Source organism: Mirounga angustirostris, unplaced genomic scaffold, assembly GCF_029215605.1.
Source record: "Mirounga angustirostris isolate CCGP_5_RB_7025 unplaced genomic scaffold, mMirAng1.0.hap1 SCAF_8, whole genome shotgun sequence".
In the NCBI taxonomy this organism is placed as follows: Eukaryota; Metazoa; Chordata; class Mammalia; order Carnivora; family Phocidae; genus Mirounga; species Mirounga angustirostris.
In genome coordinates this window covers 74,795,412-75,083,769 of record NW_026991716.1, presented here as the reverse complement: position 1 = coordinate 75,083,769, position 288,358 = coordinate 74,795,412, and the positions used below count along the sequence as shown (strand labels likewise).

The 288,358-nt window shown below is 38.6% G+C and overlaps 5 protein-coding genes across 19 annotated transcripts; 2 read left to right on the top strand and 3 right to left on the bottom strand.

Annotated features, from left to right (window-relative positions):
* The first annotated feature begins 44,296 nt into the window (after nt 1-44,296).
* On the top strand, nt 44,297-64,196 carry AKIRIN2 (akirin 2). The gene is made up of 5 exons (XM_045867218.3): nt 44,297-45,116; nt 60,669-60,812; nt 62,452-62,601; nt 63,515-63,586; nt 63,841-64,196. The coding sequence occupies exons 1-5, from the start codon at nt 44,882-44,884 to the stop codon at nt 63,849-63,851; spliced, it is 612 nt and encodes a 203-aa protein (XP_045723174.1). The 5' UTR covers nt 44,297-44,881; the 3' UTR covers nt 63,852-64,196.
* A 4,892-nt stretch (nt 64,197-69,088) lies between these two features.
* ORC3 (origin recognition complex subunit 3) lies at nt 69,089-130,460 on the bottom strand. 4 transcript variants are annotated; one of them, XM_064597847.1, is made up of 21 exons: nt 130,357-130,372; nt 126,044-126,098; nt 122,586-122,677; nt 120,632-120,729; nt 118,544-118,688; nt 116,101-116,205; nt 114,921-115,069; nt 113,503-113,636; nt 111,680-111,839; nt 109,697-109,810; nt 105,534-105,667; nt 104,987-105,050; nt 94,184-94,300; nt 93,256-93,335; nt 79,781-79,914; nt 76,616-76,692; nt 75,603-75,703; nt 72,235-72,376; nt 70,918-71,034; nt 70,080-70,159; nt 69,089-69,518 (listed from the first exon to the last, which is right to left on the bottom strand). In XM_064597847.1, exons 4-21 carry the CDS (start codon nt 120,647-120,649, stop codon nt 69,413-69,415), a joined length of 1,977 nt encoding a protein of 658 aa, XP_064453917.1. In that variant the 5' UTR covers nt 120,650-120,729; nt 122,586-122,677; nt 126,044-126,098; nt 130,357-130,372; the 3' UTR covers nt 69,089-69,412. The 4 variants fall into 4 exon arrangements, with proteins under 4 accessions (XP_064453917.1, XP_045723167.1, XP_045723168.1 ...); XM_045867211.3 differs by lacking the exon at nt 122,586-122,677 and having other exon boundaries at nt 130,357-130,460; XM_045867212.3 differs by lacking the exon at nt 122,586-122,677 and having other exon boundaries at nt 113,503-113,633; nt 130,357-130,460.
* Nucleotides 130,461-130,523: 63 nt separating this feature from the next.
* Nucleotides 130,524-190,620, top strand: RARS2 (arginyl-tRNA synthetase 2, mitochondrial). 4 transcript variants are annotated; one of them, XM_045867215.3, is made up of 20 exons: nt 130,524-130,627; nt 146,493-146,566; nt 151,023-151,125; nt 152,687-152,770; nt 158,482-158,579; nt 161,762-161,817; nt 164,382-164,465; nt 167,399-167,475; nt 177,327-177,485; nt 178,700-178,806; nt 179,971-180,066; nt 183,562-183,622; nt 185,028-185,104; nt 185,592-185,716; nt 186,305-186,372; nt 186,458-186,567; nt 186,936-187,031; nt 188,402-188,476; nt 189,833-189,896; nt 190,373-190,620. In XM_045867215.3, exons 1-20 carry the CDS (start codon nt 130,592-130,594, stop codon nt 190,457-190,459), a joined length of 1,737 nt encoding a protein of 578 aa, XP_045723171.1. In that variant the 5' UTR covers nt 130,524-130,591; the 3' UTR covers nt 190,460-190,620. The 4 variants fall into 4 exon arrangements, with proteins under 4 accessions (XP_045723171.1, XP_045723170.1, XP_064453919.1 ...); XM_045867214.3 differs by lacking the exon at nt 130,524-130,627 and adding an exon at nt 130,641-130,818; XM_064597849.1 differs by lacking the exon at nt 130,524-130,627 and adding an exon at nt 132,542-132,613.
* Nucleotides 161,051-218,124, bottom strand: SLC35A1 (solute carrier family 35 member A1). Of its 7 annotated transcripts, none has more exons than XM_064597853.1 (9): nt 217,892-218,118; nt 216,121-216,298; nt 202,220-202,379; nt 201,890-202,042; nt 198,136-198,202; nt 195,927-196,103; nt 195,131-195,265; nt 170,833-170,981; nt 161,051-161,196 (listed from the first exon to the last, which is right to left on the bottom strand). In XM_064597853.1, exons 1-9 carry the CDS (start codon nt 217,992-217,994, stop codon nt 161,128-161,130), a joined length of 1,191 nt encoding a protein of 396 aa, XP_064453923.1. In that variant the 5' UTR covers nt 217,995-218,118; the 3' UTR covers nt 161,051-161,127. The 7 variants fall into 7 exon arrangements, with proteins under 7 accessions (XP_064453923.1, XP_064453927.1, XP_064453925.1 ...); XM_064597855.1 differs by lacking the exons at nt 161,051-161,196; nt 217,892-218,118 and adding exons at nt 207,569-207,648; nt 209,306-209,436 and having other exon boundaries at nt 170,330-170,981; nt 216,121-216,256; XM_064597856.1 differs by lacking the exons at nt 161,051-161,196; nt 217,892-218,118 and adding an exon at nt 207,569-207,648 and having other exon boundaries at nt 170,330-170,981; nt 216,121-216,257.
* A 5,455-nt stretch (nt 218,125-223,579) lies between these two features.
* On the bottom strand, nt 223,580-284,806 carry CFAP206 (cilia and flagella associated protein 206). Of its 3 annotated transcripts, XM_064597845.1 has the most exons (15): nt 282,178-284,806; nt 278,146-278,397; nt 265,825-266,065; nt 251,064-251,176; nt 250,376-250,459; nt 247,428-247,518; nt 245,685-245,873; nt 244,512-244,670; nt 242,793-243,001; nt 237,568-237,687; nt 236,285-236,483; nt 234,409-234,549; nt 232,069-232,262; nt 228,468-228,608; nt 223,580-224,776 (listed from the first exon to the last, which is right to left on the bottom strand). In XM_064597845.1, exons 4-15 carry the CDS (start codon nt 251,169-251,171, stop codon nt 224,546-224,548), a joined length of 1,866 nt encoding a protein of 621 aa, XP_064453915.1. In that variant the 5' UTR covers nt 251,172-251,176; nt 265,825-266,065; nt 278,146-278,397; nt 282,178-284,806; the 3' UTR covers nt 223,580-224,545. The 3 variants fall into 3 exon arrangements, with proteins under 3 accessions (XP_064453915.1, XP_045723164.1, XP_054361440.1); XM_045867208.3 differs by lacking the exons at nt 265,825-266,065; nt 278,146-278,397; nt 282,178-284,806 and adding an exon at nt 252,987-253,283; XM_054505465.2 differs by lacking the exons at nt 265,825-266,065; nt 278,146-278,397; nt 282,178-284,806 and adding an exon at nt 252,987-253,080 and having other exon boundaries at nt 251,064-251,172.
* Between the last annotated feature and the right edge of the window lie 3,552 nt (nt 284,807-288,358).

The window sequence follows — 288,358 nt, the reverse complement described above, 5'->3', positions numbered from 1 at the left end:
TTTCAGAGAGTATAGCATATAATGAAGTCCTGTGGATTCTACCTTAAAAATACTGGATACTTCACATCTACTGTCATCTGTTCAATGTCATTTTGCTACTTCTCTTTCTGGCTGTGATTATATCTTCTACTGTAGCCTCTGAATTGATCTTACTTTCCCCCATCTGATCCATTCTCCACACAGCAGTCAGAGCTAAAACATCCACTCATTAAGTCATTCCCTTATTTAACTCTTTCTACTGGCTTCCCTTTGGGTAGAAAATCAATTTTGAAATCCCTAAACTGAGCTCTGAAGCCCTGTAGAGCCAGGCCCCTGCCAGCTTCTTCAACCTCTACTTCTTTGCTCACTGAATTCCAACAACATACTGACCTTCTTGATTTCTCTTGAAGCTACAAGTTCTTTCCTATCTCAAAGCTTTTGCATGCATTATTTTCTTGGCCAGGAATGCTTTGCCTGATGAACTCCTGATCATTAAGATCTCATCTTAGGGCGCCTGGGTGGCTCAGTCGTTAAGCGTCTGCCTTCGGCTCAGGTCATGATCCCAGGGTCCTGGGATCGAGTCCCACATCGGGCTCCCTGCTCCGCGGGGAGCCTGCTTCTCCCTCTCCTGTTCCCCCTGCTTGTGTTCCTGTTCTCGCTGTCTCTCTCTGTCATATAAATAAATAAAATCTTAAAAAAAAAAAAAGATCTCATCTTAAATATCGGTTCCTCAGAAAGGCCTCTCCACTCATCGTGATCTAAATCAGACCCTTCTTTCATCTCTCTCATAGCACTCACGTTTCAAATTTATACCTTAATTTGTGTGTTTATTTGTTCCATGTCTATCTCTTCTACTATAGTAAGTCTCCATGCGTATAGGGACATTGATGCCTTGTGACCTACTATTCCCAGGGCCCAGAGAGGTACACAGCACAGTGTTATGTGCTCAACAGGTAACCAGTCAATGAATGAACAGATGAGTATTTGTGGAAGGAAGACAATTACAAGCCCCCAAAATATCCCCCAGCCTCTATGCAGAAGCCCTCCCACAGACAACACGAGACTTACAGAGAACCCAATATAGTTTCTCCAAGACACATTTCACTCCAGAGTAACTGCAACATTTTGGAGATAGGACATTCCACTCTATCTCTGTTGCTTCTAGCGAACCAGCTTACTGATTCTGCCACCAAAAGTCCTGCTCTCTACTTCCACCCTCTACCCCTGACAACTTATTCTGAGGTCAGAGGGATGAGAGATCTTTTTAAAGACTGTACCCCTTGATATGACCATCTAAGTCTCTTCACTGTCTTCTCCTTCCACATCTTGGGCCTATAAGCCACACAGGTCTTTCTTTGCCCCTTGAAGCTCTTTCAAACAAGCCCCAGCCCACCAGCTCTACCCCTCAAATGTGACTTGAACCCAAGCTCTGTTCCTGTACTTACTCCTGACTCTCTGTTCCATGCAACTGTCCACCTAGCTTCTGAAATTCAGCTTTGTCTCCCAGTTCTGGCCCCACCGTCAGTGCCTGGGTGCAGTGACTAAAGAAGCAGTCCAATTTGGCTTTCTCCACAACGAAGGGCAAAGTTTGCACTCATCCTTAGATGTCTCACTTTGCTGTTTGGGGAAACTCTCACCTTGGCACTAGGCCTAGACCTCTGGCCAGCTCTCAGGCCAAGCTTAGACAAGTCTCTCCACAAAACAGGAAGTCAGAGAGATGTAGTCCTTGCCACCTCAGAGGCCCCACTTCCTTCTACTCTTCTATGAGCATCCCATTTGGCTTCTCATTCCTTTGTGTCCTCAGTTCTGAACCCTCTGCCCACCCCATCCCCACCCAGCTACCAACTGACTCTGCTAACCAATTCTAATTCCTCCATCAAGCTCCTCTCCAGATCTTCTAAGAAGCTCTTCCCAACCGTCCTTCCTATCCATCTTGACTTTTTCACATTCAGCACATGAGATTTTCTACAGAAAGGTAGAAAAATGATAGACTCAAATTTCAACTTCATCCTTGTCACTTACTAGCTGTGGGGCTTTGAGTAAATAACTTAATATCTTAAAGTCTCATTTTTTAAAAATATCTATGAAATGATAATAATTTCCACTTCTAACATTTGGCTGCTAGCACAGATGAGCCACATGATAGGCATTCAATAAATGTGCAATAAGGGACATGAAGAAAGAATGTATTAATCACTGTCAGGGACATGGAGCTATGGCTATAGCAAAGCCATGGCACCCTTATTTTTGGCTCTGTAATTCTTTTGAATGCAAGAGAAATCATGAGAATAGGATAGAAAGGGAAAGATGTCTGGATAGAAAAGCTTGTGCTTTAGGTCTTAAGGGATGAGTAAAATATGGGTAAGAGGATGAGGATGAGGAAAAGAAGATTCCCAAGAGGACCAACATTAGTATGAGCCTGAGGGCCTCACAACCATGGGGCCATGGGAGGCTGAGCTGAAGCGAGTGAAGAGGGTATGTTGAGGAAAGGCAGAAAATTAGCTTGTGCAAATAAGCAGAGAATAAGATGGAGAAGGGGCCAGGTCAGGAAAGACGAGACCAAATGAGGGCCAGGTTTCCCCTGTGACTTCTTGCCTCATCTCCGTAGCTTTGGGTTTTCCCTTCTCTGTAAGTGAACACTTTGGGACACAGCATCTCTAAGCATTGGTTTATTTGTAACTCAGTTCACCCAGCCCAGGGAGTGACATAGTGCACACCTCACCCAAGAAAATAATTAATGTTTGTAAAATCCAAATGCTACCGAAAATGATTGGTACGAGGATGTTGTAAGAGTTCCGGCCAATGCCATGGCCTGGCCCCGGACATGGACACAGAGACAGGGGCCTCCCTATCTGCTCCTTGACTGTGCATCACTCTGCTTGTTCCTTAAATGTTTGCTGAGATCACGTGGAGATAGTTGTGAAATTTCTCCAGTGAATCCAAATTTGCAAAAGCTCTTGAAATCTTGGCTCTTACGTAAAGTGGCTGGGTTAAAAAAATAAAATAGACTCCAGCTAAACTTCTATTTGTGCTTATTTCTCTATTTCTTTGAACTTCCGCCTTTGGCTAAGTTATAATAATAATACCAATACTAGCTCCAGACAAGTAAAAGAAGTGAAACGTTCATGATGGTGGATGTGCCAAGGATTTTACCTATTTCGTGACGTACTCCTTACAACAACCCTAAAAACTGGCACTATTAGCATCCTCCCTTTATAGAGGAAGAAACAGAGGCACAGAGATGTGTCAAGTAACTTGCCCAAAGTCCCATGGTTGGAAGTGGTAGAATTAGAATTCAGATAAGGCCATCTGCCTCCAGAGCTACGCTCTCAACGCTCTTGCCATACTACCCATGTAATGAAGGCAGCATCCTGATTTTACAGAGAGAGAAATTCAGTTGTAAAACAATGAAGAGGATCGCCTCAGGCCAATGAACAAGTGAATCGGTGGCAAAGTCCGAAAACTCTAGAATCCTGGCTCTCTCGGTTCAATTTTTGTATCATCCAATCTGTATAAAGACATTCCTTCTCTTATCATCATCCTTCCATTTTTAATGGTTCCCAAGGCAATGGGACTTGAGCAAGAAGAAACAAAATCCATTTCAAAAGCAAAGCTGCCCTTAGGCTAAAATTCCATTTTCGAAAGCTCAGGATTCCTAATAAAAAGAGAAATCAGTCAACCCCAACCTTCAGGCACACCACAGAAGGAACTTCATGTGGTCCAAAGTAAAGAGCAATGAACCAGTCTTTCCTCTTGCTTAAGAGACCAGGGAATGTGAACACCAACTGGGGGCACCACAGGCCTCTGGGGATTTTTCAGTGCTGAAGTTACAACCTATAAAGATTTATAAGAGTTACTACTTTCAAACACTTGATGCTTCATGGATTCTATTTAAATCCCAAGGAGGCCTTTTAAACAACCCCTTCCTTCCTCCTTAACTAAAGAGGAGAAAATAGGGTTTGGGGATCAAAGCCAAGCTTTCCATGTGGGGGTTGCCTAGAGAACCTATAACATTCTCCCTGGTTCTCTAATGCATATGAGAAACAGGTGCAAATCTTAAATGTTACAATCCTATAAAAATGTATCAGGTTTCTGATTTAAGGGCTTGTTGGTACCTTAGATTTTGACACAGTTAGTTGTAATCTAGTTTTAGAAAAGGTTGGGCTTGATTCTCCTCCCCTCAGCTACAGCTGCAAATAGCTACAGCAGTGAGAAGACCTTACCCGGGATGGTCTCACCCCCATGGGGTAATGACCCCTATCCAGTCTCTGGAGGAGCTCCCTACTGTATCCGAACTACACTCAGTAACGACACACTACAGGACAAGGGACAGAAGGCAGCTGGTTCTGTGCACAAGAGCCAGCCAAGACTGAAGTAATAATAGAAATTTCATGTGGCCTGTTCTGTCTGTCGAAAATAGTCCAAAAGTTTTCCTACAGCGGCCAACCAGAAGCCCTACTCAGAGCCAAAGCCAACAACTGGAAACAAAGTTGCCAAACCCTTATTTCCCACTCTGTGTTGTACTATTTGGTGTTTTTTATTTTTCTCTTGGCATTTTGAACTTAGATGTGAACTCTGGTTGATATAAAAGCACGGAGCTTTCCCGCAGCTTCCTGTTTCAAGGTAATGTCCCTGAAGGCAACGACCATCTGCATGGGGTGGGAGATACCACGTGGAAAGCAACTCTTTGAGTGGGCATACCCGAGGAGTTTCCAGGAGTATGAAATAACAATTTTTTTGAAATAATAATTTTTAGTTTAAAGTTCATGTACAATCTGGCTTCACTTGCCTATGTTGAGGATATGCTGACGGTAACCATTTTTACTACATTCTTGCCACTGCAAAGGGGCAGGCCTAATTTAGGTTACTGTTCTTTCTAGCAGGGAACCGCTATGTGGAAATTAATTGAGTGGAACACCACGTCTTTAGGAAAACTGTCCTTCTATGAGAAATTGGCTAATGGGAAGTTCTTTCTTTTAAACACTAAACTATGCCTTTCACAAACACTCAGGAAACTGAAGCTCGCCCTCAGATAAGTTTTATGATAAAAAGAGAAGCCTTTTGGGGCGCCTGGGTGGCTCAGTAGTTAAGCATCTGCCTTCAGCTCGAGTCATGATCTCAGGGTCCTGGGATGGAACCCCACATCGGGCTCCCTGCTCAGCGGGAAGCCTGCTTTTCGCTCTCCCTCTGCCGCTCCCCCTGCTTGTGCTCTCTCTGCCTCTCTCTCTGTCTCCAATGAATAAATAAAATATTAAAAAAGAGAGAGAGAGAGAAACCTCTATTCACATATATCATCAGGGTAAACAGTAGAAACATAATCATAAATACTTCACATTTTCTGACCTTCCCATAATTCAGTTTTTACTTGGGTTTTTAATTCTCAAGCAGAGAGTGCCAGGCACATAGGAAGTACACAAAAAATAAAGAGGCTGACTTCATCTGTGTCAAGCATATTATTATGTATATAATTAATAATAGCATGAGTTGAATTAATAAGACAAACAGAGAGATGGCCAAAAAAATACCAGACCATAAGCATAACTCATTCCTGAAAGGAAAGATCACCTCTAATTTGAAGAGGTCTCTGGGCTCACGGTCTCACTTTTCTTAGCTCATTGCACATACGCAAGTTTACCCGCCCTGTACATTAATCAGCCCTTACAACATCCCTATGAGATAAGTAGATGAGGGTATCATTAGCTCCCTATGGCAGATGGGGCGGACCAAACATGTGGAAATGAGATGACTCGCCTTAAGTTACTCAGAAGCCAGTGGAGGAACTGAGATTGGAACCATCCCACAGAGCCACGCTGTGAAGCCAAGCACCACCCCAGATTGCCACTGAGAAACCGTTCCTCCCCTTGCTCTAGGTGCCGGGGGCGGGGGGGGGGGGGGGGGGGCACCCAAGTCAAGGTGCCTATCCCCTCAGAAAGAAAGAAATTCAAAGATCTTTAAACTTCAGAGTTTATTTCTGAAGTGCCGCTCTCAGGAGGTAGATAAACGATAAGCAATCTGAGAAAGAGCTTTATTTTAAAGAAAAATAAGGGATTAAAAGGGCAAATGCAATGGGCTTTTTCCAGATTAAAAGGATCTGAAACATTTCTGTTCAATGAGCTTGGAATGAAGTTCAAATTCAGTTCATGAGCTTATCTCCAAACTTCATTTTTTAAAGTACCTCAAACATAAACTCCCACTCAACTTGATCAAAAGCCTCTTCTGCTTGGAGAGGCAGAGCAACAATCAGCCCTCTTGTTCCTTTAGCCAAGTCAGTGTTCTTAATCAGCATAAAAAACATCAGGAGCCAAAGGGTGGTTTTTTAATAAAAAGTGGTTTGATGAGGCTCCAGGCTGGTGGCAGCAATCTCAGCCCAGAAAAATATGAGCCGACTCCTCAAATATGCAAACAGGCCTAAGAACGGGGGCCAATTCCAGTAACCAGTATTTCTTCAAGCCCCACCTCCTCCCCCTACCCCCGCCCCACACACGCCCACCCCGCCACATTCTACATTTCCCACCCTTGTTTGCATCAAAGGTTCAGGCCCCTTTCTCTCCTAACTAAAAATATGTCATTTGGGCTTTTCTTTCTCTTCTTTTCCCTCTCTCAACAATGTGCTCCTAAAACCAGTAGGTGGGACAGAACAACGCAGGAGGAGGAACGGCTGCGGTCAGAGCCGGCGTTCAGGCCCCCCGCCCCCCCAGCAGGGGGAGAAGGGTGTCCACAGAGGAGGGCTGCTTGGAGTGAGCACAGCGTTCCTGCAGGGGGCAGCCTAAGTAGTGGAGGCAGAGTCTGAGTGGGGTGAGGAGGGCATCCCTGTGAAGGGCAGCCAGGCGTAAAGTATCAAGAGTCCCGCCCAGTGGAGGACATTCCTCCATGGGTAAGAGGACCGAAGTGGAATAGGAGACTGGATACACAGAGTCGATAAATCGAATAAGTAACTCATTAAGGGTAATGAGAGCCAGGTTTCTGATTGTTGGGAAAGGAAGTTACAAATTTTGAAACAGAAAGCTGGAATGAACCTTATAGAAGTTGGATTGGAATTGAAGGTGTCCAGGTGAACTCGTGGTTTCCAAAATATTTCTATAGATACAGAAATAAATGTGAATATGCCTACACACGTATTGTGGAAAGTTGAATAATGGACCCCCAGAAACGTCCACATCTTAATGCCCTACACCACGAATGTGCTACCTTACATGGCAAAAGGGGCTTTGCAGGTGTGACTAAGTTAAGGATGTTGAGATGGGAAGATGATCCAGAATTATCTGGGTAGGTTCTTGGGATTATATTGGAAGGCAGGAGGGTCAGAGTCAGAGACAGAGAGGTGACAACAGAAGCAGAGATCAGAGAGAGAGATTTAAAGATGTTGTGCTATGACTTTGAAAGTGGAAGAAGGGGCCTCATGCTAAGGCATGCAGGCAACTTCTAGAAGCTGGAAAAAGGCAAGGAAATGGATACTCCCCTATATGAACCCCTCCCTGCTGACACCTTAATTTTAGGACTTCTGACCTCCAGAACTGTTAAGTAATAAATTTGGGTTGTTTAAAGCCACTATGTTTGTGGTAATTTATTAAAGCAGCTAGCAGATATGTATGAGTTAGTTCTGTCCAGTGAGAGATCCTGGGATCTCAATAATCCCTCATTGCACATACCTCAACAGCAAGGTGCACATCTACCTTATAAACACCATTGTCCACTGAAAGGGACCAAGGCTCCCTGGAGAAATAGCTGCTTCAGGGCTGGAGCTGGGTAGTATAAAATAAGTCTGGAATCTATTTTGTCAGAAAGCAAGGAAGTGCTTAAAGAATAGTGGGGCCATGTTGAAAGGACACAGGAGTCAGCTTGAAGGGGTGGCCGTTGGACAAATCTGGGACAATCTGAGTAACACATTATAAATCCCTAAATAAAATTAAAACACAGCCCCTAAAGATATAAACTAATAAATGAATAAATTAAAAGTTTGACTAGGAATGGGACATTTACATCATTTCAAAATACCTCCCCCAAAATACTAATTAATTACAAAAGGGAAAAGAATAGCTTTCCATCAAAGCAGGTTGGCAGATAAAACCTTAATCAAATGATCAGAGGGAATATTATCTATCAGTAATGAGACAAATCAAAACAGCAGGCCATCTGATAGGATGCAATGAAAACACAGCATCAATTCTGTGATATTCCTACCAAAGATGCACAAGCTGAATTTAGTCATAAGGAAACATCCGACGAAACCAAATTCAGGAGCATTCTACAAAACAACTGGCCCAAATTATTTAAAAGTTTTCACATCTTAAAAGTCAAGTAAAGACTAAGGGATTCTACCAGATTGGAAAAGATTCAAGAGACATGACAACCAAAGCAGCATGTGATTCCAAGTTGAGTCTTTTTGCTATAAAGGAATTCGGCAAAGTTTGAATAGGATCTGAGTGTTAGATGATAGAAATGTACCAGGGTTAATTTCCTAATTTTGATAGTTGTATTGTTCTTATGTAGGAGAATAAAGTATCAGGGGATTATGGGACAAGAGTTTGGCAAATTACTCTCCTACGGTTCTGGAACAAAATTCTTCGTGGTGCACCTAAAACATTTCTATAAATTAGAGATCATTTCAAAAAACTGCAAACATATACCCTTCGGTCCCCAATTTTTTGCTTATACTGTATAATTAAGATGAAGTCTTCTCCCTCCAACCATTGCAGAAAATGGATATTTTGCATGTACTTGGGAGGCAGAGCATCTTTAGGCCACACGCTTTAACAAGGATGTCTTGCGTCTGGGGCATGGAGCCCAGCAGGACCGGTCACAGCACTGATTAAATCCTGGGGACTGTGAGATGCAAGCAGAGGTGTAAAGAGATGATTGTGAAAAGTAGTCAGAATGTTCTTGCTTCCCTTTTTCTTATTTCCTAACATATGATTAAAATTCCCAAGTTCACTATGAGGTATCAAGTGAAAAGTTGAGTATCATTGGTTAGCATTTCTGTTTTGCCATCACTTTACTCTCTCCAGGGCTCTCTGTTAGAAAAAAGCAGACCAACTATTCTGGGAGACTTGGCCTGAAGGGAGGAGGTTCTTAGAAGGTCACTGTTCCTAAATCCCAGCTCTTCTTTTCTTTAGCTTTCCTTAGCACATTAATCCCAACTCACTCGCACATTCATATGTCCTTAGACAAGCATTGGTGATATTTGAGGCTTCAAAGAAATCTGGCAGGGTGCAAAATACAGTTTAAAGTAGAAAGTAGACTTGTCCATGTCCAAGAAGACCAAAAATCTTATGCCACCCATTAAAAATACAAATGCCCTGTTTGAAGAAAGAGCTTAGGGGCACCCGCCTGGCTCAGTTGCTAAAGCATGTGACTCTTGATCTTGGGGTTGTGAGTTTAAGCCCCATGTTGGGTATAGAGATTACTTAAAAATAAAATCTTTTAAAAAAGAAAAGAGCTTTAAAAGATGATTTGGGACAACCAGGGAAAAATAAGTATGGATTCAGTATTAGAAATTAGAGAATTATTGTTTATTCTGTTAGATACTGGTGTTTGGTTACATAGAAAAATGTCCTTTATTTGGAGCATGTATGCATGTGTATGTACAAAGCTATTTTGGTATAAAATATCATGATGTTGGTAATATTCTTTAAAATGGTTTCAAAATATATATATATATACACATGCATACATGCATATCTATATGTGAATCAAATATGGTGACATGGAAAAATGTTAACAATTGTTCAATCTAGGTGGTAGGTATATGAGTGCTATATGAGTGCTCCTTGTACTGATTCTGTAGGCTTCTAAAACCCTTCAGTTAATTTATCTTCTATATGCTAACGTCGTTACCTTATAAGCCTGCCTCAAAAAAGACTTTTTAGGAATCATCCCATACTACATACACTAAAGGATGAATTTAGCTGCTCTGTGGCTATCCCAAGTACTTTTGGGAGACTCAAAATCATTATGCACCTGCTTTTAAGTTCAAGACTTAACATTTAATATAGAGATATTCCCTTTACCATCAGGGTATCTGACATGAATTCTCTCATTCCAAGAGGAAGATGGGATGTTGGATGAGTTGTTCCCCATCTCTCTCCCACCCCTTAAAAAAGGGGCAGAAATTGTACCTCCCAAAAAGCCTCAGCCCCCTTCACGATGCCTTTGCTCTTCTCTCTCCCTGCAATGCCCAGGCAGATGAACACATGCACAATCACACATAGAGTCTTCTTTGACATTCAAGGCCCAGTTCAGTTGTCACTTCCTGGCTCCTCCAGGCAGTTAGTTGTTCAGTTCCTTGGGCTCCCACAGCATTTTATTCACGTCCCTGAAACAGCACTTGCCACTTCGGTAATTTGTTAATTTGTTCATCTGTCTTCCTCATAGGCTCCAAGCTCTTCAAAAGGAGGAACTCTGTATCATTCACCTTGTACATTGGCTGACACATAGTAAGCGCTCAATAGAAGCTCGTGAGTGAATAAATGCCTTTGAGTTGAGGTCTAGGCAAGGTCTAATGACATGTAAAATCATGGGAGCCATCAGCAGCATTTCTAATCCCAGATCCTGATACTGAATCTTCAGATCCTGGTACTTAACACTATGCAGAGACGTTAAAGAGCAGTCACTGCACATGGGATTAAAACCAAAGAACATTAGAGGTATTTAAAGCTTAAGGCTTTTTTCCCTGACAAGTTTCACTTGTTTTTCACAGCTTGAAAATTAGAGCTCTAATAGCCATGAAGAACATCCATCAAACACTTCCACGGGAGAATAAAAGGCACAAAATATTCACAGAGGACATATGGACACTCCAGACAGGTGGGGTTGGTGACCAGGCAAAAGCACTGAACTCGGGAAAAATCCATCTGGAAGGGGAAGCATTATTTCAATCAGATGTCAGTTAACATTTACACCAGACTCTTTGGTAAGGGCTTTCGGTGGTATTATCACATATCAACCTCACAACAGCCCTATACCACGGGGCTTATTATCATCTCTATTTTGTAGCCGAAGAATGGGGTAGTGAGTCGCTCACGTAAGAGTCACTCTGGACCCAGATGGTCTTGCCCTGGAGCCTATGCTCGACATCACATCAGATATCATGGTACCTTGCCATGTACAGATGTGCAAGACTCATTAAATATTAGCTACATACCATGAGTCATGTAGTCAACGCACTTAAGGTCTAGAGAAGGAAATTGAGACCACAGGGGTGAGTGGCCTGTCTGTTTTTATACAGATTGTTCCCAGCAGAGCTGCACTAGAATCGAGGGCCCTGGTTGCCAGCCCAGAGTACCTCCCCCACCACACAGGGCCCCACCTCTCCCCTTCTCACAGTGCAGGACCTGGAAAGCCAAATGGTGCCAATCATAAGAACTCCTCTGGTTGGCTTAGAAGGAGTTGGTGAAATTAGTCAGTGTTTCATAGTAAATGAATCTCAGGGTGCTCATTCCACCCAGACAATTATGTTTAATATTCTTCGGCTAAGTTAATATACCAGTAATCATCACTGTGAATGAGATAAGAACTAAGGAGAAAAAAAGGAGGCAGTTAAGGCTGTTTCCCCCCTCAGCAAGGTTCAGTTTTTTTCACAACCTGACACAAAATGGGAGTCTCTGCTAGAAATGGTATTAAATATCAATTTTCTAGCAACTGAACTTAACATTGGACACTTGTCTAAGTGAAACAATCTCCACCTTGTGCTTCTTTGTGGGTGCAGAGTTTTGATTAAAGGCACGTTATCAAGCATTTTTCAGGTGACTTAGAAAAGAGAACCACAGGGAGAGAGTGTATTAACTGAAATTATTTTCTTTTTAAATGCTTGATCTTTCTGTGTTTACTTTTAAATTCACTTACAATTTCATTCGTTTTCACCCAGATTTTAGATTTTCCAGATTTAACATTAAATTTGAAATGAAAGATAACATTAGCATGAATTCCAGATTTGTCAAAACTCGAATAATGGATAACTAACCAGCAATTTGCAGTTTCATTCTCTGCCCTCCACCCTGTCAGGCAACAGTCAGACAAGGTACTGACATGTTTCAGAAATCCCTTCAACAAAGAAAACAATAATTTGCCCTGTCAACTCCTAAGTGAAACAAACACTCTTCTGTCTTCTATCCTCTCCTAGAAGGGTGGAGGTGTCTTTCTCCCTCAAGAGGCCTCCTGCCATGTTCCCCTGGGGAGGACAGGTTTCCCAGGATGCACCTCTTTTCAAACCTTTTCAAGCTTAGTTCCTTTTTTTCAGGTTGACTGTGCTATTTAATTGAGACATGTAAATTGTGAATGTATATAGGCCAAATAAATACCATCTAATGAAATCCAGATCCTCTGAGTCTTCCTGCAGATCCTACTTGCTCTCCTGCTGGAGAAGTCATCCAGGATTTGATGGCAGCTGAGCAGTCACGGTACCAGAGAGCCCAACGAGCATTAGCGCTGTAAGCATCAGAGCAACCACCATTGTTGGAGAGCCTCCTGTGCACCAGATACCATGCTCTGGGCTCACCACATTGTCCGACTGAGCACGGATGGATCACCTTCTTAGAAATAGAAGAGGCCAGGAAAGGCAGACATTTTTGTCCTATCAAGACACAATGGTTCAGCTGCTAGAAAATTGACATTTCATAACACTCATTTCTCTGCCTTTTGAAAATAAAGTGACCCTTTGGTATGCTGCATTGGTTATTTTGCTGGAGGCTCTTCCATTATTTCTCTTTAATTTTAATGTACAGTAATCTTAATTCTTCAGTGAAGAGCCGTGAGAAAGAACTTCCTTGTCAAAGTGAAGGGGAACAGACGTGCAGGGCATGTTTCAGCCTCTGCTCACTTCTTCTCCCTCTACCCCCACCTTGGGCCTGTCACAGGCTCAGGGCTGGTCAAACCACTTGTCGCAGACCCAGAGAAATCTGCCCCAGAAGACTTCTTGGGATGTCACAATATTTCTAGTCATCAGAACCAAGGCCATCCAGGCCTCCAAATCCATCTAGATAAAACTACCTCGATTGATAAGATTCTATGAACTAGGACCTAGGACAGAATGATACTTTATAACTACCAGAGGGAATATGGCTTCTCATTTTTAGAGAGACAGTAAAAACAGGATCTCAAGTTCTTTCCACTGAATACTAAGGGGAGCCTTATATGGTTAGATCTTGACTCTCCCAAACAATAAGAAGCAAACAAAACAGAATAGAAGACCCCTTGTGCTTCAGAGGTCTTTTGCAATGCTGAATGTTTTATGCATTATGAACTGAGTCATTTGTCTTTATTAGAGTTTACATAGAGCTGAGGTAGCTAGTAGATATTCTGATTGCCAAAGAAGCTGGAAAGATTTTTGAACTCTGCATGGCCCTCTGGCTTAATTCTTTTTATAATATATTTATTATTATAATGCAGAGCAATGCTTTTGGTGCTATAAGGAATTTAAAAAAAGAGATGACTAAGATAGTCTTCTTTTTGGAGTTTGTCATCTAGTTGAGAAGACATGTCTATTTATAAAACAAAAAGTAAATCAAGAAAAAAGAGAGACAAGAAAAGCACTAAGTGTGAAGGGGTCTTTCCAAAATCCTATCTTAGGAGTGGTAGATAGTAGTGGCCTATGGTGGTCTGAGAATTTCATTAATGAGCAGATTGAGGAGGCAAATAACTAACAAAATGCATCCCTTTGGCCTGAAGGCGCTTCCAGTCTAGTGAGAAAGGTAGAAGTGTAAATAAATTGACCACAATGAACAAGACAAGAGCTGTCAGAGATAGAAAGGAAAAGCTGTGAAAACTGAGAAACAAGAGTGATCAGCTCTGGTCAGGAAGAGCAAGAAAGGCTTTACATAGAAGAGGACATGTGAGTTGAGTTACTGAATGTGGTGGTTTTTTAAATTTTTGGAAACCCTTCTTTTCAAGAGGTGAAACTTAATTCCCCTCCCCTTCAGTGTAGGCTGGATTTAGTGACTTATCTCATGGTGGCATGAATTTGGAATATGGAAGAAGTGACAGTGTGTTACTTCCATGACTAGGCTATCAACAGCACTGTGGTTTCCTCCTTACTCTCTTACTCAGATCAATCACTCAAGAGAGGTCAGCTGCCATGTCATAAGGACACTCAAGTAGGTCTATGAAGAAGGCCACCTGGTAAGAAAGTAAGGTCTCCTGCCAACAGCCCTGTGAGTGAGCCATCTTGGAAGCAGCTTCTCCAATTCTCATCAAGCCTTCTGATAATCATAGCCTTGGCTAATATCTTGACTGCGACTGCATGAGAGACCCCTGAGCCAGACCACACAGCTAAGCCACTCCTGAGTTCCTGACCCCCAGAAACTGTGAGATAATAAATATAAAGTCACTACATTTGGGGATAATTTGTGACCCAGCAATAGATTCCTAATACACCAAATGAGTCTCAGTTCACCACGTTGGGCAGGTGGAGGTATCCAATCAGGAGAACTCAAAGGGCTATGCTGAAGTGATTGAGTGTGGCTGGTGTGGAGTACATGTGGTTATAGTTCCTAAGCATGTTTCATGTGTTAACAATTTCCCTAAATCTTCTTAAAAATGGAATATTTTTAAATGAATGAGTACTATTGAATATGGCTTCCCATTGCACTTTGGAAAAAAATCTAAATTCTTTGCCACAGCGTAAAAGTTCTTTGTCTAGCTCACCTTGTGCCACAGTGTCCCCCTCTCACTATGTCTACTTCATACTGGTTTTCTTCAGTTCCTTTTCACCCACGAGGCCTTTAGCACATGGTTTCCTCTGCATACAATGCTCTTTTCTTTAACTTTTCTCTCGCTGACTCCCTCTCTTGGAGGACTCAAGCTTGAGTGCGTCTTCAAGGAGAACGCTTTCCTGACCATCATGTCTGTTCTCTTCCACAACACTTGCTTGTTTCCCCCACAAGAGGAATTGCTCCTGTTATTTGTGGGCATGTTTTTGTCTGCCTTCCCTTCCAGGGAATACGTTCCACTGTGGCAGGGACCACACTGGACTTTGGTGTAGTATCTTCAACACTTGGTACAGTGCCTGACATGTGGTAGGTGCTCAGTAAGTATGTACTATGATTATCTTCTCTTTCCCCTTGTGTGGTTAAAAGCTTTGTATTGCGTATTCCCGCCTTAAGACTGTTTGCCTGTGTTATCCCCATGTTGGAGAGAAGCAAATGAAATTGAATTCCACAACAAACTTTGAAAATATACTGTTTAATCTTGTGCAGCTTTATATTAATGTTATTTGATTATCTCATCTCTCATGTCTTGAATAGTAACTCATTGTTATGATAACAAAAAGCAATAGAAACGTTTCATCCTGCTCCTAGTAATAATATTCCCCTCCCCTGCCTCCACTCCATTACCAGGAGATATTTTTAATGATGAAATATTTAAAATGTATGGAAAAGTAGAAACAATAGTACGATGAATATTCATCTCCAAGAAATAAAAACATTCTCCTGGTAACAAACCTAACAAAAATTTCAATCATTTCTATTACCATCTAATACCCAATTTTCTCCAAAATTTCTTTTATAACTGGTTTGTTTAAACCGGGACCCAAACAAGAAACACACGTTGCATTTTGCTGTTAAAGCTCTTAGGTCTCTTTTAATCTAAGACATTCTGTGTTTCTCCCTCCTTCTTTCTTCACATGAGTCATGGAGAATTGAGAAGTTTGGGCCATTTTCCTTGTAGAATGACCCAACATCTTGATTTGTGTGGCTGTTTCCTTCTGGTATCACTTACCGTGTTCCTTAATCCCCTATATCTCCTGGGAATTGGAAATGTAGATATAGAAGACTTGACTAGATGTCGATTAAACATTTTGGCAGCAATACTTTACAGACAAAGACCTGTACTTGCTTGCTGCATCATGTTAAGAGGTATATAATGTCTAGTGTCTCTCTATTGGTGATGCTGAGCTTAGTCACTGGGCTTGAGTGGTAACCTCCAGATTTCACTATTATAAAGTTTTATTTTCCCCCTTATAACCAGCAAGTCATCTGTGGGTTAATCCTTTGGCGTTATGCACATATACAATGAACTTTTTTCCCATGTTGCAAAAAAGAGACCTAAAGGCTGCATCTATGCTCTGTGCAGGGTGGGAAGGAGGATCGCAGGCTTTAGTGTACTCTGGTTTACTTCTTTGTTCCTCCCAGCTGTGCTGCACTGGCCAGGAGACAACCCACATGTGGCCAGCAACGGTCACCTGGGCTCAACTGGCTAAGAGACAGAGGGTAGGCACAGGCATGGGACATAAGGAAGTTAAAAACAGCTTGCCCTTTAGTAACACTGAAAGGATATATGCTAGGGAATTTAAGGAAATGCAAGACTCAAGATACAACGCTAAGGAAAAACACAGGAGACCAAATTATACATACACTCCAATTAAAGTAAAAAGAAAAAAACCCAAACAATACAATTCAGAAAAACAAACCAAAAGAAAATACTACTCCTAATGATATTTGGGGTAGAGAAATGGGATTATGAATTTTTCTGCTTTTTGTAATTTTATCTTACTTTTATAATAAAAATATTAAATGTATAAATAAATAAGAATGCAAGAAGGTAAGATATTTTGAGAAGAAAAATCATGGAAAAAATATGAACAGAGAGAAATAGAATGAAACAAATTTTAATTTTTTAACTCACTTTACATTTTATGTTGAAGTTTTTAAGGCAAATTAGAGACATAGTGACATCCTACCTATGAACACTTCAGCACATATCACTAAGCAGTAAGAACATTTTCCTCCAGGGGCACCTGGGTGGCTCAGTCTGCTAAGCGTCTGCCTTCCCACGGTCCTGGGATTGAGCCCTGCGTTGGGCTCCCTGCTCGGCGGAGAGCCTGCTTCTCCCTCTCCCTCTGCCTGTTGCTCTGCCTACCTGTGCTCTCTCTCTACCTCTCTGTCAAATAAATAAATAAATAAATAAATAAATCTTAAAAAAATATTCTACTAGTATATAAAAGCAAAATACAATATATGTTATGAAATAAATGCTGATAATTTTTTTAAAAAAGAACATTTTCCTCTACAGCTAGAATGAGATTATCTCACTGAACAAAATCAATATTAGCTCCTCAATATCACCTAATATGCTGTCCATGTTCAAATTTTCCCTCTAATTTTCTCCAAAATGTTTTTTATAGCTGTTTTCCAAACTAGGATCTAAACCAGAGAAACAAGTTTTTGATTGACCATACAAAAAAAATTCTAAATCATATATTACTTAGATACAGACTTTACTTTTTAATATCATATCTCCCCCACTAATTAATAGAAAGAAATATTTTATTGTTGTCATTGCGGTAAATGGATGTCACATGCATCTGGTTAGGATATTTGCAAGTTCTCTTGGTTCTAAAATTTACCAGCACCGATGACATTTATACCTTCATGATTCCCAAGTCCTAAAATCACCATGATATTTAAATTATATTAAATTATATACTTAAATTATAAGTTGGGTCCCAAAAGTAAATCTTGCCCAGTGACTCAGAAGCAGAAGCAGAAGCAGCTCCTCAGCAGTAAGTACTGTATCAGCAGAAGAAAGTCAAGCTTGATGGCCAAGTTCAAACCAAGACATCAGGATGAGGGAAACAATACATTTCTATTTGTCAGTCAAAAGGACGTGGATCCAAAGGCTTACAGAATCTCCTTTCTCTTTATAATGACACTTTAAACTTTCCATGCCTTCTCTCAGGATCTGTTCATTTTCCAAAAGAACAAAGAGTATTCATTTTTCAACTACTCTCTGCCCGTATGGAAATTAGCAAGTCAAAGATGATATGTCCAAGACATGAAAACATGAATCTTTCATCCCTCTCTACCCTAGAGTATTTGAGCTCCTTCAAAATAATAAACTGTGCCTTTGTTTTTCTATTAAACACTTCTGATGAATAGGGAGGAAATTGCATTTTAAATTAGGCTGTTCATTAAATACTAACACCTGTGTTATTTGAAAGAAACGAGAAAACTTGTTTACAATTTTTTGTTTCTGTTTTTCGGTCAGAATACTGGTCACTTTCTTGATCAGTAACACTGAAATATGGTATAATCATAACTTTCCTTTTATATAAAATCTTTAATCCAGAGACCTTAAAGTTCTTTAAGCATTATCTGTTTGCAAATAATATTGTAACTTTGAGGATATGAAGGTTAAGGAGAGAAAATTACCTGCACATTCAAAATGACATGAGTCAAGAATGAGGTCAAGGACTAAATCCTGGCCTGACAGTATCAATGTCTAATCGAAATCTCAAGGATTGACTTAAAATCTTACAGATCCTCTGCTCTTCCTATTGTAGTATCTTTGGTGCTGACCGGAAACATTTTGGGTGCTCGACACTAACTCAAGTCCTCACTCAGTATGTAGGCATTTTTTTGTAACTATGCAAGATGTAACTATAACTCTGTATGAATCAGTGGCATGGCTTATATGTGTGGTTTTTTCCACCTGTTTCTTTTTAGTGACAAGACACACCCAAGAGACAGAAGACTCTATATAATCAGGAACACAGGAGAAATAGACACTGATCATTTATTGTTCTTTTTTCAAATTACAGAGGTAGTACATATTTGTTATAGAAATCTTGAAAACCCAGAAAAAGTACAAAAAAGAGATAAATTACTCATTTTCCTACTTCCCTCTCCTAAATAGCTAGCTTTATCACTTTGATTTATCTTGATAAATTTCTTGTCAAGCCTATGGATCTCAGCTGTCATCTGGACTCTCCCTATCCTTAAAAATATAAACAAATTAGACTCAAATCTCTTTCCGGGCCTGTGGAAAGTTCAATAGCCTCCTGAATATTTCTGCAAACTCCTCTAGGCCTGGTGGCAGGTGTAGGTAAGGAGAATTTGGAAAGGGCTGTCACATCGCCCCTCTAGATCTGATGTCTTGCCTCTGCTAATTCCCGTTCTCTGCTTGGAAAGCCCCTTTGTGGTTTATACACATACAAAATATGAGGCCCTTCTGTGCCAGACTTTACTGAAGGCTCTGGAAGGCTTGACAAGATGGAGAGAGTGATAAAGTTTTACTTCACTGCAATATAAACAACTTACAATATTTAACATCCCTGTTCTTTAGCTTTTTGACAACTTGGACTGTAGCCCCCTGCCATTTTTCTGGGCTTTTTTTTTTTTTTTTTTAATACAGCATCTTCACTAACCTACCTTAAATCCACTCTACAACTCAACTCAAAAAAAAAAATTATTTCCATTTTATAATGCCAAGCTATTTAGGTTTATCTAAACTTCTAATTTAGGGTCAGAGTGCCCAGATAAAATCCTAGGGCAGTAAACTCTAAGCCTCAGCTTTAAGTGCTTAGCTAATTGCCTGGCATATCTAATAAACATGAACTACCTTCATTCTCACTGAGAAATATTTCATCTGGATTCTATGGAGCCTGGAGAATTTGTCTGAACATCTGCTGAGTACCTTTTTCTAAGAACCAGAATACTTTTATAAATAAAGAGTGAAGTTTGGAGAGTAAAAACACACTGTCTGATGCTGGGATGCCCATCCTCTGTGATGTACTCAGGACCCTGTCACCCATGGGGTTCTCAGGGAGCAGACACTGAGATGGAGTTTGGGGTACAAATGATTATTAGGGATCGACACAGAAGGAAGGGGAAGGAAGTAGGATTGGGCTGGAGCAACCAACAGTTCTGGTTTGTCTGGGATGAAGGTTTCTTGGGACACAGAACTTTTGGTATGAAAACCAGGACAGTCCTGGGAAAAAAAATGGGATGTTTGGTCAACCTAGCTAAGGCAGAAGTTGGAATGTGATACAGGTTCGTCAAAGCTTCTGCCAACCACTCAGGGAGCTCTATTGTGACTATTACCCATCAGAATTGTCCCATGTTGTGCCAAGAATGTTGGGCCTTTATACCTTGTCTTTCTGTCCCCCAGTGCAGGTTGCACTGGGAAGGCCATGACCTTGGGCCAAATAGCTGAGGCAGATTCTGAAGGCACTGACGGGTGGAGGCAGCTGGGCAAAAAGTCCTTTGAAAGACAGTGCCTCTTATGTCTACCACAGGCTACATTTTGTGCCTCAGTTTCCTTTATCTGCAAAATGGGCATGATAATGGTGAATACTTGGTAGCTTTGTTATGAAAATTGAATGAGTTAATATGTGTAAAGTGATTAGAACAGTGCCTAGCACACAGTAAGTTCCTAAGTACTAGCTATTTAACCAGATCAAGTGTCTTCCTTGTGTTTATTATTAGATCCTAAAATTCTTTTTTTTTTTTTTGGGAGAGAGAGAGAGAGTGCACATGCAAACATGGTGGGGGGAAGGGGCAGAGGGAAAGGGAGAGGGAGAATCTTAAGGACACTCCATGTCCAGTGCAGAGCCCAACACAGAGCTCGATCTCATGACCCTGAGATCATGACCTGAGCTGAAGTCAAGAGTCGGATGCTTAACCAACTGAGCCACCCAGGCACCCCCAGATCCCAAAATTCTTGATCTTTGGGTCTCTTTTGTCAAACCACCATCCTAGCTAGCATTCATCATTACCTTAGTCTGATTGTAATGTGCATGACCAGTCCACAGCTTTCTTCATTTAATCTGTTTGGATTTGGCCTTATATCAGATTCTTGATTACAGCCAAGAAACTGGGTGTCTGAGGGTCTTCCATTTCTCTTCTTACTCCCTGGTTTTGGGTTGAGTTAAAAAACCTCCTCAACTCCTTCTGCTATCCTATTTCTATTATTGGATAATGGAGAGGATTAAACGAGGAGAAAAGTGACAGAAAAGTAAAGACAGAAGGAAGAATTTTTAAGTTAAAAGTGGCTTTCACAAAAAGAGAATTTAAGCATGAGAATCTGGAAGCTAGGGGAAAAGTATAAATGGCAGAGTGACTAAAGACCATTTTTAGCCTGGGTAACTTTTGTGATCATGAGGCTGGTGAAATAAATGATCCTCATCCTGACTTCCCTTTCCTCCAAAATAAGCCATGTTGTGTAATTCCATTGGGCAGCCACTGACTTTCTGGTTCCTCCATTCTGAAGAAGCTCAAGCTACTAAAAGTCATGTGGATCACTTTATGAGTAAGAGCAGGAAACATCACTAGGTTAAAATCTGGAGTGTGACATTCTCAGTGTGAAAATGCTTCCTTCCCCCAAGAGCTAGACACAAATTACTTTTTATAGTAGCCCTTGGCTTTTCATTTACCCAGGAAGGAGGTATGAGGTAGTAAGCTTCCACACCCTCTTTTACCTGGATGACGTCCTTCTGTGTCATCTAAACAGATGCTGTTCACAGCAAGAAAGTGGATTACTTACTCCCTCATCTCATCACCTGAGCTAAAGCAAGCAAGCAAACAAATTAAGCAAAAGAGCAATCTTAGAGGCCATTAAAAAACAACAACAACAACAAACAAAACCCTACAAGACCTCTTTTTGACTTGTTCTTCAATTGAATTCCAAGCATTGTTTGTGTAGCTTCCCTTGCCTGAACTGTTGGCATCCAAGGTGCAATTTTATCCTCAAAGCAGGGTGTTCCTCGGGCACTGAGCCAATGCAGTTGGCTCTTCACTTCCTTCTCTGCTACATTTCTTCAGGGCTTTCTGCACGTCAGAAGCCTATTTATTATACAGTGATTCAGGAGAAGATACAGGAAGTATTGTTCCTACTCTGACATTAGCTACTCACCTCTTTCTGGCCAAAACTGGCCTACTTCACCAAGGAAGCCCCAGAGCCTCCTTCATTTGAGTTCCTTTCCTACTGTGTAATTATCACAATGTGAAGTAGAAAAAAATTCGCAGTAGAAAGGACTTCTCTGCCCCCTGCAAGGGAAAGTGAAAGTGATGGGGACTTACACTTCTGGTGAGGAGCCTGGGCTGTCATGCACTGGGGTTGGCCTGATTTCTAATACTCGTGCTGCTGAGCTTCTCGTGTGCAGGTGACCCAGCTGAGCTAGGTGACCCAGCTCAGGACACACACCTTCGCATCTCCCAAGTGGAAGTGTTCACCATCCCTGCAAACTTCCTCACTTGCCTGGTCCTTCTCAGGAAGCACAGTACACATTTCTTCTCCCAAAATTTTATGATTTGAGGCACCTGGCCTGGACTAGGGATGCCCACTCTGCATCTCTTTCCAGGAATCACACAGATGACCTTGATCTTGGGGCCCAGCCAACTGTACAAACCATTCCCAGGGAACCTAAAGGTCACATTTCCTTTGTGTCATAAAGTGAGGCTGAGCCAGATGTGCCTGCTTTCACATCTCCACAGAGATTTGGGGTTCTAATCTGAATGGTAATGGGATGAGGGGAAATGGCACTGGAAATTTGCACTTAGAATCACAGTCAAGGATGATCTGTGTGCAGAAAGGCTGCCAGAAACCAAAGGGAGGGGGAAGGGAAGGCTGCAGGTTCAATCTTCCCCTTTACATCATGAGCCTTGGGGATCCTCTTACCAACTGGAGGGGTGCCCAGCTGAGGCTTCTTCTTTGACAATGCATGAGATAAAATTTCCGGGCTGGTATTTGAGCAAATGACTCACTCACCTTTTTGTCATCAAGAAGGTACAAGAAAGTTTTAATCTTGCCATACATTTTGTACTTTATTCTTATACTTTTCTGAGAAAAATGACAAAGAAAGCACAATATCTGGGAAAATTCCTTCATGTGCCCCAGTCTTAAATTTTATTTTATGGACATAGACCGAAATCATACCTCAGAACTACTTGACCTTTAGAATTAATACATTTTAAGGTTTCAGGTTGACCATACATGTATCATGACACTGTATATATCCTACAAAAATAATTAGACATATTCAGTATATTTTTCCCTCATTCTCTCTCTCTCTTTTACTCTACATTTTCACTGCTAAAATGATCTGAGAATCCATTTCATATACATAAAAACATGCTTAGTTCACGTGTAGTCAGATACTTTAAAATAGTATTTGTATATGCCCTTGTGGATGTTTTGAAGAAACATGTAAGAGAGGGTAGATTCTGCACTACAGTGGTGGAATCAGGTGCTGATGAAAAAACCCCTTCTTCTTGAAAGTCAAACTATCCCTAAACACATATTGAGTCACATTTTTCCTCTACATCTCCTGCTGTCCCTTCTCTTGGAGCTTGCCTTCCTTCCTACCACATTCCTCAAAATACATCTCCTTCCCCCCCTAGGATCCAACTAGTCATAGGAGGAGTAAACTGAGATCCTGAGATACTTTTTCCATAGTCAGATCTCCCCAGAGTTCATCTTTAGCTTGAAATCAATTAGAGGGCTTACGCCTTCTTGGAATATCTCTTCCCTTTAAGTTCTTTTGGGCCACTTTGGCAGCTTGTGAACTCTGTCCCTCACATGTGGCTGGCTGTCCCTCCTCACACTCACCAGTCAGTCTTTCCTTTCTTTGCCCTCTGATAAAGTTGAAAAAGGTTGTTGGAGTTCGCTTTAGAGGAGCAGACTGTGTTTCCCAAAGGAGTCATAACACAGATCAAAAAAGCAATGGAAATCTTGTACCTATAGAATTCTGAGACATTTTTTATAACATTTTCTAGGGGAGAGATTTTTGAATGCAATTTGCAGGACTTGATCTATGGGCATAATATTGCTTTATGATCTCTTATGAACCATAAGTTGGAATTGTTCAAATAGCTATGGGTGGACAAATGCCAAATAGCAAGGCTGGGGTGGAAAGTAGTGGTAAGAAGGGACTTTTACTGCTCCATTTACTCACAGAAAAACCCCACCCAATAATTTCTGCAAAGCAAGTCTATAATACATTGAATCCTCTGCTGATCTCTAAAGTCTTGAGCCTCTGAGTTAGGGTGAGTAAAATCTCCTGATTGAAGTCATTAAAATAAACACTGATACAAGTGCCCAGGGAAAACCGGCAAGGGTACTGCTGAGAAATCCCCTAATTGTTCCATTTTCCTGAGACTCATCGCTTGTGCTGACATTCTGAATCTACTTGCCAAAGAACTTGCCTGCATTCTGTTAATAGACAAATACCCGAGGGTGTAGGGGAAGAAGACATCTGTAAGAAAGTATCCTGGCAAAGGCAGGCTCTGTCAGCATAAATTTCACAGGATAAATGGACTGTTTCAGATCATATTTCTCTACTTGTTGAAAAATAGCATTATAATGACAACTATGAACTGCTGAAAAATAAAAATAATGCCTCAAAAGTCTGCCAATTTGGTCCTAAACTGTTCCCACTTTGAGGACGACAGATAGAATCAGGCTTGAATGATGAACTGTAATGTTCCAACCAGTGATGTTCATTTGCAGATGTCTATTTGCATGAGGTGATTTGCACGGGCTTGTAGGGAGGAGAGCCTGTGTGTTGGGGGAAAAAATAAGGAAACGGAAAAGATAAACAGCACAAGATTTGGTCCCTCAGCTCAGTCCCAGGTGCTCATATCTAAGGCTCAGAGAGAAGGGCTGCATGTAGCCACTAAAGGAAGTATTTTTATAAGGGACACCTGTAAAACAAGAGGACCCGGGGGTGCTGTGGCGCTTTCAGTCCACGGATGACACAGAATGAAAACATCAGAAGCAGCGCACATCTGATGTGCTGTCAGTCTTGCCATGCTTGGCACTGACGTAGGTACTGAGCCAACACCAGCAAATGGCTTCTTAGCCCACAGCCAAAAACCCAGGAGGCAGTAGAGAAGAACATGAGAGAACTGTTTGTGAGCACATAGGCGACAACTCTGGGGACTCTGGAAGAGACTTTGGGCGAGGCCAGGAAAACTCCATGAAGCAAGTGGAAATAAGAGCCAGTAAAATTTAAGATCTTCCATTCATGTGACCCGATTCCTATCTAGTGGCTGGTGAAAAAAATAACTCACTTCTAAGTCCTTCAGCCTAGTATAAAATCGTGAAAATCGGTATATTAGTCAAGATTTTTTAGCTGCAGATGACAGGATTCACTCTCGCTCATTTAAACTAAAAAGAATATATCAAAGGATGTTAAAGAGCACACAGACTTCCAGAAGGGTAAGAGAAAGAATAATGCTCTGAAGCCACTTTGCAAGAAGTTATATTTCATTACACTGCTGCGTGGCTGCGTGGTGGCACCTTTGGGTGGCCCCAAAGGCCCTGGGCTGCTTTGGCCAGCCCCCTCGGGCGGGGTCAACACCAGCGCTGCTGCCATTTCTGCTTCTGATGCCTTCACAGCCCTCTCCAGAAAACTGATTCCGCGTGTCCCCTTCTTTCTCGTGGTTTTCTTTTCTGCATTGCAGCCTTGCAGCTGGCTGCAGAAGCCAGGTCACATGCTTATACCCCGGTTGCAGAGAAGGCTGGGGTGTGTGTTCTAATTTTACCTTGAGAAGACGGGATTCATAATGTCTAAGTTTCCTTGATCTGGGAAAGGCTTTTGAGAAACAGTACACGGCCACAAACATAACAAATGTCTACTGAAGTAGGCATGAGCTTGGCGACCAAACCCCTGGAAAGCATCGAGAGGCCAGTGTTTCTCTCTTTGTGCTTGTCGAGGACTTTTGACATGATTGGCTCAGGAAACAGCCATAGAAGAACTTTTCCATAACAGAAGGAAGCCTTTCAGGCAGCATTTGGTCTGTAAATTTCTTTTTTCCTACCTAATGCAAGAAGAGATAAAGTGTCCTTCCCTCTCATCTCAGCTTCAGAGGGGATTCCCAGAAACTGTGCAGAAGGTATCAGTACACTGGAGGGAAGTCATGTCTCCACCTTGTCCCAGATTTGAGAAATGGTAGATAGGAAAAAACTAATGAAAGCATCTAAATAAAGATGTTGAAATCTGTGTGGTGCAAAGCAAAAAGTTTCTACACAAGACTTCAAGTAATTGTAGACAGAGAGACTGAGCATTCTCCATAATCAGTGGGTCACATCAGTTCGGAGCACCATGGACAGGCACCAAAGTAGATCAGCCCAGGGCACAGATCAGGCTAACATAAGAAAAAATTCAGAACCTGAACCACGTCAGCAACTTTTCTCTAGCCAAAATCACTGAAGACAGAAATGCCCAATGGATTTTATCCTACACATCAAGATCTATGGATTGGTTGTGCTACCTCAAATACCTTGTCGAGAACTATCAAGAAAAATGTCCTGATGTGAACCTGTTTTCACATGGTCAATGCTTACAACTTTGCATCCTGCTTTTTTCTTTATTCACTGAGTCATAAATATCTTTTCATGTTGTTTAATATTGGTAGTTATCCTTTTAAAATATCTGTATAGTATTCCATCAGCTGATGAACCCTAATTTACTCAACCTTTTCTCCATCATTTTATACTTATGTTAGTTCTAAGAACTTTAGAAAGGTAAGTAGCATTTCTCAAAAGGCTCTTCCCATTATTCAAAAGAGATTAGCTCAGGAATAGTACCTGAAATACTTCTCAGGGATATGACATCACAGCTGGGTCAATGTTGGGCCTATGGAGATTACATAAGTACATCTAAAGAAACAGAGGCTTTATAAGAAAACAGGCCCAACCTTGGAAACTTTAAATGTAAAGACTCTAGAAATCCTGACATGCATACCCCAGTAAGAGCTCTATTTCTGGATAGAATATCTCTAGCATACTTTGGGAGAAGATCCAAAGTGGGACTAGCTCCCATCTCAAGTTCTGGAAACTTCTCACCTGGAAAGTTTGGTCTCCAGGGTCTGGATAGTTACTGAGGAAAATGCAGAAAACCACTCAGTTTGTGGGTTTTGAGATAAGACTTCAATTCCAATAATCTTCATAAAAAAACAGAGCAGTCTTTCCGCCCAAAAATATATTCACTATAAATTGTGGAGTGTCTTAGAGAGGAAGAATTTAGATGCAAATACCAGAATTCCACTTAGCTCAAATAAAAAGAGAGTTGTTTGAAAGGGAGAGGTTATTATTGGCTTACAATAAGCCAGTGCAAGAGATAAAGCTGGACATTATGGGACCAAGAAGGGGATTATGCAGATTTTCTCCTCTCTCCCTGCCTTTCTTCTACCTTTTGAGGTCCATGTCGCTTTATTTGTCTCTGGGTACCTGCTCCATCCTTCTGCTCCTCTGTTTGCAGACCTGCTTTTTCTGCTGACTCATGGATTCTCAGGTTCCCCTTACATGTTAGCATGAGGCTTTGGCCTTGCGGTGGCAGGTGGGGGGGGGGGGGGGGCATGACCTTGCAGCTTGGCTCAGCACAGCTAAGTGACTCAGCCTCTTTGTCCCTATTCCAAATTCTTGGGAGAGTATCCAGTCAGCCCAGCTTAGGTCAGATGCCTATCCTTGGGTCAGTCACTGAGACTGGTGGAGCATAGTCACAGGGTATGTAGTGCTATCCCTCCCAGACTGATGAGTGGGGCAGTCTCCAAGGTGGAATGTGGGTAGGGAGAAGGCAATATTTGGCATCTCTGAGACAGACTTGGATCTGAGAGAGGTATGCTGAGTTGTAATAAAAAGAGCATCAAATCTGGAGTAAAAAAAAAATCTCTGCAACTTCTTAGTCATGAAAGTAGACAACACTCTTAATCTCTCAGAGACTCATTTCCTTATATATAACCTAAGGGAGCTGAACAAGATGACCTTCCTGCTCTTGCTATCTATGATGATAATTTTCATCTTCAGAATCTCATAATGTAAGGAATGACCAACTCTAATATCAACAATTTGGCAGGTTTTATATGAGTGATCATTCAAAGAGCTGTCTTTGCAATAAGTCCAGTGGTGTATTATCCCCAACATTACCATTACTGTAAACATTTTTGGAAAGCCATTATATGCACTAGCAATGTTGAAGTCCCTAGGTAGGCAATTCAGCAAATGTTTCTTGCTTAGAGTAGATTCTAAAAGGAGAGACAGATTTTGTTCTAAAACAGTTTCTTTCCCTGTGGTGCCTGGGTGGCTCAGTCAGCTAAGCATCTGCCTTCAGCCCAGGTCATGGTCCCTGGGATCTAGCCCTGTGTCGGGCTCCCTGCTCAGGGAGGAGCCTGCTTTTCCCCTTTCCCCGCCCCTCCTACCCCAACCCCCCCACTCGTGCTCTCTCTTGCTATCTCTCTCTCTCAAATAAATAAATAAAATCTTTAAAGAAAAGATAATTAAAAATAACATAAAAAGAGTTTGCCTGTCAAGGTGTTAGAGGCTTGAAAAGTAATATGGTAAAATTTACTCAATTCTAATGTTGTCAATGAACACTGTTCTAAAATGCGCTATTGGTGAACTGCCTACTGCAAATGAAGACAAGACTATGTTAATGGAAACTGCTCTCTATCTATGCCAAATTAATACAACTATCTCACAATATGTGAAATTGAGGCTTTCTTATAAAGTTGCCTACACAATAAGATTAATTTTTCCTTCATTGAATTCCCCTGCAGTTTTGAAAGAAATTACAACTGGCTCTTTTAATATTTAGCACATTCCTAACAAGATAGGAAGGATCCAAACAAAAACACTTTAAAAATAATAACAATCCCAGTGAGAATTTCAATTTCCCAACCTATTAAAAAAGCCCCAAGCACCCACACAAACCCATGATTGGCAGTAGGTAAAATTGTCTCTGGAATTGACCCAGGCCACCTCTACTTTTCCCAGTCTGGCCTCTAGTTTTTCCTGTATTCAACCCCTCACTTGGCCGTACACCTCAGCTCTCATCATTTAACTGCCTCCTCTCTTTGTATGTAAGTATATAAATATGTTCTCTCCCTAATGCGCTCTGCGGTACTAATAGAAGCAGACTTTTCTCCTTTCCGTGCTAGAAAGCTCTCACCCAATAATCCCAAACCCTGAGCAGGTGGAGCCTTTGTGGTCTACCTACTATGCCTGTTTGCCACTGGGAAAATGTAATTTTGTAGTCTTTAATTTTAAAATATCAAATGTTTCTCTTTTGTATATAAACTCTGTACTCTCTTTTCCTCCCCAAAATGGAATATCTTATTTTTTTCATCTGATTATAAAAGTAATCCATGCTTGTTTTTTAAAAAAGTTCAACAATATAGAAATGGATAAAGCAGGAAGTGAGAACCTTCCATACTTCTATTTATTCCCAGAGATGGCCACAATTATTTTTTTTTCAAGATTTTATTTATTTACTTGACAGAGAGAGACACAGCGAGAGAAGGAACACAAGCAGGGGGAGGGGGAGAGGGAGAAGCAGGCTTCCCGCCGAGCAGGGAGCCCGATGCGGGGCTCGATCCCAGGACCCTGGGATCATGACCTGAGCCGAAGGCAGACGCTTAACGACTGAGCCACCCAAGTGCCCCGAGATGGCCACAATTATTAGTTTTATATCTATCCTTACAGATGTATACATGTGTGTGTATATGATATATACACATATACCAGCAAATACATATAGATGTGTATGTATACATACTCCAAATATAGTATGCAAAGTATATATCATATACTGTATGTGTTTAACAAAAATGGGATCATATTATTTACTCCTTTCTGTGGTTTGTGGTTTTTTTTTCTTTTTACTCTAAATAGCTTGCTGTGTACATCTTACCTATGAATCTACCTCATTCTTTATAATAGCGTCTCAGTATTCCTTTGTACCATAATCTCTACCTTCACTGAAGGGCATTTACAATGTTCTAAGTTTTTCTTAAACATTAAAAGTATTGCAATAAATATATATATATAAATATATAAATATATATTAATTATAGAAATTCCATCCTAAGGAAATAATTAGAAGAATTAGAAATAGCATAAGCACAGGCATATATATGTATGTATATATATATACTGCAGCTGATTCCAATCAGACGTTCCAACTTCAGGGTCTAGAGCTGTTGTCTCTTGACTCCCACCACCATATATATATATATGTGCCTGTGCTTAGTCTAATTATTTCCTTAGGATAAATTCCTACAACTAAAATTGCAAGGTTAAAGTTTAAGCACATTTAAAATATTACAACATAATGCCCAGTAGCACACCAGAAAAATCCTATCACCTTATACTCTTAACAACTTTCCCGCAGTTACCTTTATTTTTCACTGTTGCCAATCTGGTGGTCCAAAAAGATAAAAACGAGCACCTCTCATTCTTGTGCTAATCTGCATTTCTCTGAATATTAGTGAAGCTAGGTATCTTTTCAGGTGTTCCTTAGCCATTTGGTTTTCTTCTCCTATCAATTGCTTAAACCTGTGTGTCTACCACTCCCGTTCCCCTCCTCTCCCACCCAATGTATATGCACTTTGGGTTGGAGTTGCATGTCCAATACATTTCTTCTCCGAGGAATTTGGATTTGAGGACAGGATGTCTCTAGTCTGTTGTATTTATTATTATTATTTTTTAAGATTTTATTTATTCATTTGACAGAGAGACAGCACAAGCAGGTGGAGTGGCAGGCAGAGGGAGAGGGAGAAGCAGACTCCCTGCTCAGCAGTGCAGGACTCGATCATGACCTGAGCTGAAGGCAGATGCTTTACCGATTGAGCCACCCAGGCGCCCCTGGTCTGTTGTATTTAAACCAGAAAATGATGCCAAGCTGGGCTAGGCCAGCAATTTGGGGTTATGCATCAAAAAGAAGAGAAAGTAGATCTGCAGAGAGAGAAGAAAGAAGTAGGCAGACCTTGGAAGCAGAGATGAGAGTCTTTGGCCTTGAGTACTTCCTGTCTTCCAGGCCTGTAGGAAAACTCTGTGTCTTTAAACTAGTTTGAATGGATTTCTGTTAAGATAAGCAGTATCACAAATTCACCATGGGGATATTGCGGGGAAAAAATGGTTTTGAGAAAATATTCTGATCTTAATTTTCTCCTTTCATGTTTCCTAAGAAGCCCAAAGGAACCCTAAGAAATCTGATTTCCAAGTGTGAAGGAGAGCTGAAGCAGAACTTGTGCAACGGGCCAACTGTATCTTCACTGCAGTGATCTTTTGATTTGTTTTTCCAGGATTCCCTGTCCGATTAGACACCCAGACCCCTGCTGCCACTCAGCTCCCTGTGAGCCCTTCATACTGTGCACCTTACCATAGCAAGGGCTCTGCTTATTGAGCACTTACTAGCTGCATGTTATGTTATATCTGCATATGTTATATTATTTAACTTATTATTTCTAAGTAGGTATATTTTTACACTTGCTCTTAGCCGAAAGGCCGAGAAGCGAAAAGTAGGTATATTTTTACTCAGTTTTACAAAAGAGGAAACTATGGCTTAGGGGGTTTTAGTAAGTTGCTCAAAAACAACTCAGCTGGGAAGGGATGAAGCTGGATTCCAGTTTCTGCTATCTGACCCTGCTGTACCTTCTGCTCCCTGGTTCGTGTGTGGAGACCAGAACTAAGGCAGCACTGGTCTCTAGGGCATAATTGTGGTCTCAAAGTTCATGGCTCCGGGCCCTATCTGACTGCCACCTCCAGATGCTTGTCTTTCTCAGAACAAGAGACACATATATCCCAGCTGCTGGCAACCTTTATGGCCACATCCAGAGAAGCCTTGCTATTCATTTCTCACGTGCTGGGACCCTTTGCTGAACTAGTGAGCTCCTGAGGACTGTGCAGGCTACATACTGAAGATGGGCTGGGGTCACCAAATGTGCCTGCACTCACCTCCCGACCCCATGCTTTCCAGCCCTCCCAAACCCCCATGGTCCACCTCCTCTATAACAGCAGCAACCAACACTTAAAATGACTTTGCCATTCATTTACTCCTTACATCAGCACTTAGAGTTAAATACTAACAGCCACATTTCACGGATGAGGAAATGGAGACCCAGACAGGTTAAGTGACATGTTCAAGGTCACACAGCCGGTGAACAGTTGCCAGGATTCCAACCCAGAGGTCAGAAACTCCTTTGCACACTTTGCATGTGATGAAAGCTAGGATTCTCTCCTCAGAAAAATGCACAGACTCCTAATTCTGTCTAGTTTCAGGGTTTTATTTTGAGGAGTCTTACTATAGGTCAAGTGCTTTTTATTACAGGGCTCAGAAGTCTCAGATGTCCTCAGGGGCAAGAGGGAATGTTGATGAGTGAAGAGACTGAAGGGGAGAAAGGACAGAGGGCCCTGGATAGTGCATGGACTCCAAAAGCCTTCTAATGAAAACAACAAAGCTAATCCCCTGTACTGGACCAAGAAGACTTAAGTGTGGGCTGAACTCAGTTGCAGTGCAATCCTGTTCACAGATTCTGCTAGAATGGAACACAGTTCCTTGTTTGCTTATTACCCAACCGTTATGCTGGGTGCTCCTAATATTTGGGGGAAAAAAAGTGTGTTGAACTGTTCTTCCAGCTCAGAATGGATCTGCAGCTGATTCCAGTCAGACCTTCCAATTTCAGGGTGTAGAGCTATTGTCTCTTGACTGCCACCACCCCTTTAGGGTTCCAAGGTCCCAATCTCCCCCTCTTGGGTTTCTGATGGGCCAGGGATGTTTTGAGAGTGCAGTTGTCCAGGTTGGATGAATCAGATAGTGTTACTGCTGCAAATGGTCGTGAGGATGGAAAAGGGAAGCTGGCTCCCAGAAACACCAGATTTAGGCAGTGGCAGATCCCAGGTCCTACAAGAGAAGATGCTCCACTGTGGCTGAGTAGTGTCTGGACTTTCTTCCCCTTCGGCCCAGTCCTCTCTTTTCTCTTCTCCTTTTTGTCTTCTTCTTTCTTTTTGAAAGATTTTTTTAAAATAGTCTCTACACCAGGGCGCCTGGGTGGCTCAGTTGGTTAAGCAACTGCCTTCGGCTCAGGTCATGATCCTGGAGTCCTGGGATCGAGTCCCGCATCGGGCTCCCTGCCGAGCAGGGAGCCTGCTTCTCCCTCTGACCCTCCTCCCTCTCATGCTCTCTGTCTCTCATTCTCTCTGTCTCAAATAAATAAATAAAATCTTTAAAAAAAAAATAGTCTCTACACCCAACATTGGGCTCAAACTTGCAGCCCCCAGAGATCAAGAGCCAAGAGCCTCACGATCTACCGATGGAGCCAGTGGGTGCCCCACTTTTCTGTTCTTCTAATCTCTCTTCTGTCTTTGTTCTTTCCCACACCCACCCTCAAGAGGTGAGAAATAGGGCGCCTGGGTGGCTCAGTTGGTTAGGCGACTGCCTTCGGCTCAGGTCATGATCCTGGAGTCCCTGGATCGAGTCCCGCATCGGGCTCCCTGCTCGGCGGGGAGTCTGCTTCTCCCTCTGACCCTCCCCCCTCTCATGTGCTCTCTCTCGTTCTCTCTCTCTCAAATAAATAAATAAAATCTTTAAAAAAAATAAAAAAAAAGAGGTGAGAAATATTTTTCTAGTCGTGGGAAATCTCCCTTTTCTCAATACTGCTAATGTTTTTTTTCTCAGTGGCACTCACTGTATTTTGATATTACTGCTTTAAAGCACCTAACATAACTTCCTTAATGGGCTTAGGCTTTTTGGAAATACAAAAGCTAGACACTATTTCTGCTTTCCACTTGGTAATGTCCCTCCCCTAAAGCAATGAATCACTGTGATTACTGCTTAAGTAAAGTGGGGGAAGCTGTTGGGGTGGGGAGAAGGGGGTACAAGGAAAGGCAGGGTAGAATATTGGGAGAAACTTTCCATTAATATTAAAATATATTATCTCACCACGTATTTTCTGTCTTAAGACCCCTTTATACTCTTGACAGACCCCAAAAATTGTTTGTGTGGGTTATATGTATCGATGTTTAATGTATTAGAAATTAAGATGGATAAACATGTAAGATATTTGTTCATTTAAAAATAACGACCATAAGCCCATCATTACATGTTAACACAAATTACATATTTTTATTTAAAATAACTGTAATTTCCAAAACAAGCAAAAACAAACAAAAAAGATTCAATGAGAAGAATAGTATTGTTTACATCTTAGTAAATCTTTTTAATGTCTGGCTTAATAGAAGGCAGCTGGGTCCTCGTATCTGCGTCTGCATTCAGCTTTCACATCACGTGGACTCTGGAAAACCTCCCTGTACACTCATGAGCAAACAAGAGTGAAAGAGATAAGCAGCTCAGTATTATGATGAGAACACCTAGGGGAGGACTGCACTTTGAGAACTGCCATCTGAGATCCTGAAATACAATCAGAGTGCTGGAGTGCCAGTCCTGGAGGGAGATATGCATGAGTGTCCCTGGGGGAGACAGGGTATACAATGGGCAAGGGCGCAAATTTTGGAGGCAGGCACTTCTAGAATTGGATCCCAGCTCCTCGGCTTCCTACAGAGTGTCCTCGGGAAGGTTACTGAACTTTTCTAAACTTTAAATCTACTACCTATAAATAGAGAACAAAAGTGCTTAACCTTCCCAGGCTGTTGAAAGATAATGAAGTATTTTCCAGTGTTCATTGGTCCCAGTTTTTGTCAACTCCATGTAAGACCTATATCACTATCTTTACATTTTTTCCCATAGCCCACTTTTCATACATTTTTTAAAAAATTATATATCCTTATTATAAATGTAAAATCGAAGGTACAATGAAAATAAAAAAGACCTTGTTGCCAGAGACAGCGTTAATCCCAAGGCCTGCTCTCCTTTTTTAACAAAAGGAAATAAGTCCGTGTCATTCAAGACCTGCACCGGAGAGACTCTAGCAGTGTGATTAGGCACAGAGACTTAAAGGAGAAATAGCTTTCTCATTCTGTGATGCAATTTGCCTGGCCCATGCATCTAAGCCCCCTCCCCTGCTACCTGAAATCATTTCCTGTAATGCCCCATGCTTAGGAGACACTGAGCTCATGCACATAAAGCACTTAGCTCAATGCCTGGCCCATGGGAAAGACTCTGCATTGTAGCTTTTGGTATCTTTTCTAATTCTTCTTTTTCTTTTCCCACACAGGTTCAATGGCCCACGTAAGCCCATAGTTATTTGGTGGAGAACTATGATGACAATGCTTAACTTATGTTCCCCATAAGAGCATGGACTCTGGAACTGAGTTCTGCCACTTTAGAGCTGTGTGACCTTGAGTAAGGGACTCAACCTCTCTGTGGCTCAGTTTTCTCATCAGTAATATAGTGATACGATAGCACCTAATTCATAAGGTAAGAGTACATGAGTTAATACATGTAAAGCACACAGAACATGCCTGTCAGGTAGTCCACACCATGCACATATTAGCTAATAGTGTTCTTTCTTTTTCACCAGCTGAGTCTGACAGTAGTAGTCATTCATGGGTTACTATGGAGAAGTTTTTCTCAAACAATCTGAGGTGAAAGACCAGGTTTTTCTCTCTCAAGACACATGGACCAGTATTTTATAAACAGAACAAGTGTATTGCTAGAAAAAAGAATAAAAAAGTAAATAAAATATAAGCCCACATTTTTTATTAGGTTCAGTAGACATATTTCAATAAAGACAATCAGAGAGAAAAACGGGAAAAATGTGTAACGTGTACATTGGACACTGAAAGCCTGAATACAAGCGATGAATAGTTGTATTTCAGTACTGTTTTGTCATTCCACGTTTGTGACAAAACGAAGTTATCAAAAAATAGCAACTCTACATATTAAATACTGATTTGCATACTTGAAACAAACACTTTGTTTATGAGTGAAGTATTTCATGTTCTAAGTGAGCTTGCTTTTTGCTCATTAGTTTATGTAATATAGGTTGGATAGATGATAGCTATGAAGAGGGGATCATGTATATCTAAACAGTTTCCATGTTTGTTTTAATAGCATTCCTAGAGGTAGGTGGATGAGAGAGAGAAGGAATTTAAAGCAATTTCTGCAAGTTCCAGATACTCATTTTTCACTTTTATCAAAAATGAAGCAGGTGAAGTTGTACATTCAACATTCATTCTCAATCCGTCATCAATCATCAGCTCCAAAGTTGATCCTTTCAAGTTAAATTATCTTTGATAAACAAATGAACACGATGAACTCCAGATTTTATACATTTGGGGGATAGAGTTGACAAATTAACCTTAAAATATCACATGCGGTTCTACTGGGGATGGCTAGCACATGTGACTCATCTATTCAGTTCAACACCCGGGCTGCACGCTGTGTCTTGGTTTATTTAGGCTGCTATCACAAAACACCATATACTGGGTGGCTTAAAAACAACAAATATTTACTTCTTAGAGTACCAGAGTCTGGGAAGTCCAAGAGGGCTCACTTGTGTTTCACAGAGAGCACCTTCTCTCTGTGTCCTCACATGGTGCAAGGAACAAGGGTGTTCTCTGGGGTCTCTTTTATAAGAGCACTAATCCCATTCATGGGGCCTCCAGCCTCGGGAACTAATCACCTCCCAAAGGCCCCACCTCCCAATACCGTCACATTGGGGCTATACAAAATTCATTACATATGAATTTGGGGGGACACAGGCATTCAATTGTGCACTTTGTCAACAAGACTTGTCCTCTGGGGATGCCCTTGCATGTTGTGATGATGTCAAATTGCCAGAGAAGTTTCTAAACCCTCATTGTTGATTTCTACTGGTCCTCTGGTGATGCCCTTGCAAGTTGTGATGATGTCAAATTGCCAGAAAAGTTTCTAAACCCTCCTTGTTGATTTCTACACTTAGCGGGTTGTGGCTTAGAGCAAACCCGCAGACCACAGTGTGAGTAGCTCAGTGCTGGAATGACGAGTTGCATAATTTCAGGAGAAATACTGTTGGGTAACAGATAATGCTTCAGTTTTTTTTATCAAGACCATTTCCACTTTTGAAGAAGAGCCGTCTCCCGTTCATACACCTCGCACCTCAGGTGCTGGAGAAATTCTTAAGAAGAACACCCAGGCAGTGAACGTAGTGTTACAAAGCATACAGAGGAGAGAAACCTGGGGCGGAATTAATCCTTTCCTCTCAAACTGCAAGACACAGCCTTTCGGTTCATCCTCCCAGACTTGGATAGTCATTGTTCACACACACATATGAGCTCCATGAGGGCTGGGACCACGTAGTTCTCATCTGTAACTGGAGCACTTACCACAGAGAGGGGTGTATAGCAATCATTCAATAAACATTTGTCGAGTGGATCCTGAGGGGCTTAGCTGTCTTACATCTCTGTTGGAGTTCAGTGGGGGGATAATTACTAGGGGAAGAAGGAACAGTTTAGCACCATGGGAGATGTATGCATCTCTCTTTTTCTTCCTACTTTCCACACACAACACTTGGGTGTGTTGTCTCCATTGAAAGCCATTCTGAACACCACTCTTTCACAGAGCAGAAAGAAGACATTTGGATACGGAAATTCTCATTGATCCAGGTGGGCATTTTTAGATTGCCTAGCCCTCTTTCTTTTACTCCACTTTCTCTCTATCTCAGAGGCCATGTCTTAGTTATCTTAGTATCGCTGTGACCTCACAGAGGGCCTGGCACACACCTGAGGACCATGACATGCTCTCATTAGCACATCTGCCAGGGAGAGGCTAACGGGAGCAGAGCTTCTCAAATTAAATGTACATAGGAATCACCTGGGGGATCCTGTTAAACTGCATTTTGATGCAGGCACTCCAGGTGTGCGTCCATGTGCTCCCAGGTGTGCTCCCAGGTGGTGCCAGTGCTTCTGGTCTGTGGGCCACATTTTGAATAGCAAGCAACCAAGGGGAATAAAAGGAACCTGAACTTCTACTTAGCTGCTTGTTGGCAAATAAAGTAAAAGATGTCGTTAATGTGATTCAGGAATGATTTTTAGTGATCTGTAGCTAGCTGTTTTGGAGACATGATGAAAGACCTTTTTAGGAAAAGAAAATAAGTCATGTGGGCCACATGTGATTCCATAATACTCCCTGGGAACTCACGGTTGCCTTAGAACAGAAATGTGATACTGAAACAATCATCTTTTAAAGCTTGGTACTCAAGTATCAAGTTCCACGGGAAAACAAAACACAGTGAAGTAGTCATAGGATATATTCTTTGATGTCTTCTGGAACATATGCTGACACTGTCCTTAAAAAACTTTTTTTTTATTGACCACTTGTTATTTATTCCATTATGATGCTTTGTAAAATTTAAATTAATCCATCTCTTTCTTTCCAGGTTTCTTCACTACCCAAGTCAACAGTGCGGAGTGCAAGAACACACCTTTGGGATCTTACAAATTCAGGTAATAGTCCCAACCCTGACCCATTTAAGACTGTGTGACCTCAGGCATGAGCCACAGGTTCAACAGTAAAATGAGATTAACACTACTACCTTAGGTTTTTACTAGGCTAAGCTGTGAAAGCACCTGGGCCATGGTGGGGTTCCTGTAAATAATATTTCTATTCCTCCCAAATATTACCTACTTAGGCTCTAGCTCTCCCATATAAATGGGATTAGAGTGAGGCACGCCCTGTAACCCAACTTACACTGATTTGGAATCTAGATCTTGTCTGAGTTCCCTCTTAGCAAGGGGCTACAGAAGGGAGAAGAGAGTTTGGCTCAGAAACTGGACCCCAGCAGTTGTGATCGGTCTCTGGGCAAGAAGGTTCTGGAAACTCTTCCACTACTTCAGGCTTAAAGAGACTTTAGAGTTTGCCTTAGCATGATAATGGTAGCCATCACTTCCTAAGGGTTTACTATGTGTTAGATACTGTTTGGGGATGTCCTGGCTTTTAGTTTTCAGACAATGGTAATTAAGATAACAGATTTTTTTTTCCAGAAAATTTTATTTTATATTTCAAATTATTGTGATAAATGGGATTTTTGTAAAAGAACCTTCAGACAATCATATAGTGTAGAAAGTTAAGCTTCTTTGAGGGTGGGAACATGTCCTGTTCATCTTGTTCCCATAGACACACTCCATGTCCCACTGCTTAGAGGTAAACCCTGTCAAGAGTACAGACTCTGTCCTTTAAGATGGGAAAAATTTCTTGGACTAATCAGACCACAAAGAATAACTGTGGGACACAAGGTCCAGATGAAATCTAGCAGTTTCTTGGACACCCAGTGAAGCCCTAGCCTTAACACAGGCCCTGAGGGCTGCAAGTAACCAATAATTGCTCCCAGGTTGATGCTTGTTATCAGTGGATGGAGTTGGAAAAACTGCTCCCAGAGGAGGAGTTGGGCCTGTTTCTTCATTTCCTTCACACCACACACCTGACTGACCCTTATAACAGTGGACTTGCAGAGGAAGCCCTCAATGTTGGGGAAATGTAGGTACTATCTCATTCTCTTGAAAAGCCTCATCAGGAAAGGTTCACGGCGGCATCATGGAAGCCCAGGATAAGAGGCACAAGAGAGAACGGGAGTCGGACATGGACAGCGACACCAACTCTGAATCAGGCTTGGACTCAGACAGGACAACAGAACTGACAACAGCTAGGGACAAACTTCAGGGGCGTGAGATGCCTCACCATTGGGAAGACGGTGTGTTAAGCTTTTCACTGTTCATTCAATGTTTTTTGTTTTGTTTTGTGTTTTAAAGATTTTATTTATTTATTTGAGAGAGCAAGCAGGGAGACAGAGAGGGACAAGCAGACTCTGCATTGAGTGTGGAGCCTAGGACCCTGAGATCATGACCTGAGCTGAAATCAAGAGTCAGACATTTAACCAACTGAGCCACCCAGTTGCCCCTCATCCAGTGTTTATTAAAGGTTTATTTTATGCCTGGCACTCTGTGATGAATAGAACATGCATGGCTTAAAGTATCTTTCCAGACAACTAAAAGTTTTGATTTTCTTAATCTTAAATACTATCAATGGAACATTTTCCAATTTCCTATTAGTTACACAGTTTTCCAAGTGCATATTAAACACAGTTTGTGCTTTACTGATGACTTGGGGGTCACCCATTTATTTAGGGTTGCCAGATAAAATACAGAATACCCAATAAATGTGGATTTCAGATAGAAACAGGTGATATTTGGGACATACTTGTACTAACAAGTCATAAACAAGGAATGACTTGTTTATCTTAAATTCAAATTTAACTGGGCATCTTATATTTTTATGTTAAATCTGGCATCCCTACCCTAATTATATGGTGCTGTAGTAATACAGTGATGCCTCAGGTGCAGTTGGACTGATTGTCCTGATATTTCAGTAGCTCAAGGCTGTCGTGCTTTCCTAATTTTGCAGTTAACTTTCTACAGTCCCTTTCTTTGCTATACAATGATTGCATTGCTTGTTGTAGTTGCTATATAGCATCTTCAATTTCCTTTTCCCTCTTCTACTTGGTTCTTCTAATTGGGCTGGGCTGGGAAATAAGATCTCCAAACATGATTGTGTTTTCTATAAAGTAAGAGTAAATGGTTTCTGAGTAAGGATACAGGTACTTGATGGTACATACTTGAGAAAAGCATGCACATTTTAAAATAAGAGCTTCATAAAAACTTATTTTGACTGCTCAGAGACTATGCTGTGGTTTCTTTGAAAGTCTCTCAGGATAAGTGAATCATGGCTTATTTCCTAGAGTGCGTTGTTCTTTATAGAGCACTATACAATTAGAAATCAGCCTCCGATGGAGAAGAGGTTAAAGCTAGATATAAGAGAATTTGCAGTTGCATTTTAACCGCAAGATTTTGGATGTTGATCCTGAAAATCTCTAGGAAGAATGAAATAGATACTGATTTGGCTCGAGGATTTTACAGTTAATCATGCCTTGGAGCTGGGGACTAGTCTAGGTGACCTCTTGAAATCGCTCACAGATATATGGTTTTGATTACTCTAGGACTATCCAATCAACTCAAAATAATGGCCACGTCCAAAATAAACCAAAGTAATATTAGCCATATGTACAATGAAAAAACATGTATTCTAATATGTATTCCAAATACGGTTCTTAGAAGAGGTTCCAGCCAGCCTGCAAAACCTTATGTAGAAGGAATTACAATGTCTGTTCTTCCCTACTGCACTCATTTACACAATGATTAAACAATTTTTTTTTTTTGCTGTAGGCAATGCTTGTTCTGAATATAGATTTGAAGTGACTCCTGAATTAGAACTGCTATTCCTAAAGCTGAGCCTACAATTACTCAAACTCAGCATGCAAAGTCAGCAAACACCTCTCCACACCTTACATATTTGCATTTATCTTTATTTGACAACAGAAAAATTGTTTGAGAATGATTTATGGTATAAAAAAGATCTTCAGGCTCAGGATGATGATATTTTATGTCATCCAGCTATGTCTACGTTTACTGGCTTTAGTCAAAGAATGACTCATCAGAATCAGATCCTGGGGAATATTTTGGGAGGTGCTAGAAAAGTCCAATACCAAGTAGAGACCAGCATCTTGGTAAAACAGTTTTTCTTCAGAGGCTTCTGAGATTGTGAAAATCAGGAAATACTTTCTAGACTGTCGCAAAACTATTCTAATTATTTCAAGCCTTTGAGATTTGTTATAGGCCTTTTAGTCACAACAAGAGCAATTTTGGTCTGTGTAGGTCGCTGGAGCCATTAGCTGTACTATATATTTAGATTCATGCGACCTGATTCAACTTATTAATGTGTTAAATATAGTTTTCCTCTTGATCAACAAAATACTTATTTACTTCTAAACCAAGTTAAGACTTAAGGGTTTTCAAGTATTGTTTTTATTTTTAATTTTAGCCTAAGAAATTTTTTAAAGTTTTTTTTTTCTTCAACCCCTTTTTTCTACCCTGAAAGGGTTGCTGCATTTTAGTGGACATCTATCTTTTTTTTTTTAAGATTTTATTTATTTATTTATTTGAGAGAAAGAGAGCAGGAGAGGGGGGAGGGTCAGAGGGAGAAGCAGACTCCCCACTGAGCAGGGAGCCCGATGCGGGACTCGATCCTGGGACTCCAGGATCATGACCTGAGCTGAAGGCAGTCGCTTAACCAACTGAGCCACCCAGGCGCCCTAGTGGACATCTATCTTAAGAGACAAGGATAAGGGGCGCCTGGGTGGCTCAGATGGTTAAGCATCTGCCTTCGGCTCAGGTCATGATCCCAGCGTCCTAGGATCGAGCCCCGCATCGGGCTCCCTGCTCAGCGGGGAGCCTGCTTCTCCCTCTCCCTCTGCCTCTCTCCCTGCTCATGCTCTCTCTCTCTCTCTCTCTCTCTCTCTCTCTCTCTCTGTATCTCTGTGTCTCAAATGAATAAATAAAAAAATCTTTAAAAAAAAAGAGACAAGGATAATGTAGGCTACTAGGAGAATAGGGTGATTAAAAAATGTTTATTGAAGAAACATTCAATAGGTATCTGTTGAAGTGTGCACGTTACTATACTCTTGGCAAGGAACTAACACAGTGGTGGGAGAAGCAGTTTCATGAACAGAGAATTATATTGCGATGTGGTGAGAGTAATGATGAAGATATGAAGATCGGTTTCTGTCTCTCTGTGAAGCGATAAAACTAATTCAGCCTTGAAGTGTTGGGAGTGGAGGGGAGGCGGGGAGACTTACTATAGGAGTTAATGCCTGGGTTGAGTCTTAAAGCCTAAGTTGCCAGGCAAAAAGTGTGGAGCAGAGAGCCTAAGCAAAGACACAGAAGTGAATAGGGAAGAGTTCCCTTGTTTCTCTTAGCTTCTGAACAGGCTCCTTAGTCACTGGTAGTAGAGGAAGGCTGCCCCAGCCCTGCCACTGTTTAATAATAACAGAGAGCCCTTTGCAGTTATGCTGTGCAGTGGTGATTGCATGGGCAGCTATTAGGACTACAATGTCAAGTTTACCAGATATCCCCTACCACCTTTACATTAAACTCCTCATTTTCTGGGCAGTGCAGGGTAACAAATGATAACCACAACCCCCTGTATTATAGGTTTCCTAGGGCTGCTGTTGCCAAGTACCACAGACCAGACAGCTTGAACAGCAGAAATGTATTGTCTCCATTCAGGAGGCTAGAACTCTGAGACCGAGGAATCTGCAATATTGGTTCCTTCTGTGGACTGTGAGAAAGAATCTGTTCCATGCTTCTCTCCTAGCTTCTGGTGATTTGCTGGCAATCTTTGGCTTTCTTTCGTTCATAGACGCATCTTCAGGTTCACATGGTGTTCTGCCTGTTTCCAAATTTCCCCTTTTTATTAGGGTGCCAGTTATATTAGGGGCCTGCCCTACTCCAGTATGGCCTCATCTTAACTAGTTATGTCTGAAATTACCCTTTTTCCAAATATGGACACATTGGGAGATACCTGGGATTCGAACATATGAATTTTGAAAAGACAAAGTTCAATTCCTAACAGTCCCTTTTCAATGTAAGTTCTATAACTCAAGGTAAAATCTTAATTTCATAAAATATTTATCAGAAATATAAATGCTTTGTTATTTGCTTTCCACAGCTTAATCTGTCTTTTCCTACTCATTTACATAAAATATGTATATTCTGTTAATTTCATATCATAAATTTTGTTTCATGGTGTTTAGAATTTAGCAAAAATTTACCTATTAGGTGTCAGAGATAAGCTGTTGTTTCATTAAATGCTGATCATTTTCAAAAAATATTTCCCAAACAATATATCTTAAAATAAAATTAATGTAGCTTAGTCGTTGACACAATATGATTAGGACTGCTGATCTTTAAGGTGTTGAACAATTCAATAAAACAGGAATATATTAAACTGTCAAAAATGATAGGAATAATAGACAAAATGGTATAAAAGATCTTTTAGTTACTGCATAAATGACAGGAATAAATAAGCACTGGAAGCCTGTATGTGATATCCATAATCATTTGATAATATGGCATTCATACAGATAACTAGTTTTGTATTGGACTGATGATAGTTTCCGTGGGCAAAAGATTGGTGACAATTTTTTACATTATTAATGCTGTATTTGATTTTTTAGGTACCTGAATAACAGTACAACTTTTACAAAAAATTTTTTGCTTATAAAATGGGTTCATTATCTACTCTCCTAGACATTTCATTAATGGTTTTTTATTTAATTTTTACAGTTCACAAGATATACTATACTACAATATTCAACAGATAATACAATTTCTGCTATCACTCGCTTTTTATCCAAAGCGAAACAATTTGGTTCTGTACATCTTTCAAATCTATTCATTTGCAGGATAAAGCTGGTTTTGCAGAGTTTAATAAATGAATGCAAGAAGCTACCTGGGAAGGGCAAAGCATCCAGTTCATTCAAGGATCCTGTAATCTGATACTATTACTGTTCTCCCTTGCAGTCCTAAATAGGTTCCATAATCTTATTTCCTAGCCCCTCATTATGACAGGTTTTGTTTTTAGCACTCTTATTACCGAAATTAATCTGACTTGGACTGTTAGGTTGGCTAAGTTTTCTATTTCCCATTTGTTAAATCACTGTGGGAATGGTATCAGGACAACTATGTCCTGAATTTTAAAGGTCTTTTAAGCCTGTTTTCTGCATCGGCTGGCTTTCCTCTCTCCCACTCACAGCCTCTTCTTTTTTCTCTTGCTTAGTTCCTTTTACACTCAAGCTGTGTAGGGGATTTAAATTCCAACCCGGAACTCGGACTGGCGCGCCTTGAATGACGGGAGTCGTAGTTTTCGTGACTCCTCCTCAATCGCTTTTCACGCCGATTCCCTTCCAGAGTGAAAAACTACAACTCCCAGAATGCGCCTATGGGAGCGTGTCCACCCCTGTGCGCACGCGCCCTGAGGCCGCAGAATTTGAATCGGCGGCGTTGTTATTGACGCCATATTGGGGCCGGCGGCGGGTGGAATAGTCGTACAGTGGAGGGGGAAGCGGCTGGACGTGACCGCTTGAGCTCCTCCTGCCGCCGCCACTTCGCAATCTCTCCGCATCGACCGCCACTCTCAAGCTTCTGACCTTACTCGGGCGTATTAGTAGCCGCGTTCCAGCCTCATACCTCACGGGGCTGGTATCGACTTCCGAAGGGAACCGGTCTCAGCGCAGGAGCGCCTCAGGCGCGGCGCAAAGCTCGAACGGACGGCGGGGGCGGCCGGAGCCTCTCCCGGGGGAGCTGTGCCTGAGGAGGCGGAAGAGCCCCCCTGACGCGGCTGTCGTGAGCGGCCGCCACCGCCCCTCCCGCTCTCGCTCGGGCCGGCCGGGCCACTGCCCCTGCCGCGGAGGGAGCGGCGGCGGCGGCTCTTATCTCCTCACTGGCGCTCCACCACCCGCCTTTCTGCTCTTGAGCCCGTCGGTTAGGTTCTCCTCGAGTCCCCGCTCTCCCCCACTTCCCTCACCCTCCCCTCCCGTCACCCTTCCCCGACCCCACCCGAGCCCGGTCCTCGGCTGCCCCGGCCATGGCGTGCGGAGCCACTCTGAAAAGGACTCTGGATTTCGACCCGCTGCTGAGCCCGGCGTCCCCGAAGCGGAGGCGATGTGCGCCATTGTCGGCGCCCACCTCGGCTGCTGCTTCTCCGTCGTCGGCGGCGGCCGCCACCGCCGCCTCCTTCTCGGCTGCCGCCGCCTCACCGCAGAAGTATCTCCGAATGGAGCCGTCCCCCTTTGGCGACGTCTCCTCCCGCCTCACCACAGGTGGGACTCGGCCCCGCAGCCGCCGGGGTGGGCTGGAGAACGGGGGTCCTGGGACGCGGAACGCGGCCCCAGGGGTGGGGGTGCCGGACTGGTCCTCCTCCTTAGCAAAGTAGTAGAGCGACCTCATTTCTTTTAGTTAGGTCCTCCAGCCTCGGCGACACAATAGAAATGGCCTGATGTCAAGGGGGTGGGGGAGTCGGGGGGTGGGGAGGGTAGGGGCTGCGTCTTGCCGGGTATTGTGGGGAAGAGGAAGATCCTTTTCTTTGGGCTGAATGACTGGAATTGAGTGTTTCCGTAGTCTGGAGAGCCCCAGCGGAAATGATCAGAGAGGGTGATATTCATAAATTTAGGCGAGAGAAGGGTAACATTTCACCCGAATCTCGATGTCTGTCTCCCTGAATCGATTGGTTGCAGCTATTAACTGTGGGACTGGGTGGTTTGAGGCGAGGCGGCAGCCCCTCCTCCAGTTCAGACATGGCTGATTTTAGTACAGAGGGGGTGGGGGGTGGGGTGGATGTCACTGGGGCGAGATCTAGGCCTGTCATTAATCACCCACAAGAACGCCACTTTGGCTGAGTCAAGACCTGTTTCCCTAGCAGGGTCAACAACAAAGAAAATGCTCTTCCCGAGTACTGTAATATGATCATCCTATACGTCTAGACCCTGAGAAACTTGAACTTTTAATGAAAAGCGAATTGTATTGAAAATTGGGCCTGAGTAGTTGCTTTTAGTTGGAGGTGCTCTATTTCTCCTCAACAGAGTATGTTGGGGGAGAACAGCTTAGGCCTTAAGAATAATAAAGAAATCAACCCAAGATTCTAAGGGACTTAAGACTGTCTTTGCTTTTCATCTTGAAACATTTCCTGAAAGTGACTATGGGCAAATGCCTTTTGGCTGCTTTGTACTGCATGTGTATGCCCACTTTTTTCTGTACTTTGAAAATCCTTGTGTGCCCCTGGCACAGTCCTAGGATAGGCTTTTGTGGACTGGTAGTGTAAATCTCTTTTGTGTGTATAGCATGCAAAGGTTTCATATTTGAGCCTTTGGTAATATCATCTGCAGACAAAGCCTTTTCATAGTTTAAGTGTTTTGTTATTAGCTTTTAAAAAACTGTGAGCAATATATACCTCTATATTTAGTAACTTCATTTGGAATTGTTTTGTTCAAGTCAGGTTTTTAAATATCCTTCCTCAGATTTTTAGGGACACCCTCAAATGCCTAGGCTACCATTTCTGCTACTAAGTATTTGACCTCACTTAAGGATATACTGTTTTAGAGTTGTAGCGGGTTTTCAGAGGAATTCTCAGATAATTTTATTTAGTAACTATACCTAAACTTCCTTGTATGTAAAGGCATTCACTGATTTGCTGTTAGGCTTTGCATTAAAAAAGAAACAATCAGTGTTGAGAATGTGCTGGTGATTAACATTATTTTTAGAGTTTGTCTTTTTAGTCAAATGGTATCATTTGAAAATTGAAATGATACCTAGGAATCTGTACTTAACAACAAATAAGGCCACTTAAAAATAGCCCTGGCTAACTAGCCATAAATTTCAGTGGAGCTGGTGAATTAATACAATGTTAGGTTTCAGAGTTAAAGTATATGTCAACGCTGCAATAGTCTTGAGCATATATGGTAAACCAGCCAGGAGCTATAATACTTGTTTTCACTTTAAAGGGAACTTATTCAGAAAGAATTGGGATCCTTTACAAATTTGTCGTTTCATTGATGCATTTGTAGCATTGGTTAATGCAGTTGGCTCCACACTGTCTCAAATTGTAGTTGAATGGACAAAAATTTAGTAAAATGACTGGAGTTACTGAAATTGTTTAAGCCTGATGTTTCACATTCACGTTTTACAAAATATTGCTGTCTTCTCTTCTTCAAGGTGTCTTTGACATCTACTCTGGAAGTTTGATCATATCATGAACTCTTAAAATCACACCCTAATTAATAATTTTGAGTCTGCTAAAAGAGAATTTAGTTTTTTCAGCTGACTTGAATATTAACAGAAAAAGTTGAAAAGCCGTTGAAATTGCTTAAGTTTTGAATTGTAAAATTTATCTTTTTTACTGTAATTTTGAATAATATTCTACATGTAATTTAATTTGGCTTTGTTTTTAGATGGCCAGCTTGGGCAGGCTCCTGTGTGGTTTTGTAGTAATGTTGTCATAATGGGAGCTGCAGTGTTGTGCAGGTATCAAAGACCTTTTCAGTTTTCTTGTCCCCAATCTTGGAAATAATTTTTCCAAGCACTTAATTTTTAGATTTTTGTTTTAACAGTGGTAATTCTCAAACTTTACAAGAGTGAATATCTGTAGATCTTTGGCTGAAATAAGTAGCTAGGGTTGGAAATGGAAGGTAATTTACAAAGCTGAGATCCACTGGGACTCTGTGGAAACTTTGTTTTCCTTTCATTTCTGTGAGTTCAAGTATAATTTAAACAATTTAGAACTAGAGTATTGAAGTGAATTTTTTTCAGAGCATGCATATAATTTATTGTTTTATCATCGTTCTTTGCTGGTACTTACATAGTGTGTTTTGACCTGTAGCTGAATCACGTTGTGACTTTACTAGTTTCAGGAACTTGGACTGAACCCCTAGTTTATTTTAGTCATCCCAGGAAGGTGATTCCAAAGTTTGACTTGATGACTATTTAAATAATTTAAATCTGTATTTTTCAAACTGTTGCAGCTTAAAGCCAGGAAAAAGGAAAGGGCTGGCAAAAAAAAAGTTTTATTGGAACACAGCCATGCTCATTCTTTTTTTTTTTTTTTCCCTTAAAGTATGGTCCATTGCAGGCTACAACTGCAAAGCTAGTATTTGTGACAGAGACTGTATTTTCCCACAGCTCAAGTATTTACTGTCTGATCCTTTACAGAAAAAGTGTGTCCACCCCAGCTCTAGGATGTTAGCAGTAAGGTTTATAAAACCCAGGATATGAAAAAGGAAAAGTGAATGGGGGAGGGTGGGTAGACTGGTTGGGAAAATGAATACTTCTACCAGTAGCTGCATCAGTACTCACCCTGGTAAGTTAGTTGAAAACAGATTCAGAGTGTTCTGTATACTTCTCCATTGGGTTTTGAAACATCTCAGAATATTATCATCTCTTAGCCAAAGATTGTCATAACATTCCCAAGAACAAAATTATTTTAATAAAACTGAGAAGTCAAATAACAAGACACTGTGTCAGTCAAATCAAACACATTATTTTTCATAATTGTGTACCGAATGAGAGGTTTGGTGAAGAGATCCTCTTGTGGATGTCAACGCTTTGGGAGTTTTCTAGGCACTTTTATACACATTGTTTAGGTCTTGTTACCATTGCTCCAGTCTGCCTTAGCAATTGAGTTGGATGAAGAGTTAAATTCCTTTGTAAGAACTCATTGTATTTGCTGGAAACTTGCCATTAAAAATGGAAATTGCAGCTTGTGAATGGGGAAGGGTTTACAGGAACTTAGATTGTTCAGTAGACATTGATGCATGCCTGCAAACGGAGACACCAGCTGGCTTAAATGAAGTATAAACGGTTCTAGGCAAACAAATGAGATGTCTGTTGGAGGAGGCAGCATTTCACTTCAGATGTCATTTATATTGAGCCAGAAGTGTTTTTAATATTTTGTGGTTATTTAGACAGCTGTTAAATTGCTTCTAGTTTCTTAGTGGATTTGGCAAATAGACTGTTTTTAATGGTCTTTGTACTTCAAATTTTAAACCTGATATTTTACTTAGGACCTTATGTAACTGTAGTTATTTCATATTTCTATGGATTATGCATTTAAGAATCGTGTGAGTTTATGACCTTTAAAAGCAGAGCACAGTTGTATTCATTACTGAGCTATTCTGTTTTGAAAGTAGAAAAATAAAGCCTAACTTGAGCACAGAAACACGTAAGGTAAACATGACTAGGTCAGGAAGCGGTTAGCCCTTCTTTAGTTATAGATGCTAATAGTTACCATGGTTGCCACAGAAATAATCTGGGATGTGAAATATTTCTTTAGTTCTTGAATGGCTTTACAGGAAAAAAAAAATACACTGTGTAAATAGTCAGATCTTTTACTAAGTGTTTGATGGACCCAGGAAGACACAATGGTAGAAAATCACTTCTGTTTTAAAAGGTTGTGAATAAAAGATTCAGTGGAAATGCCAGTATTTGCGTATTTTTTCTAATTGAAAACAAACTCTTGATTCTCCCTCCACTTAAAGAATACAGAATGATAATATGGGTTAAGTTTGGACCTCTTGGATAGGTGGTTCATGAAACTAGATAAAAGTATTGGGGTTCTGGTCTTTTTAAATACCTATAACTAATTAACCAGCAAGTTGTGGTCCCCGCAGTCTTTGCATTAACACTGTGCTAGTATTGTTGACTCACAGATGTTCTCTATGCATATGTGAAACCACAGCGAATTTCTTGCCTTTGAAAAAGTGTGAAGGGTGGAATACTTGTTCAAGCCTATATGAACCAGTGTGGCATCTGCAGATGGTAAAGAAGTCTTTAACAAATGAATGTAGTTCAAGAGATTCATCTTTAATTTTATTGCTCAGCTTACCAATGTTTCTCAGCTTTCTAAACACATCTGGGAAATGTGATCTACCAATATCAGTCTTGTAGCAAAGACTCTTAACAGGAATTGCCCCCTAAAAAAAAAAAAAGAACAGGAATTGCCCCCTGATTTTGAGGGGTTATGGTGGGTTATATGGGACTTGTATAGTTTGAAAGTAACCCCAGAGGTATTCTTATCTGCCATACCTTCCCTCTTAATGTCTTATCACAAAATTTTAAGATATTAAATTTATTTGTTGAATTAATCAAGCCTTGGCATTTCCCAAGGTTCTTAAGAGATGCTGAAGTTAAAAAAAAAAAAAAGTAATTTCCTTTCTACCCCTTATTCTGTACCAGTTTTTCTTTTTACATTGTTTTATGACAATATAGCCACAATATGTGACAGCATGTTTTAAAGAAAAGATTGTGACTCAAACAAATGAGTAGTAATAAGAAATGCAGCAGTTAGTTTTAAGACTGAATAATACTTTTTCTGGTATTTATTTTGGGCCTTTTTTTAAGATTTTATTTATTTGACAGAGAGGTAACACAAGCAGGGGGAGTGGGAGAAGGAGAAGCATGCTTCCCACAGAGCAGGGAGCCCCATGTGGGGCTCAATCCCAGGACCCTGGGACCATGACCTGAGCTGAAGGCAGACGCTTAACGACTGAGCCACCCAGGCACCCCTATTTGGGGCCTTCTGATTAGAATTTTGCAGTTTGCCAGATTGTGTCATCTTTGTGATGGTAGGGGTTTTTTTGTTGGTAGTGGTTTTTAACCTTCCAGCATTAGAAAGACAGCTCATAATATGCTTGTAGTTTGTCTTGGGGGTTATAACTTACTTTCCTCCTCCCTTTAAAAATCATTAAGTCATTAGTTTTTGTTAAGTGTCATAGGCAGATCATCCTGAAATGAACTAGTGCTTTGCAACATTTTGATTACTAAAATTATCTTTCCATTAATACATCTTTTGGGTTTGACTTAATTTTTAGTTTCTAGGTCTATTCATGTACCTGGTTTTTCTCAACATTATTAAAAATCTAAATATTTACTGTAGAAGTCACTTGTTCACGCTTTTATGAACCTCATTTGAGTTCCAGATACTGGTTAAGCAAAGAGACAGTCTCTCAAGGGATGGATAGAACCACCACTGTGGATACTTTATTAGCTAGCTAAACTTGAATAAAGATACTGTAATCCTTATGTTTTATCAGTATTATCTATTTTAATTCCTTGTGGACATTCATCATCTACCTAAGTATATCCACCTTTGGCAGCGTAAGTATTGAAATTGATTTACTGATTAAATCACACTATTACTACTTTGAAACCTTAAAGTGATTCTTTTTTTTTTAAGGTGAGAATTGAAGCTTGTTTATTGGCTGTTTCTGAAATTGTCTTAGTATATGATGTATATTCTGACTTTAGTTTAGCATTCATTTTCATTTCCATTAATGTTAGAAACCTCCCTCCAAAAAGCAAACTAAAGGTTGGCGGGGAGGGACCCAGAAGAGTTGATTTTGTTTTGTTTCTTTTAAAAAAAAATAGTACTGTTGAACTGATCTAGCAATTGAAAAATAGGATGTAGAGAGAAGGGTTGCCTGGGTAGCACAGTTGGTTAAGCATCTGACTCTTGGTTTTGTCTCAGGTCCTGATCTCAGGGTCGTGAGATTAAGCCCCGTCCCCACTGCCTGCCTGGCTCAGTGCTTGAGATCCCTCTTCCTCTCCTCCCCTCCCAACCCCCCGCTAAAATAAATAACTAAATCTTTTTTTAAAAAAATGTAGAGTGGAATTTGAAAAATTGCAGAAAACCAATTTTTCAAACATTATTGTTCCTAAACTTTGCCTTTTAATTTTTCTAGAGAATTGCCTTGTTCCTGTTACTAAAATACAATTCTCTGAAAGAAAAACTCTTCTAAGTGGTATAATTGGCTAAAAGTACAGGAAGTTTTAGGTTGATGTGACAGAACAGGGGAACCTGATGTTTACTGTAACAACCATCCTTGGTCCAAGGTGAAATGGTACATTATCAGAGGCTGGCACTGTTGTAATCAGTCCTATATGTGTGGCAATGCTGACCTACCAATTTAGAATAATTCTCCCTTTTAAAATATCAGCTAACATTTCTGGTTAGATAAAGATGCCTGTCCTAAGAGGACGCAGTTTAGAGATGTTGAAGTATCCCTTATATAAATACTTGAATGTGACATGAAGACTTTGAAATAATTATTCTCGCCAGTGATCACAGTTTTAGGGCTCTGGGTAGATGAGAATTATGCACTGCCTTGGTTACTGTTATCTTAACAGAGTTTGAAGTTTCAGGGTATGAAGTATCAATAATACATAGTAGTAATTGACATCCTGGTTTTTAAAAATTAGCTTTCCTCCTTGTGGTTTATTGTAATTTAGGTACTTGTGGAATACCAGCTAGGTACTGTAGTAATATAATACTGGGGAGGGCAGTAGATGCTGAGCTTAAGTCCTGATGTCAGGCTTGGCTCTGCTTTGTTCCAGCTGCATGACCTTTCAGAAGACATTGAAGCAAAGCCACATTTTCTTCATCTATAAAATAATGCACATGATGATAGTAATATCTGCCTCTTAGGATGGTTGTGAGGATTAAGAGCATTTCCTGTCCCTAAGTGCTAGAGAGTCACAGTGGGGCAGCCTCAAATGGGACTTTTTATACTGTCCAGCAGTCCTGCCATTTCAGCGAATAACCATGCCTTCTACTTCACAGATAAAATAAGAGCCATCTAATGGCAGCTTCTTCATTTTTCCCAGTACCAACACCACCAATATTTGTGCCTATTCTGTTTTCCTTTTAATATTACTGAGGAAGTTTAAATGAGATAATTAAAGCACTTTACACAGTGAGAGAAGAATTCCCCTTCTCCGAGGGAACCTTACCCTCTTGATTATTTTTCTCTTTCAACTGGACCTTTGCTTTTGGCTTTAAATATTGTCAAGACTTCCATTGTAAAATAACAAAACATCCTCGTTTTTCTCCAGCAGTCATCCAGATTCTTCCACTTGAAAAACAAATTCAGAGAGTTTTCAAATAGCTCTTGTCAAGTCACCAGTGATTTCTGTGGCTTATAATCAATCCTCATTTTGTTTGACCTTACAGCATTTATACTGTTCTCCCACTCACTTCTTTTTGAAATAACTTTTTTCCTTCTGTGACAACACTTTTCTTCCACTTCTGGTTGCTGTTCTCATCTGGCCATTAAACTTAGGAGTTCCTTAGGTTCTAGATTCAGCTTCAGTCCTCTAGCTTAATAGCTCCATAAGCAATCACATGCATGCTCCTGACTTTATTTTTCACTTACAGATGAAGCTCTAATTTATTTATTTAGTTCAGATCACTCCTCTCAATTCTGGTCATGGTGAGTTTGGACCTTTTATTGTTATATCTTCCCAGAAGCCATTCCTCCCCCAGAAATCAGGATTTTTGTGAAATGTGAATTTTAAATATTCACAGCTAATTTACAAAATATATGGGATAAACAAAAGATGTCTGTGGACTTCCAAACACTGCCTTCTGGTATGAAAGATAGTCTAAATTGCTTTTTTAAAGCAGATGTAATAGAAAAGTAAATGCATTTGTTCACGGTCAGTCACATAACATGAATTTCATATTTTAAGGAAGATGTTTTAGGAAAAATGAATCAATATGTTTCCTGTAATGAATAAGTTTAATTTGATTTACAATCAAGTTTAAATTGATTTATAGAATATTTTCCTGCTAGAGAGGGGCATGTCTAATTTTGAACTACAAAAGCCATGCAGGTTCGGATGGCAAATATTTTTGTAGTTGAAATAGTCTGTTACTGCTTTTTTTCTCCCCTCTATTTCCCAGAATGTCCAATAATAAATAAACCAACCACTTCACTTTTTAATTGCCACAGCAGGGGAGTTATTATTTTAAGGAGGGGATAGAAATATAAATGCCCATAGTTCCCAGGCAAGTAATATAAATGAGTGAAGTGAACTACATGGGAATTAGTGAATTCCAGCCTTGCTGCTGATCTGCAGCATCACCTGGAAACACAGTAGAAGTGCAGAATTCCAGGCTCCATCCCTCACAGTCTACATTTTAACAAAATCCCTGGGTGGTGTTGGATGCATTAAAGTGTTAGAAGCATTTGAGAATTTCTGCCTGAAAGGTAGCAGCCACTCTTCAGCTGAATTTTGTACATAGTCCGGTTTTCCTCTCTTAACCGTAGCCAGAAATCTGACTTTTAATTAAAATCATGAACTTTTTAAATGTTGGCATAAATTCACACTTCTTTTTAAGAAGAAGCTTTTCAGGCCAGATATGTCTTTGAGCTCAGTTTATCCTGTGTATCATCAGTTTGCAACTCTGGTTTCCAGGTAAGTTATAGCTTACCCTGTGTGTGTGTGTGTGTGTGTGTGTGTGTGTTGCTTTACTTGTAGGACATGGGTTTGTTCTTCAACTTGATCATGATGCCTAGAGTCCTCAAGGAGTCAGTTCTCTGTCCTTCTGGACCTTACCTTGTTTTCATGGCCATGGTTAACTGTAATAGAAGCTGGACTTTTTGCCATGGCATTAGATGTTTTCTGTAGCATGTATATTTTGGGTTTTGGATTTTGGATGGTTCAATATCCCCTTTCTCTTCCCTGTTTACTGCTTTTTTGGTTTTCCTAGATTGTAAGCTATTTGAGAGAAGATACAGATAGTAAAGAGCTAAACATCAAAAGCAACAAAGCTAACATATCCCTTTAGAATCTGGTGTAATATAAAATATAGAGGTATGAAACAATAATTATTGGATAGCAGGGAGGAACCTCCTGCTGAATGAGCGTTGTTGGACTCCTTGCATCAGTGACTCCCATTGTGCAGTTAATTTGTAAAATTTATACTTACACCTGCAGGGTTTTAACAGATTGAGTCATTTGTTTCAAATAAGTAATCGTTGGCTATTATAGTACCAGTGAAATAATAGAATTTGATTGTGATTATGATTTTTCTTCCTCTTATAGGATATAAGTGAATGCCTCTTTTTTTTTTTTTTTTTTTTTTTTTTTTAAAGATTTTTTTATTTATTTGAGAGAGAGAATGAGATAGAGAGAGAGAGCATGAGAGGGGGGAGGGTCGGGAGGGTCAGAGGGAGAAGCAGACTCCCTGCCGAGCAGGGAGCCCGATGCGGGACTCGATCCCGGGACTCCAGGATCATGACCTGAGCTGAAGGCAGTCGCTTAACCAACTGAGCCACCCAGGCGCCCAAGTGAATGCCTCTTTACAGTAAAATATTATATATTGTAAACTTATAATCTAAGCCAGTTGCTTTTGAAGCATTGTAGATAATACCCTAATGTTTACAGCTGTATTATGCTTATTAGGATTCACGTTAATCCAAATAGAAGTTAAAACTCTTAGATACAATTTGACCGTCTTGTGTTAAAATTTGGTTCCAGGTCTCTTTGACGTAGTAGTAATTTTAAAGTGAATTAAAAATGTCATCAACTCATTCTTTTTAGTTAGAAAGTTCTTGGCTGAGTAAGAACATTGTCCTTAAGATTTCTTCAAGGAGAACATAAGAACTGTTAGTTTCTGGACAGATGTCCTGGGAAAATAATTTATTTACAGATAGGCCTCCATAGCAACTGTTAATTGTGTATGTTTTAATTTATAAAGTAGACATGGCAATGTCTAGTATGTAGTTCAGAAATCTGGATTTTGGTTTGTTACTTTATTTGGGGCAGTTCCTTATTTTTAGGTCTTAATGGCTTACTGCAGGTTTTCTGTACTTAATTGTGTACAGGTAGGTTTTACATTTCATATGTGTTCCTGCCTAAAACTGACAAACTTTGAAGATTTATTTTATTAATTATTTTTAAAGATTTTATTTATTTGTCAGAGAGAGGACAAGCAAGGGGAGTGGCAGGCAGAGGGAGAGGGAGAGGCAGGCTCCCTGCTGAGCAAGGAGCCTGATGCAGGAACTTGATCCCAGGACCCTAGGATCATGATCTGAGCCAAAGGCAGACACTTAACCGACTGAGCCATCCAGGCGTCCCCATTTTATTTTTAATCCCGTTGTTTGAATTACCTGTTTAGATGAACTTTCACTTTATTTTTTCAAAGATACTCCATAGAGAAATTGGCATGTAAGGGTACAAAAATGTCTAATTTTTGTCTAATGACTAATTATGTCAGTAGGAAAATGGCAAGTCTGTGCAGGTCTGGAGCAAAAGTTTGGCTTCACATGTCACAGATTTTTAGACATCTCATTGACTCTCTCTAGAAAGACATTTGTAGTTGCTTTTAATTCCGTATTCCTCCCTTTGTTCAGTTCCATCTTTTTGCTGTTTCTCTTCCCTGTGCCAACTGTTATTTCTTAATCCCATCAACTGCTTTCTTTTTGTATTGACCTTATCGTGCCCAGGCTTTCTTAAGTAATCAGTGGCAACTAAGAAGAGTAAAACAGTTTGGGAGTAGGCTTAATGTTGCCACAAGCCAGGCTTTTTCTTTTCACATTTATGTAGATTTTTTTGCTCAGTTTATTTTTTTAAATATTCCAAAGGAATAAGTGCTGACTCACTGATAATCTCTCACCTGTTAAGGAGGTGGAATTTTGTTGGCAATCTTTATTTGGCAATGAAAATGCCATTAGTCACAGAATTTCCTGATACTGACTTTCACGTAGACCTAGTACAGTGGAAGAAAGTCTTAGTATTTTATGGTAAAAGGAGGATATAGTTTTTAGGATTTTGAAAAGGGATATAACAACCATTTGTGGTGTAGTTTGTTAGGACGATAACTGTATTTTGCTGTAAGTGATTTGTTGCGAATTCAATCTATACACATAAGCCAAATACGAAGGCTGCATGGGGGGTAGGAGGGATGGGGTGGCTGGGTGATAGACATTGGGGAGGCTGTGTGCTATGGTGGGCGCTGTGAATTGTGTAAGACTGTTGAATCACAGATCTGTACCTCTGAAACAAATAATACATTATATGTTTAAAAAAAAAGGGGGGGAAGAATGAAGGGGGAGAAATCGGAGGGGGAGACGAACCATGAAAGACTATGGACTCTGAAAAACAAACTGAGGGTTCTAGAGGGGAGGGGGATGGGGGGATGGGTTAGCCTGGTGATGGGTATTAAAGAGGGCACATTCTGCAGGGAGCACTGGGTGTCACACGCAAACAATGAATCATGGAACACTACATCAAAAACTAATGATGTAATATATGGTGATTAACATAACATAATAATAAAAAAAATAAACTGGAATGTGCTACTGATATATATGTGAAGCTTCATTTGACTTTTTCTTTAATGGAGCATAAATTGTGTTGGCAACACAGTGTCAGATACTACATATACTTGGGATAGAGTGTCACTTGCCAGTTTGATTATAGATGGCTAGATTTAAGTAGTTCAAGACTAAGTAGACATAAGAACTTTATTGATGAACAGAAGACCTTCATGCACCTGGCATAAGAAGTGACTTCAGTCAGCCAGGTATCTAGGTTGGTTTAGAATGTTAAGTTGTGGAAAATTGAATCTGGGGAAATTTCTTGAGTTAACCTCTCCAAACTGAGATAAATGAATTTGAGGCTTGCAGTTAGCTGAGATCTTGGTCAAGTTAAATTGGATTATTCACTGAATAACACTGTTGATTACACGTTACCAATATTAGAGCATTCATGCGCAGAGTGAGGCTTACATGACATAGTTGCATCATATTAGATGTAAAAAAGCATTGCAGGCAATAGCATTCAAAATTATTCAGTTCTTTGGGGCCCCTGGGTGGCTTAGTCGGTTAAATCCTACTCTTGATCTTGGCTCAGGTCATGATCTCAGGGTCTTGGGATGGAGCCCCACAGTGCTTGAGGATTCTCTCCCCACCCCTCTCCTGCTTGTGCATATGTGTATACGTGTGTTCTCTAAATCTTCTTAAAAATTCTTCAGCTCTTTAATTGACAATATCAAGTTGGCAAAGATGTAGGGCAGCTGGAACTCTCTCATATATTGCTGGTAGGAATGTAAAATGGTACAATTACTCTGGAAGATGGTTTGGCAGTTTAAAGTAAAGCATGCACTTACCACATAATCAGGCCATCCAGTTCCCCTTCTAAGTATTTATCCAAGAGAAATGAAATTTATCCACCTTTAGACTTGTACTTGAATATTCATAGTAGCCTTATTCATAATAGCCCCAAATTGGAAGCAATCCAAATGTCCATTAAAAGATAAGGTGTGTGTGTGTGTGGACACACACACAATGGAGTACTAATTTAATAAAGAAAGGACTTACTGATTCATGCAACATCATGTATGAATCTCAAAAGCATTTTGCTGAGTGAGAGAACCAGACAAACAAATCTATACTTTTTATGATTCCATTTATATGAAATTTTCAAAGGCAAAAAAATTTTTTTGCGTAGTGAAAGATGAATATTGCAGTGGTAATGAAGGTGAGGGTGGTGAATAGGGGCATGAGGGAACTTTTTGGGGTGATAAAGTTCTTTATTATGATTGTGATGGTTTTAAGACCTGTATGTATGCATTTGTGAGAAGCTGTCAAATTGTACATTTAAATTGGTGAGTTTATTTTGTAAATTATACCTTAAAAATTCCTTAGCTTGTTAGGTCATCTCTTTAAGTATTAGATGGTATGGAAATTTTAAAGTTTTACTACATCTTAATCCTAGGCTAGATCTTGTTTGAGACTATCAAATGAACAAATTGAGTTTGTTACAGCTATTATTTTGGTACATCATAGTTGCACTTTGATTTTTGTGAATAAAAGGAAGACTAACATAATCTTGAACAGTTGTGGTAGTCAAAGAGTAAGTCTCACAAGAGATGTTAAGGTCAAGTTACTCTGAGTCTAGTACGTTTGAAGTCTTGTGAATAAACTTTAGGATGTTTTATGTACATAACCCTTTTTATCAGAATGGTGGTGGCTTTGATCGGAAAGTGATAAATAAGTGAAGCTTGCTGTCAGAGACCAAAACATCATTACTTTTAAAACCTTTTAGAACATTGCTACTAAAGAGTTATTAAAAAATAAGGATATCTGGGGTGCCTGGGTGGCTCAGATGGTTAAGCGTCTGCCTTCGGCTCAGGTCATGATCTCAGGGTCCTGGGATAGAGTCCCCCATCAGTCTCCCTTCTCCTTGGGAGCCTGCTTCTCCCTCTGCCTCTCTCTCTGTCTCTCATGAATAAATAAATAAAATCTTTAAAAAAAAAAAAAAAGGATATCTGTATTTGTCCTGTTATAGGAAGTTGCAGTAGTTTGGTTTGTTTTTTGTTTTTTTTTTTAGATTTTATTTATTTGAGAGAGAGCACAAGAAGGGGGAGGGTCAGAGGGAGAAGCAGACTCCCTGCTAAGCAGGGAGCCCGATGTGGGACTCGATGGAGGCAGTCGCTTAACCAACTGAGCCACCCAGGCGCCCAAATTGCAGTAGTTTTGTTGGACCCCTTATGAATCTTAAGAAACCCATTTTTACCAAGGTGCTTAATGGACAGCCATTTTACTTCACATTGGTAACTTCATTTTTAAATTACAGACTATTTCAAATAAATGGAAAAGGACTGAAAATGACCCTTTTAATATAAACAAATGTTAAGATTCTGAAAAATGTTACAGATAAAGTATCCCTTATACAACTGTCCAGTGTGATTCTTGGTACTTAAGCTGCAGATTCTTGTATATATAACAGATTTATTTACCCACAAAATTTACATAAATGGAATCTTCTTCACTGGATGTATCTTTTTGCATCTTGTTTCCTTTTTTCCCCCTCAGTTAAAATAATGAAATTGGCAGAATCTAGAATGTTTAAGGGACTGATTGATGTCCCCTTAGTCTTATCTTTCAAAATCCCTAAAAGTTCTTCTTACTAGAGAAAACAGTATGATGTGAGAAAAGATATAGTATTAAGTATATATCTAAGAAAACCACCAGTATTTTTTTTAAAAAAGGATTAGTCTCATGTAAATTTTTAGCCTTCAGCCGAGGTTTTCATTTTTAAATTAACACATCATTGTAGAATTGATTGCTAAAATTAGACTCCGTTATATTTATAAATCGTTTTATTGCCTGATAATTACCACCTTAATTTTTTGTTTAATTTGCTTTGGATTGGGATTAATAAATTTAGGATGTAGTTTCACATGGATAATCTTATCTAGGAGCTACGGTGGTGGTGAGAAAGTCTGTTTCAAGGGAAGTGGAAACCTCAAGGAGGGATTTTCTAGAGAGCCTAAATGGTAACTATTTTGAATTAGAAAATGAGCCATACTTGCCTAAAGGATATGCTTGATAGGATTTTACCTGTTTGGATGGTTGTGGTTGAAGATAATGGCCCTGTGGTATAGTGGTTCTTATTGAGTACCCGTTATGTACCAATCACTTTACACGGGTTTTTACCCCGAAGATTCAGAACAACACTTTTTGCTGTTAATACTGTAATAGTCACCGGTTCTGTTGAGTTTAATATTAATGGCCATGACCAATTTCATATGTGATAATTTTTTAGTTCCCATCCACTCTGTCATTTTGTTGACCTACTTACTGTCAGTTCTCACTGGTTTGTGCTTGTATATACATAATGCTCCCCACTTCTAATTATTTATGGTCTTTGAGAAGACTGTTTAACAGTTGTGTGTGATGAATAAGTAAGTGGCCTTTGAATTTGGGATTTTTAAGAATCTGAGTGAACTAAAGTGAACTAGAAGTTCACAAGATTCCTTTATCTTTACATTGAACGAAAAACTTAAGTTTATCTTTTGTTAATCAGTGCTAAGAAAGAATGGTGTTATAGAATAGCTGAATCCCGGGTGGTGTGTATGTGCTAGTTCCTAATGAGTGCTCCCATTAATGTTGAAACAAATTCCTCGAGAACATCAGTTTTCTGGATATTATTTGAAGAGGATATTTTCAGTGGATTGATTGTACTAAGTAATTGTTGGAAACCCAACCTTTTTTTAAACTTCATAGTTTTCATCTTGCCAAAAATTTTTTTTCTAGAACAAATTCTGTACAACATAAAACAAGAGTATAAACGCATGCAGAAGAGAAGACATTTAGAAACTAGTTTCCAACAGACAGATCCATGTTGTACTTCTGAGGCACAACCACATGCATTTCTCCTCAGTGGACCAGCTTCACCAGGTAATAATAAATTTAATAAGTGAAAGGAAATATTTAATATGGGAAAAGGTGATCAGAGTTGTTTTTAATCACTCAAGCTTCTGTTTTTTCCCCTTGGTTTTTAAAATATTTATACAAATAATTCATGATCTCTTAGAATATGGCACAGAGTAAGTACTTGCTACCTGGATTCTCACTACTCAGAGATGACCACCTGGATATAATATCCCTCAAGTGGACTTCCCCATAAGTGATATGATTTGTAGCCTTCATTAAGAAAAAAATATTAACAATATACCATGTATATTTCTCTGTTAAGTATAGATGTACCTTGCCATGGTTGAATACTATGCTATTTTGCGGACTTCCCATAATTATTTAACCATTAATGAAGATAATCAGACTGAATTTCTGGTATTAAAAGCATTTCCTTGTACATTACCCTCACACACTTGTCCTATTAGGATAGATTCTCAAAGGTGAAAAGTGGCTCTTATCTTTAGTAAAGTTCTCAGCAAAATAGTTCTCTTGTGACCAAAGTTGCCTGCCCCTTTCCCTTCCCTCCCAGCAGGGATAAGAAAACCTGGCAGAATAGAAAAATATTCAGGGGCTGCTGGCTGGCTCAGTAGAGACAGCATTCACCTCTTGATCTCAGGGTTGTGAGCTCGAACTCCACGTTGGGGGTAGAGTTTACTCTAAAAAAAAAAAAAATCAAAATCTATAAAATAGACAAAATCCTGCCAATTGGGGGTGGGGGCAGGTGAGTAAGCGGGTGAAACATTAGGGGAGATGAGGGTAGAGACTAGACTTAAATCAGCAGGAAACTAAGTTCATCATTATTCTTTTAGTCAGTTTACTTAGATCAACTAACTGGCAGCCTCAACTAACAAAGCTAGGAATTTGAAAGTAAAGATAGCCTTCATTGTTGTAGTTAAAGGTGGTATACTTTATCTTGTGATAGACACAGCTCTAACAAGCACAACTAACTGGTCCCTGCCATGCAGGTTTCAAAAAGCAAGTGAATAGAGGAATTGGGGGTACCAGGGACAGATACACAGAGTAGGACTATTGATAGCAAATCTGTGTATTTGAGTATGTATAAAAATATTTGCAGCAGTGTTAAAATAGATACATGATGTCATAATCCTGAGTTCTCAAAAGATTAATTTCAGATGTTCTTTTCAATAAATGAAGAATGATGTTTTTGGAAAATCAAAGTTCCTTAAGAGGAATGCATTCTGAAGAAATCTTTTATATCAAGTATCACTAGCTGATGATAAGTGGCTGTTCGACTAATAATCTTTAAGGACTTGGAACCATAAAATGTAATGTTGAATATTAGCAATATATTCTCCGTATTTATTTTTACCAAGCCATCTCCTGGCTGTTATCATTAATTAAAAAAACAAAAACTTTGTATCTTGTGCTTTTCTCCAGTCACCTTTAGACTTTTTACCTTATAATCTGATCGCATACATCTTGCTGTTTTTCTAGAGTTGTAAGCTGCTGATAGGATTAAACCTGTTTTAAGACTACTGATAGAAAATGCTTTTATATGAACACTGAAAAAGATCCAAATGAAACATCTTCAGTTAGAAGATACTTTTTATTTTTATGATGGCTCTAAATCATGTGCTTTTTCTGTTCATGTTATACATAGGGACTTCCTCTGCAACATCCTCACCATTAAAAAAAGAACAGCCCTTATTCACTCTACGGCAGGTTGGGATGATCTGTGAACGTTTGTTGAAAGAACGTGAAGAGAAAGTTCGAGAAGAGTATGAAGAAATACTGAACACAAAACTTGCAGGTATGAGATGAGCTTATTTTAAAGTCTCCCAGAAACTCACTGTAAGAAATGATTATTTCCCACGTGTTCTTAATGTCAATTAAATTACCCTTTCTATCCACTGGTTACAGTATGTTTTCTAAGAACCAGTTGAATTTCAGTTTAAGAAAAGAAATGAACCTTCTTGTAGCTCATGGCCCTCCTTAGTGACCTCAAGAAATTGTATTAGTTAACCAACAGTATTAACGTGAACTAGATTTTTCCTTTGATATTCCTGTGCTAAAAATTTGACTTTGGCTACTCAATTTGGTTTTGGATTTTTGGACTACATCTTTCATGATAACTTTCCCATCAGTCTAGACACATTTATTGTGTATGGTCAGTTAATTAGGATTTTTTTTCCCCCTGATTTTTAAGCCAGACACTACTGGGTATTGTTAAGTATAAGCTTTTTTATTCTAAAGTTGTTAAATGAAGGTGCTAATATAGGCAAGAGAATTTGCTTAGTATGTAACATCTTTTTCTGTGACATCTCATTAGGTTACATGTGGATGCTTTTCGACATACTTTGTTGTTTTCCTGTTTCCTCTCATTGCAGTAAACTGCCTTTCATAGATCACTTACAGTAAACTTTCAGAGTAGAAAGATACTTTTTTATTTCAAACCCTTTACTTTTAATAGGTTAAGAAATAAGCTCCCAGCCTATACATGAGGTCATGTGATTTGGACTAAAATGTAGGTTTCCTGACCAAGTTCTGCTCTTTCATTTGATAACACCACTATTATTACTATTACTACTGAGGTTATGTGTCTGATTCAAAGGGCCAACTTACAATTGTTTCACTGTACATTCCTAGATCTTTCAGTTTATCTGGCTCTATATTAGAGAGTATGTTTTGCCAATCATGTAATTGATATGTACCTTTATTTATAGAACAATATGATGCATTTGTGAAGTTTACGCATGATCAAATAATGCGACGATATGGAGAACAGCCTGCTAGCTGTAAGTATTTCATCTTTAAACTGAATGCAAACCATCTTTTAAAGAGAAGACATTTATTATAATTATCTACATACTCAAGAGAATTTAACAGAAAATCATGGAGAAAAAGGCTGGAGGAAACAGGCAGTAAAATTTTAGTAAGGTTTACTTTTGGTTACTTAAATACCTAAGGGTAGTGTTGGGGATGAAGATCTGGTATGTCTTTGAGTTTTGACCTGGACTTTGCACTAATTTTCCTTTTCCTCCCCCTTTAGATGTTTCATGAATCACGTTTTCTGCATTTGTGGGCTGCCTTGTTCCTTGTTGAGTTGTTACAAGAGGTCCTAATTATGACATGCAGCAATGCCAATACCCCCCTGTGAATACAGGTTATTTCAAGCTTTCGTCAGTGGCAACCACTCTTAGGCAGCAACTGGTTTTGGAAATTTCCCTGATGTCAGTACCATCTGGATGTGGACCTTTGCTACCTGTATTAATGCCAGTGGCCTCATTTGCTGTATCATTACAATTTGGCTTCTTATATTAATATGTTTGAAAAGGATTAAAGCTGGTATTCTAAGAACATGCCCTTCACTGGTTGTGTAAATAAAACTGTAGAATTGACACTTCAGATGAAATTAGTGTGATTTTAATTGTGCACTACAACCAAGCTGTAACCAGTTATTAATAATTTAGAATGTAATCCCAGGACATTATTAAGCAAATAGCCTACAGTGCTTCCTGTGAAATAGTGAAGGAGGGAGGGCATTTCTGTATTCCAGGACTTCTTGGGGTTTCAGAAAGGGTTTCTAGGATTTTTTTTTTTCTTAAGTTTTTTTGGGGGGGGGGTAGTTTTTATTTATTCTATCAGTCTTTTTAACAAATGTTTATTGCTGCATTTTTTTCCCAGTGTGTGTTTTACTGCCCTTGTAGTACTGGAATATAGTTGGAAGAATAAAACATTTACTTCTAATCTGCTTTACTGTACAGATGGGTAGTATTTGAATAAAGCCAGTGTTTTAAATGTAAGCATTTTCCAGGAATCAATGAAGTTAATTTTCCAGTAAGATTTAAAAATCTTTAATATACCAAATAATCTAAGATATGAGTGCTCTTTTCAAAAACTGAGTTCTGATTCCAAATTGCTTTTAACTGACTGCATGATAGAATGTTACATAAGAGATCAGTTTTAACAGCTATAGAATTTTTACCTCCAAGACAGCAGTATAATCCAAGTTTTTTTTGTCAAGGATGATAGATGAAAGCATGATTCAGCACTGCATTTAATTCCCTTTGTTACAATGAAGTGAGCAAAAAATGCTTCAGTCATTTCTTTTGTTGAATTCTTTTAGCGTATTTCTACTAATTAAACCAATCATAAATGTACTGGGGCATATATATTTATAATTGACCTAATTAGTGGAAGAAACAAAGGATTTTTTTGCCTTTTTAATTTTGGTGATTATACCTCACCTTTAAACAAGGCCAGGGCTTGAGGGCTTTCACAAGATCCTCAGATAATTCATATGCCCATTAAGTGCTTGAGAAAGATTGGTATAGTGCAGGTAGCCATAAATAAGGTAGATAATTCTACCTAGTTTTAATGGACTAATAGAAATTAACCTCAGCACTACTGACAGTTTGGGCCAGATCACTGTTGTGGGAGTCCTACTGTGCATTATAGGATGTTTAGCAGCATCTCTGCCCTCTACCACTAGATGCCAGTAGCCCCCCCCAACCTATGACAACCAAAAATGTACTTCCAGATATATTGCCAATGTCGAGGGCTGAGGAAGGAAACAGTCCCCAGCTAAGAACCACTGGTAGGTATATTGGGATTTGTAGGAGAATGCAGGCAGTAAGTTGGAATATGGAGGAGTGGGAGTAAAGTGAATAGAAATACATTTTATCCCTTCTTAAACCCCAGTAAGGGCAAATGATCAACACTCTTAAGTAAGCATGTGTGAGTTTCCACATAGATTGAAATTTATAAAAGAGCTGGTTTTTAAACTTGGGAGGGCAAGATATACTAAAAGGAAAATCAGTACTGGCAATCTCAATGGAGCCACAAGTAATACAGTTGTTTTAATTCTAGATTCAAGTTGGATCAAGAATAAAATTTCCTCCACAGCCAAATTTCTGCTTATTACCTTACCAAAAAGTCCTAGCTTACTTATAGCTACTTACCAATTTTCAGTAATTGTGTGAGGCAATGCCAGAAAATAAAAAATACAGGCAACTTCTTGGATTTAGTTGTAATTAGATGGACCCAGTAGTTGAATATTCTAATCCAAAAACCAACCGTAGTTGATCTCGATAAGAAAGATCATATTAGCTACCTAGGGATTCTGAATTCCCAGAGATCCCTGAAATTGCTTTTTAACAAATTGCTGTAACAAATTCTAGTTACAGAATTACATGTGCTAACAGTCATTCTTTTAGTAAAAGGCAATACCGGTATGGTGCTATACTTAGGTTGCTATAGTGTTCGGTAAATCCCTGATTATATCACCAGGTATAATTCTTTGTATTTTTGAGCAAAAATAGGCATAGGCAATCTGAGAAGAATAGATATTGGAGATTTAGAATATCAAAGTTATCTTTGGCCTATGGCAAAAACTTCTCTCTAAAGAAAATGGTAAACAAATGAGACATTAATTGCATCAGCAATACTAACTGGAGAGCTTTTAGGAAAGATTCCCAGGTTCCAACCCCTTAGACTGCTTTAGAAGGTTGTGGGGAGGGGAGGACTGTTGGAATCTGTTTAGGTGATCCAAGCAGCCAAGGTTGGAAGTAATTGTCTTTGTCTTATTTGGGTTTTCTTTAATCCCTTACTTCAAAATTATACAGTAACTGGTGTTAATAAGCAAATATTCTGCTAAAGCACCTAATAGCCTGTCTCTTGTCTATTCCTAGACATGGCTCTGCAATTCTCTGCTCCTACACTTGCCCTAGGTAAGGAGCCCGTCTCTTTCAAAGACAGCGTTTCTCTATACTGCATCCATTTTCTACTAGATCATTCCCCAAAGCACAGTAAACATGCCATTAAAAAATCTCTTGAGGAGTCCCTGGGGGTACAGTTGGTTAAGTGTCTTCGTTTCTTCAGCTCAGGTCATGATCTTGGGGTCTTGAGATTAAGCCCCGAGTCAGGCTCTGAGCTCAGCGAGGAGTCTACTAGAGTTTCTCTCTCTGCCCCACCCTGTGCTCGTTTGCTCTAAAGTCTGTCTTAAAAAAAAAAACTTGATCCTGTGATCCCTCTTCTAGTTACTACTCTATTTTTCTGCTCTGTAACCTTTATAGTAAAAGTCAAGAATTTTCTAGTCGTCCTCCCTTGCCTCTTTTAACCATCTTTTATTAGGAAAAAAAATTCATAGAAAAGCTAAAAGAACAGTCCAGTGATCCACTTAAAGTGAAAAACTGTTTTGCCATTTGTTTCATACGTATGTATTTTTAACTTTCAAAAAACATACACACGATTCATCTCCTAAGAATAAGGTGGGTTTTCCTATATTGATACCATTATTCCACTTAAAATACCTAATTTAATATCCAGTCCATATTTAGATTTTCCCATTTGTTCCCCAAATGTCATTGCAATTGCAGCTTTTTTTCTCCCTAAAGCAGGATTCAATCAAAACAGCTAGACCTGTTATCTAACTGAATGCTTGTGATGTCATTAATTTAACCTTTTATATCAGTTTGAACTCCCTGTAATAACAAAGTTAGCTCTAATGTTTTTATTTAAACCTTTTGTGCAACAGTACAAGATAATGTTGTCTTCATTTACATTACACCATGTATGGCTTTCCCAGGACTAGTGGTAAGTTTGGACATTTGTTAGGTCATACATGTTCCCTAACAGACATTTCTCCACTACTGTTAACCACAAATGATTTCCACGTTGTTAAATCTAATCAACATTTGACCTTGAAACACTCTTCAGTTGGCTTGCAAGATACCATGCCTGCCTGATTTTCCTCATTTATTGGCTGCTCCTTCTTGGTCTATCTGGTTCTTCTATGTAACTGTCTTTTTTCCCTTTTCCCTGCTGCCCAGTCATTTTTCCAACTGTTAAAACATACATATGCCCCAGAGTTTGACCTTGGGCTCCTTGCCTCCTCTGTTCATACTCAGTTTGGTGATCACATCCAAGAGACATAAGATTACATTCACCTCTCTATGGAGGCAGAGGCTCTGCCTTTAACACATGGATTCCAAAGTGTCAAAAGCCTCTGTTTGTCCAGTTTCTTCCCATATGGTGGTGATGTTTGTGTTTGTATATCATAAATTACTTAATTTCAAAGTTGACAGCTCTTTGTGCACATATTTATATGTATTTACTGCTCAGTAAGAAATCCTGGCATCTTTTAGATGAAGATGAGACGACATTTAGCTAAGAGTAATGCTATTCTTTTTTTTTTTTTTAAGATTTTATTTATTTATTTGAGAGAGAAAGAGAATGAGAGACAGAGAGCATGAGAGGGAAGAGGGCAGAAGGGGAAGTAGACCCCCCGCTGAGCAGGGAGCCTGATGTGGGACTCGATCCCGGGACTCCAGGATCATGACCTGAGCCGAAGGCAGTCGCTTAACCAACTGAGCCACCCAGGCGCCCGAGTAATGCTCTTCTGGTAATTGTCTTTCTCAAAGCTCTGCAGGGCTAGATGCTTTCTGCTCTGGCATGCAGTTCTTTATTTCTGGTACCTTGGGATTTCCCTTTCTTTTTGAGCCCGGCAACATTCTGACAATTTGTTTTGGGGATCTATTATGTTTTGGGAACAGGAAGAGGGGAAGGCAGCAGTTACCCATTAATGTCATTTCAGCCCATCATGTTGTCAGAAGACAAAGATACTCTATACTATATGATACGTCCTTCACACTCCAGAATTGAGGTTTAAGCTATCAAATTTCTTTATAATAAATTTTAAAATAGTTATACATTAAATTTGTCCTCAAAGCACACACAAAAGGCCTACAATTACATAGCACTAATGTTTGTGACCCAAGATAGTTTTTACTGAATTTGGATGTTTTCCTTGTGGTCATATTTGCATGGTAATTTTGGTAAGTTAGTGAATACTCTTAAAGATATGTCCCAGAATTCTCATGAGAGTAGAATATTAAATAATGAACTTGGGGGTATCTTTGTTTCATTGTCTTGATGAGTTCTTGTCATGGAAGAGATCCATCCAGATGTCATTTCATTTGGGTTTTACTTTTTCCTCATTTGGATTTTACAAGATTGAGATGTGATCTCTAAAGGTCTTAAAGGCTCTACAACTCCATGACAGGTCATCCTAAAGGAGAATATTTATTGCCTTTAAGCATAAAGCCAAAGAGCTTGGGATTTTTTAAGTTTTTAGAGTAAAAAAATGGGGCAGCAGAGGCGGTTTTAGAACCTATATAGTCACTAGGAGAAACAACCTGTAGGATATTTATCTTACTACACAATTTACTAAAGTAAGGAATGCCAGTCCAAGAAACTGGGGGAGCAGGAATGAGTGATATTAAATCAACTGTAACAAATTTTTACTCCTGGATAAAGGAATTTATTACCATTATAAACTATGTGTGCTCAAGAACAATTTATAATTTCGTAATGACAATGAAAATTACAGTGATAATGTGGGAGAAGTTTTAGTTACAATGTAAGCATGTCATTTGTTGGGTTCTAAAGTACTCCAAAGGTGTTTTGATATATTCCTGTTTGGGGTTAACAGTCTACTTTCTGATCAGACAGCACACAGGGATTACACATTTCTTGCCAACAGTCTTCTGGTATGTAAATATGACTGGTCTCCTTTTTCTCTTAAGCTTTATGTGGTACTTCTGGCTTCATTCACTGGCTTTCTAGCAGCCTCCCCACGTTAGCCTTGCCACATGGTCAGTCTTCTGTTTGGTGGGTTTTATAAATCCTAAAAGTTCTAGTTCAGAAACAGCTCTAATAAACCGAGCACTAGAGGCTATGGCTAAGGAAATTTACCACTTTACATTTTTTGACAAAAAGAAGTTAAAATCTCAATGTTAAAACATCACTTGTTAAACTGAAGTATAGTTCAAATACATATGCTAAATTAAACCATAACCCTTACTGGAAAACATCAAATGTAATTAGAATCCACCTTCATTAAGACATGAATGGTGAAGTACCTAACACCTAATTCTGATTTTTCATACACTATGAAAATTGCTTCCTCTTCAAATTCTAAAAGTACATAATCACCATAGAAAAATAGAGAATTACAAAAATGACAGTTTTTGGACATTTTTGCTGAATTCTGGAGTATGACCTTGATGGAAGCTGTAGACCAAATATTTTAATTTGGTCTCATTTTAGATTAAATGCAGAATCGATACTTAGAAACAAGTTATTCTGGGATGGTATGGTTAATATTACCAAGTAATAAGGTTGTTTGGAAAACATCTTTATAAATCTCTATTGTAGGTCTAGAGAAACTATAAACTTAATACTCTATGTATACTCAGACATTACACAACTGGTTTGTTAAAAGGATACTGGATAATTTCATTCCTTTCTTCTGAGGCTACAGAATTTGCATCCATTTTTTCAGCAGCTGTCACAACTGTTGCAAAAGCCTTTTGAGAGACAAGACAGAAGAAAATAAAAATCTCTACCACTGCCAAATATTTTTTATTGCACTTGCTGACTCTTGTATGAAGGCAGGTCAAGCACTGCTGCTGCTGATAGCTGGCATATTTTTTAAATATTACACCAAATTTCAGATTCTCAAAACTTTTCTTCTTAGACGGTGCCAGTTATGCATATTTTTAAATGGTGACATCTGTTAAATAAGGCCTTCAACAGAGTTAACTTTATAATACTCTTCTGAGGATGGAAAAGAAATTATTTATCTTAATAACTACACTCTTACATTGTCTTATGAAGTATTCCTTTACTTCCTGATTGCTAAATCTGTTGTATAGTTATTCTGATTTTTTTTTTTCTTTTTTATGATAAAGGAAATGCTAGTTAATAATACACCTTTATTTTGTGGAAAAACAGAACCAACCTAAACTGTTTAGCTTTTGCTTACTGTTAACTGTGGGGTTAGGTCACGTACTTATTTTGACCTGGCATGAATGCAGAATTGGCTTGGTTGAGGTGTGTGGAATTAGAGTGCAGGGGACTTGGAGTGATAGATACTGTGGAGCAGTTAGCTGCTTTTCTGGAGGGGATTTTACAGTATGAGGTGATTTATGCTTTCCAAACAAAAGAACAGGGCATTAAAAAAAAAAATGAAAGATGAGTTCTAAAGTCCCAAAAGTATAAAAACCCTAGAACTGTCATAGATGGTTAGACAAATAAACAGCTTACTCTGTTCCCCATGACCTACCTCTGACCAGTCCACAAGGTTGATGAGCCTGCTGCACTCTAGGTGCAGTTTATATGCAATGCAGATGTCTGGGGCCACATTTGGAATGCAGCCTTCTTCACTTTTCAGTGCTTCATTCTAAAAACAATAGTAAACTAAGATGACTACTTTTTAGAAATGATTAGGAACAAAAGCAGATATTAATGAACCCCCAAACTAAATTCAGTAAGCCAGTAAATGGAGTCTTTTTGGTTTCCTTTATTTAGTGAGCTACCTTTACTCCCCAACAGTTATCTAGTTCTTGTTTAGGATTAGGTGTTCATCATAATCCCCTTAGCTTCTAGTCATTAGAGGAATACTCAGGATCAGAAGAAAAGCATATTTTTCATATTAATCCAATTACTAATTTTTTCATTTTAATCATACATTATGAATGTCTGAGACCCTAAATGCATTTCTGTTTCCATGAAAAGTTTATAGACTTCCTTGGGAATTTTTAGTAAAATGCCACTTCCAACATTTATAATTATAGCAATAATTACACTCTGTTAATACCAACACATCACTACCAGGGCTGTACGTTAGCTCTCAAAGACAAGACTATGTTGTCAATCGCTGCAGATCCTAACTAACCCCTACGAAAACAATCAGGTTGGTTGGTTGGTTTTAAAGATTTATTTATTTGGGGGAGGTGGGCAGTTGGAGAGAAATCCTCAAGGAGACTCTGCACTGAGCGTGGAACCCAACACAGGGCTCAATCTCACGACCCTGAGATCACGACCTGAGAGGAAATCAAGAGTTGGAGCTTCACCGACTGAGCCACCCAGGTGCCCCAACAATCAGTTTTTTTAATTTATTCAAAATCCATGGTTCTTAGTGAGAAAGTGTCTCACACATACATACGCACGGAGATTGTAACATATCCTCCCAAAGACTCCTAAAATCATACCAGATCTCTTCTGTGACCTACTCATTAAAGAGAAAAATTTAAATTTGTGGTTTATATAATAAAAATATTTCGTGCTTTAAATACGAAATTATTCAAGTTCTCCACTACCACCATCCTTGAAAACCATTGATTTATATCTTCCTACTCAGTATTCTCTTGTAATACTTAGCATGCTAGCTTGAGTGCCATTTTGGAACAGGAAACCGGGACACTGGAACATTCTTCATAGATTTTATGGAGTCTAAAGAATTTTTTTAAAAAACCTGAAAGAGGTATAATCCTGCACTACCAACTCCCCACTAGTTAGGACTGCAAATTCACAGAATTTTTGTGGCAAATAAAGCCTGGGGTCTGAACTAAACTTTCAGAGTAAGGAATCTGCTTTTTACCTTGAGATAATAATAAGGATTGTTGAGTGCAGTGTGGAGGGCGATTCTGGGAGCAGCGTTTAGGTGTTCACGCAGGGTGTGGGCGGCACTGAAGTACACCACCTCGTGCAGAGGCTGTGTCTCTGGAGGCAGAAGATACTCTCTGAAACAGCCAAAGCGAGGTATTCACTTTGAGATAAGCACAGGTTTATTTTCAGTATAACATTTTTGTCAATCCTCTGTGGAAGGTAGAGCAATGAACTCAAAAAGCAAAATCAATAACCAAAACAAACAAATGAAACCAAAGCCAAATAGAATAGTACAGGTTCACTGAGAATTTTACCTCTAACATATAATTTTAAAAATTTTCATATTCACTTGAGTTTAAGAAACTGTATTTCAGTTCTGATTTAAACCTTTAGGAACAAATAAATGTACCTATGTTACATTTCTGCTCAAAACCTTAAAGGCAGAATTTCTTACAATATTAATGAATACTTTCTTAAAGTAATTATTTAGAAAACTGAGATAGCCACATTCCTTGCCACAGCAGACATTTAACTCTTAACAGTGTGTTTAAACACAGGCCTCAGACCTGGGATTAAGAATTTAGGAAATTCTTTTTGGATCACAGAAAATGTTTTAATTGATATGTTCCATAGAAATGATACCTGGAAGGTTTTTGTATGTTAGAATTAACATTTTACTTTAAGAAGGCAGAAAAGGCTAAGTTTTAGCTTCAGAATATTGGAAAACAAGCAAATTGTTCATCATTAAAATTTCAGTTAGACAAACCACTATAACTTGGGTTTTTTAATCCTATTTATGAGTGAGGTGACAACCTAATTTTAATGAAATCTGAACTTAGGAAAAAAACATGAGAAAGTTCACAGTGGCTTTGAGGAAGAGAGGTAGTGGAGAGGGTATTAACCCTGTACATCTCCCCATCTCAAGAGAACTCCTGGCCCCCTGCTCCTTCCCCAGAGTTAAGCAGAGTAAAACCATTCACAAAGCATTCGGTTATGACTCTAAGGATCAGCATTCCATACCTTAAGTACTGCTAACCTCTTACTCAAAAGTATGTTAATTCAGCTGTAGCCTCTGGCATGGGTTTTGTAACATCAACTGCCTCCCTAGCCAGCTAGTTACCCATTTGTAATTTGACCATAAACTCTTCCTACCAACCTCAGGCTGTTTGTCTCCAGTCATTATAATGACTGTCATTAAAAGACCCTGTTGAAGTCCTGCTATGTAATAAGGACTGGCAATCAAAGAAGGTAAGCAGACACAGTCAATTTCAGAAAAATTACCTCACATTTGTACTCTTCTCCCTTTTTAACATCTTTATATTTAATGTTTAGAAATTCAGATAATTACTGAGGCAAAAGGCCTTTTTGGATATCCTCAAAGAACCTTCATCAGAGGCAAAATAAAATATTTGCCTGTATTTTGTTCACACTGGGCTGCTACATTGGTTGACAAAACATCATACATGAGAATTTTTGTCCAACTGCAAATGTGGAGATAAGAAGAAATGAGCCCAGCACTAGAGCACTGCATGGTGCTCATTTTGGATTCAGATCAGAGTTCACAAACAAAAGAGAAGTGGTTTTGAGGGAGTGGGTAGGGACCACTTAGTATCAACAAGGGCTAAAATAGTAATGTAGAAAGTAGCACTTTTATTCTCCATTCTCAGGAGTTTCATCAAGTGCTGCTCATGGTAAACTAGGAACCCTGTCTCTTGGAGTCTATTGCTTATATTTATCTTTAACAAACGTCTTTTCTCCAGGACTCCAAGCTCTGTTCAAACATCTGTGATGTGGCCCTCTTGGACAAAGTATGGAGAAATGGAGAGGGACTTGTGCTGGTCGTCAGCAGACCAGGACTGTGTGACTTTCCATGAGTCCTAGCTTCACTCTGGGTTTTAGCGGCCACATGACTCCTTAGGTCTCTTTTAGCTCTAACATGCTACAGTCCTAATCTCTTCCTGCCTGGGATATTCAATCTTGATAAAGACAGTAAATCCTGGTATGGAGAACATTGTGATTTCACAACACAGCACAATTCAGTCATACCTTTATTTCAGTTAACTTCTCAGAGGTAAAACACAATTAGGAATGGTTGTTTGATTTCAGAGCCTGTAACTTGGGATTTGTGGGAATTCAGAAAGGAACCTGACATTTGGCCTGTAAGTTATGCTAAAATACACTATAATTTTTTTCAGCAATAGCAATGGTCACAATTTGGTAAAAGAAAAGAGTCAGATACTTGGGGCAAGAAACTACCAGAACAGGAAAGCCCAGTAGGGCAAGGTTAACTGTATGAGTTCTAAAAGGTCAATTCTGGCTAGTAGGTCAGGTCAGTTCAGTATTGCATTGCATCACTTGTAACATGACACATTTCTCACTTTAACCTTCCTTTTGTCACACTTGGTTGATCATCTGGACTTCCTTCATGACATTAGTAATTTCTCCCCAGTGATTAGGAACAATGACCCTGTTCCCACACTGTCCTGGAAAATGGAACTTTTCACTTTTAAGAGGATAGGTAATTTATCAGGAAACTACTGTCTTCAGTGACTGAGCTGTTCTTTTCAGTATTTTGATTATATTCAGTGCCTAGCCTGCTGTTTGAACTGTTAAAAAAAACAAGAAGCAATGATATCTTTTCCTATTTTTTAATTACTAAATCATTTTATTTTTCACATTTCTCTTTTTTTTTTTTCCCCTATAGCATGTCCCAACTGCCTGAAAGGCAGCTTTTAGGTGGGTTATTTCATACACCTACATAAAACTGGCTTTTGGGAAATCCGTGAATTAGAATGACTTGGGTTTCCCAAAAAGGAATCATCTTAAAATACAGGCAGAGCTAATGGACTTCTAAATTACTATGAGAACGTTTCTCAACATGAATTTAGTGCTGATAATAAGTTACACTGGTATTCTTTAGAATTAGAAGTCCTCTACTCTGGATAAAAGAGGGCATCACAGCTAGCCTGCTCTGTCTTCTGGGCTTGGCCCAGATCCAGCATACTCCCAGCAAAGACAAAGCAAGGATAAAGTGCAACGCAAACACTCTTAGAAACGGGAAAAAACACTCACTTTCTGTTTTCACCCCCATCCTACCCCCCACGCCAGCCTAATGAACTAGATCAAATTTAAATCTGTGTTCTTGAACCGGCAGTAAAGGACTGAGCTAGTCATTTGATCAGACATCTTAATAAGGATGAAAAATGAATCAAAATTACAATTCTAAGCTGGATGGAGGGACCTGAAAAGCATAAAGCCCAAGCTAGGAGAAAGTGCCCTGGACTGGCTATGGACAGCTGTCACCCCAATGTTGTTGAGAAAACAGCCTGATTTGTAACTTTTTAAGAGCAACAGACTCACCTCACCAGACTGTCAATGAAGTTGACAACTTTTTCTCTCAGTACTTCAAACCTGGTCTGCTTCTTACTTGTTCTTCTTAATTCCTTCATTTCCAATAAGGACTATGGATGAAAGAACATATTTTTTTCTGGTGATTCTGCAACAGAAAACTCTTCACAGGGGAGTGCTGGGTCCCTACACAGAATGTGTAGAGTAAGAACCAGATCAAAATGGGTTGTTTATTTTTTACTTTTAAGGTCTAGAAAGAATCTCTACAGAGTATCTTGCTTCAAATATATATCACGTGGATTTTCAGGGAAAGAGAAAAAGGACACCTCACTTTATTGCTTTCATGGTAGAGTGCCCACAATCCGTAACCCATTACTTCAGTTAAGAAAAAGACTTAAAAGAAAGAAAAACAAAAACAAAACACCTTAGCCTTTGGCCATCTAAACAGAATAAATTCAATGTGTTCTGTCTTGCTTTGAAAGTTTACTCTACATTTATCATAACTTGGTATCATGATACAAAGAAGGATCTTTACTTTGACAACCAAGATCCTAAAGTTAGAATTATCTGAAAAAGACTATGTTGGATGTACTGTGGCTCAGTTTCTGCTCTCTATACTGAATATGCATTAAAAAAATCAAGAAAAGTATCTAAAATTAATGGGTAAGGCTCTTTTGGATTTCTCTGTTTGATCCAAAAACAAATACATCAGATAAATAATCAGGTTCCTTTTTGCAACAGTGTCCCCAGTTTTTCCTTACTAGTGGTTTATTCTCTTTTTCTCTCTGTTCCTTTTAGCCAAAGGAACAGTTTCTACCTATGTTGGCTAGTACAGACTTCATAAATACAGAATGAGGATGGCAATGGATCAGATAAACAGGATGTTCAATTTATAAGTGAGTTACAAAATCTGCTTTGTTCCTGGTGGTGGTTTAAAAATAAAAACAAAAACATGTAGGCAGAGCCAATCTAGAGCACGCACTGGAAAAAAGGAGTGGCAGGATGCAGTTGGAAGGAAAAGTTACCTTCTGCAGATGATAGAGGTCTGTCTTCTGAAGCCCCTTTGACTGTGACCCAGAAGTATCTTCTTCTTCTTTGGCTTCTAATTTTTAATAAAAAAACAATATACAGCAACTAAGGTAAATCCATTCAAGTCAAAGAGAAGAAGTATTCCTACTACTCCAAGGGAAATAAACGTTTCATCTATTTTTTTTTCAATGTGGCAAGGGATCAAGGTTCCATCAAATAAAGGATTTCTCCCAGAAGCTGAAGGTAAATAAATACTACATAAATTACGCTGCAGAGATGCCTTCAAAAAACCAGCTACTGGATTTTAAAAACATGACCACAATGCAAGCAAAACAAAATACAAACATACAAAACCCCACAAGCCAAGAGCAAAAAGCTACAAATCTTTGTGCTGTTATAAATAGCATTTTAAAAACAAATTCAAACTGTATTCCTTTGAGTATGCCAAGACCATAAACAACACAAACCCACACCCTGGCAAACCTGGCCTCAACCTTCCAATTCACTATTTTTGACACAAGGCTGTTTGAGTATGAAAAAGGTAGTGTGTAAAAGGTTTGAAATAATCTACTGAAACAAAGTACACCATAGTTCTTTAGCAAAAGGAATAGAAAACCCTATCTGGTAAAAGGTGTAGTTGTGCTTCTAGAGCGCATGAGGCTACCCTTTCCTAGGAAAGGCAGGTTTTAGGAACCTCATATTGACGTGGCTTATTTGGACTAAATCTAAGACAAGAGGATGCAGCTGTAGAATCTGCATCGTTCTCAATAAATTTCTTCACTATGGATAATTTTTGGTTCAAGAAAGATATAACTTAAGATTAAATTATCTAGTAAATTCTTTGCCCCATTTTATTAACACATAGCAGAGCCTTAAAAATAAATCTGATATATGAAACTCTGACCTAATCAACCCTCCAAATGTAATTTTAAACCCAGATTGTAAAATGTAGTTAAGCGTTAAGGAACCAGAAATAGCATACAGTCAAGTATTTGTACTTGTCCAATGTGGGGGTTTAATTTCACTTTATTATTAACTGTGTATCATTTTGAGAATAGAGAAATACAGATATTTCTTCAAGACACTGGTTTTGTCCTAACTTTAAAGTTCTTTACCTTTCGAATGTTAATGATCTTAATCTCCAACCTTCCCATTTCTAAAAGCTGCATTCCTTTATTATTTAGCACATCACAGAATTTGTTTCACCAGCTTGTTAATTTACTATAATATCTAAGGTTTTATTTTACAAAAATCTGAGTAAAAGACTGAAATTTACCTAATTTGTAAAAGACTGAAATTTACCTAATTTACTTATATAAGTCTTTTACCTAATTTATGTCCTTAAGGGTGTCCCCTCACTGTCTCAGTGACCACAGTTAAGAGGCATTTAAATTATCGGGGCAACTGGGACACCTGGGTGGCTCAGTCGGTTAAGTGTCTGCCTTCAGCTCAGGTCATGATCCCAGGGTCCTGGGATCGAGTCCCACATCGGGCTCCCTGCTCTGCGGGGAGCCTGCTTCTCCCTCTGCTTCTCTCTCTCTCTGTCTCTCATGAATAAATAAATAAAATCTTAAAAAAAAAAAAAAAGAAAGAAAAAAATAAATTATCAGGGCAACTGAGTGGCTCAGTCCTTAAGTGTCTGCCTTTGGCTCACGTCATGGTCCCAGGGTCCTGGGATCGAGCCCCGCATCGGGCTCCCTGCTCTGCGGGAAGCCTGCTTCTCCCTCTCCCATTCCCCCTGCTTTTGTTCCCTCTCTCACTGTGTCTCTCTCTGTCAAATAAATAAATAAAATCTTTTTTTTTTTTAAAGAGGCATTTAAATTATGAATGAGAGAAAAATCAACAATGAGCTGGCTTGAGAGGTGGGCTCTAGCCTGAGTGCTAGCACTAGCTACCTGTGGGATCTAGAGCAAGTTACATTCTCTTCTTGGGCTTTAGTTTCTGTTTGTAAATGAACTACATGATTTCTATGATACTGATTTCTAGTTCTTTAAAATTTTATGACTTAAAAAATGGTTCAGCTCAAGCTGTAGTGCAAAAGAGCATGCCTACAAATAACCTGAAGCAAACCCTCTTACTACTGTACTAACTCATTCTGGCTAACTCATGTCACTCCAGGCAAGCAAACTGTCTCTTCATCTTCCACTAAGCACTCATCAGGTACCTAGCATTGCAGCTGTGGAGAGATATGGAGGGATTTCAGCAAAAGCATTTGCCTTTAATGTAAAGGATTTTCAAGATGAACACTTGCCAAACATAGAAAGGACTGATACAGACATTCCAAGTGAAATATTTTCACCATGCCATGTCCCATCTATGTGCTTACATACCAAGCTGCCTCTTTCCCCCAACCTCCCAAACTACAATTTCCCTAAATAGGGGGAAATAAAGGGTGCACACTCGTTTTGTTTTCCCAAAAGAATGCCATACTTTAAGTGCTAGAACAAGAGCAAGAGAAGAGCCCATGAAAAGTGAATGATCAGCATCAATCCATAGTGCCTTAGAAAACAGGACATGGCTACCTATACACAATCAGGCTACCCCTGCATTCAGCAAACAGAAATGATGGCATGGCAGTCAGGCAAAAGGAAAGTGTCAAGACTCCAACACTGGGGAATGCCAGGCTGCCTCAGTTCATTCCAGCTTTAATAAATCCGATTACAGCCAACCTCATGCATATTTTGGTAATCAGCATACCAATGAGCCTCACTGCTGTGAAAGTGGTTCACAGCTATTAATTTTTCAGGCTTACAAATGATTTATGCAGTGTTTTTGAAATCTGTAAAGAACTTGATGAAATACTTAAGAAAAAACATGTAAAAGGAGTCCTTAATTATGATGCCCTGCTACTCTCTCCAACCTTTTCATTTCTTTTTGTTGCCTTTTTGTTTTTAAAGATAAGTCCTCTAAACTGTCCATCTGGGAGAAGAATTTTTTTTCTTGCCCATTTGAGGATTTTCACTGTTTAAACCAAATCTGGAAGAGAACCATTCATCTTATTTGTGATGGTCAAGATACTATATTCTGAGGGTTGGTATGCTGACTGACCATGAACTACTTTATCTCTTCATCTCTGAAACATCAGAAAGTGGGATTTTCCATGTTATTTTATTTAAATAACTGTCATAGCCAGTAGAATTGGCAAGATATTATATTCTCACCATCAAGACTCTGTAACTGGGCCAGAAACTCCTCTATTCTCTTTGCTGTGCCCTCAAGCTGCTTTTCAGAAGAGGACTTAAAAACCTGGAAACATTTCTGAAGAATGGTCATCAGTTCATCCTTTGCCAACATCCTAGAACAGAATCAACGACAGAAGATATACTGTAACTGGAAAATTAATATACTTAAAAAAACACTGTCTGCATATTAAATGTTTCTGGTCCGATGAAGATGGTATAAATTCTTCACTAGTAGCTACCAAATTTGGGGGAAGAGATCTTCTTCAACATATGTGACATTTCAAAAGTATTTAGAAAAGTTCTCATGATGAAGCTCAACTTAGAAAATGTACAGAGCTCCAAAACGTACAGAGCTCTGTGCTCACAGCCTGACGGCAGCACGTACACTATGTTTGTAATACAGAGCAAGCTACTAAACCCCTCTGACCCTTGGTTTCCTTGTCTATAAAATGGAAATAAGAATTCACATATCTCACAGGTTGGACGGAGGCTTAAAAATTAAATGAGAAGATGCCTTTGAAGACTCTAGCACAGCGCTTAAAACCCAGTAGGCGTTTAAGGTTAGTGTCCCTTTCCTTCAGATCTAAATATGAGACAGAATGTCTGCTGAGGATATAACACAAAGGCTAAACAAAAGCTTGTTTGAAAGCATCAAAAAAAAAAAAATCACAATCATTTCTCTAATTATTACCGTTTTAGCTATGTTTTACATCTTCTATGGGGCTTTATGAACATCAGTCAGTAAACCCACTGAACTTTAAAAGAGGTAAGCAATTCTCCATGTTTTATATAGCACAGGTGGAATGGTTGTATAACTCATTCAAGGCCACAGAGGAGATCTTTGTTAGAAATGGAAAGAACACAGATCTTCTTTTTTTTTTTTTTTTTTAAAGATTTTATTTATTTGACAGAGAGAGACACAGCGAGAGAGGGAACACAAGCAGGGGGAGTGGGAGAGGGAGAAGCAGGCTCTCTGGAGCAGGGAGCCGATGCGGGACTCGATCCCAGGACCCCGGGATCATGACCTGAGCCGAAGGCAGACGCTTAACCAACTGAGCCACCCAGGCACCCAAGAACACAGACCTTCTAAAATTAGGATCCTGTTCTCAGAACCATTACTTATAGGATCTCTCCACTAGATCATATCCAGTAACAGAATGAAATGGAATCAGGTCAATATTAGTAATTACTAAGTGCCATGACACAAGTATGAAAATTATTCTCAGCAAATGGACCTACGTAATGAAGACTATGATGATTTTAAGTTCTTATATTAGTCATGAAGGAACACTCAGACAAATCCAGAATGTGGGCCATTCTGCAAGATAACCATCTTAGGTTTGACATTTTTCATAATAAAAAATCTGGGGAAAATGCTAATTATTACTAAGTTAGCTAAAAGCTATAAAGCTAAGTAGACTGAGACTACTGAGAAATTAAGCTGGTTACTTCAACTAAAATTTAAACCCAAACCTAAAAATTAAAAAAAATGTCAAACAGCCAGTAAATATGGAAACTGGTAGGTAGGGGTGGACAAAAGTAAACTTTTGCCTAGTTTTACAAAAAAGTATAAAATCTTCTCTTCCTCCTTCCACAACAATAAAATATCTATCCAAAGTATTAGTAATCTATCTGGGAATGAAATGCAACTAATAGGTCAAAGAAAACTAAGCCAACACATTTATTTTTATTTTTATTTTTTTTAAGCCAACACATTTAATTCTTGATTACATTTGACATTATTTAAAATGTCTGGCTTTCTATTGCCCAGATGGAGTTAAACTGTTGAGAGTTGACACAAAGTCAGATACATCTGAACAATCGGTTATACCTAACCTTTAGCCCTACTCAGATAGCCAAGATCAGCATTTCCCAGGTCCAAGGACTCCCTGGCACGGGCCTGCTGGGAGGGGCAGAAGCTGAGGCGGAACTCACTCACACGGGCAGCACCCACAGAACCAGTGGCCCAGGCTGCAGGCAGCCACACCTGGCATGTTTGCAGCTTAGAAAACTGAGTCTCCAGGTAGGCACAGTCCAGCCTATTACTCACTTTCAGGGCGCAAGAAAAAATGGCATTGTCATGTAATTTTGAAATCAAACTTTATAGTCATAACTTTTAACATGGCATTTGCTTGGATGGGGTAGATCCTTCACTTCAGATGTAAACTTCTAGGAATTCAGAGAGTTACTACTCTTTTTATTATTATTAGCCAAAGATGATGTTCTTGTAGTTTCTGGAGTAGCACAAGATCTTATACTTTCCCAAGTACTCTCTGGCTTAATATAAAACAAGACTTGAAGTAAGGCTAGTTAGAGCTAATAATGTGATCAACACAATAAAGTCATTAAAGTTTTTCAATTAAATTATACATACACAGAATTAACATATACCTGCTATCATCACTATTATCTAACATCATTCTAGAGTCTAATTGCTACAACAAATTAAGAAAAAAAAAGTGATACAAAAATTAGAAAGGAAGATGAAATTTATTATTTACATATGATGTGACTGTAAGGTTAGGAAATCTAAAAGACCTGCGTAAGTATTAAAGAGTGTGAAGGATGCGTCGATGTAAGACATGTAGACACATACACCTGTGTTAATGTCTTACACGTACATGGAATCCATCTTATATTAAACTATGTAATGGATAAGAGCATATTCAAAATGACAACAAAAACTATAGAAAACACAGCAATATACTTTACAACAAATACGTAAGACATCAAAAAATGAAAGCCTTGAATAAATGGACATTTTTTACTTCTAAACCTCAATACTGTACAGATACAAATTCATTCCAAATTAATCTATACCTTTAACACTTTTTGAAACAAAATTCCAGAGGGTATTTGTTTAAAACCCAATAAAATTATTCCAAAACTTATCTGGAAAAATAATCATTCCTAAAAAAGGGGAACAATGTGTATATACTTAAGTGTGTGTAGCAGGGCTATGAATATACCAAAAGGTGTAAGATACAGCGATTAAAACCAGACAGTACTTTACAGGAATGGACAGGCAATAGTGAAAATAAGAGTCTATAAAGAGCTTGAGGAATATTTGGGAATTTGATCCCATAGCATTTGTACTCAATGGGGAAGAGATGGGATGTACTAGAAATAACTAGTTTGAAAAAAAGAGATTACTACAGAATAAAAATGCGAGTATGACATGGGGTTGGGGAAAGAACTAGCCCATCAATCATAAGATACTAGAAGAAAAGAAAGATATTTAAGCCTGGTAATATCTAGCATCAGCAAGAGTATGGGGAAACCAATACTGACATATTTTTGGCACAAGCATACCTTGGAAAAATACCGTTCTTTTAGACCCAGAAAGCCTGTATGCATTTATTTTGTGGAAATAATTATACAAATGTACCAAACCATTCACCCCTGGTGACTACGGTAACAGTGAAGAATAAGAAAGGACCTAAATACATATCAAACCAGGAACTGATTAAATAAAATATTATATTTTCAAAATAGGGGATATGATGTAGCTGTGATAAACAATGAAGTGATACTAGTGATGAAGGCTAACATTTGTATGCACACACATGTGCTTTGGTGGCATTTGATCTTTACTACACTGTATGATGTAGTTACTATTATTATTCCCATGTTAAGAAATAAGGAAATGGAGAAACAAAATTCAAGTCACTTGTCTAGAGTCTGTTAACTGACAAATTACCAAATTGATCTGAACCAAGTCTGGCTTGGCATCCATGTACTGCATCTCAAGATACAGTGTCCATGGTAGAATATTTAGGTGCAAAACAAATAACTACCACAACAAAAACCAACCAAATTCCACAAAATTCCAAATCGTGGAACATCATATATAGTATGATTTAATACCTGTTTGTGCCTGGAAAAAAATCTGAAAGTGCAAATTGCTAACAGTAAATGACGGCCTTCAAAGTTATAGAACACAAACAGTAATATCAGAAAAGCACTGTTTTCATTTAGATTATTGTTAGAATGACTCCAACAAGCACTTTGAAAAAACCAAACCAAACCAAACTGAACAAAACTAAAAACTAAAAAAATGAAAATTTATCCCCAAAAGTTTAATATATAGTAGCACCCCAAATAGAAAATTAAGGATTGAGTCTAGCCACTAGACTAGCATTTTTCAAGCTGAATTTTCAAAATGGGTTTCAATTATTAAGTCATAAAACCATTCCTTCCTTCCTTCCTCCCTCCCTCCCTCTCTCCTTCCTTCCTTCTTTCTTTCTTTCTTTTTCTTTCAGTGAACACTTATTAAATGCCTACTACATACCAGCACTGTTCTAGGCATTTGGGGTACATCTCAGTCAAACAAAAACCCCTGTCTTCATGAAACCTATATTCTAGCAAGGGTGGGGGGATGAGGGGGTAGAGCACAGACAACAAACAGTATCTCTCTGCCTCATATTACTATATATATGCTAAGAATTGGTATTATAGGAAAGTATTGAGTAGAACTAAGGGGGGGGGGAAGCTGGGGAGGAGTAGGTGGGTTTCAATTTTAAAATGATTATTAAGCCTCATTGAGAAGATGACATTTGACCAAACATGTGAATGAGGTGAGAGAGTTAGCCATATAAGTATCTGGCAGAGAAACAATGCATGCAAAGGTCCTACACTTAGTGTGTGTCTGCATGTTCAGAAACAAGGAGGCCAAGGTGGCTGAAGTGGAAAGAGAGACCAAGTAGTAAGAAATGAAATAAGAGAGAGGCAATGCAGGGCTAGATCATGTAGGGTCATTGTACAGACTGTGGCTTTTACTCTGAGTGAAAGGGGAGTTAGTGGAGAGTTCTCAGCAAAGGAATGGCATATATTTTAAAAAGGATTGTGCTGACTGCGGTTTTGAGAAAAACCTGTAGGGGAACATGTATGAAGCCAGGGAAAACAATTCTGCAATTTTCCAGGACAGTGACTTAGACAAGTTTTTGGCTTTCAATAACGAGAAGGATAAAAAGACCCCTGGACGATTCTAAGTTTAAAGGGAAGATCAGACATTCAGTTTCGAACATGTTAACTTTGAGATGTATTTTGGATATGCAAGCGGAGACGTTAAATAGGTACATGGAATAACAGTCTGCCAGTCAGAAGAAAAGTGGGCTTTCGAATAAGCCCTGGTGCACTGTAATGTTAAGGTGGCAGGGAGAAGAGAAACCACCGAGGAAGCCTGAGAGAAGGAGCATGCACCCAGGTGGTAGAAAAACCGGAGAGTCCGGGTCCTGAACATCACTAAGGGAAGGACTGATGAACTGTGTTAATGCTGATAATAGGTTAACACAAATGAAGATGTAGAACTGACCATCAGATTTAGGAACATGAAGGTCACCGGTGACCTTGATCAAAGTAGTTTATTAACAGAGTGTAAAAACCAAATCAGTTAAAAAGAGAAAAAGAGAGGAACTGGAGACAGTGTGACAATGCTTTTGAATCCTGACGTATCCCATTTAGCATTTAGCTTTAAAAGAAATTGAAAAGAAAATATCAAAATTAAAAAGTATGAAAGCCACCCCACTAAAGAGAAAGGGAAAAGCACATTAGGATAGGTCACATGAATGCTGAAAAAGAGCTATTTATCTTTAACCAACCTGATTAAGTGATTTTTATCACCATCAGGTAAATGATTCAAAAAAGGCTTGTGATACTTTATGTGTTAAAAGCTTTATGGGTTGTCATAAAAAAAAAAATAATAAAAAAGTTTCCTTAACTAAGCCAGAAAGGGAATCATTTAGCAATCATTAAAAACAATCATTCTACAGGGCAATGGAGTGTTCTGCTTCATCATGCAGAAAGCCAATAATTCCTGCTTAAGTACTGATTATATAAATGTCTGCTTGAGAACAGGCAATAAGGAGAAACTGGTCAATCCATGGCTAATGCAAAAATCCTCTAAATAATGAGTTCTCAGGTTTTAAACAGACATTTTCATTAATCAGCTTTTAAAAATATTCAAAAACTCAACCCTGCAAATGTATCAATAAAGACTAGAAGAAAACAAAAAAGCTTACAAAAAAACCATATTCACAGAGATTATTTTCTTCAAAGACAACACAACAAAGCATTCGATATGGTAACAAGTGAAACAAAAACTAAAAATATGCTTAATTCCTCCCAAACCTTGGTATTTCATGTTAGATGCTACTTCCTCCGAGAAACTGCTCGACCTCCTCAGCGGAGGTTCACTGTCCAGCCTGTTAGTTCCTTAGCACCTGAGACCTGACCCATCACAGCACTTACTACTCTGTATTCTAAGTGCCTACTTGTCCACCTTAATCTCTCACTTGACCAAAATTCCGTGCAGGTAAGAACTAGGGTCATCTTTGTAATGAGATCAGTGGCTCCACATATCAAGCATTTAAAAAACCTTTTAGACTGGATAAACAAGGCAATGGCTATGCACTGATAGTTTCATGACCTCAGGCCTTGGTGCTCAGTAGTTTCTCTGACAAACTGGTTCAGGTAGGGCAGTGCTTAGAAGTTATAGTGCCCTTTGCAGAAACCATGCTCTTTTCTGTATGTCAAAATGAATAAATTAAATTATATGGTTAGAAACAACTTTAGTAAACTAAAATATATACATATCTTATTGATGCACTATCTACTTTTCAATTTTTATATATCATATATATCTTATATATTTATATTTCTTTTTAAAAGAAAAAAGCTGTCAAGTTAAATTTGATTCGCGATTTGAGTTATTTTATTTTATTTTTTAAAGATTTTATTTATTTGAGAGAGAGAGAGAAAAGGAGAGACAGTGAGAGAGTACAAGCGGGAGGAGAGGGAGAAGCAGGGTCCCTGCTGAGCAAGGAGCCTGACATGGGGCTCGATCCCAGGACCCTGGTATTATGACCTGAGCTGAAGACAGACGCTTAACCAACTGAGCCACCCAGGCACCCCCGTGATTTCTGAGTTTTTAAAGTAACATTTCTTAGTTACCTGTTCATTGTCTAACAGAAAATAGTAGGCACTAAATGTTTGATTAAAAAAAAAAAAACAAAATAAAATTTCAGATCTTGTCTATTGAGATAAAAAACTGCTCACTATTAGCAGTGGAATACGTGGTTTCAGTTTTAGAACCAATCTGAGATCACCTCCCTCAAGCCATCAAGCTCCTCCACCAATAAAGCCTTTTCTTTTCCTTTGATGGCTTCATTTTCTCCTCAATTTTGTGTACTCTCTTCTTACTCCCCTTTATTTTCTAGAACAGTGTTTCTCCAAGTGTGGTCCTTTGGACTAATTACCTGTCCAAATGTGGTGGAGTGCTTGTTCAATGCAGATGCCTTCTGCCCACCACCCAGGTTCCCAAGAGATTCAGAATCTCTGGGGAGAGGGCAAAAGTATAAATGTTTAATACACCTCGGCTGATCCTTATGCACACTAAGGCCTGAAAATCTGTACTGTAAAAACCACGACTATCACTATCTTTTGCTATAGAATGAGCTTCAACAATTCAGCTGTTTGATTTTACCCCAAGTGTACAGATGACTGTGGAGGACCTCCTGTGATGCAAATTCAGGACCGGCAATCCTTATTCTAAGAAAGAAATTATATTTTAACTGTACAGTCTCATATACCTTCTACATGGACAAATCTTGATCATTGAAAGTTAAATTACGCTATTTAGGAAGCACTGCATAGACTGTGGAGCTGTGCTATTTTTCTTGACTAGATCTTTAAATCTCATCTAAAGTTGATCTGCAAAGTCAGAAAACAATGCCTTACTTAGATTCCAAATCCCCAGTCTCTTTGAACTAAGCTAAAGTGATCAAATGTTGATATTATTACTTGGGTCATGTTTTTTTTTTAACTCAGTGAAAGCTGAGCTGACCTGCTAATATATTACTGTTTAACTCAAAAGCCTTACTCAGAAATCAGTAATTTCTTTCAGCCTAAAGTAAATTCCTTTAGCTATCAATCAATTTACAAATCTATTTCTATAGCAAACTCATAAGGTTACACTTGGGATAAGCAGACTAGACACTGTGGCTCCTTTCATTTATAGGTCTACACTCTGTGCCAAGATGCATCGTGTCAGGGTAGGACGGGGGTTTTGAGTCCACAGAAGCTTGCTTGGCTGGTTCACTTTAGTATCTGTGGTATGTTCTGAACATGGACTACTGGCCACAAACCTACAGAAATTACCTTTTATACTACCTCTCAAATAATTGGAATAGGGCTGAAAAATGGACTTGACTTTGAAGATTCAGATTTAAATTCCAGCTCTGTCAACTGCAGAAAAGTCACTCAATGTTTCTGCCTCTGATTTCCTTATTTGGAAGAAAATGAGATAATCCTTGGTGAGTAATTCTTAATTATGGGGCGAGGGGCAGAATAAATTCCCTAAGAAGACAGGCACACTTCTCATTACCCTCAACCCAAGAATCACTGCCCTAGCAATCCACGGCAACTGATATGAGATTGCAGTATTCTTCTGGTCCAGCTGTTCCATCATGTTCCTGTAAGTCAAGGACTCTTATGACTTTTATCAACCTTTAAAACCTTATTACTGAAGCAAGGATTTTTGAATTTCAAAAGTCTGAAAAATTCTAGGTCAAGTGTTTAATTTCTAGATGGCTATTTAGACATTTTCTCCAACAGAAAGGTAAATTTTTCCCCTTGTGGTTTCACAGCTGACCACAAAAAGCCCAGGGTACTCACCTAGCTCACTGCTGGGTTAGCATCATTTTTACCACTTCCTGTTCCCAAATGGTGTTTTAAGTGAAATATATATCCTTATATAATGATACATGCTTGAGTGAAAACCAACTCATATCCTGTATAGGGATGTGGTCTTCATGCTTCAAGAGTTGACTGAAAGAAGAAAGTCTATGGAAGACATGTGGAACCAATGCACTCATGTCAAATTATGACCTATTATAAAGACACACCTGCATGCTTCCCACATGCACATCAATGTCTGTTGCACACATTTTAAAAATAACTGTGATATAAAATTCTGTAAGTCTTTTCCTACTCATGAATACATGACATTTCCCCCCATTATAAATACCTTGTAAGTACATTTTAAAATTGAGATAATTAGGGGCACCTGGATGGCTCAGTTGGTTAAGCGTCTGCCTTCCGCTCAGGTCATAATCCCAGGGTCCTGGCATTGAGTCCTGTGTCAGGCTCCCTGCTGAGGGAGCTTCTCCCTCTCCCTTCTCCCTCTCCCTCTACTCCTCCCCCCCGCTTGTGAGCTCTCTCTCTCAAATAAATAAAATCTTAAAAAAATAAAAATTTAAAAGATTGATATAATAAACATATTAGTCTAATGTGTACAACACAAATGATTTGATATTTGTATATATTGTGGAATGATCACCGTAAGTCTAGTTAACATCCATCACCACACAGTTACACATTTTCTTTCTTGTGATGAGAACTTTTCAGATCTACTCTCTTAACTTTCAAGTATGCAGTACAGTGTTATTAATTATAATCATCATACTATACATTACATCCCCAGGGCTTCTTTATTCTCTAACTGGAAGTTTGTTCCCTTTGACTACCTTCATGCATTTTGCCCACCCCCCACCTCTGACAAGCACTAACCTATTCTCTGACAAGCACTAATCTGTATTGAATTCAGTGTTATGGCAGAACTTCTTTTTATGGCTGAGTAACATTCCAGTGTGTGAGTGAGTGTGTGTTTCTTTATCCATTCTTCCACTGATAGACACTTGGCTTGTTTCCATGTCTTGGGTATTGTGAATAATGCGGCAATAAACATGGGAATGCTGGTATCTTTTTGAGTTAGCATTTTCATTTCTTTCAGTAAAATACCCAGAAGCGGAATTGCTAGGTTAAATGGTAGTTCTATTTTTAATTTTTTGAGAAATCTCCACACTGTTTTCTCTAATGACTGCAATTTACATCTCCACCAACAGGGCACAAGTATTCCTCACCACATGTTATATCTTGTCCTTCTGAACACAAGAAATCCAAACAGCTGTGAGGTGTTACATCCTAACAGGTGTGAGGTGTTATCTCACTCACTGTGGTTTTGATGTGCATTTCTCTGATGATTAGTGATGTTAAAGCATCTTTTCATGTACCTATTGGCCATCTGTACATCTTTGGAAAAATGTCTGTTTAGATTAGATCCTCTGCCCATTTTTTAATCCATTGTTTTTTTCTACTGAGTTGTAGGAGTTCTTTATATATTTCAGATATTAATCCCTTATCAGATGTATGATTTGTCAGTATTTTCTCTCATTTGATAGGCTGCCTTTTCATTTCATTGATGGGTTTCTCCTTTACTGTGCAGAAGCTTTTTAGTTTGATATAGTCCCACTTGTTTATTTTTGCTTTTAGTGTCAAAGCCCAAATATCATTGCCAAGACCAATGTCAAGGAGCTTCGCTTACATTTTCTTCTAGTTTTGTGGTTTCAAGTCTATGTTCAAGTCTTTAATCCATTCTGAGTTGATTTTTATGAATGATGTAAGAAAGTAGTCCAGTTTTCCCAATACCATTTATTGAAGAGTCTGTCCTTTCCGCATTATATATTCTTGCCTCCTCTGTCATAAATTAATTGTCCGTATATGTGTGGATTTATTTCTGGGCTCTCTGTTCCATTCATCGTTGTGTCTTTTTTTTATGTCAATACTATACTCTTTTGATTACTAGAGCTTTGTAATATAGTTTGAAATCAAGAAGCATGATGCCTCCCCACCTGTGTTCTTTCTCAAGATTGTTTTGGCTGGTTCTTTGGTGGTTCCACACAAATATTAGGAATTAAATACTTTGTATGGTCACAAAATATTTCATCAAGTTGATCTATGGTTAAAAATGTCAGTTTCCACATAAAAGGGATTTTTCAAGAGAAATACTGTCTTTAAGGAACTTAACAAAGAATATTCAAGTTGGAAATGTTTCTACAGCACCTTAGTTTTTCTTCGCAAGTGACATTCAGTGGTCATTTAATCTTATTTTCTCTCATGACTTGAACTGTTTGAAGATAGGTGATGAGAATGTCTGGTTTCCTAAATTCAGATGATTCCTACTAAGAATGCCTAAACTGACAAGTGTCCCTGACTTCTCGTCCACAGCCGATTTGCACAAAAGGGAAAAGAAATCCAGTTTGGAGATTCCCAGATTCCTGTAGTGCCCAGACTCTAACCTGTCCTTGCTGCACCTGCCATATTGTATCCTTAGTGCTTTTTTTACTCCTGTGTTTCTTACCTCAGCTTAGCCAGATGACTGAAGCTTCACTTTCTGTTTGTTGCTCCTGCTTTACTCAGATCCCCAAACCCGTATTTTAGATCTTAGCAAAGAACAATGGAAGGTACAACAACTGTGAAGTCAGATATGGATTAGAATTCTGGTTCCATCAAGAGCTAAGAGATCGGGCGCCTGGGTGGCTCAGTCGGTTGAGCGACTGCCTTCGGCTCAGGTCATGATCCTGGAGTCCCGGGATCGAGTCCCACATCGGGCTCCCTGCTCGGCGGGGAGTCTGCTGCTCCCTCTGACCCTCCCCCCTCTCATGCTCTCTCTCAAATAAATAAAAATCTTAAAAAAAAAAAAAAAGCTAGGGCGCCTGGGTGGCTCAGTTGGTTGAGCGACTGCCTTCGGCTCAGGTCATGATCCTGGAGTCCCGGGATCGAGTCCCGCATCGGGCTCCCTGCTCGGCAGGGAGCCTGCTTCTCCCTCTGACCCTCCTCCCTCTCATTCTCTCTGTCTCTCATTCTCTCTCTCTCAAATAAATAAATAAAATCTTTAAAAAAAAAAAAAAAAAAGAGCTAAGAGACCTAGGCAGATCCTCTAAGCCCTGTGTGTGCTTCAGCAACCTGAGTTGTACCATTTGGGTAACAGTCTCTGCACAAAGGTGTGCTTGGGTATTAGTCAGAAAATGTCACTGGCAGTGCCTAACATGGGGACTGACACGCTGCAATCCTTCATCAACAGTGGTCAGGACTGTTACCATTACTATTACTGCTCATGTTTCCTTACTCTAGTTCGGAATTGGCCTTGGCATTCTTGATCCTTGATTTGTATCCCAAGATTACCAATGCCAGAAAGATACGGAAAGAAAAGAACAAGCCCCTCTCTGACAAAGGAATCTACGAATTTGAGAATACTCCAACTGGAAAAGGAAGGCGATCACTACTCACAAAGATTAAAGAGGAAACTCAGCAAGAATCAACCGGGTGTCGAGACAGACATGTTGACTTGAATAGAAAGCAAACGAAGTCTCAGTTGATATACAGAGGTACACAGAAATCTCTTACTGGCATTTAAAAAATCAAATAAAACATAGCTTTTCAGTGGCAATCTAGTTTCCCTGGGGAGTTATTTTTCCAGATAGCATAAAATTAGTTTCCTATCTTAAGCTGCACCTGCTAGATCACTAACATTTGTATTATTAAGTCTCTGGACTTAAAGTGCTTTCAATGTGAATTTTCCTCCTACTGTGCCCATCTGTTCTTTTCTTGTGGACCCAGAGGAAGCCAAGACTTAATAAATATTCAGTTCTCAGACTTTTTAAATAATATTTCATATAAGCATTTATATTCACTGAGGAAAATTATAAGTCTGTGTGCAGAAACTTAACTCACATTTCATTTCCCTTTTCTCATTATCCAAGTGGTCACTATTTTTATGTAAGACTAAAAAGTCACCATATATGTAAGAAGTAAAGCCAAGAAAAACAAATGACTATAACTTTAAAAGATAAGTTTGTCAGGGTGGTAAGCAATCTCGGGTATCTGATGACACCACCAAGATACCTTATTTATTCATATAATGTTGGGTTAATAATTTATGATATCCAGTGTTCATGCAGACAGGGCTAGCTCAGAAGGGGTGGGGGGAGGAATCAAGGCCATTGCCTCCTCATCAAGTTCGGCAGTGACCGCCTTCACAGGATGCATTTTACCCAGTGATGCTGTTCCTCCACCCATCCTGGTCAGGGCCATGGCAAGCTCCCTTTCCGTGACTACTTTCCCTGCCATGACATCAAGCTAGCAAGATTAAAATTATCCATACCTGGGGTGCCTGGGCGGCGCAGTCAATTGAGCATCTGACTGTAGGTTTCAGCTCAGGTCATGATCCCGGGGTTGTGAGATCAAGCCCCAAGTCAGGCTCCACGCTCAGCTTGGAGTCTGCTTAAGACGCTCTCTCCCTCTGCCCCTTCCTTACCACCTCCCACCCACTCTCTCCCTCTCTAAAATAAATAAATAAATCTTTTTAAAAAATAAAAAAATAAAATTATCCATACCTAATCTAAGGTCTCCTCAAGTAGTGTCAGTATTTGACTAAGAACAGATTCGTTTCTCCATTTCAGTAAGGTGAGGGATCAGCTTATATATGTAGATCCACATATATACAGATATTAGACACAACATGGCTACTCATGAAACTCCTTGCAGGCAGAATGCTGGAGGAGGGTGTTCCTTATTGGCAGGCTTACAGCAGACAAAAAGAAAACAAACCAAACTACCTCAGCAGCTGCAAGGCTGACACGTACTCCTCTGAATCCCATATGTTCTTTTCTAAACAAGTGCAGTACAGCTCCCTGATCTGTAAGTAAAAAGTACACTTGTAAAGAACCAAAAGTGATGTACCAAATTTCACACTACTCATTTGGCAAAATCATCAATGATCATGACAAAAAAATAAATCTTATTAGAAACAACCATTTTCTTTAGATGACTACAGACTGGGCATACCATCACATAGGTCAGGCTTTATAAGAATAACATTTACGTAAAAGCAAAATGAGACTACATTGGGATTGGCTGATATCACTGATCACACTGCAATAAGAAAGTAATAAAATAAACATGATATGTGATTATTAAAAAGAATGCTTAATGGCAGAAATCATCTTTAAACAAATCATTCCTATGTATTTATATTTATTCTCTAAGCCTCTGAGTGAAGGATGCAAAGATTTAAGAATACAGAATTATTCCACTAACATCCACTCCACAGATGGTTCACAGGTTTATGGTATGACACAAAAGCCAGTGGGGCATAATTTTGCAAGCACAGAAGTGCTGCCTCGCTTTTAGTTCTTGGTGTAATGCAAGGTTAACCATCAAGCATTTCAATAAGGTGAGGAATCAGCTGCTCTCTCAGTATCCAAAGAAGTGTGAAAGAAAAAAAGTTAAAATGCCTTAGGACAAATACATCGCAGGGGAAGCAACACCACCAGGACTCATGTGGCTGTTTCTAGTTGGGCCATGAGAACAAAAAATACTGTTTCAATTACCGGTAATGTGTACAGCTGCAATGGATTTAGACTGTGCACTCAGTGCATGATTTGGATCCATTTCAAATTTTGATGCCTGAATGCTGCTGAAATCAAAGGAAGAAACTACTAATATTCTTACCGCAGAGATTCCAAATGAGGAAGTTTTGGTTACCTGTCGACCCAATGGGTACTTGGGAAGAGAAGAGGTGAAGTGATGAAAACATCTCAAAACCAGGAAGTAATTTGAATGGTAAACATGTAAGTTTTCTAGTAATGATTGTATTTCCTCCTAAAAATCAGAACACATTATAAATATGTAAGTCAGTAATTAAAAGAATAAAATCTACTTCATGAATATGTATAATTTCTGGAAAACTAACGAGAGAAGACTCAGAATTACAAATTAACACCCTCAATTTTGAGAATTAGTAATGCACGCAAAATCCAGGATAAAGGCTGGGTATCTTTGATTTAGTACCAAGTCTGGTGGTACTAACACACCAAAATTAATACTGTAGTTTCCTTCTATCTACAGCACTGTCATTATAACTAGGTTCCCAAAAATACAAGTGTGCAAAAATGCACCTTGATAGCTGCCTACCTGCGCCAGTCACCTGGTGTGTGCCACAGCGAGGCAGGCCCACTACCCTCTACCTTGAGGACATCAGAAGGGTGAGGAGGTCACCAGGGAGCGCAATACCAACATAATTACCGGTTGCTGAGGTTCCACTTACGGTCTATGCTTTTCTGAAAGTACTGGTAGAACTGTGTTTCGAAGGAAGGGAAGGAAGGGAAGGAAGGGAAGGAAGGGAAGGAAGGGAAGGGATGGGAGGAAGGAAGGAAGGAAGGAAAGGGAGGATGGGGGGGAGAAGAAGGAGGAGGAGGAAACACAGAAACACAGAAGAAGAAACACCACAGGTGATTCTGATAAATCCCTGCCTTTTGTTGAGAATTCCAATACTGGCTTTATTCAGTTTACCATTAAGAAAAACATGAAAGGGCGCCTGGGTGGCTCAGTTGGTTGAGCGACTGCCTTCACCTCAGGTCATGATCCTGGAGTCCCGGGATCGAGTCCCACATCGGGCTCCCTGCTTGGCAGAGGGTCTGCTTCTCCCTCTGACCCTCTTCTCTCTCATGCTCTCTGTCTCTCATTCTCTCTCTCTCAAATAAATAAATAAAATCTTAAAAAAAATTTTTTAAAAATTAAAAAAAAAGAAAAACATGAAAAAGAGAAATCTGAAGCCATTAAGATTTATAATTTAGACTCCAACAAGTATAATAAGGGAGACAGTGTCTTAAAATAATGGGATGACTAATCTCACAAACTAGTTTCAAAAGGGTTTTTGGGGGTGGGTGGGTGGAATGGGGGTATTAGGTTTTCTAGAACCTGAAATAGTTTAGAAATGACTTTAAAACACCACATTCTAGCAACATTCAAGTATTTTTCAAACCTCAAATACTTTTATAACTGCTTCATCCTCTAACATTTTCTTAAGAGGATTATGATCTGTGGCATGGTCTTCACATTTTTTTCTTCTCTAAAAAGTCAAATGAAGGACTTTAACTGCTGGGCTGGGTTTTTTACCCCAGTAATATCTTGCAGATACCCATTATTCTTAGCAGTCAAGCATGCAGAAAGTAACACCTAGATATCAATAAATTCAAGCAAACCCAACCTATATAAAGCAATAAATCTGATATATTTTCCTAAACTCTAGCACACTTAGAAATCAATTCCTTCATCAGCGATCTATAGGTTTTTATCTGAAAGCACAGGACAAATGAAAGAAAAGCTTTTAGTATCAAAATGTTTTTCCTCCCAGTATTTGAGTTAGCTGGCAATTTCAAAAATCTAGGTTTCCTATCATACCAAAGGGTACTTTAACCACCACTGGGAAAGTACATTTTAATTCTAATTTTATGACAAGCTATAACATAGAGAGTGCATAAAGCCACTAATTGTTTGCTTTAATGTATGCCTAAAAAGCTTTTATTTTATTTTATTTATTTTTTTTTTTTTTTAAGATTTTATTTATTTGACAGAGAGAGACACAGTGAGAGAGGGAATACAAGCAGGGGGAGTGGGGGAGGGAGAAGCAGACTCCCTGCTGAGCAAGGAGCCCGATGCGGGACTCGATCCCAGGACCCTGGGATCATGACCTGAGCTGAAGGCAGTCGCTTAACCAACTGAGCCACCCAGGCGCCCCGCCTAAAAAGCTTTTAAACAAAGGAAGTATTCTGGAGAGAAAGGAATCTATGAATAATAATCATACCTCATGCTTCTTGCACTACCTATTACTTTTGCTTTGTGGAGTCACTGCATGCACAAAAACGGGTGATGCAGTAGAATTGAATTCACTCGGATGAGGAGAAAAAAGAAACACTTTACACTTTGTAGGCAATGCTGCACTCCAGGAACTATGCCTTGGGTAAGGGTGAGATGAGGATTATGTGCATGCTCTTCTCCCAGATGGTCTCAGGCCCTTTACGCTTCCGTGTGATTATATCCCTGTGCCCAGTGCCTAGCGCTTAAAACACAGCATAGCAAACTATTTCATCTGATGCTCTACTGAGGAAATGGAGTTCTGGTTCCAACACTTGGAAATAAAACCGGCCATGTTGGACTGCATGACAGAAGATCTGTTGTACCCTTCTAAGGGATTTGCAAGAGTGATTTCGACCATCCCACACTTTTGTCTTATGTGCTGACTTTGGAACCTACACTCTACATAAGAGATTTCACTGCTGTTTAGATGTGTTCTTATCAGCTGTAGCAGGAAACATCACAAATGATTAGCTTTCTTCATGTAACCTGTTCTCTTAAATTCTTCATCAGTATTACTGAGATATATATCTGCAAATACCTCTCTACCACCTATCCAGGGCAACAATTCTTGATGCACTTTATGAATACTTTTTTATAGGTTGTGATGCTGAGAAAATTCTCCACTCAATACATTACTGCAGCATCACACTACGCACATGTAAAAACAAAGCCTGTTGAAATAGTAATCCTCCTTTCCATTCATTAAATTTTTCCTCTGGCATCATTGCTATATACTGGTCATAGCTGCCACTGTTTCATTTCGTGATTATATTTATGATGATTCTTCTCAACAGAGCTGCACTTGGCCTAGTAATATTATTTCCCAAAGAGATACGCTTTCTTGTATTTTTTTTTTTTTAAGATTTTATTTATTTATCTGAGAGAGAGAATGAGACAGAGAGAGAGAGCATGAGAGGGGGGAGGGTCAGAGGGAAAAGCAGACTCCCCGCTGAGCAGGGAGCCCGATGCGGGACTCGATCCTGGGACTCCAGGATCATGACCTGAGGTGAAGGCAGTCGCTTAACCAACTGAGCCACCCAGGTACCCAAGAGATATGCTTTCTTGTATTCTTGAAACACGAAGACCTTGTGGTCTTTCCTGATCTTTGACAAAGAGATGTGAACAGAAAGATACTTCTCTGATATCAAATAATCCAATACTCCTTGCTCCTCCTCAAACATCCAGGCACACTCCAACCTCAGGTCCTTTACACTTGCTGTCTCTTTGTTTGGAATTCCCTTCCTCCAGATTCCTGCACGGCAAGCTCTGTAACCTCCTTTAGTCTTTATTCAAAATTCACCTTCTCAAGTAAGATGAATTTAAAATGTCAACGTTGTCGGGGCACCTGGGTGGCTCAGTCGGTTAAGTGTCTGCCTTCCGCTCAGGTCATGATCCAGGGTCCTGGGATCAAGCCCTGAGCGGGCTCTCTGCTCAGCGGGGAGCCTGCTTCTCCCTCTCCCTCTGCCTGCCGCTCCATCTGCTTGTGCTCACTCTCTCTCTCTCTGTCAAATAAATAAATAAAATCTTAAAAAAAAAGTCAGTGTTGTCTTGCTGGATGTGGGCCACATTTACATTTTTCAACAAAGACAAAAGTCTGAATTTGTAATGTAAAATGTCTTAATTTGTATATGTTGGCTTGGGTTTTTAAGAAAACACTAAGGACCTAAAAAAACCACATTAATATTAGGCTGTGGTTGCCAATGTATTACTATACATTTTATATGTATATTACAATATATTACTCTACACCCTTTTAAATCAGCCATCTCCAATCACATCAATCCCGTCTGCCATTCAGTCAAAATCATTCATGTATTATTGTTTACTAATATGACAAGGCCTCTGTTGTTACTGAGCTGGTTACTTCCTTTGGAGGGGAAAACAATGGCTATGTAAACTTAAATATATACAAGTAAGGAAAATAAGACAGAATTACATTTGCTATGATGCTCACTTTTTGCAAATCTCTTCTAATTCCCATAGTATTTATCACTTTTGTGTCCAGATTTTAGGAATAGGGTGAAGAGTGAACCCAAGAAGATTTAAAGAAAGTATGTAAAAATGGCTGTACATTTTTAAATTTGTTCCTTTCAATCAATTCACTGATACTAAACGCTGGCAAAACAGACATTGGATTTTAGGAATAAGAGGTATCAGCTGTCCAAGAACACAGCATTTTCTCCATCATCCTCTTGCTAGAACTAAGCATTATTTTTCTCATCAGAGAAATTTTGGCTGACAGTGTTTGGTTCTCAGTGTCTTATCACATGATGGCTACCTACCAGAGTGCCAAACCACAGCTCTCCCCCAGCTCTAGTGCGGCTGAGTGCTCGACCTCTCATCTGCCTCAGACTTCTGTCCTCCCTGTTCAGCAGCACCTGACAAAGGCTTTGGATTTGAGCTGCCACTTCCCACCACACTACTGGGCTAATGCCTCGCGCATCTGATCACAAGAAGTAGTTTGTTTTGGAATCATTTTCTTCCTTTCTTCTCTTTGCCTTTTATTATTTTTTCTAATAGATTTTTCCCTCCTCCTCTCCTTAGGTCAGTCAAAAGAAACCAGAATGAAGAGGTGGAGGCAAAAGTGAAAGGCAGGTTTCCATCAAACTTGTGACCTAATTCTGTGCCTTTTGATCATGAATCACCACAAAAAGCATACTAAATGGTGAAAAGAAATCCTTGGTCTACCACTAACTTGCTCTGTGACCTTAGATAGTTTACTTCCTCTCTTGGCTGCAGTTCTCCCATCTGTAAAATGAGCATACTGAACCAGGTTATCTTTCTAATAGGAATATATTACAATTCTAAGGAGTCTGAGACTTACTTTCTACTCTCAACCAATTTAAAATCTAGCTGGGTACATAGGGAACAGAGACATAAAATCTTAACGAGTCAGAATAATAAAACTTCAACTGTCACCGGCAAGGGATTGAATCTAGTTCTCTACATAGCATAAAGTTGAACTCTAAGGGTTGAAACCAAGCCAAATAGCTTTAGGGAAGATTTGACAAACTGATTTTCTTATGTGAAATACATGGAATTAGTCATGTATTAAATATACTGAGCATAATGTAACTTCTTGACAAGACAGGATCAACACCAAGAGCAAATCATTACTGATAAACAGAGGGTGTGGTTGGTGTAGACAGCACAGGATTAAAATGGACCTACTCCTAGCTATGGCGTTGGGACTTGTTTTTTTTTTAAAGAAGTCTTTTGAGAGTAAAGTGCGTGTGTGTGTGTGTGTGTGTGTCTATGTAAATGATACTGGCAAATATACATATTCATATAACATACCCAACTAGATCTATTTGGTGGGGAGAAGGGGTATGTTTCCCATTCCGGCTTTAAAGATTTTATTTATTTATTTATTTGAGAGAGAGAGAGAATGAGAGACAGAGAGCACGAGAGGGAAGAGGGTCAGAGGGAGAAGCAGACCCCCCGCCGAGCAGGGAGCCCGATGCGACTCGATCCCGGGACTCCAGGATCATGACCTGAGCCGAAGGCAGTCGCTCAACCGACTGAGCCACCCAGGCGCCCTCCCGTTCCGGCTTTAATGTGAGCAACAGCACGCACTGCCACATGACACCTGGCTGCCGGACTATAAAGGGCAAAGCCGCCTTGTACCAAGTGGTTTTCCAAGCCTCCTGTCCCTTAACTTCACCGTTAACTTGCTACGGTATTTGAAAAGCCCATTTCTCATTTCTCAAACACTAATACAGAACCTCAGGCACCTTCTCATCAACTTATACTAATTCTTCAATGAAGTGTCACAGAAAATGTGTGGGCTTTGATGTCAGGTCTGGGTATTAATGCCAGATCTTCCAATTGCTAATTGTGACACCTGAGGTAGGCAAGTTACTTAATCATTTTGTGACTCTCCTCATCTACATAAAGGGATAAAAACTCTGTCATATGTGGTGGCTGGGACTCAAAATGAAACAATGCATAAAAACTATCTACTAATTGGGAAAAGCTGTCAATATTCTATTCCCCCAAAACATTTTTTCATGGAAAGAAAAAGAATTTCTCACTATTCAAAAAAAATTTCCAGTATTTCAAGGCCTCATGTTTTTTATTACCAGATAATAATTATGCAAATGTGATATGAAGCCACAATCTTCTTCAAAGCTCTCCTTAATATTGGACTTGAAACAAAATTTCAGACACAAGCGATAATAAAAATATCTTTGTAATTATGAAGAATTTGAAAGTTCTGTTTAAGGCACTTTGACAGCTTAATTTCTCATGAACTATTGTTTCTTAAGTTAAAGGTTTAAGTTAAAAAAACACCTTGATTACTAGAGCAACACTATGAGGCAAAAACACAGTAAAAATACATCCAGTAACTGCTCCTGCTATTTCACCTAAAATCCATAGTAATAATTTACCTATTTTCAATTAAACATATGCACTAAAAGAGAATTTTAATGAGGAATCTAAATAATTTAACTAGTCAGAAAAAAAAATTACTAATCTGTTTAACGAGCAAGTAAATAAAATCAGAGCATTTTAGAGCCAAAAGAAACTTTAAAGATTATCTGATTAAACTTCTACCACAGGATTTGAAAGCTACTGAGTCATCAAAAGTTTGCATTAATGGGAGCCTGTGCAAGCCTATTTGGCTTAAACGCAGAAAAATTTGTTAACTGTCAGAATACACTTTTTGACCACTGTACCCAGCTGCACTGTACAATCAGTCACAAGACAGACTACTTAGAAATGAAAGAATGCACAGAGTCTTCAGTCTTTTGTCAGCTGTATATGGCCTTCTAATGTCGTGCCTTTGTTGAACTCCCTAGTGAAACTTCTACAAATGTTTAATGGTTTAGTCAGCTGAATTTTTAAATTTTAAATTAAAAAAATTAAAACCGGGCGCCTGGGTGGCTCAGTTGGTTAAGCAACTGCCTTCGGCTCAGGTCATGATCCTGGAGTCCCGGGATCGAGTCCCGCATCGGGCTCCCTGCTTGGCGGGGAGTCTGCTTCTCCCTCTGACCCTCCTCCTTCTCATGCTCTCTGTCTCTCATTCTCTCTCTCTCAAATAAATAAATAAAATCTTTAAAAAAAAAAAAATTAAAAGCCATGAAGTTTATGAAATACAAAGCTGGCATATAGTTTAAAAGCTGTAACTATGAAACTGAGTGTCCATAATTCTAAAGGAGTTAGGGTTTGTTTGTTTTTTTTTAACTTCTTGACTCCAGTCAGAGGATAATTGAGATGAGTCATTTAAGTAAGTGAGAATTTAGATTAGTTCTAAATTTAAGAAAACAAGATAAGGGAAGCAATAAACATTTCCTTCCAGGGAATCAGTCCAGTTCAAGTGGCTCTCAAAGATGGTCTTCAGATCAGCAGCATCAGCATTACCTGGGACCTCGCTAGAAACGCAAACTCTTGGGGCCCACCTTTGAGCTACAAAAGCAGAAACTCTGGGGATCGAGGCCAGAAATCAGTGTTTTAACAAGCCCTCCACGTGATTCTGACACATGCTAAAGTTTGAGAGCAACTGGTTTAGTTCATCAGGATGGAGAGCAAAGTAGATTTTCAGGGCAGAAAGAATCTGGATCTAAAGAGTACAAATTTCTCTAGAGTATACTTTGAGGTCTAGGTCTTCAGAATCTGAGTGTAGAAAATGGGTACAAAGTGACAAATTTAACAGTAGGCATGTCTATATAACTACATAATCTATAAAACCATGTAACACAAGAGTATTATATATAATATGTGTAATACAGAATATGTAATATATAAAACTATGTGTTTGTATTGATCTTAATTTTTATCATAGTGAAAAGTAATAACAATATTTATGATTTACATATATAAACATTTTATTGTATATTTGTTTTTAACTCACTCTCATTTGAACAGACTTTGATTATCACTAACCCTATGAGGAAATCACACTAGGAATTTACTGTCCTGTTATTGAGGCTTAAATAGGATGAGTGATTTTTCTAAGATACACCTGGCTAATGAGTAGCTGGAATTGAAATCCAAGATTCCTGAGGTCAAAATCAGGATCTTCCCCTGTATCATGTAGTACCATATTATCATCATGTGGAGTTTTTTCTGATTTCTTTTACTGTGGAAAAATACATATAAAATTGATTATGGGGGCACCTGGGTGGCTCAGTCGGTTAAGCTTCCGCCTTCAGCTCAGATCATCATCCCAGGATCCTGGGATCTAGCCCCAAGCTGCGCTCCCTGCTCAGTGGGGAGTCTGCTTCTCCCTCTCTCTTAGCCCTTCCCCCTAACTTGTGCTCTCTCATTCCCCCTATTTCAAATCAATCTTAAAAAAAAAATTATGTGTTTTAAAATAAACTATAAAAAGAGAAAAAGCATTATAATAAGAATAAAATATACAAAGATACTTTCACTCTAAACTATAAAAATCAACAGACACATTAATTATTTTCATAGATCTCTTCTGTCCTTTGAATTTAGCAGGTAACCTGCACATAACTTTCTTAGGGTAAGGGTACAAATCCTTATGCCCCTTCATATTTCTCACTATGTAAATCTCAAGAAAATATGCCTTTAATAAAGGATGCAATCCTAAAATGAATACAGCAAAGATAATAAAGAACAGAGCTAAGTGCACTAGGAACAAGTACAGTATAAATAAATGCTCAGAAAATACATGAAAAGTTACTGAGAAGCACAGATAAATGTCAAGCTATTTCTACAACAGACCAACCTAGAGATTCTCTCCCTTTTATCATCTCAATGGTTAAAAGTACTCTTTAAAAATCTATTCCTGGCTTCTGAAAATATACTCTCGCAGGAAATGCACTTGGCAACTAGCTGACTCAGCAGAGCGCTAATCCATCTAATCTTAAAATTCAGTAAACATGCACACATCCCTTTCCACTGGTTCTTAAAGTTCCTCTCTTCCAAAACAATCTGCATTAGGATTTGAAAACTTCTTATTCTGCTCTAAAAAGATTACAGAGATTATTGAAGTGATTATTAAGCCCAGTCTAGAACTGATTTTATAATATGGCCCAGTGTGGATTCTGCATTAGAAATAATGTTTAACAAAAGCCAATGTCCAGTGTCATATTGTATGTCAATTATACCTCAGTTATAAAAAAGCCATTCTTAGTATTTTTTGAGAATTTACAAAAAGGTGGTAAATTAGTATTCAGAGCTATACAGCACACATGCCCTCTAGGAACTCACATTCTTTCATTCAAAATTTGAAAATAGTACATATCAGCAAAACCTACACATAGCACTAGGGCTACTTTTTTTTTTTTTTAAAGGCTTTATTTATTTGACAGAGAGAGACACAGTGAGAGAGGGAACACAAGCAAGGGGAGTGGGAGAGGGAGAAGCAGGCTTCCCGCTGAGCAGGGAGCCCGACGCGGGGCTCAATCCCAGGACCCTGGGACCATGACCTGAACTGAAGGCAGACGCTTAACGACTGAGCCACCCAGGCACCCCGCACTAGGGCTACTTTAATCTCATCTTAATTTTATTATAATTTTCTACAACTTTTTCCTCAAAAAAGGCATGAATAGTATGAACACAAGTATGACACTATGCATTTCTAGTTGTCCATCATTAAGGGACTTGCTAAGTAAAATGAAGGTATATTCATTCCATAGAGTACTATACCACTCTCAATACTGATATGGAATGATTTCCAAAATGCAGTGCAAAACAAAACAAAGTGCAGAACAGCTTATATAATATACTTATCTTCTGTTAAGATAGGGAAGGGAACTCCTACAGTATGTAAAATTACTTGTGTGTCTGAAGAATATTTCTGGAATGATGCGTAAGTAACTAGTAACACTGAATATATCTAGGAAGGGGAAGTGGGTGGCTGGAGGATAAAGGTGTGAGGGAGTATTTTCTCTGTATGTTATCTTTGCCTTTTGAATTATGTACCATGTCCAAGTATCATTTATTCAAGAAAGAAAAAAAAAAAAAAACTCCTTCTTTTGATATTCCCTATGTTGTATGGCTAATTCTTAATTTTCTAAGCTCATTACTTCCTTCCTGGCATTGTATAATCAATATATAATGATATTTTTTCAAATCAAATCAATACCCACTTAGCAGTGGGTCCCTAAGCTACATGGTTTCTATGTGCCTTTATTTATGACAGCTTTTTTTTTTTTTAATATTTTATTTATTTATCTGACAGAGAGAGACACAGCAAGAGAGGGAACACAAGCAGGGGGAGTGGGAGAGGGAGAAGCAGGGTTCCTGCCGAGCAGGGAGCCTGATGCGGGGCTCGATCCCAGGACCCTGGGACCATGACCTGAGCTGAAGGCAGCCGCTTAACTGACAGCCACCCAGGTGCCCCTATGACAGCTTTTAAAAGAACATTAAAATGAGATTGCCTGCAGATTCCAAAACTGCTACGTGGAAACAAAGTTGAGATCTAAAAATATTTTCAAATTACACCATAGGATAAACCTGTAGTTAATACTTTTTCTCAATAAAAAAGGTTATCTTAGAACTAAAGTTTTGTGTCACATTCCTATATGATTATGAAGACCCATTAATTCACCATGAAAAGCATATTAGGATGGACAGGTATGTTTTATAAATTCACCGAATAAACGTTATGTGCATATTGTTTCTCATGAAGAAAAAAGGAGAATAAAACTGAAACAAATACATCCACATTCCTACCTTCAAAAATCTCTCATTGGTCAATAGTGCAACTTGCTTTTCTGAAGCTTGCTTTTCCACGAACCTAGAATTTTCACCATCCCATACACAAAGAGAGAAAATTAAACATACTAAAGATCTGAATATCATATGGGGAAAAGAACTACTTAGATCGGTGGTCACATTCTTTCATTTCTTCTCAAAAATAAGCTCCAGATAACAGTCATGGTTTAATGGTAATTTTTAACTCCTTAAATCAGCTTTACCACATAATCTAGGGATCTAATCATAAACAAAAGCCGTAAATTCCAGAATCAGGAAATGTTATTTATAAATAAGTAACTCTGGAGAACCTGCAAATTATGTCCCTTTGTAAAAATATTTTTCTTTATGCTAAATTTTCAAGTCCAACAAAGAAATCTCACAATTGAAAACAGAGGATTTCATTGTGCTCTAAATAAAAAGGTTTTTTTTTCTTTCCCCACTTCAAAAATAGCTAGATCTGAGATCCTTTATTTTACCCCAACCTCTATTATAAGATGTGTTAAATATGCACTTCTCCTTTTACCTCCTAAACGATGGAAGACGTCGGATGTTTTCACACTGATTATCTGATAAAAAATTTATTCTTCTCTTGGCTTCTGGGAGATTACAGCACAGAACACTGAGGGGCTGGGAATAGAAATGTTCTAATAGTGAAAGCTGAAAGAAATGTGAAGATAAAAAAATGTGAAGATTAAATATATTTGTTATATTTTGGCAGTAATCTTTTGCCCTTTGTCTACTCAGTTTTAAGGTTTTGGGTTTTTTTAAACAGTAAAAGTATGGCACTAATACATTTAATAACATCACAATAACACTGCAAACAATGCAAAATGGTTCTGTATCTTTAATATTTTAAGACTCTGATTTTGTGGGCAAGGTCAGAAAATTGTAATCTCTGAAGGATATAAACCAGAAGAAACTAATATTAATGGATAGATTAGCTCTCCACAGAAGCAACTCACTTACAATAACAGTAAATATTGTGGGGAAGGGATTGGGGTATGACCTCAGAGTCTAACAGATGCCCAAATACTCACAAGAAAACACCCATCTACAATCAGTGAAAAAATATGGTCTGCTGAATAAATAAAAATGTTACAATGGTAGAAGCTTTGCCTACTGATAAAAAAGAATAATGAAAAATGAGGGATGGCTAAAGAAAATATATCTTTTTAAACTGAGTTTTATTTCACGAGAAAAACACAGTACAGTATCTGATAAATTTAAGTGTTATAGTAACTAGGATGCTGTGGTCTCTACAGTACGAGGGGGAATGGTTTTCCAAATTCTACCATAACTCATAAGATCTATCTCACAAGACTATCCAAATGTTAAAAACTCTGACTCTAAGCAACCTTCTCATGGCCAATTTGGTTTAGTTTCTAGATACCTTGATACTGGAGAGACAGTTCCCTAGATAGTGGACAAACACATTCTTGGACTGGAAAATAGAATTTCCCATTACAAATTAATAAATTAACATGCTGGCTTATATATCAGTATTAAGGTATTTGAGCTCGATCCTTTCTGGGTAAACTGATAATGAATTTCTGAGCCGATAGAGCTGAGGACCAGATACCGAAGGCTAGAGGAAATCCTCTAAAATAGTTCATTCTGGAGGAAGTATAAGGTTGTAAGGCAGCCAGCCAGCCTAACTTAGAAACAAATACCAAACAGAAAGTAACTGTTCATGCCAAGTGCTAAATTATTTTTGCACATATTAACAAAATCTCATTTCTTACTTATATTTTCCAATTATATTGTGATAATATTCCAGTGTTAATACCACTTTTTAAACATCAGAAAAGTAAAAACCAAACATGGTAAGGGACTTGCTGGGGAGGAGGAATGGGAGGAAGTCACATGAGTTATAGTAGAGCTGTAAGTAAGAATCTAGTACCACTTCACTACTTTGTCCAAGTGTGTTCTCAAAATCCTGGGTCAGCTAACAAGTTGGTTAACATATTCATCTAATGAAAGAAACAAACATATACAGAATGATTGTATGCCCTACTGTTCCTCCTAAAGAAATCAGGACTTACACATATTTCCTACTGATGATTAAGAAAACTGGCCAAATGGGGTCTTTTTATTTATTTATTTATTTATTTATTTATTTATTTATTTATTTATTTATTTATTTATTTATTTGAGAGAGAATGAGAGAGAACACATGAGAGGGGATAGGGCCAGAGGGCAAAGCAGACTCCCTGCCCAGCAGGGAGCCCGATACGGGACTCGATCCAGGGACTCCAGAATCATGACCTGAGCCGAAGGCAGTCGCTTAACCAACTGAGCCACCCAGGCGCCCCAAATGGGGTCTTAATGGCTCTACCACTTATTAGCTGTGTGACCCTGGCCAAGCTACTTAACACAAGCCTGTTTCTTCCCCTGCGAAACTCAGGCTAATAGTACCTATTAATGAAATAATGTAAATACTTAGTAATGTGCCCAGTATACAAAGGAGGTGCTTAGTAAATTATGAGGAACCTATAAAATCATCTAATATGATCCCCTATTTTATAGATGAGAAAACTGAGACCCAGAGAGATTACATAATTTGGTTATAATGTCCTCTTCTTCACTCACTTTCTCAATGCTGAGACTACAGTTTCTATTTCCTAAAACTCTTCTCCTGACTTCAGTGTTACTCTGCTTTCTATTGGTTTTCCTTATTTAGTCTCCTTTTCTATTGCTCTCTCATCAGCTTGCCGTCAAGTTCTAATCTTAGTCCTTTCCTCACGCCTCTGGGTGATGCCTCATCCTCATTGTGTGACTTCACCCACCACCTTTTAATGATAAATCCTAAATATATCTATTTGTCCCAGATCTTTCTTCTAAGTGCCAAATCTTTATATCCAACATACCCAAAGTTAACCATATACAAAAAGAAACTCATCCTTTTCTAACTGGTTCTTGGCTTTATATTAACATGTATACTTAATAAATGGTACCAACCTCCATTTGCCAAGCTAGAACCTGTGTGTCACCTATGCTCCTCTCTGCCACATCCTATCATCCACTTGGTCACCAGGTTCTGTCGATTCTAGCTCATCCTCAAATCTGTTTCCTCCTCTCTAGTTCCACTATCACTACCTTAGGTTAGCCCTTGTTATATCTTGTCTAGAAAACTGCAATAGTCCTCAAACAGATCTCTCTCCCTCTACTGTTGCCTTTACCTAGAATGCACTTCCCATTTTAACCTGGTGAGCCCCTATTCCTTAGGCTATACTTCTGTTCTCCTATGGAATGTCCAGGCATGTTTCTTTCACAGTATTGACTATTGAGAACTGTAATTATGAGTTTCCTCTTCTGTCTCCTTCACTAAACAAATGAGCAATTTGAAGACCGAGATTTCCTTGTCCTCTGTATCTCCAGGACTCAGCATAGTTCTTGGCTTACAGTAGGCTTTTCATACTTTTGAGTAAATAAATGAATGAAATAAAATGTTAGGAGAGAGGCAAATGTAGTATATCTCTCTATCATTGAATTTCACATATTGCTAAGGTAAATATTTTGCTGCTTTAAAATACTCTTTTTTAAAAAGTCAAGTTGAGGGGTGCCTGGGTGGCTGAGTCAGTTGAGCATCTGACTCTTGATTTTGGCTCAGGTCATTATCTCAGGGTCCTGGGATCAAGCCCCACGTTGTTGGGATCCCCACTCAGCAGGGAGTCTACTTGTCTCCTTCTCCCTCTGCCCTTCCCCCTGCTCTCATGTGCACACGCACTCTCTCTCTCACAGATAAACTTTAAAAAAAAAAAGTTAAGTTGAAAAAAAAATACATAGTAGCCATAAGAGAGCACTGCAGTTTTATATGGAGGAAAAATACATGTGAGAAATAATTTATAAACTCTAAGGCACTATACAAATGTGAGGTATTATCATACTGTACTTTTGTTTTAGGGACTTGTTTTTGTCAAGTTTTAGGGAACTTGACAATTGGCATGTATTTACAATGACTATACTTTGCTAAGGTATTTTAGGTAGTTGCCAAGACAAGGAATATTAACTTTTAAATAACTGGATAATGGGGTTCTTTTTTGGATTAGAACAGATGTTATGAAGCTGAGCTCATGAATTTTCTTCTGGCAATTCATGAAACCTTAGTAAAAATGTATTCCCAATATATAAGAATATAAATGAATAAACACACACAAATATGTGCAAGGGACAGCAAACAATGGCCCCCACCTATTTTTGTATGACCCAGGAACTAAAAATGGTTTTCAGATCTTTAACTGGTTATTTAAAAAGAAGAAAAAGAGTATGCAACAAGAGTTGTAGCATGCAGAGTCAAAAACATTTAATATCTGATCCTTCACAGAAAGTTTGCTGATCCCTTATATATAGCATTTCTTAGGTAGAAAGTATGTAAGCTTTCATCAGAATCTTAAAAAAAAAAAAATGTCCCTTTCTCCCTACCCCCAAATATTAAGAATCACTGGAATGCAAGGGGAAGGAGGGTGTCTTTTTCCATTTTTTGACATCCTAATTAATGTAATTCTCTATATTTTGCTGCAAGGTAACAAAGGAATGATAGAATCTAGAATAATATAACTTGCATTTACTTATTTTAGATTTTGCCATTTAAAATGCCTTATCACATTAAATAGTTTGAATATGCAAATTAATGCAAATTATTTAGAATCAGCTCATGAACTTTCACACCCATTAGTGTCTTCTTACCTGAAGTCCTTTTATAAAGTTTTGAATTGAGAAATCATGATACAAAAAGATGTTGGTCAGAATCTGTAACACTTTTTCACTTAGTTTAAAGGGAAACTGGGTTGTAAGAAGTAGCTGAAAGAAACAAAAGGGGGAAGGATCCACTCATTAGTCTTTCTTTACTCTTCATCAATAGCAAGTATACATATGGAGGCAAAGAATGATACTATGACATATAACTATGAAAGCTATAATAGTAGCTAAGTTTTTTTTAGATCAAATATCAACCAAAACTTTAATTTATACAAGTCACAACCAAAAAAAGTAAGTCATACATCTCCAGAATCAAAGATATCCATCATCTTCCACCCAATTGCTAATTTAAAAAAATATAATCTATTAACTATATGATCCCTTTTCTCCCACCAGAAGCCACTGAAGAAGCTATAGGTTTTGGCAATTCTTATTATCAGATAAGATTTCTTTTTCATCCCTACTGATACACATTACCGAAGAATAACACATTATGTACTTTTGAATGAAAAACCCCAAAATAACAGATGTCTATTTAAAAAGTATAAAACAGCTGAATTTGTATTATTCAGCTAATTTTCAATGGCCTATAGTGAAGAATTTACATCTGAAAATGAAAGTCATACTAGGCTTTTAAAACAGAAATACAGATATAGAAGGCCAAATGCATTTGGCCACAACCAATTTCATTTTTTTTTAAGATTATTTATTTGAGAGAGAGAGAGAGCAAGTGAGAGCATGGGAAGGAGGGGCAGAGAGAGAGGGAGAGAGAATCCCAAGTAGATGCCACACAGAGCGCAGAGCCTGACGCGGGGCTGGATCCCATGACCCTGAGATCACCACCTGAGCTGAAACCAAGAGTCAGAAGCTTAACCAACTACACCACCCACGCACCCCAACCAAGCAATTTTAAATACTGTAGCTGCAAAATTTTCCCCAAAGTATCAGTAAACTAATGGATACCACCTTCATGGGAAAAAGATGAAGAACCTTGGAAGGTTGTCAGCCACCTGGGTGGCTCAGTCAGTTAAATGTCTGCCTTCGGCTCAGGTCATGATCTCTGGGTCCTGGGATTGAGTTCCACATCGGGCTCCCTGTCAGCAGGAACTGTGCTTCTCCCTCTGCCTCTGCCCCTTCCCCCTGCTTGTGAGCTCTCTTGCTCTCTCTTTCTCTCTCAAATAAATAAATAAAAATCTTTAAAAAAAAAAAAAATGGAGGGTTGTCATTAGAGTACCTTCACAAACAGCGTAAGGCACACCTTCAAAGAGCTGACTCTAGCAAACAATTTGTGGAAGGTCATTACTTATTTATGTAGAAACACAGAACTAATACTAATTTAGGTAAAAAAAAAAAATAGAGCTAAGGTCTAAGGAAATGTTAGTATTTATTTTCTGTCAAGAGCAGCAATGACAGGAAAGAGTCCACTAAAAATTACAAATTATTTTATACAAAATGGAAGAGTGAAAACATTGTTACTGTTATCAGGAAGTCATTAAATTCTATTAAAAATTATTAAAAACCTAATTTTCCATTGAGTAATGACTGATAAGTAGGTAGATATAGAAAGATACAATTATTCTTTTTATAAAGCTTCTATTTTGGGCTATCTGGGAGGTTCAGTTGGTTGAGCGTCTGCCTTCAGCTCAGGTCATGATCTCAGGGTCCTGGGATTGAGCCCTGCATCGGGCTCTCCAGTCAGTGGGGAGTTTGCTTCTCCCACTCCTACTCCCTCTGTGCTCTCTCTCTTGCTCTCAAATAAATAAATAAAAAACTCTTAAAAAAAAATTTATATTTTATCTGAGGAGGCAATACTGTACCCTATTAAAATCATTAAATACAAAAAAATGTGCAGAAATATGTTCAGTATCATACTCTGAGAGATGAAGAAATTTATCACTAACGTTTATATTTATAATCTATTCTTGGCAGTCTTTTCATCCTATTTCACTGGTATGAGTTTTTCCTTTTTACCTTATCAAGTACTGTAGTCAGGTGCTCCTTGCAGGACAGAGACTGGAATAGTTCTATGCACAACAGAGATGATACTGCATGAGGAAGCAACCGATGGATGATAATAGGAGATGTGGCAATTCCAAAAATGAGTATTAGTGGAAATTCATGTAGATGTTGACTAGTTTTCAAAGGAAAATATAAAAGGGATTTCATTAGAAAATATATTTCAATACATCAAATTTCAAATTAAGACAACCTTTATTTGAAAGAGTACGGTATAAGACACTGCTGAAGATATCATTCCAAATACTCAAATTTTCTACGTCACACAGTTGCCTCTGTTAAAGTAATATAGTTATTTCCCCACACATTCTAGCTCTGAAATCGATTAACAGATCCTCTCATTTTATACATAAGTACACAGAGGTCCAGAGGGATCAAATGCCTCTCTCTAAGGTTATACAATCTCAACTGTTAAAAGAGTTAGGAATCATTCAATGTAACCTCTCAGTCAAAGTTTGAGCCCTAGCTACAGTCTTCCTAACAGACATCCAGCCTATGCTTTTTAAGAGTTCAGTAACATGTAACTCACAAACTTTCAAGGTTAACTTATTCTATTTATGCACATATCTAACAGACACTATGTCACCCAGCCATACATAATAGCTAAGAGTTAGGAAACTTTCCTTACACATATATAAGACCTATTTTTAAAGGACACTGTTTAAAAATGTTACATCCTTTCCTTGAATTCTTAACTCAAACTTATTGGACATGATTTATTCTGAGCATTACCAGTATGAACACAAATGACTTCCACAGAGTAAAACAGAACTATCTTTGAGAGCTGTTGTGGGTCTGAGCCCTTTGTATCATGGCTGATGACTCTGCATGCTCCCTCCTATTGGCTATTGCATTTCAGTATTCTAGCAATATGCAGTTCTACCGTCATAGAAGTACAGTGCCTGGATTCTGTTACTGCTGTAAGTTCTTCCTCACTTTAGATGGCAAAAGTAGCCACAAATTTAAGCTCCAAAAAAGAAGATCTCTTCTGCATTTTGAAAGCACATAAAGCAGTTTAGTTTTAGCATTAAGAAAAGTCTTAGGATCTAGAAATCTTAGTTTCAATGGGAAAAAAAGACACCATTAAAATAGGAATTACAAGTTTATTAGTAAATTATAACACAATATAGCTTTAGGCAAATGTAGCTATAGCTATCAAGCAAGTTTACATATAGAAAAGGCCAAAATAATTTATATCCTAAAAAAATGTACCATGGGAAATACATGTCACTGGATTTTAAATAGGGTTAGTTACTTCAATTCTGAATCTCACAGGACTGCCTTGAAAATCCAATGAGACCATGAACAAAGTAGTTTCTCACTGTAAGTATTATACAAGATAATGTTATTTAGAAAACATACTTGCTCAGAAGAGCATATGTAACTCAGAGCTTCTAAGGGTGGATAGGTATCAGAAAATAAGACCTGACAAACATATCTCAATCTGGAGTAGTTTATCCACTTAATGGGAAAGAGACAGATAACCTTGGTGAGAAAAACTACATTTTATACTGCCTTATCATACTAATTAAAAATTGGTTAACTTTAGTCTTTTGATCTCATTTTTGGGTCAAAAAGCAAATGGAAATCTGATAGGAGGTCTTTGAACATTCAATTATAGGGAATTTGATATCACTCTGGTTTCTATCCAGTTGGTATTAAAATGAGTATTAAATTGCCATTCATTTTCTCTGGAAAAGGGTGTTCTTCAAGCTAAAAGTTATATGTGTCCTTAATAAAAAGAATTTTATGTAAAAGCCACGTGATATATCATCTACCTGCAGATAATTATGAAGTCTTGGAGTACTTTTGTGGTGAAGCTTTCCATATCCTTTAAGATAAGCACAACAGGAGGAGACTGCCATTGACTAGTAGAAGTCCTCTTTTTCCTTGGCATTTTTGGGTCTGTCTTCTTTTAAGCCATTGTGAAAAGAAAGAGTTAAAAGTAAGCCTTACCACCCAAACGATGTTACAATGCCACATGTTGATATATCTCCCTTTACATTTTACAGTAATGCTGTTTCTTTTATTTCTCCCACATAATAAAGAGAAACTCATTCCAACAGTTATTTGAAGAATCTTTCTGTGTCTGACAGGGGAATAATAAACAAGAAGAAAAAGGTTCAGTAAATCTATAACTCATATAAAATATTTATATTTTCTGCTATCTGAGAAAACTACAGAAAAAAGCATGGGGAGAAGATTTTCTACAGATTATTTTTTCTGTTAAAAGAATGTTTTACTTTGCTTTGCTTTAAGGTGAGAACTAGTATTTTTAAATAAAAAGCCCAATAAACAACACTACTTCGCTACTCTGCTACTGTTAAACCTTAAGTTGAAAAGCATCTTTAATATCGTCTGGTCTAATCCCAATCTTTCAAGGATATCTGACATAAACTGAATGTACATTTGATTTCTAGAAAATTTAAAATTGTGGACCAAATTAAGATATTATGGTAAGCATTAGACCCAATTTCATCCCTTATAAAGCAAAAATGAAACTTCACTCATGACTGACTTCAGCAAACACCTTTATCAGAAAATGTCACTGCAGTATTTTTTCCCATACTATCTAGCTACACAGCACCATAAACTAAAGCTGTGGTTTTATAGTGCAGTTCTCCATGAATCACCTAGGTTATCCATTCTCACCGGGGACTATCATGGTAGAATGGAACTTCTTGTCAGCTGTTTGTTGAATATACTTTACTTACAGACCATTTATTCCCAAGAATTCTAAATGTGGATCCAATTAGGTTTTTTTTTTTTAAAAAAAAAAAACGACTATTTCTCATTGGACTATGTTGACAATGGGCACTGGCAGCACGGTTCTACTGCACAAAAGCAAATACTGAGAGACCTAAGAGATAATACATTAAAGTTATAGCCATTGTCATAGAGATAGAATCTAGAGCAGAACCCATTCCTGAGGTTGTTTTTGTCACCAGATGACATTCTCCTGCAAATAAGATGGCCTTGTAAGAACTGAAACACTTATCAGGAATTAGACTGCATACTGAAAAAAAATACTTTTAAATTCTAATAGCCTTATGAAAAATAAGCAGCTACTATTAATTAATAGCTAGAGTACATAAGCATATTCTTATTAGAACAAAATAGTACTATGTTTAATATAACTCTAAGCCTTTCAATCATACAACAATTTCCTGAGAGAAAATTGTCAGTTTACTCTTACCTGTGTGACATTCATATACCAACTGGAAAGAGAATCCATTGAACAATGTATCTTTTTCTGGGTGACCTGAATACTTCCCTCTTTGGATTCCTCATCTACACAGCAGCCCATCAACTGTGAGGCCAGTTTTTGTAAAAAATGTTTTATATCTGCAGAATGGGTAAAAAATGTAAGAAAGCTTATCTGTCTTTAAAACAAATATGAAACAGCTGAAAGCTCTTGATCAGTATACACATTTGGGTACAATGTGTTTTTCTATACTTAACATTAACATAACACTTAACATATTAACTGTTAATGTTCATTAGGATCTTCTCTTTAATATTTAAATTTCACTAACTCAGACTAACACTAGCCAAAGTTTATGTATACTGTCCATAATAAAAGTGTTACCTAAGCAAATGTGTAAACATGAAAATTATAAATTATATAAGAAGCAATCTATATTTAAATTACACTAGACAGCAAAAGGTTTTTAAGGCCTCTAAAAAAAGATATCAAAAGTGTTACTTACATAAGTTATTTTACTGATTACAAACCTTCCTTAGAGTCATTTTAAAAGATGTCCTAAGGGCTTTTATTTAATCAGTTCTAGTCAGTTTATGAATATGAAAGTAATATAAGCACATAAAACCCTTATGTAAATTCAAATCTAAGCCCATTTTACTTTCTTTGTGTCCACATCCTTTATGATTCAATGGCTTCATATACCTAAGATTGGCTCTGGTGATGGACTATTTTTTACCATGCTGGTCTTTCAGAGTAGAACAATAAGATGATTTGAGGCTATAAATATGAACCTATACAGTCTATACTCTGTTGGACTAAAGCTGCCAAATCCCCAATCCTTAATTCTCAGCTCTCTGTCCCAAACTTTCCAACTTACTCAACTTTTACTGGGTTAAGGAACACATCTCATAAAATGCCTAGTCTATTACTGGCTGTAAAGCCGATCTGGCAGGGGTGGGGCTGGAGTAAATGAAGCAAAAGGTAGCAGAGAGTCCTGCAACAGCCAAGATTACTGCGATAGGCAATAAACCTCATCCTGCCAAAAATGCAGTGCCATGCTCTTCCCACGAATAAAAAGGGATAAAAAAAGCTAGAGAGAGAAAGAGAGAGAGAGAAGGCCAGAAGAGATTTGTAACATCTCACCAAGGTTATTATGGCATTTATTCTGTACCTGGACAATCTTTAGCTTGCAATGAGACTACATATGGAGTGACATTATTCTGAAGGGCTTCTGTTAGACTTCTGAATGTTAAATCATGATCTGTTACGTTCACACCTATGGAATAATATCAGTATTACAACATCATTTGTATTATTAACAATTTAACAACAACAAGGCTAACATGTCAAGTGAATTACTAAATAAAAATATTTTTAAATACAATTAATAACAGAAACCAAAAAAATATACTGCGTAAGTTAAGAGACCGCCATTGACAATAGGTATCTGGAGGCATACACAATACTTATTTGTCAGAAAGGGTATTTTGCACAATTTCTCTTTAAAAAAAGTTACTGAGGATATGTAGTTAACCCTTGAAAATATCTTAGAGTAATTTCGTTACTTTTGTCAAACTCATAAAGAATTCTTTAAACTAATGATTCAAAAATAAGGGCTATGGATTCCAGGCTTACTGTGACCCTGACTTAACAAGTGAGGAGAATCCAATCACTAATACTGTTAATGATTGTTGTAGTAAATACAATAGGTGAAGTATACAGTAAGCTAATTTCTGAGGGAAGAGCCTAAAAACTAATAAAACTTTAGGTCCTTTAGGTATTTACTAAGCCCCTCTCGTTCTCATTTCCACAAATCAGAGTTTAGTGCTGTGCATGTAGTTATCAGAGTTAAGTGTAATTTCCCCATTACATAGGAAAAAAATTCTACTGATACTTTCCTTGACGTCACAATCTGTGATTTCTAGAAAGTGCTTTGGCACTTAGGCAGGTGCCAACGGTAAACATCCTGAAACTGGTTGATAATTGCTACTATAAAACTTCAACTGGCTGGAAGAAAAACAAAAGGTTCAGAATCCAGGCCTCCAAGAAGCAAAAAATTTTTTTCTAGGATAGCCAACAAATAAAATTTTTGGCAGGTTATTTTTAAATGGACATACACCTTTTTGAAAATAGGAAATGTGCAACTGTGCTTAAGCATTCTTTGACTATGGATTTTTTCTTTTTACAGTATCAAAATGATATTCCTAGACACATTATGGTCTATGATCGTGATACTGCATCTCTGAACAACTCTGGGAGGTTAGCAAAACACTGGAAGACAAGATAGTCTTCCACTGACTCACTTTATAAGCTATTTAACATTGAAACAAAAAATCAACAATGTCTTTAATTGGGAAAATGTTCTTGTCAGACTACTGACTTTGAAATATAACATTTCCATAGCTTTTCTCCTTTTGGCAGTAGGCAGAGAAGGGATTTAAACAGTGCTCTCAACAATCAAGCCACTGCTCTTGATTATGTTTTCCCCACTCCACCTCCAACTATTATAACCTGGCCAAGAGAAACAAAGTACCAAACAGTATAATCCAGTCATCACTGGGTCTCAGTTTCTCATCCATAAATGGAAAGGATTTTGAAATTAAGTGCAGGCTACGCTAAAAAGCTGTTCAAATTATAAAAATTATATAAAATTATTATAAAAATCATTCCCTGTGTGTTGTTACTCAGAGTAGTCCTGAGATCAGCAGTATGGGCATCAGCAGGAGGCCTGTTATAAATGCAGAGTTTCAGGCCCCACCTCAGACCTACTGACAAAAACCTGCATTTACTAAAACCCCCTGGAGGCTTTTGTAGGTACACTGAATTTTGATAAGTATTGCCCTGAACATGAGGAATGAGATTTAGGTAATGAACAGTATTAAAGGCAGTGTTAACAAAATAAGTCATTATCTCAGTGCTCACTAGTTTAACAAACCTTGAATAAATAATAAATTATAAGTGCGATGAAGAGTACATTTGAAATCCAAATAAATCCAACTTTCTTTCCAAAAGAAATAAGGAAATTTGCTAGTATGCCAAAGAAATTTTTTTCCATTATCCTGCAACCAGATGTTTGGTTCAAATGGGACATTAATGATGGATATTTAAGTACCTAAGAAATTTACCACCTGCAGTTTGAAAGCAGTTTATATATAATTCATCCAAACCCCCTTCTAAACAATTAATATTAATACAGTATTATAAAACAATCTAAGATTGATAAACTAAGCACAGGGAAATAAAATTAAGGTCATAAATAATTCCACTGAAGAGACAATTAAAAAAACAAATCTATTTACCCACCAGTGGTTTATTACCAAATTCAAATCTCATATAGTCTCATAAAATAACAAAAAGAGTAACACAAATATATTTCCCCTTCATTTTTCTGACAAAGTTGAGGAGGGTACTACCTAATCCTGGATCAATTTCCTTTAATTTACAAACGTATGATCAGCACAAAGAACTTTTATTGGTTTTCAAAGTATGTAAAGCAAACAAGAATTAGTTTAATTCTATAAAAGAGATAAAAAAGTCTATCGAAACAGGTTATTCTTCACTATTCTCTACAACAAAACCACTAATTAAAAAAACAAACATACACCCATATATACCTAGAATGATAGCAGCAGTTGGAATTTCTCTGAGTTTTATTTGACAGCCCCAGTCTCTTGAATTCTTCTGAAATCCAGAGTAAGACTTTTGCAGAAATTCAGTTAGACTATCGAGCAGGTTTTTATTTAATTCCTCTTGTAGTTGCTATGAAGAAAACACAAAACTTTATGAATTTTTATCAGTAGTAATCTGATGCATCTTTCTAAGTTTGGGAAAGATAATTTGTCATTAATTCCAAAGATTACATGTAAAATGATATTAGATGGAAGAAATTAAAAAAAAAAATTTTTTTCCTTAAAGCTCTAGTCATTAGTGCTTTGGATTCCCTTACTAAAGAATCTCATTTATTCATTCAACAAACATTTACTAACCACCTTACAAATGAAAGGTGGTCTTTATCCTAAAACAGTGAAAAAACAACAACAACAACAACAAAACTGAGCAAGAACACTTAACAATTAAAATACATTGGGTAGAGTGCTATGATGAAGAATAGGACCACCCAAGAATAGGACCACCCAACTTAAGCTGAGGAGGGAACATATTTGAGTCAAAGCATTAGAGCAGGTGATGGAGGAGGTGATTATATGAAGAAGGTTAGATGGAATGGGGAGTGGAGGAAGCAAGGAAGGAAGCACCAAGTACCTGGGGAACCATAGACAGAGCTAAGCGTCAAGAACATGGGAAGTGGTAGGGAATGAGCCTGGACAAATAGGCAAGGGGCTAGGCCTATGAAATTATACTTGATGTTAAGCAGTTTGGATTTTATCCTGTGGGGAGGACCACTGAAGGCATGTGAAGGAGAGACATGATTCCATCAGGGTTAAGAAGGGGGAATCAGGCAGCACTGTAAAGGAGCTGGGGGGAGCTACACCAGCAGTGAGGTGGGAAAGCTCTTGCACCCTGGCACAGGGCTGTGTCTGCCTGAAGGGAGGGCTTTTCTAACTTGCCAATGGTGCCAGAGGGACTTAGTGACAGGCCTGAGGGGTCTGACATCAAAGGCAAAGACATCGGTTAGGAGGATCATCACAATCCAGGTTAAGAAATGAAGGCCTAGGGCGCCTGGGTGGCTCAGTTGGTTAAGCGACTGCCTTCGGCTCAGGTCATGATCCTGGAGTCCCGGGATCGAGTCCCGCATCGGGCTCCCTGCTCAGCAGGGAGTCTGCTTCTCCCTCTCCTGCTCCCCCCTCTTGTGCTCTTTCTCTCTCTCACTCTCTCTCTCAAATAAATAAATAAAATCTAAAAAAAAAAAAAAAAAAAAAAGAAATGAAGGCCTAAACTAGAAACCACAAACTCAAATACTTTCAAGGGTCACTTGGAATCCATAAATGAGCAAAGCCCTAGGTGGAAAGCAATAAAGAGTGGTGGGAAGCAGTAATAAACGAAGTGCATAACCCTCCCACAGGCATTAAAAAACAAAAAAAAGTACAACACCGTGTTGGTCAAACAAAACAAATCCACTCAAGATGTTGGCCCTACAGCTATGAATCTGCCATAGCAGAGAAATTATTTCAGAGCTGGAATATAAAGAACATAGAAACTGGACATGAGGATGAGGGAGTGAAGTAATTTAAAAATAGCTTGACTTACTTGTATAACTGAATGGATAATTTATTTATTTTTTGAAGATTTTATTTATTTATTTATTTGTCAGAGAGAGAGAGAGCACAAGCGGGGGAGCGGCAGGCAGAGGGAGAAGCAGGCTCCCCGCTGAGCAAGGAGCCCAATGTGGGACTCGATCCCAGGACCCTGGGATCATGACCTGAGCCAAAGGCAGATGATTAATCAACTGAGCCACCCAGGCATCTCTGAATGGATAATTTAAAGAGTGTCACCATTTAAAAGTTGTGAGGATATGTAAAGAGCCCCTTGCCTTGGCAGCTATTATTATTAATGTATGTTCCAGTACCTGAAGCTACGCTTAATACTTGGAACATGAGCGTTTTTTAGAATATACAGATTATACTAAACTAATATTACCTATGTTTCATCAAGAGTCTTGAATAATGATGGAAAGGAAGATGGGAAGAACAAATATGAGATTTACGTTATTAGAGAAATATTAAGTCATTAAGAAAAGTATTCACCTCAGTTTCAAATTTCATCTGCTGCCATATCAAGTGATAAGTTTCAAATCGAAGCTTACTGTCCTCAGACTCATTTTTCCCTTTATTAAAATAGTCCTCTAAAAACACAGAAAGAAATAGGTCAGTTTCTTTTTTATATAATAAAAGTTAGAAAATCTCTGTACAAAATCACACAGTAAGGGATGGGACTGAAATATGTATCAAAAATACATATATTTGGAGATAGGTAACATTCAATAACCTTTATATTTAATTTTATTTATATATCTTATATTTTTACTATAGTAATTGTATCTATATGATTAAAATATCTTTAATTTTTAAGTTATATTTCTATCATGTACTTTTAAATTGCTAACAGTATTTAATGGATTTGGTTTGAGGCATAAACATTTAATATTAACATATTTTCATTATTTGCTCTTATTCGAAAGCCTTGTATACTACGCTTCATATATTTGCTCTGAACTCTCCTTTATGAAATGATGCTTACGATGGTTCTTGTTCCTTTATTCAATTGACATATGTTAGCCCAGCCTTTTATTTAGTCTGTCTGTATTATTTTATACGTTTTAATGTTTTCCTCCAAATGGTTAGCCATTCATCAAAACACCATTTATCAAAATACCAGTGGTTTTCAAACTTTTTAAACCATGATCCCCATTAAGGAATACATTTCACATCATTATCCAACACACAGATGTTTAACAGAAACAAAAACAAAGGCCCCACAAAACAATACTTATCATGTGACAGCAAATGTTTTCTTTTCTATTCTGTTTTTTAAAACTATTATGACTAAGTTGATTTCATGACTCACACTTGGGCTTTAACCTTCAGTATGAAAACATTCACTTACTAAATAATCCATCCTTTCTCTCACTGATTTGAGGTGCCCTTGTTATCTCAGTACTTACAAATGTACTTGGAGCTATTTTTTAAACTTCTTCTTTTGTTCTACTGAATCCAAGTCTATTCCCAGAGCTGTCCTGAACTATTTGAAATCATTAAATGATTGGAGCTTTGCAGTACATTCACACAGGGAATAATTCCAGGTCTCCTTCCTACCATCACCGCACATAATCATTCTTCTTCAAAATATTTTAAGCCATTCTTTCAAATAAATTTTGCCATTGCTCAAAAATAATTACAATAGTACTTTGGATAAAATAAAATCTGTAGGTTGATTTGGGAAGAAATATTTGTAATATGTTAGAAAATCTACATCCAAAACACTACAGGTCTCTTCCTTTAATCAATATTCTACATTCCTTGTAGTTTTCTACTTTCTTTCATATTTCTTATTGTTTACTACTAGGTATTTTATTGTAACAACTACAACTTTTAAAGGGTTCAATAACAGTGAAAATACCTATTTTGTTCCTGACTTCACTGAGAAGCCACTAGCATTCTACCATCAAGTTTTATGTTAACTAGTAGCTTGAAATACAGATTCTCTTTTATGTTAAGGAACTCTGCTTCTGTTCATAGTTGACTCAGAGTTTTAGGCAAGTATTTTTTTTAATTTATCAAAAACCTTAGAATATACTGAAGTCATCATGTTAAATGTTAAAATGGCAAATCAAGACATTACTTTTTTTACATGCTGAATAACGTGGCACCAAAATACTTGCCAAAAAACTCAGAAATTGGGAAACAACAGCAGCAGGACAATTTAACTTGTTACCATGACTTCTCTCAGTCATTTATAGCTCAGGAAGGTAAAAAACAAATCAGCATTGAGAAGACCTACAGAATATAAGCTCTCACTGTTGACAGGTTCTCTCCTGCTCCTACGCACAGCGCTTGACTTCAGTGCGAACATCTCCTACAGGGCCAGAGTCACCACCCATCTCAGTCTCTCCCTCTCTCTCTCCTTCTCTCTCCAGTTCCTGCCCAGTCGTTTTCATGGATGTACAGTCATCCACAGAACACAGACGAGAGGGAGAGTTACCAGTCTTCTCTTAGGTATACATCCAAGTGTCTTCGAGTCAGGGGACAGATGGTGGGCAAAATGCTGGGCATCTTCCTACTTCTTCAGGCAATCTGTTTCAAGAATTGAAGCCAGTGAAGGCAAGTGCTAAAATCTGGGTATGTTTTCCTTATTCCTACACCATCTGTCTTTTAATCAGGGTCAATTCCTCTAAGATTCTCATATTGAAACATTATCTATTGGTCTTAGGTCAGCCCAATTTAAAAAAAAAAAAAAACTATGTACTTCAAAGCAAAGTTCAAATTATACACATTAGGTTTACTAATACTAGAACTTTGAACAAATCTTAGTAAGTTATAGCTGAAATTCAACAGAAAAAGTTCTAAGCAAAAACTCGCCTATTATGAGAGACAGTACCAAATGATGGTTAGACCAGAGGTTCTGGAATCAGACAACTGGGTTCAAACCCCAGCTCTGCCACTTACTAACACTATCATTGAGAGTTCTAAGTATCCTCATAGTATTTTAATGGAGATACTCATAATACATTCCTCATGTTTACTGAGAGGATTAAACAAAGGAACACATATAAAGAGCTTAGAATAATCTAGCACATAATAAAAACTCAATAAATGCTAGCAATGTCATTAGTTATAATGACATTGCTGATGATACTAGATGTCATTTCATGCTCTGTATCCTAGATAATGGGAAACAAAACTTGAATTTTCTCTGAAAATGAACTACTTCGAGTTTAGCAATCTCCAACATTAAAGAAATATGTTCACAAGTCCATCACTTAAAAATAACTTATAATGTAGGTATTCTTTGTTCACTATTTCCAAGTGTATCAGTCACTTTTTATTGGGGGGCAGGGAATACAAAAAATTTCATGTTTCCTTGAGACTAAGTCTAAGAGAGTGTAGAACTTGAGATCACAGTTTATTTGCTAATGAGAAACTGGATTCTTATTATAAATCATATTTTCTACCCTCTGGTCCCCTCAATATGAACCATCATTTTATTATTTGCTCTTTGAGCACAGGTTTCTTATCTAGCTGGTCTCAAACTGAAGGAGTAACACCCTAAGGTCTGCATCATGTGATGATTTAGAAAAATCCTATTCAATAAATACAAGTTCTTTATTTCCTTAGTCAAACAATGGTTTAGTTCAGTTTTTCCTTTAATTCAAAGCTAGTGCATAAATATGCTTAATTCCACATCATAATTTTTCCATCAGAATTAATCTTTACAATACTGAACAGTGAATGTAAATAGTAAGCCTGTGAGGAGCTTTTAGGTTTCCTTTTTATTTAAGTTCAATTAATTAACATATAGTGTATTATTAGTTTCAGAGGTCGAGTTCAGTGATTCATCAGTTGCACGGAACACCCAGTGCTCACTGTATCACATGCTCTCCTTAATGCCCATCACCCAGTTACCCCATCCCCCCACCCACCTTCCCTCCAGCAACCCTCAGTTTGCTTCCTATGCTTAAGAGTCTCCTATGGTTCGTCTCCCTCTCTGATTTCCTCTTGTTTTATTTTGCCTGGGTTTGTTTCTTTTACTAATTAGAATCATGCTGTATGTATTGTTTTCTGATGTGCTTGTTGGAGATGTTCTCAGCCTAGCACACTCCTTTTACCCATCATATATTCCACAGAATTAGTGTCACTGTTCAGATTGCTTCATTCTGCTGTTAAAATTATGCCCACTTTTGTGCACAAACTTGAGCACAGGGGCTGGAATTTGAGGGGGAGTGTCAGCTTGAGCCCTTGTCAATCTGAGGTGAAGGCTTGTTTACTTGGCGTTGAGCAGGTGGTAGGCCGTGCATGCTGACTTGGGCAGGAGGGTGGCTGGACTGTGCATTTGGGACCCACAGGCCAATGGCATTGTGTATGACAGGGACATGGCTGGAAACTCTCTCTCCTTCTATTCTAAATGAAAGCCTTGCTGGATAGAGTATTCTTGGCTGTCGATTTTTTCCTTTTAGCACTTGGAATTTATCATGCCACTCCCGTCTGGCATGCAGTTTGTGCCTGAAAAACCCAGTGATGGCCATATGGGGTTTCCCTTGTATGTAACTGCTTTCCTTTCTCTTGATTTTAAAATTCTCTCTTTCTCACTACTTTTGGCCATCTTACTTACTTTGTGTCTTGGTGCAGACCTCTTTGGTTTAGTTTTGTTGGGGTCTCTCTGGGGCCTCCTGGATCTGTATTTCTCTTTCCTTCCCCAGATTCAAGAAGTTTTCAGCTATTATTTCTTCAGACAAATCTTCTGCCCCCTTTTCTCGCTCTTCTCCTGGGACCCCCATCATGCGACTGTTATGCTTGACAGTGTCGCTGAGTTCCCTGGGTCTGTTCTCATTTTGTGTATTTTTTTTCCCTGTGAGGAGCTTTTAAAAAAGTACCAATACCTAGGTACCACTCCCAGAGATTCTGATTCAATTGGTCTGAGATGGGGTCGGGCATGAATATCTTTAAAAAGTTCCCCAAGTTGAGATCTAAGTAAGGTCAATGGATTGTATCAATGTTAAGTTTCCTGGTTGTGATACTGTACCAGTTACCCAAAATATTACCACTGGAGATTACTGAGTAAAAGGTACAAAAAACTCTCTACACTTTCTTGCAACTGTATGTGAAAATACAATTATATCTTAAAAAAAAAACGAATTTTTAAAAAAATTTCCCCAAGTGATTCTAATCTGCAGCTACAATTGAAAACCAGTACAATACATATTTTCTGACAGTAATGTCATGATTTGTTTGAAAAAGTCAATTCTTCCTAACATGATCACCAAACAGATTATCTGGAAATAAATGAAGAAAGTGAAGAAAAACAGTATCTTTTTTTTTAAGTTTAATTTTATTGAGAAATAATTTACAAATTATAAAATATGCTGATTTTAACAGTTTAGTATGTCCTAACAAAAGTATACACTCACATAACTGTTCCCTCGATCTAGAAAACATTTCCGTTGGTCCAAAAAGTATCTCTTGCCCTTTTGCAGTCAACTTCTCTACCACACCCCAGGAAATCACTGAGATTTTTAAGACAGTCTCTCTCTTCTTTTTAAATTTCCTTTTGAGTTAGCCTTATTATTTTATTTTATTTATATATGTTTTTAAGTAAGCTTTGTGCCCCACGTGGGGCTTGAACTCACAACCTGGAGATCAAGGTTCACATGCTTTACCATCTGACCAGCCAGGCACCCCTAAGACAATCTCTTTTGAAGAATGGGGACATATCCTTTGAGGGAAATTTACTTTCTAATTTGCCTTTTGAAAGTATATTTGGATTCCCTTTTAGATTCAAAGTCCAGGATGTACCTTATCCCTTTGACTATACTTTGGAACATAACTGTTACATCAAGAAGCTAAGTAAGTCAAACTTAAGAGAATTACTAACTTCAACTAGGGTTAGGTAAGTTCAAGACTTAGGGGAGGAAATCTAGCCAATTCGCTATTAAGACATCTTACCTACTGGCACAGAGATCTTTCTCTTCTTGAAGTTTGGCTTAAACACAAAGCAGCCCTAAAAAAAAAAAAAAAAGTAAGAAAGAAAAAAGCATAAAGTCAAAGTAGCCAAGGAACAGATAAATCTCATTAACCAAGTATTTTATGGATAAGCAGATTTTTTTTAAAAAGGCATTTCTTTAAAGTGCTAAGAAATTCTCTCTTCTATCTGAATTATAGCAGGAAAATTCTTTTTTTAAAAAGATTTATTTTTTGAGAGCGAGAGAGTGCACCCAAGTGCATGGGGTGGGGGGTGGGCAGCGGGAGAGCCAGAGAATCCCAAGCAGCTCCCTGCTCAGTGTGGATCCCGGACAGGGGGCTCAATCCCAGGACCCTGAGATCATGACCTGAGCTGAAATCAAGAGTCAGAGGCTTAACCAACTGAACCACCCAGGTGCCCCTAGCAGGACAATTTTTATACAACAAGGGGACTATCCATTTCTTTCTCCTCCTTCCCATGAGATGTGCATCTCGTGATTTTGCTCTTAGGGACCTAATCTAAGAGACAAAATATAAGCTGATGAAATTTAAACCCAGAAAGGTTCCATTTTTATAAAACTTAAAGAACATTAGTACTATTCATTAAAACGAAGATCAAAAATAGTGACACTCTCATTTCAAAAGAAGTCTTTATTATTTAATTAAACTTCAAGTGTCTATAACCTGGTCAGGAAATAGGTAATTTGGCTGTTGTTTCATCTTATACACCTTTCTTCATCTGATAAAAGTCTTACTCATCTGCTCTGGGAAACCGTCCCCAGTTCTCTAGTTAGAATTATTCCTTTCCCTAAGATCTCACAATACTTGAATGCCTTTATTTTGCTTTGTTTTAAATCACTTTCACTGTGTATCATAGTTATTTACGGGTCTGTCTCACCAAGTAGTTTGTGAGTGCCTTCAGAGCACAGACTGCATATAATTCACAATTGTTTCCTCAGTGTCTAGGACAGGTGTTAGCGCAATCAGTATATGGAATGAATGCCTGCCAAGTAATTTTCCTGGTAATTTCCTAGCTACATTTAGTTTCATGTTATTATTTGACTGGTAATATATAGTCTCCAAGGTACTGGCTCTATGTTTATTCTACCAATCCTAAAGCCATGCACCATGTACAGCTTCTTAAAGACCCATTTTTATGGAAAATGAAAGAATGAAAAAATATACCTAGAAAAAGTCATCTCAGGACAGTGCTAAAGAAAGCTGTGCAAATATAAAATGCCATTTGGATTACAGGATCCAAAATAAGAACTGTGCCTTATACTCCTGTATCTGCAACTAGTGAACTGCTGAAATACACATTCACATTTAGAAAAATCCTGTAGTACCACACAAGCTTGTCATTGCCTCCCTTCTATATCCACCTGCAATTCAGTAAAGGAAAAGGAGCTATGAAGGAGTGAGATATACAAGTGCCCATAATAGATCCTAATGTATGGCAGGTAGTAATATGGTTAACCACTTAGAACTGCTGATCAAATGATGGTGTTTGAGATAGAAGAAGCAGTCTAGGAGGAGAGCTAACAGGTAGAAGATATGACTCGGAAGAGGAAGTTTACATAGGTTTAAAAAAAAAGCTTGCAGTTCTATGAGCTCCTGAAATAGTCCTTAAAGAATCTTATTGATGCAAGGTCCCCTTCATAATCATCTCAATACAAGCATTTCTATTATAATGCTTTCCTGAACAAAACCTCACAATTCTGCAAGATACACAAAAATATGAGCCTTATGCAATGAAAAGAATTAGAGGGCAGACCACTCAAAACCTATGGAACTTTACCACCAGCACAAAACAAAAACAGTACCAATCCTAATAAAAAATACTAGTATGAGAGAACTGCAACTACCTCCCTTTTGAACTCAAACTTTCTGATTAAGTTCTTCTTTCCAGCTTATCTCACTTTTTTTTTATGATTTTATTTATTCATTTGAGAGAGAGAGCACACGGGGGTGGGGGGGCCGCGGGGAGAGAAGCAGACTCCCTGCTGAGCCGGGAGGCCGACATGGGGCTCCATCCCAGGACCAGGAGACCATGAGCCAAGTGGAAGGAAGATGCCTAGCCATCTGAGCCACCCAAGCGCCCCATCCAAGCTTACCTCTTAACTCAGGCAAAAGATCCTGTGGACACAGCTTCTCCTGATGGGAACCAAAACTAACCCCTCAAGCAGTAAGGACTGTCCGGAGCTAGCAAGACCCCGCCCATGACTGACTCCAAGACAATGATCAACCTGACCCTTACCGCCCTCCTCTGTCCCACACTTTCTTCATATAAACCTTATTTTCAGCACTTTGGACACAGTCTTTAAGACTCCAGGCTGCTGTCAGTGTTGGCTTCACTGAAATAAATTCCTTTTTTTTTTCTTGTGAGTAAAGCAATTGAAGTTTATTAAGTGAAGATATAGAAAAAGCTCTCAAGAGTGAGAGGGGTCCCAAGAGGGTTGCCGAGGGCCTTTAGGGTTGGTCTTCTATAGAAAGCTAACCAGGAAACTTAAATCCATTTAACATCTCTATTGATAACACCTTCAACGGCTTACTTCCTTTTTAGGGGCTGGTTATTCTTTGTTGGTCACAGCTGATTATCATAAAGCACCCAACCCCACAAGACCCACTCCACCCCACATGCCTAGGGCAGGGAGGGTCCCCCACACCGCTCCTTTGTTTCACTACCACTCATTTCTCGGATTTAGGATTTTGTCGGCAGGGAGGGGCCGAAGCTGGTCTGTCTGGGACCCCTGGAGCCAGGTGCTCTTACACCCCAGTGCCCAGGCTACACAAGCACAGTTAAACCTCTTCTGGCATTTGCACCTAGCATCATAGTCAATCTTCTTTTTTTTTTTTTTAAAGATTTTATTTATTTATTTGACAGAGAGAGGCACAGCGAGAGAGGGAACACAAGCAGGGGGAGGGGGAGAGGGAGAAGCAGGCTTCCCGCAGAGCAGGGAGCCCGATGCGGGGCTCGATCCCAGGACCCCGAGATCATGACCTGAGCCGAAGGCAGACGCTTAACGACTGAGCCACCCAGGCGCCCCCGTAGTCAATCTTCTATAAACTTAAGCTCTATGGCTTGAAGTTCCCCGTTGATATGTAGTCTCAGAAGGCACTCCTTCCCATAATTTTAGTTTAATTTTAATCAAAATTAAAGATCAGATCCATGGTAGAGCCTTCTAATCTACTGTTTTAACGTAGGGAGAAATGACTGCAGTTTTTTTCATCTACGTTCTCAACTTTATCACAGCTTAACTTCAGGGGCTTCTGGCTGTACTCATACTACTACTAAAGGTCTTACTTGGTCTGTAGCAGTGCTGTACAATAGAGCTTTTGGTAATGAAGGAGAAATATCATGTCTCTGCACTAATATGGTAGCCACCACCACATGTGGTTATTGAGCGCTTGAAATGTGGCTAGTAAAACTGAGAAAATGAATTTCTAATTTTATTCAATTTTATTTAATTAAAACTGAAATAGCCACATGTGGCTACTGGCTACTTACATTAGACAATAGAGCTCTAGGGTTTATCTTCTTACCAACCACATTATCATGTCTTCCTGCAAGCCGTGGCCATCTACGCAGCCCATATGAGGTCTATGTGATCTCCTCTGACACACACACACCTACACTACTTTTTCATTCTCATTTTTCACAACGCTTCCTCTCTGATTATACTAATATTTCAACTTCTTTAATAGGTCATTTTATTTCTATCTTCTGGGCCAAAGAACATGTCATTCTCTATGCTAGAACAGTCTCCCCACCCTCCAATCCTTTGCCTAACTTGTACTTACTTTTCAAGTCTCAGTTAAAATGTCCCTTTCTCCAAAAGGCCTGCGCAGACCCGGGGCAATCTGCTAACACTTATCACAATTTGTTATCATCAATTCATCTGTGTTTAATGCCTTTTTTGAGTGCAGACAACTTTTTTGAGTGCTGACAACAATTTTGTTTACCACTCTATGTCGTACCTAACGGGGAGTGCTTGGCGCACAATAAATATTTATGGGGAAGAAAAAGGAAGGGAGGTTGGAGCACATCCTCGGGGAATTCGACCTCCACAAACCAGAACTTAAAAGTCCTCCCAGCCAAAGCAACTAAGGCAGATCGATGTCTTCGCTCCCCGAGCAAAACTGACCTCAACTGCATCCGGAGTAAGGACTCTTCAGCTCAGCCCGCCACTCCCTCCCCTCGAGCCTGTTCACTGAGGCCTACGTAACCTCTGCTACATCCCTTTTCCAAAAGAGAAGGAGGCGACGGCTGAGTCTAGTGTCGTCCGCCCCCCACGTACCTTGGACACCGAAGAAGTGGCCATGGTCCCAGCTGCCCGCGGGATTGCAGCTGCACTCGGGATTTCCCGCGCTCCCTCGCGGCAGCAGGGCAGAGGTTAGTGGCGGGCCACGCGGCTTCTTGATTGGTTGGCAGAATCCTCCGGGGCGGGCTTCCGGCGCGCAGAGGCGGGGCGTACGAGGGGGCGGGGCGAGGATCCGGGCCCGGTGGTTGGGGCGCTCTTCGTGGAGGGGGACATGGCTTGTGGCTTCCGCAGGTCCATCGCCTGTCAGGTACGGACTCGGGAACTGGCAGAAGGAAGGCCCGAGCGGAACCCCCACGCCGGGTCAGCCCTCAGTCAGCGAGAGGGGGATTCCATGAAAACCCTGTTTCTGCCGCCTCCTGCCTCCTCTTTGGAGCTGCTCGAGCTGTTGAGGCCGATCTGATGGAGGGTCGGCCATGCGACCCAAATCGGTTTCTCAAGGTGAAAAGTAAATCTTGAAAAGCAAATGTTGCTTCCCTCACTCCTTTACACCCCACAGTTTTGTATGCTTTACCCTAGTGGAAAGTCATTGGGCCATGATTAGAACCCTTTAGAAATTAGTGTTCCTTACACTTAGTGAAATTGATTATGGATCTGAATTTTCATTCGAAAGGATCTAATTTAAAATCTGGTCATGGGCGCCTGGGTGGCTCAGATGGTTAAGCGTCTGCTTTCGGCTCAGGTCATGATCCCGGGGTCCTGGGATCGAGTCCCGCATGGGGCTCCCTACTCCTTGGGAACCTGCTTCTCCCTCTGCTTCTCTCTCTCTCTCTCTCTCTCTCTCTCTCTGTCTCTCATGGATAAATAAATAAAATCTTTAAAAATAAAATAAAATAAAATCTGGTCATTTGTCTTGCAATCGTTTTGGCCGCCTGTCCTAGCATTATTTTTGGAAACTCCAAAGATAACGTGAGATGCTGTTTTTTCGTGATTCAGAGCCCTCTATGTGAACAGCTCTGTAATAAGGAAAGGAATAAAACACTTAAACATTAGATTTCAGCAAAAACAATTTTTTTTTAAGATGTTATTTATTTATTTGACAGAGAGAGGCACAGCGAGAGAGGGAACACAAGCAGGGGGAGTGGGAGAGGGAGAAGCAGGCTTCCCGCCGAGCAGGGAGCCCGATGCGGGGCTCGATCCCAGGACCCTGGGATCATGACCTGAGCCGAAGGCAGACGCTTAACGACTGAGCCACCCAGGCGCCCCGCAAAAACAATTTTTGAAATTCATTGGCCCCTTTTGGAATTTTACAATGAAACTTTCAATTGTCTCGACAAACCCATTTCCTTTCATTAATGGACATATTAGTGGAGGTATTTTGCCTAGTATATAATTTCCCTCGGTTCATTTTTATAGTATTTCTGGACTTTTGTGGGAAAATTGCTTTGCCTTGTCTTTATGCTTATAGACTATTGCCCTGTCCAACGCTGGCTTCTCAGATAACACCAACGGACCTTCTGATAGAACAAAGCTAAGTTTATGGTTTACTGGGTTAAGAAAGAACACCAGCAGAGTTTTGGTAGTGTCTGGGAAGGCAAGATCTGATTTTTCTTGAGAATTTGAAGTATGGTTTAAGGCTGGTCTTTCAGTGGCAGAGGGTGAGGGGGCAGGGGAGTGGAGGAGATGGCTTGGTTGGGATTCGATACTGATCTTCACCGTTTTGATTTTTTTTTTTTAAGATTTTATTTTTATTTATTTGAGAGAGAGAATGAGATCGAGCATGAGGGGGGAAGGGTCAGAGGGAGAAGCAGACTCCCCGCTGAGCAGGGAGCCCGATGCGAGACTCGATCCCGGGACTCCAGGATCATGACCTGAGCCAAGGCAGTCGCTTAACCAACTGAGCCACCCAGGCGCCCTGATCTTCACAGTTTTAAGATTGGAAGAAAGAAGGCAAGGTAGTGCAAGGAATCTTAGAGTATAAACTGTTGGTGCTTTTTTTTTTTTTTTGAAGAATTGATTTTTCAAGAAGTTCCTGTAATGAATAATCAAGCTATTTGGGCAGGAATCTCCTGAAATAGTAAAGTTATGCTAACAAAGACAAAGAAATAATAAAGTCATGCTAATGTAGACAGTAGGCTATATCCAGGGTAGGTAGTTTTGGACCTCAGTGTCCAGGCTGTGTTTGGAGTGGGAGAGGTAAGATGATTTCCATTTTCAACCCATAGGTCAAGATAATGTCATGACCAGAAACATTGTGTTTAGTTTTGCAAAGGCTGTATTCTTCCTTGTAAAGAAGGTAAGTTGGAGAAACAGGAACTAATAGGTAGTGTGTATTTATGCTAGTTACTTTACATTCACATTTAAGCCCCATGATGACCCTATGACATAGAAGTATTAACCTTATACAGTTGAGGAAACTGAGATCCAGAGATTACAAATCTACCCAAGGCCAGGGTCTACACATGGTCAGTAAATTGAAGAGTTGGTTTATGCACAGGGGTCTAATTTCAAAATCAGCCCTTTCCTATATGCTGTGCTATCAGTTTATAAAGGCAAGAAACACAATCTGATCATTAAACAGAATCTAATAGATTTGTTTGGCAACATAAACTAAGCAAATATATATTTCTCCAAACATGGAGTCATTGAAGGATGATCTGAAATGAGGTAAAATAAAAATATGTGCAATTGGGGCGCCTGGGTGGCTCAGTCGTAAAGCGTCTGCCTTCGGCTCAGGTCATGATCCCAGGGTCCTGGGATCGAGCCCTGCATTGGGCTCCCTGCTCTGCAGGAAGCCTGCTTCTCCCTCTCCCACTCCCCCTGCTTGTGTTCCCTCTCTCGCTGTGTCTCTCTCTGTCAAATAAAGAAATAAAGTCTTTAAAAAAAAAATGTGCAATACATATCTTTATGAATGAGGATCCTTTGCTAGTTTGGGAGTGAAGGAATGTATTACATGAAATAGCACATTCAGCAAATTTAGATAATGAATCTACATTTTTCTAAGCAGTCCCATTATCATTCCCAAGGTTGAAAGTGAATAGAATATGGCTTCTGTCCTGGCATGGCTCTGGACTAACTTGGGGAAACACATGTATAAACAGCTAATTGCAGTACAGTCTGTAACCAGTGTATTAGAAACATATGTGAGGTGTTAAGGGAATATGGAGAAGACAGCTTCCAAATGTCAGGGAATGCTTTGTGGAAAAGGTAATGTCCTGAAGGAAGGATGGATAGGAGTGTACTAGGTTAGTAGGGTGAGAGCTTGGGGAGTGGTAGGGTATTCCAAGAACATCGTATGTATGGACAACAGAACCATGGGAGAGCATGGTGTATGTTCATGGAACAACAATATTTGGATATGACTGAAGTTTAGAGTATGCCTCTTGGGCCTCACTTCAGCAAGTCCTTTGGACTCTATCTTCAAAATACCTTGAATCTATCCATTCTTTTCCATCCCTGTTGCCTTTCCCTTCCGTCACCCCAAACCAAGCTACTATTATCACCTACTTCATCTGCTTACAACAGCATTCCGATGGGTCTGTTTCCATCCTTGCCCTCCCTCAAATCCATTCTCCTTATAGCAAGAAAAGTGACTTCTCAAATATAAAATCATGTCACTTACCTATTTAAATAAACTACATTGCACAAACTCTACCAGAACCTTAACATCTTTCTTTACAACATCCATTCATACCACCCTATTCTTCCTTTCTGCAGGATCCTAGCCACACTGTAATTTTGCTTTTCTAACAAAGCAAGGTCTTTCCATTCCCATTGCATAGATATTCCCTGTGCCTAAAGGAAATGATTTTATATCATGACCGTTTGTGCAAAATGGAAGTTTCACAAAACAGTACTTATAATGTGTGTGCATTCTTTTCTACTTATACTACATTTTTCAGAAAATCCTGGTTGGGACTCACTGAATTTATTTCCAACTGAAAACCTCTGGTTTGAAAAGTGTGTCCTCCAGTTGCTCTCTATCTCAGACCCTTGTTTGCTTCCATCATAGCATTTATAAGAGTTAATAATTATTTCATTAGCTAATTAATTATTAGGGAATTAGTTATTTTGTTGTTTTGTTTTCCTTGTTTTGGTGTGTTTTCTCTATAGGCTTCGTGAGGACAAAGAGCATGTTTTATTCACTATTTCTCTAGCACCAGCAAAGTGCCTGAAACATAAAAGGCTGTTATTACATATTTAAAGAATAAGCTGTTGTGATGTAATATAAATTTTGCAGCTTCACCAAATGAGTTCATAATTTTAAAACTGTGAGATAGAATGATAAAAGTGGAAAGGATTAAAATCCATTTGTGTGACTGACTGACTCTTGGCAGGTTAATTAACCTGTCAGCTATAAAATGATGGTATTGATTCCAAATTTACAGGATTGTTGCGAGGATTGATGATGATGATGATGAAGACAATAATAACTATTGTTTGTGGAATATCTCACTTGTACCATGCAGTTTTGCTGAACTTATGGGGCTATTGATAAGATCTAATGACATAATGTTAATTGAAAGGGCATAGTGTCAAGAACTGTGAGGGGTTTGTGACTTTACCTTACTAGTCTATCACAGTTCCATGGGTGGTGGCCAAAAAACATGAGATCCCTGGGTGAGATAAAAGGATTTTACTATTCGCAGCAATAGCAGTAGCCAGAGTATTAACATTTACTTGCATTGGTTCGCCAAGCCCCTCTTCTTCTAACCACAGGGTGATGTGAAGGTCAGATGATACCTGCACAGGCCGGGTGCTGTGTCACATAAGAGAGGGACCCTGAGGCTTTTAGGATGGGCAGTAAGCATGTTTCCCTTTGCTCTGTAGTGGGATACTGTTTCTGTCTTACAAATCTGTTTGCTATATGAGCATCCTTGAAAAGATTTTATGCCTTGCTTACAAGACATGCAGAAACCTAGGAGTCCCATAGAAATTTGTCTCCCATCACTTAGGACGGTGGTGTACACACAAAGTATACAGTACTTGATATTATCATGTTTAATCTTTTCAGTCATCCTATTTGTAGTGTTGTCTCCATTTTATAGAGGAGGACACTGACAGGAAGATGAAAAGAATAACCTAAAGTTACAGAGCAACAAAATTGTGGAGTTGAACTACTAACCCAGCTTTTTGACTCAAAGCTCAAATTCTTTGTATTCTGTAGAATAACCTTTGTAAAATGTTCAGCACCGTATTTGGCTCAGAAACATAATGATGGAGTATAGATTTGTTTCCCTTTCTCAGTTCCTTTTCATTTAGATTTTGATGTTAAGTTTAAAACATCCAGCTGAAGGGCAGCAGGGTGGTTCGGTTGAGCATCCGGCTTGATTTCAGCTCAGGTCTTGATCTCAGGGTTTTGAGTTCAAGCCCTGTGTTGGGCTCCACACTGGGTGTGGAGCCTACTTAAAAAAATCCAGCAAGTTCATTTTCTTTTTTTTGTTTGTTTTAATTTTGAATGTCAAAATTATAGAAAAGATGTGATAATAGTGCAAAGAACTCCGTATACTCTTTTATCCAGGGCCACCAATTATTAACATTTTACCACATTTGCTTCATCACTCTATTTCCTGTATCACGCACATAGAGTGGGTTTCATAAAGCATGCACCTCAACCTGTCGATACCTAATTGTTTACTTCCTAAGAACAAGGCTTATCTTACACAGCCACGGTATAGTCATTAGATTCACATAATATCATATATACTTTCATTTAGTGTATAGTCCATTCCAGTTTTGCTGATTTTTTTCAGTAGTCTTTTTTTCCAGTATAGGATCACAAGCTGCGTTTAGTTGTTGTGTAATTGTTGCATCTTAAGTGGCTTAAGCTCTTCTCCTCATTAGTTAATATTTACGTAACATGCTACAAGAGGTACACTGCTAACAGTTATGAACAGAAGACTGTTCCTTGACTGCTGCTGAGTTCTATTAGACTTCAGGTGTGGCTTCAAAGAGCAATTAAATTTGATGACCAGTTGTCATCTAGTCCAAGCTGAAATATTTATGTAGGGAAGATACTCGTCCACATTCAGGTGAACAACAGGACTGACTGAATGGTCTAGGTGCATACTTCGCTTCTAACCTGTTCTCACAGGCCCACCAGCATCCACTTCTGCTTAAAACTACAAGTTCTTCAGGGCGCCTGGGTGGCTCAGATGGTTAAGCTTCTGCCTTCGGCTCGGGTCATGATCCCAGGGTCCTGGGATCGAGCCCCACATCAGGCTCCCTGCTCGCGGAAAGCCTGCTTCTTCCTCTCCCACTCCCCCTGCTCGTGTTCCCTCTCTTGCTGTGTCTCTCTCTGTCAAATAAAATATTAAAAAAAAAACAAAAACTACAAGTTCTTCAAGAGCTGTGCTAAATTTCTTTCATTATAGATACTTGGTAATAACTTGCCTTCCAAGTCTTTTAGAAAGTTCTCTTCTGAACTGTAAAGTTTCAGTTGCTGCCAGTTTGAGTCTGAGTTAATCCAGACCTGTACCTGAAGAACGTCTCTGCAAATGTGGGAGTGTTTGTGCATTGGCTCTTGGTGGCAAATGTGCACAACTGACCTGGTTATATCAGAGTCAGAAGTAAGGAATAATCAGGGATAATAGTTTAAGTAATTTAAGATCTGGAAGAGTGAATGATAACATTTTAAGAATTTTAAGACTAGTGGCCTATAGACTGTTAATATGGGTAAAAATGCAGAGCTAGGGGAGCCTGGGTGGCTGAGTTGATTAAGTGTCTGCCTTTGGATCAGGTCATGATCTCAGGGTTCTGCGATTGCAACATGTGTTGGGTTCCCTGCTCTGCGGGGAGTCTGCTTCCTCCTTTCCCTCTGCTCCCCACCTCCCACTCCCCCCCCACTCATATTCTCTCTCTCAAATAGGTAAAATCTTTACAAAAAAATGCAGAGCTAATTTTCATACAAAATACCAGTTCTGCTGCCTGTATGTCTGATTGCTAAAACATAAGGATCTCTTTTTCATTAGCAAAATGAGGGTTTTTTTTTTAAGATTTTATTTACTTGACCAAGAGAGCAAGAGAGCACAAGCAGGGGGAGCAGCAGAGGGAGAGGGAGCAGCAGACTCCCCCGCTGAGCAGGGAGCCTGATGTGGGACACAATCCCAGCATCCTGAGATCATGACCTGAGCCGAAGGCAGACACTTAACCAGCTGGCTCCTGCAAAATTCAATTTTTTATGAAATTACCAGAGATTTTGATCTTGAACCTGGCAGGTTTAACTCCTAACTGAATTTAGAACCTGTCTAGAACCAGAACGATAGGATATTTTTTTGGCTTTGTGTTCAGTAATTGGGTACTTGGGGAAGGAATTGTGTGTGCCTAATGGAAAAGGAATGGTTGAGAACCATTAACCTGGTTAATTATTGTGCTTTCTCATATTGGGTACCCTGGAAGTCAAAGAGTCTATAGGATCTCTGATGTTCTATTGCTAGATCTAAGGTTTATAATTGTATCTGGTACATTGTAGGCACTGAATACATATTAGCCATTATTATATTACACATTAGAAATTGATCTTGGGTTCCCAAACCAGATCTGGCTTATGTGGATTTTCATTTTTGATACTCTCTTAAATGTTCCCTTCTTTCAACCTGATTTCCTCCTTATTCATTTGTGTTAGTTTGTCAAGGAATAGGTTTAATATTTTGTGAATTTTATTTCTCTTAAAATTTTGAGCTTTATTGTTATAGTCTTATTTTATCTTAATTGAATAATTTTTAGCCTGTTTTATTCTGTAAAACTTTTTTCTTTCCTCAATCTAAGGTCTCAAGTAGAAAGTTATCAATAGGCCCATGTTTTATTGGTGAGAGTCCTAAGTGAAGCCCAATGCCAGGAGAAACTTTATCTGAAGGGGAAAGAAGAAATCCTATAGTTAAGGAAACTCGTAGGCCACATTCTCATCAGAGAAAGCACTAAATCCAAGCTGAGAGACAGTTAAAGAAAATCTTATTATTTCCAGAATGATTCCAGACCTGTGAGAATCTAGGTGAATTAAAAACCATGCTCTCTGACATTCGACCACTTGACAGTGGTTCTTAATTTTTCTTTCTTTTTTTGAGCCCCACCCACCCCATTCCTAGAATTAAAAACACTAACTAGCTGGGGCCCTGATTGGTAACATGAGAGACAGCTGGTGTCTTCCTAAGCAGCCGTTCTCAAGCCTGGTTTATAGACTGGAATCACCTGAGAAGCATTAAAAAATACCAAAGCCCAGGCCCATTGGTCTGGGGTGAGGTAGGGGCTTTGATGTTCCTCCAGGCTTGATAACCACTAACTGAGAATGACCAGGAGACAGAAAGGTATAGTGCAGGAATCAACCAGAGAACTTTTTAACATCCTGTTGCCCAGTCACACCAGATTATTTGCATGTGGGAACCAGTGTGCAACAAAATGTGGCAACCACAGGTATAATGATTAAGAACATTAACCGTGGAAGACATACGGGTTTAAATCCAGCCTTTCCTTTGATAGGTATGTAAGTTCTCTGTGCCTCTTCTGTGAAATCTGGAAAATTAATTAGTTACCTTTTAGTCTTGTCCTTAGAATTCAGTAAATTAATGCATAGTGTTTAGAATTGTATATAGTGTTTAGGATTGTGTTTGGTACACTATACATTCAGTAAATGTTAATCGTTGTTACATTATGTCCTCAGATTTCTGAAGTCAGGGTATTTTGAACCCCCTTTTCACCCCACTACAATCCCAGAGGCTTTATGAAGGGGACCTAATTATTATCCATTATCCTAGGTGAATGTTTTAACCCCACGCGAAGTTAGGTAACCAGAAAGCTACATATCTGAATCATATGGCTTAATTTCTAATAGGAATCTTTTTAACATTACTTTTATAAAGTTGTGCTTTGGTAAAGAAAAAATATTTCTCATTTTTGAAAAAATAACTGGCCACTGTAAAGAATTAAATGATACAAAAAGGTAAAAGAAAAAAAAACAACTCCCCCATAAATAATCATTATTAACATTGGTTGACCTTTATTTTAGATAATATTTCTTTGCTGATATACAGGCAGAATAAAAGGAATACTAGATAGATAATGCCTTTTTACAAAAATTGGGCTATATCATAATGAGTTTTTATTTTGAAGTGGTTTTGTTGGGTTTTTTTTGTTTTTTGTTTTTAAGTTTTATGATAGCAAATGTCCAACTACTGGGGTGCCTGGGTGGCTCAGCCAGCTAAGTGTCTGCTTTCGGCTCAGGTCATGATCTCAGGGTCCTGGGATTAAGCCCCGCGTTGGGCTCCCTGCTCAGTGGAGAGTTGGCTTCTCCCTCTCCCTGTGCCCCTCCCCTCTGCTCCTTTTCTCTCTCAAATAAAATCATTTAAAAAAAAAAGTCCAGCTACGAAATGTATATTAGTATTGATTATCCATGTACCCCATGACCAAAATGCTGTTTTAAATTAAAAATATTAAACAGTTTTGCTTGAGTTTAAAGAAATTAAAATGTAATTCAAAAATTATTGCTATATTTCTGAAATGGTCCTCTATGAAATAAGACTTTGAAAAACATTACAAATTTTTTTTAAGATTTTACTTATTTGAGAGCGTGAAAGAGCGAGCGGACGCACATGCGTGAGGAAGAGCCCACAAGCGGGGGGAGGGGCAGAAGGAGAGGGAGAAGCAGACTCCCCAGTGAGCAAGGAGCCCAATGCAGGCCTCAATCCCAGGACCCTGGGATCATGACCTGAGCCAAAGGCAGACGCTTAATCGACTGAGCCACCCAGGCGCCTCGAAAAACATTACAATTTGAAGTCTTTTTAAAAACTTGTGGTATTTCAGGGGCGCCTGGGTGGCTCAGTTGGTTAGGCCATCTGCCTTGGGCTTAGGTCATGATCTCGTGGTCCTGGTGATGTAGTTTTGGAATATAGGTGAGGTTTAGTGGGGTGAGGCCCAGAGCCAAAAACCAAGAAAGATTCTTCAAATGTCTTTGGTGCAAAATGGTGGTTTTATTAAACCATGGGGACAGGACTGGTGGGCAGAAAGAGCTGCTGCACGAGGGTCTTGAGGAGTGGCTGATTATACTCAGGAGTTGGGGGAAGTAAGGAAAAAGGGAGGTTTTCAAAACAACTTTCACATGCTAACGAGTACCAACCTATAAGATACCAGAGGCCTTGCCATTGTCACGTTAAGGTTGTTTTCCCCTTGCAAGGTATTAACATTAAGATAGGTGGGAGATTCCTGGAAGAATGGCGTGTCCCACCCAGGAGTTGGGGGTGGGGGGAGGTTGCAGCCTTCTGCTCCCTCATTACTGGGATGGGCCTCATGTTGGGCTCCCTGCTCAGCAGGGAGTCTTCTTCACCCTCTCCCTCTGTACCACCCCCAACTGCACCCACATGCGCTTTCACTCTCTCAAATAAATAAAATCTTTAAAAAAAATTGGTATTTCGAATTTAGATAGTATCATCCCTTGCCATTAGACGTGAGGGCATTTTTGTAGTTGGTGTAACTTTGCTCTACATTTCCTAATTTGGGTACCTTTCTCAAAGTGTGTAACACTGTTTATTAACCATATCTGCACAACTTGTTTCCTAAGCATTTTTTTTTTCTGAGATTTATTTATTTTTAGAGAGAGAGACAGAGGGGGAGGGTGCGGGGAGGACAGGGAGAGTGAAAAGAATCTCAAGCAGACACCCCGCTGAGCGGAGAGCCCGCGACCATAAGATCATGACCTGAGCTGAAACTCAAGGACTTAGACACGCAACCGACTCGCCACCCAGGCGCCCCTACTATGCATTTTATATTGAATTGGGTAAGATGCTTACCACCAGTCCTGTTCCTAAGGTATGGCTTAATTGGCTGGATTTCTTTATAAGCAGATTTTTCAGAAGGGCTCATAGTACTTTTTTTAAACTTTTTTTTTGTAATTTTTTATTTTATTTTATTTATTTGACAGAGAGAGATATCACAAGTAGTCTGAGCAACAGGGAGAGGGAGAAGCAGGGTCCCCGCCGAGCAGAGAGCCAGTAGCCGGGCTTGATCCCAGGACCCTGGGATCATGACCCGAACCGAAGGCAGACGCTCAATGGACTGAGCCACCTAGGCGCCCCTAACTTGTGTGTTTTTTTAAGGAATTTTGACTTCTCAGATAAACTAACCCTAGAAGTATCAAAAGGAGGTTTAAATCATTAGAAAATTAGCATGTTTATGGGGCACGTGGGTGACTCAGTTGATTAAGTGTCGACCTCTTGGTTTCGGCTCAGTTCATGATCTCATGGGTCCTGGGATCAGCCTCATATGGGTCGCTCTGCTCAGCGGGGAGTCGGCTTCAGCTTCTCTCCCTCTGCCCCTCCCCCTGTGTATGTGCGCGCGCTCTCCCTCTTTAAAATTTTTTTTAAAAAATTCACATGCATGTTTAGAAGTAATATCAAAAATCTTCATTTTAGAAATAAGGCAGGGCGCCTGGGTGGCTCAGTTGGTTAAGCGACTGCCTTCGGCTCAGGTCATGATCCTGGAGTCCCGGGATCGAGTCCCGCATCGGGCTCCCTGCTCGCCGGGGAGTCTGCTTCTCCCTCTGACCCTCCCCCCTCTCATGTGCTCTCTCGCATTCTCTCTCTCAAATAAATAAATAAAATCTTTAAAAAAAGAAAAAAGAAAGAAAGAAGGCAGTAACACCAGATTATTTAGTTCTGGATTTGAATTTTCCAAATATGGATACTACAGATGCAAATGCATACAACGATCCAGTGTTACTTTAAAATTTATTAATTTTCATATGTTGGCAATTCAGATTAAAAAACAGTTGAGCAGGTGAAACAAACATATCGGTTTACAACTTCTGTGAAAAATCTAGTCCTATATAATATCATTGCTAAATTATTTACTTTGTGGTTATCTTTGGTGGTTAGGTAATATGGCTGCAAAGTAAAGTGCATTTATTTCATCCCTGGAGTTTTCTTGATTGGGTGCTTTATTTTTGAAATTTCATGACTTAAGCAGGATGTATCTCAGTGTAGAATGTTCCAAATTATATTTTCCTGACATAGTAGTTTATTTTGATCTGTAGTTTCAGTTTTTCTTAACAAAATATTCAATCGTGGAGAAAAGTATAGTTATTATGTATCCATCACCCACTTAAAAAATAAACTATTACTATTAAAATCTCCTAGGTACCCATCCCTGGCTGCAAACTCTTTCCTCCCATGTGAGGTTTTGTATTATTTTATCTGTGCATGTCACTTACTATCTATGACTGTATCCCTAAATAGTATTCTTTTACAAGTTAATAAAATATATGTAAGTGGTAGTCAAAGTGTAATCATCCTTCTGCAACTTGGGTTTTTTGTTTCTTAGCCTCAATTTTTTTAAAAAGACATATCCATAATGACGCATGGAGATCTAGTTCTTTCCTTTTCCTGTTGGGTGTCATTGTAGCAATATACCACAATTTAAATTTGGTTCCTTATTTCGGGGAAATTTTCCCTTTTATTGACTATTACGCCCTCCCATCACCTTGGTCACACTTCTGGTTCTAGCTGCCACTTGTGTGACCAGTTTCACATGTGCTTCCAATCACTTACTGCTAATAGCACCTTATCTAGTCTAAAAGCCTGCTGGTTCCAGCCTATACTCCGCTCAGATGAGGCAGTTAACACCCTCAAAGACAGCTGTCAATCTATGGGGAATGGAAGCTCCTGCTTCCTATTTTTGAATAGACCATTTTGGTAGACCTTGTGTGTGCTTCTTAGAAGGTACCATGGCAGTTAAGCCCCCATTGCCTATAGCAGTAACCTTGACAGCACAATCTTAACTTTCCTCCTTCCTTCCCACGCTTCTCAGTCTGTCACTTAAGCCCCCAGGAATAACCTCCCAAATAAACTACCTGCATAAAGTTCTTTTCTCAGGCCTTGCTTTTGGGGGAGCCAAGATCTATGAATACTTTTTATTTTTCCTGGGTTTTGCCGCTTCGTCTCTATACCTTCTGACGAGAGACCAAGAAGCCCTGCGCTACACAAGACTGCCCATTCTGCTTCAGAACCTTTTACATCTTTCCTTGGCTATCACTTTTGAAGAGTGTTTGAGTTTAGTCTCTTCAATCGTTATGGTATATGCTGCTGGAGAACCACTGTATCTACCTGTCTGCTTGCTTCTTTCCTGCTCTTCCTTTTGTGTTTTAGGGACACCAGTTATCCTAAGGTTGGATTATCTTGTACCCAATTTTATTTATCTTTCTCGGATTGCTTTCAATTTATGTTTTTTAAAATCTTTGTTCTCTGATTATCGTAGGCCTCTGTGTCATTTTCAATTATGAATGTTCCTTTGTGTTTCTTAATTCTATAATAAAAAATGTATCAATTTGTCTATTTAATTTTTACACTCCCTTTTATCTCTTTTTCTGTCTTTCAGTTCTTACTGCATTCACAAATCTTGAAGCACTTTTGATGAATGTCTTTGTACTCATTTGGTTATATTTTTCTAGACAAGTTCTTTGATCTTCTGTCCTTCCCTCTCCTCTCTCCCCCACTTTGTTTGCCTACTCGTTTTGCCTATTTTTCATCTTGCTCATGCTTGACCTTTCTGCCCACACTTTCTGTTTGTTCCTGCATTGTGTGACTTCACTCTCCATGTGAGATTTGTTCTTGGCTCACATTGCTTTTGTGATTGCGAAAACATAAACTCTAGGGCTTTTCCACTCTTCTGTCTCTCTGGTAGGTTCTGGTGACCTGTATACATTACTCCTGAACTCTGACCTGGCATATTAAATTTTTGCTTGGCTAGCTCTGGTATTTTTTCACCTTCCTATAAAAGCTCCTCCTCTGATTCTTCCTGCCCATACAAAACCAAATCAAGATCTCCATTTAATTGGGGAAAGTGTTGTGTTTCCATTGGAGAGAACTTTAGTGCGCTGCCCTAGAATTTTCACTTGTGAAAAGTACTGGAATTCACTTCTGTTTTACTCCTTCTCTCCCACAGCTCTGTAGCATCTCCCTCCAGTCACAGATGAAGAAAAATAATGGGATTCATTTTTTTCTCTCCAGCGTGGGGATTGATGAGAATTGTTAATTCAAGTTAGGAGACTTGCCAAACAGGGCTGCTCCATTCCTCTTCAGAAGCTGCTGTTTGTCTCCTTGGCTATCCCTTTTGAAGTTTCTGACTTTGGACTGTGCCTATCCTCTATATTTGTTGCTGGAGAACCAACCAATCTGCCTATTTATTGCCTACCTTCCTTTCTTTCTCCTCTCCATTCTTTCTTCCACCCCTTTCATTTTAATTTGATAATGGGTGGGAGGTGGGAGATTATGTAAAGAAGCCTTCATTCCACTACTTAATCCCAGAGTCTTTTTAGGTTTTTTAATTTGTTTTGTTTTTAATTATGGGAAAATATATACAACATAAAATTTACCATTTTAACTATTTTTAAATGTGCAGTTCAATGGCATTAAGTCCATTAACATTGCTATGCAACCATCACTACCAACCCTATCCAGAACTCTTCATTTGTAAAGCTGAAACTCTGTGCTCATTGTTAACAGTGACTCTCCATTTCTCCTTTTGTCTCAGTCTCTTTATTTTGGTTTTCTAATTTACATTATATAAAAATGTTTCTGTGCCTTTGGAAAACTACTATTGAAGATATTTTCTATTTTGGTATTTAAATCTTTGTGAATATAATCTCCGTCTTAGAATTTACTTTTAGGAAAAGTTCGTTGCCAGGCAGCACTGTATTATATATATAGTTAGATTCCTTTTTGTACCTTGGTTGCCAAAAAGCACAGTAACTATCTTTACCTTAGGTTTTCTGGTATGATTTTACACCTCCATTTTATTTTTATGTGTTAATTCCCCTCAGAGCCTTTTTTGGAGCAAATGAGTTATAATAAAATAAATAAGCAATTTTTTAAAGATTTTATTTATTTATTTGACAGAGAGAGACACAGTGAGAGAGGGAACACAAGCAGGGGGAGTGGGAGAGAGAGAAGCAGCCTTTCCCGCTGAGTAGGGAGCCCAATGTGGGGCTCGATCCCAAGACCCTGGGACCTGAGCTGAAGGCAGACACTTAATGACTGAGCCACCCAGGCGCCCCAAGAAATAAGCAATTCTCTTAAAGATTTTATTTATTTGAGATTAAGGGGGCAAAGGGGGGGAGGGGTGGCAGAGGGAGAGGGAGAAGCAGACTCCCCTGCCGAGCAGGAACCCAGGGATCATGACCTGAGCCAAAGGCAGGCGTTTAACCTAAATATGCAACTTTTAAGTAGTTTTTAGTTTATATTGGAAACAGAATTTTTTTGTGTTGTTCATTTGAATGTAAACATTTTATTACTGAAGTTCAAAACTTATTTGTCAGCTAAAAAGCTTTAAAAATGTAACTAAGTTTCATTTTGTTTTCCAGCAGACTTTAGTTATATTTAAGATAGGCAGAAAATCTTAGTGGTTATGGTAAGTTTGGGAGACATTATGTCCAAAATAAAATCTTAATTTTTAAAGGAAGAAGATATTATTAGCATCATGTGACACATTTTTCTTAATCCTTATAAGAACCCTAGTTTAACAGGGTTAATCCCCATTTTTCATATGTGACTCATAGCTAGTAAAAGTGGAACTGGAAATTTGAATCCTTTTTTTTTTTTTTAAGAGAAATTATGATAGAACCTGTATTGTTGGTGTACCTAGATTGACAAGACCATTTTGTAGTATAAACATGAACTGTTATAGCCTTTATTCTATAAATGCATTGGAAATGTTTATCCACTTCTAGGGAAATGGCCTAAGGAAATAACTGTTTTGTACGGGCTTTAAGTAATGTAGTTCTCAAAGACTAGAATTAAAAAAAAAACAAAAGAACAAAAAACTGTACTCTGAGATTTAAATTTAAAAATCAACATATACTGTGGGGCACCTGCGTGGCTCAGTTGCTTGGACATCTGACTCTTGATTTCGGCTCAGGTCATGATCTCAGGGTCATGAGATCGAGCCCTGAATGGAGCTCCACACCAAGCTTGGAGCCTGCTTAAGATTCTCTCTCATAGTTGGGTTTTCCAGAATGTCAAGTAAATAAAATCATACACTATATAGCCTTTTGAGTTGGGTTTTTGTCACTTAGCATAGTGCATTTGAGGCTCATTTAAGTTAAATATCTGAATATTCTTTTTATTGATGAGTAGTATTCCACTGAATCTGGTACAGATTATTAACAATCTTGCTCTGTTTTGTTTATTATTTAGCTTTCCAGAGTGTTGGATCTTCCACCAGAAAACTTGATCAAGTCAATATCTGCAGTTCCAATTTCCAGGAAAGAGTTAAGTATTTGTAACAACTTAAAATGTTGCTGACTTTGTCAATATTGCAAAAAATTGTTCTTCAATTTACAGAATAGACCTTAAAATTAACTATAAAATATATTGTAACCTATTACTCCCATTCACTTAAATAATGAAATTAAAATCTGTGTTTTACCTACTCTGATATGGCACATTAAATTAGTACTCTTATGTTGTTTGATGTTTATGCTGTTAATGACAATTATGGCAAAGTCTTTAAGAAAAATTAGGAACAAGGTCAAAATTTAATTCTGTGACAGCAAATAAAAGGACTAAGATTGCAGCTGGAATTTCAGGGTTTTGAAGGGATTTTAGAGATGATACACCTATCTGATGCTTGAATACTATAGTACTATATTTACCTGCTAGGTTTTTTGGTGGTTTTGGGGTTTTTGTTTGATTCCATTTGAGGACTGCTAGTGATAGATAACTATTGGTTACATATAACCCTTAGTTGCTTTCTTGGATACAGGAAGGTATCTCTTTGTGACGTTGGTCCTTGATACTTCTTTACCATTTGGCTAGAAAAACTTCAGTACTTGGATAAAACGCCCTCTCAGTCCATTAATAATGACAAGAAATTAGCTACATAGTAGGCATTTAAGCCCCAAGTTTTGGAAAGATATAATTATCAGTACCATTATGTCCTAATATTTTGTCTCCTTAACTTTGTCAGGATTTTAAGAGAGGGTAGGATGAATATTATTGTTCCCAGAATAGACAAAGAGGTAAATGGAAGAGGAAGAGAAAGGCTACATGCTACATGTGGCCTTGTTGAAAGAAAGCATCTTTAAAGTGGCCTGCTGCAACCTACTTTACATTGAGTTCTAAGAACAAAGGCAACCACAGACCAAGGGGATCTCATAATTACACATCAATTAATGTAATATTCCCAGCCAGTTACCTGTTTCATAAAATCTGTAAGTGACATTTTGCATAATAATGAAAATGTCTGCTTTTATTTTATATTTCAGAGGCCTTTAATAAGCTGAACATTCTTGGCCCATCTTTTTTCTTCAGATTTTATTTGACAGAGAAAAGCATAGATAGGCAGAGGGAGAGGGAAAAGCAGGCTCTCTACTTAGCAAGGAGCCCAATGCGGGGCTGAATCCCAGGACCCTGGGATCATGACCTGAGCTGAAGGCAGCCACTTAACCAACTGAGCCACCCAGGCACCCCTTGGCCCATCTTTTGAAAAAGATTTTCTTTACCTGCCTGGAGCTCCTTTGGGCAGTTCTACTTTTTTTTTTTTTTTAAAGATTTTATTTATTTATTCATGAGAGACAGAGAGAGAGAGGCAGAGGGAGAAGCAGGCTCCCAAGGAGCAGGGAGCCCAATGTGGGACTTGATCCCAGGACCCTGGGATCATGACCTGAGCCGAAGGCAGACGCTTAACCATCTGAGCCACCCAGGCGCCCTGGGCAGTTCTACTTTAATGATACCATACTTCACTATACTTTTGGCTTATAGAGAATAAATATTAGGGAGGATCTCAAAATTTTTCTAGGCTACAAGTCTAAAATTCTGCATATTAAATTGATTTAAAATAAAAAGAATCTCTACTGTTGTGCCATAATAAACTCAGACATCCTTTACAGTACAAAAACAAAGCCTAACTGTTCTGTATTTCTCACTTTATTCTAAAATGCTGTTAAGCGCCAGGAGAATTTTTTGTTGTTAATATGGTTTATTTAATGTCCTATGAATCAATTTATTCAGGCCTCCTAATTTTCTTGATTATATTATCAACTATGCTGGAATTCCTGTTTAATACTGATCATACATAGTAGACAGGATTAATGACTTTGTTACCAGCCAGTAATACTCAAGTCTGTGGATTTCACTCTAACACCACAACAACTCCTCAGAAGTAGTGGAAAAGTAGCTATTGCTTTTTAAACTTTTTTTTTCTAATAAACAATATGAAAGTAGATGGAATAGTTTATGGAACCCCTATGTGCCATCACTCACTGTCATTGGCACACAGCAGTTGTGTTTCGTCTGTACCCCTACCCACTTTCCTTCTTCACAATGGATTATTTTGATAGCTAAATTAATTTTTCTATCACAAAAGCAAAACCTAATCTTAAGGAAATTCAGGAAAATATAGAAAATAAGGAAAAACATCCCTAATATGTTTAGCAAGTTGATGTACTTTTCATATTTCTCTTTGATTGTGTCTTACAGCTTTTAAAAAAATAGCTATGGGGCACCTGGGTGTCTCAGTCGGTTGAGTGTCCCACTCTTGATTTCAGCTCAGGTCCTGATCTCTGGACCCTGAGATCAGGCCCCATGTTGGGCTCCAGGCTGTGTGGAGTCTGCTTGTGATTCTCTTTCTCCCTCTCCTCCACCCTTCCCCCCTGGTCATGTGCGCACTCTCTCTCTCTAAAAAAAAATAATAATAATAAATAAAAAAACATAGCTATAAAACTACTGTATGTATGATTTTTGAACGCTTTTCCCCTTGGCATCTTTCTTTTTTGGTAAATAGCGCTTTTAACAATGGCTAAATAATACTCTAATGCTCCTCTTTTGATGGACATTTAGATTGCTTTGTTCTGACTTTTTACATAATTTACATTCAACAATTACCTCTTTAAACAGACAAAGCAAAAGTTCCTTGTAGATACGTAACTAAAACCTCCCAAAAGGGAAAACTGGGAAGTAGGTCAAGTCTGGTTGATCTACCCCCATCTCCCTGAAGCATTTATTTTTTGGGGCCTTCCTTGCTGGCAAATAACCCTTCATATAATTTCAGAATTCATGTTTGAAATACTCCTAGTTTAATAAATTGGTGTTAATTATTGTTAATAGACTAAATGGGTGATTTTTTTTTATTTGTCCTTCTACCACTGAACAAATTGGAAGTACTAGTGATTCTGTTAAGATAAAATTTTTTAATTGAAATGCATTCGTTTATTATTCATGTCTTAGAATAAAATTACAGATAACTATAGAAAACCATGTGACCTCCTTGTGTTTCCTGGATGTTTGAGAGCCATCCTGTAGGTTTATGGTCATTTTGCACCTCGTATAAAGTATCCTAGCTGTTTGTCAAAAATTTAATCTTTGGTATATTCAAATCTATATAATTTCAATTAATTTTGTTATTGCTCTTACTACTTTTAATTTTTTAAAAGTGTGTTCGTGTCTTGTTCTCACTTTGTTAAACTAATTTCTTCAGTTTCCCACATTATTGGCACAAGTACTGGGCTAAACCATCAGTCCTTTGGTAAGAATAAATACAATAAATACATTCAAACCTTACATAAATTTCCACAATTAAAGTTAATCTTTAAAAAATTAATTGTGTAAAAATTGAATTGTCATGTCCCCAGGGCTCAAGATTCAGGACTGTTTAACATTTTTATTTAACATCAGAACTAGGATTAGTATTATTTAACCAAGACTTAATTTCTCAGCAACACTGTGAAGTTAGGTACCATTATCATCCCCGTTTTACTAAGGTACAGGAGAGGTTAAGCAAAATATTCAAGATCACAGAGACACTGATTAATAGATGTACGTAGGTCTGCAGTTACAGCTCAAATGTCAGTAGATGAGTTTGAGTTGTTAAGCATAATCCACACTAGACTGTGGATAATGTAGTAAGGCTCAAGAAAAGTTTTTTATTTTTTTTAATATATAGATATTTTTGAGAGAAAACATACCAGTTGGGGTGGCAGGGGTGAGGGAGGGCACAGAGGGAGAGGGAGAGGAGAATCCCTAGCAGGCTCCATGCTCGCATGGAGCCAACATGGGGCTTAATCCCAGAACGCTGAAATCATGACCGGAACCAAAATCAAGAGTCGGACACCCAGCTGGCTGAGCCACCCATGTGCCCCAAGGCTCAAGAAAACTCTTAATGGTCTTTGTTGACTAGGAAGTTTAATGTGATGTGAAACAGATATCACAGGATATTTTAGGCATATCCCTGAATTTCAAGATTGATAAGAATGAAGTCATTTGTACCCCCTCTAAAATATGTCCTTTTGTGTCAGTGACAATGGATTAGACAAGACAGTGGTTTAATCCACATATTCTGCCCATAAAGCCTCATTCTCTAGTTCCCTATTAAATGTCAGAAGATATTCCAGGGTGGGTAATTATGTAGATGTTTGTACATCAATTAAAATTTTTATTACTAAAAAAAAAAATTTTTTTTATTACACTTTGAACTACCTATCTCATAGAGATATTGTAAAGTTACAATTAGGTAATAGAAGAGGAAGAACTTTATAAGATAAAGTTCTAAATAAATACGAGTTGATATTTCTAATTTCTTTGCTTTATATTTTGAAAGCAAAACCTTTTCCTTCTGATAAAATTGTATCGATGTGGAGAATCCATAGTGGTTAGTCTTTTTTGTTGTCGTTACACTAGTAATGTTTTTAAGGTACAATAGCTTTTTCCTCTTTCAATTTCTGTCTTTAGAGAAGTAGCTGATTTTCAGCTCTGTGTGGATTCTCTATTGGAAAACAACAATGACCATTCAAGACCAGATGTTCAAGTTCAAGCCACAAGACTGGCAGAGAAGGTACTTCAGCACTGTTACCTTTTTTTAGACATTGTAACAAACTTAATATTTTAAAGAAGAAAAAACTCTGCAGGCTGTCTCAGGCATAATAATGAAATTTTTTTTTTTTTTTTTTTTTTTGACAGAGAGAGACACAGGGAGAGAGGGAACATAAGCAGGGGGGAGTGGGAGAGGGAGAAGCGGGCTTCCCGCTGAGGGGAGAGCCTGATGCGGGGCTCTATCCCAGGACTCTGGGATCATGACCTGAGCCGAAGGCAGACGCTTAACGACTGAGCCACCCAGGTGCCCCATAATAATGAATTTAACAGTGGTTTTTTTTTTGTTGTTGTTCAAGGCACCTTGGAAAATACAATTTAAATTCATTTTAGCCATGTGCTATAAGGTTAAGATGATTTTTCAAATTAGTTATAAGGCATTCCTCTTGAGCTGACATTGTTCAATTTTTTGATTAACTACTTACAGGAGGACTGATGTGTTAATTAAATTTACAGATTGAAGCTGGATGGACTGCTGAATTTAAGAGAACAAGCTTGATAAATTAGCAGTGGGTTGCAATTTTTAAAATGAGTTTCTGAGAAGATGAGCGTTAAAATATGAGAAAAATGGTTAGATGTAAATGGAATCATGATTGCAGAGAAGTAGCTAGATGATTTAATAAACCTCTTTCATTTCTAATTTGTCTGATGGGTTTGGTGTCTAAAATGGAGTTGAAAGGTTTGTAGAGAATGACCAAATCTAAATTGTTAGTGTAATACCATAAAAAACAGGGTTTTTAAAGTAAGATTATTACATGTGACACACAGGCTTCTGGGCACACTGAAGGATTGGAACAATGAAAGCCACTATCATAGAAAAAGATGTGTAAAGAATGAGGATAATCAAAGAGATTTGTTGGCTGAGTAAATATTTATTTGATCAGAAAATCAACCCAGATTTTTATCAGGAAGTACCCCAGGAGTAGAATTTTTCTAATTACAGTAGTTAGCCTCTCTCTTTCCCCCATCTCCTGTGAGTTCTCAAAAATAAAGACTAGTGACTCGTCATTGACCAGAGGTATCTCTTCAGGTTTCATGGGTATATCAGGTGCTTAGAAATCTAGTTGGTTAAAATTTTAAGGTATATTCACTGAAGACCAAGTATTTAAAGGATTTCCATTTTATCTGTGGGTACAAGTGCTGCAGCGTAGGCCCGGCAGAATGGCCTGTCCTGTGGCTCTTGTGCAAGGTGGGTGAGCTATCAAAGAGTTCACTGCATGTCAGGGCACGTAAGGTGGAGGTGGAGTGCTGCTGGCTTCCTTCCATGTTAGATAGAGAATTTGAAGTGAGGGAATGGGAAAGAGGGAGAGATTCTGAATATAGAATAGTGTTCGAGGCTGGAAAAGAAGGAAACTTGTCGGAGTGATAGAATTGAACAGATTGGCTAAGGCCCACATCCAGATATAATGACTAAGAGATACGAAGCACCTGCTGCCTTCGGACTCCAATTTGATAGTATTAGAACGACAAATCTCATTACACCTGTTTTATACTTATTTTACTTGATTTTTTTTTTATCTTTTCAGCTAAAATGTGATAGAGTGGTGAGTGAAATCAGCACTGGTCGAGGGACTATAAATTTCAAAATTAACAGAGAACTATTAACAAAGGTAAGAATGGGATATGTTCCAGCTATGCACCTTTACTCACTCTGATTTAGCTACAGTGATTTACCCTCAGTTCCTAAACTTTGCCTCCTCTTGCCTCAAAACCATACACATTCTGATTCCCCTTCCTGCAGAGCCACCCCAAGTTAACTCCTGCTTACCCTTCAGTTCTTGATATTTCCTGGGTTGTGCCTTTCTGCCCCCTTCGTTTATATGCTCTACCAGCAGTGGGTATCTCTCCTTCGCAGAACTTATCATAGTTACTATTTTACATTCTTTTTATTTGATTAGTGCCTCTTGCCCTTTAAACTCTAATTTCCATTAGGGCTTATAGCATCTGTTTTTCTCGCTATTGGATCCCCACTTCCTAGCACAGTGCCTGGCATGCAGTAGGTGTAAGATAACTATTATTGAATGAATTAATGGACTCTATTGAATACACAAAAAGTACTGCTGGTTTTGGCTCTCTGATAGCCTGTAATCTGTTGGAAGCATGAGATTTATACAGAAGAAACCATAAAATAGCTTATTCTTTTAATAAAACAAGTATTAAAACAAAAAAGTGGATTGATACAATAAGCATAAGAAAGATCAGAAAACTCAGGATGGCCTGGAGGAGTTGGGGAAATGACATAAAGGAATTGGGTCTCATGTAAGATTGTGGAGGACAGGTAATCCTGGATAGGCAGTGGTATGAGATCTTTTGTTGAGAGTTTCATCTCAATTGAAATTTAAAATTTATCATAATGCATGCTTTAGGGTTTTTTTTTTTTTTTTTTTTTAAGAAATATATACTGGTGGGCGCCTGGGTGGCTCAGTTGGTTAAGTGACTGCCTTCGGCTCAGGTCATGATCCTGGAGTCCCGGGATCGAGTCCCGCATCGGGCTCCCTGCTCGGCAGGGAGTCTGCTTCTCCCTCTGACCCTCCTCCCTCTCATGCTCTCTGTCTCTCTCTCTGTCTCAAATAAATAAATAAATAAAATCTTTAAAAAAAAAAATAAGAAAGAAATATATACTGGTATTAAGTTGGTCAGGCTTAGTAATGCTACAGTCTTGAATTGAAAATTACTATAAAACCAAAATTTCTGGGGCGCCTGGGTGGTTCAGTTGTTAAGTGTCTGCCTTCGGCTCAGGTCATGATCCCAGAGTCCTGGGATCAAGCCCCGCATCGGGATTCCTGCTTCACAGGAATCCTGCTTCTCCCTCTCCCACTTCCCCGCTTGTGTTCCCTCTCTCACTGTCTCGAGAACTGTTTCTCTTGCTGTCAAAAAAAAAAATCTTTAAAAAAAAATTTTTTTTTCGAATATAATTTCTCACCAAGATTATACAGTTTATAGTCATTTGCCCATCTGCCCTATAAGTCTTCCAAAGGGGAGTTAGTATTAACATGCTTGCCTCTAGATCCTTGAATTTTTTTCTTTTATCTTTTTTTCCTTCTTACTTCAAGGTAAATTAATTAACCAAAATCAGTCACAAGGACAAGAAGGAAATTTGTTTTGAGCTTGTTCAAAAGTTTCTACAATCTGTTGGGCTCTTGATAACATTTCATGTTAATTTAGTAAACCAGTGAGTCTAATTTACCATTTCTAAGTATTCTTTCTTCTGATTGTGGTCTTAGTTTTTTTGTTGATGTTGTTTTGTTTTTAATATTTTATTTATTGTGGCACCTGGGTGGCTCAGTCAGTTAAGCGTCTGCCTTTGGCTCAGGTCATGATCCCAGGGTCCTGGGATCAAGTCCCATATAGGGCTCCCTGCTCAGGAGAGCCTGCTTCTCCTTCTCCTTCTCTCTCTGCCCCTCCCCCTCCCTGTGCTCCTGCACACGTGCCCTCTCTCTCAAATAAATAATGAATAAATATAAATTTTATTCCCACATGAGTGGGAATTTATATCCCACATGAGTGGGAGTAGGGGCAGAGGGAGAGGGAGAAGCAAACTCCCCGCTGAGTGGGGAGCCCAACGTGGGGCTCGATGCCAGAACCCTGAGATCATGACCTGAGCTGAAATCAGGCACTTAACCGACTGAGCCACCCAGGTGCCCCGGCAGTCTCAATTTTTATAGAAGCAGAAATGCAGCTCACCCAAGTGCCCACCAAACTCCAGTCTACTTCATAGGCAGCAGTATTTTACCTCTCATTTTCCCTGAGATGGGAAAATGTGCTGTTATGCCTTTACAGCCAGCTTAACTGAAGGAGATGTGGCTTATATATCAAGGCATGTGTGTACTTAATTTAAAATTTCAATGGCCACGAATTTTCACGATTTATTATTACAATGACAAACTATGAGATTTTCTCTGATCTAAGAATGCACACTAGCTTGCTTATTAAAAGTATTCCCAAATCCTTCTCAGTTGACAACAGAAAGAAAAGATCTAGGGCTTTGAGGTCCAGCTACTCTTTCTCACCTGGAAATCCTCCCTTTATTGTAGCCTTGAGGGTCTGGATCTTAGTGTGATTTTTTTTTTCTTAAGACTTTATTTATTTATTTATTTGACAGAGAGAGAGAGGGAACACAAGCAAGGGGAGTGGGAGAGGGAGAAGCAGGCTCCCCGCGGAGCAGGGAGCCCAACACAGGGCTCAATCCCAGGACCCTGGGATCATGATCTGAGCCGAAGGCAGACGCTTAACGACTGAGCCACCCACGCACTCCCTTAGTGTGATTTTTATTAAAGGAACAAACAGAATGCTCACAGTAGCCCTGCTCAATGTCACAGTAAACTTACATCCTAAACTAGTGAATACCCATAGTCAGAAAAAGGAGTTAATGTGCCTGTGTTATAAGTTACGGTTTTTTAATGATAATTCTTGTTTGCTCAAAACCTAAATTCTTCTACATCTGGCTCCATTATTTTCAGGCTTTAAACAATGGTCATTTGCATGTCTAATGAATTTTTCAGATCACATCAAGAAAAAAATTCAACCCTTTGGGACCATTATTAATACATATTTTTACATATTAAAGTCATCAGGATGGACATGTAGCCAATGACCTGTGTCCAAAACTTACTTTTCAAGCAGGAAATTATGAATTTGTCATTGCTTACACATGTACAAACTTAGCCTTGCATAAAACGTATCTGTTCACACATTGCAATTGAATTAACACTGGCAGCACCAGGAATGATTAAATGTTAGCTTAAGTTTGGATCACTAACTGCAGCAGTATAATATCTTCATGTAAATCGTCCTCAAACGTAGGAGACTAGAATGTGAAATTAAAGACAATAGGAACTGCCAAATCATTGGAACTAGATAATGAATTTTTCAAAGCTATAAGGTGGCATGACCAGTTCATACATTGTGAAGAGCTGTCACTTTGGTACCAAGCTTCCACCAGTAGCTTACAGATGACTTTTGAAGAGTAATTAGAATAATAGTTAATTCATTTAAGGAGAGAAAAAAAAATAGGAGTTTAACTAAAAAGGAAAAAGGCAAACAAAATCCTGTTCTTTTTTTTTTTTTCTTTTTTCTTTTTTTTTTTTTTTTGACAGAGAGAGACACAGCGAGAGAGGGAACACAAGCAGGGGGAGTGGGAGAGGGAGAAGCAGGCTCCCCGCAGAGCAGGGAGCCTGATGCGGGACTCGATCCCAGGACCCCGGGACCATGACCTGAGCCGAAGGCAGACGCTTAACCATCTGAGCCACCCAGGCGCCCACAAAATCCTGTTCTTTAGGTGTGCCTTAAAAGTACACAATGGATAACATCATTTTTATTTAATATGTACGCATGTATTTTTTATTTGCCAAATTCAACTTTGCATGCTCTATTAAAACTTTGGGAAAAAGAGGAAAAGAGATACTAATTTAAATGGCTCTGATTCTGCTCATTATTTTGCTAACTGAGCTTATGCCAGAAGGCAATAGATGCATTCAAGTCACATGTGCCAAGTGGCTGACCACATGGAAGAAATGAATGATTAAACACTTTTCAAGTATTGATCAAAGAACAAAGAGGTATAGTAGCTTCCTTAGAAGTCCTTATAAGAGCATCTTACAATTTAACGTACCTATTGATGAATAGATGGGCCTCTAGCTTATTTGTCTTTTGGAATATCAAGCAACTTTACTAGCTGATTGACATTCTATAGTTTAAAACTTTTGTGTTCCCACTAATTTAATAAGCTTTCTGCTTATTATTTGCCAGGGACTATATTACTGAAATCTAAAGATACGTGGCATGGATTCTGCCCCCAAGGAGCTTATGATCTAAAAGAAAAGCATAAAAAATAATATCACAGTGTAATCTGTAGTGGATATGATAATGTGATGAAGGATATAATGGAGGCGTGTATAAGTTGCAGTCCAGTGTAAAGCAAGGTACACATAAGTCTTTCTTGAGGAGTGAAGAGGTAATCTTGAATTGGGCTAAAGATAAAGACTGTATCTGGGGCACTTGGCTGGCTCAGTCAGTGGTGCATGCCACTCCTGATTATCAGGGTTGTGGATTCAAGCAGGATCCAGGCAGTGGAAGAGGAGCCTGCAGAGGAAACTGAGAAGCAAAAGTCAGTAGAGCGTGATGCCGTAACAGCCAAGGAGGGAGGGTGGTTGCAAGGAGAAGAGTAGTGACCAGCTAAGCTGATGTTTGAAAATACTATTTCTTCTGTGTCCTTGTGCAAATACATACTGTTTCTGAACCTTAGTTTTTGCATCTATTAAATGGGAAATGTCCATTTTTAAGATTGTGAGGCTTAAAGATAACATAAAAGCATCTGGACTTTAACCTAGCACTTTGTAGATGATTCTTAAAAGTATTGCTTTGCTCCCTCCTGCTGCTTTGTGTGCCTTTTCCATTAAGTGACCATTTTAACCAACTCTTGTGATGGTAAAATGCTTCACATCCTAAACTACGTATTTAGGACTCAGAATCCAGTTTGTGAAGCAAAACCAATACAAGAGTAAATAGCCTATCACAGTAAATTCAAACCCCTACACTAAAAAATAAATACATTTATAAATAAATGCATCACACCATAAGCAAAAAACGAAGTATGAATTCTGTGAACCATATAATAGTTCTGTGTACATTTCTAAAAATGAACCTGGAATATGTTTTGGTTCTTTCTGTGAGGTTTCCTTGTTTCTTATGTAGCCAGTAGGCGTTTGAATTACAGTTTTGTATTTGTTTCTTACTATTTCTTGTGATCCTTAGTATTACAAAAGTAGCAGCAGCGTGCAGTAGTTAACACATTAGCTATGGAGTGAAAAAGGTTTTGCTTCATGACCTAATAGTGTGACCGTGGCTAAGTTATTTAACTTCTCTGTGCTTCTCTTTCCTCATTTGTAAAAATAATACTTACCTCCTAGGGTTGTTGTGAGGGTTAAATGAGTTAATACATAGGAGATGCTCAGAACAGTGCCCGGCACATAGTACGCATTCAATAAATATTAGATGCTCCTTCTGGTTTTGGTGTTACTGTTTGCTGTGGGACTTTTGGCAGTTATTTAACCTCTCTAGAATTCAGTTTCTTTATCTGTGAAAGATCTATATCATTGGTTCCTGGATGAATGAATATATGTGATGTATAAGAAGGGCACTGAGCCCCCAGAGATATTAGTTGTGGCCATTACTGTTCTGACTACCATTAGCAACAGAAGGTGGTAGGTGCTGACAATGCTGTGAAATTCTCAGTTCTGTAAATTAGAATGTGCAAACAAAGTAATTAAGAAAATTGTAATTTTTTTCCCTGTCATTAAATTCCATGCCTTTTACTTTTCAGACAGTACTACAACAAGTAATCAACGATGGCTCAAAATATGGATTAAAAAGTGAGCTTTTCTCTGGTCTTCCCCAGAAGAAGATTGTGGTTGAATTCAGGTGAGTGCTTACTCATCTTAGGTGTTGTTTAATCAAGGTAGCTGGGCAGGTAAGTGTTTTACCATTATCATCTGGGGCCTCAGGAAATTACACATGGAAAAATAGAAAACCAGTTTATTATTTTCTTAATATTACAGTGAATTGATCACTGTGCCATGAATAAAAATTTTGGACTCCAGTAAGAAAAGTCTGATGATTATGGGTTTTTTTTAATTAAGTATTCAGTAGTTAACTTTTTTTTTAGAAGAAATAGTCCTTCCATTTTAGTAGACTCTTAAAGCCGAGGTAATGGTTACTACCATATTAAGAATTTTAAAGTGATGCGATAACCAGAGAACAAAGCCTTGTAAGTATTTCTAATGTATATTTTTTAAAATTACCAGAAAAATAGTGTGAAGTTTTAGTATGCCTCTAAATAATCCTCATAATAACTTTCTGATGTGCTGTCAGTACATCCATCTAATTTTTGAACTGTTTTTAGGTAACCAAAACAGAAAGGGAACACTTTCAGAGTATAGCTGACCAGTTGACAGCTCATGGAAAAGATCAGAGATACTGTATTTCATTGTATTTGCCTTCCTAAAAGTGAAAGAGTCTTGATGAACTGTTTTCCCACTTGGAAAGTTAGAACTTGCTATACCCTTTTGTTTTCTTAACTATATATTCCTGTGGAGAATTTAAAAAAATGGATGAGGGAATTATTCAGGTTTCCTAATTCTTTATTATAATTTATTATGGTAACAAACTTAGTTAACCTAGATAACCAGAGGCAAGAGTATGTTTTATGGATTCCACACTTACACGGTCTCTGCCACTCTTAAAAAAGACAGACTCTCTGAGATTCAGTAAACTTGTTTGTTTATGATAAGTACTGATTGGTGAGTAAACTCATGCGCCTGTGAAGTAAACAAATATTGAATAAATCTCATAATACCAGTACACCCCAATCATGATGTTTTAAGTTGAGTTTAAACATTAGTTGTATCACAGGAGAGGGACTTCATGAGGTCATCTTCACACCAGGGAGGAATTGCACTAAGGCAGTTTCTCAAAGTTGCCTGCCATTTTCCCTCAAAGAAAGTTGTGTAACAAGCTACTCTAAAATTTAATATAGGAATTGGCAAAGTTCAGCCCGTGGACAAAATCCAAGCTGCCACATGTTTTTGTAAATAAAGTTTTATTGGAACATAGGCTTGCACTTCATTTACATGTTGTCTGCAGTGGCTGCTTTCATACTACAATAGCAGCTAAGTAGAATTGAATGGAATAGTTGAGATAGAGATCAGGTGGCCTGCAAGCCAAAATATTTACTGTCTGATTCTTTAAGGAAAAGTGTGTCAACTCATGATTAGTGTCTTGAAACAACCATTTTAATGTTCATGACTCCGTAGATCACGAAATCAGGGATGGCTGAGCTCAGTGGTTCTTTGACTTGCATGTTATCATGTGTAGCTCTGGTCATCTAGGGACTGTACTGGGGCTAGAAATCAAGGTGACTCATTTATTTGGCAGCTTATCTGAAGGCTGGCCAGGCATCTCTCTCTCTCCCCAGTGTCTCTCCAGCTGGCTTATTAATTTTATTTCATAGTATTTTATTGTCATTTTTTTAAAAATCAACTTTATAGGAAACAGCATAGAGGATCATAGGGGAAGGGAGGGAAAACTGAATGGGAAGTCATCAGAGAGGGAGAAAAACCATGAGAGACTCTTAACTATAGGAAACAGGGTTGCTGGAGGGCAGGTAGGTGGGGGGGGTAGGGTGGGGAGGATGGGGTAATTGGGTGATGGGCATTAAGGAGGGCATGAGGTAATGAGCACTGGGTGTTATACACAACTGATAAATTGTTGAACACTACATCTGAGACTGATGTACTATATGTTGGCTAATTGAATTTAAATAAAAACATCTATTACCGTGAATAATTTAAATTAAATAAAATCAACTTTATTCTGCTTACTTTGGTCCTCCTTTTCTAGTTTCTTAAAGGAGAACCTTAAGTTACTGGTTGAAACCTTTCTTCTTTTCTAATACAAACATTCCATGCTGTAGATTTCTCTGCTTTAGCTCACAAATTTGCTGTTTAATTTGCTAGGGGTCACCTTGTTTGCTCTCATTTTGTCAGGGATCACAGTCCTTCACTGTCCTGTTTATAAAACTAGTGTTTCATATATTTTTCTGGTTTTATGGTTCTTTAAGGCAGAAGGGTAAATCCAATCCTTGTTAATCTGTCTTGGTGGGAAGTGGAAGATTCCTTATTTTTTAACCTATGGAAGGACATTTGCTTTCTTTCTAAATAATAATTAAATGAACATTCTTGTAGTGTCATAATTTCAAAATTGTGCACATATTAATGTAGAATCAAGTATTTAAATTGTAATACCCTTTATATAAGATTTTAGAAACAGATCAAAATTAAGCTCTCATTTTACCACTTTATCCAACTGTGTTCAAGTTAATTTTTTTTTTAATATTGAGAAACTTGTGAAATTTTCAAACATACACAAAACACAACAGTATAATTAAGTCCCATATCCTTCTCACCCAGATTCAAGAGTCGTCAAGATATTGCCACATTTGCTTCATTATCCTTTTTCCTTGTTGCCTCAATTCCCTCATCTGTAAAGTAAGAGATAAAGAGTATCTTAGCTCACAACTCTTACGAGTATTAAATGGGTTAATGCATGTAAAGTGCATGAAACTGTGCCTGTCAGGTAATGTAGTCCTCTAGAAACATTTGCTATTGTTAAATTATTGATTACAACTTTTGAGAGATAATACCCATATAAACAAAATTTCTTTGGGGTCAGTAATTTTTAAGAGGATAAAGGGTTTACAACTGGTACACGAAATTTAATTCCCAATAATCTGCATTGTTTTTGTGTCAAAACAGTATCTCTGAATTTCTTCATCCTTTTTATCAATCCTTAAATGTATCTGCTTCCTAAGCGTGCCATTTCTGTGTATGGTACTACCACATGAGTGACAGGATCAATTTCACTAAGGATGATTCTTTCTGAGTTCTAATTTATCTTTGCTCTAAATTTTCTAATTTTTCATTTATCTGTGCCCTAAATTACCAAAGACCTTAATTCCCAACTGTGTTAAACTGTAGAGGCATGACCTAGTTGATTTTAGAACTCTTGTTCTTAGAATAGAAATAAACTTTTGCAATTATTTGCAGTTCACCTAACGTTGCCAAAAAATTTCACGTTGGACATTTGCGTTCTACCATCATAGGTAAGTGTCATTAGCTTCACAGAAAATACTAAATATGACTTTGGGGCAGTATTTTATAATGCATTCTAATGGTTTAATGCTTAAATAACAGTAAGACAAAAAACAAAGTTCAAATTTATATGAGCTTGATGCTAATTAAATATTACATAAAATGGGAAAAATTGTCTTAGAAGTAAAAAAAGAAATTTGTTTCAAAACCAAAAGATTAACTCAGAAACCGATTTTAACTGTTAGGTTTGTTAATAATTTTAACTTTTTAAAAATATGTATGCATATGGAAAAGTTCTGAAAGATGCAAAAATGAAAATAGTTATTTGGGAATGATAATAATCCCCCCAGGTTTTTTTGTTCATATACTTTGGTTTAAAAAAGAAATGGTATTGTATATTAATTGTATCTCAGTTAAAAAAAAGCTCAATCTCAATCATTTGAGTACTAACTGGAGCATTCAAGACTGGAAATTGAAATAAGACTGTTCTAAGAAAGATTGCTATTGTACTTGATAGTTGTAATGCTTCAGTGTATATGTATATGCTAAGATTTTCATTTGTTTAAAACGACATTATGCAGTAGCCCAATTTAAAACCTGCAGTTAGAATTGGAAGAGACTTTGAAGTTTATCTCATCCATACTGTCTTCTGGTATGCAAATCTGTCTATTGCATGCTTGAAGGAGAATTATGTAACCTGTCATTTGAATACTTTTAAGAATTGGAGCAACCCGAAATTTGTGGCATAGATCATTATTATATTGGAGTCACCTGTCATTGTTGGAAAGATCTCGCGGGGCATTTTAAGAGAGGAAATGACAGGACTTGATTTTAAAAAGAATATAAAAAATATACTGTATATGAAAAGCTACCTACTCAGGTCAAAACCGTAGGAGTGAGTAAATGATGCCAGAGCGTAATAAAGTTGTTTGAAAGTTGTTAAGGAAAATTTTGAACCAGGAAGAGATAATATTGAGAATTCATTTACTGCGTTCAATGTTTTCATGTATTAGCTCAATTAATTTCACAACAACCCTATTTGGTAGACACTGTTAACTGTGGTCTATGGAAACTCATATACCAAAAGTAACTTTTCCAAAATCATTCCAAAAGCCTAGGTTTGTCATTTGGTTGGTTTGCAAGATAATAAGGTGCTAATTAAAAATAAGAATACAGTCTGAGTAGCAGCTGAAGAAGGTTGCTGTTGGAACTATGTAGACTGGGAAAGTCTAGAAGTAGGGAAGCTGGAAGAGTAGCTGCAGTAATTTAAGTCAGATATGCATATTGGTGAAGGATTATTTGCAGAATACTAAATCCACTCTTGCAAAAGCAGGCAAAGATTTATTACAGGATATTGAATAGTTTGCAGAGTTGTTGAAAGTGCTGAAGAAGTTTTGGATTAAGTAATGTGACTCCCAAAATCATACCATAGAGCTTGGTCATCAAGGGAGCTTCTGCCTTTTCTGTGGTGCCTTTCAGTGGCAACCGTGCTACCACTGTCACAGGAAGCTGCCCTTAGTCCTGTGACGCCTTCTAGAATTCATATTAGGAAAAGAGGCAGCCCCATACCCTTTCAGTTCCCTTGGAGGTCATATGACAGGACACTGTGCTCTCTCTCAGTGATGCCACCAAAAAAAAAAAAAAAAAAAAAAAAGCCTCCACAGCTGTGCTTGTCAGAAAAAAATAGAAGTGGATCCCCTTTAACCTCATTTCGGCCTTCTAAGTCTCATGCAAAGTGTATCTGAATGCCCAAATATAAATGACTTCTGAAACCGTAACTGCAGAAGGTTCTGGGAAATGTAATTTTTAGGCTTCCAGTCTCTGCAGCGGGTGAGGGCACACTAGGAGAGTGGAGTAGATGTTGAATGTCAAACCAGTGTCAGCAGTATAGGAAGATGAAGTTCTTGGACTACCGTGTGCTTTTAGGGAGCAGGCATGAGGAGATGGACTTCAGTGATTGAAAGAAGGAAGAATGAGCTATTGAGAAAAAAAAAAAACAGTATGGCTCAGGCTCTTTAGGGCATACCCATATTTCTTGTTAATTACTGAGATTCTATTATTTTCTGTCTTTGGAATTGCAGTTATTCTAACATGTGTTCCCAACTCCCATTGATGTTGCTGAAAAATCTGTTCTTACGAAAATTGTGAGATTCTTTGGAATAACTAACTGCCCCCAAAATAATTCTCTACTCCCTTTCCATAACGTAGATGAAAACACCATAATGAATATTTTAGTAAAAAAAAAAAATGGAGGGGCGCCTGGGTGACTCAGTTGGTTAAGCGACTGCCTTCGGCTCAGGTCATGATCCTGGAGTCCCGGGATCGAGTCCCGCATCGGGCTCCCTGCTCGGTGGGGAGTCTGCTTCTCCCTCTGACCCTCCTCCCTCTCATGCTCTCTGTCTCTCATTCTCTCTGTCTCAAATAAATAAATAAAATCTTTAAAAAAAAAAAAATGGAGTTGGTAAATTTTGTCAAAAAATTTTTCTGTGTTATGCTTTGATAATAGAGAAGCACATGGTTCTTATGCCAAAATGGATAACAAGAATGAGAAACGGTATATTTTGTTGATTACTAGGAAATTTTATAGCAAATCTTAAAGAAGCTTTAGGACATCAAGTAACCAGAATAAATTATCTTGGAGATTGGGGCATGCAGTTTGGTAAGTAAGTCTGAGATTTGATCTTTCATTTCACTGTTAAGTTGAATTGCTTTTAATATTATGTTACTTGATCATGACAGATTATAGGCAGAATCCAATGGATAGAGTTAGTGCCTCCTACCTTTTTTTTCCTAATGGCTCTTTGCATAAAGCTTGTATTCTATTTGTTAGAATAATTCTCACCACACAAATAAGTTTGAGGGAGAAAACTTCACACATTCAGAGCAATACCTGAAAAATACAGGTTTTTGTGGTTTTATTAAAGGAAAGTAGCTTACATTTGTCAAATGCAGAAGTGAATGTACCAGGAAACAGTAAGCCTAGCTATATATACCCTTCTTAACTGCAGCCCTGCCAGTTTTAGAACAAGTGAAGTCCAGCCTCCCTGGGCCATCATACATGGAGGGTTATCTGTTACACCCTGAGCCAGTGGCATGGAGGAAAAAGAAAGTGGAATACTTGGCTCCTTCTTAAATTGTACAGTGGCAGGGGATCAAAAAGAAAAGAGAGGAAGAAAGGAGTAAGACCCAAACAGTTAAATGCCATAAATTACCTCTAATGTCATGAGTTTACTCGGAACCATTCCTTGCTCATAATAACACCAGTAATCAAGGAAGGGCAAGATAAAATTTTACTATGGTAGTGAAGTACTGGTAGCATGTGAAATGCAAGCCCTTAAAAACCTCTGGCAACTACTGTGTGTGTTTTAAGATCCAGCCCCAGTGTCCCACAGATAGACCCTTGCCTCCATCTCCCATCACAATGTTCCTAGTATCCAGCTCTACTCAAATTTGCTCACTGTAGTCTGTTCTTATTTGTGTGCTTCTCTCCCCTGCTAGGTGATAAAAGGCATGGACTGTGTCTTCATTATTTTTGTGTCCATAGTGCTTGGCACATAAGAAGCACTAAGAGTGATGAATGAATCTGTCCTGGGAAGTTATTTTATAGTACTGATCCAAAAGAAAGGCTAGATAATATTTTAAAGCTTCTATAAAGTACAGCATGCACTGCCAGTTCTAAAGTTCACTGATACTATTATGTTCTATCATATCCAGTGAAATCAAAATTTCCAAACGACAGATTTATCATGACCTTCTCTTTCATTTCAGTTAATAAAAATCTCTTCTAGACTCTTAAAAGGGTAGAACTTGAGCCAATTATCAGTGCCATTAGTATTCATTGTGGGGGAATCAGAAAATATGCCTTGCATTTTAAGGATCCACCTGCAGTTCACAACAGCTGGTAGTCAGAGGTTTAGGCTCGAGGCTCAACAGTCAGATTTAATAGGTGGCATCCATTTTACATTAGTTTAACTGCTTTATGCATTTCACAGGCATTTGCAAATATGGTGATTATGGTATTCTTTAATTTTAGCTACAGGACTTTATTACTGCAATGTTTCTCTAAAGGATTGGTATGGTTAATGATCTGTCACCATTTCCATTATAACCATCATTGTTGAAGAGTTTTAATTTGGGCTGTTTCACCTATCTCCTATGGAAAGTTGGCAAATAGTTTCTGAGCACAAAATTAGTTTTGAAAATATATTAGGTTGAATGTTAAATGGAGATTGGCCTTTACTTTTCCTATTTCCATTCTTTAGACACTCTGGGCATCTTTCCACATCCTGCTCCCAAGACCCTGAATCATAATCACATTTGCTTTTGCTTAAAGTGAATAGGGCTGGTAACATTTTTCAGTCATCCTTCTGTCTAAAGCGCCAAAATATTTTATATCTTCATGTTCAGTAGCATCCCACTTTCTGCTGAACCTCTGTAGAAAAATATTCGTCAGCAAGGCCCCCTGACAATTTAGATCTGAAGCTTAGTAATTGATACAGTCGTAGAAACAGATTGGTTTTTAAAATAATTAAACCACCCTTTATTGCTCTTGACCCCAGGCTGCATATATCCTTTCAAACTAAAACTGTGATCATCTTTTAGCCAAAATATCTTAAGAATTTAAGTATTCAGTCTATTACCTCAATTAGTATTAAAAAAAAAAAATTAAGGTTCAAATTAACACTAACCCTGAATGCTGAACTTATCATCAAGACAAAAAAAAAAAATCATTGACAAATAAAAGACAAATATATGGCCAGATAGGGGCGCCTGGGTGGCTCAGGCATTATGCGTCTGCCTTCGGCTCAGGTCATGATCCCAGGTCATGATCCCAGCGTCTTGGGATTGAGCCCCGCATCGGGCTCCCTGCTCAGCGGGAAGCCTGCTTCTCCCTCTCCCACTCCCCCTGCTTGTGTTCCCTCTCTCGCTGTCTCTCTGTCAAAAAATCTTCTAAAAATATATATATATGTATATATATAGCCAGACAAAAAAGAATTTTGTTGATTGGTCACCTTGAATGGGAGAGGTAATCAGGTATGTTTTGAGTTTTATCTTTTATATCTTTTATTGTTTTCCTTCAGTCATTGGTTTAAGAGCTAATATTATAACACCAAGCCAATTTCTACCTTTGTTTTATTTTAACACCTACAAGTTTAAAAACAAGGTTCTGAAATCACTTCCCATCAGTTTTTCACAAATTTTAAGCATCCAGTTTCTAGCGTCATGCTGTCCTTCCCCAGGATAGCTGTTTTGTTATGCTTATTTTATTATACCTGCTAGGGAAGTGTTAGGCACTGTTAGTACAAAGACAAGTTAGTCCTAGACGCTGCTTTTTATGAGTTCATAATCTATTGGCGTCTGTGAAGTTAGTTGCAGTGATCTGTTCAATATAGTGAATTTGTGATTCAGTACATTGAATTTAACTTACGTGAGTTTATGGGGTAGCCGAAGATGATAGCATGTGTTTGCAGTGCTCTCAGGACACATAATTATGAGAACTTGATCGTTTGATACAACTATACCTGTTCCTTGCCATGACTGTTCTCTACTGTTCCATTTTGTAATTTTTTAATTTACGGATTATTGTGGTAGGTCTTCTGGGAACTGGCTTCCAACTCTTTGGCTATGAAGAAAAACTTCAGTCCAATCCGTTACAGCATCTCTTTGAAGTAAGTTGGCAAGAAACAATAGTAGAAAATGCTTCAACTTATTTTTTTTCAGAGTACTATGCAGCTTGGATTAATTTTTAATCCCAGAGGTTTTAAAAAATATTCCTTAAAACGAGGAACCAAAAAAATTGAAAATGTTGCTTTTAGTTTACTAGGAAGTTCTTTTTGTTTTCATATCCAAGTGTTTCTTTTATTTCTGTTTTAGTTGATTTGGGACAGTATTTCTCTAGGTATAGAGTTGTCTTAGAATAAACACATGAGATAACAGATTCAATACAGAAATTTCTCTAATTTTTTTGTCAGTTGCTATGTAACTGCAGCCGTCTATGGCAATAACTATAATTCATTTAGACTTGAAAAACATGAGTATGTACTTTTTTCCTCTTGTTTTACTGTGGGGGAAGTACATGTGTTTCTCTGAATTTGTGTGTGCTTTTTTTTCATTTCTATCTTTTGGCTCTTTTTCCTGGCTTTTGCCCAGTGTGAACGCCTTCCTTTTCTGCCTCATTAAGTTCTTGGGTACTTTGATTCTCTGTCCTCAGTTTTTCCTGGAGTTCATTAGTAAAGGTCTTCTTGTCCACTTAATCTCCAGGGATGTGTTTCCTTTTTTTTTTTTTTTTTAAAGATTTTATTTATTTATTTGACAGAGAGACAGCGATAGAGGGAACACAAGCAGGGGGAGTGGGAGAAGGAGAAGCAGGCCTCCCGCCGAGCAGGGAGCCCGATGCGGGGCTCGATCCCAGGACCCTGGGATCATGACCCGAGCCGAAGGCAGACGCTTAACGACTGAGCCACCCAGGTGCCCCGGGATGTGTTTCCTTTTCATCGTCCTAGTTCTCTGCTGTTTTTGGGCCTCTGGGCCTCACAAGAAGAAACCCCGATACAGTACCAGCTGTGTAGGTGCCATACCGGGGATAGACCAAAGCTGTTACACCTGTGTGTGAGGACGAGCACTTAGCAAAATAATGTTTTACTTCTCTAGCCAACGCTATCAAGAACGCTTCATCATTTTCCTTTTTGATAAGTGATTTTTCTCCTGCGGCTTTGTAGTTAAATTTAACAAAAATCACTTGGCAATTCTTAAAGACCTTTAAGGGTTTGTAATTTCCTCCCGAGTCCAGTACATTTTGATTTAGAATATTAACCAAAAGATTTTTTTTTTCTTTTTTCCATTGAGTTTTATTGATAGGCAAGAGTTTCTAAATTAATAATTCTTCATGGTTGTAAGTAAAGCATGCCACCTTAGTGCCTGGAATTTTTATTGTATAATTTTTTAAAACTTGGAATAATGGCAAGTATTTTTTTACCACAAGCTTAGTGAACCTTTCTTCAGCTCTGGGCCCACAGCGTCTACCCATGCCACAGAAAGTACAAATACCTGCTCGGAGATCTTATATCATTAGGGGAACATTTTTAAGAATTTATTGTACAACTTCATATGAGAGTTCCTATTTTCCTCTTTCTCCCACCCCACCTCAAAGGTTTTATTTAATCCTGAAAATAGCAAGTCTTTGTTGCTCGTAATATTTTAAATATTTTAGTAAAGTCTGTTCTCAAACTCCATAGAAACTTAAATGTATGTTTCTATTCAGTGTACTACAAATCTCCAGGCTTTTGAGACTCAAAAAGTGGGAGATTATACATCTATATAGATAGAGGTTATATATAGAGGTTGTTAATTGATTGATGCATGTAAGGAAGGAACAAGGGCAGGGTACTTCTATGAATAACTGAAACCTCAAGGAACAGTGGCATTGCCTTCATAAGTGTTCTTTTGCCTAAAAGGTTCATAGGGAAGCAGCATTTATAAACAAAAGAGAGCAAGTCAAATACACCCAACTTACTGTTCGAAATAAAAGACAGAAATCTATTAGGTTGCTAACTGGCTCTCTTCCTCCTTCCTTTGCAGGACAGAAAAAAAATGCAGAGCCTAAAGTGGCAGCCTCCAGGTTATTTTATCTTTGTGCTAATTTTTGCAGACCTAGTTTTCATTTTAAAATTATAGTTGTCATTGTGGATTACTTTCAACAAAAACGTGTACCATAAATGAGGAATTTTTTTTTTTTTTTGAGCTTTAGGCACGTATTAATAAATGATTTTAAGCCTGTTCCTTTTGTACTTTGATTGGATCCCTGGTTTTTCCCTTGTCAAATTTTACTTAGTTGTAAGCTTTTTGAGAGGAAGGACCATGTTTTCCTAATCTTTTATTGCCAACCCCAAACAGCATGCCTTGTGGTTAAATTTTGAATGAATTTGATCTTACAGGTCTTCTTGTCCCTTTCTCTGTCTTCCATTTAAACTCTTCACAGTGTAGGGATGGAGGGTACATACCTCAATATCATAAAAGCCATCTATGAAAAACCCACAGCAAATATCATCCTCAGTGGGGAAAAACTAAGAGCTTTTCCCCTAAGGTCAGGAACACAGCAGGGATGTCTACTCTCACCCCTCCTGTTCAACAGAGTACTAGAAATCCTAGCCTCAGCAATCAGACAACAAAAGGAAATAAAAGGCATCCAAATCGGCAAAGAAGAAGTGAAACTCTCACTTTTTGCAGGGGACATGATACTTTATGTGGAAAACCCAGAAGACTCCACCCCAAAACTGCTAGAACTCATACAGGAATTCAGTAATGTGGCAGGATATAAAATCAGTGCACAGAAATCAGTTGCATTTCTATATTGACAATGAGACAGAAGAAAGAGAAATTAAGAAGTTGATCCCATTTACAATTACACCCAAAACCATTAGATAGCTAGGAATAAATCTAACCAAAGAGGCAAAGGATCTGTACTCAGAAAACTATAGAATACTCATGAAAGAAATTGAGGAAGACACAAAGAAAAGGAAAAACGTTCCATGCTCGTGGATTGGAAGAACAAATATTGTTAAAATGTCTATGCTACCTGGAGCAACCTACACATTCGGTGTACACAATCCCTATCAAAGTACCATCAACTTTTTTTTCACAGAACTGGAACAAACAATCCTAAAATTTGTGTGGAACCACAAAAGACCCCGAATAGCCAAAGGAATGTGGAAAAAAACCAAAGCCAAAGGCATCACAAGTCCAGACTTCAAGCTGTAATCATGAAGTTATACGATATAAAACCTGTTGTATAGCCCCAGGGAAGAACTAACGATTGTAGGATACACTAGTGACCATTCCCAGAATCTAACTTCATCATGTAGTGTACTGACGAAGAACCCAAGGGCCAGACCCAGGGTTCCAGCACCAGCAGTACACACTGCCCTGCCCTCCACTGGCGTTATAGAATGCCTTTCTGGCCCTTCGTTTACGTTGGTTGTAATCACTTGCATAACATTTCCCTTTTTTTCATCCTCAAATTGCTGTACCAGGAACGCAGTTGGTAGTTTACTTGTCGCAGTTTCAACCTTCCAGTGTATCTGTTGAATTTGGCTCCGGCCATCCAGTAGCAGTTTGTGGCCTGCCTCCCTCTGAATGGTACCACAGTCCGTATCCACCAGTTTCCGTTTCTCCGTTTCTGTATATAGAAATCATAGGATAGTTTTAGTATTTCTTTTCTGTGATGAAAATATTTAACACCTACAGTCATTTCTCTACAGCATTCCATTTTTTGCTTTGCTTAGTTACTGGTTTTCTGTGCACCTATAGTCATTCTTTTCCCATGATGTCTGGCTGTATTGTGTGTGGGCTTGGGACTTCTGTTGGTCAACATGTAAAACCTTTTATTTAGTTGTTCTGTTTTGTTGTCATGAAATGGAGAAAGTGGTTTTATAGTAGTCTGTCCTCCCTGAATTGGCTAATAAGTAACTTAATATATTTGCTGTTTAGAATTCACAGTATTGGTTCAAGGAAAACATATATAATAAGCTTTGGAACATGTATCAAAAAGCTTTTCCACTTTCAAAAAGTAATTTCTTATGGTAAAAAGTTAACAAATGTTAAATCTAAATCCTGAGTATATGGATGTCATCATTTACTTTTTTACCTGTTTTAATGATAATTTTTAAAAGTAATTTCTCAGGGTTTTTCCTAGGTTACTACTTAAATGAACTTCGGGGCACCTGGGTGGCTCAGTCAGTTAAGCATCCGACTCTTGATTTCAGCTCAGGTCATGATCTCTGGGTTGTGAGATCTAGCCCCACATCAGGCTCTGTGCTGGGCATGGAGCCTGCTTAAGATTCTCCCTTTCCCTCCCTCCCTCTCTCTCAAAAAAAGGGGAAAAAAAAATACTTGAATGGACCTTAATAACATCTAACACTGTTTTAAGGATGTATAATCCGGCCCCCCCTTTTTTTTTTTGCTACAGAAGGTTTTCGAACTTGACTCATTGCATGTTGCTTATTAATATGAATTTTGATAACCATAGAAGTGCCTCTAAAATATGAGCAGCCTCTCATAGAGATAAATATTATGTCAATAAAGTATGCATTAGCACTGTACCCTAACACTGACATTTATAAAGGTAACGTGATATATTAACACAATAGTATAAATTTTCTCTTAAGTTCATAATGACCCCAAAAGCATTTATTATTTTTACCCTTCTCCTTTCTAAAATGATTTGAGGTAATTATAGTGATGGGCATTTAATAAAAAGACATAGAAAGTCAGAGGATAATATATTACTAGGTAGCAATATATTAGAAGTTTGACCCTGAGTTTCCCTATTTCTGTAGCAAAAAAAAAAAGTGAGTAGAAAATAGGGCAAGATCAAAACACCAAATTCATGAATGACAATATTTACTTGCTCTCGTTTTTTTTAAATGTGGAATAGTATCTATTCCTCAAGAGACCATGTTTTTCCTAGCTTAAGATTCTCAAAAATTTCTCAAACTTAAAATAATTCAAGACTAAATCAATTCTAGACCTATATGGGATTATTTATGCGGTTAGAAATTTTTATTTTATAAAGACTTGAATTCAAGACTTGGTTAGGTCATGTTACTTTTCTTCAGAGAAAGTGACTGTTACAGTTGGTGTGTATTTTACTCATTATAATACTCATATGCAAGAAATAGCTCTTAAATTATAAGCCTAATTAAATCTGAACCCAGCCATACTTTTGAGAGTGGTTTTAAGAGTCAACTTAAGTCATTGTTAAGGATTTCTCATCTCCCAAATCACACAGAGTTGCCCAGGCTCTAATGGATGGGCATGGAGGCCTTTCCTTGACTTCGTCCACATTGGTCTTGACTGATGTGCCCAGTATCCAAGGCTACATAATGACCTGGAGGCATATAACTCTGCTTGTATGACCAAGTTCATGTGGGAGATCTTTCTGTGGCCCAGTTCCATAGGCCTAGAAATCAGTCTCCCTATGTAGGGATACCGCAAACCATTTCCCTCAGAGGGCCCACTACCACCCCAGCGACTACCCAGCTTTTGTTTTTCCTGGGAATGTTTCCCCATCCCCTCCTCAATCTAAGCAATTCTCCTTTCCTCTCTCTTAGCAGCTTTTCTGCTTTACATTGCTCTTGACCGTCTTCCCCAAAGTCACTAGCCTTTCTACCTAAACCCTATACTTCTGAGGGTTACTACAACGTCCATTGTCCTCTGAGCGTTCTTAGAACAAGGATGGGAATACTGCGCAAGGCCAGAGTACATGTTAATAGCTCAGGAATTATCAAACCCATTGAAATGTGCAAAAAGCTTTTTTTCAGCATGAGAAGTGTATAACACTGTAGTATTATCTAATAAATATATACGAGAAGTTAATCATTATCACCCTTGAATAAAGGGATAAGATATCATGGATATTATTATAAACATAGAATAAAAATAGATTCCAAATATTGAAAGAAGATGAATAGACAGTAAAATGCTAATTATATGTGGTAATGATATACTGATGAGGAGAAACTTGATAATCATTTCTATTTTTTTTATCTAGGAAGTTCTGATTTTATTGTTAACCAATATATTGATCTTTTAAATTATAACTATATTAATTTGTTTGAATTTCTTTAATATTTAGTTTAACATTAGAAATTCATCTCAACCAGCAGTTCTATAAGAAATTTCTGATCAAGAAACAATATTAAACTAACGATGAGCTTGTTTGTTTGAATTACAATCATGCATTCATTATGTTTTTTCTAAAACATGAGATCAAAATTTAATGCATTTTAAGATAGAAGACAAATATACAGTTAACCATGTCTTTAGTATCTAAGTAATGCTAGCCATTCTTAGCAGTTATTCTCTGTTTTAAGACAAAAATAACCAGGTTTGGGGTTAGAGCCCTGTACCAAAGAATTAAACTGTGTCTATGTTGCTAATGGTATTCTAGAATCAAATTTAAGAGATTAAGAGAAAGAGGGCATTATATACTATTTTTATTTTTGCACTTACTTCTTTACATATGGACAGATGATCTCTAGAGCTGACTGTAATTATCTTAATCAGTTAAATTAGAAATAAAATGTCATGAGCTTTTTGGGAATACCAGTATTTAGAAATAGTGAATAGGTTAATATGCCTTTAAAGTCTTTTTTTTTTTTAAGATTTTATTTATTTATTTGAGAGAGAGAGAGAATGAGAGACAGAGAGCATGAGAGGGAGGAGGGTCAGAGGGAGAAGCAGACTCCCTGCCAAGCAGGGAGCCTGATGCGGGACTCGATCCCGGGACTCCAGGATCATGACCTGAGCTGAAGGCAGTCGCTTAACCAACTGACCCACCCAGGCGCCCGCCTTTAAAGTCTTAAACATTTAGTTTATTCCGTAATGGAAGTAAGCTCACTTTTGCATTCTGGTAACTAAAAGAAAAAATACGTCCATCCAGAACATTTTGCTTAAGCCACATTCTTACTATTAAATCCAAACTTAAAATTTCCTTTTTATTCCTTTTGTGTCTAGATCTAGCCTCAAAAGGAAGCTGTCTTCAAAATGCATACTTTCTAAGCATAAAACATTTGTGGTAACTAAATTTAAAACTGTATAATTTCAGAAGCACATAGTATTTATTTTGTGAAGGAAAATGCATTTCTTTTCTAAAATGGTGATGAATGTTAATAATTATAGTTTTCTCTTGTGCATTTACAGGCAGATTGTTAAGTGCTAATTAAGGCTCTTCTATTGTTCTGCTTGATAGTGTCAGTTGATTTTCAGTAATGTTTGGTTTATAACTACAAATTGCTGAAATGCCAAGATTCTTCAAGTATTAGTAAGGGTTTGGTTTTGTTTATTTTGTTTTAATTATTTCTATTTTAAGTTTTAAGAAAGGGAAAAGATTCTGGTGAAGTTTTTTCTAAAAATACTCTTATCAGTAGTTCACATGCATATTAGATTTTTAAATGTTGCCTATCTGAGCTTAGAGTCCTAAATTAAAAAAAAAAGCCTTTTCTGAAAATAAGGATATTTTGTGTATGTTTACTTATAAATGGTGTGTGGACATGAGTGTGTGATGGGTGGGTGGGTGGGTGGGTGTGTGAGAGAGATTTTGAACCACAAATCATTTAGAGACCCATGTATGCCTTTATTCCTATAGGCTGGACTGTTTGAGCAGTTGTCAGTGGATAAATAGGTCATTCAAAAGTCAAGAGGTCTGCAGTTTACTATCTTACAGTGACTCTCTCTGTTTTCCTACACCTTACCAAAATCATCATCTTCTGTTTCTAACTTATTCTGGACTTATTTCATAGGAACACATGGAAATTAATTTTCTTTGATATGTGTGTCTGGTCTCCGAAGACCACCGCCAAGTTTGGTAACTCATTAAGAGGACTCACAGGACTCCATGTATAGTTGTACTCACAGCTGTGGTTTATTACAGCAAAAGGATGCAAAGCAACATCAGTAAAGGGAAAGGCACATGTGGTGAAGTCTGTTGGAAACCAGGTCCAAGCATCCAAGAGTGTGTTCCTAGTGGAGTCACAAAGGGTACACGCAGGTCCTCCTGCAACAAACTGGGACAGTATGCATGAAATGTTGTCTGCCGGGGGAACTCATCAGATGCTCCATGCCAAAGTTTCTATTGGAGTTTGATCATGTAGGCACCCTCTGCTTAGCGCGTTCCAAAATGCCAAACTCCCAGAAGGAAAGCAAGTATTTAGCATAAACTATATTGTTTTCATAGTTTAAGCACAGTGACCTACTCCTATCAGGTTGGTGGGAACATTTCCCAAATCCAAGTTCCCAGATGCCAGCCAAGGGTTAACCTTGCGAACAGATTTTAAGGATAGCAGTCTCAGGTCTGCTACATTAACTCTTTTCTGCACAATGTGCTTTAAAGAGGAAAAATAAAATTAGGTAGCTTTAACTTTTGGGGGGAATATTTATTCATTTAATTCTGCCATTCCACTAATTAACACAAGCCATCTATGAAAGGTAAGATTTTGACCTTGACATAGATGTTTAATGCCCTGTTCCTTTTGTTGGTAGTATCTAGTGGGGATGAGCCACATTACGATTGTCCCAGTGTACTCTCCAGCAGTAAGATCACTTTATCTGCCATTGATATTTTGATGTTATTACTATAACAGTTTAGATGCCTCATATTTCTTTGGTAATTTATTTGCCAATTTTTATTACTTTTATGCTACCTTCATAGCTTTCTGGAAAAAATATGAGGGGAGTAAATTTATCATTCATGTTTCATCCTGTAAGTGAAATAAAATCTTTTTTTTTCTTTTTTTTTGAGAGGGAAAGGGAGGGAGAGAGATGATCTTAAGCAGGCTCCACACCCAGCGCAGAGCCTGACACAGGGCTCCATCTCACAACCCTGAGACCAATACCTGAGTCAAAATCAAGAGTTGGACCCCTAGCCGACCAAGCCACCCAGGCACCCCTAGAAGTAAAATCTTTATTGTCTATATGCGTAACTTTAGAACTACTTGAGGTGCAAAGTATATGTTACAATATCATTTATTAACCTTGCATTTTGGAGACTGGAATACTATTAATGAAATTGTGAACACAGATAGAAATGGAAGAGCCCTTAATAAGCAGTCTAACTCCATTCCTGTTAGCCAAGACAGATGATGCAAAAACACCCCAGAAGTAAGTGGTCCACACAGTTCTCAGGAGCCTAAGTGGGAGTGTAAGTAAGCCAGCTATCCAAAGGTCTTCCTAGATCACCTATTTTACTAGTTTTCTGCAGATTTAGAGAACAGTTTTAAAAATCTTTCTTAGGGGCGCTTCGGTGGCTCAGTCGTTAAGCGTCTGCCTTCAGCTCAGGTCATGATCCCAGGGTCCTGGGACTGAGCCCCGCATCAGGCTCCCTGCTCCACGGGAAGCCTGCTTCTCCCTCTCCCACTCCCCCTGCTTGTGTTCCCTCTCCCGCCATGTCTCTCTCTGTCAAATAAATAAATAAAATCTTTAAAATAAATAAATAAATAAAAATCTTTCTTAAATCAACTGCCGGATCAGTCTTTGGCCTTGTCTTAGCCAGATTAAACCATTCTACTTTCTTTGACCTTTTCTCAGAGAAGTTGCAGCAATAATAATTTGCCTTTTTATTAAAAAAAAAAAAATGCTAGCTTAATCTAACCCAGGCATTCTTAACCTAAGAGTCTGTGAACTTGGAAGGGAAGAAAAAAATTACACATTTTATTTTCCCTAACCTCTATCAGAAATTTAGCATTTTCTTCCAGTACTTCATCACACTTTAAAAAAGTAATTGGATAACTATTTCAATGTATTATTTCCTTTATAAGCATATGTATTTTACTTTATGCATTTATTTTGAGAAGGGGTCTCTCGGGTTCAGTAAAGGCCTATGGCAAAAGAAAAAAAAAAAGGTTACACTCTGATAAGGGTGGTTGGCTAATCTTTAAATGAAAATTCTCATGATTGTGTTTTGTTTTCTTCCATTGAAGGTAACAGTGACTAATGTACTTCATTTAATGTACTGTTGTGCTCTTAGGTTTATGTACAAGTTAATAAAGAAGCAGCAGATGATAAAAATATAGCAAAATCAGCACATGAGTTCTTCCAGCGATTGGAACTGGGTGACACGCAAGCCCTTGCACTGTGGCAGAAATTTCGGGACCTCAGCATAGAAGAATACATGCGGATTTACAAGGTGCCCACCTACTCTCCTGCTCTCCTGTGATGGGTGCAGCTCTTGACGATACTACCGAGTAGTGAAGTTGCTTCTTTTTTTTTTTTTTTTTTTTTAAGTAATCTCTACACCCAACGTGGGGCTTAAGCTCAAAACCCCAAGATCAAGAGTCCCGTGCTCTTCCGCTTCTTTTTTTTTAAATAGGCTCCACCCCCAACGTGGGGCTTGAACACACAACCCTGAGATCAAGAGCCATATGCTCTACTGACAGCCAGCCAGGCGCCACGTGAACGTCCTTCTGAAGCTCGTGTTTTAAAACTAGATTTGTCATTCAGTTGAAAATTAGGACTCAAATACTATTCTTTGGGCTGGAAGTTAGAGCTTCAAAAAAATCCTGTGAACTTCACAGGCAAATATCAGGTGGCATTCTGGTCTTTGTTTCAGTCTGGCTTCCCTTTTCTCTCTTCTGTTCATTCCGTCACTTTTTCTTAATCTTTTTTTTCCCCTTTCACTTTCTTAGGCTTGTATGTGATACATATAAATTTGTTCATTTAATAACCATTTTAGGGGGTGGGAAAAATACAACAGTGAATAAAGAAAATATAAGTCCTTCTGTCATGGACTTTACAGTCCAGCATGGAGGCAGAGAGCGAATTAACCAAATTAAAGACAATGGGAATTCAAGAAGAACATATACCGTCTGTTAGGGGGTAATGATGCTGTGGAGAAAAATGAAGCAGGGGAGGGGAGACGGAGTATGTTGTCTGTGGGTGGAATGAAAAGAGTTTTGTCAAAGAAATCCACGCAGCTGGAGTAAGGAAGCGGGACGAAAAGCAGAAGGAGAGGAGCTTGAAGAGGTTGTAGGGTGGGGCATGATGTGGGACATTGTCTCCAGGGCTGTCCAGTTCGGCTTCTTGCTGTGATAGACCTGTTCTGTGATGTGCTGTCCAGCATGGTCGCCACTAGCCTTGGGTGGCTGTTGAGCACTTGAAGCGTGAGTAGTGTTCCTAAGAGACTAAATTTTCAGTTTTATTTAATTTGAATAGCCACGTGGGCCAAGCAACTGCCGTATTGGACAACACAGTGCTATTGTGAGGACTTGACTGGTGTGGGAGGAGTTATTAGAAGGTTTGATGCAGAAGAGTGACTTGATATAATTCTTATTTTCCCCATCTGTGTGACAGACTGTAGAGTATCCTATCTTGTCTTGTAACTTTGTTTTTGAACCCTTTTAGCGTCTAGGAGTACACTTTGATGAATACTCCGGAGAATCATTTTATCGTGAAAAATCTCAAGAAGTCTTAAAGTTGCTGGACAGTAAAGGACTCCTGCAGAAAACAGTGTACGGTTGGGTTACTATTCTTTAGTGAAGTTATTTCTTCCTTGAAAAAATTGGTATTGGTGTCGTTTCTCAGGACAACAGAATGTGGTGTGCAGCCTTCCTGGCATTTTTTGTAGTGCTTTTTGCTGTTCAGAGTACTTTTCTACATATAGTATTCTGCCATGAGAAAATCCTGGTAAGGCTGGAAGAAATATCTGCTCTTCACAGTGCAGAAACTGAAGCACAGAAAGTACAAAAGACCGGCCTGCTGTCACACAAGCTGATAACGATAGAACTGGAAAAAGGAAAGAACTCGCATCTTCTTACTCAGCCCTGCCTTTTTAAAAAACCGTATCCTGTTCAAAATGGATTTAAGGGGCCTTATGTAAATAAGTATAATACAAACTTTTGAAAGAATAAAATGAAGAAAACAGGAAGCAGGGGCAGAAAAACTAATACGGAATCAGGAATGATAATGGCATGTCGTATATTGGGATGCTGTTCCCTTACTTAAGCTAGATTTCTAATTTAGCTTTGAGCTTCCTGTCAGCCAAACAAAATAGTACCAGTCATAGGAGCCCAGGCATCTGTAATATAGAAGCAAACCAGTTGCTTAGAAGTGCCAGTTTTTATACTACCAAAGAGTACTTTCTCTCATCATCTTTATGAGGAAGACATGGAGAATGTGGTTCATAACATCCTCAGTAATGTCCCTAAGGCAAATTCTTAGATTGCCATATACAGATTCTAATTTTTGAAAGACAGGGAAGACAGTAACAAAATTCCATGGTTTATTACTCAAGAGTATTTTTTGGCATGTTAAAAATTAGCCCAATATTGAATGCTATAATTTGATTAGAAGAATATGATGTTTCATGGTTAAACTGCGGTTGAAATCTCATTTTTCAACTGTGAATGTTAAAGACTGACCTAAGTACCTTATCCAGAGCTACAGAGTTTAGAAAGACAGGATAACCAAATATTAATTATATCATACCTACCCACTCTTAATAGATTCATGGTTAGATTCCTTCGTGTTTTTCTTCGTTGTTGGTGATACTGCTTACTGTTACTTATGTAATAAAAAGTAACTTCTGGTTTGCCAAAGATAATGTTATAGATACTGTCCTTTTAAAGGTCTTAATTTATTCTGTTTCTTCAGAGTTACCTTTTTTGTACTTGTAGAAAAGGAACAGCTATAGTGGATCTTTCTGGGAATGGTGACCCCTCCTTAATTTGTACTGTAATGCGAGGCGATGGCACTTCTCTCTATGCAACCAGGTTTGTATCCAGTATGAAGTTCAACATCAGAATGCATATGACTTCATGTTCTTTGTTGTAGGATCAGTGCTAAAACAATCATTTTATCCTCAAAGCTGTTACCCAGTCCTACTTTCTAAATCTCTTGCTATCATCACTTCAAAATGTATTTATTGGGTTTCTGTTTATTGCCAGTTATAGTTCCTGGAAAGTTTTGATATCATCAGAAAAGTGACTGAAAAAACTATTTACAATTAGTTAAACATTATAGGATTTCCACAGCTTATTGAATACATTGTTCTACAAACTGTAAAACTGAGGTACCACATAGTAACTATAAATACTTTCCAATTGTACATTGGCAGGAAATGTATACTAGAAGGTGGTCGTAGTGGCTCAGTGGTGTCCTCTCTCTGTCAAGACCATCTTACATGCACATAAGTATCAGTCCTCATTCTGACTGATAAAACTGGCCAAGGGAGAAGTAGGCCGTGTTGCCTTTTTTTTTAATCTTTCTCCATGACTGACCCCTATGGAAAGGAACGGTCTCTGTTAATCAGTAAGAACTGGATTTATCAAGCACACTTATATCTGGGACAAAGCCAATAGGAAGGAGAAGATAGGACCATAAAAAAGGCACACAAGCTGGGGCTGCCTTCGGCTCAGATCATGATCCCAGGGTCCTGGGATCGAGTCCCGTAACTGGCTCCCTGCTCAGCAGGGAGCCTGCTTTTCCCTCTGTCTGCCACTCCCTCTGCTTGTGCGCGCTCTCTCTCTGGCAAATAAATAAAATCTTAAAAAAAAAAAAAAAAAAAGCACACAAGCCAACACGGCTATACTCAGGCTCTGTTGGCAAAAGGCTGTAGTGTCTTCCAGGCTGGAGTTTTATACTGGATCATAAACCCACTTTTATAGCATAGTTAAAGAAATGATATTTACTGTTCTTGTTAACTACCGTCATTTGTTCCAAACAGCTTTATATAACCACCTGATTCTCTTCCTGTGCCTTAGAAAATTGATCCCTACTTTCTCTACTTTTTGGCATTTCCCTTTATCAATTCCATACAATTGGAGTTAGGAAGTGAGAAGAACCTATGTATATAAGAAGTACATTTCCTTTTCTAGATTAAAAAATAATAGTAGAAAAATATTTTGTGCCAACCAATTATTGCTGGACAGATTACCTAAAGAAACCCTTGAGCAGTGGCTATTAAGAAATGTTTATACTCAGATCAGACACTCCACATCCTAATGATTACAGCTGTCCTGATGCAGTTATCTGTCTTGGGCTAACATTCATTAGGTCTAGATTTTTCTGTGTATTTACCTTAATACCTATACTTTGTCTTTTCTCTTTGGGAGAATAATTGTGTTTTTTGCCACTTATGTTTGATTTTTCACCTCTAACTTTAGTTTCTGCCTTTTCAGTGGGTTCCTTATAGAATACATCTATATATATGGATGTGAATGAAAGGAGTTGTTAGAACAGACAAAAGTGCAGGAGAACACTGACAAGAGCACAGGGTGAGGCTGGAGACCTAGAGTTTTGTTCTGAGACCACAACTACCACTTACCCTCCCTGGGCCGTGGGTCCCTACTTTGAAATAAGAGGCCTGAAGTAAATGACCTGGCATTCCTTCCTGCTTTCAAATTCAGGTTCTACAAACTCAGCCTAGAGCTTTTTTTCTTTCTTTTTCTTTTTTTTTTTAAAGATTTTATTTATTTATTTGACACAGAAAGAGACACAGCGAGAGAGGGAACACAAGCAGGGGGAGTGGGAGAAGGAGAAGCAGGCCTCTGGCAGAGCAGGGTACCCGATGCAGGGCTCGATCCCAGGACCCTGGGATCATGACCTGAGCCAAATGCGGGGCTCGATCCCAGGACCCTGGGATCATGACCTGAGCCGAAGGCAGACGCTTAACAACTGAGCCACCCAGGTGCCCCTAGAGCTTTTTTTATATTCTCCTTTTTTATTTCATTGGACCAAAAGGCTTCTCTTTGTTTTGTCCTTGGCCCAAACCAAAAATCCAATAGGGGTGTATATTTGTGACTTCATCTGGGGGATAATCTATACTTGTGTTCACAACCTTTTTTTTTTTTATTTTTCATTGTAGCCCTGCTGTCAGGAACTTTTTTAGCCTATTTTTCCTACTTCCCCACCTCATGAAATTTTAATATCACAAATATCCTGTACATCTGTATGTATTGTATGCATGTATGTGCTTTATACATAAAGAGAGTAAGATTTGGGGGCGCCTGGGTGGCACAGTCAGTTAAGCATCTGACTCTTGGTTTTGGCTCAGATCGTGATCTCAGGGTCATGAGATTGAGCCCTGCATTGGCTCCACACTCAGTGTGGAGTCTGCTTAAGACTCTCTCTCCCAATCTTTCTGCCCACCCACCCCCCGCTTGCACGCTCTCTCTCTCAAAATAAATAAATCTTAAAAAAAAAAAAAAAGTGAGATTTTTGTTGTTCTTTAAGAGCCAGCTTTTGCCTCTGTTGCAAATGCATGCTCTATGTTATATTAGGATCACAAGATGGGGACTAAAGACATTTTGATGATCCCCAACATTTCAAAAGATCTAGGAACTTTTGAAATCTTCCCACGTCATACATTGTTAACCAAAGATAGCTTTAATTTTAAATTTCAGTATTTTCATAATTTCAACCTGAAATTTCATAGTTTATGGTTTGTTTTTCATTAATTCATACTGGATGCAAACTGAGTCTTTCGTACTTAATCAGAGAAAAAAGTTGAATTTTTGTCAAGGGATTTCATGGTCTTTTACAGTGCTTTAGAAGGTATTGCTTATGACTGATTGAAGACTCTGAAAGTCCTTGATGGTGCTAATAGAAGAGTAGCTAAAAGGGCGCCTGGGTGGCTCAGTCGCTGGGCGTCCGCCTTCGGCTCAGGTCATGATCTCGGGGTCCTGGGGTCGAGCCCCGCATCGGGCTCCCTGCTTGGCGGGAAGCCTGCTTCTCCCTCTCCCCCTCCCCCTGCTTGTGTTCCCTCTCTCACTGTGTCTCTCTCTGTCAAATAAATAAATAAAATCTTAAAAAAAAAAAAAAAGAAAGAGTAGCTAAAAGATACCAGTGTAGCTGCCACATCGCCTGTGTTTTGAATATGTTCTTTAAGAAAAAAAAGAAAGTATACTGCAGAAAAGTGACACTTAGGTGATTCTTCCCAGTAGAGGCTTAATTAACAAATCATTAAGCATTTACCTACAGACACTTTGCCTAGAGCTATTTTAGTTAGTTACTACTACTTTTCCCAGAGTTTATTTTGTTTTTTTAAATCTTCCACAGTACTTTTATTATTATTGCTTTTCCCAAAGCTATTTTTATTACTATTACTTCATATCAAAGTATGGTGTTGGGATAATAGAATCATGGGTAGTGGGTATAATAGGACTTCTTAATTAGAAAAGCCTCATTACTCTTAAATAGGTAAAACAAATTTTTACCCAGATCTGCTTAGTAACTCTTAATCTATGGCCTTTTTTTTTTTTTTTCAGAGATCTTGCAGCTGCTATAGATCGAATGGACAAGTATAATTTTGATACAATGATTTATGTGGTAAGTAATCACAATAAAAAAAAAGGTTACGATCTCTACCTGATGAGAACCACAAAGATAGAAATTATATACCATGTTGAAAAACTATGGAAAAATAATTTTGTCAAAATATAAAAGGAATTCGGTTTTAAGTTTAAGGTGGAAACCACTATGTTAAAAGAAAAACAAAACTGAAAAGTGAAAATATTCACATTGCATCATAATTTTTAAAAAATTACCCAAATCGGGAAAATGGTTATGTAAAATGAGTATGTACAGGTTACCATAATGCACTTTTTAAAAAATAACTTTATTTTAAATATTTAAGACTCACAAGTTTTAAAATAGTACAGAGTTTCCATGGACCCTTCACTCAACCTTCTCCAAAGATAATATCTTACATAACCATAGTACTTTGTCTATACTAGGAAACTGACATTGGTAAAGACCTTAGTTAAATTCCACCAATTTGGGGGCACTTGGGTGGCTCAGTCAGTTAAGCATCTGACTCTTGATTCCCACTCAGGTCATGATCTCAAGGTCCTGAGATTGAGCCCCGCACCAGGCTCCGCCGCTTCTCTCCCACTTTCTCTCCCTCTGCCCCTCCTCCCGCTTGCACATACACACACTCTCTCTCTCTCTCCCTCACTAAAATAAATAAAATCTTCTAAAAAAAGAAATTCCACCAATTTTTACATTTACTTGTGTGTGGGCCTAGATATGTTGGAGGGGGCTTGTGAAATTGTATCACATGTAGATCACATAACCATCACAACATTCAGAATAGACAGCTGTTCCATCATGAAACAAACTCCCTTTTGGCAACCACTTAATAATTACCCTTTACCCCCTACCCTAACCCCTGGCAACCATTGCTCTGTTCTCCATCACGACAGTGTTGTCACTTTGAAAATGTTATATAAATGGAATCACAGTAGGTAATCTTTTGAGATTGGCTTTTTTCACTCAGCATAATGAATGCCTTTTGAGATCCACCCAAGCTGTGGTGTGCATCAGTAGTTTGTCCCTTTTATTGCTAAGGGTTATTCTGGTCTCTCCCCTTTCCTTCCTCTCCATGTGCAACTTCCCTTTCCCCTCAGAAAAGAAGTTGCCATTAAATATCTTATTAGAGCTGAGCTTTGTCCTTGGAGATAAAGGTCATGATAGCTGAAGGAGAAAGAATTTAAATAGAATACTCAGGAGATTAAAGTTCCTATTTCCTCTTGACTCAGTGGAGTGCTGCAGCTTTTACTTTCTTCTCACTCAGCTTAGACCTTCTACTGGCATCTTCTTTGTGTACTTATTTAAAATACATCAGTTGACAATGACTCTAGTGTGTCAAAACTCAAATATTTTGATTTATGCCCCACCTATTTTTGTAGGTTAACTTATCATTGTTATTTTAAATACATTTTTTTTTCCCAAGACAGATAAAGGGCAAAAAAAGCATTTTCAGCAGGTGTTCCAAATGCTGCAGATCATGGGATATGACTGGGCAGAAAGGTAATGTCTACATGGTTCGTAACTGTCTGTTCAAGATCATTAAGGATTTGTTAGGTCAGCCAAGTCCCAAAATATACCAAGTTGTTAAAGGTCGTCATTCAGATTTCACTTATATATTTCAAGGTATCAGTGTAGAAGCAGGTTTGTTTTTTACATTGACTTATGTCCTGGTGATACTCATTTCTAACTTACAAACATTTAACAAATGTGTCTTTATTAGACATCTGCTCTCAGTGGCTTGATTTCCAAAATTCTTAATCCCTCCTTTTTTTTCCACAAAGGCAACTAGTAATTTAATCACATCGTAGTGATTATCTCTGTAAAATGAAGCTGTGTGTTTAACATCTCTTGTGGCATATAACAAATCACATCCTATTTCAGTTGATTAATTTTGAAAAGTCCCTCTAAGAGAGTTGAAGTTCAGACTACTCTGTGAAAGGGTATTATCGTATGCTTTGATCATCTGTTCTTTTCTCTTCCATTTCAGGTGCCAGCACGTGCCCTTTGGAGTGGTGCAGGGAATGAAGACTCGAAGAGGAAATGTTACTTTTCTGGAAGATGTTCTAAATGAGATTCGGTCGAGGATGCTACAGAACATGGCTTCTATTAAGAGTGAATTCACTTTACTGTTGTTACAGTCATAACTTATGTGCCACTTGGATGTTTTGCGGGACTTCTGTGCAGCGCGATTGATTTTGACCATCTCTCTCTTCATTTTCACTAACCTTGTCAAAAATAGCTCGCACTAATTAGAGGTGCCAGAGGTTTTAGACTTGCTGCTTGGTGTCATTCAGTTCAATAATCTGAATTGATACGACCCTAGGCCTCTTTTCATGGACAGCTTCAGCGTTGTCATTCCACTCTTGGAGTGGTTATGTGAAATTCCCATGTTACGTTATAGGAAACAGGTCACAAGTACTCATGGCTTTGTTTAACCTTGGAAAAGTAAGTACCAGTTTTAAGCTAATGTCTCATAAGGGATATTTATGAGAAAGGTGAATTTGTGTTTCTTTCCTTTTAATGTAGGCAAGGGAGTGTCTTTATCCAAGGTAAATTAGCCCAAATTAGGAAAGTAAATTGCCCACTGTGAACCTGTTTGTTCTTCTTACTGGCAGCATACATTTTTGGCAGATGTTACCAGAATCGCTGATTCTGTACAGTTTCATGTAAGTTAAAGATAGCTGCCTTTGTCTGTTCCAGCTACCAAAGAACTGGAGAACCCACAGCAGACTGCAGAGAGGGTCGGGCTCGCCGCACTCATTATTCAGGTCTGTTAAGACTGCCGCCTGTGAGACCCTTTTGTTTGGTACTAGAACAAACCCCAGTGCTAAAAATGTACTCTTGTCATTCTAGGACTTCAAAGGTTTACTCTTATCTGACTATCAGTTCAGCTGGGATCGTGTTTTCCAGAGTCGTGGGGACACAGGAGTCTTCCTGCAGTACACGCATGCCCGCCTCCACAGGTGAGGGGCGTCTGCTGGAAACGCCGAGCCCCTCTCTCCTTCCCAGCGTGGGCGGGGCTGGTGTGCTCTGAAGACCAAAGGTCCTGTTTGCTAGGCTTCTCCAATATCTCATATCCAAAACTAGTTAGAAGGACAGTGGGCCACCTGTTAGGTTTGGTTTTTCAAATGTTTATTGAGCATCTCTGTAAGAAGTGCTTTTATGTACATTACCTTATTCAGGACTCAGAATAACGCTGCCAAAGAATATACTCCCATTTTCAGAGGAAGAAACAGAGTTGGGAAAAATTGAGGCGTTGTGACAAACTTGCAATTATGTGTCGTTGGATGACTTGTTTAATCCCTTGTTGTTTTTAAACTTTTGATAACAGTTTGGAAGAGACTTTTGGATGTGGTTATCTGAATGATTTCAACACTGCTTGCTTACAAGATCCACAGTCTATTTCCATTCTCCAGCATCTTCTCAGGTATGGTTTTCTAGTCGTATTGAGTCTGCACCTGCTTAGTGAAATGACTGTTGATGGTTTGCTGACCACTGGAGTGAACAAGCCAGCAGCTGGCTCCTGCCACCAGACAGCACTTTCCCGAAGGTCTGGCCAGAAAGGGATTACCTGCCCTTTGAAGGCGGACAAAAGAGGACACAGTTAAGGTCAGTCCTTGGGACTTAAAAATATCACTGCTGCATCAGTACAGATGCCTGACGTCCTCTGGGTCGTGGTCTGAGAATGGAAACCTGGTAAAAGCATCAACTTTTCGTTTTGGAAAAGATCTTCTCCTCACCCTCTTTGGTAAGTGAAGGAGAACCGCTGTCTGTGTGCAGCTTCCGTGAAACCGTTAAGTCCTTCCTCTGCCTCATGGTTTCCATTCACAGTCTCCGACATCTCCTTGATGCCCTGACACTGGGCAAGGGACCACACCTTTGAGCTCTCACAAGCATTGGTGGCAAAGCCGGACTTGACAGGAGATAGTAGTCTCTGGAAAGGATGTGGGTAGTTAAGGCAGTTTTCTCCGATTGCCACACAGTGGTCAGTGGCTCTTTCCTGGGATCAGAGGAGTCCGTTTTCTCACATTTGACTAATTTGTCAGAAAAAATAAGCCAACCTGGTTTTCTTGGTATTGAAGGTAGACTCTGTTTGCTAGTTTCTAGATTATGGTCCTAAACATGGCTATAGGCTTTTTACATTCAGTTTAACAGCCTGAGTCCTTGTTCCGGGCTAGGCCTAAGGGATATCAAAATGATTTAGAGAGTACCTGCCATCAAGGAATTTGTAAGAAAGAAAAATGTGCCTTTACCTTAAAATGCACACAAGGTCTTTTTTCATATTCTACTCTTTTTTTTTTTTTTTTAAAGATTTTATTTATTTATTTGACAGAGAGACAGCGAGAGAGGGAACACAAGCAGGGGAAGTGGGAGAGGGAGAAGCAGGCTTCCCCCCAAGCAGGGAGCCCGATGTGGAGCTCGATCCCAGGACCCTGGGGTCATGACCTGAGCCGAAGGCAGACGCTTAACGACTGAGCCACCCAGGCGCCCCTCTACGCTTTTTTTTTAGAGAGAGCAAGAGCACGGTAGGGGCAGAGGGAGAAAGAGAGAGAAACTTAAACAGGCTCCACGCTGGGCAAGGAACCTGATGCAGGGCTCAGTCTCACGACCCCAGGATCACAACCTAAGCTGAAACCTCGAGAGTCAGATGCTCAACCGAATGAGCCACCCAGGCACCCCTATACCTTCTACTCGTAATGCTGTCCAGTCAACCTTACATCCAAGATCTTAACATCTTAGCTTAGTGTAATATGTGCAGTCTTCCCTCGCCAACCGTTCCTGTCATCTTTCTTTTAGGTTCGACGAGGTGCTTTGTAGATCATCTCAGGACCTTCAACCCAGGCACATTGTCAGTTACCTTCTAACTCTAAGGTACTTTATAACCTTGCTGTTTTCAGGTATTAAAGACATCAGAGACCAGACCTGACAAAGAACCTTTGTTTCTTCTAAAGTTTTCTTATAAACAAATCCCTTGGCCTAAAAAATGAGATGCCTTAAGTTATAGGAATTCTTGCTTCATCTTTGCAAATCAGCAATTAATGTTCATTTATTCATTCAGTGATATAAGGTGCAGTCACTGCAGTCTGGTGATAGGAAACAACAGCTTCATCACAGGTAGTTACATAACAGCACATACGTGCTCGGATAGAGTGGACATAGGAGACAGTGTTAGGGCACTCAGCCCGGCCTTGATGGATGAAAGAGGGCTTCTCGGAGGAGAGGAGTCGATATTAATCAGGAGAAGCAAGGTGGCAGAAAAAGAAGAAAAAGCCCAGAGCGGAGCAAGAACATGCTACATTAATGGAACTACAAGCATGGCCCTGGGAGGGGTGAAAAATGAGTGTGTCAAGGCCTTTTTGCATGTATTAAGGCATTTCAGCTTATTTTCAGGGCAGTGGAGTCCATAAAAAAGACTAAACAGCGACACAGAAAAATCAGTCAGCTAGAGAGTAGAGGATGAATTGGAAGGCAAATCAGTTTAATAGGAATTTCAGAGTAGCTGTTTCAGAAACTCTGAATAGAAGTTGAGTATCTTCTAGAGCAACAACTGTATCTTTCCATAAATCTATTTAAGAAAGGAAATATTTGCTTTTAGTCATGATTTACTGAAATCAGATTTATTGGTACTGTTCTCTTGATTATCCTTTTTACCTGTCTTCCCCAGATTTAAATAAATGTTTTTCCTTTAAATTCTGAGTCATAGAGAAATAAAGAAGCCAGAAAGTCTAATTAAATGTCAGTTCATCATTGAAATCAATGTCAGAAGCATCATTTCTCTAGCATATTGTTCTATTTGCTGCTCTACTTAATCAGAAAAGATACTTTAGAGAAGAGTGGCCAGTGTGTGTGCGGTGGGCCAATAACTAGTCTTACCCCGCCTCCTCACCGTACAGAGGGGGGATGTCCAGATCATGTTATAGCTTTCATCCTAAAAGAAGCCTAAATGAGAAAAACTAATCTTCAGAAAGGAATCCCCTATCTTTGTGAAGCAGTGAAATCATAATCTTAAGAACTTGAGGTATTACGACCCAAATCTAAAGTTTTAGTTGAATGTGTTTTACTTTTCCTATTACAGAAAAGCAGTGAATTCAAGTCTCAGCTTCAGTGTCGCACACATCCTTTACTGGCTCTGGGCTTGGATAGCCTTAAGTTGAGGGAGTAAGATATCAAGCTTGTGTGTTACCACAGGAAATGACGACTGGTCTTCATTTCTTCTTCCCGTTTCAGTCACCTTGCTGCTATGGCACACAAGACACTGCTTGTAAGAAACAGTCCTCCCGAAGTGGCTGGGGTACGTACGCTAAGTGTTTTCTGGGTAATCTCTGCATCCTCCGATTAATGTCACTGAGGCAGTCTTGTAAATGTTCCTAAAATAGCATCTTGTGGTTCGGCTACAGTAGTGTACTTACGGACTCAGGTGGTAATTCGAATTGGACTGTAACAGTGTTGATAGACTTTCCAACACTGGACTGTGAAACGCATCTTCCTACATCAAGTGTTCAGGTGAGGAGTTCCCCTCATCTGGAGCTGTACTTCAGATATAATGATACCGTCACTCCCACTCCCCAGCTCTTGGGTAACAGTCATATTATAAGGAATGCTAGGAATCTGTCTTCCCTTGCCGACAGCAAACGCTGGGGCACTGAGATACTGTTCCTACTTTAAGTTAGAAGAAAGTTAGAATTACTTTTAAAAATGTTCTTTATTCACTTATAGTTAGCCTGTTGTTGAACTGAACATTTAATCATTCTTTGTTTTATTTCATAGGCCAGACTTCATCTTTTCAGAGCTGTGCGTTCTGTCCTAGCCAATGGAATGAAACTTCTTGGAATAACACCTGTATGTAGAATGTAATTTCTAATTAAAATAGCTTTCTAAATACCGAGTGAATTCTAGTTATCTATTCTTATATGCCTTGTTTAGAATTTAAACTGTTATTCTGTATCAGAATCTATGTTTTAGTAAGCCTAAGTGATTTCTCAACTTATTAAATCTTTATCTAAAAAAAAAATCACTTGAGTTCCCTGCTGGTCAGTAAGTACTTACTAAACAGAGTTTTATAAAACTAACCCAAATCTTCTAAAATTCACTGCAGTCTAATGGGGATAAAAGATTAGATTTTAAGCTCCAGCTTGAGGTTTTCACTGCATCATTCTTCCAGAAACTGTTCTTATAAGTGAGATTACCTCATGTTTGCATCAGATAAAATTGATAAAAGCAGTTTCAATTTTCTTATAATAATGGCTAGTTCTGAATCAATTTAGGGAGACCAGAATTAAACCTTTTTGCCTATACAGCTGACAGCCACTCCCAGAGAACAAATGTCATGCTTATCTTCCATTGATCTGTACAGGTAACTCTTACTGCATGAACTTGGGAACTGAATAGATTGGAATAACAAGGAATTACTTGTACACATATTGTACTAGGATCTTTTTATAAAAATTAGTCCATTAGTTAAACCAGAATTTGAAATGGAGTTTCTCAAACCATTTCTTTCATGTACCTGCCTATTGGTCAAGGGTATTTTGTATGATTTGGTTAAGTGGGATGTGGTCTGTTCAGTCAGTACGGCTATCCTCATCTGCCAGTATTTCCATTCAGACTGCTATCATTTATCCTAAATGTTGCTACTAGAAGCCTTCTGAATATTACTGACAATCTACTTTTACGAATAGAGAAGCAAATTAGCATGAACCAAAGCTTCTCTAGTTGAATGAACATAGTTTTATATTGGCAAGTATGGTACACCTTCTTAGTCCTAGAGAAGACTCGTCCACGCAGTCTCAATTTTAAATGCGTTAGCTTCCAGAATACTAATTTTTACTTGAAGTATCATTTCCTTAGCACAAACCAGCCATGGAATAAAAATGTACAATTGGGACATGTTTTTCATGTCCTATATCCTTCTCTACTTGTCTGGAAAAATGTTCCCCTTCCCAGATCTGTGGTAGCCACCTCAGTATTTGAATCTTGAGTGAAATGACACGGGGACAGGGATGGTTAGAGCCCAGTCTTTCCAAAAGCAGCTCCCTGAAAAGATCGTACATTATCTCCTACAACCTAGAGCCCTACTGCCCTGATTGTAGTCCTTATAAACGCTCGTTTTTGCTGAAGGCTAGCCAAGAGAACCCTAAAATTCCAACATAGAAAAAATGAAAAATTTAATGTTTCGGGTTTTTTTACATTTTGCATTATCTTAACTTAATGGTTATAATCACAATACAAAAAGTGTTCATAGGGCGCCTGGGTGGCTCAGTTGGTTAAGCAACTGCCTTCGGCTCAGGTCATGATCCTGGAGTCCCTGGATCGAGTCCCGCATGGGGCTCCCTGCTCGGCAGGGAGTCTGCTTCTCCCTCTGACCCTCCTCCCTCTCATGCTCTCTGTCTCTCATTCTGTCTCAAATAAATAAATAAAATCTTAAAAAAAAAAAAAAAAGTGTTCATAGATTCCATATAAATAAATTTATTGCTGAATTTTCCCACTAACATTATAGAAAATTTTTTTAAAAACACTGAAATTTCACAAATTGACAGCCCAGTAGTTTTAAACATACTTTATAAAAAAAAGTACAAAAGTGACATTAGAAATATTTTTTGAAGAAAAGTAGATCTAACTGCAAAGAAACATGAATCCAGACAATGAATGGCACAAATACAGCACTTAGAGGAGTACTCATTCACCACCTAGAGGTCATTGTCTGCATTATGAAATAGATTCAGTTTGAGAAGTTACACATTCAGTTTGTTTCTGAACTAGCCTATCTTGGTTTTGCCTGTCTTTTGTAAGAAAAGAGCTAAGTCTTTGCTGCTGGGATGAAAATACTGTACACAAATTGGAGAACAAGGAGGGGTCGTCCTTCTCCCCTGGTACCTGAACAAGAAAACAGTTTGTACAGAAATGGCTTTGGCACTTTAACCCTTAACCTTGTCCCAAACCTTGTTACTTGAATATTGCATCCTCACATGATTTTTTTTTTTAACACACCTCCCCATACTTTTTATATACATTATATGTACAATAATAAAATTCTTTCATTCTAAAACAAAACAGGTTGACCCAAAACAGGCCACATTAAATCTTTGTAGCAACTCACTCAGATAGTTTTCTTCCTAATTCTTATGACACAGTTAACATTGTTTTTTGTTTAAGCTACCTTCTGGGATTGACTTAAGGCTCTAGTTTAATGCAGTTTAGTCTTGGTAGGAATCGCTTTTGAGGCTGAAATCACACACCACCGACTCTCTCTTTTGAAGCTATTTCTCCCTGTTGGATGGATGTAGTGTCTTGTCTGGGTAATCCATAGAGATATATAGAAACACATACAAGAAGAGTGCCCAGAGCAAAGGTGAGTGCTGAAAAGAAAAGAAAAAAAAGCTTAATATGTATTTGTGTCCTTAAAAACTATAACAATAATCAATTTTAAATTTTGAAATCTTTCAATTACAGGTTTTATACCATTTGACCATATGAAAAATAAATCTTAAGTGTTCTATTTTTATGATGGTAAGGTTTAGAGAGAGAATCAATTCTAGATCCCCATCCCTCAAACCATCCCCCCACCCCCTGCCAAAAAAAGTACAATCAATCAAGGGACTGACTACATGCTTTTCAAGAACACAAGTACGGTCTTTGTCAGTGGTCCAGGACAGGCATACAAACTTCCCTATATGCTAATTTAAAGAAAAGCAGTGGAATGTGGCTTTTCCATGGTACTAAAAACCTGTAGAAGTTCAGAATAAAAGGTAGTTGAGCAAAATTCCAAGTTAGATGACCAATGACTCAAACCAGTGAAGATTTCTGAGTAAGAGATAAGGTGGTGATTTACTGAATATAATTCCATTTTCTGTTAGGTTTATTTAAAAATCTTAATCCTGAAAATTAGGACATAAGCAATTACAGCTTGTCCAAACTTGACAAGTAGGCATTTTATACATAATCACTTATGTCAAAATCTGTGTCAAAACTGTATAGTCTGTTTAAAACAGAACCGTATTCTATATTCTATAGGGAGTACATCACAATCTCATTAGCTTTAAAAAAAAAAAAATAAAACAGAGCAATGACATCAAGCTGTGATTTTAGTTCACTCTAACTAGAGAAGACTAGCTTTGCCTTCAAAAAAAGGGAGTAAATTAAATCTAAATAGAAACCTGGAAGATTGCTAAGATGTTCTAATTAATTTCCTTGACCATCAGTAAGAACACTGACCAAAAGCATTTTTTTATGTTCCCAAGTATTCCTTAGGGACAAAACCATAAGGATTTGTTGAGCTAAGGAAGGATCAGAACTACAATTGAAAGTTCACCCAAATCAGCTAAGAAATATATCTAAGAGAGGACCTATAAATACTGATGCTGAAATGGTAAGTGGTTGGCCTCATACAGAATACTTACTGTGTGCCAGGCACTATTCTAAGCACTTCACCTGAAACAACCCTAGCAGATGGGTGATCCTGTCAGTCCCATTTTACAGATGAAGAAACTAAGACACAGGTTAAGTAACTTCCCCAAGGCTGCACAACTAATAAATAGTACAGGCAGGATTTAAACCATACTATGAAATGGTTTTTTAAGATTACAGGCTTGGCATTTCTCTCCAAGAGTAAATTTTAAAATCAAACATAGGTCTCTTAATGTCGGTATTTAACAGACTGAGGTATAACTGGTCAGTAAAGAAAATGATTATTATAGCACCCTGAAATGTTAAGTCGACATCACTGCTTAAATAAACCTAATGCTGGGTGTGGGCTAGGGGAATATATATTAGAAGAACTAGCATAGTGAGGGTGCCAGAATGCCAGGAATGGTACTGAAATTTGTATTAGTTACGTATTAAATGAAACAAAGATATCTTTAATTTAGATTTGGATTTTGCTTCAAAACCAATTAATACCCAAGTCCAAAAGTTAGGAAGGTACAAACTCAGGGGGAAATGAAAATTTTTTGTTCTTGGGGCACGAGTGGCTCAGTTGTTAAGCATCTGCTTTCAGCTTAGGTCATGATCCCAGGGTCCTGGGATCGAGCCCCACATCGGGCTCCCAGCTCAGCGGGAAGCCTGCTTCCCCTTCTCACACTCCCCCTGCCTGTGTTCCCTCTCTTGCTGTCAAATAAATAAAATCTTTAAAAAAAAATTTTTTTCTATTCTTTCCTCATCATAGAAAGCCTTGTTTAGGGAATGATTGTTTTCAGCAGTGCAATTACAGTAAAGTCCTTGTATTCATTTCCCTGCATACCTAATGACACTATATTCAAGTTGTTTTGTATCTCAAACCTGGGGACTACAAAAGAGCTCCTCAGTAGCCCTCTCATTTTCAGTAGAACCAGCGCCCCCCCAGCATAAGCTCTAGGACCACTGCAATCACCTCAGTACTGCTGACCCACATCCCATACAACTAGAAACTAACAAAACAAGGAATTTAGGTAAACACTATGACCAATTGCCATATTTAAGAATAGATGAAATGAATCAACAAGTGGGAAGCTCTTCTATGTTAAAAACTTAAAAATACAGACGAAGACATACTTATCTGTAACCCAAACAGCATCACTGAAGCGATGGTAGAAAGGACAATGGCGGCTGCCGCAGAAAAGCCTTTCATGATGTTGTCTGTGTACTTGACCACAACGGAAGTGTAGAGGCCTCCAACACTTGCAAGAACTTGTATACACAAAGAAATAAAATCTTAACACGCAAATAATGAAACATTCTATGATGGTGAGTCAATTTTCACCCCCAGAGATGCCATACTAATTTACCTAGGAAAATGCTATTTTCCTTACAAGTAGCCATCTGAGAGAGTTTATACTAAAATCGAGTAAGTTACTATAAAACAACATTGTTTTTCACATGCCCAGAGGGCTATGTGGTCTACTACTAAATTGTACACATTTAATGCTAACACATCAGATATTTTTGATTGTGAAGGCAAAACTGCTTTGGGATAGCTATGCCACAAAAGTCAGTCAATAAAACCAAAATTACAGGGGCGCCTGGGTGGCTCAGTTGGTTAAGCGACTGCCTTCGGCTCAGGTCATGATCCTGGAGTCCCTGGATCGAGTCCCGCATCAGGCTCCCTGCTCGGCAGGGAGTCTGCTTCTCCCTCTGACCCTCCCCCCTCTCATGCTCTCTCTATCTCATTCTCTCTCTCAAATAAATAAATAAAATCTTTAAAAAAAAAAAAAAAAAAAAAACCAAAATTACATTTTCAAACTGGTGTTCACAGTATCAAAGGAACAATTTCAAAATGCTATAAAGGCTTAAAACAGACAACTTTTTTAAAAAAAGGACTACCCAGAACTTCTAATTCCTGGATACTTACAAATGACAAACCAGACATAGTATGTGTAACCATAGAAAAATCCTTTTTCATTAATTTCCGCTCCATCTGACAAGTAGACGCCAACTAATGTCACAACGATCCCTGAGAGATACATCTGAATGTTTCTCACCCAAAGGGAAGTGTCTGAACTCTTTAAAACTTTTTCAAAATACACTCCTGAAAAAAAAATTAGGTATGCCAATATAAAAGATAGTATTAAAAATTAAAATGCCTTTCATTTAGAACAATAACAATAACAGAGGTATGATAAAGTATATGATTCAGGGAACAAACACATTTTACATCAAATACACATTTATTTTGTTGGTTGTGACACGTGGCATATAAAATCTTACCAACGTGTATTTTTTATAGAACATATAAAATTAATAACTAAGAGGGAACTTTCCAACCCACATTTAACAGGAGACTCGTAAATTATTGTTAAGAACAGTTTCTGCCTTTATTATAGCAGTAAGCTAGATCACAGAAGCTCTCTGTTAATGCCAATAATAGACTTGCTTTGGTCAGCTGGAAAACTATACTATTAGAGTCAATTTTCTTAATCATATCCCTGTAATATCTGCGTAGTAATGAAAACTCCCAGCTCTGCAAAATAACCTACATAATCACCACTTGAGATTTTTTCAGAGTAACACAACCAAAATAAAATTTAAATAGAACTTGCTGAGTGAATCCATTTTTCTTTAAAGTAGGGTTCCACAAGCCAAGTTCATACATGATGTCAGAAGGACCATAAACTCTCTCACTAAGTAATACATTTTGTGTATACATTCATTTTCTTGGGGTCCACAGTTTTTTTTTTTTTTTTCAGATAGAGCAAATGACTCCTCACCATATATATCCAAAATCACATACCACTGCTGAAGTTTTATACTTAAAATGAATACATCTATACAAGGACACCAAAGATTTTCATTATAACTAGAATTTATATAGACTTAGAAACTGCCATTCAAATACTAATCAACTAAAAATTCTAATGAAAAACAAGACTGTTTTTGGTGAATGTGTGTTAGAAAAAGCCAGAGAATGGGAACATATGGCTATTCCTATTCCCATTTTTTAATATTCTGTCTGGGAAAACTACTTAACTATTAGGTGCTCAATTACTCCAAGCATAAAGGGATATTAAACCACCCACTGTTTCTTAAATTGTGTATTGAGAGGTTGAACTAAATAGAATGTTGGACACAAACATTTAATTATTCAAAATGGTGCTAAAAGTCTAGTAGCATATTATTTTTTGGGTAACTCAGTTTTTGTTTTCTAATTTGCAGGTTCCTAGAATAAAAATTTAGCATGATGCTATCATTAAGTATATTCCTAAATTTAGATTTTTTCCCCTTATCAAACATCTTTTTTTACAAGCAATACTTCACTTCCATCTCCAGCCTACTTTCCTAGTCAGAAGAATCCTAACTCTTGAAATAGCACAAATAAAGATAAATAATAAAAACACGCTATAACTAATATACTCTTTATTAAAAAGAACTTTTAAGGTTCTTCTCTGTTGGAACTATTTCTAAAACACGTTGCCCTTAACATTCATACCTTGTCTCGATTAAGTAGAGGATTTCTTATCCCTACACATAGGACTCTAGACGTCCATGTTTATTTGATGTTAGTGACTTTGGTTCTCTTCCCTTCCTTTTTTGGCTGTTACTTCCATGTGTTAACTTTTCTGAGGCGCTCTCCACCCCACCACCCCTTTTCTCCCTACTCCGTAATTCCTAGTCTGTTAAAACAGAGGAAGAACTTGAGGTTAACAGGGAAAAACAGATACTGAGCTGGTAACTTACACCCTAAAGCAGCAGAAACTTGCCTGAAGAAAGTGCCATTTCCAGGAAAATGGGAAGAGGTACTTAGGCTTTCTAACTGTTAACTTCCTCCATTTTCAGAGCCCTCTGTTCATCTACTTTTGGGCTCCTAGCTGGACTGCGGATGGCAAGCATGACGGACACATGTTCTCATGTGGCTGCAAGTATAAGTAAGGCCTGAGATCTGAACTGAAATACAGCCGTCCGTACGGTTACAGAGAACCAGCTGGCACGATACTCTTAAGTAGGAGAATAAGTCTCACTGGGAATAAAACTGTTATGATGAAATAAGATAAACTAGATCCCTATTTAGAGTTTAGTATTTTTAAAAAAGTTTAACAGAATAAAATGATTCATTTATGATTTACCTGCAAATCCTGAGCACAATACAGCAATAGCTACGGCGCCAAACCCTAACAAGGGATTCTGTTCCACCTGCAACAGTAATGTTTTGAAAATTATTAGTGACTAACAAATAGAATTCATCCAAGAGAGCAAACAAATGATTACAAAAGTCTGTTATGGTTTTCTTAAAAGGCTGTGCCACATCAGACACAGCTATCCTATAGAATAAGATAGAAACGAAAGGCCGTCCCAGAGATTAACCAAAGCACTTACGTTACAAGATGTGTCCCTCAAACTGCAGCCATGGTGAATGCTGACCAGAACGTGTGCCTATTTCCTAACAACAATGGGCCCCCTAGCACAGCATTTTGCATAGTCAGCCTGCCTCTTAATTTTAACTTCTGCCACCACCCAAACTCAGGGACCTGATAGCATCAACCACAGAAATGGGAACAGTTTAACTCATTTATTCCCTAACACCTGCAGGATGAAGTAATGACTTTTAAGCTTTCCTGCTTTACTGAATTTTTATCAAATAATAATACCTTACTTGCTGTGTACTAGATATACTTCTTATATACTAAATGAATAAAAATGAAGATGATACACAGCTCTGGTTCTTCAGTAGTTCGTGGGTAGGACAGATTGACAGGTGTATATAATCATAATTCTGTGCTAAAAGATGCATGTATATGTGCCCTAACCTAGTGTTTCAACTTTATTTCCTCTTTCTTCCCTAAACTAATCCTCAAGGAGCTTTCCTCAGTCTTTCCTCAGAGATAAATACTATCTCAATAGTAACACTGAAACTAAAGAGTTGAGACACATGAGTATATTATGACAAGAACATACCTTATTCAAAATAAAGGAGAGTACTGCTTTATGTTAAATGAGAAAGCTTGGTATAAGTGATTGCAGCTGTTATTGCTACTATTGATTACTAGCAAAATGCTAGAGCAGATGACTTAACTTAAAAAGTTTAATGGGGTGCCTGGGTGGCTCAGTCAGTTAAGCGTCCGACTCTTGATTTTGGCTCAGATCATGATCTCAGGGTGGTGAGTTGGAGCCCCCAGGGTGGTAAGATCGCAGCTCCATGCCCAGCATGGAGCCTGCTTAAGATTCTTACCCTCTGCACCCCCCTACTGCACGCCTGCACTCTCTATAAAAAAAAAAAAAAAAAGGTTTAATGGTCATCACTGGAACACAATATGGCTTCCCTAAGAATGAGACATACCAAATTTCCTTATGAAGGGATTCCTGGTTAGCATAAGTGATGAGGGGATTCCATAAAGACAGTGTTTTGCAAGAAATTTGATAGGTTTGCATAATATTTTTGTGAACAAGACTAATGTAGTGAGAATAGCAGTACAATTCTATTCACTGCTGAGTAAATTCTCATACAACAAAGTGCTAATAAAATCAAGCTAGACCAACAACCAATACCAGCTTACCAGGTGTATGAATGAGCTCCCTTAGAAAATCCACCAAGCTCACTCAGGTCTTAGTTGACTGCAGCCCTAGCCAATATCTTGATTGCAACCTTTAAGAGACCTCAAGCCAGAACAGCCTAACTAAGGCACCCTCAAATTCCTGGCAGATCCATAAAAACTATGAGAGAGAAGGTTTATTAAGCAAGAGGGGAAAAAGTCCAGCTAAAGAGAGATCTAGAAGTATAGCCACAGCACTCTCGTCCTGTCCTGTCTAAATTTTCAGTGAAGACCCAAAGACGTATTTGTCGAATCTGTAAAACACATAACACCCAAAAGCCAAATAATGAATAATAAGGTCTGGAAAGACCTCAAAGGCCTGAACAATGAACCAAAGCTAACAAGATACACTTAATAAATAAAAAACATCCTGCATCTTGGTTTAGAAGAAGCCCATTGCACATAACACATTAGCAATAAACTATATGTGTGTGAAACAACTTTGTATATAATCAGTTATAGAATGGCTATCCTCCCCACCAAAACGTACAGGCTACTTTAACAAGTCTCTAGTATTCAGAACAAAGGAGGTAATTCACAAATTATACCTCACACTGCTCAGTCAACATCTAGAGATAGTGGGAAGTTTTAAGACTCCTGAGGAACAAGAATCAATGAATGTACCTAGAAGAAAAATACAAGGAAGTATTGGGGCAAGCCAAGGATGAAGAAATCTTTAGAAACTATATTATAGAAAGAAACAGGGGCACCTGGGTGGCTCAGTCGGTTAAGCGTCGGACTCCCTGCTCAGTGGGGAGTCTGTGTCTCCCTCTGCCTCTGCTCGTGCTCTCTCTCTCTCTCAAATAAATAAAATCTAGAAAGGAAGGAAGGAAGGAAGGAAGGAAAGGGGGAGGGGGAAGGGAAGGAAGGAAAGGGAGGGAGGGAGGGAGGGAGGGAGGGAGGAAGGAAGGAAGGAAAAGAAAGAAAGAAGGCTGTCTCAATGGGGAGGGAAAAAAAAGACTTGGATGGTGGTGGTGTGACACTGTCCTCAAACATTCAAAGGATCATCATACGGAATTAGTAGGGATTTGAGTTATTCTCGTCCTGACAAGAACAAAAAACAATGGGAGGCAGTTACAAGAAGCTGCACTTTGCTTAAAATATGAAAGAACTTTCTATAGTGGCCCAGAAGTAGGAAAGCTGCCCTATACTCTGCTTTAGCTTACTGAGCTTTTCACACACATTACCTATATGAGGTGGATCTAACATCTTTTCTAATGGTGTGAAGTGTTTCTTAAAGTTCATATTTAACTTCTGTTTGCCTTACTTCCCAATAAATTCTTTCTCTGAGGGTCTACAACTAAATTAAATGTGCAGTGAATATTTGGTCACTGTCTTGCAATGCCACCAAGAATATAAGCATGTTTAAATATCATGTGAAGACAATAAATCTTCATCTAAACCTCATGTTTGGGGGGTGAAAAAAAAAACCTCCACCTACTCTTAGGCTAGAAACTACCTAAAAAATAACTGACTTCCTACTTGCACAAGCTCTCTGTACATCCCCAACCACCTTATACTTATAGGAGAACCGTGGTCTTTTATTTGCGAAAAGGTAAAAAGTTATTTGGTTGTCGAGGGAAACTCCAGAAGGTCATTCACTAGAGTTCCACTTCCTAATCCTCTCTGGGAAAATAATCTATAAAGTATGTTACACTTTAAAAAGAGATCAGGTATGTACTTTAACAATTAACTCAAACTGAAAATTAGGAAGCCACTTTTGGCCCTATTTTAACTATTGATTATCAGTAAAAATACTACTACCCCGTAATCCCTATCACTGACCGTGGGAGTATGTACAAAGATTTTTAAAAAACTGTGAGTTGAGGGAAAAGATGAAAATTAGATGGAGAAAACCTTGCTCAGCGTTCTTTAGAAGATGTCTAAAAGAGGCCCGTGAGTTCTGAACATACAAACTGTAGAAACTGGCACAATTTTAGGCACAGGTTAGCTGTTAAGTGTGTAACTTTAGACAAGTTACTTCACTTCTTTAGACTTCAGTTTCATCCTCCATAAAACAAAGAGGGTTGATTACATTAAGGTACCTTCCATCTCTAAAATATTTTATGCATATTCTCCTCCAGAAAACTAAAGGGGGAGGGGGAGACCAATCAGTTATATTATCTTTAATCATCCTAAAGGAGAAAAAAAAAAAAAAGCCTATCTGTAGGGCAAAGATTATTTTCAAAGAAATGCAATCGTGCTACATTCATCAATGTGACTAATCTAAAGCATTATAAGACTTAAAGAAGTCTTCTATTTTAGTTATGGTGAGCATTTTGTTTCTTACCACGACTTTTGTAGCCTGGGCTGGTTCCCACTGTACAAGTATGACTCCACCACACAGCATAAAAACTGAAATCCACTGTAATTTGCTGAGTGTCCGGTTTAACATTAAAACAGTACATAAAGCAGTGCAGGGAATCTTTAATTGATAAGTCACCTAGAAACAAAACAATGAATTAATGAACTCATAACAGTCTCTGACACAAATATTTGATATTAACAGAATTATGGAGAAAAAATATAATGTGATAAAGGGTTAATAAAAATCTTTTCTCTGTAAAAACTTTGTTTTTTTAAGATTCTACACTTCTCATTGTCATTTACCTCCACTTACCTGGTATACTGCTGCATCCAGATTGCTAAGAGCTAGGAAAGCCATATTGTTCTGAACAGCATACACTAATGATGGCACACTTAACTTCATCAGTTCCTTGGGGCTCCCCAAGACATTTTCTCTTAAAGATGCCTTGAATCTACCAGGACTACCAGTTTCTCTTTGGAAACAAAAGGGTGAGAAAGAAAATTAAAGAGCATCTTTTTTTTTTTTTAAGATTTTATTTTTAAATAATCTCTACACCCAACATGGGGCTCAAACTCACGACCCTGAGATCGAGTTGCATGCTCTACCAACTGAGCCAGCCAGGCACCCCAGCAGTGTCCTTTTGATAAGATTCCTTCACACACAGAATAGTCGTATTGTGTTAGGTCCATTGCTGTAATCTAGCAAATGTATTTTTTTATAATTTTCAACTAATTTTAGATTAAAAGAAACATACCAACAACTGTATAAAAGGAAAACAATTACAAGTTCGATTTGGGAAAATATGACAATTAGGTTTACCATCATCAACCTCTGGTCAAAGCTCCAGGAGTTTTTAAGCATATTAAATAATGATATAACAGGAAACCAGAATTGCTGATATTACCTATAAAAATGTAATCCATCCCACTTTAACTGCCATTATATCCAGTTCACCCTCATTATTTTAATTAGGTTGCGTATCTATTTTTAAAGGTGTTTTTTTTTTAATTACAATAGATTTAAATTATAAACAAGAGAAAGGGTTTCATAGTTATGGAAGTTACTTGAGATAGGGATTGAGCAATTCAGGTCAATATTCTTTGTAAATTAGTTCCGTGCTTATGAAATAGATAATAAATCGAAGCATATTCTCATAAAGCTGAAGTACATATCTATAAATTTGCAGGAAATAATTTACTAATACCAACAAAAGTAAACTATATTTGTAATGTACATGGATGCATATTGATTATACATGCTCTTAACTATTCTTATTTTTTCCTCAGGAGGAACTAGCTAATCTGGTTTATTTCCCGTCTTGAAAATTTCCTGAAAATAAAAAAAAAAGTTTTATAATAAGCATCAACAGCAAAAAAGGGTCTTTATCAAAAAGGTCCTAACTGCAACTCACAATATCCTTAAGAGACAGGACCGTAATATTTCTACAAGGAGATATATCTGTTTCCACTCAAAGTTAATGACAGTCACAGTGAGCCTCTACTATGTTTGATTAACATAATCAACAGTCGTTAACTGAATTTTGTCATATTTAAATACTGCAAAAATAATTATACGTGTTCTGAAGGGGAGCAAAAAGTCCACAATGTCAAACTCATTACCTATGCCTATCCACTGTAGAACACTCCAGCCCCCAAGAAAATGCTTAAGTATGACAGGAAATTTGGCCTAGGTCATGGAAACAAAAGACATCCTTCTTAGTTATAGGTCTTCCTCTTGCCAAATTCAACATGCTCTACACCACAGTGGTAAATCTATATGCTGAAAAGGAATGCACCCAACCTGGTAGGAGACTACAAACTCTATCCAGAAGAAGGAAAGGATACCAAAAGATCACTACTGAGAAATTCTAGGTAGTAGAGTTTCTCAGGTATCTGAAGATTGGCCCTTTAAACATTTGACAGTCTTTTTAAAATGTTTAATGCAAATCTAAGATGTCCTATATACTTCCTCAACACCTTAAACTGCATTTTTTCAGAGAATGTTTTCTCTCAATTATAGAATTGAAGAACAAAATTAAAGAGAAACAAAGTAAGACGGAAGAACCACAGGAGTACAACTCAAAAGAGCTATCTTAACAGGATGATGTATTAGAAAACATACCTGAACATTTTCTTTAATGTCCTATTTCCCACTAGGAAACACAAGACAGCAGAGATACGTCTTACAGACTATGAAATACAGGACACTGCTTTCACTGTACTGTTACTTTTAATGCCTTCTAAAATACTGACATATATTGCTATTATCTGCAGAGTGGTTCCCTAAAGAACTCCTAAGAGATACCTGTTTGTACCCATTTCCCACATTCCACTGCCATGTCCATTGATCTACACTGGATTCCCCAAGCTCTAATAGGATGGCTATTATCCCTTCCCTAATCCCAGGGCAATGCCATTTTACCTCCACCCCTTAGAGATACACTAAGCCTTCAGTGATATCAAGTGAATTATTGTCTATCCAGAAAAGAGGTGGTCTCTCTATCACTGACTCTTTGCCCTATTGGAATATGGACTAGGTAAGTATCTCACTACTATTCCTAATAACCACCATGCGTGCACCAATAATCAAAATTGCTATGGTGCCCCGACACTTTTCTCCTTATCTCTTCTATTGCACTTTCAGCTTTCACATAAAAAGAAGAGCCTATGAGGCATCACTGGCCAATCTGAGTACTCCTTTCTTTCATTGCGACAAACCAGTAAATACAGAGTATCAGGACTGACCTTCAGGTCTTTGGCTCTCCTGGCTATATCCTTTGTGTTGGATGCTTAGGAGCTACTTATTCACTGCCAGGAAGGCTTCTGATGCAGATATTAGAGAACCCAAGCTATATCAGAATGTTAACTACTGGAGAGTTCAAGTTTCACTGTAGTGCTTATAATTATAGCAATATTATATAATTATAGTAAGATATTTTGAAGTTACAAAAAATAGAAAATGCTAAAATAACTTACAAAACAAAAGCTCAAAAATAGAAAAATATCAAAGTAGAATAAAGGGGCGCCTGGGTGGCTCAGTCGGGTAAGCGTCTGCCTTCGGCTCAGGTCATGATCCCAGGGTCCTGGGATTGAGCCCCGTATCACATCGGGCTCCCTGCTCAGCGGAGAGTCTGCTTCTCCCTCTCCCTCTGCTCCTCCCCTCCTGCTCTGTCTCTCTCTCTAATAAATAAATAAAATCCTAAAAAAGAAAGAATATGTGGGAATCTTAGCACACAGAAAGTTTTAAAGGAAGTAAATGATTTCAGTATTAATCAAATTAAATCCTGCTTAATTTAACACATGTATTAAAAAACTTGTATTTAGCTTTACTTGCTAAGGTTTAAAAAAATTACAATATCTGCAAGAAAACACTAGTAGTTATCTACTGTTCTACTATTAAAAATAATCAATTCTAAATATACTGTAGCCTTGAGTATACTATAAAAAGGAACACATAAAAACCAAAGGTGATTTTTTCTTCCATTTTCCTGCTCTGTTGTTTTCTCAGAAATCAAATCCTTTACTAAGTACCTTCTGTTAAAAGCAAATGTACTGGGGCGCCTGGGTGGCTCAGTGGGTTAAGCGACTGCCTTCCACTCAGGTCATGATCCCAGGGTCCTGAGATCAAGCTCCCTGCTCGGCGGGAGGCCTGCTTCTCCCTCTCTCTCTGCAGCTCCCCCTGCTTGTGCTCTCTCAATCTCTCTCGAATAAATAAAATCTAAAAAAAAAAAAAAAAAAAAACCCAAATGTACTAAATTCAGTTCTATAAATGACATTGCTAGATAAGAAAAAGAACATGTATAATCAAAAAGCACATACAAATTTTTTATAGTCTCCCATTAAATTTCTTATTTGAATAATCTGTTTTGATTTTTATCACTGTTATAGAATCTATGTGCAACCCTTTGTTACCTGAAGAAATTCTGAAGCTCCACATTGATTGCAGAGATTCCACTGCTGCCTCCCCGCCTAAAATTTCCTATCAACGGGCTGAAACCAATTCTTTCTGACCTATGTTTGGTCAAAAAGTAGGCCTCATTCTTCTAGCTCCTGATCTGACGAGAACTACTAGGAGGCATAAATTCCTTGGCTAGTTACCAAGGCACTGTGCAAAATGGAACACAGAAGTTACTCATGAGCTTAAAGTTAAATCTGGTTTATAAATTTCTTATCATCTGCAAAGTTACATATGATTACCTCACAGTAAAGACTTTGAGGGCTAGATATAAAAACCAATAATGAGGTTGAGGACAAAAATACTCCTCATACAAGGTACATGAGTTTTACTTCCTTCCTATGACCCTAAACCCATTACAACATGGGTACAAAGAGGCAGTCAAAAATGTAAACCAAGTGTTACAGATTTTATTAGAAGAACAGTATTTCTGGGGGTGCCTGGGTGGCTCAGTCATTAAGCGTCTGCCTTAGGCTCAGGTCATGATCCCAGCGTCCTGGGATCAAGCCCCGCATGGGGCTCCCTGCTCGGCGGGGAGCCTGCTTCTCCCTCTCCCACTCCCCCTGCTTGTGTTCCCTCTCTCGCTGTGTCTCTCTGTCAAATAAATAAAATCTTTTAAAAAAAAATAAAATAAAAGTTAAAAAAAAAAAGAACAGTATTTCTGGTCTTCTGGAAGAGTGACTGACAAACAGGAAAGTTTGAAAGGAAACAAAGAAAAGGAAGTTTGAAAGGTTCAGTAAATGTTTGGATCTAATGTTACATGTAGTAGTAAGTTATGAAAAAATATAAACCAAGTTTTAGCAATAAAAAGAAAATGTAAACCCAGCAAGAGAAACAGAATAGGACTGGATAATCTATAAGTATTTGACAGCTACATTATTCTAAGTAATACTAGAAAATAATTAAAATAATAATTTTTCTGGAGTAAATTATTTTCTTCAATCTTATATAATGTATTTGTTTTATTACTATACACACCCAAAATACAGTACATTTACACATCCTGCTAGATTTACTTAGTCTTTATAGACTGGTGAATAGCAAACAATAAAAGGTTGACTTTGTTCTAAGACAATGTGAAAGCTTTGCACATCTATTTCTGCATCCCACAAGTGACAGATTTAAATAAAAACTGTCAGTTTTAATAGCTATGATAGCATTTAGTAAAGCATAAGGCTAACCAGTAATTTTCCTGTGAACTACTGTAGTAACTAGTTTGAAAAACCAAAATATTTTAAATGTTCACTGTTTTATGTTTCAATCAGATTATAACTTAGAAATTGGTAATTTATAACTCAAAAGATTTTTAAAAATCAACTTAATCACATATAGAACTTTTGCAACATCAAACTGCAAATCTGTCCCCTCTCCCAAAAAATAGGATTTAGTAATTTCCTCTTCAATTTAAAAGTGATCTGATGTAATCATACATATGCACAATAGTGTATAGAAAAAGATGCCTTTGTTTAGAACCCAAATGCCCATCAACAGAGCCTAGTATATATAGTACATCCATATAATAGAACACCATGCAGCTCTTAAAAAGAATGAGACAGATTTCTAAGTACTGACATGGAACAATCTGTCAGATAAAACATTTAAGCGGGGGGGGGGGAAGTAAAGTGGAGCATAGCGTGTACTATGTATACATGCATAGCACACGTAATTAAAACTCACCAATTAGAACATGTAAACTTTAAATCTTACCAAAGCAGCCATCCATTAATTCTTCCCTGCACTCCTTTTCTTGCAGCTCTAGCTCACTGAAATAAGTATAATTTCACATCCTGAAAATTACCGTAAATTATAAGTAAAATCAACAAGGATGGGAAAACCTAAAATTAATTACAAACAAAACCTGCCAGTTTTTTAAATGAATAACAAAACTACTCTAAAGGGGAAAAAGAGAACTAACCCAAGTATTCTAAGAAACAGTCTTTTTACTATATGCTCTATAACTAAAGGCAAAAAGAACTACGTACAAATACTGAATTTTAGTTAGTAGGTTTTTCACAGCTGTATATTAGAAACTCTGAATCTACTTATGTACTCGAAGACTGAGCAAATAAATATCTTAAGGATAATGGAAGCTAGACTTAACACCATTAGAGAAGGGAGCAAATACGGAAAGGGAAGTTTAAAATAAACTGTGGTTATTAGATCAGAATCATAGGTATCAAACAATACATAACTCATGTTATACACCCATATACATACAGAAGTACAGAAATAGATAGGTGTATATGTACACATGTACACAGATTTCCTGCCTCTGCTGAAAGGGCCAAGAAGAAATGATACCCCAGAAGCAACAGACACACCTAGTATCTAGATCATGGTTTCTAAATACCACTCTCAAAAAAAAAAAAAAAAAAGGACCAAGGCTTCTTGGAGAAATGTATGATTTCAGGGTTGGGGCAGGTAAAGTATAAGATAAGCCTTAAACATCTTCCTGTGCTAAATAAACTGCTCAAAGATTGATGAAAATATGTAAAAAAGGAAGGAAGGAATAGGAGAAGGAAGGAAGGAAGGAAGGAAGGAAGGAAGGAAGGAAGGAAGGAAGGAAGGAAACAGGGAAGAAGCTTGAAGAAGATCCCACTGCCCTAATCTGGGATAATTTTAGCATCAGAATGAATAATGATAATGGATTCCAGGCCATACAATGAATCCATGAATCTATGCTGTATGTGAGAGAGACAGAGAAAAAAAGGGAAAGCTTCTTAGAGTAGAAGGCCACCTAATAAAGGTACAAGGAGTGATGGAATTAAGAAGTTACCATTTGGCAACATCAATGGGTAAAACTTAGTAAGTGAAAGTGATAGGAGACACAGTATTTACTTAGCCACGAAGTATCTCTCCGTAAGATATTAACTACAAAGAGAAAATTGGGGGCGCCTGGGTGGCTCAGTCGTTAAGTGTCTGCCTTCAGCTCAGGTCATGATCCCAAGGTCCTGGGATTGAGCCCCGCATCGGGCTCCCTGCTCTGTGGGAGGCCTGCTTCTCCCTCTCCCGCTCCCCCTGCTTGTGTTCCTGCTCTCGCTATGTCTCTCTCTGTCAAAAAAATAAATAAAATCTAAAACAAACAAACAAACAAAAAAAAAAAAGAGAGAAAATTTATAAGTTTATATGGAGAAAGCTAGCAGGCACTATCTTAATCCAATCAAAATTAAATTACCAGTGATGGGGCACACATTTTGACAGTGATTAACAGATTGTATTCTACAGTGTAGTTTCTTGCTTTCTAAAGAAGTTAGATATCTGCTCATTAGGTTTCAAAAATTCATTTTCACAATAGTGCCAAAAGAAGCATTATTCTTTGGTTTTCCTAAGGCGGTTTTAACTTACAACATTATATATTATAGCAGAAGTATTTTCCACATTTAATGCCCAGTTTTCTTGGAGACCACACCAAGGTATGCATTTCTCTGCCTTCTGCTCACTTACCACAATCTGAAAGACGTGTTTTTACTTCTTTTCTGAAGAAATATAAATGAAATCCATGGTTGTTGTTGCCCCAACATATATTGCTCTCCTCACCAAAGCAAGTCTATGTTTCCTTTTAAAAGTTAAATATCCTAAACACATCACACAGAAAAGTTTCAAGTGAATTTCACTTATAATTTTTTTTTTTACTATATTTAAAATAGGGCAAAGAAAAGATTTGAGATTAAAATTAAGCTGCTGCCTTCCAGTGTTTCAGCAAGCCAGCCATACCCTTCAGACTACAAAGGTTTTTACCATACTAACAATACCCATGCTTCAGGGAATGCAACCCCACTACTCCTACCCCAGGAAAGGGAAAAAGGAAGAGAAAGAACCAAAGAGAATGGGGTCTCTGCCATCTGACCTGGATTGCCAACATGACTTCTATCCAAGTAGGATTCTCTAGGTACAGAAACTCCCCACCACCTTAAATCCTGAGAGACTGCCCATTCATTTAAAACATGAGTCTGAAACCTTGCTGATCCATTTGGTCAGGTCAAATTTGTTAGACAGAGAATATATTAATTAGGTCCTTCCCAGTCTCAAAGTTCTGACACAAGAGATGAGTGACTAGACTTGAGATCTCCAAAGCTCACCAGGAACCATCCCCAGAGCTACAACTGCCTCTGCTTAAATTCTTAGGACCTAAATATTCTAACTTACCTAATTTGGGCACTTGAGAAGTTATGCTTACCTTCGTCTGCTTAATTTAACTCTTACAAAATTGTAGGACACTGCTTCAGACCAGACTGACTCTTGGTTTTTTTAAATAAGCTTTCCGTTTGTCTAAACATATTGCACCTATTATTGTATGTTCCTCTTTATGTAGGTTCTGTGGTTTCTGGTTATATTGTCCAGAAAATAGGAATCTTTAAGATATATGGCATTAAAGGGCATTGAAAATGAGAATACTTTTATAAGATTACTCTCTTCTGACAATCTCTTCTAATCCCATGAGATTAAATACTTTATGTGATAAGGACATCCATATTTATTTCTCCAGCCCAGACCTCTCTTCTGTGTTCCAGACGCATCAACGCAACTGCCTTTTCTCCATAGCCCACTTGGATGTCTCAGAGGCACTAAAAACTTTATATTGTACCTACCCAAAATTAAATTATTGATATCCCCTTCCCTAAAATCTTTTATTCCTGTCTCAGAAAAAAATAACTCTATTTACCCAGTTTTTTAATATTAAGAAACATAGATATGATTCTTAACACCTCCCTTCCCTCACCTACTGTAGTTGATCCTCATTACTCGTGGGTTCTGTATGTGCGAATCTGCCTATTTGCTAAAGTGTATTTGCAACCCCAAAATCAATACTCTCCGCACTTTTACAATCATAGGCAGACGTGCATAGAGAGGCCCAAAATTTGAGTTGCCTAATACACACATTCCCAGCTGAGGTCAAAAAAGACAATGCTCTGCCTTCTTGTTTCAGCTCTTATACTGTAAGCAAATGTAGCCTATTTAGTGCCACATTTTCCACATTTTGGGGCTTTCTAGTGGTGATTTTGCTGTTTAAAATGGCCCCCAGCATACTGTCCAAATCCAAGATGGCCGTAATATGCCTTAAGGAGAAAATACATGTTAGAGAAGATTTCTTTAGGCATGAGTTATAGTGCTATTGGCTGTGAGTTCAATGCTAATGAATCAACATATATTAAATAAGGTGTCTTTAAACAGAAACACACATAAAACAAGGTTATCTATTGATCAGTTGATGAAAATATTGTGACCAGAGGCTCACAGGAACCTAACACTGTTTTTCCTCTAGCAGCACTAGATCAATATTCACTAATTCAGTGTCCATGGTGACCTCATAGAACATAACTACTGTGAAAAATACGAATCGACTATGTACCCAACCCCATCACCAAGTCCTACAGATTCTACTTCCAGAACATAACTCAGATCCATTAGCTTCTCTTCATCCTGTGTTGTTATAGTAGGCCATTATGTCTAGCCTCTAATAAGCTTCCTTACTTCCAACTCTTTGCACCCTTCTAATCCATTCTCCTCAAAGATCAATGTGACTCTTAAAGCAAAATGCATTACCATGGTTAGTCCCTGAATTAAACCACTCAATTATTTCCAAATGCACTTAAATCCAAAATTCTTCACAGGCCCATGGACTTATTCTTGAGACCCTGCAGACCTCTCCTGCTTCATCTTAGCACCACTCCCTTCTCACAACACTGCAGACATACTGATTTGCTGCTGTTGTTACTTAAGAGTCAAGAATTTTTCTGCTGCAGGGACTTCACAAACACACTGTTCTCTCTGCCTCTCTATGCTCTTTTCCTACACAACTTCTACTCATCTTCAGGTCTAGGTTTAAATGTAACTTTTTCAGCGAGAGAGCCTTCCAACCCAAATGGAGACCCTCTATTATACTTATTTACAGCATCCTCTACTTACCCTTCTTAACACTGCAAATTACTCATTTGCCTAATATCTGGTTCTCCACTAGACTATCAGCTCCATTGGGACAGAACTATGCCTTTGTAGTTTGCAACTATACTTCTCACATCTGAAACAGTGTTGAGCACATAACTGGGGTTTGGTAAATGAATGAATAAATGAATGACCCTGACTGTCCCATTACATCAATATACTGAAATAGACATAAGCATGACTATGTTTAAAATGTTTGGAGGAAGAGAAACAGATTATTTGGATGTGGCAGTGATGTGTTTCTCTGTAAGTGAACCTTAATTATGAGCAAGACATTAAGAATTTCAAGAACTGGGACACCTGGGTGGCTCAGTCGTTAATTGCCTGACTTCGGCTCAGGTCATAATCTCAGGGTCCTGGGATCGAGGCCCACGTCGGGCTTCCCCGCTTCTCCCTCTCCCACTCCCCCCCGCTTGTGTTCCCTCTCTGGCTGTGTCTCTCGCTGTCAAATAAATAAAATCTTTAAAAAAAAAAAAAAGAATTTCAAGAACTTTCCTGAGTCTCTGCCCCCATCTCTACATAGTATAAAATATGTACTTCTTTAACAATCAGCCAAGACCAAACATATTACCGAGCAAAGAGCATTACTGTAGAGACCATACTAAATAAACAAACAGCAAACTGGTCTATGAGGTTAGGCTCTGCATAGTTCAGATAAAATTAAAGTTCTGAAACAATATTTATGTCAACTCTATAAAACTGTTGCACTTTATCATAAGGTAAAGAGTGGGAAGAAGCGAAGAAGCCTGTACTTCCTTTAATAATTTTTTTTCCATTTAAATAGTTCCGGGTTTTTTTCCTTTTCCTGTCCTCCAAAATTTCCAAATCAGAATTTGGTTAACACGTTATCTAATTTTTACATTAACTTTATTTTCACAGTATGGGAGAAATTTTATTTTATCATCAGGATCTAATTTTTTCTTTTTCTTCTCTGAAGAGAAGATTTTTAAGGAATAAACTTTTAGTTACTTCTAATGTAATTCTTTCACATTCTCCCACAATGTCCTGAAATTGTTATCCTCTCTGAAATGATAAAGTATTGCTTCTACTTTGAAAACAAAATCTAATCTCTTACCACAAATACTTTGATATTTTAAGTTTCTCCATCACAGTAAAATAAAGCAGTAATATCCAACTTGTGTTTTTGACCCACTACATAACATCCTATTTGCCTTTGACCCACTTTTTTTAAGTTACCAGTTTTAATAGGTATACAAAGAAATGAGAGCATGGAGAGTATCTAGAAAATCTTTTACTTCTTTGCAAACCTCACATAATTAAATCAAAAAGACAAATATAAAGTTACTGGGTCTTTCATTTGTGTAACTTTTAACTGTTCATTTCTAGTAGCCCAGAGTCTGGCCATGTATTTTATTCATCTTTTCCATATTCCAAACTGGAAACAGTTACTAACAGCTTATTAATATAAGCTAGTTGTCCCTTCAAGATCTAGAACCAACTTTCAACATTTTCACTGGGGTATCTTTCCCAAATAGCCGTGTTTAGTTTCATTATCAAGTGTCTCATCACATATTGCTAAAGAAGCAACTGCATTGTCCTTTCATTTCATTTTGTAAGTATCAATCTGTGACTTCCTAGGTTGAAATAATTCTCCTTTATCTTTCACTTTTTTACCATTCTAAGAAATGAGCATTCTAAGTAAATTCTTTGTTCCAAGAAATAAAATATTTTCTTGTTATGAAGCACAGGTATTTATTTTCTACCAATGTGTTTTGAATAAGCACATGAAAATTTACCAACACATTCTCCATAACAATTATATTCACTTTAAAATTCAATAATTTCAAATGTATCTAGTTTCATGTTTTGTAAATTTTTTGCCAGTGCTTTTTCCACTTAGAAACTCTGTGTGCTTTAAATGATTCTTCTCGACCCCCAAATTCTTGTTAGCCATATAATGTCAAAGGCCAACTACCAAAACTACGTATGTCATAATTCTTTACTTTTCTTGGTTGTCTCTGGTCTTGTGTACTCTGCAGGTACGGGTTCATAACAGAGCCTCTCTTGTAAGCCTTTACATCATGCTGGTGAGAGACACAGCAACTAATTATTGATGATGATGATGTTGATCAAGTACAGTTTTTGGTTTTCCACACGGTTGTTATTTCAGCACCATTATTTGACTTGTCTGGCAAATTCTTAGAAATTTTTGTGCTTTTATTTTTATGTAATTTCCAAAAAGGCTTCCAGAAAATAAACTACAACTGACCATACCCATAACATGGAATAACTGAAGAAAAAGAAATACTACACACCAAGCTTTGCAAGGATGGAAAAGCATCAAAGTAAAACAAAGTCTATACAGGTGGGTTGGCAGAACACAGCTCAATGGCTGAGTTACACCAAAGGCTTCACTGCTTTTTTTTTGCACATTGGTTTTTAAAAATTCCTAACAGTTACTGAACAACTGAATCATGATGTGACCTTACAGTTCAAAATGGCTGATGTCATGCCTGACAGTCCTATTTCATTCTTGAGTCACAATTTTTTCTCCCCATAGAATTCAGAGGGAAAAAAGAAGAGATGGGTTCCCTTATCCCTCTTCTTCCAATATCTCTATGTTTGTCGTAAAAGAAGCCAAGCCTTAAGATTTTATTAAACTCTTAGGTTGTTATGTAGAAGTTGTCGTAGAGTTTTCAACAGAGATTTTTGCCTTTGGAACATTGCCTTTTAAAGGTACAACAAGACCTCTCATTTATCTGACGTTATCCAGAATGAAGAATCCCCTAAGCAAAGCCAAATCTCCATGAAAAGGAATCTTAAGAAACTGTGAAAGGTCTGAAATTTTACCCTACTTGCAACCTAACAAGTTAAGCTGCCACAGTATCTCAGCCCAAAAGATAAGTTTTTTTTAAGACTTTTTTTATTTGAGAACGTGCGAGCACCAGCAGGGGAGAGGGACAGTCTGAGAGGGAGAAGCAGACTCCCCGCTGAGAGATCCTGACCTGAGCAGAAGGCAGATGCTTAATTGACTGAGCCACCCAAGCGTGTGAAACTCAAATATATTAAAGCTTGCCATCATGTGGCCTCAAGTTATTTTTGTTCTTTTCTCCCTCCCCAAACCACTTTTAGAGTATTTTTTCACATGATTATTTGTCATCATGCGTGTATTTACTGGTTTATTTTCTCTCTCTTCCTCTAAGCCTAAGCTCCAAGCAAGGAGAAACCTTATCTATTTCATTCATATATAGGTATATTCAACACCTCTTAAAAAACCATAACACAAAAATCAATAAATATTTGTTAAATGAAATTTAAAAGTGTTTGTATGAACTTTGTTTCTACCTAAAAGCTTACCCACATGCCACTCCTCACTGGTGCCCCACTCTCACTAACTCTCATTTTGAAACCTGTATGAGTTCTCACCTGCCAAATGACCCAAAAGGGTCCGCATCTCATCAATTTTTCCCCAATGCAATTTCCTACCGGATTTTATTTAATTTTCACAACCCTATATTATTTTCTGCAATTAAAAAATAAAGAAACTAAAGCTTAGAGAGGTTAAGAGATGTGTACAAAGTCATAATCTCACTGCATCAAGTTTTAAAATTATGTCTGTGTCACTCCAAAGCCCCTATTCCTAAACCTCTCTTACACTGCACCCTTAGCTAGAATGATTCTCATACAATGTTACCAGGTCAAAGCCCAGTGCCACCACATATTTATAAAGGTGTAACACTGAGGCACCTCAGATGCTGTACAGGTAAAGCAGGGGTATAGTACTTATCTAAAAAATGCATACAGATTAAATCAGATGATTTATATGAAAAGCACTTAGCACAGCGCCTAGCACTTAACACACAAAAACACTCAAGAAACATTATTATTATCATATATGCCTCTACAACAGAAGTCAGTCCTTCTTTTCTGTGCGGGTTAAATGGTAAATAGTTTAGGCTTCATGAGTCACACAGTCTCTGCTGCAACGAAGAGAGGCAGCAAACAGGGTTTGGCCCCCAGGTCATAATTTGCCAACCCCTGGTTTGGAGCAGGGTTCTTCAACCTCAGCTCTACTGACACATGGGGCTGGGTGATTCTCTGTTGCGGAGGGCTGTTCTGTCCGTTGTAGAAAGTTCAGGAGCATCCTCAGCCTCCACCCAGCAGATGCCAGGAGCATCAGCCAAGTGGACACAACCAAAAAAGATCTCCTGTGGAGCAAAACTGCCCCAAGTTGAGAAACACAGCTCTAGAGCAATCAAACATATGAAGACATAGCTTGAATTTTCTAATAAAGAAAATACCTTAACTGCGTGGAAAATTAACAATTTAACACACTAAAAAACATTTATACTCACTTAGCTAAAATTCCCACACTTAGCAATAACTTTATAACTTCTGTAATACACACGGCTGTGGTTGAAAAGTAGAGTTCTCTGTCTGATGTCCTTGTGTATCTTAAAGCTACGGTATAAGCTGCGGCCACCAGGGTCATCACTGCCAAGCAGTATAACTTGAATAATAAACTGACATTTTCTGGAAAATATGTACAACAAAGATATTACTTAGTAGACAGCATTAAGTTTATAGAAGTTAATCAATGTTATACCTCAAAATGCTTCCCAACTTCAAACACAAAATACTTCTTAAAACCCATGACATTTGAAAATTTCACAAAACTTTCCAAATACATGAACACACACGTATACATACACAAAACACAGCTGATTTTAAATGTCAACCAGTTAAGCAAAGATTTTGTTCCTGAAGAATGCTTCAACTGCAAGATTATGTGGAAGACTGACACTAGTTTGGGATATAATAAATTACGTATTTAATATATCTTTATAATATAATGTTAGTATCATACATTTATAGTGGGGATATAAGACTTATGGCAAAGGCACAACAAATATTTACTGACAATAAGCCTAAATCTGTAAATTACTGCAACTATTTCAGATGATTTGAGTTCTGTAACTTTCAAGTTTTGCTCATCATTAATCTTGCTGTCCCCATCCTATGTTAGTTATCAAAACAGTTCTATTTTTTTCCCCTTATTTCCTGTGTTGCTACAAAAAGACTCTTAAGGTTGGGCTTACTTGAAATGGGAGAATGCCTAAGAGCATGATACGCAACCACAGACAATGCCCCTGGGCAGGGCTTTATGATAAACATGGGCTCCCCAACCAGGAAAATAGCTTGGCACCCAGCAGAAAGATATCCTGTAAGTATTTTTGTAACATTTATTCAGAGGTGAAGCCAAAGCTCTGTGGGAGAAGGGTGGAGAAGGAATCCGGGTGTTGCTCAACCTGTCCTAGCTACAGCTCTGAGGTCCAAAAATTTCAGCTCTGTTCTAACTTACATACCCCACTCAGCAAAACAAAGTGCTTCGGGGTTAATCAGAATCACTCTCATGAAATGGCAATTAGTCATCAAATATTATTACTCTAATGTGCCATCCCTGGGGGGAAAGCGGTGGCTCTCGCCCTCCACCCAAAATATCAAAGTGTTCCTTCTAACCACATACAATATTCTCCAGGGAAGGAACTCTGTTAACGACTGCTTTCTCCATCTCGTTACGGTTTCTGCGCTGTTTCAACGCCCCAGTGATGTTTTCTGTGGCTGTTACAGGGACCAGCCGCTACTTGGGCTCCGCGCCCGGAGCATGCCCTTAAGCCTCTTGAGCATCCGTAGGGCAGAAGGCGCCGAAGAGACCGTAGCCGCGACGACCCCGGCCGGAAGGGAGCACAGTCCTGCCTCCCGCCGGGTGATGCGGGTCCAGCCCGGGACCTGCGCTCCGGCCCCTCTCCGGGTCCACCGCAGCCCCGGACTGTCTGAATGTGGTTCCCACCCACTCACTGCAAGCTCGTCGGGGCAGGCGCGGTCTGGGGCTGCCAAGCGGCTCCGAGCGGGGTCCGCCAGGGGAAGGCAGCCACAGGAGGCTGACTGCCCCGCGCCTCCCAGACAGGCGGCGGCACAGGCTCACGCCACAGAGCGGCTCCAAACAAACTCCTGATGCCCGACGCCTCGGCCTGGCCCCAGAGCCCCGCGGGCGCGGGCAGGAGCTCACGCTCGCGCGCCACCGCCCCCCGTGGACTCCCCAGTCCCGGCGGCCCCAGGCCTCACCTCTTGGGGCAGCCATGGTTCCCCGACAGCCCCGCGCGGAACTGACGCACGCCCCCTCCGCGCGCCGTCCTCGGGACACCCGAGACCGCCTCCTTGTGGTCATAGAGACGAAAATCACTCGGCCTAGAGCGCCTCGCCCGCCGACCGTCCGCCGACTTCCTGCCCAGCCTGGCACCAAGATTAGGCTCAGCAATCCAAGCTACCCCCGCAAATGGGAAGACCCGGATGGAGGAGAGGCCTTTACGGCCGAGTCCTTGCTGACAAGTGCGTAAAACTCGAGTCGAAGGCGTCATTCTGTAAACTACATCTCCCGGCCGGCTAAGGAAGCCGGGTCAAGGGAGCAGAGCGTTGCCTTCTGGGAATTGTAGTCCTCACCAAGGTGATATGGTAGCAAATAGGACTTGAGTTAAGACTTGGTGATTTATGCCTGTCAGAGCTGTTGTAGAAACCCCCAGAACCCGCAGAGTAACAGAAACTACTTTCGGCAACTTTTGTAACTTCCACTTTGCTCATTACCTTGCATTGTTACCTCTTACTTAAACTTAATATGATTTATGTATTTTTCAGAAGTCTTATGGCTGTGTCCTTATTGTCAGCATTGTCATTGATTATATTTACTTGGCCAGACATTCTAACTACGTGATCTTCTCACAACAAAAGGGCTTCAAAAATATTGGACGTGTCAACAGGCATTTACTTCAATCGCTGTAATCTTCACTTTCACTAGAGGATATTAATAAGCATTAAGCGATGCTAGAAATAATTCATTGGCAAAATGAAAGCCTTTCCAGATAACGTGGATTGGTTAAAATATAAAGGTATCTCATCCCTTACAGGAACAGGGATACAAGAATCTGAGATACCCAGAAGCCTACACCTCCCGTAGCACCATCTTTCCCTAAAATGACTTTTTAAGAGGTTTGAGTGATTGTTATATGCCATTGTCTTATCACTAGATATATATATGTGTAGATAAATCTAGTCTACTAACATTATTGGAAAAATTTGCATGCCTTATTAGCATCACATTACTATGAGAAGAAGCTTTGTAGAGTCGGACATTTGATTAATCTCATTTTGGAACACTGTTGGACCTTCCCTCTACGGGGTTGTATGTGTGCTCACTGGTGCTTCTCACCTCTTCCTGTAATTGGTACAGTTCCTTATTGCATATGTTCCTATATATACACTTAAACAAAAAATTCACACATGTACTTGAAATTAATTTTAATAATGGAAAACATTCCATCATACATTCCTTCTTTTGTTTTACAACCACAGCTTTGTGCAGTTTATCTCTTCCCATTTTGGAGTATCATTATGGTCTCAACCTAATTAAATATAATTTTTCTCCTTTTGATGCTCAAGTTATCCCAATATGACCCTTGTAAACCTACTCCTTTCTTTACATCTGCACAAGATTTTTGAAGCATTCTTTATTTCTGGCAACAAGAGGTTCCAGCCAATCTTGATATTTCCCTGTCCTAGGTCATGGAATCAACTACACTTCAACGAACTATGGTTCTTTCTGGTAGAGAATAGTATCACACACACACACACACACACACACAAATTATAATTAGGGTGGTAGGTAAAATGCTGTTGGGCTGTTTTTTGTGACATTTCTGGTTCACATAACATATGCTACTGAACCCTACTTTTCTTAATAAATTTTAATTGCCCCAAAGCATTGGCATGAACCTTGACTAGATTTTGATGCCTCTTGTCCTAACCTGTTCAGCCTAGGGACAAACCTGTATTTAGAGAGAGTCAGATATATTGACCCATTCCAGTGAGGGAAATCTCACACCAGAGAAATTGTGTGGGATGTCTCTGGAAACAAAGAAAGAGTTATAAAATCTGGGAGATGGACAGACTTGGGTGAAATTTAAAGGAAGCAGTGTTTTGATTCGAATTCACGGCTGTTTAATAAGAAGTCAACATCAGACCTGGACTGAAGAATAGTCTCAGGATCCTGTTTCTTGAAAACAACAAAGTTACCGGATGTGGACTGCTCTATTCAGGAGCCCCTGAAATGGAAGGCTTTGCTTCTAGGTTGGAAATTGAGGCTGCTTCTTTGTGTCAAAGTGACTTAAATCCTCCAAGCAAAAGCAGACCCTTTCATTCCTACTGATAACAATTTCAACAGCAAGGTTCCTAACCCCATATGCTTTCAGAGAACAAAATGTTTCATTGAGTTAGAAAGTAGACACTCAGAAGAGGGGGTGGTTATTATACTTTACTGAGCATACCCTTCAGATAAATATTATCTCCTGTTAACTTTCCAGCTGGTATTTCTGTTTGCTATCTCAGCCCAATGAATGGCCAAGCAGATATTTACATTCTCTACATGTGAGCTAAATTGTACTTTCTCATTCTGAATTATCCCGTCTTGGAGGAAAACCTGGTGACTTAATGTGCTGCTTTTGTGTATGCCTAGCCTTCTCTACAACCGTGGTTATTGCTAGAAGCAGTCATCTTCAACATGTGAACCACAGGGTCATTTGCCTGATAATGAGCTAACCTGACTGTGTCTCCAACAACTACCGCTATATCGCCATCTGAAACCCTAATGATATTCCCGATGGTCATTACCAAGCTGCAGTATTTGCCTTGAAATCTATCTCTGCTCAGGCATGAGAGCTACCCTAGTCTCAATGAATTATATACAAGGCAGCCCATTACTCTCTCCATTGGTACTAAAGTAAAAGTGTAAGCTGTGCAGTAAGCAAGCCAAAAGGCTTAAGGAAGCTATAGTCAAATTCAGGATGTAGCTATATAATAGATTATTAAAAGTGGTAAAAGTTCAAGTAAAGTAAATCATTAACCATAAAGAACATTTAGGCAAATGCAGACACCTAAACATAATTGTTTCCATGACAATTTAAGCATGTTTTTCTCATTCTGCTATTAAGAAAATTACATCCCAATTTGCTAGGTTAGTATTTTAAAACAATGCCTTCCTATGGTGTAATATTACTAAAGACAAGTTAAAAAGAATTGTTGCATTTTGTAATTGAGAAAGTTAAAAAATACAAGGAGACAATGTAAAATTCAGTGTCTAGACTTAAAGAGCAAAACATGAGTAACAATCATCAACATCTAAACATTTCTTATTGGAACTTAACTCTCCCTTGCCTCTGCTTCCTTTTTTAGCTACCATAATCTCATTTTTCTTTTCCTGCCAAGCAGTACTGATTTGTAGTCTGTACTTATTTCTACCATTTTCTGCCTACTGCGGTCTTCTACTCAAGCCAACTCTATTAAAACGGAGCTCAGCAGTTGCCTACTCCATTGAACTTTTCTCATTTCTCATCCGCTTCTGTTTATTCATCAGACATTGACTGAAAGCCACAATGTGCCAAGCATTATTCGAGGCACTGACGGAGAGCTTGAAAACAGAAAGTGGGCAAAATGAAGATGGGAATGCAGTAGAATGAGACACCGGAGACTCCCTCCTTTCTTGGTTAACATTAACAAAGCACTTACCATATAAATGCTTTGCATGGGTTAACTCATTTAATCCTCTTGACAACCCAATGAGTTAGTAACTATTAGTATCCCAATTTTCATGATGAAGAAACTGCAGCAGAAAAATATTAAGTAACATTAATTACTTAATGCTAAAAACTTAAGCTAGTAAGTAGTAGACCTTGACTTTACTTCTTTGACCACAGAGATTCCTTATGTCTTTTTCTACTCCTCTGACTGCTCCTCCGTCTCATTTTGTCTCTTCCTCCTCATTCCATCCCCATTCCCTTGGGGTGACCTCCCAAATTATCTTTGTCCAGTTCAAATTCCAGTCACCTCTGCTTTATTTGTTATCTCTTAAACACAATTTTTCTAGTACTGAACATGTTCTCTTTTTTGATCAACCAGCTCCTCTTCCCAATTATCCTCGGTCTCCTAGGGTAGACACCCTGAAGTCATACTGTGATTTTTCCTTCCTTTTCCTCAGATGTTCTATCCTGTTCATTAAATCTCACATTTGCCCTTCATGTCATCCATTACCACATACCCTAATTCTTGCAACACAGCTTCCTAGCCATCTCCCCAAACATAGCATCTCTCTCCCACAATCAATCTTCTGTTCAAGAATCTGCAATGATTTCCTAATGTCTGACCTCAGACAGGCAACATATTCCTCTGCCTGGCTTTCAACGTTCTCCAAAAGCTATACCAACATGACTTATCCAACTTTATTTCCCACCACTTGTCAAAAAATAATCTCCTTTTTCCTCTGTTCCATTCTCTCTTCTTTTCCAATGACTCCTCTGCTGCTGAGCTCCTTACCAATTCCCACCTTGACTATTAAAATAATCACTTGACCAATAGCCTGCCTCTAGTTTGTTCTTTCATTTATTCCCTTTTTATTCATTCATTCATCTAACAACATACTATACAAATGCCAGGGGTATAAAAATGGCTAGAACACAGTTCAAATCTCAAGGAATTCACAATCTAACAGGGAGAATACAGAGGACCACATGTATACCTCTTGACTTTAAGTACTCTACTAAGGGTCTAACTAAAATCTAGTGAAAATCCAAAGGACGAAGCAATTAATTCTCCCAAAGGTGATGGGGAAAACCTTTACTGAAAAGGTAAAACCTGATCAGTCTGAGGACAAACATAATCTCATGAGGGTGTCTGTGGAGTACATTCCAGGTGACAGTGAAAAGCAAGAGCAGAGGACGTTGGTATTAAAGACAATGACCTATTTGAAGAGTTTGGTTCAACTTGCCTAATATGTATAGTGTAAGGAGATAGCAAGAGAGGAGCAGAAAATGAAACTGGAAGATAAATGGATATATTTTGAAGTCTTACATAATATGTGAAGGAGTTTTCCCATTATCCCCTAGGTAATAGAAATGAGACTTGGTAGCTGTTTAAGTGAAGGAAGTAAAAGTTGGGGGAAGGGGACAGGGTGACAATGATCAGATTTATATGTTAGAAACATTATGCCAATGAATCAGATAATAGGACTAAGTCCTAAACAATAGCAGTGGTGACGAAAACAGACTCAGACAATTCAAATCAATAGGGCTTGCTGACTTATTAAATGTAGGGGCTGTGAGGAAAAGGCAGTCAAAAAGTTTTTAATGTCTACTACTGAGTAGATGGTGAGGCCTTTGACCACAGAAAGAAATACAGAGGGAGACACAAGTCTAAGAAAATGAGTTTGGCCTGCAACCTGCTGAAACGGGCGTGACCATCTGACGCAGGGTCCAGCATGTGGTTGGGAATGTTTAGAGAGCACTAGGGCTTGGGTGGATGGTCAAGATCCCAGCAGAGGACCATTTGGTCTAGCTCCCTTTATTCTGGCTCTATTGTACTTACCAGGCAACTTTCTGATATTAAACTGAGCTTTTCCAACTGGGTTTGGTATTTTTATTATTTGGAAATTTTACTTCCAGCCTTAACTTGATAACCCAAATTATGGCTCACCAGCCCTTCTTTTCTGTGTTTAGAAGTCTTGCAGAATCGAATGAGGGTTGATAGAACAGATAAAATAAAAAATCTGATGTTGTAAAGTTCAGTGTTAGCTCTCACCATCCCACCTCCTTCAAGGCCAGATCCTTGCCCCCCGCCCCAGGCCTTGCCTCAACAGCCAGCCCACCTATCTTTAACATCATTTTTAAACTACAGCTATGAAAATCATGAACACTGAGAAGTAGGTCTGTTTGAAGTTTACCTTTATGATATATGTGGAAAACTGATTTTGAAACATATTCATATTATAAATAACATTTAACCTACATAGAAAACAAATTATATAAACACCTTAATAAAGGTCACCAAGGCAGGAAAAAATACACTAAATATAAATGATCCCCTCATCACTAAAGCATGTTTAACAGTCTCTCCACCTGGGAGTCTTTATTATCCAGGAGTTGGTATTAAAATTATGTAAGACAGTAATAAAATTATAGCTCTAAAATTCAGCTATCAGTAATTCACATGGGCCCTAAACGCAACTGCCAATGGGGTCAGGCAAATAAGGCAAGGCAGCAGGAAGGGGGACCGGAAGTGCCTGGCCTACGAAAGAGCACAGCTACTATTCACAGGAATACTAGCCAAGTACTGCCAAATATTCTGATTTTTTTCAAGGGGCCAGAAATCCAGATTTTATGTAAAATTTCCCAGATTTTTAAAATTCACGTGGACCTCTGCTCTAATTATTCCAAATTAGCGAGGTCTTATTATACATCAATTTAATCTATGTTAACATTTAATAGCTAATGAGGCTGAAAATACTGACTAGCCTTTAAAATTTTAATGTTTAACATTAAATGTGATTTTAGAAATAAATAAGCTTCTATCTCAGTCACAATCTTATAAATATATTAATATCTAAAGAGCATCATAATTTCAGCCTTTAATGCTGCCAAACCTTTTCTGACAAATAAAAGCTGAGTGGACAGAGTTTTACTTTTCAATTTTAATAGAATGCAAAATGTGTTACAGAAACAACTTTTAGTTTTTTGTAGCAGGCTGACAGCGAATATACATGAGAATCCAGAAAACATTCACACAACCGATGAATGTGCCAGACCCACAAAATTAACTAATTTTAAAGGATGCAAAGATACTTGTCAATATTTGCCACTGCTCATAACTTGGTGAGATCTACTTTAAAAATTCAGTCTCTAACTAGGTCTCATCAACAGCTCTAGTTAAGTTCACCTTGACCCCAGAGGTGACTTTACCCTGTCCCCCACGGAGACCAGCTATGTAAATCTGGGGCCTGGGCACGCGGCTGCTGCCTTCACTCTTAGACTGCGTGCCAGCATCCTTGGGTGGGTACACCTGTGAACAATTTTCTCTTCTCATGTGACTGAGATCAGTTTGTACTGAGTGAGTAGCTTTCTGACGCAAATTGGCCTAAAAAGAAAGAGAATACACAGGAATTAACCCATCTCTAAAGAACAAATGATATCAGCCTAATCTTTTTTCAATCCACAAAGAAATTAGCCCTACAACATAGCATTTTTCTACAAAACATTAAAACATTAGAAAAACTAGAACATAATAAATATCCTTGGGCTAAGAAGTAGGAAAATACATAAAAGGTTGAAAACGGATCCAAAGAAAGAACATACACATTCAAACTTAACAGTGAGCTCAATTATTTATTAATATAATCTTCTAATTCCTTCATTATTAATACTTTGAGATTTAATACCACTTGGATTTTCCCACCATACTTGTTTTATTGTTTTAAAAGACAAAAATTTAAGATATTCTTTGTTTTAAATGGACTTCACCCAAGACTTTTTTTTTAAGATTTTATTTATTTATTTGAGAGAGAGAGAGAGTATATGAGGGTGGGGAGGGTCAGAGGGAGAAGCAGACTCGCTGCTGAGCAGGGAGCCCGATGCGGGACTCGATCCTGGGACTCCAGGATCATGACCTGAGCCAAAGGCAGTCGCTTTAACCAAATGAGCCACCCAGGCGCCCCTTCACCCAAGACTTTTAATATAAAAAGTTCTGATGTCTTCAGGTTATATTTTACAGTATTCTACATCTTGCTTGCTCTTTTTATGGATTACTAGTAAACATGAAGTTAAACAGATTACTCAGGCTGGGAAGCAAAGAGGAGTTTTATAAAAAGGAGACTAGGATTTACTGAAGTGATGAGGAAGTCCAAGAAAAAAAACTCAGAAGCATTAGAGCCTGTGAGTTAAAAAGTAGAGACCTGGAATGAGACCTGGATTCCAGATTTTGAGACACTGTGGGTGAGTGAGAACTGAAACTTCTTCCCCCACACTGAGTTTATTGTCTACATTAATATGACTTCATTATTCTGTTGTCCTCATTAGCAGGATTTTACCATTCCAAGAGACCCCTGTGAAGACAAATAGCTTGAGTGTTCACTACAGAACATCCTGAAAGACGCACCTTCAGTAGTAAGCATCAACACAGAGATTAAGCCCTAACATTCTTTGCACCCTGCCCCATAAATCTTTACTTTCTAGTCCCATCAGTGCTAGGCTGCTCTTTCATGATCTTTACCCAATCCAATTCAAGCCTTCCTCCCATCCCCTGACCTACCCTTGGCACTGAAAGACCTGCCTTCTGCCATACTTCATGTTCTCAATAAATTCTGACCTTGCTGCTCCCCCTTGAGACACTGCCAAAGCTCTGCTGGGGTGGTGGTTCCTCCTACAGCTTTAAGCAATACACTCAGTTTTGTCCTCTCAGCAGGTTGTACTGGTAATATATCGGGAGCTGGCATTCAACATGATGCAATTCTAGAGGATAATTAGGTCTCTGGTGGGAATCAGAATGACGTGGAGGTTGAGGAATGAGAAGAGGGGGTCAGTCAATATGCAGTGCAGCCCCACCAAATGCCCCAATCTCTTTATATTTCCAGTCCAGACCTATGTTGGCACCTCTCATATCCTATCCAGCCATCATTCCCCTCTTCTCCTTTGCCTATTTATACCTCAGACCAACTTAAAATGTCACTGAAGTCAACTTTTATTTCACTTCTGTTATACCACTTACCAAGAGGTACTGAAATATTTTTAGTGTATCAATGTCACTTGCTAGACGATTAGCTTCTAAAAACAAAGTAGTGATATCTATGTTATCTAGTATATATCCGATGGGCTCGAGTGAGTTTAGTAGATAACAGAAAAGAACATGGGGATGGAGTGGAGCTTCATGAATTACAGAAGAGTGACTGATTGGAATGGAACAGAAGGATCTGGAAGATGTATCAGGAAACTAATCCTTTCTCATCCCAGGAAATCAAGGGACTGAAAAGCTGCCACCAGAAAGGATGGCAAGAAAAATGTCAAGGTTGGTGAAAAGCCTATAAAACACTGAATATACAAACGGACAAAGGCTAGACCTTATATGAAAATAGAACTCTGACCCACGACCTCTGTAGCCATAGTTATCAGCCCAGAACAGGCAGGACTTGGCCAGATTCCCTATTTTTTTTTTGCTGCCCCCCCATTTAAACTAAGGACTAACCAGAGAAAGCCAACAATGTGCACCAAACCAATCACATAAGATCCCCCACTTTGAGTTAGCCCACCTGCAGCTTCCCCATGTCAACAACCTCTAATCAGAGAACGCCCGAAACCTTCCCCTTTTTTTCACTATCAAGCTCTCCCACTTCTCCTGCCTGCTTTGGAGTTTCTGCCAACTGCAAGTGATGGTGGTTGACTCCCTTGCTATAGCCAACTTTGAATAAATAGCCTCTGTTCCCATTTGGGTAGCCTTTGTTTATTTCCATACCTGATTTCAGTTGAAGAGATGGACAAAATATAGTAAGAAAAGGCTACAGATATAAAAGAGTTTGTTTCCTTCATACTCTAAATACTTGTTTAAAATGATGAGGTACTGTAAAAAGAGTGAGTGGGAGGAATTCCGCTGAGTCAGACATGGATAAGAGTTTCAAGCCATGCTTTAGGAGCAGGCACCTCTTATGATTAAAGTGACTGAAAATCAGAAGGACAAGAGAGCTCAGTGCCTGTAGAGAAGATGTTGACAACAAGAGGGAACACTATCTGAGATATAACAGAGGTAATATTCTGCTCCTCAAAAAAAAAAAAAAAAAAAAAAAAATCCAAAAAAGAAAAGGGTATACTTTCAATGATTAGAGGAAGCTGAGAGTGCTTTAAATACTAGAACCTCATAGATTAGCACAATAGATGGATATAGAAAGAGAGAGCAAGCAACTACCATTGTTCTAGTTACTGGATGGTATAATTTGAGAATAGTTTCATCCTTCTGTACATGCTTAAAATTAGAAGACAATCTTACAAGGTAAAGCTGGCAAATTAATATGCAAAGAATTCTGTATACAACTCATTAGTTTATATAAGTAATTTAAATTACTAACTCTATGAGTAACAATACATTAAAGTTCCCCAACCTAGGGGCGCCTGGGTGGCTCAGTCGGTTAAGTGGCTGCCTTTGGCTCAGGTCAAGATCCCAGGGTCCTGGGATCAAGCCCGTGTTGGGCTCCCCGCTCAGCGAGAGCCTGCTTCTCCCTCTCCCTCTGCCTGCCGCTCTGCCTACTTGTGTGCTCTCTCTGTCAAATAATAAAATCTTTTAAAAAATAAATAAATAGAAATAAAGTTCCCCAACCTATACCTCTCAGCCTTAGTGCCGTCTTCTTGGAAACCCCCTCACTAAGTGAGCCAAGTGGAGGAAGAAGCGATATGGAGGCTGAAGCGAAAAAGATGAGGCAGAGGTTCAAGCAAACAGCTAGGTTGTACACCCATGGAAGCCAGAGGAGCAGACATAAGGAAAGCCAGAGGCCGGGGACGCTGGTACAAACTCTTGGACTGCATGCCGACTTTCTGGAACTTGATTCAATGGATCTATAACATCCATTGCCGTCTGATCGCAACAACACCTTTGAGAGACCCACCTTGCTCATACCAAAACTGTCCCTTTTGGTCCTATGCCCTGGACCTGTGACTTGAGGGACTAATTCTGTTTTCGTATATGGCTGAGTGTAACATATATACAATAAATCATCTCTTCTGCTGTCTTAACTAAAGAAAAAAAAATCCCCAACCTATAAATAATTTTAGAAAATATTGTTACAAACCAATTTTATAGCTTTTCTTCTTAATTCCCATTCATTCCACTCATATGATCTCACAATTGTTGGTGGCAATATGTGCGTATCCGTCTGTGTGCTACTTTCAGACTTTGTAATTGGTTTTATATGTTTGTCAACATCCTTCATCTAAAGAAATCAAGTTTTGTAATTAGTAATTATTAAAAAACTAAGCATTATTTAGGGATAACTAAAAATATTTAGCTAAACTAACAAAAAGATTAGAAAAACAAGAATTTTTGAACGTGGAATATACTCATAAAGACAGCAAAGAAAATAAGCTTGTAGTTGTGAGCTAAATGAGATAACTTTCCTGGGCATTATGGCTTTCTTTGTACCTGACTTTGTGAACTTAATATGGGAGGCATACATTGGAAGAGAAAAACCTAACATCACTCATTCCTAATTCAAATGCCCCTCTCACATTGGTAGGATAAGCAAATACTTTGTTTTCAAGTTTAAAAGTTTAAAATAGCCATTAAATATTAAATATAAATCACATTTGTTTAAAGTATCAAAACATCTTCAGGATATATCTTTTTTTAATGATAGTTGATGATGTGATTTTTAAAGTTTATTTATTTATAATCTCTATACCCAATGTGGGGCTCAAACTCATGACCCAGAGAAGAGAGTCACATGCTCTACCAGCTAAGCCAGCCAGGAGCCCCTAGGATATATCTTAAACCCAAACTATGCATACACAGCATATAATCCAAGGTGGTTTGTTTTAGTTGGATATTTTGATTTTCTGCTGTGTCACTCACAAACTCACTATTAAAATATTAAATATTAACTCCAGGCTAAACAAGGTATGATTACACGGTATATGAAATTGCTGGAGGGGGTGGTAGAGGTCTAAAGAACTCAGATCATAGTGAAGAGAAGGGAGAGAAGATTAGCTTCTTTTTTTTTTTTTATTCTAGTATAACTAACAGGGTTATATTAATTTCAGGTGTACAATACAGTGACTCAACAATTCTAAACATTACTCAGTGCTCCTCACGGTAAGTGTACTCTTGATCCCCTCACCTATTTCACCCATCCCCCCACACCTACCTCTCCTCTGACTACCACCAGTTTGTTCTCTATATTTAAGAGTCTGTCCCTTTTTCTCTTTGTCCATTTGTTTTTGTCTCTTAAACTCCACACATGAATGAAATCATATGGATTTGTCTTTCTCTGACTGACTTATTTCACTTAGCATTATGCCCTCTTGAGCCAACCATTTTGTTGCAAATGGCAAGATTTCATTCTTTTTTTATGGCTGAGTAATATTCCTATAATATATATATTGCCCCATCTCCTTTATCCATTCAAGATTAACTTACTCCAAGGGGCGCCTGGATGGCTTAGTCGGTTAAGCATCTGCCTTCAGCTCGGGTCATGATCTCAGGGTCCTGGGATCAAGCCCCGCATCCAGCTCCCTGCTCATCGGGAAGTCTGCCTCTCCCTCCCCATCTGCCTTTTCACCCTGCTCATGCTCTCTCTCTCACTCTCTCAAATACATAAATAAAATCTTTAAAAAAAAATAAGATCTTTAAAAAAAAAAAACTTCTTACTCCAAATCAAGCAATAGATAATCACTGATTGCCCTACCATTTAACATATCATTTTTGTCTTCAAAACGATGTTATGATATAGTTGGATAGATAAAACATGCTGCAAGATGATTAGCAATATTATACAATTCAAGTAAATGACTAGTAAATAATTATAAGGACCACAGCTTTGAAATATGAAGGTCACTGAAGAAGAACTGGGAATTAAATATACAGAAAGGGAAAAACAAGAACAAATAAATGGGGGGAAATTGTTCTTTATTGGAAAACTATGCATTATCTACATATAGCACACCTTTCTGATGATCTGATTCTAGCCTTTCACTGTCTTTGAGGTATCTTACAACTCCGTAAGTTATATATAAATGGCAGCAAGGCCAAAACATTCTTGTCTATAGACAGGCAAATTCATAATGCCTTCAAGGTTTTTTATGGAACTTGACAATGTAATTCTCAAATTTATAATGGAAAGTCAAGAGTCAAGCATAGCCAAGTGTCTTTAGAGAGGCAAGTATGGGAGAACTTAGTCTATAGGCATCAAAACTTATTATAAGGCTCTAGTAAGATGAACAGAGAGCCTAAAAATTAAGCCTGTGCACAGAAGACACTGCAGATTCGGGGAAAGGACAGAGCACTGAACAAGTGGTCTGGGACAATTCACTACCCAAAAGAAAAAAAAGTTAAAATTAGATCTTCACCTCCCCCTAGACACAAAAATCAAATCCAAGTCAATTAAAGACTTGGGTGTGAAAGGTAAATCCATATTTGTTGTAAAACAATGTAGGAGAATATTTTTATGATCTAAGATACTTGAGGATTTCTTAAACAAGACACAAAAGTTGAAGACATGAAAGAAAAAGGAACAATAAACTACATATTAAATTGAAAAACTTTTATTTGTGAAAAGACACCACAAAAGAATAAAAAATATAAAACTGGGAGAGCCTAGAAACAAACCCATTCCGTAGGAGAATTGTTAATTCAATGGAGGTGTCATCCGTACTGAGTGTCATCATATTGAAAACCATATATTATTATTATCATTACCAGTCACTGCTAGGATCACCTACAGTTTTAGAAGTAGGCAGAGTAAAAAATGTAACTAAAACCATTATGTTTTATTAAGACATAATTAATAAAACTGCTAATTATTTTTTTAAAAATGCTAAGTAAAGGGTACTTCTTATGGATGGGACAACCCAATATAATAAACATAAACAATTACTTGATTATTTCATTTGATTATTTTAATGCAATTCCAGTTAAAATCTCAGGAAGATTTTGGGGGAAACTTGGCAAATTTATTAAGAAAATTACATGGATATATAAAGATTCATGCATGACTATTTAAGACAATTTTCAAAAAGGAAAAGGGAAAGGAAAGAGCTTGCCCTATCAGGTAATAAAATATACCAAAAAGCAACAGTAATGAAAGCAATATGGTACCAGTGCCGAGACAGACACACAGACCTGTTACCTTGCAGCTCTAAGTTATCACCTGTGTTATCTGTGCTAAGTTCCTTTAATTTTAGATAAGGAAATACTATAGTTTCAATTATTTATCTAAATGTAGTATTTCTCTTCCAGAGTTTTCCAGTCTAATTCATCAACTTGACTCCTTTGTTTGTTTTCATTATTCTTTATGGATTTCATTAGTGTCCCTCTTCAAGGGTGAATCTCTTTCTGAGAGCATTAAAGGCCCTCTTCGGATCCTGTCTCTGCCTGGACTTAGGAACCATTCTACAACAAAGTCTGACTTTTTAATTAAGTATTCTTTTAAAAGTCATAAATTCTTGGGTGCCTGGGTGGCTCAGTTGTTAAGCGTCTGCCTTCGGCTCAGGTCATGATCCCAGGGTCCTGGGATCGAGCCCCGCATCAGGCTCCCTCCTCGGCAGGAAGCCTGCTCTCCCTTTCCCACTCCTGCTGCTTGTGTTCCTGCTCTCGCTATCTCTGTCTCTGTCAAATAAATAAATAAAATCTTTTTTTTCTAAAAAGTCATAAATTCTTAAAATACTGACTCTGCTTACCTGAGAATATGGAATGAGGGTTTCGAACTGTTGATGAAGCTCCAGGAGCTGAATTAATTCTGTATTTTTTTTGGCCTTTTCTCTAATTAAATCAATATAATTTTCAGGATTTTCTGCAAATAAATATGCAGCATCTCTGGTATTGAAAGTGTAATACTTTTCTTTATATTTCAAAATCCCAATTGCTGGATTTCCTGAAAATTAAGAAAAGGAAATGAATTAGGCATGAAATATTAAGTGATTCTATGTTTGTAATACATCCATAAAACCATCCCCTATCTACTGCATACTTAACATATGACTTACATTTTTCATTTTGCTAAAATGGTACAATTTGCAATTTTCTTTTTAAAGATTTTATTTGTTTATTCATGAGAGAGAGAGAGAGAAAGAGAGAGGCAGAGGCAGAGGGAGAAGCAGGCTCCCTGCAGAGCAGGGAGCCCAATGCAGGACTCGATCTCAGAACCCTGAGATCATGACCTGAGCCGAAGGCAGACGCTTAGCTGACTGAGCCACCCGGGTGTCCCACAATTTGCAATTTTAAATTATACATTTTATTAAATTATATTTTATATGAAATTCATATTAAATTAATTTTAAAGTATGGTTTATATAAAAACTTACTATCCAGATATAAGGTGTTTGAAAATCTTTTATGAGAATCACTTAGTCGTCTGATGGTTTTTTCAAATCTCCTTTAACTAAACTAACTACTACAAGTATTGTTTTTAAAAATAATTCTATAAAAACTACAAAGATGGGACATCTTTTCCAAAATACAGGTTTCTTCTTCTTTTTTTTAAGATTTTTTTATTTTTAAGTAATCTCTATATCCAACGTGGGGCTTGAACTCAAAACCCCAAGATCGAGAGTCACATGTTCCACCAATCGAGCCAGCCAGGCACCCCCAATACAAGTTTCTATGTTAGAAAGTATTTCCCACTGTGAATAGATACTACATAAAATATGGATTATTAAATATCCACATAGTTGGTGAGAAACAGTAATACTGTCTTACTTATTTTTTCACTTGTTCAACAAAACTTATTGGCCTTATTCCTGGCACTAAGGATATAAAAGAAAACAAATTTCCTGCTCTCAGTAAATCAACAAATATTCCATAGGCCAGAGAGTACTGCAGAAAACATAAAGCCAGCTAAACACATAGTAAAAGGAAGAGAGTGAGGTTGATATTTTAAATTGGGTGATCTAGGAAGTTTGAACAAAATGAAGGAGCAAGGTATGTAGCTTTATGTGGGATAGAGTTTTCCAAGTAGAGGGAATAGCAAGGCAAAGGCTCTGAGGTGAAAATATGTTTGGAATGCTCAAGAATAGAAAGAAGGCCAGTGAGCCTGGAGTAGTGACCAAGGGAGATCGGTTGGCAAGGAAGTCAGTGACACCATCACCTTCTTTCTAATAAAAAAGTAATACCCAACTATGAAATATAACAAAAGAAATAACAAAGAACAAAGAAAAGTAAGAGGTTAATGGTGTAAGGTAAATTAGAAATAATTTTGTCAGGGATGCCTGGCTGGCTCAGTCGGTTAAGCATCTGTCTTTGGCTCGGGTCATGATCCCAGGGTCCTGGGACGCAGTCCCACATCGGGCTCCCTGCTCAGCAGGGAGTCTGCTTCTCCCTCTGCCCCTCCCCCTGCTCGTGTTTTCTCTCTCTCTCTCTCTCAAATAAATAAATAAATAAATAATTTTGTCAAACTCTTTTCATTCTAGCCCTAGCTGACTTTTTATTTCCAATTCATAGGGCACTTTTGGATAATAATTTCTGGTTTACTCTTATTTTGGGGAAGCTCTCGTAATATATACATCATAGAGAGATTTTACTTGATAAAATACTGGCCATTTCCTTAGATCTGACTTATCCAGAAATCCTGACTCATGTTAATGGACTATAACCATAAAGTGACAGCATATTGTTTAATAAACATAACCAGCCAAATTAGTGTTGCTCTTTCAAGTCATTACTTTGGAAGATGATATATTTTAGTAATGTCATGTGAATTTCTAGAATCCTTCATTGGACATATGAGTCATCCATCTTTTTATGATACTGTGGCATCCATATTTCATTATATACACATTCCATCACTTATCATTTGTAGCATAATTTCTTGGTTATGTCAGTCTACCAGATTATTCTGTGAGTACTTCAAAGATGAAGATGGTCTGGATCATCTTTGTGGCTCCTTTCCTAGTTCATCATCAGATCCCATAAAATTTTAAAAAATGAATAAGTTAAAAAATAAAGTGAATAAGTGACAACAATAGCACTTTATTCAAAGAAAAAATGGGGAAGTCCAAGTAAGGTTGTTCCCAACAATATACCTGGAAGGAGAAGACCATCTGTTGTAGCAAATGTGTAAGCACAAAATCCTCGATACTGAATTAACAATTTATCAAAATTTGCTGTTGTTTCTGGGAAAAGCCACTCTTGTTTTCTGAAATCCACCAGATGTACTCTATCTTCTAAAATGAAAGAGGAGGACAAGAAAAACTTTAATCAGTGAGAAGAGTAAACAACCCAAGGAAAGGAGCAGAAAAGACTGGCTGCTATGTGACTAAAACAGAGATAGATCAGCTTCATTCAAGACAGTAGGGCTCTTCGTAATATACTAGGCGGCCAAATACTTTGAATGTGATGCTCATACACTAGGACTATTGCTTCTTGAAACAGCAGAGAATGTTCTGAGCAGAAAGATTCAAGAAAATATCTCTCAGTAACTTACTTTTGTTAACAAGGTGTACAATTTTTGTTCTTTACACTTTAAAAATTCTTCCTAATCGTGGTTGGTTTACTTATTTACATGTGATAAACACATTGTCTAAATTTTCTTCTCCAAACAAAAACACGTATTTATAAAACATCAATCCCCAAGGGTCTTAGCTTTTGCAATCCTTATACTAAGCTTCTGGGCAGGGCTCTGTATCAAAACAGCAGATACCACAGATGCCCTTGTGGCCACAGCTAGAAGTAAATGCAAATGTTGGGAAAAATAAACCTTCCTTCTTTTTTCCTGATATGCCTGAAAGCCTCAAAACAGTGATGAGATGTGGCAAGTGTTAATTAAATTCTTTTAGAAGAGTATTAGGTCTCCCAATTCACTGGGATCAGTAACGGGATAGTGTCCTATTTGAATATAAAGTTGTGGCATATGGAGGGAAACGACATGTTAACTCTTAAGAAGTAAATTGTTTTGCCAACATGGTTGAGTTTAGTATCTACTGTTGAAGTGACTTTAACTTTTCAGTTTCACGTAGTATCTGTGTATATACTCTGTTGTAATAAAATAAAAGGAGTACGAAAAACTTGAACTGGAAGGATGCCTTTGAGTCTCTCTAATTTAGTTTTCAGGGTTTTTTTTATTCTAATAGTTTAAGAATGGAAACAGCACTTCATTTTTATTTTCTACTTTTACAAAATTAGAATTTGAAAAGGACATTTAGAGAGTAAATTATCTAATTTCATTTTCTGGAAAAACCTTTTTAGGCAACAACTCCTAGACTCTATTTTGGCATTTCTCATTAACTTCAAGTTGTCTGTAACTAAGACAGAAGACACCAAAAAAGTAAAAAGCAGTCTGTTGATAAAGACAGCCTTTCCATAAGAATCAATGTGTCTCTTAAAGGGTCTAAAATAAGCTCAAATTTACAGGGATAAAATGCATTGATTTATAAATTTCAGCCTGACTCTGAGGAAGATATAGGGCAAACAGCATTCCAAAGAAATAGAGCTTTACTTGCAACAAATATGGCAATGATTAATATCCTTTTCTACTATGAATCAGTCAATAATAAAATCATTAAGACTACAATAGAAACACATAGGAAAGGAACATCATTGTCAACTAAAACACTGACAATAACATTAAGAATGTTCATTGCGGGATAGTAAGGTACTCAGTGGATATATTTTCTGTTTTCTGCATTTTCTATGACAAACATTAGTACTCTTTGAATCAAGAAAGATGCTTAATACCTTATCAGGAAGATAGTGCATAAAAATTTTACCTTTTTTTTTTTTTTTTAAGTAAACTCTACACCCAATGTGAGGCTTGAACTCATGACCCTGAGATTCAGGGACCCATGCTCCTTGGACTGAGGCTGCCAAGTGCCCCAAGCATGAAAATTTTAAAAGAAAAGAGTGACTTTATTCTAGAGGCAATTTGAAGAGGAAGAGGAAGTCAAAGATGATTTCTATTACCCAGGTGTTCCTTCACCCTACACACATCAGTTTTCACAGTCAGCCCATCAAGAAGATTCTGTATGACTTTCTCAGGAAAGAGTAGCTCATGAGCACCCAGGAATGGTTCAAGATGAGTTGTTAAATTACTGAGGACACTAATCAAAACAGTTTCATCCTGGAAGCTAGTCCACAGGTTGGAAAGTGCGATGAAGATGGGCTGAGGAAGAGAAAGCAATGTTCAAAATACAACTGTCTAATAAAATTATAAATCACTGTACTCTTAACAAATTTGTATTTGTAAAGAAATTAATTCTTCCAGAAGACAAGTCAAAGTCTCCTGAGGTTAAACAGTAAAATCTACATAGTAACTGGACTCATAAGTTATGAGAAAAAAACTTGTATTTTATTCCAAAGCATTTTATCTGGGAGTGATTGTCATAAAGTTAATTTACCCAAAAAAGCCAAACACTTATGGATGCTTGACCTCAAAAGGTCAAGGGGAAATAGCTTCCTTTTTAAAAAAAGCTAAATATGACTCATTACTCTTAGATTTATCTGGCTCAATCATGATTCAAAAGAACCTGGAAAATCTAGAGATACATCTTAGGGCATATCTTGTGAGCAGCAAGTTAAAGATTTTAGGTCAGTGAGATAAAGTTTTTTATTCATATTAAAGGTCACTGACTTACAGAACAAACATTAAAAAAATTAATCAGGCCCCACTAATAAGTGAAACAGCTTAGCCTTTTGTTTCTTGGTTTTTAAAACCGAATATTAGGAATGGTTACAGAAAATTCTCAGAGCCTCAAAATGCTCTATAAAATACTGCATGTGCATCTTATACCTCCTTAGGGCTACCAGATTTGCCCATAAGGTGGTGCAGATAATCAGAAAGTCAGTATACATATAGGCCCGGTAAACACGGTGATTATCCTCTGCCTCTTCATAGAGGTCACAAGTTACACCACCTCTTTGCTGAAGGCAATTTTTAACCAGCCCCTGTGAACATGTTTTCAATGTTGCCTTATGGATTCATTCTGCTGCCACAATCTTTACTGAAATTATGGCTACCATAATATAGATCTGCATCTCCTTTAGTAGCAATGGCCTGCAAGGGCGATTCCTTCATCTGACTTACACTACTACTACAAAATAACTGTAAAGAACAGGATCAACTTGTTTAGAACAAATATTCTATTTTTAGTAATTAAATATAATTACAATTACTTCTGATTCAGTTGTGTAGGACTCAAAGGTATATTCACCCTTAAGCAAGGTCAAAGTTGATAGCAAATACTTACAAAGACTTGTGACGTTGGGACAGCTGTCTTTGATTTTACAATCATTTTTAATTGTTCCAGTTGGGCTCCTAACTGCTTTATCATCATTTCTACTTCTTGAGCACAGGTAATTATATCTGACTGTGAAGACAATATAATTTACATTAATATTTTTATAATTTCACTATAAAAATCGTGTGTTTTAAGCCCTACCCGCTCCCTATATCCCCTGAAGGTAAGCACAATGAGAGCAGAAATTCTCTTGTTCCTGGTATCCCCAAACCAAGAACAGTATTAGCATATGGAGGGTGCTCCAGAAATATTTGTTGAATGGATGAACCTTTTGAAATACAGTGGCTATAATTTTTCCCAAAGGAATTCTTTTTCTCAAGGTATTCTTCCATATGCCGTATAATTGCATTCCTGAGAAGTGAATCCTCTGACCCAGCTTTGTTCAGCTGTTATTTCCCCACTTCTCCATAATAAAATTAATGAGGTGTTCCTCTGAAAACTATTCTGATAGCAGGATTTTTACAAATTACATCCAAGAATGCAGAAAAATCTTAAGAAGCACATCACTGAAAGAAAAACAATGTATTTCTGATATGACACTAGTAATCTGAAAATAAGGTGTTAATAAGCATCATATTAAATACTTCTAAGTGTAAAAAAAGGGTAGAGTATAAATAGGAAAACCAAGATATTGAAAGGTGAAAAAATTGCCCAAGGACACAGTTTAATAAAGGGTGGAATCATGGTTCCGTCCCAGACCGCTGGAAGCGAGAGCCCAGCTCTTACCCATTATACTGTACTGCCTGAGATGCGACCGGAAATGGCAGTGGTTTGGGCTTATCAGTACAGTGCAAAAGAGTGACAGTTACTTGAAGAGAAAAAAAATGCATCTGAGTCTTCAGATACTTGTAGTCAAACCACATGCTTTACTAGACTATTTTTAAATGACAAATAATTACTTCATAAAAATACCAAATTTTACTGTATTTCAACTAACGAAATTTTTTATTCACAAATGTAACATGCATCCTGTTTTAAATGTACCCATACTATTCTTTAAGCATCTCCCTTCCCCTTGCTTCATGCTCCATGTAATTCTGCCTATCCCATCTAATAAGTCTCTCATCTACCCCATAGAGTTTTCCCCCTTCTTTGTTAGTTTTATTTTAGAAATCAAATATGAAAATGGCATCCTTAAAGTCTCTTTAGATTTGTGCAACAGCAACAAGAAATAGAAATAAACCTGCATATGCTCTTCAAAGTAAAATTTACATTCAACACATAACTTCTTTAAGCCTATAACTGAAGATACTCTAGACTTTCTCCCTGGAACTATGTTTTCAGGGACTCACAGAGGAGGCACACAGAACTTTTTTTGATTTTTCCTGGTAATGACCTAAAACAATCACTCTGTTTACATTTATCTAAAAGAACTCGTTCACAACTAGGTGGAAGTTTTAGTTGTAAAGTTGGTCCTCACAAATAAATAGATATTCTGTGTTCATGAAGTAGAAGAATTAATATTGTTAAAATGTCCATACTACCCAAATCAATACAAAGATTCAGTGAAATCCCTGTCAAAATTCCAATGGTATTTTTCCAAGAAATAGAATAACAATCCTAAAATTTGTATGGAGCCATAAAAGACCCCCAAGTAGCCAAGTAATCTTGAGAAAGAAGAACAAAGCTGGAGGCATCATGCTTCCTAATTTCAAACTATATTACAAAGCTGTAATAATCACAACAGTGTGACAGTGGCATAAAAACAGACACACAGATCAAGAGAACAGAACGGAGAACCCAGAAATAAATCCATCATACATGTTCAACTAATTTATGGCAAAGAAAGCAAGAATGTACAATGGGGGAAAGGACAGTCTCTCGAATAAATAATATTGGCAAAACTGGACAGCAACATGCAAAAGAAGGAAACTAAAGCCCTACCTTAAGCCATACAGAAAATCAACTCATACTGGATTAAGGACTTGAAAGTAAAACCCAAAACCATGAATTTCTAGAAGAAACATAGGGCAGTAAGCTTCTTGATATCAGGCTTGGTGATGGTTTTTTGGATTTGACACCAAAAACAAAGGCAACAGGAGCAAAAATAAACAAGTGGGTCTATAATCAAACGAAAAAGGTCTATGGCAAAGAAAGCCATCAACAAAATGATAAGGCAACCTGCTGAATGGGGGAAAATATATGCAAATCATATATCTGATAAGAGGTTAATATCCAAAATATACAAAGAACTCATACAAATAAATAGCAAAAAAAAAAAAAAAAAAAAACCCAAAAAAACAAAAACAAACAAGAAACCCAAACAATCCAATTAACAAATGGACAAAAGATCTGAATAACATTTTTCCAAAGAAGACATACAAATAGCCAACAGGTACACAAAAAAGTGCTCGACGTCACTTACTATTAGGGAAAGGCAAATTAAAACCACAATGAGATACCACTTTACACCTGTTAGTATCAAGAAGACAAGAGAGAACAAATGTTGGCAAAAATGGGGAGAAAAGTAAACCCTCACGCACTGTTGGTGGGAAAAGTAAATTGGTGCAGCCACTATGAAAAACAGTATGAAGATTCCTCAAAAAATTAAAAATAGAACTATCATATGATCTAGCAATTCCACTTCTGGGTATATATCCAAAGGACATAAAAACAGTAACCAGAAAAGATAAATGCACCCCCATCTTCTTTGCAGCATTATGTACAACAGCCAAGACAAGGAAGCAACTTAAGTGACCACTGATGGATGAACAGATAAAGAAAATATGGCATACGGACCCCTGGGTGGCTCAATCGGTTACGCGTCTGCCTTCGGCTCAGGTCATGATCCCAGGGTCCTGGGATCAAGCCCCACATCGGGCTCCCCACTCAGCGGGAGGCCTGCTTCTCCCTCTGCCTGCCACTCCCCCTGCTTGTGCTCTCTCTCTCTCTTCCTCCCTCCCTCTGTCAAATAAATAAATAAAATCTTGAAAAAAAAAAGAAAATATGGCATATATACACAATTAATATTATTCGGCCATAAAAAAAGAAGGAAACCCTGCCACTTGTGACAACATGGATAGACCTTGAGGGTGTTGTGCTAAGTGAAATATGTCAGAGAAAGACAAATATTATATGATCTTACTTATATGTGGGATCTAAAAAAACTAAAAATAAGAAAAAAAACCCAATCTCATAAATACAGAGAACAGACTGGTAGTTGCCATGGGCATGAGGTGGGGGTGGGGGTGAAATGGGCGACAGGGGTCAAAAGGTAAAAACTTCCAGTTATAAGATAAATCCTGGGGATATAATGTAACAGCATGGTGACTATAGTTAAAAATACTGCATCGTATATTTCAAAGTTGCTAAAAGAGTAAATCTTAAAAGTTCTCATCACACACATAAAATTTTGTAACTGTATAGTGAAGGATGATTTTGCAATATACACATATACTTAATCAATACATTGTATAAGTGAAACCAATATAATGTTATGTGTCAATGATATCTCAATAAAAAAGTCAGTTTCACTTAAGAATATCTTTGATGATGCAGTAAAAGTATTAATTTTATTAAATCTTGATCCCTAAGTACAAGCTTACACACAGAGAAGTTACGCTATTTCCTCAAGGACACAGATTTAGTAAGTGGCAAAGTCAGGATGAGTACCCATGCGTTCTGGTTGCAGAGCCCACGCTCATCACTGATACCCTCAACTTACTGTCCTTCTAGCTGAGAATGAGAACTCCAATGAGACTCTCAGACTGGAAGTTAGCTGAATATGCTCCATGGGTGAAAGCCCTGAGAAGATGTGATATAATGAACGACATTCTCTACAACATCCTTACGTTATGAGTGACCGTCTCCAAAGGTTCCTTCTTCTGATATCCCTTCCCAACACAGATGACAAAGTGAATGTGAGACTCTTACTCCTGTGGACCTGCATGCACTTTAAGATAAATTGATTGTAAAATCCTCTTAGTATCTGACTAGTTATACAAGGCTGATGGCCACAACTCAGTGTTAGAGGAACATCTACCCAAAAGGATGATTTGGTTTAGAACAGCTGATCTAGAGTCCTCATTTCTGAGGGCAATTACATAGTAGGACAGTTGTGAGGACCACCTCCTAGGTTGTTGCAATGAAGTCATGTCATCTGGATTTTTATCTTCCTATTCTTTACAGTGAAGATAAGAAGACAGATCAAGTGCACCCAGAAGTAGTAACAAGTCATTAATTAAGATACAAGTTAAAAACACATCCTGCTCCATCCTTCAAGACATTAGTATTCACTCATATAAAAGACGGTCCACTGACCCTGAGTCTCACAGTTACTGGAAGGTAGAGGTTGTGTAAAGGTAAATAGTGTAAATAGTAAAAAGTTAAATGAATGTGTTATTTAACTTGATGAGAGAAGTTGCTTTCACAATGTAGATATACATCAAATCCTCACATTGTACACTTTGAATATCTTACAGTGTTGTCAATTGTACCTCAGTAAAGCTAAAAAAACCCCCAAAACAAAACAATACAAAAAAAACATTGACTGGTAGGAACACAGCTTGCTGCCAAGATGTAGTTAACAAACTGTGTGCCCTAGAACCCTAGGGTGGAATGGGGATGTTCCTTTGTGAAAAGGTCCTTCAATCCTTTCATCTAGATACCTGTTTTGTATTTTTGGGATTCTGAGTGAGTTTCCATCTGAAAGTAAGTGCTCTGCCACTTCTAAAAAAAGTTTAAAATCACTACTTTACCAATTTTTCCAACTATTTGGGGATACTGTTTAGCTTGTCCATTAAATTGAAAACTATTAGCAATAAAAATCTTTTCAACCAACTTTTACAACAACAAATAATTACATAAAAATTATTTAGGTGCTAACTATCTGCCCAAAAATACATTAGATACTTGCTCAGTGTGAAAACAATACAGTGTTACTCACACACACATACACACCACTGCTTGACCACAGCATGCTAACGATCATTTTGCTGGGCACCAAAGGGAATCAACAACTAGAAATCAATTCCTATCAATATTTTCCATTAAAATAAAAATCCAACTTCCCTATTTCTATTTCTGTTCCCAGCCCCACAGATGCAATATAAACTGGGCAGTTATGAAGTTTGCCTCCTTTAGCAATGACCTGATTCTGCCTTTTGTGGAGCCCCGTAACATGTAAAGTGGTTGCCACATAACAAAAAAAGCCAAATCTTATGACATTCGCTCACCAAAATGATCTGAAGGAAGACCTCATACTGCCGCACATTATACAGTGCTTCTTTTAACATACACGGCTGAAGCTCTGTACGCAGGAGCGGGTTGTTGGCTGCCTTCTCAAGGACGGCCGTGTAGCGGTAGGCCTGCTCCTGGGCAGTCTGAAGTTGGGAATCAATGTGCTGCGTGGTGGCTGGGATTGCTTCATGCAGAATGGCTGGCACTGGTTTTAAAAGGATATCGAGAGACATGAAAGAATCTACGAAAAGCCTAGAAAGTAATAACTCGAGCATTACATTGAGTTCATCTTTTTCTCAACCAAATGAATAATAACAAGATGTAACATATGTCATGTGTTTCTTCTCACACCATGAAGGAAAGAATGGGGGGAGGGGAACACCTGTCCGAACAAAAGATACTGTCAGAATGATAACCAAAAGGTAGCAGGTCAGTTTTTGCCACTAAAATATAGAAGAATCTAAAGAATAGAGTGCCTGGGTGGCTCAGATGGTTAAGCATCTGCCTTCGGCTCGGGTCATGATCCCAGGGTCCTGGGATCGAGTCCCGCATCGGGCTCCCTGCTCAGCGGGGAGCCTGCTTCTCCCTCTCCTTCGGGCTCTCTCCCTGCTCATGCGCTCTCTCTCTCTCTGTGTATCTCTGTGTCTCAAATGAATAAATAAAATCTTAAAAAAAAAAAAAAGAAAGAAAGAATAGATAGGCTTTGGTATTATGTGCTACTGGCCATGGGCCTCTAGAAAAGGCATATTTTGTGAAAAAAAAGGAACCGATGAGGATACTGAAAAATAACAGAATAGTCTAGCAAGATAGGAAATTTTATAAAGAATGGGAATTTGACTTTCTAGAACTTTCTAAAAACTTTCTAGTTTTTCTATTTTAAAAACTGACCCTATTATACTAGATAAGTGATCTAGTAACAGACGCTAACACCTTATCAGTGGGCCTACATAAGGAAGTCCCTTCTCCTGAGCCCCTGATCAAATATTTCATGAGTGCTTTCAAACTCAGAGATGATGAATGCATTAAGTACAGAACAGCACAGTAAATGCTCCTGGATTTGCAGATTTGCAAGTATCTCCTCTTGGACCTCTCCATTCCATTGGTTGCATCAACCACTCTTCTCTTCTCAGGGTGATTTTTATTTTTAGATCACTGAGTTTTACTCCCTTTTGGTTATCTGACTTGGAATAAAGAACACAGAGCCCAACGAACTGGAGAGGCTGGCCTTCAGGCAGACCCCTCATTCCTTCCACTGATTCACTCTCCCACACTAGCTTCGTGTACTATAATGCTGCAAGTCTTGCCCCAGCAAAATTAAAAATTACTATCAATTATGAACAGTAACTGTACCTAAGGTAGAGTCAAAACTGCATACCTTAGGGGCACCTGGGTGGCTCAGTCAGTGAAGTGTCCAACTCTTGACCTCAGTTCAGGTCATGATCTCAGGGTCATGAGGTTGAACCCCACATTGCGCTCTGTGCTGAGTGTGGAACCTGCTTAGGATTCTCTCCCTCTCCCATTGCCCCCCTCCCCCCGCTCACATGCACTCTCTCTCCCTCTCTAAAAAAAAAAAAAATTTAATTTAATTTAATTTAAAGACCCAGCATACCTTAAATCTAAGAATGCCGGTGAAATACTGTGCATTATTTTCCTCACTGTGTGAGTTAGATTTTGAACTTCCATAACCTGCAGACTTCACCTAATGATATACCTACAGTCATCAATGCCTTCTCCTCCCTTTCCACAGTCTCGGTTAAATAAGCGAATCCCAGTAACAATCATGGTGAGTTCTTTCAGTTGGCGTTCTTTGTCCTTCTTAGAAAGTGTTAGAAATGTCCCAAGCTCAGCCTGAGGAAAAATACTCTGCAGGGCAGCTAAAACAAACCACAAAAAGGACAACAAAATGGTAGAATACAGATATCAGAACCTAAATCACAGGTTTCTTTCAGCACAAAGTTTAGGGGCCTGTCTTGATAGAGCTTCTTATATGATTCTTTAAATTTCTGATACCTAGTTACAGAATACATTGCAAAATTTATCACATATCAAAGCTGGGCTACTGAAAATAATGCCATTGCTTTGTGTCTCTTTTCTGTAATTAAGCACCGTCAGTAATGTTTTGACAATGGGCATTAAAACAAGCTTTCTAATTAGGATTCTGAGTAGAAAAATTGCTGTTTTAAAATAATTGTGGAGGAGGGCGCCTGGGTGGCTCAGTTGGTTAAGCGACTGCCTTCGGCTCAGGTCGTGGTGCCGTAGTCCTGGGATCGAGTCCCACATCGGGCTCCCGGCTCAGCAAGGAGCCTGCTTCTCCCTCTGATCCTCTCCCCTCTCATGCTGTTTCTCTCTCTCTCTCTCAAATAAATAAATAAATAAAATCTTTAAAAAAATAATAATAATAATTGTGGAGGAAAGCCATTAAAGGCTAGAAATTTTGCCTATTCCTTACCTTAAATTAATAAAGTGGGCAAAGACTTCCTGAGGATAAAACAGTGTGCTTTTCCATCATCTGTTTTAGATGACAGACGCAACTCCTTTCCTGACTATGAAATCTCCCTTTCCGGCGGTCCCCATCCCCCAGCCGGCCTGGTACTCTTAATCACACTGCCGGTGTTTCTCTCATAAGCAGTGATGGGTCCCTGGATAGGTACAGCTTTAAGAAAATTAACAACACACACCTTCCAGAGCTGCTGCTTGGGTTTTAGAGCTGATACACAGTGTAAAAGGAGTCTGGCTAAGTTTTAAGCTCTTATTTATGCTGATTTTTTTTTTCTTTCAGATAAAAAGGGAACCTCGGTCTTCAATACTTTGAATTTAACCTCTTTTATAAGATACAAATGTTCACATCTTTTCACATGTGGAATGGAAATTATATAGGTTTTTTTTACCTGTTGCCTCTCTGACAATCTTGATATCGGTAGGAGATCCCAGCCCAGAGCGCAGTAAGATGTAGCTGACAATCTTACGGTAGAGGCTTTCCAGTTCTTCTCTAGCACATGCTCTGTTATCCGTGATTTCTCTCATAATGGAGCCTAACCTAGACTCCAAGACTCGGTGATGTTCTTCAAGAAATTCCTCTAAAATTGGCAAAGGACAATATTCCATATATTTGATTTAGAATCCTCACATAAGAAAGTATGACCAGAGAAAAAAATGGCTTGGGTATGGCAATTCTATTGCACAAAAACGAGCATTTTCTTAAGGTGTACTAATCAAAATAAAAAACACACAGTGGCCAGCATGTAACCTCAAGGCAAAAATCTAGTAGGAAAGATTTACTGCAGTGCTTTAAATGGCATACTTTGTCAAAATACCTAAGACTTTCAACAGACAATCCAAAGAGTAATATCCAAAAGGGTTAAAACCTCCTAATTAAGCAGAAAGTATAGAGGGCAACTTATAATATATATATATTATAAACATATACAGTAAAAATATACATACTATACATACATTTACACATAACATCCCATGTAAGCACAGGTGGCATGTTACATGCAAGCACATGCAGTAGAAATACACATGTATGTAGTGTAAATCTTCCTGTTCAATTATGTGTATTTTTATTTTAGTTCTAGATAAATTTCCTTTGAATAGCATTATTGATAGTATGATGTTGCATCGAGAACTGTTTCCCTTTCCCCTCTTCCCGTGACACAAAGAGGTCTGGGCTTAATTGTGGCAGTCACAATCCACCAGCAGTACAATTCTTGCAACTAGCTCAGTAAGACACCCCATTTTACTATTTCAAGCGCAATAATTCACGTATCAACCATGCCCCATTCACACCTATACTCTTACCACAAAAGCTACTGAGAACTTTATGCAAACTTTAAAAATCTAAAAAACAGGTGGTGCCTGGGTGACTCAGTTGTTAAGCGTCTGCCTTCGGCTCAGGTCATGATCCCAGGGTCTTGGGATCGAGCCCCACATCGGGCTCCCTGCTCAGAGGGAAGCCTGCTTCTCCCTCTCCCACTCCCCCTGCTTGTGTTCCCTCTCTCGCTGTGTATCTCTCTTTGTCAAATAAATAAACAAAAAATCTTAAAAAAAAAAAATTAAAAAAAAAATCTAAAAAACAGTTTCATCAATTCCATGATTACTTATCACTTTAACATCTCATTAGCATTATGCAAAAAAGCAAGATACATAATGTATACATGGAGCATAAGCGAAAGTTCAATACATAGAGGGAAAAAAAGACAACAAAAATCACCAAATGGTTAGTAATGATTCCATTACAGTGCGGCAAAGGCAGTCTAGTCTTTAGAGAATTTATTTTCCTTTTCCTCTTGTTGCCAGTGTGTCTTTGATGTATATATTAAACTATTTACCTAAGGAAATATGTCCTGAACTTAAATTTCCCATCATTCATTTCATTTTGGTATAGTTATCTAATTTAGGTAAGCATTATAAGATAATAATATAAACCAAAAACAAACCAAAAAAATCAGCAAGTTAGAAACTTTTAACTCAGTGGGCTGGTTGTTTTAATTTCTAATTATTGTGTATTATTAGTGAGAAAACATTTAAAACACGATAGATTGTTCATTGTCAACCAAATAAAGCCCTTATTACCTGAAATACAATAGGAATCTTTCAAAAAGGGTATCAAAAAAGTACATATATGTTACCTCGACTTGTATAATTCATATCAAAGTAGACTTGCATCTTAATGGTGTCCAGGGATGGATTTTTACTATCCAACAGCCGAGACACACAAAGCTAGAAAAGAATACCCATGAATGTTTCTAGTTATATTTTCTGGAATACTCAGAAGCATTTTTTAAAGGTATTTTCAAAAAAATTAAGAGAATCATCTAAGCAATGGTTTCTGATGTTTATCCACCAATAACCTCTTCTATTATTATTTTGCTCCTTGAGGACTTCATGCTTCATAGTTTACCCAACGACAACAGGAAGTAATAAGTTATTTCCCTGAGATCAATAGTATCACCATACTCAGGGGGCTAACAGCCCAGCTGAAGGCAAGAAACTTGACACCTTGGCTAGTCTATGCAGTCTGAATGTGGGTAAGTGCTCCATGAAGGTTACGCTCCTGTCCAGAGCTCACCTAGAGCTCCTCATTACGATTTATTTGAACCTTGAACAACACTTCTTTGCTGATTTGGGGGGTTACTTGCATTTTATGAAAAGCTGTTCCTCTGCTCACAACATTTCTCTAGCTTTGCCTTCTATTTCAGAATGTCTTCCTCTGGTCTTTTTCTCCCACTTTCCTCCCACATAGATGGCTCATTCCACTTCTCTGCCTTGTCCCTTTAGATTAGATGAACAACCTGAATTTTTCTTTTCTCTCCTCTCCTCCCCTCTCTTCCCTGTCTCACCCCTTAGGCTTTATATCTACAGCTGGCAGGCACATCAGCACCAACAGCCTCCATGCCCCTCCCTGAGCACCAACCCTGCTCTTCCACAATGTGGGGGGGGATGGAATGCAAGAGTGAGGCCTGGCCGCTGTGCCCTTATGGATGCAGCCTGCGCACCTGCATCTGTCCAGGTGTAAGAGTATTGTTCTCAACACAGACTTTACAAATACAAAAATGAGCTCATCTACATGATTTTTTTTTAAAGATTTTATTTATTTATTTGAGAGAGAGAATGAGCGAGAGAGAGAGCACAAGCTGGGGGGAGAGGCAGAGGCAGAGGGAGAAGCAGACTCCCCACTGATCAGGGAGCCCGATGCAGGACTCGATCCTAGGACTTTGGGGCCATGACCTGAGCCGAAGCAGATGCTTAACCGACTGAGCCACCCAGATGCCCCTCATCCACATGATTTTTAATTGAGAAAAAAGAAAAGAGCCTGTGTCCTATGAAGCAGGATGTACATTGATAATTTAGGTACCTGTCATATTAAAAGTATATTGAGTTTAATTCTTTCCAACTTAGTTGAGTTAGAGGAAAAAAGAAAAACTCTTCTTGAGCCCTGAAAAAGAGAAAAATTTATTTTCTGCCTCTCCTTGATTCTCCTTCAGAGCTTTCCAGTAAAATTTCTGACTGACCGTCAGAGTCATTTTGCAAAGTCTTATTGCTAAGAACAGGTTTCCCACCACATTTAAAATCAGCACAGAAAGACCTAGTTCTAGGCTGCCCTGGAGAATCACGGCACTTCTACTGCAGAAGCATCCTAATAACAGATTCCCCAGCTCCAGGTTTCCAAAGCTCTTCCTGATCCCTCTGGCATCTGCAATATAGACCTGTGCTCCACTATATGAATTGCTGGATGTGAGAGAAGATGGGGATGATGAAAATTTTCTCTGCCATTTGTTTGAGCCCAGAGGATACCCATATACAAGCCTGGGAAAGCTTGCTGCAAGTCCTTTGTGTGAAGGAAGGAATTAAAATCATTAAGCCGGGGAGAAAAAAAAATAATGTTGAATTTTTAAGAAATACATCTAGGAATATTTAGAAAATAAATATGTAAGCACCTATATCCAGTGAGTCAAACTCAAAACATGTGAAAAAATGGGGCGCCTGTGTGGTTCAGTCAGTTAAGCACCTGACTTCGGCTCAGGTCCTGATCCCAGGGTCCTGGAATCGAGTCCCGTATTGGGCACTGTCCCTCTGCCCTTCCCCCTCCTCATGCTCTCTCTCAAATAAATAAATAAAATCTTCAAAAAAAAAATGTGAAAAAACTAGTGATGTCTAAAATTCCTGCCTTCTGGGCCGCCTGAGTGGCTCAGTCGGTTGAGCATCTGCCTTTGGCTTGGGTCGTGATCCCGGAGTCCTGGAATTGAGTCCCACATCAGGCTCCATGCTCCACAGGGAGCCTGCTTCTCCCTCTGCCTCTCTCTGTCTCTCCTGAATAAATAAAATCTTTTAAAAGTTAAAAATAAAAATAAAATTCCTGCCTTCTTTGGTTCTTAAAACTGGTTTTCAGGCACATATCCTTGATTTCTAACTATGAATTATTTGCTGTGGTTTCAATGTTTCCCTTAGAATTGAAAAACACAAATGACATTGAATCAATAATTATCTGAATCTTAATTTAGTGCTATGTAATTTTATAGTATATGACAAGTCAGTTAATGTTCTCAATGTAACACGAGATTCATAACAAGATGTCTCTAAACTACTGTGGGAGACATTGTCACCTGCCAGGATCCATACCTCGTCCTTCCTTACTAAAAGCCCCAATCTGGACTGGGGAAAAGATTTGTTCAGCTGAAAAAAGAAAAAGAAATCAGTGCCCCAGGCTCGCTTGTGGTATCATTCTGGTCAATAAATGTAAGCAGATGAGAAAAATTCTGAGAAAGCTATTACTTTCTGAATAGAAAGTGACAGACCCAATTGGCACACACATTTTGCCTTTTGTTCTTTCCCCTCATACCTGCGGAGAGATGGAGTAGCTATCTTGTAACCATGAGATGAAAGAAGGTGACCCAGGAAGCCAAGAAAAACAATGTATCTCTAGACTTCATGAGAAACAATAAATCTCACATTTGCCTGCACCACTAGCTGGTAGGGTTTTGTATCATGACACTCAAGGCAATAATGGCTCATACAAATATTGTATTTCAGAATTGCAGATAAATAATTTAAAATTTGAGAATTGTTGTATAATCACCTTAACGAGTTTCTGTACATCACTTTTCATGAGGGGTCTATCCATGTTAAAGCCATTACTTGGGTCCAAGACAACAGCTTTCACCTGAGAGTAGGAAAGAACCTATTAAATAATTCTATTTCACATAATTATGAAACCAGTTTGTTTCCATGTTTTAAACTGCGTCCTGATTACTCAGGGGTCAATTATTCAGCTGATTTTCTTATTACCCAATTCATCAGCACCTTCATTAGAGGTTGAAGAAAGGAAGCAATAACCATCAAATTTGAATATGGGGTTTGAAAAATTATATGGAGAAATAAATTGAAAGCAGCAACTAGATTTTAAATTGGGAAACTATTTGAATATTTTATCATATTTTTATTATGTATTGTTAAACCAAAAGCAAGAATAGAGAGACCAAGGCAATGAGTAATTTTTACAACAGTAGACAAAAATACATGTTGGAACTCTGACACAGAACAACATTATCGATGCTTCTAAAACAAATCAAGATCTTCTCAGTCTCTATAAATCCAGAATGACATGCTTCATAGAAAAAATATTTTTTGCTAAGTAGTCCAATGGTCTCAATATGTTTTCAACTGAATAACATTTAGAAAAGCTTCACAAAATTTTAAGAGGGAAATGGGCACCGCTTAAAGCTACTTTTTAATAAAGCAGTAATTCAAAAAATATTCATTCTTACCATAAAAGCAGCCAGAGTTTCAGAAACAATCTCTCCATGGCCTGCACATTCTTGTCCTATTTCTCGAATGATATTCTTTATAACACTTTCTGCCTGAGTGGGAGGCATTCTGGCTAAATAAAACAATGATTGTTTTTTTAAAAAAATGTACTTACATGTGATTTTTTTCCTCTTTAGATTTCTCATTATATTTGTAAAGAGTCATACTATTATTTATTAACTTATTAGTATTTATTAGCATCTATAAAAATAAAAAAACTGTTCTATATAAAAATAAAGGACTTTGTTGATGACAGAAAGAGCAACGAGGACTTCCAATTGGGCTTGAAATGTTTCCTATTTTGTGAAAATGACATAAAGTAGAGCCATTCTTAAAACAGAGCTGGAACAGGTATTTCAGGGAACTGCCTAACATGTCCTCTTTTCTAAATCTTTGAACTAAGCCAAACTATGAACTTTTTGACTAGCGATTACTTAAACTGACCAATGACTGATGTACAAAACTAGCCCTGCTTGTCAGCACCAGTGAGCTCCTCTTAAAAACAACTTACCTAAACTTTTTTCTTCCATAAAAACCCTGAGCCCACCTCCTTTAATTGGCACACTATTTGGGTTTCTACCTAAATCTGTACATCCCCAATTGCAATCCTTTTATCGCAAATAACCGCTTTGCCCCTTGAAGTGGTTTCTTGTTTTTAGGTTAACAATTTAAATGATAGTGGTCACCAAAAGTGTATTTATATCATGAATGTTTTTTTAAATGTGCTGACTAAACAGTATTGGGGAGGTAGATTTAATGAGAAACCCCAGCCCTATCTGTGCAGGTGGCAGAGTACGGTTCTTAGGAGAAAATGCTTATTCCACCACATTCACTAAGTGATCTTTCAAAATTATATGGGACTCTTGGAAAACAATTCTTGCTCGGATCATCTAAATTCTCTTTCCTGTACATCCAAGTTGGAGTTTGGACTTTTGACTAAAAGCATAAAAGCAAAATGATAATAATGATAATAACAATAATAAAGCATATTACATGAAATATGAAGATTTTGAAAGATGAACTCCTAGTTATTAATTCCATTTACTACAAATCAGTAAATACGTTTTAATGATACTGAGTTTCCCATCTTTCTAAGCATCAGTAACTGAGCACAGAAGTCTTGTAACAAAGGCAATCGGGGTAGATAAAGCTAACTCTCAGCATTATTAGAGTTCAGATAATGTAGCACTTGGCATTTTGTCCAGTAAGAACCAAACTGCCTGGGATCCGTGGTGACCTGATCATATTCTAGCTGAGACCCTGGGCATTTTGTTTCCCTCTCTGTGAGCCGGTTTCCTCTGAAAAATTTGATATGACTACCACCATCTCCCCAGAGTTGTCCCAAGACCTAAGTGAGTTCTATATACGTAGCGGTTAAAACAGTGCGTGGCAAAAAGCAAGCGCTTAAAACAGCAGCTTGCAACAAGTACTCCGTGTTAGCAGCGCGTGTGCGCGTGTCCGTGTGCGCGTGTCCGTGTGCGCGTGTCCGTGTGCGCGTGTCCGTGTGCGCGCGTTCGCGAGCGCTGCCAGGCACCGCGCAGGGGGTCGCTACTGACTCCCCTCGGTACCCTTCCCCGCCCCACTTCTCCCCCTCTCCGGATTTCTGGCCTTTGGGGTGCGAGCGGCGCCCAGCAGAAGCCCGAAGGCTCGGACGCCCGGTCAGAGCGAGTTCGAGGTCTGATCGGCAGACCTGGGCGCCTCCGACCGGAAACGACCTCTGTTTCCGCCGGGTCTGGGCGCTGCCAAAGGAATTCTGACCGACAGTTACGTCTCAACCGAGGCTGCACGGGGTCTCCAGCCGCAGGGGCTCTACCTTCTCCCCACGCTCCCTCCTCTCGCGGTACGCCTCGGGCTGAAGGGCGCAGAGCCCCAAGTGGGCTCACCTTGGCTTGGAGAGCTAGAGCCCAGTCTATCCGATTCTTTCCCTCTGCCCCCGCTTTGCCCTGCCTTGGGGCAAGCTGCGGGTATTCCGCGTCGGCCCAGTAACCATGGAGATAGAACGCTGGGGACGGAATGGGTGGGGCCGGCATGGGCGGGGCCAAATGGGGGCGTGGCCGGGCCCAAACTCCGGAGGATGGGCAAGAATTTTTAAAAACAGAAACAAACAAACAAAAAAAAGGAAGGTCCCAAACCCCAGGTAGAGAAAGGCAGGTTCACTACACGTTAGTGGTTAAGAGTGTCAAACACAAGATTTCTTAATGATATTTACTTGTGAAAAAATTAATAAAGAGAAACCTCACTAAAAGCGGACTTGGGAGGCTAGAAAGGGAGCCTGGAAGAGGGAGCCCCTATCACTCCACCATTAAATTATAGGAAGAATTGTCAATTACAGACCCTAATAAAAGAATCCTCAAAAGGAAAGAATCATCAGTTACAGGCCTGAACAGGGAAAGACATACATTGTAGCCTATAAGAAATTGACTACCCCTGCAACTCAGCCAATGAGAAACCCATATCCGCCTAAACTCTTGCTTTTCTCCAATGGACTTTTATTAGAAACAACCCCTCCCAACTTCCTCTTTCTTCTCAATAAAATAGTGTTCCTTTCCTTTGTTGGTTTTGCCTATGGTTTTGTGTTAACTCTCTTGTCCCAAATTGCAGTTGTCTGTTATTCCTGAAAAAAACCATTTTGCTGGTAAACTAACTGGCAACTTTATTTTTAAGGTTCAGACCTGCTAGTGTGGGAACCTATATGGCCTTTAAAAGGGAGCAAGGGGGAGGCACGAGCCAGTTTGGAGAGGATGGAAAAATCGAGAGATTGTATGTTGTATGGAGCTTATATAAAAGTATCTAGTTTTAAAAAACAAAAGCAAGGGGCGCCGGGGTGGCTCAGTTGGCTCAGTGTCTGCTTTCCGCTGGGGTCGTGCTCCTGAGGTCTTGAGGTGGTCTGCATTGGGCTCGCTGCTCCTCCCCCGTGCTTCTCCCTCTCCCTGTGCCTGCGGCTCCCCCTGCTTGTCCTCTCCGGAGGGGGCACGCTCTTTCTCTCAAATAAATAAATAAAATCTTAAAAAAAAAAAACTATCAAAAAAAAAGCAAAAAGGATCACAGTTTAATTTCATGTCCTGTTCAAAGGAAGTCTGTAACAGGGTGGTGTAAGATGACAGAAGAGAAAACATGATAAGGACCACACCTTGACTGGAGTTGAGATAATGAGGTTTTGTTCCTTAACAGTAAGTGGACCTGCACAGTTCAAACACAGGTTGCTCAAAGGTCAACTGTACAGAATATACTTTGCTTAAAGACATTCTCAGATTACTAGGAAATGAATAAACACAAAAATGCACAAGTCATAGTATAAAAGGATCTTAACTTATTTTTCCCCTTCTGGAAAATTTTCCTACAATGTGGATGAAGCTTGTGCAAAAATAGATGTGTAGAGTAGCAAGATAAATAGGGAAACATTGGAAATCTAAACACCTGAAATTTAAGGAATGTTGATAAAGGGAAATATTAGACATATTAAAAATAATGTGAACAAAAACCTTAAGTGTTTGTCTTATGTTTTTAAGAGCTAAATGCAAAATGTATATACAGCATGACCTCAATTATATTCATACATATGCATATATAATATATATATAAAGTGTATAAAAATTTACCAGTATTGGATCTGAGTAAGGGTAAGTTATTATTCATTTTATTTTATTTATTATTTGAGTATGGCTAAGTTATTATTTTCATTTCTTTATACTTTTCTAGTATTTCTGGATTTTCTTTTTTTTAAGATTTTATTTATTTATTAGAGAGAGATAGAGATAGCACAAGCAGGGGGAGAGGCAGAGGGAGAGGGAGAAGCAGGCTCCCCGCTGAGGAGGGAGCCTGATGCGGGACTCTATCCCAGGACCCTGGGATCATGACCTGAGCCGAAGGCAGAATCGTAACCAACTGAGCCACCCAGGCACCCCTAGTATTTCTAGATTTTCTGTAATGAGTATATATTGTCTATAAGACAAAATGAAGAAAAAAAAATAATGGGGAGAGGGGCTAGCTATTTGTAGAGACTGAGCCCAATTTGGAAACTCTAAATACACAAGGTAAAACAACCAAAAGGAAAGTGAAACAGCAAAGTTTTAACAGTGGTGATATCTAGGCAATGAGATCATGGAGGTTTTCTTCTTTATACTTTAAGATACCTACTGAAATGTCTTTCATGAGCATATATTACTTATAAATTAGAATATTAAATATTTTTAAGATGCTGAGAATAATGTCATCATGTTAAGTATAATTTTAGATGAATAGGCAAATCCTGGCACAAATATTTCCTGAATGTGTCTGATGCTGCTAATTGCCCATTTAATATCAATTTTCTTTTCTTTCTTACTAAACCTGATTGTGTGATTGTGTTGTGAATGACAATGTTCTGTGCTGAAAAAAAAGAAAAATGTATCTCACCCCCTCTTTCAGCTAGGGGTGGTGGCATGTGATATGGTCCTGGTCAGTGAAATATAGGTGAATCACTGGATAGGGTGTCAGAGAAAGCCCTTTCATTGTATGTCTGTCTCTTTCCCTTTTTCTGCTTGAAATGAGAATGTACTGACTGAAATTCCAGCCTTATTGTGAACATGAAGATGAGGACCCCACCTTAAGCAGGGCGGAACAAAAATCAACAAAGGAGCCTGGGTCCCTGGTGATATTATAGAGCATCCGTATCAGTCTTCTTGACTAACTACCTCTGGACTTCCCATTACAACAGAGAAAATAAACCTCTACCTCATTAAGCCATTGTTATTTAGGTTTTCTGCTACATTCAGCCAAACTCAAACCCTAACTGCTACCTACAATAGATGTGCCTTTGGAAATATTAGTTAGCCTTTTGTGCTACACTGAATTAGTGGTTCTAATTCCTCACTCCCCCCGGCATGCACACCCTTACTACGGACTTGTATCCTTCCTCCCCCTTTGACTTTGAGCTTAGCTATAGGACTTGCTTTGCCCAACGGGATATGTGGAAGTGACAAGTGTGCCAAGTTCAGAGCCATGGCCTTAAGGGACCCCACATTTCTTCTTTCCCTCTTGAACCGTGCCATTGCCATTAGAAGAACATACCCTGGCTAGCTCTTCGGTCCCAGGAGAAGAATGAGGGGCAAATGGAGCAAAATTGCCTGAACCAATCTTTCAGTGAGATATATAGCCATCCAATTTGGGCCTGACCTAGATCAGCCCAACTCCAGACAAACTATAGATGTGTGATAATAAATTAGTATTGTCTTCAACCACCAAGATTTTTGGTTGTTTAGTATACACTATTATAGTGGTAATAGTTCACCTGTAAACCTTTCAACAGTCCAAATTTTTCATTATAAAAGAGATAATAATAGCATCTACCTCACAGAGTTGAGCATAAAATGAGGTAATACTTATAAAGCATTTAGCATATGTCTGATATAAGTAAAAGGATCATTAAGTTTTAGTATTATTATTACCTTTATCACTGCTTTTATTGAAAAAATCAAGTATGAAAATATATTTCATACTCCCATGACTCATTGGACTTCTAGTCCTTATAGAACTAATTTTTCCTAGTTTTAACATAGCAGCAACTTAAAAAGAAACATGGGAGACCTAGAGTACTTCCAGAGAATCTTGTCAGGAAAAAAAAAAGTAGGAATTGGATATATTTACCTTGAGAAAAAGACAGCATGAGAACTGTTATCAGTTTTGTTTAAAAAGAAGGGACTTTAAGTATCAGAACACCAGAGCACAAACCTACATTCAGTAGTGGATTTAACTTAACATAAATAAATAGAGCTGACCAATTATGATGGAAGTAATAATAGAGGAAGTAAGCTCCATTTTATTAAATGTTTTTATCTCAAGGGATTGAGATTAAAGGAATTACCTTCAAGAATGTTGTAGAGTTAAAAACCCACAACTAGGGGCTCCTGGGTGGCTCAGTTGGGTAAGCGACTGCCTTCGGCTCAGGTCATGATCCTGGAGTCCCGGGATCGAGTCCCGCATCGGGCTCCCTGCTCAGCGAGGAGCCTGCTTCTCCCTCTGACCCTTCCCCGTCTCATGTACTCTCTCTCATTCTCGCTCTCTCAAATAAATAAATAAATCTTTAAAAAAAAAAAACAAAACCCACAACTAACATCACACTCAATGGGGAAAAAAAATGAGAGTTTTCCCCTAAGATCAGGAACAAGACAAGGATGTCCACCTTCCTTCCATGCCTCAAACTAGAGCCGGGCAGTTTCCAATGGTGTCGGGGCTTCAGAAGGTGGGTGGTCAGTTAACTGACCCCTAAGCTCACAAGGCTTCTTGGGAGACCAGGTACTGGAGGTGGTTATAGGGGACCGGGATTTGGTTCCAGATTGAATTTCATCTTTGTGATTCTCTCCCACTATGGGGAGCACTATGGCACGGCTCCCAAGGGTGAACATTAATTTGGTACAGTCTAAGCCCTTATTAAAGGCAGAATATTTTCCCAATTGTCAAGGAGCTCACCTTGCTTGGTAGACCGTAAGTCCTCATTTTTGTGAGGAGGGATTTTTTGGACCCCCTTCCAGGTTTGCTGAAATTATAAAAGAGCTGCATTCCACTTTCAGCAGCTGTCTTCTTATGACCAAAAAAAGGGCAAAGATCCATCAGATATTTCACCTCATTTGTCCTCTGATGGGGAGGACTGGCCTGCCAGTTCCTTCTGGCACAGTACAAGTAGTCATATATCACCTAGATTTCTCATTCCACAGCAAGCTCATTATCTCTAACACTCTAACACTATCTCTTCTCTCCAAACCAGTCCCACTCTCTGCATTCTTTATTGGGATGAATTGTCTTTGACTTAATAGCAGGCCCAGTGATTTAAGCAGCCCCAAACCTGCTTTGGGTAACCCTGCTTCTCTCTCCCTCTAGTGCTTCACACCCAGATCTGTCCTAAGCCTATCCATTCTACCTTTTTTAGCACGTCTCATATCCATTCCCTTCCCTAACTACTATGTTCTACTGAGGCCTGTTACTGGAATCTCTTAAAAGTTTCCTCTGCTTCCAGCCTGCTCCACTCCCGAAGGCAAACCTGATCATATACCCATATACCCATATATCGTATATCCCTTTGAAGACTTCCCATTGCCTACAGGAGAAAATTCACCTCCCCTTGCATGGGATGCAAGTTCCTCCTTGATCTGGCCTCTATCACTAGACCTGCACTGTCCAATACGGTAGCCACAAACCACGTGAATCTATTTACGTTTGTTTTAAAGATTCTATTTATTTATTTGAGAGAGAGCAAGAGAGAGCATGAGCTGGGGGAGAGGCAGATGGAGAAGGAGAGGCAGACTCCCCGCTGACCCAGGGATCATGACCTGAGCCGAAGGCAGACGCTTAACCAACTAAGCCACTCAAGTGCCCCAGGAAGGTAGACCTTTTTAAAAGAGCAGTATTAGGTTTACAGAAAAATTAAGTGCAGAGTTCTCATTTATCCCCTCACCCTACCCCCCAGTTTCCTCTACATCTTGTATTAGTGTGGTGTATTTGTTACAACTGATGAGTCCATATTGATACAAGGTTAATAACTGAAGTCCATAGTTTACATTAGGGTTCACTGTGTTGTATATTGTTTTTAACAAATGTATAATGGTAGCCATCCACCATTATAGTATCACATAGAATAGTTTCACTGCTCTTAAACTCCCAAGTGCTCCACCTATTCATTCTTCTCTTCCTCTTCCCCCAGTTCCTTCCCACTCCCCCAATCCTTAGCAACCACTGACCTCTCTCTGTCTCTAGTTTTAGTTTTATAGGAATGTCTTATAGTATGCAGGTTTTTAAGACAGACTTCTTTAATTTAACAATATGCATTTAAGTTTCCTCCATGTCTTTTCCTGGCTTGATAGCTTGATTTCTTTTTAGTATTTAATAAAATTTCATTGCTTGCATGTGTCACAGTTTATTTATTCATCCATTGAAGGGCATCTTTGTTGTTTCCAAGTGTTGGCAATTGTGAGTAAAGCTGCCATAAACACTTGGGTACAGGTTTTTGTGTGGACATAAGTTTTCCATTCCTTTAGATAAATACTAAAGGGTGCAATTACTGAGTCATATTAAAAGAGTATGTTTAATATTCTAAAAACCTGCCAAACTGTCTTCCAAGGTGGATATCTCATTTTGCATTTTCACCAGCAACAGTGAGAGTTCTGGGTGCTCCAAATCCTTACCTGCATTTGATATTGTCAATATTTTGGATTTTTGCCATTCTAATAGGTGTGTAGTAGTATCTCATTGCTTTAATTTTGCACCTCCCTAATGACATATAATGGTAAACATCTTTTCAAATGCTGCTTGTTATCTGTGTATCTGTTTTGGTGAGGAGTCTGTTCATATTTTTTGCCCATTTAAAAGATCAAGTTGTGGGCGCCTGGGTGGCTCAGTTGGTTAAGCGACTGCCTTCGGCTCAGGTCATGATCCTGGAGTCCCTGGATCGAATCCCACATCGGGCTCCCGGCTCGGCGGGGAGTCTGCTTCTTCCTCTGACCCTCTTCCCTCTCATGCTCTCTCTCAAATAAATAAATAAAATCTTTAAAAAAAAAAAAAAAAGAAAAGATCAAATTGTTTGCTTTCTTGCTGTTGGGTTTCAAGAGCTCTTCGGATATTTTGAGAAATAATCCTTTATCAGATACGTGTTTTGCCAAGATTCTCTCAGTCTCTGGCTTGTCTTTTCATTCTCTCAACCAGTTCTTTTGCATAACAGAGTTTTAAATTTTAATTAAGTCCAACCTACCCATTTTTTTCTTTCATGGTCATGCTTTTGATGCTTTATTTAAAAAGTTATTGCCAAACATGGAGCACCTGGTTGGTCAGTAGGAGAGCATGCAACTCTCGATCTCAGGTTCATGAGTTTAAGCCCATACTGGGTGTGGAGCCTACTCAAAAAATAAAATTAAATAAAAAAAATAAAAAGTTATTGCCAAACTCAAGGGCACTTAGATTTTTTTCCAGTGTTATCTTCTAGGTGGGTCTTACAGTTTTGTAGAGTTGGATCTATGATCCATTTTGAGTTCATTTTTGTGACAGGTTTAAGGTTTGTGTTTGTTCATTTGTTTTTCTGTTCCTGATGTCTGGTTATTCCAGCACATTTGTTGAAAAGATTATCCTTTCTCCTTCGAATTGCCTTTGCTCCTTTGGTCAAAGATCAGCTTACTGTATCTGTGTGGTCTCAATTCTATTCCACTGATCTGTTTGTTTATTCTGTGACCAGTACCACACTGTCTTGTCTATGGTGGCCCTGTAGCAAGTCTGAAAGTTAGGTACTGTCATTCCATTTACTTTTCTGGTCTTTTCATCTCTTACTATGTGAATTTGGACTTCTGGTTAGATGTTGAATAGTAGTAACGGTAATACCGAGCTCCATTATTTTCAGAGAAATGCTTATATTATCACATTAATTACAGTACTTCCTGAAGATAAATACCTTTGGGGGGTGGGGGGGCATTAAGGAAGTTCCCTGCTATCCCTGGTATGGGGATTTGCATTTTTTTTTTGGAAAGTAATAAAACTATTTAATTTTGTAGAAAATATTTGCAATGCATTGTTATTAACAAAATTGTGTTCTTAAATACATTTTATTTTTTTAAACATTTTTTAATTTAAATTCAATTAATTAACATATAATGTATTATTGGTTTCAGAGGTAGAGGTCTGTCATTCATCAGTCTTATATAACACCCAGTGCTCCTTACATCATGTGCCCTCCTTAATGTCCATCACCCAGCTACCCCATCCTCCCATCCCCCTCCCCTCCAGCAACCCTCAGTTTGTTTCCTATGTCTCTTACGGTTTGTCTCCCTCTCTGGTTTCGTCTTGTTTTATTTTTTCCTCTCTTCCCCTATGATCCTGTTTTTTTTCTTTTTCTTTTTTTTTTTTTTTAAGATTTTATTTATTTATTTGACAGAGAGAGACAGCGAGAGAGGGAACACAAGCAGGGGGAGTGGGAGAGGGAGAAGCAGGCTTCCTGCCAAGCAGGGAGCCCGATGCGGGGCCTGATCCCAGGACCCTGGGATCATGACCTGAGCTGAAGGCAGTCGCTTAACCAACTGAGCCACCCAGGCACCCCCCTGGTTTTTTTTTCTTAAATTCCACATTTTAACAAACATTCCAGGTTATTCTAGTTCAAGTGGTCCAGAGACACACACTTTGAAAAAGTAATTAATATGAAAGAAATACCATGTCTGGCAAGGAATTCCCCATCTTTTCAGTATCATATACAAATTCTGTCTTTGATTCTGATGGACAATGATACACTTGTGTATTAGACATTTTAAAAAATAGATTAGCTATGTTGATGACTGAATACTAAACATGACTTAAAATACCAAAAATGTCATAATTCACTGATACTTATAATTTTTTTTACCAATATTAGAATTCCTGAAGACTTCTAATACAATAAACTGCATATAACTCTATAACTATAACCACAATCAAGGTAATGAACATATATATCATCAGCCCCTTGCCCCCAAAGTTCCCTCCTGTCCCAGGGTAATCTCTTCCTTTCATTCCTCCCTTGTGCTCCCATCTCAGACATCCACTGATCTGCTTTTTGTCTCAATAGATTAGTTTGTGGGGCGCCTGGGTGGCTCAGTTGGTTAAGCGTCTGCCTTTGGCTCGGGTCATGATCCCAGGGTCCTGGGATTCAGCCCTGCTTCAGGCTCCCTGCTCAGCGGGAAGTCTGCTTCTCCCTCTACCCTTTCTCCCTCTCTCTCTCTCAAATAAATAAATAAATAAATCTTTAAAAATTAGATTAGTTTACATTTTCTAGATTTTTAAATAAATGGAATCACACAACATGTATTTTTTGCTTGTGTAGCTTCTTTCAGGTAGCATAATTGTTTTGAGATTCATCCATGCTGTGTATATCAGTAGCTCATTCCCATTTATTACTGATTAGTATTTCATTGTATGGATATACCACGATTTTCTTATCACTAGTAAATCCAAGTTTTTAATGTGGTAAAAATAAGTTATTTGGCTCAGTAGAACAAATAAGAAACTCTTTAACATTACAGAAATTCCCCAAACAAGGACATGAAGAATAAATTATGAGAAAAGCCTATTTTGATCAAAGGTAGGATCAAATCTTTGTGATGAGAACAAAGCCTGAAAGAGATAAAGAAAGCGGAGGAGGGTGAGGAATTTGGAAAGCAAGAATAAAATATGAACTGAGAAATCTATCATAAGACATTGGTAGCAGGTATAACAGGGAATTTCAAACATTTAAATTTAATGAAGTTAATTTATCAATCTTTTTCTCTATGGTTAACACACTTTGTGTTCTGTTTAAGAAAGCTTTGCCTACTCCCAAGTCATGAAGATATATTAAGTTGCCTTTTAGAAGCCTTATTATTTTGCCTTTCACATTTAGATCCACACAATACTATGAATTGATGTTCATCTTTGGTGTGAAGTAGAAGCCAATGTTCTTTTTTTTTCTTTCCCATATGGATATCCAGTTGATCTAGCACCATTTATTAAAAAAGGGCATTCTTTCCTCATCACATTTCAGTGTCTCCTTTGTCACAAGTCAAGTATGTGTAAGTGTGTTGTTATTGGCCTGTTTGGATTGTGTGTTCCAATCTTTTATCCATCTTTGCATCAATACCATGCTGTATTAATTACTGTAGCTCTATAATAAATCTTGGTAACAACAAAGTACCCATTGTTCTTCTTTAAGATTATATCAGTTATTTTTATTTAGCTCTTTGTCCTTCCATATAAAACTTAAAATCATTTTATTAATTTTCACAAAAATATTCGTCAGATTTTTGCTGGTTTCTACAGATCAATTAGAATCTATAGATGAAAAAAAAGAATCTATAGATGAATTTTTAACATCTTTATAATATTGGGTGTTTCAATCCATGAGCGTGGTGTATCTTTCTATTTACTTAGTTCTTTAATTTCTCTCAATAATATTTTGTCATTTCCTGTATATATGTTTGGTCTATCTTTTGTTAATTTGAGGACCATTGGAAAAGTACTGGCGCTCAAGCCCCCTCCCAGAGATTCTGAATCAACTGGCCTGGTACACGTTCCGGGCGCTGATATTTTTCCAAGATGCCCAGGTGTTACAGTGTGCAGCCACAGTTGGGAAACACTGCTTTGGAAACCTCTCTCAAGGCTGACGTTAATCTATCATCAGTATTCTTGAGGTGTTGTCGTTCACCCATTTAAAAACTGTTTACATATATTATCATCCAGTCTTGGCCCTTTATCTCTGGAACCTATCAATGTTATCTTGTTTGGAAAGAATCTTTGCAGGTGTAATTAAGTTAAGGATCTTGAGATGAGATTACCCTGGTTTATCCAGGTGGGCCCTAAACACTATTCCAAGTATCCTTATAAGAGAGAGGCAAAGGAAGATAACAGACACACATTGAAGACACTGTGAAAAGAGAGAGAGGTAGCTACAAGCCAAGGGATGCCAACAATCTCTAGAAGCTGGAACAGGCAAGGAACAGATTTTCCTCTAGAGCTTCCAGAGCGAGTGTGGCCTGATGATAACTTTATTTTTAGACTTCTGACCTCTCATAGCTGTGAGAGAATAAATTTCTGTTGTTTTAAATCACTTCATTCATGTTAATTTGTTACTGTAGCTCTAGGAAATTAATACATGGCCTTTTCAGATAACATCTGCTCATCTAAGCCTACAAGTTGAGTATGCCCCGAAAAGAAACATACAGATAGATTAAGGCTTTGTACACAAACAGTTGTGTGATCTTGGAAAAGTTACTTAAACTCCACGAGTCTTACGTTTCTAATCTGTGCAATCGTGCCTACCCACCATATGGTTCTTGTGATGATTAAATTATTTGATGTACAGAAAGCTCTTGGGAGAGATCCTGGAACAAGGTTAGAAATTGACGTGCTAACAGTGGGGCGCCTGGGTGGCTCAGTTGGTTAAACATCCCACTCTTGATTTTGGCTCAGGTCATGATCTCAGGGTGGTGAGATAGAGCCCCACCTCGGGCTCTGTGCTCAGTGGGGAGTCTGCTTGAGGATTCTCTCTCCCTCTCCCTCTGCCCCTCCCCCCACTCGTATTTGCATGCTCTCTCACAAATAAATAAATATATCTTTTTTTTTTTAAAGATTTTATTTATTTATTCATGAGAGACAGAGAGAGAGAGAGAGAGAGAGAAAGGCAGAGCGAGAAGCAGGCACCCAAGGAGCAGAGAGCCCGATGCGGAACTTGATCCCAGGACCCTGGGATCATGACCTGAGCCGAAGGCAGACGCTTAACCATCTGAGCCACCCAGGCGCCCAAATATATATATCTTAAAAAAAAGGGAAGTGCTAACAGCTATTGTAGGGAAAAAAATCTCATAAAGAGAGAAAGAATATGATATAGCAGGCAAAGTGGCTAGGTGTTTTTTGTGTGTTTTGTTTTTGTTTTTTAAGGAAAAATATCTTTTTCTAAGGCAGAGTTTTAATCAGAGGTGCTAGGGAGCTTCTAAGGCTGTGTGGACCTGATACTATATCCAAAGCATTATGTCCATGGGCACTTTTTTCAGGGGTCGTGGTTTGATCAGATCCTCAAGGAGTTTTATGATTCCATAAAGGCTAAGAAGGATTGAAGAGACTGAGGTGAGAACAGAGTGTGCGGTGGTGGGGACACGCCTGCTCACAACACTCCAGCCTCATATTCTCCATCTTCTCATTGAAACAAACTTCACAATTACCATGTTGGGCAGGGAGGCCAAGCAGCTCAACGCAGTAGTGGAACCAAGGGGTGGCTCAGGACAAGCGCTTTAGATTCCCTACTTCCCCAGTAAATACATCGAAGTAGACAGAGCAGTGGGCTATGTCAATATAGCTTCTAGACAGGTCCTCAGCTCCTTCCAGTATGTTGCTGCCCCAGCCTAGCTTACATAGAACATTCCGGGTGCAGCCATTGGAATAAATAAGATCGTTGACAGCGTATGTGCCGGGAAGGGAGGCTTAAGACTGGCCTATGGAGGCAAAGGTGGAACTGATGGACCAGGTAACTTTTCTTGTTTCCGCGTTTTAGAAAACCATAGAAAGCGGAGGAGTTGGAAGCCGAGGAGTCCTAACCTCCCAACACAGCAATCCTGTTATTTTAAATCTTCCACGACCCAGATTTGCTCCATTCGCCTTCTTTCTCCAGCAGTACCCTGAGCAGAGGACACTAACAAAGGTCAACCTGATGTGGAGAAACAGTATGGGAAACTGTGCCAAGCTGACCAGGATGGAGTGGGGTTTACCAAGTGTGGGTTTCAGGAGGTCTCTGGGTGGAAAAGAGAGTAGTACTTCACTTCTGCTACTGAGTGAGAGGCAGCTGAGGTCTGTGGAGTCTAAGTACCAAGAAATGGTGAAATGAAAGTACCCGTGTGTGACCAGTGCTGTCACTAAAATCGTACTCTAATGTTGGAATGGCTGGAAGCCCAAGTCTGTGCTGTCTACAGCGGGTGTAAGTGAGGCGCTGTTAAGGCTCAATAGCAACCTCTGTGAGGGAACGAAGGGAGTACGTCCTGCCAAGGGTGTGACTTTCATTCCCAGAAGGAACAATACTCAGGTTGTTGTCCTCAGAGGTAAGCATAGCTCCTAGGAAGGAAGCTCCTCCTGCCGCTTTAATATCATCTTTCATACAAAAAAAATCAATGCAAAGGATTACTTCCAAATTCAGCCTCCATGATATGCAATATGTGGCAACCACACGAAGGACTGAAATGATTCCTAGGTAGACCACAGTGCTTCTTTTCTTACCTGTATGTGAGGGAGCCGTCTGCTGTCAGAATAGGATCCTCCAGCTACAGATTCTTCCATTTTCCCCCTCCGACTACATAACAGAATTCTACAACAATTCTGTAGAATTCTAGAAACTGACATGAGATCACTGTCAGGGAGAAGCCACACAGTCCTGTCTCTTCTGCAAATCCGAAAATATTCAGTAAGCACTTAAATCCATTTATGACACATTGCAATTCTCAAAGGGGGTTCTGTCATGCTGGAATTAATAAGAAAGTCTGTAATAACAAATGTCCCCACCAATTTCCTTCTTAGTGTTTTTGGCAATACTATTCCTTTCTCAACTTGTTTTTGCCTGTCCCCATCCTGCCCAACCCACAGCCTCAGCTCCAGTCTTATTTCCTTCGCGAAGATGCTGTCATTGTTCCAGCATACAACGGCCTCTCCTGGGACCTCTGCTCTGTCCCCGGGGCCCCGCTCTTGTCCACACTTCATCATCCACACACTGCTGCACGGTAGCACACACTAACAACCAGCATTTACCATATGTCTGCACTGTGGTGAGCACCTTTATTATTAACTTATTTAGTTCTCATAATAACCCTATGAGGTGGTTACTATTATAATCTCCATTTTGCAGAAGAGCAAATTGAGGTCTAGCAAGGCTAAAAAAAACCCTGCCCAACGTCATCAAGGCTATTAACGCAGGGTAGCCACCATTAAACCCCCATCGGCTTTTCAGATGTGTTCGTAAGCACCCAGAGGACAAGAACTATGTTGCAAAATTCTTTGGGAGTTCTCACAGTGCCTAGCTTAGCACTAGGGTCCTACGGGCTGATGTCCAGAGTTTTACTACAGTTTACTAATTTTACAGGGAGTCAGAAGACCCAGGAAAGAAGATCATTTTGTCCCAATAGTCAGGCTGATAAAAAACTAGTCTGGCAAGGTACTCTAGTAACAACAGGAAACTTGCACTGAGGATGTAGTATAAGCCAGGCGCTGGGGCAGATATGTTTATATATTAACCTATTTCATCCTTGTATACATCATTTCAGAGAGGTACAATTATATATATTTGATCATTGGGGAAACTGAAGCACAGAGAGGTCAAGTAACTTGCTTGAGGTCACAGAAACTCCTGCCTACACCTACTCTACACACTATCATCTCACACTTACTATGGAAGAATGCTTATCTGCAAAGGAGTTAAGAAATTGTGAAGACTATACAATGAGGAAGATGGCCTTCCCCATATTGTCCCAACTCCCAGGTTGCAGGAACGGTGCAGGAAGGAGGATCTCCGCAGACGCTGCACAGTCCCCTGGGGATCTCACTGGTTACTGCTGCCAGGCTGAGCTGGCCTCAGGGGGGCACTGCTCCCCTTTTAACACCTTGGCTTCTACATGTTTCCTTTTAAAACAGCGATCCTAACTACCGCAAGGCTGGAACATTTCAATCAGAATTTACCAAAGCCCAGGGTAATAAAACAAAGAAAGAAAGAGCATAACAAAGAACATAATCTGCTTACAAGATGTGGCCGACTCTCCAAGGCTTGAACAAAATGGACCTTTGACCTGCCTTCCTGCTGAGGCTCCATTCTGGTGTTTACCACACAAAAGCACTCACCTGGCACCTTTCCTCTAAGTCCAACCCTTAGAGGGCTGGGTCTGGGAGAAGTAAGACTTTTCTGTGCATTAGCACAGAATTCAGATTCCTGTTTCCGGTATGAGGACCTGCTCCATCCACAGATGATGGACACTGGCATTGAGCGCTCTCTTGGGGAGATGCCTTCTGTTTAGCCACTCCCTCCAAGGAGACCTGTTTTATTTTTTAATTTTTTAATTTTTTAATTTTTATCTATTTATTTTTTGAGACCTGTTCTTAAGCCTCATCAGGACATCCTAAATCTAACGTCTGTATAAGATATTTACATGTACGGTAGTAGGTTGCCACAAATCAACTCCTCTCTTCAGGGTATCAAACAATGAAAAGAATTCTCACACCAGAATGCTTGAGAGATTAAAGAAGCCAACAGGATGAATGCACTACAGCCAGGAGCACATCTGACAAAACAGTACACATGTGCACATGAGTTTGCATGTGCATGGATTAGGGGGTGTTTGTTTCTAGATGCTGTGATTTGAGGTGCTAATGACTGGGAGATCATCAAGAAGACTACACATGGAGATAAAATCGAGAACGGGACATTCACAATCACTTCTACTGATGCTACCTCCAAACCTGTTTGCCCGCTGTTGCCAGGAGCCTGACTACCTTGAGGAGAACCCCAAACCCATAATTGTAGATGCTCAAAAAGCTACCCGTTAATTTTATTAAACACCTGCTTAATGCTTGTATTTTAAAAAACCAACTCTTTCTGAATTTAGCAACATTGCTTTCTTTACCTAGAAATTTTTTTCTGGGCTTGCCTTTGGGATCGATTTGATCTTAGCTTCTAAGGAATCCACCCCATCTAGTCCCAGGATATATGGACTCCTATGTGTTCCAGCAGGTCCTTCTAACATGGTGCATGTCAGAAGTATAAGGCACTGCAGAGTCTGTGGTTATTGATGAGAACAGATGAAACAGTTTCTTCTACTCAAAGATATTTCTTTCCAGTCATTTACAAATAATATTATCAATCATGTCTAACTTATAGATGCACCTGTTTTCTAGGAAGATCTTCTGTGGACGTAGAAGGCCAAATTCATCCCCCTGCCTGTTTTTGAATGGCTTGCAAGCTAATAATAATTTTTATATTCTTAGGTAGTTGGAAAAAAACAAAGAACAGTAATATTTTGTGACATGTGGAAATGATATGAAAGTCAGATTTCCGTGTCCGTAATAAAGTTGGGCTGGAACGCAGCCGCGCTCATCCTCCGTGTGCTCACGGCCGACCTCGCTCTACCGCAGCAGAGCTGAGAAGCCACAGCAGAGACGGTGTGGCCTGAAAAGCCGAAAATATTTTGTATCTGGTCCTTTACAGAAAAAGTTGAGCAACCCCTGACATTGTCTAACAGGCTGTCTGTCTTTGATTCATAAATTCAATCTCCATTCTTTTTCAAATCATCGTAGTGATTTTACAGATAAGGAAATAAGAGGCCCAAAGAGGTTATAAATAGTTTGAGTGATACAGAGCCTGAACTAAAACACTTGGCCAAATCACTGAAGCTCTCTAAACCTTCGTTATATCACTTACCAAAAAACAGTGCTGACCTCACACAGTCATGGTGGAAGGGAAAGGGATTAACGCCAGCCAGGGGTTTAGGGCAGTGTTTGGCGGAAGCATTGACTACATGTAGCTATTTTCATTAGCTAATAATGTCATTATTACTATTAAAACTCAGATCTTCTGATTTAACCCAGTACCCTTTTCACTGTAATAAACTGTACTCCCCCCAAAGAAAAAACAGGAATAGGTTCTGTAATCACTGATTGTTTTACCAAGACTTGAGATAGTTTCCACCCATTCTCCAGACAACTGATCCACTCATATCCTTAAGTTTCTACCAGTGTGACATCATAATGGCCACAGACAGTCTTTGGGGAGATGGATATCACTTACTCAGGAAGGCCTTACAACCATTTCTCCTCTTCTGATCTGTCCAGTGAGAATAAGGATGTGCCTTCTATATAACTGGAAAGCTCATAGGAGGTAATAGACAGGAAGACACTTTGAGAACTGAAATTTCTTTGCAATAAAATCATACATCTATGAAACCTTTTGCAAAAGTAGGTGATTCCTAAGATTGCTATCCGTTCATAGGCTATTGAGAGTCTGGTCATCAGGTGAACTATGACCTAAATCGAACCCCTAGGTACTCTCTATTCCTTGATTTGGAGAGGAGCAAGAAATACCCAGCTCAGAAAATAAATTTTTAAAAAAAGAAAGAAAGAAAGAAAGAAAGCCAGCTCAGAAGCTTGGAGGGAGTGCCAGTGATGGAAGAAGAGAAGTTGTCAGCAGAGGTAAGTGAACAGGTGAGGGCTCTTCTGAAGTCCCTGCCGGCTGTGTACCTCACCACTACCCACCCCGTGTCTCTCTCTATGGACCTTGTCTACTCCCATCCAGCTGCCTTCCTTTCTCCCCCACCTTCCTTTTTCCTTCTGTCTTCCCTGTTCCCTCCTTCCATCTCCCTCCCTGCGTGCCATCCTGTCTCTCCTCGTCTCTTACTTTGTCCTCAAGAATATTATTAGTTTTTATACAATAAAATACTTCTATTCCATGTCCTTAATGTTGTATTATTCTTCTGCTCATGTAAATTATTGTTTCATGTTACTTGAAATGAAAGAGATAAATAGGACTTTATTCCACTTACCAAGATGAGCACTGAGTGATGTATAGAATCACTATGTTGCACACCTGAAACTAACATAACACTGTATGGGAACTACACTGGAATTTTAAAAATAAATACAAAAAATAGGACTTTATTGCTTGCAAAGCTCTTTCACATGCATTATTTTGTTAATCTTTGGGTCTTCTCAAGACCCCACTAGAAAACAATCTCCAAATTTAAAAAACACATAATGATAGCAAAAAGCTTTCATCTATTTTTTTTTTTCTAAATAGGTAAGTGTCTCTTGACTGAGCAAAAGAGCTTCCTGCATCATGAACTTGGAGAATCACTTGGTTGATTTAGCTCTTTATTTTCTGATTTTACTGTGGATATCTTTCTCTGATCCATTTTGAAGATATTCATGATTATGTTATTGACTAGCAAGTAAGTTCCTAATTCTGTAGCATGGTATTGGAGGGCCTCCATGATTGCCCGTGATCACTCTTTCCAGTCTCATTCCTCATGACCCCCTCTCTGTGTACCACATAGTTTACATTTTCCTGACTGTACCTTTCCTCATGAATTTCTCTCTGCCTAGATTACCCTATATTCTTCCCACCAAATCTGCCAATGGAGACTGAACTAGTCCTTCGAGGCCCTGATCACACCTAGCCGTTACATGTCTCTCAACTACAGCCCTTTATTAATGCCCTCAGTGAAGCACTCCCTAGATCTGGCATTGCTGTGTAATTATTATTGTTTATCAACCCATCATCTCCCACTTCTCTCTGATAGATCTCTGTAATCCCTGTAAATTTATCACAATGACTGCATACAATAGGTTTTCCACAAATGCTTAGTGAATGACCAAACCTACCACCTCCAGCCTAAATTCTCGATAAAAGATAGGAAAAAATTCAAACTTTAAAGGTTTTCATTATATTTTGGGGTCAAATCACTTTCCTCATTTAGTACAAGATTTCACCTTAGCATTTTTGACATGAAGTTCGATATGCCACTGCTAGGTGTTTTTCCACCTAAAATCATAGTTCTGAGAAAAATGAAAAACATCTGTCATAGGCCATTATTCAAGCACTGCAATCACATAAGGACTAGGCAAGCATGACTATGAATCTGATGCTGACCTTTAGGATGGATTTAGGTTTTGCAAAACTATTACATGACCTCCAGGCTAGCTTTACTTTTAGATTCCAGTAATCCAGAAAACACTCCGAATTATTTATTTCTCTGCAATGGGTCATAAAATGTGACATTAGCATCCTGGAAAAAATTATATTTGAATCCATTTATAATTGAAAGAGAATATGTTTGATGATATTTTTTGGAAGCACCTCCTCTACAAAGAAAGTAGGAATAGGTTATATAATCATTTATTTTAAATGTTAATGGTGTTTTATTAAGACTCAAGACATCTGATCCACTAATGTCCTCAAGTTTCTGCCAAGGTGACATCATAATGACCACAGATGGTCCTTTGGGAGATGGATATCACTTAGTCAGGAAGAAAATACAGTATATTTTCAGCTCAGATTTCTTAGCAACATAAGGTATTAATTTTGTTAAAATCAAAAGCCATTCCTCTAAAAGCTACTGTTTTTTTTTTTTCTCTTTTCAAGTTCAGCAATTCCCCCCCCACACTCAGATTTCTTCATGTTTCCTTTTAAAGGTTTATATAACCTATCCTCATGACTTTCTATAAACAGATAATCCCTTTTTTCTGTTATAAGGCTTTTTATGTTTATGTTTGTTTGTTTGTTTTTTTTAAGTAAGTTTTACACCCAACATGGGGCTCGAACTCACTAACCTGAGATCAGGAGTCTCATGCTCTACCGACTGAGCCAGCCAGGGCTCCAAGGCTTTTTACGTTTAAATAGAAACAAATGAAATACTAAATTGAGTTTAGGTAAAATAGGAGCCAGGAAAGCAAGCTAGGTGGCTTGGCCCTGGGATCATGGAGGGAAATATGTGCAGATGTGTCCATGATGGAAGAGAACGGCCTTGTCACTTTTCCTGTCTTCTCAACCTCTTCCTCTTCGGAAAAGCTCACTGCCCCTGACAGCATGCCTAGCGACTGCTGGAGCATGAATGCAAGCATTCCTAAAATGGACCCTAGTGCTATCCTTTGAGATGGGGCTAAGTATTCAATAATATTCCTCAAGCTGAGTTCCTGGTTCCCCCGAAGGGATAAATCGTAGGTTAAATCTTTAGAAATATGGCTTGTGAGTAAAAGCTGGTTGATTTGTTATTGATTAAAAACCATGCCAGAGGTCTTCCATCTCCTCCTCATTTGTAGACTCTCAAAAACACCCATAAGCCCTCCCTAACTCTCAACTCTTGCTGTGCTTCTGGCACAAGTAAATAGCTAAGTGCACATTTAGGTTTTATCATAGTCGGTGGGACATTTTGGGTGAAAACGATATACCTGAAGCAATTTAGAAACTCAATTTGCCAGAGAGTTAAAACATTAAACTATTCCTTCTAGGTGCTCCATATCATCACTTACTGTTTTTACCAAGGAAGTAGATTTAGGTTTGCAAGGCTGGTCATTTTCTCAGAGGTATTCCGCCTATAATTCCTGTAGTTATACACCAGGTAATGTGGCCTGATAGAGAACACAGGTTCACAGGTTTTTTATTCTTAATAAAATTCTTAAACTTCCTCAGTTCCTGATGACATTATTTAATAATTTTTTCATGGCATCCCTACGCCAAAAGAGGTGCCTAACTACTCTGGACCTAGGCCAAAACCAGCACCTAATAGCTTGTGTGGAGCTGACAAATATCATTGTGTTTCTCTTGAAATTTAAAAATACCCTGCTTCACCCCTGTGAGTTTGCTACAGTGCCCGAGGGCGACTTGGGACACAGTTGGAGAATGCAGTCTTAGTGTTTTAGGGCATTTAACAAATAATCCAATTCCAATTCTTATATGGTTTCCTTATGAAAAAAATAAATAAAAACTGCTATGATTTTACTTCTCTCTGGATAATAAAATGGTGATGTGTCAACATGGATAGATCTCAAAAACATAATGTGAGGTGAAAATGGCATAATGTGAGGCGAAAAAGTGTCAGAGGAGTGTATACAAAGTAAGAGCCCATCTACTGAAAGTTTATCTCTTATTTATGAATACAAAAGTGTAGTAAAATGAAGACCCTTAAAGGCGTGCACTCAGGAGAGTGGTCGTCTCTGAGGAGGGGAGAAAATGGGACTGAAAAGAGAATAAAGAAGACCCACATTTTATCTGTGCTCTTTTATATGTGTCATTAGAATATGTAAAGCAAAGATGACCTTGCTATGGACTGACTGTGCTCCCCTGAATTCGAATGTTGAGAGTCTAATCCCCAGTGTGGTGGTATTATGGGTTGGGGCTTTGGCAGGTAGTAGGGTCATGAGGATGGAGCCCTCCTGGACGCAATTGGTGCCCTTATAAAAAGAGACACAGACTTTGCTTCCTCCCTCTGCTCCCTGCCATGTGAGGACACAGTGAGCAAGACTGCCATCTGTAAACCAGGAAGCGGGCTCTCACCAGACACCGGATCTGCTGCTGCCTTGATCCTGAGCCTCCCAGCCTCCAGAACTGTGAGAAATAGAGGTTTGTTGTTTAAGCCACCCCATCTATGGCAATTTGCTATTGCACCTTGAGCTGATGAAGACAACGACCAAATGTTGACACTTGTTAATTCTGGGGAGTGGACTATCTATAAGTGTTTCTTATGATTGTACTTTTCTATATTAAAACAAAACAAACACACAGAAACCAGAAAGTATTGAGCAAGAAATAAAAGAATAGATTAGGCATTATTATTTTTTTTTGTATGATCAACCTTATCTTCAGTTATTTCATTTGGTTTTGGATCATAAAATAATTCTGAATCTTTTCTGAGGGTCAGAATAGCCATATGATACCTACTTTATTGTATTCAAAAACCACAGCAGCTGTGCTTAATAAAATTAGCTGCTTGTTAATCCTAATAAGGTATAACTTTTACTACTAATTAGTTCCAGAAGATAGATTTACATTCAAATTTAACACATTATTGTATTAAAGAAGAGACCAGGGGCGCCTGGGTGGCTCAGTATGTTAAGCATCTGACTCTTGTTTTTGGCTCAGGTCATGATCTCAGGGTCGTGAGATTGAGCCCTGAGACAGGCTCCCCATTCAGTCGCTGGTGGTGAGGGGTGTGTGTCTGCTTTAAGAGTCTCTCCTTCTGCCCTCCCACGACACCCACACGTGAGCTGTCTCTCTCAAATAAATAAATAAAACTTTTAAAAAATATATCAGGGCGCCTGGGTGGCTCAGTCAGTTAAGCGTCTGCCTTGGGCTCAGGTCATGATCCTGGGGTCCTAAGATCAAGGCCCATGTTGGGCTCCCTGCTCAGAGGGGAGCCTGCTTCTCCCTCTCCTGACTTATGATGCTCTCTCTCTCTCGCTCTCTCTCTCTCAAATAAATAAATAAATCTTAAGAAAATTAAAATAAATAAATCAAAGAAAATAGAGGCCATATCTTGATAATTTTTTTTTTATCTCAGTATCTTATACATGGTAGATGTTCAAGAAGTGTCTTTGGAATCCATGAAACTAATTTGTCCTTTTCTCAACATTAAAATTAGCAATGAGAAAGAAACTTCTAGACACAGAAATGTAGCAGTTTGATAATGTGGCTTATAGTTTTTTGAAATTTTTTAAATGTGATAAATTCAGATGGTTCAAAATTAAAGGTTTAAACTGATATACAATGAAAACTAAGGCTCCATTCAACACTTGATCCCCAGCCACTCTCCTAAATAGGCAACCAAAATGACCAGTTTTGTGCATATGTCTGGAAAAGAGATATTTTATACATGTACAAGCAAATGGATATGTATCTTTTTTTCTCTGTTTATACAAATAGTAACATTCATATTCATGGCTCAAAATACCATCTACAGATGACATTGATTAGACAGTCATTTGGATGTCTAATAAATAAATCAAATTCAACATGTGCAGACTGAATTCCCGATCTTTCCTCCAAACAGGCTCCATCAGCCACTTTCCCATTCAGCCCATGGCACCCCCAGCCTTGGGGTTGCTCAGCCGTCCTTGACTCCTCCTGTTCACATACCACATCCAGTCCGTCAGGAAAGCCTGTTGGCAAGTAGGAAAACATTTCCAGAATCTAATCACTGCCTACCACCACCTCTGTTGTCACCCAGGTGATGGCCACCAGCATCTCTCGTGAGATGAGGGTCCCTGCCTGAGGATTCTCTGCCTCCACTGCTGCCTCCCACAGCCTATTCTCCGCAGACCACCAGACAGAAGCTTTTAAATTCGAAGTCATACAGTGCCACTTGGTGCCTCAGATTCCAACAGGGCTCCTTGTTTCTCAGAATGAAAGTCAACCTCCTTATACGGCCCTGCACTGATTTGCCTCCCGCTGTCTTCCTCACCTTCTTCCTACTACTCTTTCCAGATCCCTCTGCTCAGCCTGGCCAGCCTGCTCCCACACCAGCAGACATATGCCCGCCCTAGGGCCTTTTACCTTAGCTCCCACGCCTGGAACTCTTCTCTCAGACACTTTTCCGGACAAATGCCCTCACCTTCTTCAAGCCTTTGTTCAAATCTTACCTAATAAGATCCAACCTGACCATGGTATTGTTAACAGTGCACATTATCTTCTTCTCCACTCCCAAACCCCTGGATCTCCCATACCCTGCTCTACTCTTTCTTTTACCCACAGGACTCAAAGTTCCTGATAAACTACTATATAATGTTCACATTTGGGGTTTACCAATTGTCTCCTTTAACAGAATGTAAGCTCCACTACAGTTAAGATCTTTGTCTATTTCATGGATATATCCCAAATGTCTAGTGTGATGCCTGACACATAGCAGATGCTCAAATGTATTTGATGAATACATGAATGTGTAAATAGATTATACTATGCATATCATTTGCACCTTAACTTTTTCACTAAATGACATATTCATTCATTCAACAAATACATTTTGAAATCTTGGAAATTTTTTATCAGCGCATACATTCTTTCCCTCATTCTTCTTCTTCTTCTTCTTTTTTTTTTTTTTTACAGAAGCTTATTATTTCATTGGAATTTCATCATTAAAAAGAGGTACCATAATTTACATAATTCATATAACTGGTTCTATTTAGATTGATTCTAGTCTTTTATTTTTACAGAAGAATACTGTAATGACAATCTGGTTCATGTGTTATTTTACATATGTAAGAATAGTTGCAGGATAAACTGCTAGAAATGGAATTGCTGGGTCAAAGGCTATTTGCTTTTTAATTTTAATAGGTACTGCCAAACTGAATTCTACAGAACTTGCAGCAACTTACGTTCCCTCCAGCAATGTATGAGAATGTTTGCTCACACTGTCATCAATGCAGCTTATAATCTTATTATCTTTGCCAGTCTGATAGGTAGACAATGAATTCTCAATGTAACTTTCATTTGCATGCCTGCTATTTTGAGGGACAGGAACATTTTTCCATATGTTTAAACAATGTTTGAGTCTTTTCCATTTTCTATGGGGTTGTTGATCTATTTCTTATTGCTTCCTAGGAGTCCTTTATATAGCAGAGAAATTAGCCCTTTGTGATAGGAAATGCAAATATTTTTCTCTGGCTTGTGTTTTGTCTTTGGGCCTTCTTACGATTTTTGGCCTAGCAGATTTAAAGAAAATGTTTTTATGAAGTTGAATGCACCATGTTTATTCATGCTTTTTTCTTCTGGGTTTTGCATCAGACATAGATGGCTATCCTCGATCTGATTTATTTGAACATTCTTAAATGGCTTCTTCTAATACTTTTGCAGTTTCATTTTTACTTTTGAACCTCTGATCCGCCTGGAATATCTCTTGATGTGTTGAGATAGGAATAGCTAACTTTGCTATGACTACCCACTTACCCCCAAGCCATTAATTGAATAAGCCATTTTTTTTTCTTTACTACTTCAAAGTGCCATCTTTGCCCTAAGCTAAATTAATAAGTGATATTAAGGAGATTCAAAATCAAATATTCTGTCATTTGGGACAGCATCCCTAAGTTTTCCCTATACCCTTATATTTTATTCTTTTTTTCAAAGATTTTATTTAATTATTTATGAGAGAGAGAGAACACCCAGGGGGAGAAGCAGAGGGAGAGGGACAAGGAGACTCTGTGCTGAGCACAGAGCCTGATGGAGGGCTCCATTCCACGACCCTGAGATCATGACCTGAGATGAAATCAAGAGTCGGAGCCCAACAGACTGAGCCACCAAGGTGCCCCTATATTTTATTCTTAAATTCTATTCTGTACCATTGCGTCTTGCGTCTATTCATGCCTCAGGATTACTATTTCAGTTTCTAATGGCATATAGTGAAAAGGTTAGTGCCCATCATAGGTACTCTCAGAATTTCCCTAAATATTCTTGCTCCTTATTTTTCTGCCTGAAATTTATTTTTATTTATTTATTTTTAAAGATTTTATTTATTTATTTGACAGAGAGAGCAAGAGAGCACAAGCAGGGGGAACAGTAGAGGGAGAGGGAGAAGCAGGCTCCCCTCCGAGCAGGGAGCCCGATGCGGGGCTCGATCCAGGACCCTGAGATCATGACCTGAGCCGAAGGCAGACGCCCAACCATTTGAGCCACCCAGGTGCCCCTCTGCCTGAAATTTAGAAACAACTTGCTATCACCGCTCAAAATAATGCCAGGACCAAGCCCAAGATCAACAACAAAAGCAACACAACAACATGTGATATTTCTCTGGGTTTCTATTACATTCATGCTCTCCAGCTCCAACCTTCACTATTGATTGCCTTTAGCATATTGAAATCACTGCAAAACAGTCTTTTCCTGGTCTGTCTCTGAGCTAATTCTTACTGGAGTTTTGGTTGCAGGGTCACACATAGTTTCACCTCCATAACTGCCTTAGGCTGTTGTTCTGGGTTCTGATCCTCAGCCATCCTGATATCCTTCTATTCATTTTTTCCTTATCAGTTCATGCTATAGCATAATTTAAAGTGGTTTGTTCAAAATCATAATTATAAGGGACTTACCATAATACTCCTTTTATTAACTTCTTTTAGACAGAAGTCTTATAATCCTGAAACAATCTTGCAGTCATTCCAATTCAAACTGTATGTTATGACTCTGTCCTTTAAATTTTTAAGTGTATTTTCCACTTGAGTTCTTAAAGGTTCAGAGACAACTGGTTTCTGTGCAACCACTCAGGTGAAGTACATACTCTGTCTTGCTGCTTTCCATTCCTTAGTGAAGTGCTTAACATCTGTAGCCAATAAACATACTCTCTGGGATGAAAGAGAAAAAAAGAATTTAGTAAAAGAATTTTAAAATAGCTGTCAGCAGGCTTCTCATAAGATTAAGTTTTTAAAAGCTAAAATAAAAGTTCTACCCATCACAGACTAACTATGCTTTAAAATATACAAGCAGTAGACTATAATTCACACACACAATGCACACACAAACACATAAAAAGACTGAGGAAGTAAAATGTAATGAAATCGGTACATCCTACAATTTAGAATAAATGGCTTTAGGATCTGCATGAGGAATGCAGAACCATATATGTCTTGTGGGTTCATTTTTATAGGGATGAAAAATAACTAACATTTGGAATACTTCCTTTCTCTGAGGAACTATGCTAAACATTCTATTGAATCCTCACCAAGACCCTATGGTCCAGGTTCAATTATTATCTACACTTTGTGGAGGAAAAACTCTGATGTTTATAAGCAATTTGTCTAAAGCCAGCCAGTTACCAGCTGGTAGACTAGGATTTACTCCTAGGAAGCCGGACCCCAGATCTCTATGCTGCTACTAGGCACAAATAAGATGCTAGAATGGGAGCATTTGCAGAGTTCTTCCTAAGTGGGGTAATTATAAATGATTTTTAAAAATCAGCTTTATAGAAGTTTAATATACATAATAAAATTCACTAATTGTGTGCACAATTAGATACGTGCTAAAAAATGTATTCAGTGATGTTATCATCACCAAAATTATAATATTGAACATTTCCATTACCCTCCAAAATTCCCCTATGCCCCCTTGCCCCATACTCCCTGGCTCCTGGCAAATCCCACTGATGTCCTTTCTGGCATGAGAGTTTTGCCTCTTCTAAAAGTTCATATAAATTAAATCACACAGTAGTTGTCTTTTGAGGATGAATTTTTTTTTTTTTTTTGAGAGAGAGAGAGGTGGGGAGGGTGCAGAGGAAGAAGGAGAGAGAGAATCTTGAGCAGGCTCCATGCCCAGCGTGGAGCCCAATGCAGGGCTCGAACTCACAACCCTAAGATCATGACTTGAGTCGAAATCAAGAGTTGGACGCTTAACCGACTGCCCAGGTGCCCCTTGACGATGAAATTTTAAATGTATCATAGTGCATTTGAGACTCATTATGTTGTTACACGTAAGTTATTACTTTTTATTGTTGAGTGATATTCCATTGCAGGGGTATGCCACAATTTGTTTATTCACCAATAAACATTTGGGTTATTTTCACTTTGAGGTAATTACAAAGAAGGCTGCTATGAACATTTGAATACAAATCCTTGTTTGACATATGGTTTAATTTCTCTTGAGTAAGTACTACAAATACGACTTCTAGGTCATATGGTGTCATGTAGTCATCTGATAAGGTTATATTTATCTTTACAGGAAACTTCCAAATAATTTTTCAAAGTCTGTGAACCGTTTTGTATTTCCCCCAGCAATGGGTAAATGTTCTAGTGACTCATATCCTTGTCTACCCTTGGTATTGTCCATATTTAAATTTTAGGCATTAGCGTGTGGGGGTGTGTGTAGTGGTATTTCATTGTGTTTATTAAAGGCCTATTATTTATCATGCACCATGCTATCCACAGGGAATAAAATGGTTAGTAATACAGAGTTGATCCCTCATAGAGTTTAAGGACCAGAGGAGAAGACAAACAAGCAATTATGACAGAGAATGCTAAGCAGTATTGTATTAGGGCGCCTCCTAACACAAACATCTGCCATTTTCTGCCCATCAGCTCTTCTTTTCAATAATCAAAACATTTAGATAAAGTTGCTTAGAGAAATAGAAAAAACAAAAAGACTTTAGTAGAGGTGATTTTAAATTCCATATCGAATACATTCTTACACACATTAGCTGTTTTGTCAGTATTTACATCCTGAAAATCAGTTTGAAAATACACAACTCTTTTAGAACTCTGGAGACAGGTAACCTGAGGTTCTTTAGAGCAAAGAACCAAAAATATAAACACAGCATTATTCCTGATCTGTGCTTCTAGGATCCTATAGAATTAATTCTTTGTACGCTGATACTACTTGTGAAAAATCTTTGAAAAGACAAGAGAAGTGTGGTCAATTTTCCAAACACTTATAAATTAGGTTCTAAAGATACACAAGATCTACAGCTTTTCACTCTGGAAGACGATGAAGACACACTATCAGACCACTCCCTTACAGCAGTTAGTATAGTACTACCTGAGCAGAGGTGACTGCAAAGCATAATGTGAACCAAAATGATGGCATTTCTCCCACGAATGGAGAGGACTGGGGAGGATTCACAGAGGTGGCATCAAGGTCCTGAGTGATGAATGATCAGGTCCAGAGGTAGGATGGAAGAAGTATCCAGGTAGCAGTAGTTGGGTGTATGGCTACTTGGCCTTTCTTAAGACATAACTTTCCCAGAATAGCAGACCAGTACCTCTCAGATGTCATAAAAATGATCTGAACCAATAAAATAATGATAAAAAATCTGGTATCTAGAAATTCCTCCATTCAAGCAAAGAAAAGGAGAAAAGCCCTCCCAGAAAATATGGAACTAGGTGTAGCCCCATATTTTCAGTTTACCAAAGCTGATATTAATCGGTTCTGAACAACTGAGCAGGAAACTGGTCCATTGTTTAGTAGGAAAGAGCGAAAAGATAGCAATCAGTGTGAATAATAGTGTAATTAAGAGAAGTAAACTTGGCAAGGGTACTTAATTTATACTTAATTTGAAGTTTACAAAGCTCTCCTTCCAATTTGGAGGACTAGAAAAGGAAAGAAGGTTAAGTTTTTGTCTTGAACGAAAGGACGGACCCTGGGTTAGGAAAGAAAGGGAGTAGCCTAATTTGGTAAGGAAACATAAGCTTTAAGCCAATTCTCCTAAAATTTCAACAGAAGCCAGTGCAATGCATATTCCATTCCATTAAGCTAACATCCATGATGCTTATGAACTGGGACCAGAAAACCCACTGAAATGTTACTCCAAGTACCATTACTTCTTTGTGGAATGGCTTCTCTTTCCCTCTTGAGCCTCAGGGAGGTCCTCAGGCTTGAAAGACTAGCTCTTGTCATTTTACAAATTAGAGGCTGTGTGAGCCTAAGCACTGTAAAAGACTAATTTTCCCTATCTGTAAAATGCAGCTAGTACTATCTACTTTGTAGGATTCTTGTAAGGTAAAGTATGTCGAGTACATTGAGTTCTCAGCACAAAGCTGGCCCCTATAAAAAAAGAAACAAGCAAAATGTATTAATCACCCAGTCTTTCTGGCCAGGGTACTGCAGGCCTATGATCTGCCAAAAGATACCCTTCAGCAGTTTGACTTATCTCGGAAAGCCTGTTCCCCGGGACACACCCTCCATAGAATCATCTTCTCACCAGTAACATATCTGTGCATCTCAAGCTGTCCTGAAGCACTGGCGCCTGGGTGGATGAGATGGTTAAGCGTCTGTCTTCGGTTCAGGTCATGATCCGGGGTCCTGGGATCGAGTCCCGCATCGGGCTCCCTGCTTGGCGGGAAGCCTGCTTCTCCCTCTCCCTCTGCCTCTCCCCCTGCTCATGCTCTCTCTCTCACTCTCTGTGTCTCAAATGAATAAATAATAAAAAATCTTAAAAAAAAAAAAGATATCCTGAAGCATTATTTTCTTCTTACAATAGGGGTTGGGGTTCCTCAAGGTAATTAGAGAAAGAAGGCACATGGGAAGATAATTTAACTGGGAATAAAATTTGCACTATGAACAAAACAAAACACAAAATTCAAATCCTAATCAGTATGGAAAAATCATTTTGATAGAATAGTCAAAAGAGAACAAACCTGAGTTGCATATTTTTCCTTTTATTCAAAGGCTGAGTGGTGAAGCCACCTGAGACTTCCAGATTTTTCTTTCTTTTTCCTGTGTAGTCTCTGGTTGTTCCCATTTCAAAATGGCAGTTGTGGCTTTCCAGAGAAATGTTCAGGAGGGCAGCTGACTTGGAGGTAGGTTGCCAGGATTCCTCAACATTAAAACATGCACATAAAGACTCCAGAAGGGAATGTAGGGGCGAGTGGCCTCTGCTAGCTGTTAGAGGCAGGCAGGTCCACGGCTGCATGCTGCCCTGCCTCTGCGCCCCAAAGTCAGTTTTTGTCTGTCTTTTAAAAAGAACCCCTCAACAGATGCTCTATTGAATAACTTTTAAAAAGGCAAACCACTTGTGGTCATTTAACACAATCTCAAAGCCTTGATTGCAAATGATAGTGAGATGGCCAAAATTACCACATGCTGTATCCAAGTTCTCAAGGTGCACCACCACTTTTTTTTTTTTTTTTTCCTGGTGGTCCCATAACCAAGCAGTTGATGTGGTGTTGGGAACTATTGGGGCCCATTTGGAAGACCCAGGTGCCCAGCAGCTCAGGGTCAAAGTGCAGCTGACAGGTGTGGAGTAGCAAGAGGGTGGAGAGCAGCCAGTGGGGCCAGGGACCCACAATGGTGGAGCCCCAGAGGAGAGGAGGAGACAGCCGGAGCCAGAGAGCTGCAGGCTGAGAATTTCACTGTGGCTTTAATTTGCATTTCCCCAATACTAATTTTGAATAGCTTTTCATGTATTTAATTGCCATTTGTATATCTTCTTTAGCAAAGGGTTCACATTTTGGTGGAGGAGGATTGTTTGTCTTCTTATTGAACTGTGAATGTTCTTTATATATTCTGCACTAATGACCTTAATCAGATATATATTTTCCAAGTATTTTCCCTCATTTTGTGGCTTGCCTTTCTAGTTCAAAATATTTTCTAATTTAACTTATGCTTTGTTCTCTGATACATGGGTTCTTTAGAAGTTGTTTAATTTCCAAATATTTAGATATCCTTCTGTGACTTCTAATTAATTTAAAGAATATATTTCATATTCTTTCAGTCCCTTTAAGTTTATTGAGACTTGTTTCTTGGCCCATTTTATGGTCCTTATTTATGAATATTCCATATATTTTTGAAATGTTAATTAGGTCAATTTTCTTCCTAATGTTGTTCATGTCTTCTACATCCTCGCTGATTTTGTGTCTTCTTTTTTTATCAATTACCAAGAGAGGACTGTTGAAGTTTCCAACTATAATTGAGGATTCATTTATTTTTATTCTTTCTATTCTATCAGTTTTTGTGTCATATAATTTGAAGCTGTGATACTGAGTGAATCTACATTTAGGGTTGTTATGATCTCTTGATGAATCAATCTCTATCATTTTGAAATGTCCCTTTTTTCCCCTGGTAAGATTGCTTGTTATTAAATCAACTTTGCTGGTTATTAATATAGCCATTCTACTTTTCTTTTGACTAGTGTTTTCATGGTATTGTCATTTTCCATCCTTTTACTTTTAACCTATCTGTGTGTCTTTATACGTAACTTGGATTTCTTCTGGGTAGCATATGGTTGAGTCTTGCTTTTTATTTTTAAGATTTTATTTCTTTATTTATTTGAGAGAGAGAGAGAGCATGAGCAAACAGGGGGAGGGAGAGGGACAAGCAGACTCCATGTGGAGCACAGAGCCTGACAATAGGAGCAATCCCACCACCCCAAGATCATGACCTGAGCCAAAACCAAGAGTTGGATGCTCAGCCAACTGAGCCACCCAGGCTTGCTTTTTTTTTTTTTTTTTAATCCCATCAGACAATCTCTATGTTTTGATTAGAGTGTTTGGACCATTTACACTGAATGCAAGTAAATCTGCCATATTGATATTTTTTTCTATTAATCTCACCTCTTGTTTCTTTCTCATTTTTTGCCTTATTTTGGATTAACTGAATATATTTTGTGAATATTAATTGGAAACATTATTGGCTTAGTTGCTATACTTATTTGCCTTTCATTTTAGTGGTTGCTCTAGGCTTTACATTGTACATCTTGAACTTCTCATGGTCCACCTTCAAATATTATACCACTTCACACAGGCGTGTAGGGCCTTCCTATGGTATGCTTCCATCTCCTTCCTCCCATTTGGTGGAATTGTTGTCATACATATTACTTCCACATATGTTATAAATCCCACATTATTTTTTTTCTTTAAGTAGTCAATTATAAAGAGATTAAAATGAGGAAAAATATCTTTTACCTTTACTCACAGATTTATCACTCCCAGTGTTCCTTATTCCTTCACACAGATCCAACTTTTTATCTGTTATCACTTCCTGCTGCCTGAAGAACTTTCTGCAATATTAATTATATTGCAGATGTGCTAACAATAGATTTTCTCATCTTTTGCTTGTCTGAAAAAGTCATTATTTCGCCTTATTTTTGCAGAACGTTTCATGGGGTGTAACTGGTTTTGCTTTTCTCTCAGTACTTTATAAAGATGTTGCTACACTGCGGGTGCCTGGGTGGCTCAGTTGGTTAAGCGACTGCCTGCTGCTCAGGTCATGATTCCGGAGTCCCGGGATGGAGTCCCGCATCAGGCTCCCTGCTCAGCGGGGTGTCTGCTTCTCCCTCTGACCCTCCCCCCTCTCATGCTCTCTCTCTCTCTCTCATTCTCTCTCAAATAAATAAATAAAATCTTTAAAAAAAAAATGTTGCTACATTGTTTTCTGGCTTGTTTCTTTTCTGCTGAGAAGCTTGAAGTCCACTGTTATTCTTTATTCCTCCACAGGTAAAATATCTTTTTTCTCTGGTTGCATTTTAGCTTTTTTTCTTTATCACTTACTTTCAACAGTTTGATTTAGATACTTCAGTGTGGAATTCTTTATATTTTTTTGCTTGGAGTTTATTAAGCTTAATAGATCTGTGGCTTTATATTTTCCTCAAATTTGGAAAATGTTCAGCTATCATTTCCTCAAATATTTTTTCTGCACCTCCCACATTTTTTCCCCCTGCGACTCCAATTACATGTATATTAGACTTTTTTTATGTTGTTCCACAGGTCTTTGAGGCTCTTTTAATGTTTTCAGTCTGGTTTTTTGTGCTTCAACTTGGATCATTTATTTCTCTTGCTATAACTCCAAGTTTATCTTTTCCTCTTAATCCCACCCAGGGTATTTTTCATTTTATTTTTTTTTATTTTTTATTTATTTATTTTTTTAAAAGATTTTATTTATTTATTTATTTATTTGAGACAGAGAGAACGAGAGAGAGAGAGCACATGAGAGGGGGGAGGGTCAGAGGCAGAAGCAGGTTCCCTGCTGAGCAGGGAGCCCAATGTGGGACTCGATCCCGGGACTCCCAGGATCATGACCTGAGCCGAAGGCAGTCGCTTAACCAACTGAGCCACCTAGGCGCCCCAAGTATTTTTCATTTTAGATATCATATTTCTCATCTCTACATGATTCATTTGAAATACGCACATACACACAGAGAGAGACAGACAGATAGACACTTGTACAACATACCCGTCTTTGAGAGATGCCTTAGGTGACACGTGCACATGTCAGCTTAACTCAAAGGATGTTGAGCTATACCACTGTGGTCTCGGGAGACCATACTGCTATGGCAGGCCCTTAATCCCTGTGTCCGTATCTCCAGGGTAAACCACTACCTTCTCCCCATTGCAACAGACCCTCTTGCTTTTGCCCCTCCCTAGTGCAACCCCACCCTTTGCACCCACTTCTGTACCCTTCACCCTCTTCCTTAGCCTTCCTGGTATCTCCCTCCTCCCCAGTTCTCTGCTCTCACACTCCACTCTCAGGTCATTTTTCTTCAACCCAGTCTCAGGTACTATCTCAGTTCCCAGCCTGATGCTTCCACCAGCCTCCTATTTCCTCAACTTGCATCAACACCTTCTTTTCACTCTTCTCCCAGCACTGAACATTCATTCCTCAGGTGCTCGTAACCCCAGTCAAACTTCAGTCCATTACCCCAGTTCTTCCAAATCAACCTCAAGACCTCCTGACCACTTAACCTCCAGATTCTTTTTTTTTTTTTTAAAGATTTTATTTATTTTTTTTGTCAGAGAGAGAGAGAGAGAGCACAAGCAGGAGGAGCAGCAGGCAGACCAGGTAGAGGGAGAAGCAGGCTCTCTGCCAAGCAAGGAGCCCAATGTGGGACTCGATCCCAGGACCCTGGGATCATGACCTGAGCCAAAGGCAGACGCTTAACCGACCGAGCCACTCAGGCAGGAGTCCCTAACCTCCAGATTCTATTCATACCTCTGTATCCAGCCTAACCTTTCTTTCTCAGGCTGATGTTCACTTTGCTGAGGTTCTGTACCCATCCCTACCGGATTCCTGCCCACTCTTGTTCTTAGCCCTCGGGGTCATCACTACCTGCTCAGACCCTCTTCTCCCTGTCTGGTTTTTGCATTTCCACTCTGCCCTGCCAGTCTCTGTGAGGCCATGATGCTTCCTACCTTCTCTCTTTCTTCCCAAAGCATGATGTTTACTTAAGTAAAAAGTGACTTAAATCAAATACCAAGAAAATACAAAAAACAGTTCTGAGATATGGAGAAATTATGATGATGGTATGCAAGGACTGCCTTTTGTTAACTGATCCAAGGAGCCTACAAAACCATATGAATACAAAGGGGTATCTTTTATTATCAGTTAAGGATTTCAATAATAACTTCCTTTATTTCTTTCACCTCTTATTTGGAAATAAAGAATACTAAATTGTTTTTTATTAATTGTTCAGAAATTAAGGGATAAAATGCAAAACAAAATGAGTGATAATTCTGGCATTTCCTTAACAATATATTGTGCATATTTTCTATGTTGCGAAGTTAAGGTGAGTCATAAAGTCAAGATCAGATACACACTTCAAGTAAACTGAATTACCAAATCCTATTTGTTTGCTGAGAATTCTTCTCAGGGTATTGGTGTCCTTATGGAGGCAGATAAAGGCCTAGAGATGAGACACACGGTGTGACTTGGACATACCCCTTGGAGACTGGCTTGCCTAAATTCCTCAGCAATAATACAGTCGGGTTTATTCTCACAACTCACCAATTACGTTTTCTTTTTAAAAGATTTCATTTATTTGAGAGAGAGAGAAAGAGAGAGAGCACGAGCAGGGGGAGGGGGAATAGGAGGGGCAGAGGAGAAGGAGAAGCAGATTCCCCACTGAGCAGGGAGCTGGACACTATGCGGGGCTCCATCCCAGGACCCCAAGATCATGACCGGAGCTGAAGGCAGATGCTTAACTGACTGAGCCACCCAGGTGCCCCACAATTCACCTATTATGTTTGGGATGCTCCCTGGCCAAAGTGCCCTGAGTGTATCTGTGAGACAAGAGAGCATGAAGCCAGACTATGAGCCTCTGGGGCTGCCTGCAACTGAGTGACCATAGTTGCAGGATTTTCTTTTGTATCTTCCTGAGGCCTTCCCCAGAGGCTGGGATTCTCCTTGGATTTCAAAGATTCCAGGGATCATATTTAATCAGATAGGAATCTGTTGGCCTGAACCAACAGAGGAAACAACCATCTACTCTTGGCCACCTGACAGCTTTGAGAAGAACAAATCATGTGAAAACTTTGGACTGTAGAAGTCATTTTGCTGGGAACAAAATTTGCATCACGCCATTCCTTCAGTAATGTGGGCAGGACTTAGCGCTAAGCAAGAACAGGTGCCCCGAAATATGAGATTATTAAATGATATCCCTTCCAATGCTTCAGTGATACAAATAGCCCTGCTTGGGAACCCTCAGTTGGGAGTGAGGGGACAGTATAAAGTGGTATGTCAGTTCGCCTGGGTGGCTAGGTGTCTGCCTTCAGCTCAGGTCAAGATCTCAGGGTCCTGGGATCGAGCCCGCATCGGGCTCCCTGCTCGCAGGAAAACTGCTTCTCCCTCTCCTCCCTACTTGTGCTCTCTCTCTCTCTCTTAAATAAATAGATAAAATCTAAAAAAAATAATAAAGTGATATGTCAAGGATACTGTCCGGCTCTGGAGTTTGTTATGGGTTCTCAGCAGAGAGTCCTCTACGGTCTTTAGTCCAGCGGCGGGAAATAGACACCCAAAACAGGTTAAGAAGTAAATAGAGCTGTGAGAAATAGGAAATAACACATATGGTCAAGAATTAAAAAAAAAAAAAAAAAAAGGCAGACTGAA

What these genes read in the sequence shown, in the direction of transcription:
- AKIRIN2 (XM_045867218.3), top strand. Translation starts at nt 44,882, where the DNA reads ATGGCGTGCGGAGCCACTCTGAAAAGGACTCTGGATTTCGACCCGCTG. An exon ending in CTCCTCCCGCCTCACCACAG is followed by an intron (nt 45,117 to 60,668) that starts GTGGGACTCGGC and finishes TTTTTTTTCTAG; the next exon opens with AACAAATTCTGTACAACATA. An exon ending in ACTGAACACAAAACTTGCAG is followed by an intron (nt 62,602 to 63,514) that starts GTATGAGATGAG and finishes CTTTATTTATAG; the next exon opens with AACAATATGATGCATTTGTG.
- ORC3 (XM_045867211.3), bottom strand. Translation starts at nt 130,380, where the DNA reads ATGGCCACTTCTTCGGTGTCCAAG. An exon ending in TGACTACAGTACTTGATAAG is followed by an intron (nt 109,811 to 111,679) that starts GTAAAAAGGAAA and finishes TGTTTCTTTCAG; the next exon opens with CTACTTCTTACAACCCAGTT. An exon ending in CCAGTTACAGAGTCTTGATG is followed by an intron (nt 76,693 to 79,780) that starts GTGAGAATATAA and finishes ATTAAAAATTAG; the next exon opens with AAGCCAAAGAAGAAGAAGAT.
- RARS2 (XM_064597849.1), top strand. Translation starts at nt 132,557, where the DNA reads ATGACCAGAAACATTGTGTTTAGTTTTGCAAAGGCTGTATTCTTCCTT. An exon ending in CCACAAGACTGGCAGAGAAG is followed by an intron (nt 151,126 to 152,686) that starts GTACTTCAGCAC and finishes TTATCTTTTCAG; the next exon opens with CTAAAATGTGATAGAGTGGT. An exon ending in GTCCTCCCGAAGTGGCTGGG is followed by an intron (nt 189,897 to 190,372) that starts GTACGTACGCTA and finishes TTTATTTCATAG; the next exon opens with GCCAGACTTCATCTTTTCAG.
- SLC35A1 (XM_064597851.1), bottom strand. Translation starts at nt 217,994, where the DNA reads ATGACCACAAGGAGGCGGTCTCGGGTGTCCCGAGGACGGCGCGCGGAG. An exon ending in TGGATGCAGCAGTATACCAG is followed by an intron (nt 202,043 to 202,219) that starts GTAAGTGGAGGT and finishes TTTTGTTTCTAG; the next exon opens with GTGACTTATCAATTAAAGAT. An exon ending in CTATGTCTGGTTTGTCATTT is followed by an intron (nt 195,266 to 195,926) that starts GTAAGTATCCAG and finishes TGTGTATACAAG; the next exon opens with TTCTTGCAAGTGTTGGAGGC.
- CFAP206 (XM_064597845.1), bottom strand. Translation starts at nt 251,171, where the DNA reads ATGCCTCCCACTCAGGCAGAAAGTGTTATAAAGAATATCATTCGAGAA. An exon ending in AGGAGAAGGCATTGATGACT is followed by an intron (nt 243,002 to 244,511) that starts GTAGGTATATCA and finishes TTTTAAAACCAG; the next exon opens with TGCCAGCCATTCTGCATGAA. An exon ending in GAAGAAAAGCTATAAAATTG is followed by an intron (nt 224,777 to 228,467) that starts GTTTGTAACAAT and finishes CTTTCTTTTTAG; the next exon opens with GCCAATTTGCGTCAGAAAGC.